This window comes from Micromys minutus, assembly GCF_963924665.1.
Source record: "Micromys minutus genome assembly, chromosome: X".
Lineage (NCBI taxonomy): Eukaryota > Metazoa > Chordata > Mammalia > Rodentia > Muridae > Micromys > Micromys minutus.
This window is the reverse complement of record NC_137970.1, coordinates 28826655-29115012: the sequence shown is the minus strand read 5'-3', so window position 1 is coordinate 29115012 and position 288358 is coordinate 28826655. Positions and strand designations below refer to the sequence as shown.

At 37.9% G+C, this 288358-nt stretch overlaps 1 protein-coding gene across 1 annotated transcript; it reads left to right on the top strand.

Annotated features, from left to right (window-relative positions):
• Positions 1-159337: 159337 nt before the first annotated feature.
• SCML2 (Scm polycomb group protein like 2) lies at positions 159338-272918 on the top strand (the record flags this gene model as incomplete). Its single annotated transcript, XM_080910052.1, has 26 exons — positions 159338-159376; positions 168474-168519; positions 180480-180550; positions 182880-183114; positions 185229-185317; positions 188557-188800; positions 193447-193530; positions 196560-196646; positions 202996-203079; positions 205645-205728; positions 214658-214741; positions 220906-220989; positions 223546-223629; positions 225960-226043; positions 232801-232884; positions 234148-234231; positions 235226-235309; positions 236498-236581; positions 244949-245032; positions 253486-253766; positions 256207-256321; positions 258483-258686; positions 259942-260124; positions 262418-262528; positions 271192-271343; positions 272790-272918. The coding sequence occupies 26 exons, from the start codon at positions 159338-159340 to the stop codon at positions 272916-272918; spliced, it is 2994 nt and encodes a 997-aa protein (XP_080766178.1).
• Between the last annotated feature and the right edge of the window lie 15440 nt (positions 272919-288358).

The window sequence follows — 288358 nt, the reverse complement described above, 5'->3', positions numbered from 1 at the left end:
GAGAGATAGCTCTGCGTTAAGAGCACTGACTGCTCTTCTGCAGGAGCAAGTTCCCACATGGCAGCTCACAACTGTCTTTAACTCCAAGGTCTGACACCTTCACACAGACATACATACAGGGAAAACACCAATGTACAAAAAATAAAAACATATTTTTTAAATGAAAATTAAAAGTATGCACAGAGGAAACAGAAGAAGTAAAAGGGAAACCAAGGATTCAACAAGGTTACTCAACCTCAGCACTGCTGGCATTAAAGGTAAGGAAATTCTGTTATGGGCAGAGAGTTAGTACATCCTAGGATGCTTGCCACAAGATGTCCTGAGAGCAAGAAACTGTTCCTTTCCATTGAGAACTCTCTGAGAACAAGATAGGGAGAAAGAGGGAATAGGCAATGGAAAAAGACTATTCAAATAGCTGTAGTGAAGCTGAGGCTCCCGCTAAGGGCCTAGTCTCAAAGAGCATTCAAGCACCAAGCAGTATGTCATCTGGGAAAGATGAGAAGAAAAGGTCTAAGGCTAGAAGTTGATTTGTTAGCAGATGGTTTGAGGAGCTGAAGAAAATCAGAACACTGAAGTCTCTCAGTGGAGAGAAGGCAGGGTTACTACTAACTCATGAATGGTAATGACTTCACAGCAAGAATAAAACTAAAGGGTAGGATTTGTAACAACCAATGGGAAATCAACCACTAGTGTTTGAATGTCCACTCCAGAATTCATGTCAATATGTAATTGGCATTATAGCAAGATTAATAGGTGGGGTCTTGCTGAGTATGTTAGCCTGTGCCTTTCTTCCCAACATTATAGAGACAGGGGCCAGTGGACCTCTGTAAGTTCAAGTCTAGCCTGGTTTACATATTAAGTTCTAAGACAACCAGACCTACCATAGATTCTTTTTTAAAAACTAATGTGAGGACTTTAAGAACTGATTAGGTTATGAGGACTCTCCTACAAGAATGAATTGATATCATTATTAAGCGAGTACTTACTGATAAAAGGATGAGTTTGACCCAATTTTCTGTCTCAATATTCTGTTTATTTGCCTTTCTGCCACAGGCTCACATCACATTAATGATCTCAACACACACTGGGACCATGTTTTTAGACTTTTCAGCCTAGCCAAGCTCCAGGCCAAGGAGAAATCTATCTTGGAGGTGAAAACACTGTGTCTGGGAGAGGGAGGGGTGATAAAAGGGTAAAAACTCTTGCCACAAAACCTGACAATCTGAGTTTAACACCCCAGAACACACATAAAGATAGATGGTGAAAACTTACCCCATAAAGCTCCACGTGTGTACAGGATGGCGTGTACTTGCACACACAAGTATTTGCACACATGTGTGTGTACACACACACACACACACACACACACACACACACATCCTATATAGCTAAAATAAAAATAAATAGAATTGGTTTTAAAAGTCAGGGTGAACAGGTAATAAGGAAGTGATATCCAACATTGTCCTCTTGCCTCTACACATACCCTTACTGCACTCAAATATACCAGAGCGTCGGGGAGGGAAGGAGGGAGGGAGGGAGGGAGGGAGAGAAACAGAGAGAGACAGACAGAAAGACAAAAAGACAGAGAACAATGAAATTCCAATATCTAAATAATAGTTCCAGAAAGTGAAAATGGGAAAGAAACAATATTTCTAAACACCACAAATACAACTGAGACTATCAGGAGTCCTCAGACTAATGGAATACATAAAATAAATACAAGATAGACAAATAAATCCATGGTTAAAGATAGTACAGAGAGTCAGTGTGTGTGTGTGTGTGTGTGTGTGTGTGTGTGTGTGTCTTTACTCTCAGCAGTCGGGAGATACAAACAGGCAGATCTATGTGAGTGCGAGGCTAGCCTGGTCTCATCTACACACTGAGCTCACAGGGCTCTATTACAGAGACACCCTGTCTCAAAACAAAACAAACACAGGTAGTGCAGAGAAACTGCCAACAAAAATGAAAAAAAAAGGTCTTCAAAGGAGGCCCAAGAGAAAAGATATTGATGCGCCTGCTAGAAACACTACACGTGAACTAACAACAGACTTCTCATTAACAAAACTTGTCAAAATACAAGAGACTGAGAGTATCAATGTGAGGAGGAAAGACCTGTCAACCTGAAGTTCTATGTGCCATTTAGCAATCATTCAAGAGAAACATTAAGTCAGGGCATTTTCAGACACATTAAGAACAGATTTACTACTAATGGACAGTTAGTGAAAGAACTACTTAAGAATACTATTTAGACAGACTCTGAAGTTCTCTGAAGGAGCTGCAGTGCATTAGGAGCTTGCAGATGACTTGACCTTGGTTGAGTAGAACACTGGGATTATGAAGTAATTGGATCTTTCAGGTCAAGAACAAAATTATTTTGGGTTACTAGTTGTCCCTTTTTAATAGCCTGTTCGTGATCTCAAACTTCTTGACTTTTATAGAAAGATCTTGGAATACATCACTAAGCTTACCATGCCTCATCCTCTCAACACTAACGTTGATATTGTAAGAAATACTTTCAAGGTTTACAATTTCCCCCCACTTACCTGGGGACCCCCACCTACATGTTATATAAGTAATCAATTCCTAAGCTCTTTTTCTATGGCTATAAAATCTCATGTAACCTTTCCAAGACAAAAGAGACCATTTAGAGTAACTTGAATTCATATTCTCAGGTCATGGTTCCTCATGTTTGGCTCCTTTCCTTAAAGCAGAGTTGGTATTTATATGTTGACAGAAAGAAACTGAGCCAATGAGGAAGAAAGGATGTGGATGAAGAATGGTGAGTAACAGAATTTGAAGAAAATATTCACTATTTTATAGGCTTAAGGTAGTTTAATTAAAGAAAGGTTAACATACAAGAAACATCACGGAAGAGGCCACCAGGGTTAAGAATAATCATCGTAACCTCTCAGTCTTATTTAGGAGAACAGGAACAATAACTAAATTTAGGTTTAACTATACACATACGTTAAAATCTATGAGTAACCAAATTTCTGACCCAACATAGAGCAAACAGTTGGTTTAAAAAGAGGCGGAGAGACAGGAGACAATCTGGTGCTTACCTGGAATAGACTGTGAGTCAACAGCAAAAAAGGGAGGGTCTGAAACAGGTGGTGAAGTGGCGAGAGCTTGGTGAAAGGGCAGTGTAAAACTTCTGAGGGACTGCAGAGTTTGGGGAGCCCAATCTTCTGCAGGATCTTGACCCTCTAGCCACCAACCCCTGCCCATACCCCATAGGTACTGAGGCAAAGGAAAGAACCTTGAGGGTACCCATTGTGATGCAGTCTTATGATGTAGGCTGTACCACAGCAGTACCAGAGGAGCAAGGCTCCTCCCCATCATTCCCATGTCCAACAGAGAAAGAAAGGCAGTTATTTCCTCTATCCACTTCTATCCTTAAGACCTGGGTTAACACTCCATGGAAGGGGGTAGGAGGAAGCTGTATCTTTCTTCTGAGAGTGGGTCGGTATTTCACAAAGAGGCCAATAGAACAGTCAGAGGGGCAAGACCCTGGGACTTCAACCTAAATTCAAGGTTTAATCAGAAAAACAGAGGCTGTATTTTAACAAGCTAAAGAACTTTTAGGAAAGGTAAAGAAAAAGTCAACAGAAAAAAAGAAAGAAAATAAGAGCCCATAAAAAAAGAAATTTGCCAAGATATAAATCAAAATTTTGAATGGAACAAATACTAACTCCCACATAATGCAGAGGACCACTAAGAGAATTTGAAGCCTAAGGTACTCTGAGAGAAACCTCAATATGGGGTGTATGTGTGGAAACAGCTCAACTATTAACTGGATTAACTCAAATCACAACATAAAAGGCCTAGCAGAAAGAAAAACATGTCCATGCAAAACAAAAGTTACGTACAAGATCCATCTCTAACACTTTACTAAGTCAGGCTTACAACAATTACAAGGAAGTTAAACCATAAGACAAAAGAAAACACAAAGAAACAAATGCTCATTCTCAATTGAGGAATATGGAATGGCTGGGAAACATCTAAGGAAGTGCTCAACATCCTTAGCCATCAGGGAAATGCAAATCAAAACAACCCTGAGATTCCACCTCACACCAGTCAGATTGGCCAAGATCCAAATCTCAGATGACAGCAGATGCTGGCAAGGTTGTGGAGAAAGAGGAACACTTCTACACTGTTGGTGGGGTTGTAAACTGATACAACCACTCTGGAAATCAGTCTGGCGATTCCTCAGAAAATTGGACATAGTACTACCTGAAGATCCAGTTATTCCACTTCTGGGCATATAACCCAGAGACACTTTAATATACAACAATGACATATGCACCACAATGTTCATAGCAGCTCTATTTATAATAGCCAGAAGCTGGAAAGAACCCAGATGTCCTTCAGTAGATGAATGGATACAAAAATTGTGGTACATTTACACAATGGAATACTACTCAGCCATCAGAAACAATGACTTAACCAAATTCTTAAGAAAATGGCTGCATCTAGAGAATATCATCCTGTGTGAGATAACCCAGTCACAAAAGAACAGACATAATATGCAGTCACTGATAGCGAGATACTAACCCCAGAGGCTCGGACTGCCCCAGAAACAACTCGCAGACTGTGTGAAGTTCAAGAAAAAAAGAAAACAAAACAAAAAAAAAAAAGTCATGCTCAATCCTTACACACCAAGAACACGTTGACTAATTCCGGGTTACACCCTGTTTTACATGTACTTTTTGCTCATAAGATCTTAATGCAGAGTATCAAACCTTAAAAAAAAATAAAATAAAATATATTCATTTTGTGTGTATCAAATTTTACATAGTTCTATTCCATAGTCTTTAATAATAAGCTATATTTTAGATTTTATTATTTTATACAGCATTCTATGCTTGTAATAAATGATGGTGTCTTAAAAAAAAAAGAAACAAATGCTCAAAACAAACAAAAACAAAAGAGTCAGACACAAAGAGATACTAGAATAGTTTAAATACTGTTAAGCAGTATTTTGGTGACTCTGACCCCAAAAAAGAACATCTTGAAAAATCAGATGGGTGATTCCAGCAAAGTGTAAACTGTAAAGATGAATCAAATCAAACTGCCACCAATGGAATGTTACCATTTAAGAGAGATGGCCACTTCAACAGGTTCCCAAGCAGATGCAATTCAGCAAGGAAAACAATTAGTGACCTTGCAAGTGGATGGATAACACTGTGTGTGTGTGTGTGTGTGTGTGTGTGTGTGTGTGTGTGTGTGTGTGTGTGTGTGTGTGTGGAGGGGGCTAACAGGAAAGAGCTGAAGGGCAGTATCAACAGTCCTGATATAATACAATTAGACTCATAGAAATAAAAGAGAATAGGACTAAAGAACCTAAAGAAATAATGGCTAAAACTATCCCCCAGTTGATAAGAAGACATCTAACCACAAATGCTAGATAATTCAAGAAAATGAAGATAAACCACAAAAAAGTAATCTTCTAATTTGTTACCATCATTGCTTGGTAACACTAAAGACTAAATTTCCAAAGCACTGCCATTGCCACTCCTTCAAAACCTGTCTCTGGAGAGATGACAGCTCAGTAATTATAAGAACACTTACTGCTTTGGCAAACCACCTGGGTTGGGTTCCCAGGACAGACATGACAGTTCACAATGGCCAACAATTCTAGTCCCAAGGGATCTGACATACTCTGCTGACCTCCACTGGCTCCTGCATGCACGCTATACACATAAACTCACATGAGCACACATGCATACACATAATTTTTTAAATCAGTATTTTTTAAAATAGCAAACCCCTCTATCAACATGACTGACAGTTATTAATTCAGTATGATCACCATCATACAATGCTCACTCTGTGTCTGAGTCTCTATTGTGCAACATACTTGTCAAACTTACGTCACAACCCTGTACCTCAGTAAGAGAGGCTGGGGGTACACATTTTCCAGTACAGTAGAAGCCATAAATTAATTCAAAGTTAGAAAGGATGTTTAAAACTATTAGACAATCCAAAAATTAGAAGCCATCCATCTAATTTATATCATGGCAAATTAATTCTTTGGTTAACTTATTGCATTCCTAGAAGGGTTTTGTGTGACAGTATTTATTTTGCCCCAGTGTAGTAACATGTTTAAAGCTAGTTGCCAACCTAAAAGACCTAAGTAGTAGCCTCGGGGTGTGTGAAGGCACATGATAAAATAAGCAACATGTTTCAAAATGACAATTTTGCTTGATAGCAGAAAAGGAAGAAGGGGAAGGTAAAGGATGATAAAGGCAGAGGAAGGAGGGAAGGAGAGGAGAGATGAAGTCAGAGAGAGAGTATTATAAGCAAGGACTCTGAAATTACATTAACTAGTAGAATAAATCATGAAAAAAAACTATTTCAGCTTTGGCCTTCTCATCTATTATATTATTTGTTAACTGTGTAAAGGGTTCTTTTTTAATGTATAAAATTATTTATTGTATTACATCAATACATTTTATTTAAGGGATTTGATTCCTTTGCTTTCTATCCAGGTCATCTGAGAATACTATATTTTTTTATATTCACTTTACATCCAGATCACTGTCCTGCCTCCTGGTATCCCCCTCCAACAGTACCTCCCCCCATGTTCAATCAGCCACTGTACTATTAACTCTGGCAGAAAGGTTTGTAGCTCCCCATAGGAAGCCATCAGCATCTATTCATGAACCAATGTGGGGCCAAGAATAGCGTATTTCTGCAGGCTGAACTGAAAGGGAAATTCACTAGATAGTTACCTAATATAGAGAAACACCCAACAAGAAGGTACTGGCATGAGACTCTCATTTTTGCGTGTGTGGCAGAAAAGGGACACCTTTCACAGGAGAAATGTCTACTAAGCAATTCCTATGTGCCACATGTTGAGCTTACACCATGCCATCACAGAGTTTACAGCTCAAAACAAATACCATGGACATGTCCATTTTCCTAAGACCCATCACTATTTAAACCACTAGTTTTGATAGTCATACACTCTTATGATCCATAATGAAAGAAAACCAAAATTCTGGGACAATGTGAGGCACACAATACGTGAATCCATATCTTTGTCTTTGTTATTTTTACAATTCTCCTAGGTTTAAATGCCTATTTATAGACCCATGTCTTGAATATGCTTTCCTAAGGCCCATTCTGTTTACCTGACATTTCTAGGCATCTCTTAAGATTCTTTTCACCCACTCTCAAACCACTCTTTGCCCTTTATTTTGCCTTAAGTCTGCCTTGGCCACTTGTACCTTGCATTTCCATTTGAATGTGCTATTACCCAGTACTTTAGTCCTGCATTTGGCCTCTTCTGCTGGCTTACAGAACATCACCATTGCTTATACTGATGTCAACATTCTCACAGTTGCCTGAAAAATAACAATGACACCCAACTACTCAAACTGTTACCCTAGCACAGCCAAAACCGTGTCAATTTCCTTTACCAACACTGCATGCATAGAGACAGATTTCAAAACATACCTCTAAATCAAGGGCAATAACTCTGGAGACCAGAGAAACCAGTAGGACAAAAACATTGGCTTCAGGCTCTTAATTTGGAAAAGAGGCAATTATTTTCAAGTACATACCCTGGCCTGGACAAAACTGAAAAAAAGATATTACATAAACCATTCTCCAACTCTTAACCACCAAGAAAGGGAGCAAGGGAAGGCCACCAATCAAGGGGGAGGGAGGGAGGGAGGAAGGGAGGGCAGGCAAACTGCACAGGTACAAGGCAGTTCAGTAAAGCCCAAGAACTGATACTGAAAGTAAGCTAAGTTAAAGGCTGCATGAAACGACAGGTTGCACAGGAAATCAAGGAAGAAGAAGGGGATGGTGCTGTGGTTATCCTTTCCACATGTAGAGGGGGCAAAAGTAATATTCAATACAGGTAGGAGCTAGCAATTTTAAACCAGTGAAGACTTGAACCTCATGCACTCAATAAGGCAAACAAAATTTTTCATGGTGTGTGGCATGGCAGCACAAACCTCTAATTCAAAATCACCCTTTACTAAAATCAAAGGTACTTGAGACTTGGTCTAAAAAATAGCTCCTAAACATGTTAGAATGCCTACTGTAGGAGAATGAAATAATCTGGATATTCAAAACAGGCGCCTCTGCAGAGCATGAACACACATAAATTAATCTGAACACAAAAAGTCTGACACATGAGCTGGATGGCTAAGTGGGTTAAGAGCATAATGCCTATGTTCAGATACCCAGCACTTGTGTGAAAAAGTCAGGTGTGTGTGGCCCTTCATGTCCCTAACTTCCTTGTTGCCTGGGACCTGGGATCAGACAAGAGGATTGGTTTAAGGGTACTACTGGCCAGCCACACAAGGTTAAGGTAGAGAGTGACAGAGACATGTCCAGACATTCTCCTCTGGTTTATATCATATAGTAACACGTGTGTACACACTGAGAAAGTAAAGAAGAATAAAGGTCTGACACAGAATACTTTACTATAAAAGACAAGGTCACAAAAAATATGAGATTTGAAATGGTACGCTTCCTGAAGTCTGATGCCCCTAAGCAACATTAGCAAAATTACCTAAAGACACTCTTTAAGTACACAAAAAAGACTAGAAATCAGGAAAGAATGTGCATACATGTCAAGAAACATTAAACCAGATCCAAAATGTATTTGGAGAGACAAATGAATAATTCAAACATAATGTTGATATTTAATAAAATGATTTATCAAGACATTAAATAACCTCAGGAGATAAATGGGTTGAGGGAGAACCAGCAGAGTTTTAAGTTTAAATAAGGAAGAGAAAAGTGAACCCATTAGAAAAATATTTTAATTCAGTTATAAATAGAAATGACATTCCTATATAAGGTTAACAGCACGGTGAAAGAAAAAGGAATCTTAGGAAAAGTAAAGGTAGTTTCTAGAAAAACAATGAAAAGAGTACCAGAGATGACAATCAACCCAGGAAGCAGCTGCAAACATTTTATGAGATGAGAGAATATTTTACCTTGCAGAGATTATGACCTTTTGGACAAACTATCAAGATTCTACTAGGCTGAAATTCTTGGCTTGAGTGCAGCCCTGCATTTCACTGCACACTCCTGCTTAAAGACTCCAACAGTTCCCCAGGAGACAGGAAAAACCCAGTGGGGCTACTGGGCTAACTACTGACCGCTGCCTTTTTTGTCTCTCCTCCTTTATAGACATTTTAGAATTCTTCCTTCTTAAAATTATTTGTAATTAGCACACAAGGGGGCTGAAGAGATGGCACAACAATTAAGGGCACTTGTTGATCTTGCAGAGGACCAGGATTTCATTACTAGTACCAACATGGTGGCTCAAAACCATCTGTAACTCCAGTTCCAGGGGATCTGACACCCTCTTCTGACATCTGCTGGCAGCAGGCAGACATTCAGTGGGTATATATACATACATACAAGCAAAAACAAGCATACATATAAAATAAATCCAACAGCATGCAAATAAAAATAGTATAAAAGGGCATTAGGTAGCACTATGGCATATTCCTAATTTTATTTTTAATTATACACAAACAGGTATGTGCACATGAGTGCCCAGGATTCCAGAAGAGCGGATGGGATTTCCCTGGAGCTAGATTTACAGGATGTTGTGAACCACCTCACATGGATGTTGGGAACTGGACTTGAGCAGTGCCCTCTTAACCACTGAACCATCTTTCCCGCCCCTCATTTTATGGCATTCTCAAAGCAATGTGTCTTTTTAAGTATATTATCTTCTCCCTTTATCTTCCCTCCTCCCCTCACCCTCTTTCTACATTTCAGCACCTCTTTTTATCTCCAGGTCTCCTTTCTAGTTTTATCCATTTCACTATTACACACACACACACACACACACACACACACACACACACACAAACATTCACAATTTAGGATTCAAAGGTCTTGTCTCTCACAAGCCTCTAACTCACATCTTGCCTCAGGGCATTTGCACCCACTCTTTTGGAAAACTTATTTCAAAATAAAACAACCCTTCTTATCCTTAAAGTTCACTGAAAAGTTACCTCAAGGTGGCCTTCCGATCAACCCTCAGGACAGATTAGCTATGTGATTTGTTCCCACGGGTGACTTCCTCCCTCCCCTGTCTCCATCTTAATAGTAAACTCTTAATTAGAGAGCAGGGCCACAGTAGTTACTCATTAAGTATTTGTTAAATGAAGTAAAAACAGATCTCAGGATGTAAGATAGGTTGTACTATAAAGAACTGATAGAGTGTGAAAATCCAATTTGCACAAAATTAACATTTCTTTATGTCAATCTTTTTTTTTTCTTTTTTTCCTCTCAATTTATTGTGGTTCTTTCATTTTTTAATTAATTTTAATTGGGTATTCTGCTATTTACATTTCAAATGTTATCCCCTTTCCCCCAATTCTCCTCCCCCTCCCTCTCCTCTTGCTTCCAAAAGGGTACTCCCTCTCCCAACCACCCTCTCCACCTCAGTATTTTGGCATTCTCCTACACTGGAAAAATGCACCTTCACTGCACTAAAGGTCTCTTCTATTGATGCCAGACACTGCTATCCTCTGCTACATAAGCAACTGGAGCCATGGGTCTCTCCAGTTCCTTCAGTCCTTTCTTTATCACCTTCATTAGGATCGCCATGTTCAGTCCGATGGTTAGCTGCAAGCATCCTCATCTGTATCTGTATGACTCTGGCAGAGCCTCTAATGAGGCATCCGTACCTGACTCCAGTCAGTAAGCACTTCTTGGCATCAGCAATAGTGTTTGGGTTTGGTGACGGCATATGGGATAGATCCCCCAGGTGAGGATCATCCTCTGAATGATCTTTTCTTCAATCCCTGCTACTATATTTGACTTTGTATTTTCTCCTGTGAATATTTTGTTCTCCCTTCTATGAAGGACTGAGGCTGCCACATTCTGGGCCCCCTTCTTTTTGAGCTTCATAAGATCTGTGAATAGTTTCTTGGGTATTCCAAGTGTTTGGGCTAGTATCTGTTTATCAGTGAGTGTATACCATGTGTGTTCTTTTGTGACTAGGTTACCACAATCAGAATGATATTCTCTAGATACATCCATTTTCCTAGGAATTTCATAAAGTCATCATTTCTAATAGCTGAGTAGTAGTTCATTGTGTAAATGTACCACAATTTCTGTATCCATTCCTTTATTGAAGGACATCTGGGTTCTTTCCAGTTTCTGGCTATAATAAATAAGGCTGCTATGAACACGGCAGAGCATGTGTCCCTATTGTATCTTGGAGCATCTTTGGGGTATATGCACGGAAGTGGAATAACTGGGTCTTCAGGTAGTACTATGTCCAATTTTCTGGGGAACCACCAGACTGATTTCCAGAGTGGTTGTACCAGCTTACAACCCCACCAACAGTGGAGGAGTGTTCCTCTTTTTCCACATCCTCACCAGCATCACCTGATGTCACCTGAGTTTTTTGATCTTGGCCATTCTGACTGGTGTGAGGTGGAATCTCAGGGTTGTTTTGATTTACATTTCCCTGATGACTAGGGATATTGAGTATTTCTTTAGATGCTTCTCAGCCATTTGCTATTCCTTCTTTGTTTAGCTCTGTACCCCATTTTTAATAGGATTGTTTGATTCTCTAGAGTCTAACTCTTGAGTTCTTTTTGTATACATTTGATATTAGCGCTCTATCAGATAAAAGATTGGTAAAGAACCTTTCCCAAACTGTTGGCTGCCGTTGTATGTCAATCAATTTCAATAAGCATGATTAAGAACAGCCTTTTCAGTTCCCATTCCCTTGAGAAGCCCATGCCTTTGCTCAGCCATATGTTAATTTTTCTATTAATCTTTCGATTAACCACATACATGTCTATTAACCACTTGCCTAAACACCTTCCACCCACCACCGCAACCACAATCATCATAACTACCACCACACTTAAATCTGTTTAAAAATACATTTGGGGACTGGAGAACAGCTCAGCAGTTAAGAGCACTAGATACTTCCAGAGGACCTGGGTATAAATCCCAGCACCCACATGACAGATTGTAACCTTCTGAAACTCGAGTTTCAGGGCACCTGCTATCCTTTTCTGGTCTCCACAAATATACATGCAGTGCATAGACATACCCGTAAATAAAACAACCATACACATAAAAAGAAATCCCTTTTAACAAACCCCAACTCTACTTCAAAAGAAGAATTTAAAAAATGTGTGTATGTATTGTGGAACTTGAAATCTGAATTTGTCAATTTTTTTATTTGACATATCTTCCTATATGTTTAATATGAAACTTAATCTCATTTTGCCAAGAACCTACTCTTTAGACGTAATAAAAAGTTCTGTAACTGCAACTTACTGAAAATAATTTAAGTCAATCTTTTTAAAAATGTGCCAATGAGATAATTCAGCAGGTAAAAGTGCTTTTGGCCAAGTCTGACAACCTAAGTTCGATCCCAGAAACCCACACAGTAGAAAGAACCAACCCCTGAAAACTTTCCTTTGACCTGTGCTCACTCCATGTACATAAATATATATAGGCACACACAATATTTATAAATATGAATGTACATAAATAAATAAGGGCTGAAAAGGCAGCTTAGTTTAAGAGAGAGTACACACTTATACAGAACATGGGTTCAATTCCCTGAACCTACATTCTAGCTCTGAGGAATTGAATTCCTCTGGCTTTCTTGGGCATCTATACTCATGTACTGACATACATACATACATACATACATACATACATACATATATACATACATACACACATACACTACTAAAAAGTAAAACATAAATTTTAAAAATTATCTTTTAAAAGATCCATGTTTTATTAGCTCCCAGAAACCTTTTTTTCTTGCTATCCAAAAACACTATCCAAAGTTAAGAATATCTGATACTCTTACAGAAGACCTAGGTTCCTTTTCCACCACCTACATAGAGCAACTCACAGCCACTTGCAACTCTAGTTCTAGGGGATCTGATGCCCTCTTCTGGATTCTGCAGCCACTGTACAAATAGGGTACACTCAAGAACCCACATACACACAAATAAAACAAACAAGTTATTTCCAGATGTTACTATTTGATATTAGGCCCCTCTCTTATAAATGATATAAAAATAACAAAAAGAAATATTCATAACTGTTCAAGTTTAGAACCTATTTTAAACAGTTATGACTAAATTGACAATAATCTATTAATATCAGACCAGCATTATTTGTCTAATCTGCTATTACAAATCCAGATTCAATCTACCATACAGAGTTAATGATTTACTTGCCTAGTACTTTTAAGGGTCACTTTCCCACAAGAATTGTTTGTCTAAAATTTAGGCACAGTTTCCAATCACTTCCAACCAACCCTTATTATGTGTACCCAAAAGGTAACATGCAAGCTATCCTATAAGCACTCTCTACCTACATCATCAACACACTAGTCAAAGACCAAGATAATACTGTAGAAGTTAACCATGCTATACAATTTTGCTTTGCTCTCCAGTCAACATAAATGATAACTAAGAATAAAAATGATACAAGTAGGAAAACCATGTCTAAATACCACCACCATCCAGTCTGAAGCAACACAGCAAATAGAAAATATTTGAGTATCTGAATGCAATGAAGGCTGTTCTATAACATGCACAGCAGAGATGATCTAAGACAATCAGAGCCCAAAAGAGAGATCAAATAGTAAAGAGCACATTGGCAGTGGCTCAGTATGAAAAAAAACAATTATTCTGCCCTTACTCTTATATCTGAAAGTGAGTTTTCCTTATACAATAGTTTATGCTTTTCCCCTCAATTCCTTTTCTATGTGTTTCTAATATATCTCTAAGAACAATATTATTTTATTTGCTAGCTTTACAAAAAGGTGGAACCAGGATTGGGAATGTGACTCATTTGGTAGAATACTTGCCTGGCTTGTTTAAGGCCCTGGATTTGATCCCCAACCGCATATAAATAGGATAGTGCACATCTGTAATCCCAACAGGGAGAAATGGACTTAAAAGCCAGCTTTGGCTACATAGAAGTTTATGATCAGCGTGGGCTACATACATAATGAATTAAATCAAATATCCAAACAATGAATTAAATCAAATAAAACCACAAATACAAGGTAACGTGTGCCATTTGTGTATGATTCTTCATATTCTACTAAGAATTATGCTTAGGTTAAAAACTTGAAACCAGTCTGAAAGGTGGCTCAGTAAGAAAGGTATTTGCCACTAAGCTTAAGGAGTTTAATCTTCAAGTCCCACATCATGGAAGGAGAGAACTGATACTCCCAGACCTTCACATGCATGTTCACATACTCATATACATACAGAAACAGAGACAAACACACACATACACACCTCAAATAAATAAATAAAAATGAAACACAAAAATTATGACATGTGTAAGAAATAATACTTTAAATACATCTTTTAAGATATTGCTGGTGTCTGGTGACTTCTTGGCCTAGTTGAAGCAGATAAACAGGGTTTCAAAAACTATGTTTCAAGGAGAATTTTTTTTAGAATGATTGGAATATTCTGAAAATTCATAGTAGTGGCTATACATCTCCATAAATTTATTAAAGAATGATTAATATACTTTTTTAAATAAAAGATACTTTTGCTGGGGGTGGCAGTGCACACCTTTAATCCCAGGACTAAAGGGGCAGAGGTAGGTGGACCTTTGTGAGTTAAAGGCCAGCCTGGTCTACACAGTGAGTTTCAGGCAAGCCAGGGCTACACATTGAGATTGTTATTCAAAACAAGTGTTAAAACTGTATTTTGGAAATCTGTACTTTGTACAGAAAACATATATTTTCAAGGCTCCATCTATCCCCACCAGCTCTCTGATCTGGCCAAAAAGATTTGTGGCCCTGAGGCTCTATAATATCCATTACTAAATGACAAAAACGATTTTTATCAACTAAAAAACAAAGATGGTTTGTTCTTTTGTTCTTCTCTTCTGTCCTGTTCTTTCAAGCTAATCTTTAACAGTTTGGCTGTCTTGCTTTAAAAATAATAGGGCTAGCCAACATGGCTCAGCCTGTAAAGATACTGGCTCCCAAGCCTTATCACCTGAGTTCAATCTCTGAGCCCCATACGGTGGAGGGAGAGATCAGACTCCTGCAGAGTTATACTCTGACCTCGACACAAGTACCATGGAATGTTGATGACCAGCCACACCTACACACAAAATAAACAAATGTAATAAAAATGTAAAGAGGAATCATTATTTTCTCCTCCTCCCTCTCCGCCTCCTCACCACTACTACCACCACCACAACCACCACAAAGTATTAAGAAGAAAACTACCTTTTAAAAAAAGATAGCATCTTAGAGCTGGCTTTAAACTCACATCAGAGCCAAGAATGAGCTTGATTATCTAATCTTCCTTTTTCCCAAGTGCTAAGATTACAGGCATGTGTCACCACACACAGTTTATGAAGGGCCAGAACTTGGGGCTTCCTGAATGCTAGAGATTACAGACCTATCTACTACCTCCTGTTTTTGTGGCACTAAGGATTCAACCCCAGGGCTTTGTGAAAGTTAGACAAGCACTCCACTGAAAGGCCTACAACTCAGCCCCAACTCAGCCCCACAATTCTTCTTTGAACAGAAAATATTTCATTAAAGTTCAATCTCTATGTATTAAGATACAAGAATGAGGAGGGCCCAGAGAAATGGCTCAGTGGTTGGGAGGGCTTGCTGCTCTGTTCTTCCAGAAGGCCAGAGTCCAATTCTCAGTACCATATCAGGCAGTTCAAAACGTTCTACAACTTCAGCTCCAAAGAATCTAGACACCTTCTTCTGGCCTCTTAGATATCCACATGCACATACACATAAACAAACAAACAAAGGAAAGAAAGAAACAAGAATAATGTACCTCTTTAAACTTTACCTCTCAATTTTGTTTTACTTAAGTCTTTATAATTACTGAAAAGATATCCATCTGCAAATTATAGTATCTGCCACTTCAAGAGTATTATCTAGCCAGGCCTGGAAGTTCAGGCCTGTAAATTGCAGCTATGGGTGGAATTCTTCATCAAGACAGGAAAAGACTGTTCAAGTCTTGTCTGGGGTTGAAAAGGTGAGTTCAAGCCTTCCTGGTAACCCAGTGAGGAGAGCCTTTACTGGGGAAGAAAAGTGAGACTCAGATAATACTATTAGGAATATAGCTAATAGTAGAAGACTTGCCTAGAATGTGCAATACACATAGCAACACACACTTACAAAGACAAAAGTGAATTCAAAAGATACCTTCATAATCTTTACTACTATAGTAAATCCAATCAGCCAGTATAAGGTTAATGAATATGCAGAAACATGAAACACCAAGTGTTTAACTAAAAACAATTATCTCATTTTGAACATACATGATTATATGTACAATTTTCATTTATGAAGAACTCAAACAAATGAAGCTGTACTTGCAAAACGTCTATACTTCTGGTTGTCATAACCAGCAGTCTTGATGGATCTAGTCCAGTCTACCATGTCACAAAAGTCCAGGAAGCCTTGCCAATAAGGTCCATCAACCTAGGAAGCAAATTTATACCTCCAGGACTCCCCAGGGATAATGTAGAGAGTGAATTCAAAACAGGCTTTAGGAACCACACTCTTTAAAAAGAAGCAGAAAGCTGGGCTTGGAAAAGCACAATTTCAAGTCAGACTGGTTTGTATGGCAATTTTGCCTCTTCTGTTGACTAGCTAGCTAATATGTGCAAATTACTTCTGAGCCCATCTGACATGTATATGAGAAATAAGGAATACATCTACCTTGGAAAAGGCTGTGAACACACATGCATGCACATGAATAAATAATTTGCCACAGGATCTGGCATTCAGTAATGGATGTAGCATTATGAAAATTACAGAGCAAGCTATACAAAAGAGAGGCTGTACCCAAAACGTGACTCTGATGAGAACTAACCCCAAAACAAATGTCTTTAAGTAAAAAGGCGTAATTCGAAGCACTGACAACAAATTTCCAAGAGCCTGGTCATTTTAACCCAATAAATAATTTTCTGTTAATTCCTAAATCTGAAATGTTTAAATGTTAAAATATTTCCATAGGTAGAAAGTCCTCCATCTAAGTTTTCATATCCACTGATGGAATTGCTTCCCAAATGTCTATCTCCATATGAAGAAGTGTATAAACTCAAATGAGAAATGAGACCCGATCTTTGAATAATTCACTAATGCATGCACTGCCCCATATAAAGAAAAATTTCTTAAAAAAAAAAAAGATCAAAATAGTAAATCTAGATCAAACATAGTAGCTCATTCTGCTACTTCCCAGCACCTGGGAAGCTGAGGCTGAAGGATTACCACAAGTTCCAGGCTACCTTGGGATACATTGTTAGTTCCAAGAAGGACTGAATTAAAAATGAGACCCTATTTCAAAATAAACAAATAAATAAATAAATAAATAAATAAATAAATAAATAAAATAAAAACCCAAATGCTAAAATTGTGAATTATTATAAAATGATAAAACAAAAAGGAAAGATTTTAAGATCGAAAGCAAAGTGGATCTTCATTTAGAGAGCTTCACTGCAGACTACCATTCCACTCGCCTCTGGTGCTAGGGAGCCAATTCAAGGCCACATACAAAGCCTCTTGAGTTACAGCTCCAGTTCTAAATGTCTTGATTTTGCATTATTTTCTTAAGTTGAAATATGTGGTCCACCTGACACAATTACCAGATGGTGGACAACCTTTGACATTTTATTGTCTCCTCTGTCAAGGATTTGATGTTGCCAAAAATAAAACTTTAAAATCTAAAATTATCTGATTCTGAGTGAACAGTCCTTTCTAATCAGAAAACAGCTAAATATTTCAAATCGTGCCAGTTTTGTACTAAAGGGTTATATAAAAGATCTCCCTCCTATTTCCTATCTGTGCAAGTGGATGGCTCTGTTCATTTTAAACAACTCATGTTATTATCTGACATCAACTTGTTATACTAGAGTATCATATTTGAACAACCAAACATTAAAATCCTGTTAAAATAAAAGAAATAAACACCAATGCGGTCAAAATGGAAGAAGAAAAAGGGTGAAAATGTTAACAGATAAGAAAATATCCCCCAGCTCACTTCTTTCCAAATTTCCTACAAGCTTATTTTTCAGCTATAGATCACCATTCTATTATAAAGTAAACTGAAATGTAAATCACCCTGAAAAGCTAACTTCCTGCAAGAAGAGCTGCTGTCATGTTCAACAATGCAGCTGTTGCCTGGGAATCTCTCATAGATTCTTAGCCACTGTGGAGAAACAGGTTGGGGGAAATGCATACTTAGAAGAATTTCTCCACCTCTGTATTGAAGGTTTGGAGTGTAAGAATACTACACCTTCAAAACAGAAAATGCCATGTAATGTCTGGTTCTTCTCAAATGTAGACTATCTGGAACAGAATACATTTAATTCACAATTTCATAATCAGTCAATCAGTCAATCTTCTATTACTCATTTATGAGATGGCCCTGCAATCAATTTCTCTCAATGGAAACCCCCCCCCCAAAAAAAAGAAAAAAGAAAAAAACCTCAGGGAGCACACACACTAGCTGCATCTCTCTGATTTAAGTAACTCCAAGAATATACAATGGTAGATTTAGTTAGAACCCTTGCATAAACAACAAAATCAAAATCCTGACTGGGGTGCTTAAGAAGTCCCTAAGTCATTAATATAAGACTAAGTAAGCACTGATAAAAGTAATGCTCCCAGGGGAAGAAATTTTATTTCTGAATATTTTTCTAATATACTAAGTTATTTTTATTATAAAAAATAGTCTTAGGAGCTATGCTAAACACTCAAAATGAGGACAATAACAAATGAACCACTGCGCTGACTAGGTTAAAAGGCAAGCCAATTCAAAAGATGGGATGCCCTTTCCAAAAGAGAAGCCCTCTTCCTGAGTACTCAGAAATGACGGATTATTAAACACTCTTGGACTGATTAACTTTAGTTAGTATGCCTCCTTTGGAGTTCTATTCTTTAATGCAGCCAAATGGTATTTTTCTCCCTAATTAGGTTCCCCTGTACTTGTGCAAAGCCCAGCCCAACACAATGTTGGCAGCTTTACTTTTACAGCTCCTCTCTTGCTCCTTCTCCCCTCACCTACCCCCCTTACCCCACCCCATCCCACCACCCCAAAAAAGATTTCCTTTCCAAATGTTCTCCTCTCTGCATTTGTCAACAGAAACACCCACTGGTAATACTGCTGCAGGCTTCCTCACTCCCATTCCACCGTCAACGCCAAAAATGCACCAACCTAAAATAGTACTTTTAATAAGGAAAAGGCTTGCTAGGTACTTAAATACCATCGGAAAGATGGAGACCCTTTACGTTTTTATTATTAATGAATCCTAGTTGGGTTGTTAAATGTAAGATCATGCTCCCCCTTTCAACACCAGATATACAGGGATAAGAAAACACACCCTTTTTTCATTTTATGAAAATATTTTAATACACTTAAAGAAATTAAAAACCAATTTACATCTAAATGTTATGCAGTCTGTAATTCCAAAGTGTCTCAGTAAAAATGTCTTTTTCTTTGTAACCCTACAGCAAGAAACAAACAATCTGGAAGTGTTCCAGCAGATGTTACCTAAAACCCTAATCCTATATTCTTTACATATTTATGCCTCCTTTTTTCAGTCAAATGCTCTCACAAATTAATTTGTGTAATCTTTTATACTGCCTACATAACCATTATGTTCAAACAAGCCTAAATCAGATGCGCGGAAAGAAATTATTCTGTGTCAATACTTTCTAAAATCAGCTTAAATTTCAGCCAATTAAAAATAATTGTGTTAACAGAATACTGATCTGCAACTATTTAAATACCACAGCATCCTTCTAGTCTATCTGTAGAGATACTAAGGTCAGGCTTTTCTTATCCAAGCATCTGTGCCATGCCTAACTCAAGTGAATTGAAAAAAACAAAACCCCCAAGAAAGATCTGTTTTTACACTGAAATATGCTCAGGTTATTTTTTACCCCAACGTGGGCACAAAAAAAAAAAAGAAAAGAAAAGAAAAGAAAAGAAAAGAAAAGAAAGAAAGAAAGAAAAAAAAAACGTGTCAGTGCTAGAAGGGACCTGTTCGTTCTGGCAGATGATTCCAAACCCCAGGATTCAATTTCTATGAAGGTCCAAAGGGTAGGAAGGTCTGGGAAGAGGTCAATTTCTGCCTCTCTGCCAGCACGCCAGCCGTGAACTTCACAGTAACGCCAGAAACTTGTCCTGTGGAAGGTGGCAGAAACCTGCGGGGCTGCAGGCAGGGCGCTCGCCCACCCTAGGGGCAGCCAAGGTCAGAAGGACCGGGGTTGCAAGTCGCAGCTGCCGGCGGGTCCCGGGCTCTCTGAGAACTTGGGCGGGGGGGTTCGGGGGCCCTCCTGGGAGCTAGCGGAAAAGGGCTTCCCTCGCCTCAAGCCCGGAGAGCTCTGGCCACGGGGGCGGCGGGGTGGGGACACCGCAGACCTGCAGCAAAGGGGAGCCCTACGGGGTCCGACCTCGACCTACTGCACGTCTAGCACAGTTCCCTCTGTCTCCTGGCACCAAAAATTCCAGCCCCAGCCCTTCCGGGAAGACCCTAGAGACTCGTGGTAGATCGCCAAGGGAGACTCCAGCTTGGGACGCCCTCAACGCGTCTTCCCGTTGTGCAGGGACCGGCGCTGCTACCCCTTCTGTCACCCTCCTAAGTGGACCAACTGCGTTCCCTCTTTAAAGGCAAGCAAGTGGACACACGGCCAACATGAGACGGCCTGCCGGGCGGACGCAACTACTCACCCTGTCGAGTCCCCCACCTCTATCAGGGAAGCCTCCACTCCCGTGGCCGCCGTCACCGCTTTACCTTCCCTAGCGGCAGCGAGGAGTAATCGAAACCTCCGGCCCCGCCCTCTCGCCGGAGCAAACGCGCAGCCTAATTTGATGATTGCACCGCCCCCGTCTGCCCATTTGACCCAATCAGCAAGCTCCTCTCATTCCGCTAGGTCCCGCCTTAGCCCTGCCTACTAATAGGCGCCAATAAAGAGAAAGTGCTCGTGCTTGAGTTCGGGCTCGCGCGCCCCGCCCACGCCGCTCGTTCTCGAGTCCCCAAAAAATCCTAGAACCAAGATTTTTTGTACTAACTCCCTATTACACGAACGCGCTTATGCGCGCTCGCGATGCTCCTCCTGGAGCACCAGGTTTGGTTGCCCTTCCAGGCCCTAGCAACCTGGCCTGCTAGGCTGGGAGGGGCGGGGCTCAAGATGCGAGCTTACGTGGGGAGGGGGAAGTGAGGGAGGAGTAGGATAAGGGGAGGGAGAGATCGTGACTGAGAGAGGGGTGGATGCGGGGTTGAGGGGGGTGAGGAGGCTCGGGAATCCACCTGTCACTGCGGTAGAAAAAAAGGGGGGAATCCTGCCTGCAGCACAGCTATCCTAGCCTCCCTCTCTGGGGATCAGTGCACGGAGTGGGTGGAGGGCGAGGAGCACATTTCAGGCGGGAGTCTGGGCACTGCTTGAAAATAAAGGACGAAGGATAGCTCTTCTCGGTCGTAGGTTTAAAAAAAAATGATATCGAAGTCCATTGCTGCTCCCTAACTGTTGCAGCAGTGCGTGCACGCGCGCGCAAACACATTCATATGCACGCTCATCTCACAGCCTGCAATTCCCTGGGGTGATTTAAGAGCAAAGAACTGTCAGCCTGAGGATTCCTTACACAGCAGCTGGACGCGTGCAAACCGCGGTGGCCGCGGCTGCAGCAGCAAACGCAACTCTACACCGGTCCAATGCTGCTCTGCATTACAGGATTCCCCAGCTGGTAAAGGGGGGGGGGGGCAATGAAGTCATCGCCCCACCAGTAGAAATATAAAGATCATAAGACCCACTGGGAATCAGGTTTCCAATGAGGATGACTAGTGAATAAGATATAGTTCCAGTGCACTTTTTTTTTAACTATGAAAAAAAATAACTTTTATGAAAGGCCTTGCAGACAAATCTATGAAAAACTGCATGATTTCCACCTTTTAAAAAGGCAGAGAGGAAGAAAAGGTTTTTCTGGGTTTTAGGAAGGGACAGAAAATAGGTAGTTTTTTAGATCAAAGATGCCACCAAGTCAAAAATGATTTTTTTTGTAATAGGAAATAGATATCTTGGATAAAATCTATTTCATCTACTCCTGTCTTCAATCTGGTAGCTATACAATAGGTTTGTCTACTTGATACCAAGCCAATAAGATTATTCTTTTTCATAACATGGTGAATATTTCATAAGTAATTGAAGGCACCCACTTTTTCAGGAAGCATATTAGAAAATTTACCAGGTAGGAGCAGGGAATTAACAGTGAGGGAAAATGGAGTCAGGCTTTGCAGAGGCTCCTGCCTCCTCCAGTTGCAAAATCACAGTGCTGTGACCTCATGCTTCGCCCACATGGAGCCAGGATTCCTGGGACAATCACTGCATTATCACCCTGGTAGTGCCTTTTTACTAGAAATTTCAGCAGCATTGCCCTGGTGTCAAAGGAAGGATGGTTTATCTGAACAGACTGAGACAAAGGTAAGGGGTAAAGAACAGCAACAGAATGACCATTGATGTAAGTTCAATGTCGTTTTAAGTAGCGATATTAGGTATTTGCCAATGAACCATACCATGGACAAACATAGCCTTTCACTGAAGGACGTTTGCTTTGATCTAGTTTTCAGCACTGGTTTATTGGAGCCATATCCAATGCAGTTAATTCCTCTTTTGAGAGAAGACTAGCCATTCAAAGAGTTTTAAAGAAATATCATGCTGTCATTTACCTGAGGCCCTTTCTTCTGTTAAAAAAAAAAAGAGCATATGCCTACTCTGCTAACAATTCTAGAGATATTTAGAGCTCACAGAGGAAACACAGGTTGCCTCCATAAATTTGAGTTTTACATAAGCAAATAATAACTTATAATACATGTGTTGTATCCAAATACATCCAGGACAGGGCTAGAAGACTAATTACATCTTTTAAGCACTGTCCAAAGAGGATTTTATGAAATGGCCTTCTGGGCACACTAAATAAATCTGTATTATTTGTAGAAAGGGATACGCATACTGAAAAATTAGTTGCTATTTATGTGAAATTCACATTGAGCTGGGCATCCTCTGCTTTTATTTACTACTTTGCACAACCTGATAGTGCGGTACACATGATCTCTAAGCCTCATATGTCTCAGCACGAGTCTCAGCACTTCCAGATGAAGAACCAGCTTCAGAGCCTTCTCAGCATCTATTTGCTCCCTCTCTCCTAATGGAAACCCCCACTGTTTTCAGATATCCAGGCCCTTCACATATCAAGAGGCTGAGTCTAAATTAGTCTCAGTCAATTGTATGGAGCTTGATTAGACTAAAAGAAAGAAGCTTAGCATCCCATGGTTTAAAAAAAAAAACCAAATATTTGCCCTCCTCACTACCTTCTGGATGAACAAGGAAGTTAAATACCCCAAATGTCACAGGCAGCCACTTTGTAACTGAGAAGAAAGCCAGCCTTAAGTCAACGACTACCTACTAACTAGTTTTTAAAAGACAGAAAAATAAAAATAAATAGTGGGCTCTTGACAACCATCTGAATCATAAATTCATGATACAACCTGAGCCCTTGGCAAGTCAGAAGAATCAACCAGATGAATGAATTGGTAGCACTTGTAGGCAGACAGGAGCATCGGTAATTGTTTTGCCCTGTTCAGAGCTCAAATCGAGGCAAATCTGACATGACTTCATTCAAAGTTTATGACACATGAAAACCAACACTAAAAAGAGAAAGAAAGAAACAATTGGAATGTGGTAGCTCAGCTTTGCCCTTGAAAGGCAGAAGCAGGAAGATGACAGCAATTTCAGGGTCACTCACTTCAGGCACTGAGTTTAGCCACAAATAGTGTTGAAGGAACACAAGTGTTTTCCTTAACACTCTGATGTTCTTTTTAAACTGTGGTCACAGCTCCAAGAAATAAAAAAAAAAGCCAGCAAGTGACTTTCCTCTGAGAAGCCCAAGTTCATGATTCAAGGTATGCCTTATTCTGTCTTTCTATTAAAGTCTGTGTTTAAATCCATCTTTCAAATGTCCTTCAGAGGCTGAGAAGTTGCCTCAGTAGGGAAAGTGCTTGCTGCTCAACCGTGAGGGTGTGAGGGTCTGAGTTCATTTCCAGGGACTACATGAAAAGCCAAGCCTGGTGACAAAGATTTGCTTGAGGGTTTGTAAACCAAAGATGGGGAAGCAGAGATACCTGTATCCCTGGGCTCATTGACTAGCCAGCCTGGCCTAATTAGCAAGTTCCAGGCTCAAAAAAATAAGTCCATATCTCCTGATTAACAATACCTCTGGCCTCTACATCTGTGAGCACATATATGTACCTACACTTTCATCTGTGCATAGGCAAGCATGCACACACACTCACACTCCAAAAAAAAAAGAATCTCCTTTTAATAAACTCAAACTCTGTTTCAAAAACAAAACAGGCGAGGATGCCTTTAATCACAGAAATTGAGTGGCAGAGGCAGGCAGATCTTTAGGCTTTTGAAGAGACCAAAAACCAAAGTAAAACAACAACAAAGATTGTTTTAAGATATAGCTTTTCTGGCAGGGCATTAGTGGCACGCACTTTAATCTTAGCATTCAGGAGGCAGAGACAGGTGGATCTCAGAGTTCAAAGCCAGCCTGATCTACACATACATATCTACAAATACATATAAACACTTTTAAAATCACAAATAAACAACAAAACTCCCCCTTCTTTTGTGTTACTGTCACCACCCCACCAGGCTTATGACCAAAGACAAATGAAGTGCTCCTGAAGATAGGATAGGCCTTTCCTTTGTACACCAATTCCTTAGATGCTATTTTCAGTTCCTCCACCAAACCTAATGTCTCTTACCATAGGGTTTGTAAGAAGCAGAGGGGAGAAAGACTCATTGGCCTTTATCTTAAGAACACACAAAAAAAGACCTGATAAAATGACTTGGCTGTTAAAGGCATTGGCTAGGAAGCCTGAATTCAATCCCCATGTTCACATGGTAGAAGAAAAGAACCAATTTCTTCTAGTTACCCTCTGGCCAACACTCACTCGCCTGCATGCGCGCACGTGTGTGCGCACACACACACACACACACACACACACACTATGTTTTATTAATGTAAAAGTTATCCATGAAAATACATTTGATTGGGCTATGCACTTGCTCTTACCTAATAAAATATGTCAAAAGTAATGATCACACATGATCCTAATGTAAAATCAGGTCATAAATGGTGTTCTATTTCACTGTCTTTGTTAAATTGCTCACCATTGGTAATATGTCAGTAGGACATTCATGAAGCCCATGGAGTTTTGTCAGAGGATCTGAGAGTAGCCATCTTGGAAACAAATGTGCCAGTCTGTTTATTCCTTCATGGTCTCCGAAACTTCAGGATGACACACATTTGTTGTTTGAAGCAACCCATTTTGTGCTAATTAGTAATGCTATAGCCCTAACTCGTGTATGTGGTGCCCATCTTAATTTTAGAGGCGAAGTTTTAGTAAGCTGCCCAGTATTACCCATGCAGTAAGCAGTTGAAACAAGCCCCAGGTGACTGACCCAAGATGTTGAACCTGCTAATCATTAGACTCTCAAAACAACTGTCCATGAAGGATTCCTGTCTGCCTTTTATAAGTTACCAAATAAAGTCAAATGATAACAGTGTACACAAAGGTGGGTCAGTGAGCTATGTCTTATCCTCCATCACCAGATAAGGTCTCCCTATGTAGCCAAGTCTGGCATAGAACTCTGCATTCTCCTGACTCAGCCTCTGGGCTACTGAGATCACAGGCATGTTCCACTATGTCTGAGCTTTCTGTTTCATTTCCGTTTCACTTACTTACTTAGCGCAAATGCAAGGTGTCTTAATGAGCATCTTACTAATATCAGTTCCTTACAGGATTTTGATGATATAAAATAATTCCAAATAATGCCTTTCCCCTGAATATATACAGGTAAAGTAAGATAGACTATACATAACATATTATTGTATCCCAAGATTTTAATTAAAAATAGTAAAGCAGTTTTAAACAGCATTTAATTTTTACAGAAATAAATGAGCTCACAGAATATAAATGCTAAAATTAATAAAATGGTTGTGCTTTTCATTTTCTAGATTTAATAACAGATCTGATTCAATGCAATTTTACAAGCTCTTTATATGGCATGTTAGAATTCTAGGACAGTTATGTAAAAGCACATAGAACGGGTAGGGCTGGCGATGTAGCTCAGTTGGTAGAGTATTTGCTTACTACAAACAAAGCCCTTAGTCCAATCTCCCAAACTGCACAAACTGAGCATGGTGACGTGCCTTTGTAATCTTAGCCCTCATGGAGAGGTGAGCAGGGGGAAGTATGATCTGAAGTTCAAACTCATTCTCAGCTACATAGCAAATGAAAAGCCATCCTGTACTATATAAAGCAAAATGGAGAACAACAGCATGAAAAAAAGTAGTCTGTATAGTGGTACACACCTGTACCAGTTCTGAGAGGCAGAAAGTAGCCTGTATAGTGGTGCACACCTGTACCAGTTTTGAGAGGCAGAAGCAGAGGCAGGGGGACTGTCTGTGAGTTCTGGGCCAGCCAGGGAAATCCTTTCTAACCAATAGCAGCAAGGGAAAAGGGGAGTATGGATTGAGCTTCATTCGTTTTGAGTTGTTTTGCTGATACCTAGCATGGAGCATAACAATCAATAAGCATTTGCTGAATTAATCCATTAATTAGCTCATCGGTATTCCCACACATTCACTCATTACAGGCTCTGTTGACATACACAGAAGGAAATCAGGGATCCAGACAATGGGCTGAGAAATAGATGTTAACAGATGGGAAATGTAAAATGAGGATGAACACAACTTGGGGTCATCCCATTTGTGATGGATTAAAACGAAAAGGTGCAATGGCTGGTTTGAGTTGTCATCTTGACACCTGCCAGGGGAAAAGGGAAATTCAATTGAATAATTTCCTGAGGACAAGTCTTTGGGAGCATTTTCTTGATTGTTAACTGATGTAGGAAGAACCAGTTAAATGCACAGTTCCATTCCTAGGCTGGTGAGTCTGGGCTGTCTAAGAGCTAAACAAGAGCCTGGAAGCAAGCCCAGAAGCAGCATTCTTCCTCAACCTCTGCCTCAGTTCCTGATTTCAGGTTCCTGCCCTGATTTCCCTCCATGATAAACTGTTACCTAGAAGTGTAAAACAAAATAAATTCTTTCCTTGTGTTCTTTTTATGTGCTTTGTTTATCAGAGCAACAGAAAGCAAACTCTAACAGAAGGTATGAGAGATGTGGAAGGCACCTGACCCTTCTGTGCAATAGCCTCAAGGGTGATGACTTATTTCCTTTGTCAATTTGAACGGGATAAGGAATGCCCAGATATTCAGTAAAACAAAATCCGTGGGACTGTCTGTAAGGATGTTTCCAGCCAAGATTAGCATTTGGAATCACCAGACTGAATAAAGAAGGCCCATCCTTCCCAGTGGGAGTGGAGAATGTCTCATCTGTTGAGGGTCCAGATAAAACACAATGAGAGAGGAAGGGTGAAACTTGCTGTCTGTGTGGTTGGAGCACTCGTGTTTTACCCTCAGATACTTACACACACACACACACACACACACACACACACACACACACGTTGGCCCTGACTGAATTACATTGCTACTATTCCTGCTTCCCCATTGTAGATGGCATATGTCAGAAATTCTCAGCTTCCAAATTTGGGTGAGCTGATTTTCCTAAGTTTCCTTTTTATCTACCTGTATTTATAACTTGTCTTTTATTTCTGTTTATCTCACGAACCCTGACCAGAGGCTTGATTTCACTGAGTCTAAAGAGAATTTTTTTTGGCATACTTTACAGCTAGGAAATCCAGTGCATGCTCTAAAATGCTTAAAGGAATGGAAAAAAAAAAAAAAACGCTTACTTTTATTCATTTGCCAGACCTTTTTGCTGTTTTGTCCATATCGGACTTAGAACTACCAAAAGAACTCCACAAGTCCAGATCTCATTGAAAAAAATGCGAACAATACTGAAAGATCAAGCCTAGATGAATCAACCCAAGGACATAGAATTTAAAAGGACAATCATAAACTTCATAAAAATATAAGGAGTTTAAAGAAGACAAAAAGAGCAAACTCAATGAAGTTAAGGAGAAAGAACATAAGGAGAATAAATGCCTGATTGATGACCAAGAAAAAACAAACATAAGGCTGATGGAAATGATGCAGGCATTCATGACCAAGGCAACTCTTATAAGGACAACATCCAATTGGAGCAGGCTTACAGGTTCAGAAGTTCAGTCATTATCATCAAGGCAGAAGCATGGCAGCATCCAGGCAAGCTTGGTACAAGAGGAGCTGAGAGTTCTACATCTTCATCTGAAGGTTGCTAGTAGAATACTGGCTCCCAGGCATCTGGTACAAGGGTATTAAAGGCCACAACCACAAGGTCACACCTCTTCCAACAAGGTCACACCTCCCAACCATACCACTAGGCCAAACATATATAAACCATCACATACACATATTGCCTTGCACAAAACCTAACTTGAAATGGCCTCAATACCTAAATGTGAAAATCTAAAATACTAAAACTTCTTGAAGAAAACATAGGCAGACATGATACAGGTGTAGAAAAGGACTTTCTGCCTAGGACTCCATTGGCCCAAAAATTAAGAACACCAATTGACACATGGGAGTTCATGAAACTAAAAAACTTTGAGGTACATTGGAAGAAACAATCAATGCAATGAAGAGGAAGCCCACAGAATGGGGGACGATCTTTTCTGGGTATACATCTAAGTGAGGATTCATATCTAGATGCGTGCAGCTAACCATTGGACTGAGCACAGGGACCACAATAAAAGAGCTAGAGAAAGGACTGAAGAAGCTAAGGGAGTTTGCAACCCCACGGGAAGAACAACATTAGCAACTAAACAAACCCTCCACGGCTCCCAGGGATTAAAACACAAACCAATGAGCACACATGGAGAGACCCATGGCTCCAGTTGTATATGTAGCAGAAAATATTTGTCTTTTTGTGTCTTCCAGATGCATCAGTACTTAGCTCAGATGAACTCATAGAGACCGTGGCAGAATGTACAGGGCCTGCCAGATGTGGTTCCAGAACTGAGAGGGGAGAGTGGACATGATCTTCCATCTCTAACCAAAAAGGTATCTCAAACTGACAGTCACTCAAAAAGGAAAAAAAATAACCATTTTTCTCCAATGTAGTCTCACTGGGTGCAAACCACACTTAAGAGTAAGCCCAAGGCTCAGTAGTAGATGGCCAATACAAAATGAACTTAGTAATATTTTTGGAGATATTTTTGTCTCTTAATGCTTTATCTGGATGTTTTTACTTTACTTGTCTTTTGCTTATATATGATGGCTTCTGGTTTTGTGTTTTTATGAATTGTCTGTGTGCACAAGTGTTTCTACATGTCTATGTATTCCTCTTGCTTTTTCTTTGTATTTCATTTCCCTAGTTTTGTTTGTTTTGTTCTCCCCTAGTTTATTTTGTTTTTAATTTGCCTGTTTATTTTCTAAAAACAGAGAGTAAGAAGGCATGGAACTGAAATGATACAGAAGATCTGAGAAGGGGTAGGGAGGGGGAACCATGATCAGAATATATAAGAAAAAATCTATTTCAATAATGAAAAAGCCCTTATAAAGCACATCAAGCATGACAACAAATAATAATCTTGATGGAATAGGCTTCTTCAGGAATTTCTCCATTAAGTTCTCAAATAGTTTATTTTAATATAAAAATATTGAGTTCACCTGAGACCTGATTTTATAAATTCTTAAATGTACTTTTTTGACACAAGTTGCAATAGAAGAATGTATTGTATTCTTTTCTGTACTGTAAAACTAAACTAAAAATCAGTGACTACAAGTTACTTTGAAATACACACATATACATTGGTTGATTGATTGGCAGGTAGAGGGTTAGACAAATGAACAGATAAATGATTCAGCAAATAAGATGACTCATGTAGAACCTGGGTGGGTGGTTCCTGGATACTCAGGGAATAAAACTCTCAATTTCCAGAATTTAGAAATATTTTTTTAATAAATTACCATGATAATCATGAATAGAAATCACTTACTATTCTCCATATGTTTTCAATACTTTGCTCTGAGTATCTGTATCCTACTTGATCTCATCATTGCATACATCATCACCTAGAATATAGAACTTTCCCATAACTAACTCTAGGCATATGTATATACTTACAGACTTTTCCTCAAGTATTCTATTTATATCTAGGCTTAGCTATATGCTATTCTCTTTTCCACACCAGAGCTGAACTAGACTTATATAGATTAAGAAACCTAGTTGGTACAGGGCATGGAGGTACATATCTTCAATCCCAGCACTTGGGAGGTAGAGGTGAAACCAAGTGTCACATGGCTGTATAGCAAATTTGAGGCGAACCAGTATATATATGATCTTGCTTCATAAATAAATAAATAAATAAATAAATAAATAAATAAATCTAGCAAGGTTTCCCCACTTTTTCATGCACTGTAAGAACATTTTGCCAAACAAAAATTATTTCAAAAAACATTAGCTGCAGAGCTGGTATCCCAGTAATCAAAGTTACCTACAACACACAGGCCCTATATTCAATTCCTAGTTCTGTAATAAACAAATTCATCAATAGATAGATACCTCACAAATATTTTAATCAATAAGTTTTGAGGCAATGTAGAAAAGTTATCAACAAGACAACTATATTTATGAAAATGTCACAATAAAATGAGTTTCCTTATCTGCTAAGAAAAAACTAATTAAATAACCAATGCAAAGAAAACACACAAAAATGAAGGAAAACATCTTTATGAGGCTAAGGAATGTTGGTAGAATGCTTATTTGGCATAAATGAGTACCTTGGTTTGATCTCCAGTGTTATATAACCCCAATATGGTGGCACACACTGGTGATCCCAACACATGGGTGATAGAGGCAGGAGGACCAGAAGTTGTTTGAGGTCAGCCAAGGATATGTGAAATCTTGTCTAAACACAAAACAAAAACAAAGAAAAATCCAAACCAAACCAAATAAAAAATACTAAACTCTTTATAGGACCAGTTAGGACATGAGGGAATTATTATAAGGCCTATGTCAGACTATATTTTCACCAAAATAGCCAGAAGAATGTATTTCATCACACAAGTCCTTTGTACAATGACTTCCAAACTGCTTCCATCTACTGATAAGTACCTATATCCCTTCCTCTTCCATGACATTATGTGCCTGATGTGAAAATAACATTGACTTCCAAATCTAAGTTATAACAGACAGCCTAACTTTCACTTGCTTCTCTTGGGTTGCCTAATACTTTATGAAGTTACCTTTTTATGGGGAGGTTTAAGCTACCACATACATAGAGAGGAGCCAACTTAATACTACTCCTCCCGACTTGCCAGCCAGGTGAGAGAGCCACTTCTGGAAGAGTATTCTCTAGTCCTAGTCATGCCACTCTAGCTGGTACTGCCTGGAATAGAATTAGCTATACATATAAGCCTTGCTCAAATGGCAGGTTCCTAATTAAACAATTGGAAGCCACTACTTTAGAGGGAGTTTTGATTCAGTGATAGATAACTGTTCCAAGGACTGGTGGGCTGGTTCTGGGAATAAAGCACTTGCCACACAAACATGAAGACCCCTACTCAGATCTCCAGAACCCATGTAAATCTGGACACAGGAGCAAACATCTGTAATCCATACCCCACCTCATCCCACCCCCTGCTGCCTGCTGATGGAGCTTCTATAGTAAGATGGGAGGTGAGAATCCCTGGGCCAGTTAATCTGGCATATGAAGCAGTGAACAACAAAGACACCCTGTCTCAAACAGGATGGAAGACAAAGGCAAAAACCTAGGTCTGTTCTCACCTCTCCACAGGCATATGCTGCCCTTACCCAATTGAACTTGCATACCCACATACACGGATTATTTTTTAAAAGGTAACTGTTAACAATATTTAGAGAAAAACCTTTCATTTGCACATGCCAGTTTCCAAAAACAAAAGAATAACCATGTTTATTGTCCAAGTAAGAAACAACGAATTTAAAACCAATTGACATCAACAATACAACCATTTAACTAAAACCATTTTTTAGTCTCTTACATATTAAATGCTTCATCTCCCACAAGAATTTATAGAAAATAGCTAGGTTGGCTTGAGTTCATCCATGTAACAAAGACTAATAAGCACTATTTACATAGAAAACATTGAATTTATCACAGTGGAGATAAATAAAAGGAGCAGACAATCATCTTAAGCTATATTTTCCTGATTATTTCTCTTCTAAACTGCTCATATGCATAGACATAATCAAAAAGTAATCACAAAACACCAAGGGGTGGTGAAACCCTGTTACTTTATAATTTGTAAATGGGAAAATCATCTCAGGAAACATTATGTAGACTAACCAAATGAAAACAGAAGTCTGCTGCCTTAGGAATTAATGACACAGGTATAAAACATATAACTTCTTGACTTTGTAGATATACGTTAGACATGATGGCTCATGCCTTTAATCCTAGCAGACACAGAAGAATTACCGGAAATTTGGATGCCAGTCTGGTTCACACAGAAAAGTCCAAGCCAGTCAGTGTTTCATAGTCTAAACCTGTCACCAAAAAACCCAAATAATACAAAACAGTATGGAGTATGTGGATAATAGATTTCAGAGCTTCATATTTATTCATCAGTGACCAAGTAAAAGAATACCCAACTAGACATAAAGGTTAAATTATTGCAATATCTTAGATGCCTTTAGAAGTCTTACTAATGGATTCAGTGATACCAGGGAAAGTCTAGGCAGGCGATACTGTTGATTTGAGGGTCTCAGTCTCCCTTTCCATTCTCTTCCTTGGACCTCATATCATTCTTGATTTGGTATTTTCCCTTTCAAAAGCTGTTCTGAGAAAAATACTTAAAAGATTCTTTGAAGTCAACTGATAGTGTTTATGTAATATGTGTATTTTTTCTGACAGTTGACACTTTAACAGCAAAGTGTCCAATTAATTGGTAAAACTAGCAAAATCCCAAAATAAAGTCCAACATTTGGTGAGAGTAATAACATTGTTCATGTTAGTAAAAAAGCAACTCAAATCTCTATGAATGGACAGTTAAACACAATGTGGTACAGCCCTTCAATGAAATACCACTGGGCAACAAAAACAAATATGTTATTTGGTTTGTTTGATTGTTTGTTTTATAATTCAGAGAATTGAACCTGGGTCTCAATTCTCTTCCATTAACATCACCCCCAATCCCTACCCCAGGAAAAAAATCCTGATGCATTCTACAGTGTGGATCAACCTTGACATTATACTAAACAAAGGAAGTTAAACAAACAAGGCTACATACAATATGATTTCATTTGTACAAAATAGCCAGAATAAGCAAATCTATACAGGCAAAGAGAGTAAACTGATAGTTGCTTAGGGTTGACTAGACCAGCGATCAGTGATGGATTTAGGGTTCTTTTTGAAACCTTGCTGAGTAAGAATCAGGGATACTAGGGATATTAATTTAAAGAAGCCCTCACTAACTAGTCATAATCTTACTATATATAAGCAAATGATTTAGATACAGAACTCTGAACTCACCAAGATAGGATAGATGGTGGAATACTCTTTCTAAGTTGCCAAATACAAACAGACTGGACATTTTAAGATGTAACTCTCACCTAATAAATTTCATATTTGTTTCGTAGTTGTTCCTACTTATGTTGTCTATTATTAGAAGAGAAAGAGCCCTTTTATTTAGAAAAAAAGGAATTGTTGAGGTTTGATCTGTTGCTAATGCTAAATTCTGTACCTGAAGTTCTAGTTGCCTACGAGGGAATTCTCATGGTTACCAGCTTTCGTTGTACAAACCTTGTTTCTTGATTTAAAATTATTGGTTAAATAAAATTGACTACAGCCAACTACTGGAGGAATTAGAGGTAGGCAGGGTTTGAGTTACCTTGTTGGGGGTTGCAGAGGGAGAGGAAGGATGAGAGGAGAGAGGAGGAAGTCCATGAGAGGTAATGGACCATGAGCACATGGCCAGGAGGAACAGCAAGTATTTGGGGGTACACCTCTGGGGAAGTAGCCAGTCCATCAGTTAAGAAAGTAGATTAGGGGCAATTTTCCCCAGTAAGTGTCAAAGTCAAATAAAATAACAATACTCCGAGTCTTCCTCATCTGTAAGATAGACAGGGATATATTTAAATTGGTTTAACTACACCCACCTTTTGTTTTTCTACACAATCAGTTATATTTGTCATCCATTTTTAAGTGTCACGCTAGATTTTTTTGATGCACAACTTTGAGCCAGGTTTGGGGAAAGGCTCATTTCTCCACCAGCATGGAATTCTTTCAAGAGGTGGCTTAGCTGTAGAGAGCAGCTGGGACCAACCTACATCCTTGATCATTGAGATAAGGGGTGATAAAGGCCAACTCAAGCAGAAAAGCTAACTTCCTGGAGGCTGTAGTTGGACCTGCATGGCAGCCTCCCACTCCTGCACTACTTACTCATCATTGGTCCACAGGGGTTGACCCTAAGGGCCCTTCTAATAATAAACATCCGGTGCTTATCTTAGGGTCTGCATTCTTGGAAACTCGGAAATGCAACCTGTAACAAGCTCCGTGAATCTCATTCTCTGCCTCCCTCCCTCCCTTCCTCCTCTCTTTTCTTTCTTCAGCCCAGGGTGGTCTCCATGTAGCCAAAGATAGATGATCTTGAACTTCTGATCCTCCTGTCTCCACTTCCTGGTGCCAGACTTACAGGAAGGGGTCATTATGTTCAGGCTATGTGGCTGAGGGTTGATCTGTGAGCCTTGTTCATGTTAAGCAAGCACTCTACCAACTGAGTAACATCGCTTATGCCTGGTTTTCTCCCTTTTAAACTGTACTCCACAGTTCTACCTGTTAGCAGCTCTTGTTCTCCTTCCCTGGCCATTCTATTAGGCCAGGTGTGTCCCTTTCGATTTCCATACTTTACTACAAAGGTGGGGTTTGGGTCATATTGTGTTATCCTTAAATTTATATGGTGAGGCCCTTATCCTCAATGTAATGTGGAGACTGGGCCTTTAAAAATAGCTAAGGAGCTGGAGAGATGGCACATTTGTTTAAGAGAACTTTTTTTTAAACTCACTTTATATTCTGCTCACTGCCCCCCCACACACACAATTCCGCCATCCTCCCCCTTTGCTCTCACAGGGGACCTGGGCTAAATTTCAGGAATCTGCATGATATTTACCGCCATCTATAACTCCAATTCCAGGGGATCTGATATTCTTTTCTGACCTCTGTGGGAACCAGGCACATGTGTTGCACATACATACCTGCAGGCAAGATATTCATACACATAAAATAAAATAAATATATTTTTTACTAAGAAAGTAACTATGATTCAATGAGTCTCTCATGGCAGATCTCTCATCAGATGTGACTGGCATCCTTGTCAATAGACAGAGAGCCCTATGGATGTGCTAGCAAATAAAAGGCCATGGAAGAACCTAGTAAGAGGTTGGCCATTTGCAAACCATGTGGAGAGGTTTTAAGAGGCAAGACACTTGCAAACACCTTGATCTTGCATTTTGAACTTTGAGAAAATGCCCTTTTGCTGGTGAAAATGCCCTTTTGCTACCCAGTTCTTGGGACTTTCTTTCCATGACATCAGCAGACCAAGCATGCAAGGGACTTAGGGCAACAAGCCAGTTGACTCTTCTAAAAACTATGTCTTCACATAAATAAGATTTCATTTATAACATATAGCAATTTAAGGTGGATGCTAGGGGTGGTGACCTCTGATGAGATTACATGTGATGTACTAGTCTTCTCTGTCCCCACCCTCCTTTTGCCATAACTAAATCCATCTGAAGCCAGTTTCATTTGCTTTGAGCCTTTTCCTGTTCTATTCTGTGACCTCATTTCTCATTACTTCCCCGCTCTGAAGCCTGCTCAGTCCTAAAAACAAACAAACCTACTGCCTGCCCTCTTTGGTCAGAGCCAGCTGGCCTGAAATGCTCTATTTCCAGGTCCTTCTTGCTTCCTCCCCCGCATCAAAGGAAGGCTTGCAGAGGGAAAGCATTTCCCTGTAAAATTCAGCAAACCCAATCCCTCTATGTGCCGACAGTACTCAGCCCAAACAAGGGTAGGAAACACTCTCTATATTACCCCTGTAGGCTACCGTAACAAAGTATCTACCACCTTCAGGGTACTTTTTAAGTCAATAAAAAAGAAGCATGTGTGTTAAAGTGCATGCTAGGGTGTGCATGTGGCATTTGGAGGACAAGTTGTAGGTGTCAGATGCCTCCTTCCATTATGTGGGTCCACAGGGATTGAATACAAATCCTTAGTGTTGATGGCAGGCATCTTTACCACCTCAACAGCCCCTGAGAATGTTTTCTCTTTTGTATTGCTAAAAATTGAACCTGAGGGTTCATGCACACCAGGCAAGTACTATACTACAGAAATAAAACCCTAACACTATCTTTCAGTTCTGGAGGCCAGAGTCTGGCATTAAGGTTAAGGGCAGCATTGATTCCTTCCAAAGTCACTAGGGAGAATCTGGTGTATGCCTCTCTCCTAGCTTTTAGTGGTTTACTGGCAATCCAGCATTTTTATGGCATATGAGCACTTTACCTCTGCCATCATCTTGGCAAGATGTTCTCTCTGAGTTCCTGTGCCCAAATCTCCCCCCCCATTTTTTATAAAGGCAGCAGTAATGTGGGATCCCTCTACTCCTTGATGATCTCATTCTCACTAGCTGCGTCAGCAATGACACCATTTCTTCACTCAGTCTCATTTCAATGGCTGGGGACTAAGGGTTCAGTCTTTGAATTTTAGGCAACATATTTCAACCCATAACTCCCACCTCATGCAAAAAATATACTCAAAGGTTCCCAGAGCACTTTCAATCCATCTGCTTCTCACTGTTTCTTCACAGATGAAGATGAGAAAGGCAGGGGAGGGGAAAGCAGAAAAACAGTGGGCCATAGCATTTATTTTGCTGTTGTTGTTGTTTTGGAGTTTTCTATTTTGTTTTAGCCTCACATAGCCAAGTCTAGCCTCCACCTCTGAATGTAATGTAAGCCAGGTTTCAAATCTGTGCTGATCTTGTCTCATGCTCCCATACACTAAGATTCCAAGAATAAACCATCACGCTCAGCAACCATTTTTATTCTTACTATGTATTTGCTTGCTTGCTTGTCTTGTACAGTCTTCTGTAGCCTCGGCTGGTCTCATACTTGCTATGGAGCTGAGGCTGGCTTTGAGTTTCTGATCCTCTTGCCTCTACTTCTCAAGTGCTGGGAACAGAGTTACAAACTGTCATGAATCCCCATGTAGGTGATGGGAATTAAACCTGAATCCTCAAGAAGAGCAGCCAATGCTTTCAACTGTTGAGCCATCTCTTTAGTCGCTGGCATTCACAATTTAAGTTCTTCCTGCCTGCTTCAGTTCCCATCAACCCTACAAAGTCCATCTCCAGTTTTTGAGCAGAATTCTGTCCTTTCTATTGTTCCTCAATCAAAAAAACACAGGTTTTCACTGTTCTGAAAAATCCTTTCATTGCCTCCTCCCCTTAGCATGCTATTTCTCTACTCTTCACTATTCCACCCCTTAAATACGTAGCCAGTGTACACTTCCTTTTCTGCTAAAAACATCATGGTACAGGTGAAATTAAAACATGAAGGCAGTACAACACACTAGTAACATGTAGCACCCAAGTGTTCTGATTCAACTGAGTAACTATGAGTTACAGCTGTCACTGTTCTAGGCCCCGCTAGCCAAATTGAATCAAATGTGGCAGGTTCATTCATCAACTTCAAGTCACGCACAGTAAATGACACAACCTTTGTTGAAAGTCAGCGACATCAGAATGTCCTTTGGCAGAATTATTGGAGGACCAATGGAAGGTCAAGAAGTGTGCCGTGAGGTAGCAGAGCAGGATGTGTATAATTGAGTCACTTCTAGACAGATGAGGAAAGAAGGCAACAGGCAAAATGAGAGCTTCATGGGACAAAACAAAAACTTGCAAACACACCAAGCCCGGAGCATCTGTAAGAATGGCTGAAGCTGAAAAAACGCTAGAGACTCTTTAGTGCCTGGGCAAGTACGATGGTTCAAAAACTGTGCTTGTTCAAAATGTGGCAACCTGAGTTTGTTCTCCAGGTAAACTTGTAGCAGAAGAGAATTGATTTCCACTGGTTGACTCTGATCTCTGCACGTGAGCCTCGGCACTCATGTGAACCACACCCACCCCCTTCTGAGCACCATGTACACATATGTGAACAGAACTTCAAATGTAGTTTAAAAATAAACAAAGGGGTCCTTCAATACAATGATACTACTCTGATCAAGGGGTATCAGGTAGGCAAACAATTGTCTGTGGCCCATAGAAAGCTGGAGCTCCTGGGTGAGCCAGAATAAGCTCTTTTCATGTAGTTAGTACCCCCATCTCTCCCTCCCTCCCTTCCTCCCTCCCTCCCTCTCTCTTCCCTCCCTCCCCTGCATTCCTTTCCTTCTTCTCTACCCCATCTCTTCCCGTCTGTCTCCCCTTCCCTCTACTCCCACTCTGTTTTTGTTTTGTTCTTGAGACAGACTCTCGCATAGCTCAGGTGACCTTAAATTCACTATGCTGCAAAGGATGGCCTTCAACTTTTGATTATGCAGTGCGGAGGATTGAGCCCAGGGGCCTAAACGTGCTAAGGAAACACTGTCACCTGAGACACATCCACAGGCCTCTTTAGGTTTTGTTATTGTGGTTTTTTTTTTTGTCTGTTTGTTTTGTTTTAAGAAAAAACTTTACTGTTTAGCTCTGGATGATCTAGAACACACCAAGTGAATAAGGCCAGACCTGAATTTAAAGAGACTGATAGTCTCATAAGCTGGAATTAAAGGTCTTTGCACCAAGCCGGGGTTTGTTTGTTTGTTTGTTTTTTCTTCTACAGTCTAGGATGACCCTGAACTCAGTATCTAATCCAGTTTATCCTTGAACTCATTTCATTTTAATTTTAAATGCAAGGGTATTTTCCCTACCCATGTCTTGACTGTATCTTGTGTCAATGGAGACTTTTGTCCCCTGGAACTGGAGTTACAGATATTCGAGAGACATCATGTTAATACTCAGGTCCTCCAAAAGAGCAGTGTCTTAATTGGGGTTTTATTGCTTTGAAGAGACACCACGACCATAGCAACTCTCAAGAAGAAAACATTTAATTGGGGCTGACTTACAGTTCAGAGGTTTAGCCCATTATTATCATGGCTGGAAAAATGGTGGCATGTAAGCAGACATAGTGCTGGAAAGGAAGATGAGGGTTCTACATCTGGACTCCCAGGCAGCAGGTCTTCTGTGATTGTGAGCCATTAAACCTGGTTGAGCTTCTGAGACTTCAAAGCCTACCCTTCTAAGTGACAGTTTCCCCAATGTGGTCACACCTACTCCAACAAGGCCACACCTCCTTGTACTTCCATTCCCCATGAGCCTATGGGGGCCATTTTCTTTTAAACCACCATAAGCAGCAAGGGATCGTAACCACTGATCTCTGGTTCCCCACCTTGCTCTCCTGATCCTCCTGCCTTCATCTCCTAAGTGCTGGGATTACAGGAGTGAGTCACTAAGCCATCCAACATCTACTGCTTCCTCTTTTCTTTGGTTCCTTTTAGCTTCTAGCTCTTTATTCTCTAAAAATATGGGCATGGTATACCTTTTTTCTCCTCTTGTTTATTCATCTAAAAGAGCACCCAGCACTCAAGTCTGAAGCCAAATCAGCATCACCGATTTACCTCCAAGCCCACGGTCTCAAAGCTCCAGCTGATTAGACTAATCAGTTAAGCTAATTTATTTATTAGTCTTTTGGCTCAAAACTTATCCTAATAAATTCTCTCTCTCTCTCTCTCTCTCTCTCTCTCTCTCTCTCTCTCTCTCTCTCTCTCTCTCTCTCTTTCTCCCTCTCTCTCTCCCTCTCCCTCTCCCTCTCCCTCTTCCTCCCTCCCTCCCTACCCTTCTTTTTCCCATCCTTTTATCTTTGGAGTGGAGTCTTTTTCCATTGGCCAAGCTGGCTTCCAATTTCCTATGTAGATAGATGATTGTCTTGAACTTCATCTGCCTCCCAACTGGTCAGACTATAGCTGTGTACTACAACCATGTCCAGTTCATGTGATTTACTCAATACTGGAAACTGAACCCAGGGCTTTATTCATTCTCAGCAAGCAGTGTGCCAACTGTGATACTCACAAGCACTTCTAACCTTAGAGCTACTTGCCAATTTCAAGGCTATTGTCCTTAAGAACATCACAGTTCTCTAAAGCTTTGGATCCCTCAATTTCTTTTAGTCCTTTGGATGTAACAATTGTTGAGCTCTGCTATCGATTTTCTTGTTCCTTTTCATTTCTTCTCTTACTTGTAGTTCTGGAGCCATGGTCTTCTTTAGACTGTTACCTCCATGTGTCTTCCAACAAAGACTTTGGTCTCTGAATGTTTCTTCTATCTCTAGTTCTCTCTCTTCTTTAGTCTTTCAAGTGTGAAGTTGCCAAGTGAATCTGCCTACATCACAGATTGGATCGTGCCACTGCCTAGCTATGAAAAGCTTTATGACTGCCCACATTCTACAAAGAAATCTGCAGGCTCTTCATGGGACTCTGAGGGACCTTCCAGAGATAATTTTTGCAAAGTAGACCAAGGCATGTTGGGGAAGGGAGTTTCAGTTTTCATGGATTCCTTTTCTCCATCATTAGCCATTTCTGTGGACCCTCAAATACTCTGCTAACCATTTAGGGTCCTGCACTGTGGGTTTCATTGTGTTTCACATTTGCTTATGTATATAATGCTGGATGTCTTCCATAGCTTCTATGCAAGTTCTAGCCAGTTTCCAAGGTCTTCTTGCCAACTCTTCTTTGAGTCTTTCTCAGCTCTCTATCCCAGGGTTCTTGCCCTCTTCTGAATCTGAATGTCATTATAGATTGCTTAACTATCTATCTATCTATCTATCTATCTATCTATCTATCTATCTCTATCCATCCATCCATCCATCCATCCATCCATCCATCCATCCATCCATTACCAGGTGTAGAACACAGGACTTCACACATGCTAGGCAAGTAGTCTAGTACTGAGCAGCCCCTTTAACTTTTTATTTTAAGTCAGGGATTTAGTAACTTGCTCAGGCTGGTGTTCTACTCACTCTGTAATCCAGGCTGCCTTTGAAACTGTGATTTTTCTTTCTGGCCTGAGCTTTCTGAGAAGGTGAGATTATAGGCCTGTAACATTAGGCCCAGTTTAACATTTTATGTAAGTATGTATGTATGCATATGTGTGTGTGTGTGTGTGTGTGTGTGTGTGTGTGTGTGTGTGTGTGTGTGTATGTATGTGTGTGTGTATATGTATGTGTAGTGTGTGTGTGTGTGTGTGTGTGTGTGTGTGTGTGTGTGTATGTGTTCGGGGGGGGGGAGTGGCACAAGAGCACATAGAGGCCAGATTTTAGCCCCTGTGTGTCATTCCTCAAGAGCTAGCCATCCTCATCTTTTTTGAGAAAGGGTCGGTCAGTAACTGAGACTTGGGATTCTTTGATTAGATTAGGTTGATCTATGAGCCTCCAAGCACTGGCTCAAATGTTTGCCGACACAATCAACATTTTTATGTGTGTTCTGAGGATTGAACTCAGATCCTTCTGCTTGTGAGGCAACCACTCTAATGACTGAACTAGCTCCCCAGGCCCTAATGTGGGGGTTGTCGAAAATTTGTGAGTGATTAAAAGGTTTCTAAATGGGCAATGACTAAAACTTAACTCAAAGTCAAAAGCATAGTGAATCTGAGGTGACCCTGGCAGTCCTTGCAGAAATTACATGGTGTTCCTGAAGACTTGGTTCTAAAAGAACTGCACGCACACTTTGCACACTGCTCATGCCATTCTGACACACAGCATCAATAAACCTGCCTAAAATAGCTTGACTCAGACTCCAAGTTGTTGAATGTTATACACTTACTACTGTATATACAAACGTTTCTACCTTATAAAAACATAAGTTGCAGAAAAGAAAGATGCTCAGTATTTTTTTCCTATTGCCATTCTTCAACATGAAAGTATCAAATTAGTCTATATTTGTAATATATTGTTAGAATGTCTGAGTTTAAAAATGCGATTTAGGGCTGGAGATATGGCTCAGTAGTTAAGAGCACTGACTGCTCTTCCAGGGGTCCTGAGTTCAATTCCCAGCAACCACATGGTGGCTCACAACCATCTGTAATGGGATCTGATGCCCTCTTCTGGTGTGTCTGAAGATAGCTACAGTGTACTTATATACATTAAATGAATAAATAAATCTGAAAAAATACCATTTAAACATTCAACATACATGTACAGATTTGCTGATGTTCCCTAGATTATGCCTTAAGGTATTATGAGATATAAAATACCTTATTAAAATGGCAATACTACAGGGACACTGATCAGATCTGATGCCCTCTTCTGGTGTGTCTGAAGACAGCTACAGTGTACTCATATATAATAAATAAATAAATCTTTTAAAATGCGGTTTAATTTGATGACTTGAATTTAATAAAAAAATGAAATCATGGGCTGGCAATGTAACTCAGCAGGTAAAAGAACCTCTGCACAGCCATACACAGGTCCCAAAAATAATAAATGAAAATGCAACAAAAGTCTTTGTTGTTGTTATTGATTTTTGTTGTTGGTGGTGGTGGTAGTGGGGTAGTGGTAGTGGGGTTTCTCTCTATAGCCCAGGCTGTCCTGGAACTCTCTCTGTAGACCTCAAACTCACAGAGATCTACCTACCTCTTCTTCCTGGATTAAAGGTATGTACCACCATCAACCAGCTTCAAAAGCCTTTAAAACTCATTAAGTGAATCTTATCTTGATAGTAGGATAAAATTTCCAACAATACCTGAAAGTATCTTAAGCACATTTCTGTAACCTCGTACTATGTATTTATATGAAGTAGCATTCTCCACATTAACAATTATAAAATCAAAATATCGGCCAACTCCAAAAAGTATAGAAGATTCTCTATGTCCTACAGCATCAGAAATTCAGTAATGATTTAATTTTTATATAAAAATAACTATACACATTCCTCTGATTAGTATACAAATTTCCCTTTGTTTTTGATCAATGATCAAAGTTGTGTGCAACCATATGCTGGTTCAAAACACATTTATTTTTGATATATAATCAGTGTTAGATTTACATTTCTGTTTTGTATAATTATACACCAGAAGTAGCATGAATATTTCATGGATGAAAAGTACCTAGAATAAGAAAAGTTTAAGAAGTCTGGTGTAGTGTCATCACTAGATTTTATCCTAGTATGTCAATCTGTCAGTTTTCCCTACATTTCTGTATATCCAGTATATCTGTATATCAGATATATATGTATGTATGCACACATATATACTTCAGGAATATAATTATACAAAACAGAAATGTAAATCTAACATTAATTATAGATCATAAATAAATGTATTTGAAGCAAATATTTGGTTTTACACAATTTTAATCATTTATCAAAGACAAAGAAAATGCATATACTAATCAGATGAATGTACATATTTATTTTTATATAAAAATATATGTTTTGACATTGATATTTTGTATACATATTGATAGAATGTGTATAAGTTACATATACAATAGTTAACATTGTTAAATCATGTAAAGTACTTTAAACATATAGAAAAGCCACTAAAGGTCAAGAGAGAGAAATGTGTGAATTTTCTGAGTTTGATCCCTAGAACCCTTACAGTAGAGATAACATTGTCCTATAATACACACATGTACTTATGCATACCCACACATTAAAAACAACATACATTTGGATCCTCTTAAACTTGAGTTACAGATGGTTGTGAGCCACCATGTGGGTTCTGGCAATAAAACCTAGGTGGTCTAGAAGAGTCTAGTGCTCTTGAATTCTGCATTATCTCTCTAGATCCTAGTTTCATGTTCATAAGATATGCCTCACTCTAGTTTTCAGCAGTGACCTCTCTTGGGATGGTCGATCAAGACTGAGGCTTGGCCGTAGGATGACAATGTACAAACCAATTCTCCAAGACTCTTATCAGCCGTTCTAGTGGCATGTCCAGAGGAGCCTGAGGAATTTGTTCCCATCTCAAGCTCAGCACATCAATGCATCATCTTCAATCAATCCTAACTGTAGCAAATGCCTCTAAGCCTGCCAATGGGAAATTATCTTTGAACCCACGTGATTACCTGTCCAGAGTTTTCTTCTGGGACCCAATGCCTAGAGACTTTGCTTAGGGTTCCATCCTAAATTTATTATCATCCCACACAGAGTATCACGCTCAGTCTTCTGGCTAGTTTTGCCTATTTGGGGACAGTTTCTTGGCTGTCAGGGCATCCCAAAGCAAGGTTACAGATGAATGCCTGGAAAGGCACTAATGATGGTGAAATAGGCTGCTTTGTGGGATCTTTAGTTTTAAATGGTAGTCCAAAAGGCCTTTCTTGTACTTAACAGAGGTAAATGCACCTTCCTCTCCTTCCGGAGAATTATTTGTCTTCTTCATTGATCCATGTCCCCATGAGCTTTTATCATTTTTCATCATCCAGAAGAATGCATTGGAGATGAAGATTTTTTAAACGTATGTGTTGAGCTATTTCCCCAGTTTCTTCCAACACTGCCCAAACACAGCAGAAATGTTTTTAGCTGTTTTATAGTGCCATCTGCTGACAAAGCAGCAGGTACCTTCAAGTATTTCACAGTGTAGTTTACAAGGACATTTGTTTCTTCCTTAAAGGGAAAAGAAGCATTGTGTTTCCTTGGTTAAGGTCAGAGTTGTTTTGCATTTGTCTTGTTTTGCTGTTACACAGAAGAATTCTGCTTCTACATGGCCACCAACCTTTCAAAAGGTGTAAAGCAAGCTGAGGAAGATTGCAAAAAGCTCGTAAATCCCAATACTGGGAAGGCAGAGTCAGGAGGATCAGGAGTTCAAGACCAGCCTAGGACAAACAAACAAACAAGCAAACAAATGCAAAACCAATCCCCACCAAATAAAGCCCAAAGGAACTAGAGAAATAGCTTTTTTTTGAGAAATAGCTTTGAGTTTTATTCCTTGAACCCACACTGGATGGCCTACAACTGCTTATAACTCCAGTTCCATGGGATTTGATGCCTCCAAGGGTACCACACTCATGTGTTCTTTCTTTCTGTCTCTCTTTTTCCCCCTCTCTCTTTAACATACACATACAAAATTTTTTTAAAACAACTTTATTTTACAAAACAAAGATAAATGTACAGATTTTAAACATTTCTTGCTTAAAATTATACATTTTTTGTCAGTACTTTTTTCAGATTTTAACATAATTTTTACAAAAAACTATATGAATATATTTTTTAGTCAGTACTTGATTTTTTTCAAGGTTTGATTGTATGCCTTGAAAACTTAAAAGTTACAATGAGCTAAAGTACATGTAAAACAAAATGTAACATGGAAATAGTTAAAGTTTTCTTGTTTTGTAAATATTTTTTTGTTTTGTTTTGTTTTCTTTATTTCTTGGACTTCATACAGTCTGTGAGTTGTTTCTGGGGGAGTGCAAGCCTCTGGGGTTAGCATCCTACTATCAGTGACTGCATATTATATCTGTTCTTTTGTGACTGGATTATCTCACTCAGGATGATATTCTCTAGATGCAGCCATTTTCTTAAGAATTTGGTTAAGTCATTGTTTCTGGTGGCTGAGTAGTATTCCATTGTGTATATGTACCACAATTTTTGTATCCATTCATCTTCTGAAGGACATATGGGTTCCTTCCAGCTTCTGGCTATTATAAATAGAGCCGCTATGAACATTGTGGTGCATATATATTTGTTGTGTATTAAAGTGTCTCTGGGATATATGCCCAGAAGTGGAACAGCTGGGTCTTCAGGTAGTACTATATCCAATTTTCTGAGGTATCGCCAGACAGATTTCCAGAGTGGTTGTATTAGCTTGCAACCCCACCAACAGTGGAGAAGTGTTCCTCTTTCTCCGCAGCCTCGCCAGCATCTGCTGTCATCTGAGTTTTGGATCTTGGCCAATCTGACTGGTGTGAGGTAGAATCTCAGGGTTGTTTTGATTTGCATTTCCCTGATGGCTAAGGATGTGGAGCACTTCCTCAGATGTTTCTCGGCCATTCGGTGTTCCTCAACTGAAAACATTTTGTTTAGCTCTGTACCCCATTTTTTAATAGGGTTATTTGATTCTAAGGTGTCTAGCTTTTTGAGTTCCTTGTATACCTTGGATATTAGGCCTCTATCTGATGTGGTGTTGGTAAAGATCTTTTCCCATTCTGTTGGTTGCCGTTTTGTTTTCTTGACGATGTCCTTAGCCTTACAGAAATTTTGCAATCTCATTAAGTCCCATTTGTTAATCTTTGACCTTAGAGCTTGAGCCATTGGTGTTTTGTTCAGAAAATTTTCTCCTGTGCCTATGTGTTCTAAGGTTTTCCCTACTTTCTCATCTAATAGTTTCAGTGTATCTGGTTTAATGTGGAGATCTTTGATCCAGTTACACTTGAGCTTTGTACAAGGAGATAAGAAAGGGTCTATTTTCATTCTTTTGCATGCTGAGTGCCAGTTGGACCAGCACCATTTGTTGAATAGGCTGTCCTTTTTCCATTGAATGTTTACTGCTCCTTTGTCAAAAATCAGGTGACCATATACATGAGGGCTCATTTCTGGATCTTCTATTCTATTCCATTGATCCACATGCCTATTTCTGTACCAGTACCATGCAGTTTTCAGCACTATTGCCTTGTAATATAGCTTGAGGTCAGGGATAGTGATTCCCGCAGATTTTTTTTTTTTGTTGTTGAGGATGGATTTCGCTATTCTAGGTCTTTTGTTATTCCATATGAAATTGCACATTGATCTTTCCAATTCCATGAAGAACTGGGTTGGAATTTTGATTGGGATTGCATTGAATCTGTAGATTGCATTGAATCTGTAGATTGTTTTAGATAGGATGGCCATTTTTAAGATGTTGATTTTTCCAATCCATGAGCATGGGAGATCTTTCCATTTTCTGAGATCCTCCTCAATTTCTTTCTTTAGAGGTTTGAAGTTCTTGTCATACAGGTCCTTCACTTGCTTAGTTAGAGTCACACCAAGGTATTTCATAGTTTTTGTGATGATTGTGAAGGGTACCTTTTCCCTAATTTCTTTCTCCACATGTTTGTCCTTTGAGTATAGGAAAGCTACTGATTTGTTTGAGTTAATTTTGTATCCAGCCACTTTGCTGAACTTGTTTATCAGCTGTAGGAGTTCTCTGGTGGAATTTTTGGGGTCACTCAAGTACACTATCATGTCATCGGCAAAGAGTGATGTTTTTATCTCTTCCTTTCCGATTTGTATCCACTTGATCTCCTTTTGCTGTCTAATTGCTCCAGCCAGGACTTCCAGTACTATGTTGAATAGGTAGGGGGAGAGTGGGCAGCCTTGTCGAGTCCCTGATTTTAGTGGGATTGCTTCAAGTTTCTCGCCATTAAGTTTGATGTTGGCTGTTGGTTTGCTGTATATTGCTTTTATTATGTTTAAGTATGGGCCTTGGATTCCTTTTCTTTCCAGGACTTTTAACATGAAGGGGTGTTGGATTTTGTCGAATGCTTTCTCAGCATCTAGTGAGATGACCATGTGATTTTGGTCTTTGAGTTTGTTTATATGGTGGATTACGTTGATGGATTTCCTTATGTTAAACCATCCCTGCATCCCAGGGATGAAGCCTACTTGGTCATGATGAATGATCGTTTTGATGTGTTCTTGGATTCAGTTTGCAAGGATTTTGTTGAGTATTTTTGCATCAATGTTCATAAGTGAGATGGGTCTGAAGTTCTCTTTCCTTGTAGGGTCTTTGTGTGGTTTAGTTACGAGGGTTATTGGAGCCTCAAAAAATGAGTTGGGTAATATTCCATCTGATTCTATCTTTTGGAATAGTTTGGAGAGTATTGGTGTTATATCCCCAATAAATGTCTGATAAAATTCTGCACTGAACCCGTCTGGACCTGGGCTTTTTTTGGTTGGGAGGCTTTTGATGACTTCTTCTATTTCTTTAGGTGTTATAGGGTTATTTAGATGGTTTTCTTGGTCCTGGTTTAACTTTGGGACCTTGTATCTGTCTAGGAATTCATCCATTTCCTCCAGATTTTTCAATTTTGTGGAGTATAAGTTTTTGTAGTAGAATCTGATGATTTCTTGAATTTCCTCAGTTTCAGTTGTTATGTCCCCACTTTCCTTTCTGATTTTGTTAATTTGGATACTCTCTCTTTGCCCTCTAGTTAGTCTGGCTTATCAATCTTGTTGATTTTCTTAAAGAACCAACTCTTTGTTTTGTTGATTTTTTCAATGGTTCTTTTTGTTTCTATTTGGTCTATTTCTGCCCTAATTTTGATTATTTCTTGCCGTCTACTCTTTTTGGGTATATCTGCTTCCTATTGTTCTAGGACTTTTAGCTGTGCTGTCAGGTTGCTGATGTGAGCTCTCTCCAGTTTCTTTTTGGAAGCACTTAGGGCTATGAGTTTTCCTCTCAATACTGCTTTCATTGCATCCCATAGGTTTGAGTATGTTGTGTTTTCATTTTTGTTGAATTCTAGAAAATTCTTAATTTATTTCTTTATTTCTTCTTTGACCCTGCTATCCTTTAGCAGAGTGTTGTTTAGTTTCCATGTGTATGTGGGCATTTTGTTGTCTTTGTTGTTGTTAAAGACCAGCCGTAGACCATGGTGATCTGAGAGGATGTATGGGAGTATTTCAATCTTTTTATATTGATGGAGGCTCATTCTGTGTCCAGTTATGTGGTCAATTTTCGAGAAGGTGCCATGGGGTGGTGATAAGAAGGTGTATTCTTTTACTTTAGGATAGTATGTTCTGTATATATCTATTAATTCTAGTTGGTTCAAAGTCTGCTAGTTTTGCAGTGTCCTTGTTCAGTTTCTGTTTCCCTGATCTCTCCATTGGTGAGAGTGGGGTATTAAAGTCTCCCACTATTATTGTGTGGGGTGAAATGTATTTTTTGAGCTTTAGTAGGGTTTCTTTTATAAATGTGGGTGCTTTTTTATTTGGAGCATATATGTTAAGGATTGAGAGTTCCTCCTGACAGATTTCCCCGGTAATGAGTAAAAAGTGTCCTTCTTTATCTTTTTTGATAACTTTTGGTTGGAAATTTACTTTATTCGATATTAGAATAGCCACTCCAGCTTGCTTCTTGGAGCTGTTTGCTTGGAAGTTTTTTTCCCACCCTTTTACTCCGAGATAGTGTCTGTCTCTGTCTCTGAGATTAGTTCCCTGTATGCAGCAAAAGGCTGGATTTTGTTATGTATCCAGTCTAATAGTCTATGTCTCTTTATTGGGGAGTTGAGACTATTTATGTTAATAGATATCAAAGAATAGTTGTTTCTGTTTCCTGCCATTATTGCTTTTTTGGGTTGAGTGTGTCTGTGTTTTTTTCTTCTTTTAGTTTTCTTATTTAGGAGTTTTCTTGTTTTTACTAGGCTGTATTTTCCCTAATTTTATTGGGTTTTCCACCTATAATTCGTTGTAGTGCTGGGTTTGTGGTCAGATATTGTGTGAATTTTGATTTGTCTTGAAATATCTTTGTCTCTCCATCGATGGTGATTGATAGTTTTGCTGGGTATAGCAGCTTGGGCTGGCACTTGTGCTCTCTTAAGGAGTGCATGATGTCTGTCCAGGCTCTTCTAGCTTTCATAGTCTCTGTTGAGAAATCAGGTGTGAGTCTGATTGGTCTGCCTTTATATGTTACCTGACCTTTTTCCCTTACTGCTTTTAGTATTCTTTCTTTACTTTGGGCAGTTGATGTTTTTACTATTATGTGTCAGGAGGTATTTCTTTTCTGGTCCAACCTATTTGGAGTTCTGAAGGCTTCTTTTATGCTCGTGGTCATCTCATTCTTGAGGGTAGGGAAGTTTTCTTCTATGATTTTGTTGAAGATATTTACTGTTCCTCTTAGTTGATACTCTTCTCCCTCTTCTATTCCTATTATCCTTAGGTTCGGTCTTCTCATTGTGTCTTGGATTTCCTGGACATTTTGGATTAGGAGCTTTTTGTTTTTTGCATCTTCTCTGGCTGTTTTGTCTATGTTTGCAATGTTGTCTTCTGCCCCCGAGATTCTCTCTTCGATCTCTTGTAATCTGTTGGAAATGCTTGCTTCTGTGACTCCTGATTTCTTTTTTTGGTGTTCTCACTCTTGGGTTATCTCTTTTAGCGTTTTCTTTATTGTGTCAATTTCTGTTTTAATTTCCCTCTTCCATTCCTTTATTTCTTTGGTTCTGTTTTCCTCTAGTTCTTTGAGTTCTTTGAGTGTTTTTCTTGTTTCTTCTTTAAAAGCTTCTGAATCTTTTTGCTTTTCCTCCCTTTCTTGTTTAAGTATCTCTATCAGCATCTTGAGGTATGATTTCAGGTCTGTGTCTTCTTTTTCTGGAGTGTTTGGAATTCCGATGTTTGCTGTTACGGGAGAGCTGGGTTCTGGTGTTGCTAGATTGTCTTGGTTTCCTTGGGATATACTCTTTCTCTTTCCTCTTGCCATTTTGTTGTCAGTGATATGTTCTTGCCTTTCTCTTGTATCTGGTCTGTGTCCCGGGTTCTCCACTGGTCCAGGGGTCAGATGGGCCGAGTCCTGTTTTATGCCTCAGAGTCGTCGGGTGTGAGCAGAAGTTCCAACGTTCTGTTTCTGGTTGCTGGATCAGGCAGGGCAGGGCAGGGCAAGGCAGGGGGTGCACTTTCTGTGTGTACTCCGCAGAGATCTCTCTGCTCCCCGGCAGCCCAGGTCTCCCACCCACCAGTTGCTCAGCCTCTACGAGCCTCCGTTCCGGGTGGCAGATGGGCCAGGCTCTGCTCTGCGTCCTGAAGTCGCCTCCGGGTGGAAAGAGAAGTTCTAATTTTCTGTTCCCAATTGCTGGATCGGGCAAGGCAGGGCAGGGCAAGTTAGCGTGTGCACTTTCCGTGTACACTCCGCAGAGATCTCTCTGCTCCCCTGCAGCCTAGGTCTCCCACTCACCAGTTGCTCAGCCTCTATGAGCTCCCGTTCCCGGTGGCAGATGGGCCAGGCTCTGCTCTGCGTCCTGAAGTCGCCTCCGGGTGGAAACAGAAGTTCTAATTTTCTGTTCCCAATTGCTGGATCGGGCAAGGCAGGGCAGGGCAAGGTAGGGTGTGCACTTTCCGTGTGCACTCTGCAGAGATCTCTCTGCTCCCCGGCAGCCCAGGTCTCCCACCTGCCAGTTGCTCAGCCTCTACCACACATACAAAATTTAAAAACTATATTTTATGAGTGGGTGACAGAAGACTGGCATGGGTGAAAGAAGACAGACCAGACCAAATTGGCTACCATCCCCACCAAGATTTAGTGCTTTGAGACTGCCTACCCCACAACTACTCCATCTCCCAGCTACTGGAGTGTGTGGAGAAGCCAGTCTTGCAGAATTAGGGGTCATTACTCAATAGGGCCTGCCCTAGGCCCATTGGCTCTAGCCCCCAGCATGGAAATTCTGTTGCTGAAGCCCTTGCTGCTTGCCCCCTCCCCCAACTGGGAGACTGAGAACATGGGCAATGGTACTACCTACAGGCTACCCAGAAAGCCTTGGAGTGGTCGAGATCAGGTGTAGCATCCTGGAGCTAGCATAGAGGCTTTTCTCAGATGCCCTGCTTAGCCTCAGGATCACTCTGCTGACTCTGGGCAACAGGAGAATATCCAACATGAGTCTTGGCAATGGGCCAGTATTGGTGGTATGTCAGAAACCAAAGACATGAGCCAGACCAATGATTCACAGCAATCGATGTTTGTCTGTAAAGCTGGTTGGGAAAAGAGTGTACTGTGTGCCTCACTGAAGTTTCCAGTGACACTAAGACAAGCAAGTGTGAGATGGAGAGTTGAGAGAGGTGGGAGAGATGGAGAGATGGGAGAGATGGGAGAGATGGAGAGGTGGGAGAGATGGAGAGGTGGGAGAGATGGAGAGGTGGGATAGTTGGAGAGGTGGGAGAGATGGAGAGCAGAGTAATATGCAGTAGAAAGAGGGAGGATTAGAGACTTTTAACAATGGTCATGGGTGTGAGAGAAGTCTGTGGTGGACCAGAGAGCTTGTTGCTACGTAGGGCAGAGAGGGGGATGTAGAGCAGCCTGAGGCTAGTACAGACCTCCACACCTCAACATGTTGCCCAATTACACGATCTGCCTGATTTTGAGCAACAGCAGGATGTGTAAGATGAAGAGCCAATCTTCTTATTTTCTGGGTTGGACTTCCTCGAAAGACCACCCCCACAGGCCATGCTGGTGCCCACGGTCCATGATACTGCTCCAGGCCAATTTGAAGACCAAGGTTCATGTGGATGTAAGTGGTCTGGACTGCCATTAGAAACCAGGTTAACACCCCTAGTCTATGCTACAGCAGGGCTCCAAGTTAGTATCCATGGTTTGGATTTCTGCCTGAGGCCATGTTGATGTCCCTGCTCCATGCTGTCAGTGAGAGCCATGTTTGGGTCCATAGTCCTATTGCAAAGAGGTATCTTCCCGACATCCATGGTCTGTTCTGTGAGAGAAGGCTGTGTTGATGTCCAGAGTTTGTATTGTCAACAGAGACCATGCTGAGGTCTGTAGCACGTGCTGATCCTAGAGGCCATGTGGATATCATGGTCCATACTGTCACCAGAAATGATGTGGAAGTCCATGATCCACGCTCCCACTGACTATAACGGTAAGGAGGCTACTTTTGTAGTGATACTGATGATAGCAGACTCACAGTTGAAAATGTACATGGAAGGTTTCTATGACAACCCTTCCCCACCCTCCTTAAAAATAAAACAGCCTAGACAGAAAGGGATTGAAGAGAACTCTTAAAAATTGTGACAAGGATGCTCTTCACAATGGATGGCTTCTGGGCATGGGGGTGCAAGTAGGGAAGGGCTCAGTTTTCTTTAAGGGGCTGACCACTGAGCGATTGAACAATCTCCAGTGAGTACATGGCTAACACAAATTGGGCTTGTGCTTTTTGTTTCAACCTTTCTTCATCCCCACTCACCCCCCTTTTCTGTGGGGAAGTGGGGAGGCCACAAGGGTAGGGCGACCTTGGAGAGCTAGAAAGTGAATGTTATTGTAAAATTTCCAAATAATCAACACAAATATTATGTTGGCAAAGGAGAGAAGATTCCTGTGGGTCTGAGGTCATCTGGCACACATAGTCAGTTCTAGGACAGCCTGGACTACATAGACCTTATCTTTTAAAAAATCATATTAAGGACAAAATGTAGTAACATAAAAATGTGACAAAGACTTTTAATTATGCTTTATATAACAAAGTTCATACCTCTGAGAAACCATATAAAGATAATATATATGTATATATATATTCTTTTAAAAAGGATTTATCTATTTTTATTTATATGAGTACACTGCAGCTGTCTTCAGACACACACTAGTAGAGGGCATCAGATCCCATTACATATGGTTGAACGCCTCCTTGTGGTTGCTGGGATTTGCACTCAGGACCTTTGAAGGAGTAGTCAGTGCCCTTAACCTCTGGGCCATCTCTTCAGTCCTATATACTTATTAAAAATAAAGAAATAAAGAAGACAAATAGAAGCTTGATGACCCAAGTCTTGAACTCATGGGGTGGAAAGAGAAACCAAAATTCATAAATTGTTCTCTGACCTCTGTACACACCATGTAGCATGGACGTGCCCCTACACATGATGTGCATATACACACTAAAATAAATACACATGTAAAAGAGTAATAATAAAAGCTTTAGATTACCTAAGATGGTATTGTCTATTGGGTGGACTCTATCTCATGGGAGTTTAGGCCTGAGCTAGCATATATGCAATAAGGTTTTATGTGATGTTGGTTTCCCTGGTACAAGGAGGACATTTAAATATTGTCCATAGGGGAGACTCCCACATACCTGGGCAGGGAACATTTTGGGGAGAAGAAAGGAAATCCTGTCTTCAACCTATGCCAAAACCCTATTTTGTTCTAGTTGGCCTACACTGCCATCTAGTGTCTAAAATAGGCAAATGTGTCTGCACAAAAACCTGATTCAGTTTGTGGTACCCACTTGCAATCCCAAATTCAGTGGGGTGGAGGTAGAAGGATCAGAAGCTCAAGGTCATTCTTCAGTACATAGTGATCTGAAGTCAACCTGGTTTATATAAGACCTGTTCTAAACAAACAAAGCCCAAGAACAGAACTGAGTCCCTGGTGGCACAGTGCATGTTTATAATCCTGGCTCTGAGAAGGTAGAGAAATCAGGAACTCAGGGACTTGTTGGTAATCTGTTCTAGATGATCTCCAAATTCACTGGGAGACCTTGTTTCAAAATATAAAATGGCAAGAGATTAGAGGAGACACTGATGTGGTCCCCTTGTTGACACACACAAACACAACATGTAGCAACATACACCTGTACACATATATAAGCATGTACACATACATACATGGGGGAGGGTATAAATTTCTTGAGACCAGGAATTTGGTGGCCTATAATCCCAGCCATTAGGGACTCAGAACCTAGATATTAAGTTCAAAGTTCAAGGCCAGCCTGGTCTTCATGAGACCATGCCGTTTCCAAACCAAAGAAACAAGCAAGACTCCTAAAGAATAAATTTCTGCTTTAGGCTCACAAAATTTGTGATAATAGTTACAATAGTTTTTTTTAATTGAAGGTTATTATTATTTAGAAATTTCACCTACTACTGCTGCCCAGTTTGTGACACACAACACCAAAGAAGATGTGGAGAGAGAATTGAGCAATCAGAGCTTTTCATTCCTCCTGACTTTTCCCACCCTAAATACAGAAATATCTTATATAGCAAAACGGCAAGTATTCACTTTCTTCCTTTGCAAGCTTAAATGGCAAGAGATCTTTCCAGGAACTTTAATGTAAAGGTTTTTCTTAAAGTATTAACTTATTCAGAGGCTGGGAAGATGTCTCAGTCAGTGATTGCCATGCAAATGCAAGTTTGCATCTCCAGGGCAAGTGGACTAGTTTGAGGAGTTGAATTGGTGAGCTCTAGGTTCAAGAGAGACCCTGTTTCAAAAAAGGGTAGAGAATGATCAAGGAAAATGCCTAATGTTAACCTCTGGCCTCTACGTGCAGACTTACACAGAGGAAGACACATATCTGTGCATATCCAGGCCCATACACATAAAAATTTGTATACAGGCATACAGATATCACACACTCAAACACGTTACTATTATTATTGTGATTATTTCTTGTTTTGTATTTGAGACAGGTTTTCACACTATAGCATAGGCTGGCCTGAAAATTAATATGTAGCCTCCAACTTGTGTTGATCATCTTGTCTCTGAAGACTGTGATTACAAGAGTATGTTACTGTATTTTGGGTTGTTATTATTATTGTTTTTGTTGTTACATGTGGAAATCCGAATTGGGACAAGCATTTTCTGAAGAAGATAGCCATGTTTCCCTCCTACCAACGACACAATCATCTATGGCACCTATCCCCCGCCTCCCCAAAGTAAAACAATTCTCAACTACATTACTACACTAATCTTGGGTCTGACATTCCTTCTCAGAACGTTTCTTTGCCAACTTACCTTTTAATTTTAGATAGAGAAGATTGCTAGGAAAATTGTCACTGGAATAAACACTCATCTAAAGTCATATATTTAAGCCTCGGTTTCAAGATTCCATTTCACACATGTAATTAAAGTGGATGATAGCCACTTGAATTCTCACAGGGTAGAGTCTCTACAGGCCAATTTCTTTTGTGGGTCCCATTTAAATTCTTCATTAATTACACATTCTATTTAATTATGACTCCTACTTTATGATTATTCTCCTACCCTGTATTCCTGAATTTAAAATCAGACCTGAGAGCGATTTCTCTCTGTGTTCATACTACTTATGTGTTCTGAAACTAGGCTGCTACACTATGCTGGATTTGAAGTTCTATGTATGCCTTAAATTTTTGACGCTATTGCCTCTGTAAATATGCAACATCATGCCATGTTTGTGAAGTATCTAGGGCCTCATACATGCTAGGCAAGCAAGCACTGTAGCAACTGTGCTATGTCTCCAGTCTCTATGTTTTTCCTACATACGATAGAGGGACATCTAATATATACAAAGTACTCAAAAAGTTAAGCTCCCGAAAACCAACTAACCATATTAAAAATGGGGTACAGACTAAACAAAGAATTCTCAACTCAGGGATCTTAAATGGCTGAGAAGCACCTAAAGAAATGCTCACCATCCCTAGTCATCAGGGAAATGCAAATCAAAACAACCCTGAGATTCCACCTCATACCAGTCAGAATGGCCAAGATCCAAAACTCAGGTGACAGCAGATGCTGGTGAGAATGTGGAGAAAGAGGAACACTTCTCCACTGTTGGTGGGGTTGTAAACTGACACAACCGCTCTGGAAATCAGTCTGGCGATTTCTCAGAAAATTGGACATAGTATTATCTGAGGACCCAGCTATATCACTCCTGTGCATATACTCAAAAGATGCTCCAACATGTAAAAAGGACACATGCTCTGCTATGTTCACAGCAACTTTATTTATATTAGCCAGAAGCTGTAAGGAACCCGATGTCTCTCAACAGAAGAGTTGATATAGAAATTGTGGTGCATTTACACAATGGAGTACTACTCAGTTATTAAAAACAATGACTCAATGAAAGTTTTAGGCAAATAGATGGAACTAGGAAATATTATTCTAGTGTGGTAACCCAGTCACAGAAGAACAAACATGGTATGTACTCACTGGTATGTGGATTTTAGGCAAAGAGTTTAGAACACCCACAATACAACTCATGGGCCACATGAAGCTCAAGAAGAAGGAAGACCAAAATGTGGATGCTTCAGTTCTTAGAAGAAGAACAAAATGCTCATGAGAGAAAATACAGGGACAAAGAGTGTTGCAGAGACTGAAGGAAAGGCCATCCAGAGACTGCCCCACCTGGAGATCCATCCCATATGCAGCCACCAAACCTGGTCATTTTTGTTGATGCTATGAAGTGCTTGATGATAGGAGCCTGATATGGATGCCTCCTGAAAGGTTCTGCCAGAGCCATACTGATACAGATGAGAATGCTTGCAGCTAACCACCAGAGTGACACCCAATGAAGGACTTAGAGAAAAGACTGAAGGAGCTGAAGGGGTTTGCAACCCCATAGGAATAACAATATCAATCAACCAGAAACCCCAGAGCTTTCAGGGCTTAAACCACCAACCAAAGAGTACACATGGAGGGACCCGTGGCTCCAGCCCCATATGTAGCAGAGAATGTCATTGTCTGGCACAATGGGACGAGAGGTCATTGGTCCTGTGAAGGCTTGTTCCTCAGTATAGGGGAATGCCAGGGTGTTGAGGTGGCAGTAGGTGACTCATCCCCATAGAAGCAGGGGGAGGAAGGGAGAGGGGGGAACCGGGGAACCATTTAAAATGTAAATACATAAAATGTGCAATAAAATGCAAACAAATAAGAAAAAAGAAAATTGGGTTTGTAGTTTGAATTTCATCTTGTCTGGAAAACTCTTTTGAAAATCTGTATTATACTTACTTTATAGTCTCTCTGTGTCTGTCTGTCTGTCTTTGTCTCAGTCTTGGTCTTCCCCCACCCTCCCAATCTCTCTGTGTGCATGAGTGTGTGAGCGTGCATGTGTGTATTTGAGTGCCATAACATATTTGTGGAGGTCAGAGAATGCCTTAGGAGAGTTCTTTCCTTCTACTGTGTGGATCCTGGAATACAACTCAGATCACCAGGCTTAGCAGCAAGTGCTTTCATTTCACTGCTGAATCATTTTACTGGCCCTTGTCTGGGGTACTCTTCCCTGCAAATGTCAGCACCAGTAATGGGAGTCTGTAGCTCCTATGACTCATCTCTCAGCAGGCCATCCTCTGTGAGTTTGAGGTACTCCTAAGTGTTGTGCAGATAACATTCCAGATGACACAGGTACAAAGACCACAGCTCCTGCAGCTACACAACACTTCATTTTCTCATGATGCTGCTGAAAATAGTCACGGATTTTCCCTTTTCTGTCATGCCTTCCTGCTAAAAACTTTATAATGGACTGAATGTCAAAATCTCTAAAGCTTATAAGCACTGATTTCATAGTAGTTGAACACCTTTGAGTTTGTCAAGACCATGTGGTACAATGACACAGAAGGTCGTTACAAGAGGCATAAATCTAGCAGAAGCTAGATCAGACAAAAATTTAAAGGAACATGGCCGTATATCCAATATATATTCACTGTATGTGATAGGTGGATAGGTGAAGGCCATATATGTTCAAACCGACCGGGGTGTAAGATTTTTAAAAATATCAAATAATGTATCTTGCTTTCCAATGTGATTTGGATTTATTTCTTTATTTAGCAAGGTTTTATGTATTTCAGGCTGGCCTTGAACTTATGAAGCTGAGGTTATCCTTGAGCTCCTGATCCTCTTATCTTCATCTTCCCGGTGCTGCGGTTAAAGGTGTGAGCCAGCATGCTCTGTGCAGTGCTGGGGACCAAACCCAGAGCTTTGGGAATGCTAGGCATGCACTGAGCTACAAGCCCAGCACTCGTTTGTAAATCCTTTTCATCTTTAAAAATTATTATTTTTATTCATGTGTATATGTCTGAGTGTGTTTATACTATGTATGACTAAAGAGGTCAGAAGAGGGTTTCAGAATCCCTGGAGCTGGAGTTACAAGCAATTGAGAGCCAAACATAGTGGGTGTTCGACACTGAACTTGGGTCTTTAGGAAAAGCAGAAAGCAGTCTTAACCACAGAGCCATTTTTTTTCTGTTCTGGTTTCTGAATCTTGAGTGACTTAATTTCCTGGATGTTGAAGCTTTAGCATGACTTATAATTTTGCAGCCAGATAAGCATCAGGCCAAATGTCATTTATTTTCCGCGGCTGATTCAGATTTCTTTGTTGGTATATAGTTTGCTCTAAACTGAAAATAAAATTAACTTTAAAAGGAGCACTTCTCACAGTCCTTCGAATTGGAGTTATCAGTGGTTGTGAATCACCTAATGTTGGTTCTGAGAACTAAACTTGGGTTCTCTGAAGGTGCAGCAAGTGCTTTTCACTGCTGAGCCATCTGTTTAACCCAGTGGCTCTCAACCCTCTGGGGGGTCAAAAGGCCCTTTCACAGGGGTTGCCTAAGACCTTCAGAAAACACTAATATTTGCATTATGATTCATAACAGTGGCAAAATACAGTTACAAAATAGCAACAAAAATAATTTTATAGTTGTGGTATGAGGAACTGTATTAAAGGGTCTCAGCATTAGGAAGGCTGAGAAGCATTATTCAGAGACTTGATGTATATAGTAGGGGTGGCAGAGGTCTTTGAAGCTCAAAACCCTTCCACAGTACCAGGATTGCTTTAGAGATGAGGCAGCGGCTTGTTATATAATCCATTATGCACTAGAAAATTCAAGGCAATAGAAGGAGGTAGGTTGTAAGATACAGTAGAAAATATTTTGCTCAAATGATTACTATAGGCCACACCTAGTAATTACAATTAAACCTCAATAATGGCTACATGAATAACACTGAGTTTGTTATTGAGCTGAAGTGTACCTTTGCATTCTGTATTTAATAAGGTCTGTTTCACAAATTACTAGTGCAGACAAGATTATTGAGTGGAGGAGTTGTTTCCAATCCTTTCAGAGGTAACCATTTACATATCACAAGGAAACACTTGAGAAGATAAATATGAGCACACATACTAATAAAATCTTATCTGTTTGCTAAAATGGGTTCCACACACTTTTTTCAGCTCGGTTCCAGATGCTATATGTACTCTTAAAAGCTTGAATGTTGGCACTGAATAAAAGTGTTCTGGGGCTGGAGCGATGGCTTAGCAGTTAAGAGTGTGGGTTGCTCTTCCAGAGGACCAAATCTCAGCAGCCACATGGTAAATTATAACCATGTTGCTCCAATCACAGGGCATATGATGTCTTTCTTTGGCCAGGCATGCACACGGTACATAGACACAAGTTAAGCAAAAACACCCATACACTTAAAAGAAAATCAAATAAGTGTAAAAATTCCTCTTATTATATTAGCAAATATTATCACCTATTGAGTTTGGCTATTTCTAATAATAATAGAATAATCGGAGAAATCTAATCTATCCCTTTTGTTGTTCATTTTATGTTTTGCTTTTGAGAGATTTGGTTTTGCTATATAGCTCTGGATGCCTTGATATCCACTGAGTAGCCTAGGCTAGACTTGAACTTGTACCGATCCTCTGACTCAGTCTCCTGAGTATTTGGGTTATTAGTGTACTTACCATGGCTGACTTTTTATTATGAAGGAGTAATTTCTGGTTTAAAAGCTTAGTGAGTACTGGGAAGATGACTTAATTGGTAAAGTTCTTGTCACAAAAGTTACTTTACTACTGCTGTACAGACAATAAAAAAGCCAAGATAACTTCATTTTGTCTTAAACCCCTCCATTTGCCCCCTGCCCAACTTGTCCTGACCTCATACATCCTTCCTGGGTAAACCTTAAGAGCTAGCCAGGGCCAATCAGTTCCTTTCTGACACAGGCACAGACACAGCCAATCCCCATAAAGGACAAGTTGCCTATATCTCCCCCTTTAATAATAATAATAATAATAATAATAATAATAATAATAATAATAATAATAAAAATAATAATAATAATACAAACAATTCTTAAAAAGGCCTGAACACAGCTTGCTTGTGGTCATGGCTCCAGTCCCCAAGTCTGGTCACATGCCTAATCAGTTAGCTTTATAAAGCTTCAGTAAATAAACTATTCCTGCTGGACTTGTACTACATGATCCTCATCACTTGCTTAACCCCAGACCCAACAATACCACGATCAAGGGGGTGCATGAAAGAAAAAACTTAATTGGACTTTACAATTCCAGAATATTAAAATTTGTGAATTATGTCAGGGAGCATGGCAGCATCCAAACAGGTACAGTGCTGGGTCAGTAGCTGAGTGTGGGAACCGGGATCCAGGAGCTGGTGATGGAGGTGGAGTCATAAACCCTTGAAACAAGATTGCAGAGACCAGCATCTAGGTGCAGATCTACTGTATTGTACAGGAGCAAGCATTTTTATACAGACTTTGAACCAATGTAGAATTAACATGAGCTCTGGTATAGTCAACCATCTCTCTGTCACTATGGGGTAGTACCCGGGTGCCAGCACCCTAGGGGACTTCTGTAAAGACAAGGGAAGCAGCCACCACCCTGTTCAGGGCCCATTCTGAGGTTCCACTAGTTTACTAGAATCCTCTTTTTTGTGTTGTGTGGTATGCCAGCAGGCATGGGCACTCACACTGTTAGGATGGTATGGAAGCCTTTCTCACTGTCCTCTAGGCCCCACCTAGGGGCTGCAGTGTCGACACCTGAGAGCTTACACCTTCCTACAAAAACCTCAAGACATACACACATGCATGCATACATACATACACACACAGAGAGACAGAGACACAGAGAGACAGGCAGACAGAGACAGAGAGAAAGAGACAGAAACTGGAAATCACTTGATTTTTTAAAATCTCAAAGCCTATCCCCAGTGACACACCTGCTCTAAGAGGCCACAACTCCTGATTTTTCCAAAACAGTTCCACCAAATAGGGTTCGGGCACTCCAATATACAAGCTTATGAAACTAGCCTACAGGAGAACCAGGGTTGAATTCCCAGAACTCATGTTTAAAGAAAAATAAAAAGAAAAAAAGCTGGGCATGGTGGTTTCTCAGCACTTTCACGATGGAGCCAAGAGATTTCCTAAAACTTGTTGATCGTCATCGGGCTTCTGCTTAATAAGAGACCCTGTCTCAAAAAAAAAAAAAAAAAAAAAAAAAAAAAAAAAAAAAAAGTGAACAATAGAGGAAGAAACTTGATGCTGACTTCTGGCTTTCATATATATGCATGCCCACCTGCACACAAACATGCACACACAAATATGTACACTCATAATCAACACCCCCACGAAAGTTTGAATTGAGTTTAGTAAAACAAATTAAAAAGTCACACTTTCCTCCAAATCTCTCAATTCTTTCATCTTCAAGCTGTTGACTAAATATGTTCTTTGGAACATGTCCTTTAACACTTTGTGATCCATCCTGTCTGTCAGATGTTCTCCATGTCCTTTATTTCACTGTGTGAATACTTAGGTCACCTCCACCTATTTCAGTATGTGCACTTGCTTCCAAGCATTGAGCTGGGTTTGGGGAGAAAGGTTAGTCTGAGACTTGCAAATGGAATTCCAGGCATGCACCAACTGCTCATGCTGTCCTGGGGATTGGATCCAGGGCCTCAGTTGTGCTAGGTGGGCACACTGCCAACTGAGATCCATCCTCAACCCCTTGTCTTTTAAACTGGGAATATTTTAAAGTAAAACATTAGGCATCATGACATTTAACAGGTGATGTTTTTAGCACAATTTCTAATGAACAAGTGATTTCTCAAGTAAATACAATTCCATTATCACATCTAATAAAATGATCAATAGTTCATTGTCATCATCTACTACCCATGCAATGTTCAAATTCTATGAAAGTATTAAAATGACTTTAAAAAATTTGGCTTATTTGAATGGACTCTAACAGGGTCTATACATTGTACTTTTAATTGAGACAGGATTTTACTATGAAGCCCTGGCTGGCCTGGAATTCCCTCTGTAGACAAGTCTGGCCTCAAACTCACAGAGATTCATTTTTCTCTGCCTCCTGACTGCTATGATGAAAGGCATGTGCCATCAGACCTGGCTTTACATTGTAAATATCAGGTCTCTTAAATCTCAATCTCCTTCATACTTCCCCACCCCAACCCCCAAATTATCATGATGTCCATGCTGGCCTGAAACTCTCTGTTGCTGAAGATGAGCTTGAATTCCCTATTCTTCCACTTTTACTTTCAGAATACTGGAACCCAGGCAAGGTCCATCTTGCTTGAGTCCAATAAATCTCTAGTGTTTCTTCTCCTCTCTCTTTCTTACAAAGTATAAGTTAGAAACTGCCTTGCTTGGTACAATGGTTTGGTGGGGGGATATAGTGTTTCATAGATAACTGTGTACTTCGAATGCTTCACATCAGTAGGCATATAATGTTTGCTATCTCTTTCTTGATTGGACAGCTGGGTTTCCATGGACAATCCAATCCATTTTTTGTAAGGATGTTTATCCTTTATAAATAGTGACCAATCAGGTGAATGATACTTTAACACCCGGATACAGTCATAGCAACCATTCTTCTAATTATTTTCTGCATCCCTTGATGATGGTGGTTGTGGAGGTAGTGTGGCTGCTGCTGCTGCTAATAGTGATGAACTCTTAATTTAGACCAAGCTGACCTTTAGCTCACAGAGATCTACCCGTCTCTACCTCTCAAATGCTGGGTGCACATTACTTTGGCCAGTTCTCTTGATGGGTATTGTGAACAGTTATTTCATTGGGGTTTTATAGTTCCAGTATTTCTGTTGTCCTTATTAGTCAAAATTTTTATGTAGAGAACTTTTGTCCATCAACTAAGACTATTTTTTCATAAAGTGAACTCATTTTTTTCTGTAAAAGTTCTATTTTTCATGCTAGTGAAAGAAATATTTGCACATTCATTAGACATCCTATCAGTTTCCAAATTCATGTCCAGAAACATTCCTTGATATAGTTTAAAATATTTTTTCCCTAAGTTTTTTATTAGGGTAGGGTGACTTCTGTCCTCTTCTTAGTTTTATTTTCATTTTCCTTTCTTTTATTAAAAATGTTTACTTATTGTGTTTGCATATGTATATGTGAGTGCATGTTGGTACACATGTGGAAGTTAGAGGACAACTTGTAGGAGTCAGTATTTTTCTGCCACATGGATTCTGGATATCAAATTAATGTCACCAAGCTTGGTGGCAAGCACCTTTACCCTCTGGGACACTTTGATGTCCCCATCCCATTTTAAATGCTTTCTGTGTAAATTTTCTTGACTCCCCCTTCTGAGTATTTATTTGGAGGTTACAGGCACAAGATACCACATCTGGCCCTTCCTCAATTTTCTTCCCTGAAAATTCCAGTTCTTCTATCAAAAATCAATCCTAATGCTCCTCTGAGAGGCTTACCTTTATTCTTCCAGGCAAAAGATACTTAATTTTTATTCAGAACTTTGAGTTGTTAAGAGCGTTTGTGGCTCTTTCCAGAGGAAAAGGAACTTACATGAGAATGGCTTATTTTGTCTCACAGTTCAAGGTCAGGAAGTTATAGCAGCAAGGGCTTACAAAAGATGTTCAGATTATATGCATCTTCAAGAAGAGGGTATGGATGAATAAATGTACTCAGCTCACCTTCTTCAGGTTTTTTTTTTCATATCGGTAAAGTTTCTTTTTTTTATAATATTTTATTGATTTGGGAACGTCACATCATGAACCCTGAAAACATTTTCTTCCCCTACTCCTGTGACCTCCCTCAGAAAAGAAGAGGAAAAAGAAGAGGAAGAGGAGGAGTAAGAGAAAGAAAAAAAGTGTGCAATTGCATTGTACGGTTAAACTACTTAAAGAAAACTGAGACCCACCTCTCCTTGCCCCACCCCCTGCCAGAAATCATCAATTGCAGAGAACTATACTTCAGCACACTGCTCATAATTTGAAAGAGTTTTCTTCAGTGGTTTTCTGTCTAGGATGTTCTTTTCTTTTCTTTTAGCAGGGGAGGGCAAGACGACAGATCATAGACTTAAACATGGTTTCTGAAGACAGCCCAGACCATGAACATCCACATGGTCTCTAGCATCAGCACATGCTGTGGCTCTCAGCATGGTCTATAGTGGCAGTACAGACCACAGACAACACAGTTCTCTGACACAATAGAAACATAGACCCAGATGTGGCCCTTGGAGCCAGCATGACCCAGACATCAGCATGGTTTCAGGCATCAGTACAGACCATAGATATTTGTATGGCCTTCAGTAGTAATATGGGCCACTGGACATTAACGCATAACCTAACTGCAGTAATACCAAGGACCCAGACTTGATCATCAGTGGCACGACATCACTATGGCCTCACCTGCTAGCATAGGCCTCTCATATCAATATAGCCCCTAGAGACAGCAAAAGCTCACAGACATCAACATGGCTTCAGGCTGCAGTGCAGAATATCCGCATCATCCTGGCCCTCAGTGTTATCATGGGCCACAGACATCACCATGGTCCCTGGATGCAGTTGAGCTACGGGCCAAGACATGACCTTTGATGGCAGTATAGCTCACTGTCTTCAACATGGTTTTGGACTGCAGCACAGACCATGGCCTTAACTGGTAACATGGGCCATGAATATGAACATAGATCTCCACTGCAATCAGACCTAGCCATGGCCCTTGTCAGCAGCACACACTCAGACATCAGCATAGCCTCAGGTGTCAGGCCAGACCAAAGACATCTGTATGGCCTTCTTCAGTGGTACTTTGGGCCAGGGACATCAGTTCTTCTCCTGGCTGTTGAACAACCACAGACAACCATATTAACCTTGGTCTTCAAGATAGATTGGGGCAACAGATGATGGATACCAAAGTGGCTCAGACTATAGAGGTCTTTCATGGAGGTCCAATCTAGAAAATGAACCATGCTTTATCTTGGAAATCCTATCATTGTTCAGAACTAGGACGATCATGGGGCTAGGCAGCATGTTTGGGGGCTAAGTAGGAACATAAGCTACTCAACAACATGTTTCTCCCCTCTCTCTCTCTGTGTGCGTACATGTATACATAAACATATATATGCAAGCATTTATTTTTACTACTGGATAATAACCCAGTGCTTTCTGTATAGTAGTAAATACTCTCTGTTAGTTACATCCACAGACCAACCTAGTATGTGTTTTAAATAGAGCTTTCTAAGGAGAAAATAGAGAATAAAGGCATCATTTGATAAAACCTTGACTGAAAAATTTACATATATATATATGTGTGTGTGTATACATACATACATACATACATACATACATATATATATATATATATATACATATATATATATATGCCAGATCTTACCTGACCTTTCACTTTCTTCAATTATCTTCCATATCTCTTACTGTGCTGGGTAGGTCAACTTGACACAAGCCCAAGTCATTTTGGAGGAAGGAATCTCAACTACAATAAATAAATAAATATATAAAGGAATGAATGAATGAATGAATGAGTAAATAAATAAATAAATAAATACATAAATAAAATGCCTCCTTAAGACTGGTCTGTGGGGAAGTTTCTTGGTTGTGATCTACATGGGAAAGGCCAGCCCATTTTGGGTGGTGCTACCATTGGGCAGATGTCCCTGGAGTATATAAGAAAGCAAAAGTGCAAACCCAGCATTGGGACTTCTGTTCCCACCCGGCGGCTTTGGGGTGCAGAACAGGGCTCAGACCACCCTCCACCTGGACCAGTAGAGCCCCAGAGATAAAGGCCTGGTGAGAAGGTGATCCAATTAGACAGCAAAAGGAAATCAACGGGATACAAATCGGAAAGGAAGAAGTAAAAACATCACTTTTTGCAGATGACATGATAGTGTACTTAAGTGACCCCACAAATTCCACCAGAGAACTCCTACAGCAAGTTCAGCAAAGTGGCTGGATATAAAATTAACTCAAACAAATCAGTAGCCTTCCTATATTCAAAGGACAAACATGTGGAGAAAGAAATTAGGGAAAAGATACCCTTCACAATAGTCACAAAAACTATGAAATACCTTGGTGTGACTCTAACCAAGTAAGTGAAGGACCTGAATGACAAGAACTTCAAACCTCTAAAGAAGGAAATCGAGGAAGAGCTCAGAAAATGGAAAGATCTCCCATGTTCATGGATTGGAAGGATCAACATTTTAAAAATGGCCATCCTACCAAAAGCAATCAACTGATTCAATGCAATCCCCATCAAAATTCCAACCCAGTTCTTCATTGAGTTGGAAAGATCAATGCGCAATTTCATCTGGAATAACAAAAGACCTAGAAGAGCGAAATCCATCCTCAACACAAGAAAACATCTGCGGGAATCAATATCCCTGCCTGACCTCAAGCTATACTACAAGGCAATTGTGCTGAAAACTGCATGGTAGTGGTACAGAAATAGGCACGTGGATCAATGGAATAGAATAGAAGATCCAGAAATGAGCCCTCAAGTATATGGTCACCTGATTTTTGACAAAGGAGCTGTAAACATTCAATGGAAAAAGGACAGCCTATTCAACAAATGGTGTTGGTCCAACTGGCACTAAGCATGCAAAAGAATGAAAATAGACCCTTTCTTATCTCCTTGTACAAAGCTCAAGTGTAACTGGATCAAAGATCTCCACATTAAACCAGATACACTGAAACTATTAGATGAGAAAGTAGGGAAAACCTTAGAACACATAGGCGCAAGAGAAAATTTTCTGAATAAAATGCCAATGGCTCAAGCTCTAAGGTCAAAGATTAACAAATGGGACTTAATGAGATTGCAAAGTTTCTGTAAGGCTAAGGACATTGTCAAGAAAACAAAATGGCAGCCAACAGAATGGGAAAAGATCTTTACCAACTCCATATCAGATAGAGGCCTAATATCCAAGGTATACAAAGAACTCAAAAAGCTAGACACCAGAGAATCAAACAACCCCATTAAAAAATGGGGTACAGAGCTAAACAAAATGTTCTCAATTGAGGAATATGGAATGACTGTGAAATATCTAAGGAAGTGCTCGACATCTTTAGCCATCAGGGAAATGCAAATCAAAACAACCCTGAGATTCTACCTCACACCAGTCAGATTGGCCAAGATCCAAAATTCAGATGACAGCAGATGCTGGTGAGGTGTGGAGAAAGAGGAACACTTCTCCACTGTTTGTGGGGTTGTAAACTGATACAACCACTCTGGAAATCAGTCTGGCGATTCCTCAGAAAATTTGACATAGTACTACCTGAAGATCCAGCTGTTCCACTTCTGGGCATATATCCCAGAGACACTTTAATACATAACAAAGATATATGTACCACAATGTTCATAGCAGCTCTATTTATAATAGCCAGAAGCTGGAAAGAACCCAGATGTCCTTCAGTAGATGAATGGATAAAAAAATTGTGGTACATTTACACAATGGAGTACTACTCAGCCATCAGAAACAATGACTTAACCAAATTCTTAAGAAAATGGTTGCATCTAGACAATATCATCCTGAGTGAGATAACCCAGTCACAAAAGAACAGACACAATATGCAGTCACTGATAGCGGGATGCTAACCCCAGAGGCTTGGACTGCCCCAGAAACAACTCACAAACTGTGAAGTTCAAGGAAAAAAAAAACATTAGGCTCAATCCTTACACACTAAGAAAACGTTGACTAATTCTGGGTTACATCCTGTTTTGCATGTACTTTTTGCTCATTGTAACTAGTATAATCTTAATGCAGAGTATCAAACCTTACAAAAATGCTTAAAAATTTGTACACCTATCTTTGTTTTTTTTAAAAAATAAAGTTCTTCAATAAAAAAAGAAAGCCAAAGTGCAAGCCCAGAAAAGCACACCAGTAATCTGTGCTCCTCCATGGCCCCTGCCTCAGTTCCTGCCTTTCCTTGATGATGGATTGTAATATTGGAGCTGAAATAAACTTTTTCTTCCTGAAATTTGCTTTTGGTCATTGTGTTTATCACAGCAATGGAATCCTAAGATACCTTACTGTCTCTTTATAGTCATCGATGGAAAAATTCTTTTATGTGTCTTCCAGCTCAGTGGTCAGGTATTTCTTTTCTTCCCCTGCTTGCAAAACTGGGATGGCCTTTGCAAATCACAGAGACCCGGAGTACTGCTTCCTTTTGACTATTTCCGTTTTGTTGGAACACTGTCAGTTCTCTGGAAGCCTACTATTTTCTTAGCTTTTCTGAGCTGTGTTATAATCAGGACATTCAGCTCAGCAGATTTGGCTGCGTTACCTTTTTACTGTAGAGGTAAGTTGAATATTTTTAATGTTACTATCATGTCCTAAGGAGTCTGAAGTGTTGTAGGTATTTTGGTCATCTTGAATTTTCTAGGATCCATTTCACTTTTACCTTAGGCTTGGAAGTGGGTGAGTATCACATTTTCCAAAAGTTATTTCTTGTATCTTTGAGACCATTAACTCCATTTAAGGCACTGCCTATCTGATGTGCTTAGTGAATAATTGTGATTTTGTTGTTTTTTCTTATTCGTTGCTTTTAGGAAGATGGGGGCATTTCTTCTGTAACTCAGGCTGGCTCCCAAAACTCAATGCAACCCAGTAAAGCTTTGAACTTGAACTGTTGGCCCAGCCTCTCCCATATGGGAATTATAAGCAAGGACTGCCAGTGAAGAATTTAATAATTTTCTCTTTCCCTTTTCTTTTTGAATACAAAGACTAGTTATATCACTCAGGGTGGATTGAATTTTTTCCCTACGTAGCTTTGAACTGGCAATCCTTCTGCCTCTTCATTTGCCCACAGAGTGCTTGGATTTTAGGACTATATCATCCTAGTCGGCTTCAAAACCCCTTTTGAAAATTCTAAACTTTCTTTTCTTTCTTTCCTTCCTTCCTTCTTTCTTTCTTTTTTCCTTTCCCTCCTTTTTCTGTTTCTTTCTAAATAAAAGGTTTATTTTTATTTTTGTGCATTCATGTGTCTCTGTGTGGGTATGTATGCATAAGTTCAGGTGCTGAGCTGTGTAGGGATGAGGGGAGGCCAGCAGAGGAATTCTTATCCCCTACAGTTGGAGTTATATAGGTCATAGTGAACCATTTGATATGGGTATATAGAAGAGATTGTAATTGCCTGGAAGATCAACATGCCATCTTAATGGCAGTGATCTCTTTGCAGCTCCCCTATTTAATTATTTATTTATGTATGCACACTTGCATAAGTAGAGGACATATGACAAATTGCTGGAGTTGGTTCTTTCCTTCTACTATGTAGACTCGCAGGTCCAACTCAGGTTGTCAGGCTTGGCACCAAGCACCTTTACTGGCTGAGCCATCTTAGCAGCCTTTAGTTTGTCTTTTAATTAATAGACACAGTAACAGATTTTCTTAAGGAATTTTTGTAGCTGGTATTTGCTACTTTGTGGGTTCTTCTTTTCCCACCCTTTATCACCCAGAGAGAAAGAAGGATAGATGGGGAGAGAGATCTCTGAATCTACTTTCTTTCCTTTTGTTTCTTATTTGAGCACAATTAACAAACTGCAACCAACCCCACTGAATGACAAACAACAACCCAGTCTACCTAGCATTTATATACCCACTGAAAAATTCCCAGAATTCCAAATGCCATACAATCACAGAAACTATCTGCAACTGGCAAAATAGCACCTCTGCTAGAACATGGGGTAAATAAATCATAGTCAGCTCCTGTCGAGAGTCTGAAGCAGCCACATATTCCCATAACTGGGATTAAAATGAAAGCACATTCTTATAATATTTCTCTGTGGTTTTTAAAAAAGAAACCAAAATTCCAGAATTCTGAATAAGTATTTTATACATACTTTGTTTTGGTTGGTGTCTTCAGACCCATGTCTTCTACCTCCTTGTCTCAATGTAAATGCATATTAAGACTTTTGTCAGCCCTTGCTATTGTGAGACTTACATGTTTGCTGGCTAATGCACTTAAGTAGCATGTTAGTTTGAATTCCAATGATCATTAATGATGTTGAAGTTTTTTCTTTGAGAGCTTGTTTAGACATTCTACCAAGGGAGTGTAGCTCACCAAAGAATGTTCTTCCTTTACTGGGGAAGAAGGATCCTCCTCTGTTGGTAATGTCCTCTTTGAGCACATATCATCATGAGGGACACAGATAAATTACTGAGCAGGTGACACTGGTCTAGCCATCAGGATCAGTAGAACCAATCTTGCTGATCAATGGAGTAACACATTTCTTGGAGAGATTACCCTCTCTTCCATTTTTAAAAGGCGGCCTCTTGTTTTGTATCCTAAACAAACCTGGAATTCTGCTTCTGTCTGCCTCAGCTCTCTGAAGTGCTGAGATTCAAGTGTGTACTACTGTGGTCACTGGTGACTTTCTTTCTTTTCTTTTTAAAGACGTTTATCCCTATTTTATCCAGGATGCTTTGGAATTTGTCCGAAGTCTTAGCTGAACTCAGGAATACTCCTTCCTCCTTCTGCCTGTGTGCTAGAATTATAGGCATATGCTCATGGTGAATATTTTTCCTTCCTTTTTTTGTTTTGCAGGGGTTTTTATTATATTTGTAGACTAGCTTGAAGACTGTGAATCTCATGGGGTTCTAATTTTATAATCCTGCTTTAGCCTATAGAGTAGTTGCATATTTCAGTGTGCTATGTTAAATATCTTTTTCTTTTCTTTAAAGTGTGTTTGGATATTCTACCAAGGGAGTGCAGCAGATGGTTCCCAACCGTCTTCCCACTATTCAGGATACATAAAACCCGTATCCCTAGTATTTATACATAAAACCTGTATCCCTAGTATGTATACATGAAACTTGTATCCCTAGTCCCTTTTTGCTCTTTATTTCTAAGCATGGTCTCACTGGGTTACCCAGATTGGCCTCCAATTTGTTCTATGGCCAAGGCAGTTCTTAAACTCATGAGCATCATTGTACCTCTATCTCCCAAGTAGCTGAGTTCATAGGGATTCACCATCAGGTCTGGCCAAAACTCAGCTCTTAATTTTAGGTGTTTTTATCTTCTATAGTAGTACATAGCAAGTTGTTTGTAATTTGCACAGATTTATCACTTTTTGATTTGTGTTGCTGTAACTTTTTTGGTATGCAGTATGCTGTTTATACACATACTAAGTGTATTAATTTTCTATTCTGTTCATGTTTTTATGAATGTTCAGATTTTCATGTGACTAATGTAATGCTATTTATTATGTACCCAGCCCTAGAAATACGTTACAATTTTTCAGGGGTACATTTATAGCAGAAATATGGCACTAGAGGCTCTGTGAGTGTTAGTATAGAACAGAGGGAAAGCATTTTCTAAAGTGACTCAGTTTCCACCAAGAGCAATATGTAAAGAATTCTGTTCAACAGTGAGAATCATCATTCTTTCAAAATTCTTCCAAGTAATAAGCTTAAGTATAATGTGATTGTGATATTGATTTGAATTCCTGCCATTCAGGCTCCACTGGATCCTAAGAGAGGAAGCATAGCAGGAAGGCTGGGAGTGGGAGAGACCTCAGGCAATGAGCACAATAACAATAGACTCTTGGGAGACATCCAGTGAGACAAAGGGTGAAACAAAGGCTACTTTAAACCTTTAGGGTATGGGTAGGGGCTTTTGGGATGGGTGATCATCATTGGCCAGGGCCAGGGTTCTGGGGATGCCTGGGTAAGGAGGAATTCCAGTTTCTGCCAGACATGACCTTATAAGGGGAGAGGAATTTAACCTGTCTACTGGGCTATATGATTTCCTAGGGGTGTGGGGTGGAGGTTGAGGCACAGGGCTATATGCACAGTACACACAGATCAAGGACATGGGGGTCCCTCTGCCAATCTCAGAATGAGATTTTTAAGGTTTGGATAAGCCTTGACCCTACTAGCTCTAGCTTCCCATAGTTCCACGGCTTCCTAGCCCCACACTACTACCTTTTTGTTTTATAAAGGGGAGGTATCATCATAGCTGTCAGCCTCTAGGTTGGGAATGGTTTGGTATTGAACTAAAACCTGGTTGGTAGTGACTTTGGCTATGTTGCTTACTTGCTGTTTTAGAAAGTTGATGAAACAGGGGACCAGGAGGAGGAAGGTTGCAATACTCAGAATAGGGCCAAGGAAAGGAAGAAACCAGGCTATTAGAAGGTTTGAGTACCATGGTGCAGAGGTACGGGGCACAGTGAGCTTGGAGATCTCACCAAAGATCCTTAAACCCCTGGATGTTTTGTAAGGCAAACCTGTGAGGGAGATTATCTAATGCTGGAGGAACTTGAGGCTGTCTGAGGTGAAGGCCATGGCCTGGTCAAGCTTGCCCTGAAAGTTGTCTGCCAGGTGTTGTGTCTGTGCAAGGGCAGCAGTATAGCTCTCTGTTGCTCCTGCTGGGAGGGCCAGACTGAGTCTCTTTCTCTGGTTCTCTACTACTAGCTGCCAGGTGATTTCTTCAGACTCATGTAGGTAGAGCTGTGGAGTAATCATTACAGGAGTGTGAAAACCTTGGAGGGAGGAGTTAGCACAGGGACTGATGTTATTGCACTAGAGAAGCGTGTGTGTGTGTGTGTGTGTGTGTGTGTGTGTGTGTGTGTGTTTGTGTGTGTAACAGTGACAGTGACATCATGTTACAGGCACATGATGCAGGATGGAACCTGGAAGAGGGTTGAGGTAAAGGGGAAAAGATTAAAAGGAGGAATATTTTATAACTTTCATGTGAGTATAGACCCACAGGGTTCATGAAACAAGATGTTAATGGAAAGAGCTGCCTCAAGCACAGAAAAAGCACTGGGAGTAGTTGTTAGGGGAAGGATATCAGTTTTATACTGGATGTATCATAATCAGGAAAGGGCCATTGCTAATTGTATGTTAGGGGATAGGTGATTGTTTTTATTTTTTATGTTGGGCTTTTAGTGTTTGAGATTATATATATATATGTGTGATTTCTTGACTCTGGGAATTGTAAGGAATCCCTGTGTGATGAGCAATCTCCCATTGTGAATAGATCTTGAATTGGGTGCTAGTAAAGCTGGGACATTGAAGTGGAAACTCAAGGGTTCTTTGTAAAGTCAGTTATGTTGGATGGTGTTTTGCTAAAGCAGACACATGAAGGAGTGTTTCTCCAAAGCAGACACAGGTGAAAGGTTGGTTTGCAAACACATGAAAGGATATGTGACGAAGGATTCTTTGATAATGACACATGTGCATTGGTCTGCCTTACATTGCATAGTTGAGCTCCATCTGTTGGGATTCCATAGATAGAAATGCACCAAAATACTTTTGGTGGTGTGCTGTGGCTTCTTGCCACTTCTGTGGACTCAGATTGATTGACAGACTGATGTCAGCTGATATAGACTCACATGGAGTTTTGCAAAGAAAGACTCCTCACATGCTGAGGCAAGACCTGTGGAGGATACATGATGTTTGGAGGGAGTATAAATGGGACTCAACAAACTGTGAGAGGGACTTGATGGTAGAGCTACCTCTGCAATGCTTCTTGGTCTTGGAATCTTCACTGATCTTCAATTTTCTGAGAGAGGCATGGCAAAGAACTTTTTCTCGTGTCCCCGCTGGTCCAAATCCATCCTGCGTCAAGCTTTCTCCTTGATAGAGGCCATTGTTCAACTCAGATAGACTCATTGGATAGCCAGGGATAGATAGGGAGTGTTATATTTAGCAGCTGTTGTATATAACAGTTATATTTAACCCCCTTAGAATTGAGGATAAAATATAACAAGGGAGTGTTTATAAGAGTATAATTTTTACTACGGTATAATAATTTACCATACTGTCATTTTCTTTCAGTTGACTAGTGAAAGTCATCTTCCAGAACCTACAGAATATCTCTTCCTAGAAGACTGGTGGCATTGTTGACCACAAGAGGGCATATCATGCCTGTAGATCTGTCAGGGTCCTCTCATTTATAGACTTATTTGGTGGTAAAGGCATAGAGGCAATCTCCTCTGCCTAGCTCAGGCCTGGGAATCAGTTTCTAGTCTTGTGGGAGCTCTTCTTGTCTTAAAATTGTTTTCTCTGATCCAGAATCAATCAGTCATTTGCATTTCATTGCCACCTTTTTCATGGTTGTCTTCGGAGATGCTGGAAACCTATAAAACTTCTAATGGTGCAGTTTTCCCATTTACTGTCTGGGTTGCAGGCTGCCCTGTTTTAAGTTTTAAGGTTCTAGTGGGTTGTCATTCTTGTCATAATGAGAGCAACAAGCTCTCCTCCATTGTAAGCCCCTATAGCATTGGGGACAGACTGTTTTGAGGGTGTTGGCATGTCTGGTGCAGGCGATCCCCCTGATGGCACTCACCTTTCTAGTGTCCCTTTTTGTCGCATTTAAAGCAAGCCTCTTTTGCTTTTTATTGTTTCTGCAAAGGCCTGGGCAATGGAAGCAGTGAGATGTGATGCTGTTCCATTATCCTGAGGGACCACAACCTATCAATCATAGTTTTTTTTTTTTTTTTTTTTGTTTTTGTTTTTATCTTTGAGGCTTTGGCAATTGAGCATGTACTTAGAAGTCATACCCTCCCAAATGATGTTTTTTTAAGAAGGAGCTCTCTGGCTGCAGGGTCAGGAAGTATTTTTTCTAAGCTTGTTTTAGTTCTAGAATAAAGTCAGAGTCTCTTTTGGTTTTTGGCAGAGGAAAAGTAGGGAGGAGGCAGGGTCTAGTGAGCTGGAAGGCAAGATGATTCTGTCCCAGGCTTAAAATGAGCGGAGGCACACACGGTCGTAATATCCTGCTGGCTGGGCTGGTTGCTGAACTCCTATGGAAAAAGCTTCTTGGTCACAAGGGTCGTCATAGCCCCATGTAAAATCATTTCAGCCCTCATTCTGGCTGATAGGGTGTTATGGCTGACACCTAAGTGGGCTATTGGGGTTTGGGCAAAGGGCCAGGGGCCTTCTACTAATGCCAAGGTGTACCTTTAGCTAGAAGGTATCAGTTGCCCCTATACAATACCCAGTACTTCACACTGTTCTAAACCAAAAGTACAAGAAAGAAGGAAAAAATAGACTGCCAGCCCTCATCACAGGGAGGCCAGATTGGGTGAGGTTGATCAAGGTCCCCTGGCTGGGATCACTCACTATCCTTCTGTCATGGCTCTCTGTGCCTCGGCTGCCAATCAGACTCTGCCTCCCCAAAGACCCCAGGCAGACAGCTCATTTAATATAATAAAACAAAGGCTACTTAATCCTTTGAGGGTAGGTAGGGGTTTTCAGAGTCAATGTATACCACTGTCCATGACCAAGACACTGGTCATGCCTTTGCACAAGGAGGGATTCCAGGTACTGGTGGACATGTTCTTATAACTGGGCAATATGACCTCCTTCGGGGTGGGGGGCAACATTTGGGGCACAGGTTTACATGAGCCAGAAAATGCAGGTATAGGGCAGAAGGTTGCAAGTCTCAAGATGAGATTTCCAGAGTTTGGACACACCTCAAACCCACTCTTGTTCTGGACTGTCTCCCCATAGCTCCATATCTCCCTGATCCTACATTTTCCCACAATCATTAATGATGTTGACAAAACTATCCATGCTTTTTTTTTCTCTTTTTTTCATTTTACTTTTATTGGATATATTTTATTTACATTTCAAATGTTATCCCCCTTTCCAGGTTCCCCTCCATAAACACCCTATCCCATCCCCCTCCTTCTATAAGGATGCCCACTCACTCTCCCACCCTCTCCTGCCTCATTGCCCTGAAATTCCCCTATACTGGGGCATCGACAAGGCCATCCTGTGTTACAAGTGCAGCTGGAGCCATGGGTCTGTCTATTTCTATAATTTGGATAGTGGTTTAATCCCTGGAAGCTCTGGTTGGTTGGTATTATTCTTATGGGGTTGCAAACCCCTTCAGCCCCTTCATTCCTTTCTCTAACTCCTCCATTGGAGACACTGTTCTCAGTTCAAGGGTTGGCTGTGACCACCACCTTTATATTTGTCAGGCTCTGGCAGAGCCTCTCAGGAGACAGCTGTATTAGGTTCCTGTCAGCATGTACTTCTTGGCATCTGCAATATTGTCTGGGTTTGGTGGCTGGATCACCAGGTGGATGACCTTTGCTTCACTCTCTGCTTCAAACTTTGTCTCCGTATTTTCTCCTGTGGATGTTTTATTCCCTCAACTGGAAAGGACTGTAGCATCTGCACTTTGGTCTTCCTTCTTGAGCTTCATGTGGTCTGTGAATTGTGTATTGGGAAATCTGAGCTTTTGGGCTAATATCTACTTATTAGTGAGTGCATATCATGTTTTATTTTGTGTGTGTGATTGAGTTATCACACTCAGGATGATATTTTATAGCTCCATCCATTTGCCTACAAATTTCATGAAGTCATTGACTAGTACTGCATTGTGTACATGCCCCACATTTTCTGTATCAATTTCTCTGTTGAAGGAAATCTGGTTTTATGGTCCTTGATCCTCTTAGACTTGAGCTTTGTACAGGTTGATAAGAATGCATCAACTTGCATTCCTCTGCATGCTGACTGCCAGATGGACCATCACCATCTGTTGAAAATGCTATGTTTTTTCTCCCGTGAATGGTTTTAACTCCTTTGTCAAAGACAAAGTGACCATAGGTATGTGGGTTAATTTCTGAGCTTCAATTATATTCCATTGATCTACCTGCCTGTCTCTGTACCAATACCATAGAGCCTTTATCACTATTGTTCTGTAATACAGCTTGAGGTTGGGGATCATGATTCCTCTAGCAGTTCTTTTACTGTTGAGAATAGTTTTCACTATCCTGGGCTTTTTAAAGTTCCAAATGAATTTGCAAATTGCGCTTTCTAAAATCTATGAAGAATTGGGTTGGAATTTTGATGGGGATTGCATTGAATCTGTAGATTGCTTTTGACAATGTGGCCATTTTTACTATATTAATCCTGCCAACCCATGAGCATGGGAAATCTTTCCATCTTCTGAGATCTTCTTGAATTTCCTTCTTCAGAGACTTGAAGTAAAAGGTGTCATTTTCTTAATCTCTTTCTTAGTCTGTTTATCCTTTGAATAGAGGAAGGCTACTGTATTGTTAGAGTTAATTTTATATGCAGCAACTTTGCTGAAGTTCTTTATCAGCTATAAGAGTTCTCTGGTGGAATTTTTGGGGCCACAAAAGTATATTATCATATCATATTCAAATAGTAATATTTGACTTCTTCCTTTGAAATTTGTATCCATTAGACCTCCTTTTGCTGTCTGTTCTAGCTAGGACTTCAAGTACTGTATTGAATAGTAGGAAGAGAGTGGGCAGCCTTATCTAGTCCCTGATTTAGTGGGATTGCTTCAAGTTTCTCTCCATTTAGTTTGATGTTGGCTACTGGATTGCTGTATATTACTTTTACTATGCTTAAGCATGGACCTTGAATTCCTGAAATTTCCAAGACTTTTTACCATTAAGGGGTGTTGAATTTTGTCAAATGCTTTTTCAGCATATAATGAGGTGATAATAAGGTTTTTTTGAGTTTGTATATATAGTGGATTATGTTGATAGATTTCCATATATTGAACTATCCCTGCATTCCTGCCTACTTGGTCATGGTGGATGACTGTTTTGATGTGTTCTTGAATTCCATTTGCAAGAATTTTATTGAGTATTCTTGCTTTGACATTCATAAGGGAAATTGGTCTGAAATTTTTTGTTGTTGGGTCTTTGTGTGGTTTAGGTATAACTGTAATTGTGGCTTCATAGAAGGATTGGGCAGTGTTCCCTTTGTTTCTATTTTGTGGAATAGTTTGGAGAATATTAGTATTAGGTCTTCTATGATGGTATGATAGAATTCTGCACTGAATCCATCTGGTCCTGGACTTTGTTTGGTTCAGAGAATTTTGGTGACTTCTATTGATTTAGGGGTTATAGAACTCTTTAGATAGTTTATCTGATCCTGATTTAACCTTGATGCCTGGACTGTCAGGGAAATTGTCCATTTCATTCAGATTTTCCAGTTTTGTTGAGTATAGGCTTTTTAAATAGGATGTGTTTTTTTTTTTAATTTCTTCAGTTTCTGTTGATATGTCTTCTTTTTCATTTCTGATTTTGTAAATCTGAATCCTGTCTCTTAGCCCTCTAGCTAGTCTGGCTAAGGGTTTACCAATCTTGTTGATTTTCTCAAAGAACAAGCTCCTGGTTTCGTTGATTCTTTGTATAGTTCTTTTTGTTTCTACATGGTTGATTTCTGCTCTGAGTTTAATTATTTCTTGCTGTCTACTCCTCTTTGGTGTATCTGCTTCTTTTTGTTTTAGAGCTTTCAGCTGTGCTGTCAAGTTGCTGGTGTATGCTCTCTCCACTTTCTTTTTGGCGTCACTCAGAGCTATGAGTTTTCCTCTTAGTACTGCTTTTATTGTGTTCCATAAGTTCGGGTATGTTTCTATGTTGTGGAATAGTTTGGAGAGTATTAGTAAGGTCTTCTATGAAGGTCTGATAGAATTCTGCACTAAACCCATTTGGTCCAGGAATGTTTTTGGTTGGGAGACTTTTGGAGACTTCTAGCATTTCTGTTCTCTTAGGGTCTCTATGACATCTTCCCAGGATCTTCACGTTTTCATAGTCTCTGTCAAGAAGTCTGGTGTAATTCTGATTAGGTCTGCCCTTGTATGTTACTTGTCATTTTTCCCTTACTGCTTTTATTATTCTTTCTTTGTTTTGTGTATTTGGTGTTTTGGCTATTATGTGACAGGAGAAATTTCCTTTCTCATCCAATCTATTTGGAGTTCTATAGGCTTCTTTTTATGTTTATGGGCATATCTTTCTTTAGATAAGGTAAATTTTCTTCTATAAATTTGTTGAGGACATTTACTGGCCCTTTAAGTTGGGAATCATTGTTCTCTTCTATACCTATTATCCTCACGTTTAACCTTCTCATTGTGTCCTGGATTTCCTGGATGTTTTGGGTTAGGAGATTTTTTGCATTTTACATTTTCTTTGACTGTTGTGTCAATGTTTTCTATGGTATTTTCTGCCCCCAAGATTCTCTTTTCTATCTCTTGTATTTAGTTGGAGATCATGATCTATTACTACTGATATCTTTCCTAGGATTTCTATCCCCAGTGTTGTCTCCCTTTCTGAGTTTTTCATTATTTCTATTTCCAGTTTTGATCCTAGATTGTTTTGTTCAATTCCTTCATCTGCTTGTTCTTGTTTCCTTGATTTTTGTGTTTTTTGACATTCCTCTTTAAGGGCTTCTACCTGTTTATCTGTGTTAGCCTGTATTTCATTAGGAGAGTTATTTATGACATTCTTATATTTCTCCAACATCATCATGAGTTGTGATTTCTGTGGGTTCTGATGATGCTAAGTGGCCTTGGTTTCTGTTGCTTAGGTTCTTGGATTTGTCTCTATCCATCTGCTTATCTCTGGTGTTAGCTGGTCTTGATTCTGACAGTGGCCTGACACTCCTTTTAGCCTGTGTGTCAGCACTGCTGGGGGACCAGCTCTCTCCCAGCAGCATCTAGGTGCACAGAATTGTGGCACAGGGTCAGCACAGGGCACAGACAGAAACTGGAAGGATTTTGTCCCAAATTGCTCCTTGGTTCCTGTGTCCTGCAGGCTCCAAAGTAGGTTCCTCTTGGACCAGGAATTTGAGCAGAGGTGGTGTGCTCTAAGATATGTCAGCACTCCAGTGAGACTGGATGTCTTCCAGTGGGGTCTGGGTATTGAGAGCCGTAGCACAGGGTCAGCTCCTGGTGCAGGAAAAAAATTAAAAGAATAAAGGTTCATGTTTTAAGAATGTGTTTGAAGGCTCTTGTAGGTATATATGCTTGGTTACAAGTCAACTGTGCTTAAAGTTTTATGAGTACCAAGGAGTATATAAAGGGAAAACCCACAAAACCCAGCCCACTATTCGATGGGTGGTGCGGTAGGTTTCCATTTCTCCGTAAGGTGCTACTTGCAGCTGTAGTCCATTGCAGATGTGTCTGTTTTAGACCTATAAAGCTGATGTAGCTCTCCAGGCTCAATGCTGATGTGGTAAATAAGGTCTGAACAGCCTGTGCAGGTTTGGGGGAGGGTCACAAGGTGAGATGGAGAGTAAAGTATCACAGGCTCCTGTGACTCCTCAAAGGGTCCTCATCTGCCGCACACCAGCGAGACAGCAAAACGGAACCCAAGGTCAGGGCAGTGGCTACTTCCCCCATTCTTACCAAAGGCCTCACAGGTGTGGATACTCTCCTCACTCCTTCTGAGTAACCTCATCAGACGTGGCTTTTATTGGGGCATGGGGATGTTGTAGTGAGATATGATTGGCCAAGGATTTTAGAGGCTTGGTATTGGCTCAAACATTGTATATAAGCTTACAGGCAGGGCAATAAACAGATCTGCACCCTGGGGCTGGTCTCTGGAGTCTGATTCCCAGGATTCATCACATGACTCCATAGCCTCTCAATCCTAATCCTCAGCCCTGTTCTCAGATGAAACCATACCTAACTTCTTATATTTGTGCTTCAGATTTAAACTGAGGTACTTGTGCTTTTCCAGAAGGAGTCCTTTTTGCTGACAATTTCTCTAGTCCTCCTTACTTTCAAGACAGGTCATCATGTAGCCTAGACTGGCCTCAAATTCACTATTTAGCCAAGAATGACCTTGCATTTCTGATCTTCTTAATACCGCCTCTGGGTGTTAAATCAGTTTCTCCCTCCAGCCTCATCTTACTGCTTCATCCTAAATTGTGCTGGGATTCCAGGTATGTCTCATGCAAGGGGCTTTAAAATAATTTTGTTTCCTATTTGCTTTTCTGTCAATATTACTGCCAATATTAAGGATTGTACATAGGTAAAAGCTGTACCTTTGTTGTATGCTCTTAAAATTATTTAGTGTGTGTGTGTGTGTGTGTGTGTGTGTGTGTGTGTGTGTGTGTGTGCCCCAGTGAAGGTTGTCAGAATAAAACTTGAGGGAGTCAGTTCTTCCCTTTTACCCTGCAGTTCCCAGGGATTAAACTCAGGTTTTCAGGCTTGGAGGCAAACACCTTTACCCACTGAGCTGTCTCCCTGGACCCAGTTAGTTTATTTATTATTATTTTTTAATGTGTGTGTTTGGGTGCACTGTGAGTATAGCAGAATATCATTAGGAGTCACTTTTTAATTAAAAGTTTTAAATTTATTCTTTTCTCATATATTACTGTTGCAACCCAACCACAATTTCTTCCCTTTCCTCTCCTCCTAGTCACTCTCCACTAACTCTTTCCCTCAGACCAACTCCTCTTGAATCCTTTTTCACACTCTTCCCAAGCTCTGACTAATGTTTGGCTGTGGCTTTCTGCTTCTTCTCTCATCAGCTATAGTTGGAACCTTATCTGATGATATTTGGGTTAGACAACAATCTATGTGTATAGCAGAATATCTTTAAGAATCATTTCATTGATTTTTTCCCCAGTCTGTAGGAATCATTTCATTGATTTTTTACCCCAGTCATGTTTGGTGCTATGTCTCTGGGCTATCCAGTCCCTGTGTTCTGACCCTCCAGGCAGTGTTAGGGGTGGTTCCTTCTCCTGGCATGTATCTCAAGCTGAACTAGTCAATGGTTGGACACATCCACAATTTCTGTGCCTCCTTTAGCTCAGCACACCTTGCAACCAGGACAAATTGTAGGTTATGTGGCTGAGTTAGTATGCCAATCCCTCCAGCTTTTCGTGGTTTCAGTACATGGCTAGTTTGTGTTCCTTATCCCACATTACTCAAACTCTTAGCTAGGGTCACTAGTTTAGATTACTTGGAAATTCCATTGTCCTGGGTTTCTAGCTCATCCCCAAGATGACCTTTCCAATTCCAGTTGTCTCTTCCAGTATACTATCACCCCATCCTTTTCCAAACCTGATCCCTCCTGGACCTGTCCTCACATGCCCTAGCCCACCCACAAAATCCATGCGAATTTCCCTTCCCAGAAAGATTCTTGTTTATCCCCTTGAGGTCTCTGTTACTTACCATCTCTGGGTATGTGGAATGTGGCATGGTTATCCTTTACTTTACAGCTAATATCCACTTATAAGTGAGTACATTCCATGTTTCTCTTTCTGGGTCTGGGTTACCTCACTCAGTATGATGTTTTTCTAGTGATTGTAAAAGGTTGTACTCCCACCATCAATGGAGACTGTTCCCCATGTTCCTCATCCTCACCAGAACGAGCTGTTACTTGTATTTTGAAACTTAGCTATTCTGACAGGTGTAAGATAGAATAGGAGAGACATTTTGATTTGCATTTCCAAGATGGATAAGGATGTTGAACATTAATTGCATACTGGCCATTTGATATTCTTCTGTAGAGAATTCTGTTTAGATCTGTACCTCATTTTTAATGAGATTATTTGCTTGTTGGTGTGTAGTCTCTTGATTTATTTATATATTTTGAGTATTAGCATGCTGGCAGATGTGGTGATGGTGAAGAACTTTTCCGGTTCTATGGGCTACTGTTTTGTTTTGTCTTGTCTTATTGACTGTGTCTCTTGCCTTATAGAATCTTGCCAGTGTCATGATGTCCTATTTAGTAATTGCTGATCTTAGTGTCTGAGCTGTTGGTATTCTGTTCAGAAAGTTGTCACCTGTGACACTGTATCCAAGTCTATCTCCTACTTTCTCTTCCATCTAGTTTATTGTATCTGATTTTATGTTAAGATTTGATCTACTTGCACTGGAATTTTATGAAGGTTGATACATATGGATCTATTTACATTCTTCTACATGCAGATATCCAGTTAGACCAGCACCATTTGTAGAAGATGCTTTCTTTTTTACACTCTATAATTTTGGTTTCATTGTAAAAATTAATTGTCCATAGGTGTGTTGATTTATTTCTGGGTCTTCAATTTAATTCCATGAACCCACATATCTTTTTTTTTTAGGCTAACACTATGTGGATTTTATTAATATTGCGTTGTAGTACTACTTGAAATCGGGTATGATGATTTTGTGTTCGTTATTTATAACCCCACACACAAGTCTTGTGTTTTTACTTTGTTTGCATGATTACATCATGTTTAGCACTTCTCCATCCCTTGTCTCTCCCTTGGAGCCTGCCTCTGGATCCTTCTTACCTGGATAGAGTCCTACTATTTGTTTCCTATTTTCTCAGTTTCTCTGTTAAATCCTGTTTACCACTCGTTCTCTTTATTTCTAAACTAAGCATTTCTTTTTATTTGTCCACGGGTTTGTTTTGCCCTTTGGTAAATTTCTTTTTATTTAACTGTGTACTGTTCTTACCAGAAAACAAACACATAAGGGACTATAGAAAATTTCTTTTATATCAGTCTTTGTTAAACTTTAGTATATTTGACCAAACTTTATGCAATAAAATGAATAAAAAATACTTATTAAATATTTCCTATCTGAAGGACTGGACAGTATTGTTACTTACCGTCCAAAATTACCAATATTGGTTTGCTTCGCCAAAGTAAAAAACACACTGTCTACATAGGAAACAGGCACCCTACCAAGCCCTGCCTATAGGGAGCAGTAGAGGAAATTGCTCTAATGCCTCTGTGACCCAGAAGTCTGGTCAGCGTTGGTGCTGAAGTGTCCAACACCGCGGGTTTCGCTATACTTGGTAACCTGGAGCTGGGCTTCTGCAACTCTGCAGCCAGCTTCCGTTCCTCCTGCCACAGGCTCCTTTTAAGCCCCGCCTGTAGGGGGCGGTAGAGGAAGCTGCTCACTTCCGGTTCCCAGAAGTCCCTGTTGTCTGATTGGCAGCTTGGGCCGTTGGGCCAGAGGCTGTGGCGCCGAGGCGCTGAGGCCTTGACGGGGCTTTCTCGCCTGCCTCGTGGCCTTTCTCCGAGTTGAGGGCCTTCTCCTCGGATGCCCGGTGCTGGTTTCTGCCCTGTGGGTCCCTCTGCTCACCATGACAGTGAGTACGCTTGTTTCTTGGGGTTCGGCCCAGCTACTCCTTATCTCCTCAGGCGTTTAGTCCTTTCACCTCAGTGTGGCCCTTTGAGGGCTTCTGGAACTTTCTAGTTCCTTGCCTTCTCCCTTAACCCCAGGGTCTCAGGTGGTTGGGTGCTTCCCTACGTCCAGGTTTTTGATACATTTGGGATGTTTAAAACCATTTCTTCCCATTCGGAGTAGTTTTGAATGTCGTTGTCCATTGAGAAATCTTGAGCGCGAGTTACTTCCTCTGTTTTCCCTTTCCACGTTTCTTTCCCGCTTCCTGTCTGTCCAACAGCCTTCTCACACCTTTTAGGTCTTCCCTCCACTCTGCCTCCTTCCAAGCTCTGCCCCTCCTGCCCAGGCCTCATGTCAGTTTTTTTCCCTGAGGCTCCTCGTGAAGTTTGTTTCCTCCCTGCCCCATCCTTGCTATCTCACCATCCCCTTTCAACTCCTGCCCCCCAACCCCATTCTCACCGTATTGCATAACCCTCACTATCCCCATTCTGTTCTGTCTTTCCAACCCTGTTTCCTTCTATTCCTATAACTTCATGTTTTCTTCTGTGGTCATTTCCAGGCTTTGTAATACTCTTCCCCCAGTGTTCCTTTCCTTCTTAGCTGCTTCCCTTTTCAAACCTTGAATTACTCCAAACTTGTCCCCATTTAAAAAATCTCTGTTTTTAAATCTTTATTTTTGGAGTACAAGTAGTAAAGCATGAGTATATATATATGAGTATATCCCAAATGTAATTGATGAACCTGGGTGGACCATTCATTAATAATTCTGTCAGTTTCCACGGTCAATTATTTGTAAAGGGTGGTTTTGATCTGTATTATTTTGTCAGCAATTACTTGTGGTAGACTTAATGAATTCCCCATTACCGATGACTCCTAGCAACTGATTGTGGTATGAGAGTCCATCTTCAATAATGTCCAGAGGTGTTTATATTTGTTTGTTTTTTGTTTTTGTTTTAATTTTGGAGAGTGTGTGTGTGTGTGTGTGTCTGTGTGTATGTGTGTGTGTGTGGGTGAGTGCGTGCGTGCCTGCTTGTGGGTGTGTGCAAGCACTCCGGGCACCCTTGCAAGTGTGTTTTTGTCCTGTGGGCTGGGTGCCTGCATGTTTGACTGCATGCATGTTTGTTATGTGTGTAATTCAGATACACAGAGATTTATATAGGGCAGAGGAGAGAGAAAGAGAGACAAAGAGTCACAAAGACAGAGAGGGAGAGACAGAGGTATAGAATTTATGTCTTGTTTGCTCAGTGTTTGTGTATTCCTGGCATAGAGATTTCCAATGAGAGCTTTTTTGAGTTGGTTTTTTTCAATACACCCTGTTGATATTAGTATTGAAAATGTTTGTCATGTTTGGTACCAAACACCTCATCATTTTGTCCTCTTGATTTTTCTATGTGTCTTTAGTTTTTTTTTTTAATGAGGCCATAGATTATGTGTGATTTTTCAGAGTAGGTGTCCTATGTTTATATTGTTATTTTTAATCAGGTCTTTGAAAACCACCCGGCTCATGCTTCAGGTTTTCCTGTAGCTAAAACGGGTTGTGACATTGTCTTAACTGTTTCCTTGGCTGACAGAAACATGATGGTCTCTATGCCATCAACGCAGCCTCTGGAATCCTATGATTACAGAATGTACCACCATGCCCACTCTGCACAGTTTATTTTTCTTCAGGAAACATAGCTTTGACATTAGCACCTGTGCTGAGCTATCCGTAGCTGTTGATACAAATGTTGTCCACTATGTAGTGCAGGGATTGCAGGGGTATGTATGCCTTCCTATGTAGTGCTAGGATTTCAGAGGTTGGCCTCATCACCCGGAATTATACACATTTCCCTTAGAAGTGTGTTTCTCATGCTGTTAGCCATCTTCTTGTCTCAAAAGCCTGTGAGGAGTATCACTCACTATGTTTTATTCAGTTGTTTGTAATTTTCCCAATTATTTTTTCTATTCCATAAATAGTTTAGTTATAGATATTTAATTAGTTACCACAAATATGATATTTGCTGCATGTGTGTAAATATTTTCTGAGCACAGGAACTAAGGACTCCCCGACTCCCTAGTTGTATTGTGTTTTGGACCCTTTCCTATAGGAACCTCATCTCTGCCTTTTAGGGAACAACACCAAGAACGTCAAAATATTTATATTAGAACCAGCATATGGGGGTGTTTGCATTGTGGTCATCTGCAAACAATGGAATTGTCCACTCTGATGCATAGTAAGAATGCTTTGGATGCTGCAAGAGAAGTTAGACTAAGGAAGATAGTCCAATGAAACTGAGAATTATTCCACTCAAAGCAGCTGACCAGCTGCATGTAGAAACTTCCAGCAGAGGCTGTACTAGTCAGGGTATGCTGGTTTGGAGACAAACTGTAGTCTTCTTGCATGTGTCATAGGAATTCCGTGGCTTTTTCAGTTTCTCTGGGATAAGCTGGAGGGGTGTGTGAGTCAGTTGTGCTGGATATTAGAAGCTAGGAATTGTACAGCTTAGTGGATTCATGATGTGGTCCATGCACATGCTGTGTGTGGAGAGCTTCTTGTCTCCGCACTGTTTTTCATGACTCTGTCACAGTACGTTTAAGTGCTTCTCTCTCCTAATCATTAGCTCGTACCGTCTGCATGTTCTACATTTGACAGAGAGTTGGCTCATTACTTTTCTGTAGCTCTTTCTCCCTCAGCATCTATTGCCACGCTAGTTATGTTGTAAAGAATTACACAAATGTTACCTGCTACCAATTGTGACTTCTTTTGCTGAACACAGCTTTACTTTTTCTCTCATTTTCAACTCAGGTTGCTATGTTGGATACTTGTCCGTGTGGTTCTTTGTGCACCAGACTATCAATCAGTTAGTTACTCATAGGCAGTTGGTGTTAGGTAGGCTCTTTGCATGTCCTGCTCTCAACCCTTGCAGGTGTCTGCTGGTCAAGTCTTATGATCTGTTTGTTTTGTAGCTGAATGTGCAGGTGGAATAGCAATGTTGCTTTTGAGAACAAAAGCAGAGATGCTTCTTATTATACTAAAGATCTCATCCTATTTCCAGAAGAGGCTAGGGCTTGGTAAGATACAGGGATGACTATATTTTTGGGTAACTCTGGAAAACATGTTAGGAGATCAAGGGAATATTTGAGCTGGCTGAATTTAGGAAGAGGAGTGCCTGTAGAGTGTGGGAGCCTTCATAGATCCTCACGGGCCTTAAGGTATAGATAGATTCCTTCATGTGTTTGTGATAGCAGGTCTCAGTAGGTTTCCCAGGTATGCCTTTAATTCCGTGGCTTAAGCATTCTTCCTTCATCATCCTTCCACATTTCTGGGACAACAAGTAAATATGGGGTGCTTTGAAAGCCCCTGTTTTAAAGTTTCCTCTTATATTATATAGAATGAAGTAATGAGAACTTCAGTTATTTTCTAAACCCCAGGACTCATTTAGAGTCATTTTGTTTTAGAAAAAAATGTGGAAAATTCTATTTCAGAGATGTTTTTGAGGGTACTGTCGTTTACAGCAAACATTATATACCATCCCCTTTATCTTTAGCATCGTGGGTAATTAAAATTGTGTGTTTGTTTATATTTCTGTGTGCATTTATATATGGAAGAATGTATTCTGTTTCTGTTTGTATAACCATCTGTGTCTCGGTATCTATCTGTTTAATATATATATGTAACTATCTGTGTTTCTGTCACTGTTCCTATCCATGTATCTATCAATCCTTATATCTACAGTCACAGATCTACTCATGAATCAATAAATGCTCAACCTTGTACACACGGATATATCCAAATACCCATCCTCCCACCATCCATCTTTCCATTCATCCATGCATCAGTACATCCATCTGTATACCTGCATGCAAACAAACATACATATATGCAACCAGAGATTCATGTACTTTTTTCCATGGTACCGGGGAGGAAGGCAATACCCACGTGTTTTCTTACTTAATTTTGTCCCTAAGGTCTTCTTGCTCTTCCCCTGAGTTGAGGGATAACGGGACCCACAACCTTGACGAATATTTCAGTTTTATTTTCTTATTTTGTAGCCTGTTATTGATCTTGACCTATCTTGGGTTTTCTTTAAGGCATAGATATGTAGAGGATGATCTTAGATGCTCCTCTAAAGCCAGGTACACATAGGTGTCCTTGCTTGATAGACTTTTGCCTGACTTCATTTCATTGTGGGAAAGCTTTGGCCGAACCTGTCCTTTTTGATTTTTCAAGAAAATTGTATATAGGATGCGGAATTTTCTAATAAATTTTGTAGCATCAGCTGTCAGCTCATAAAAGCAACCACGATACCAAACTTTGCTGTCTTCTCCAACTTCTCCCCTTGTTATCTCTATTTCAGGAACCTGCCACTAGTGAAGGACCTTCTGGTCTCGGACAACCCCGAGTGTTTGAGCAGAATCCTCTGAGTACAGGAAGAATGGTAATTATGGCCCTAATATGTGGGATCACGAGAGAAGGCATGCAAGACAGACAGACGCAGTGTTGCTTAACCGGGTCAACTTGGTTTTCTATTGATGGGCCTGTGTCGTAAGAATTAGATACACACTTGTTCAGGTTGAAATTATGACAGTGATCTAGTTGTGCTCCTTTATGTTCCACCAAGCCAAAAAACAAAAACAAAAAAAAAAAAAACAAAAAAAAAAAAAACAAATAAGCAAGCAAGCAAACAACAACAAGAAACAAGCCACTAAGGGACTGATGGTAAAGAAGCAGCTTCAGTTCTTGGATTACTGTGCTGCTGATGAGTCAGAGGACAAGAAAAACGATTCTTTCCCCATTTACCATTTTAGTTTTATTTTGATCATATGGTCCTCAAATCACTTAAAATGTCTCCTACCTATTTGGCATGGGCCTGCTTTTGGCAAAAGAAATGAGATATCTTTTCATAATCAGGGATCAGGGAATGCTCCAGACAGGACTAGCTATTCTTTAATAACTTGTCTAATCCAGGGTACACCCAGGACTGTACCTGAGAAAAATCTCAATTCTTTTCCTTCTTTTTCCTTTTTAACTTTGAGCTCCCATTCATCTGCCTTCTAGGCAGGCTGTATAATCGTTCTGTCCCTGGACAGTTGTAGAAGACGTGCTATGTTCTCCTGAACCTCTCAAGAAGCTACTAGAGTCCATTCCAGTGTCTCCAGCCCCAGATCATGCCCCCTTTTCCTTTTGTTTGTGGTATCTTTTAAGAAAAGGGAGATTTCCCATTGGATATTTGCATTCATACACATTCAGGGAATGTTATCATATACAGATTTGGTCTCCTGTCTGAAATTTGTACACATTGACAGCATTTGAATCCCTAGAATGCATGACTTCTTGGCTAATAAAATTTCTTTTGTGAGGAATTTGATAGTTGTACAGGATAGTTATACTGACTCTTACCTGCTTTCCAGGTATAGGCCTCTGAGTGGAAAAGGCATATAGGTAACCATTCCTCAGAGCAGCATTCAGGAGTGTCTGCTGCCCCCTTCCCTAAATAGCAGAGGCTGAAAATGCCTTCTAAAGCCAGTACTGATTTTCCCAAAAGCAACATGTAGAAGATACTGTTGAACTGTTACTCTTGCCATCTCTTAGCAGTACCCACTATTAAGATTTGCTAAGCTGTGAGCACTTTGCAAGTAGGTGTTAGTGGCCTTCTACTCTGATTCCATGACAATTATACATATGTATAGCCTAGGTTTTGGTTCTTTTTACTGCTAAACACGCTTTCTCCTTCTCCTCAGACCATGGAAACCTTTCATATACAGATACCCTTAGACAATAATGCATTTTCTCTGATTTTCTAAGTGTTCCCCCTATGTTTATTTATGGTTGCTTGCATGAGTGCTGGTGGGGGATTATCCACTGGTCCATGGGAACCTTCTCTCTAACCACACCCACGGAAGAAGAGGGAAGCCTCCCTGAGGAGCCGCCAACTTGCCACAGACCTAAGGGAAGGATAGTGCCTCCTGAAGAACACCTGTCCTGTCCTTGGTGGTATATTGAGGGTTACAGTCTAGTTTGGAGTTCTTGCTTAGGTCACTGAGCTGCTGTGATTTGATAGATGGCATTGTCATTCTGTGTTCTTACAACACAGATTCCCTGCATTTTTCTCCATGTACCTGTTTGGAGCCTACTTTCTAGCCTACTCCCAGATTCAAGATGTGCTCTGGTCTTTCTTTGGTAATTAAGGGGCTATATGGATGGGTTATAAAGGGTAGAACCAGCCAAATGTAACCCTTATCTACCCTCTTGACCTCTTAAGGGCCTGTGAATTATTGCCACCCACTGTGAAAAGCTGCTTTTCTGAAAGAGACTCAGACAGTGCCCATTCAAAAGGAGCAATCTGAAGTATTCAGCCTGGTAATAGATATAGGTAGGATGTTCCTTTGAGTTCCCAAAAGGGGCTGTAATGTAAAGTCTACCCTCTGGACTTGGAATGTGCCTTTTTGAAACTCAAAGCCAAACTCACCTCCCACAGACATACTTCTTCCAAACAGGCCAGACCCCTTATTCCTTTCAAAAAGTGCCACTCATTGGTAACTATTGAAATCCTTGAGCCTTTGCGGGGGGTCAATATGATTTCAACCTCCACATACTTTCGATGTCTTTTAAAACGAATTGTGTGTGTGTGTGTGTGTGTGTGTGGGTGTGTGTGTGGGAGTGTGTGTGTCCAGGTTGAACTGTGAGTGTGCTTTGTCACATGTACGAGGAATGTTCCCTATGTGCTTGTGTATGGCATTGTTAATAAAACATACTCATTATGGTATGCAGAATCATTTAAACCCACCATCTTTTTTTTTCTTACAACTTTGTTTAAAAAAAAAAAACAGAGATACACTTACAGATTATTAAAAGCATTTTAGTGTAAAAATATATTCATATATTTTTTCAGTACTTCATTTTTTAAATGTTTGATAGTATGCTTTGAAATCTTACTATTCAAAATAATCATAAAGTGTATGTAAAAAAAGAAACATGGAAATAGCCAAAGTTCTCTCGGCGTCTAAAGATTAAACATAATGATTTTTTTCTTACAACTTTATTTCTTAAATAGAGATACATGTAAAGATTTTGAAAAGCATTTTGGCAAAAAACTGTATGTATTTTTATGTATGTATTTTTGTCAGTACTTGATTTTTTAAAAGGTTTGATAGTATGCATTCAAATCTTACTAGTTACCGTAGCATAAAGTACATGTAAAACAAAACTTAACCTGGAAATAGTCAGAGTTATTTTGTGTGTGTATAGATTAAGCATAATGATTTTGAACTACCCAAAATTGCCACAAGGCTATTATCTTAGAAGCTGAATTATTAATGATTGAAGTTCTAGGTGTACCCAACTCTGAGAGGGTGCTATACACTTACTGTTTGTTCATTTGTTTATTGATTGATTGATTGATTGATTGATTTATATATTTTTAAAGGACTGAGGCTTCCACTTTTTGGCTTTTTTCCCCCCACGAGCTTCATATGGTCTGTGAGTTATTTCTTGGGTATTCAGAGCTTTCTGGGGCTACTATCTCATTATCGGTGTCTGCAGGTTAGGTCTGATCTTTTGTGACTGGGTTACCTCACTCAGTATGATATTGTCTAGATGCATCTAGGAATTTCATAAAGTCATCTTTTCTAAGAGCTGAGTAGTCCTCCATTGTGTAAATGTACCACAATTTCTGTATCCATTCACCTACTGAAGTACATCTGAGTTCTTTCCAGCTTCTGGCTATTATAAATAAGGCTGCTATGAACACGGCAGAGCATGTGTCCCTGTTGTATCTTGGAGCATCTTTGGGGTATATGCACGGAAGTGGAATAACTGGGTCTTCAGGTAGAACTATGTTCAATTGTCTGAGGAACTGCCAGACTGATTTCCAGAGTGGTTGTACCAGCTTACAACCCACCAGCAGTGGAGGAGTGTTCCTCTTTCTCTGCATCCTCACCAGCATCCGCTGTCATCTGAGTGTTTGATCTTAGCAGTTCTGACTGGTGTGAGGTGGAATCTCAGGGTTGTTTTGCTTTGCATTTCCCTGATGACTAGGGGTGTTGAGCATTTCCTTCTCAGCCATTCGATATTCCTCAATTGAGAATTCTTTGTTTAGCTCTCTATTTCATTTTTTAATAGGGTGGTTTGATTCTTTTCAGTCTAACTTCTTGAGTTCTTTGTGTATATTGGATACTAGCTCTCTATCAGATGTGGGAATCGGTAAAGATCTTTTCCCAACCTGTTTGCTGATGTATTATTGTTTTCCTGACAGTGTCCTTAGCCTTACAGAAACTTTGCAATATCATTAAGTCCCATTTCTCGATCCTTGATCTTAGAGCACAAGCCATTGGTTTTCTGTTTAGGAAATTTCCTCCTGTGCCTATGAGTTCTAAGCTCTTCCCCACTTTCTCTTCTAATAGTTTCAGTGTACCTGGTTTAATGTGGAGATCTTTGATCCAATTGCACTGGAGCTTTGTACGAGGAGATAAGAAAGAGCCAATTTTCATTCCTCTGCATGCTGACTGCCCACTGAGCCAACACCATTTGTTGAAGGAGCTGTCCTTTTTCCATTGCATGTTTACAGCTTCATTGTCAAAAATCAAGTGACCGTATGGACCTTCTATTCTGTTACGTTGATCTACCTGCCCATTTCTCTACCAGTACCAACCGGTTTTTAACGCAGTTGCTTTGTAATATAGTTTGACATCAGGGATGGTGATTTCTGCAGAATATTTCTTGGTGTTGGGAATAGATTTTGATATTCTAGGTTTTTCGTTATTCCAGAAGAATTTGCAAATTGCCCTTTCCAACTCGATGAAGAATGGAGTTGGAATTTTGATGGTGATTGCATTGAATATGTAGATTGCTTTTGGTAAGATTGCCATTTCTTTTATACTGTTGATCCTTCCGGTCCATGTGCATGGGAAATCTTTCCATCTTTTGAGATCTTCTTCAGTTTTCTTCTTCAGAGATTTGAAGTTCTTGTCATAAAGGTACCTGACTTGCTTAGTTAGGATCACACCGAGGCATTCATGTTGTTTGCGACTACTGTGAAGGGTATCTTTCCCCTAATTTCTTTCTCAGCATGTTTGTCCCTTTAGTAGAGGAAGGCTACTGATTTGTTTGAGTTAATTTTATATCAAGCCACGTTGCTGAAGATTTAATCAGCTGTAAAAGTTCTCTGGAGGAATTTTTGGGGTCACTTAAGTATAATATCATGTCATCTGCAAATCGTGATATTTTTACTTCTTCCTTTTCCGATTTGTATTCCTTTGATTTCCTTTTGCTGTCTAATTGCTCCGACCAGGACAACCAGTACTATGTTGAATAGGCAGGGGGAGAGTGGGCAGCCTCTTCTAGTCTCTTATTTGTGTGGGACTGCTTCAAGTTTCTCACAGTTTAGTTTGATGTTAGCTGTTGGTTTGCTGCATATTGCTTTTATTATGTTTAGGTATGAGCCTTGGATTTCTGCTCTTTCCAAGACTTTTAACATGCAGGGGTGTTGAATTGTGTCAAATGATTTCCCAGCATCTAGAGAGATATTCCTGTGGTTGTTTTCTTTGAGTTTGTTTATATGGTGAATTACATTGGTGGATTTCCATATATCGAAGCATCCCTGCATCCCAGGGATGTAGCCTACTTGATCGTGGTGAATGATCGTTTTGATATGTTCTGGGATTCGGGTTGCAAGAATTTTATTGGGTATTTTTGCTTTGATCTTCATGAAGGGAGATTGGTCTGATGTTCTCTTTCCTCTTTGTGTCTTTGTGTGGTTTAGGAATGAGGGTTATTGTACCTTCAAAGAATGAGGTGGGTTGTGTTCCATCTAACTCTATTTTGGACAGTATTGGTATTAGGTCTTCAATAAATGTCTGATAGAATTCTGCCCTGAGTCCATCTGGAGATTTTGTGACTGACTATACTGTCAGATTTGGAAAAGGTGCCATGAGGTGCTAAGAGGAAGGTGTATTCTTTTGTTTTAGGATGAAATGTTCTGTAGATGTCTGTTAATTCCAGTTGGTTTATAACCTCTGCTAGTTTCACTGCGTCTCTGTTCAGTTTCTGCTTCCATGATCTGTCCATTGATGAGAGTGGGCTGTTGAAGTCTCCCACTATTACTGTGTGTGCTGAATGTATGTTTTGAGTTTTAGTAGGGTTTCTTTTATGAATATGGGTTCTCGTGAATTTGGAGCATATACGTTTAGGATTGAGAATTCACCCTGATAGGTTTTTCCTGTAATGAGTAAAAAGTGTCCTTCTTTATCTTTTTTGATAACTTTTAGTTGAGAGTCTACTTTATTTGATATTAGAATGGCTACTCCAGCTTGTTCCTTGGGTCCATATTTTTTTCCCTGTCTTTTTCTCTGAGGTAGTATCAGTCTTTGTCTTTGAGACGAGTTTCCTTGTATGCAGCAAAATGCTGGATTCTGTTTATGTATGCAGTCTGATGGTGTATGTCTCTTTATTGGGGAATCGAGTCCATTTATGTTAACAGATATTAAGGAGTAGTGATAGCTCTTTCCTGCTATTTTTGATGTTAAAGTTGGAATTATGACTGTGTGTCTTTTTTCTTTCGGTTTTCTTGCTTCGATGTTTTATTTTATTTTATTTTTATTATTATTATTTTTTTATTTTCGCTTTATGTCGGGTGTAGTTTCTCTCCTTGTGTTAGGTTTTTCATCTGTTATTCTTTGCCGGGCTGGATTTGTGGACAGATATTGTGTAAATTTGGTTTTGTCCTGGAATATCTTGGTTTCTCCATCTATGGTGTATGGCAGTTTTGCTGGATATGGAAACCTGGGCTGACATGTGTGTTCTCTGAGAGTCTGTATGATATCTGTCTAGGATCTTCCAGCTTACATATTCTCTGTTGAGAAGTCGGGTGTAATTCTGATTGGTCTACCTTTGTATGTTACATGTCCTTTTTCCCTCACTGCTTTTAGTATTCTTTCTTTGTTTAGAACACTTGGTGTTTTGACTGTTATGTGTCAGGATGAATTTCTCTTCTGGTCCAATGTATTTGGAGTTCTGTAGGCTTCTTTTATGCTCATGGTCATCTCATTCTTAAGGGGAGAGAAGTTTTCTGTTACAATTTTGTTGAAGATATTTACTGTGCCTTTCAGTTGATATTCTTGGCCCTCTTCTATTCCAATTATCCTTAGCTTTGACCTTCTCATTGTGTCCTGGATCTCCTGGACATTTGGGGTTAGGAGCTTTTTCGTTTTTGCATCTTCTCTGACTGTTTTGTCTATGTTTTCAATGTTGTCTTTAGCCCCCGAGATTGTCTCTTCCATCTCTTGTAGTCTTTTGGTGATGCTTGCATCTGTGACTCCTGATTTCTTGTTTTGGGTTTTCTATCTCCAGGGTTGTCTCTTTTTGTGTTTTCTTTATTGTTTCTATTTCCAATTTCAATTCCTTCCCCATTTTGGTTGTGCTCTCCTGTCATTCTTTGAGGTAGTTTTGAGTTTCTTCTTTAAGAGCTTCTATTTGCTTATGTGTGTTCTTCTGTAATTGTTAAAGGGAGTTATTTATGCTTTTCCCCACGATCTCCACCATCATTTTGAGGTATGATTTCAAATCAGAGTCTTTTTTTTTTTTTTTTTTTTTCCTGGACTGTTTGTCAATCCAATGCTTGCTGTGGTGGGAGAGTTGGGTTCTTATGTCGCAATGTTGTCTTGTTTTCCATTGCTTAAGTTCTTTCGTTTTCCTCTTGCCACCTTGTGATTTGTGATTATAAGTGTTCTTGTTGTCCGTGATTGGCACCTGTTTCTCCCGTGGATCTGAGGGCCACAGGCTCAAGAAGAAAATTGCTTCTGAGTGTTCAGCTCTTTGTTGGTCGAGCAGTGAGTTCTGGTGGCAGATACTCAGTTGTCTTTGTCGGCTCAGGTGTGGGAGCTCTTATGAGTCTGTTCTGGGAGCTCGGCCCTTTGCCCGCTGGTCCTGAGTACTTGTGCTGGGGACCTGGATCTTTGTCTAGGGCAAAGGACACTTTTCCAGTGAGCACAGCACTCTGTTCACTGAGAACTCTCAGTGTGCCCTCCCTGGGCCTATATGTCAGGCTTATCTCTGGTCCAGGTGTAAAAGGACCTGTGGAGCTGATCTTCCAGCACTGCCTTTCACAGGCAGACCACGATTCTCTCTGACACAGTCCCGGGCACCACTGCCATGTATTCTCTGTGCTCTGGGTACTCACAGTGCAACCTCACTAGGCCTGAGCCCCACTTTATCTGCTGGGCCTGGTGGAAGTGCGCCTGGGGGGGTGGTCTGGTCTGTAAGCACAGCCTTTTCGGGCAGCACTGTTACTTATTCTTATATCTGTTAGTTGTCTCTCTATGACCAGCATGGTCTGCAACTAGTGATGGTCCTAGTTCATCTTCAGGAGGACTAGGATTGAATCTGGATTAGCCATGAGGGCCAGATGTGTAAATCAAAAGTATTTCCATTTCTCTCTTTGACATTCCTTTCACAGTTGTTTACTCCATTCCTGTCTTCTGAAACTTGTTCCTTACACAAACCCTTCTTTCCTGTGTGTGTGTCTTCTCCACCAGACTCTTTTTACTTCAACTTTTACCCTTTCTCAACACTTACCCACACTTTTCCACATTCCCGCACTCTCCTATTGCTCGAAGCCTATTGCCCTTTCACGTTCTAGGCTGATACCATGCCTTACTATGCCTTTAAAAAGTTCCTACCCACTTCCTCTCCACGACCCATTCGTAAATAAATAAAGGATATGTTTTTTTTTCTTCCCCTTGCCTCTCACAAATTATCTTTTTGTTCCAGCATCATCTTTTCCCAGGTCTTTGCCCTCGTTAAATATTTTCCTGATTTCCACTTTGCAAATAGAGTGATTTAATAGAACACACACAAGAGAAGGGATACGGAATTTTTTTTCCTCTTCCATCTGTGATCGGTGTTAAACGGTTGTTCTGTGCTTTTCAACTAACCCCTATTTATCAATCGTGTAAATTGCTCTAATGCCTCTGTGACCCAGAAGTCTGGTCAGCGTTGGTGCTGAAGTGTCCAACACCGCGGGTTTCGCTATACTTGGTAACCTGGAGCTGGGCTTCTGCAACTCTGCAGCCAGCTTCCGTTCCTCCTGCCACAGGCTCCTTTTAAGCCCCGCCTGTAGGGGGCGGTAGAGGAAGCTGCTCACTTCCGGTTCCCAGAAGTCCCTGTTGTCTGATTGGCAGCTTGGGCCGTTGGGCCAGAGGCTGTGGCGCCGAGGCGCTGAGGCCTTGACGGGGCTTTCTCGCCTGCCTCGTGGCCTTTCTCCGAGTTGAGGGCCTTCTCCTCGGATGCCCGGTGCTGGTTTCTGCCCTGTGGGTCCCTCTGCTCACCATGACAGTGAGTACGCTTGTTTCTTGGGGTTCGGCCCAGCTACTCCTTATCTCCTCAGGCGTTTAGTCCTTTCACCTCAGTGTGGCCCTTTGAGGGCTTCTGGAACTTTCTAGTTCCTTGCCTTCTCCCTTAACCCCAGGGTCTCAGGTGGTTGGGTGCTTCCCTACGTCCAGGTTTTTGATACATTTGGGATGTTTAAAACCATTTCTTCCCATTCGGAGTAGTTTTGAATGTCGTTGTCCATTGAGAAATCTTGAGCGCGAGTTACTTCCTCTGTTTTCCCTTTCCACGTTTCTTTCCCGCTTCCTGTCTGTCCAACAGCCTTCTCACACCTTTTAGGTCTTCCCTCCACTCTGCCTCCTTCCAAGCTCTGCCCCTCCTGCCCAGGCCTCATGTCAGTTTTTTTCCCTGAGGCTCCTCGTGAAGTTTGTTTCCTCCCTGCCCCATCCTTGCTATCTCACCATCCCCTTTCAACTCCTGCCCCCCAACCCCATTCTCACCGTATTGCATAACCCTCACTATCCCCATTCTGTTCTGTCTTTCCAACCCTGTTTCCTTCTATTCCTATAACTTCATGTTTTCTTCTGTGGTCATTTCCAGGCTTTGTAATACTCTTCCCCCAGTGTTCCTTTCCTTCTTAGCTGCTTCCCTTTTCAAACCTTGAATTACTCCAAACTTGTCCCCATTTAAAAAATCTCTGTTTTTAAATCTTTATTTTTGGAGTACAAGTAGTAAAGCATGAGTATATATATATGAGTATATCCCAAATGTAATTGATGAACCTGGGTGGACCATGCATTAATAATTCTGTCAGTTTCCACGGTCAATTATTTGTAAAGGGTGGTTTTGATCTGTATTATTTTGTCAGCAATTACTTGTGGTAGACTTAATGAATTCCCCATTACCGATGACTCCTAGCAACTGATTGTGGTATGAGAGTCCATCTTCAATAATGTCCAGAGGTGTTTATATTTGTTTGTTTTTTTTTTTTTTTGTTTTAATTTTGGAGTGTGTGTGTGTGTCTGTGTTTAGTGTGTGTGTGTGGGTGAGTGCGTGCGTGCCTGCTTGTGGGTGTGTGCAAGCACTCCGGGCACCCTCGCAAGTGTGTTTTTGTCCTGTGGCCTGGGTGCCTGCATGTTTGACTGCATGCATGTTTGTTATGTGTGTAATTCAGATACACAGAGATTTATATAGGGCAGAGGAGAGAGAAAGAGAGACAAAGAGTCACAAAGACAGAGAGGGAGAGACAGAGGTATAGAATTTATGTCTTGTTTGCTCAGTGTTTGTGTATTCCTGGCATAGAGATTTCCAATGAGAGCCTTTTTGAGTTGGTTTTTTTCAATACACCCTGTTGATATTAGTATTGAAAATGTTTGTCATGTTTGGTACCAAACACCTCATCATTTTGTCCTCTTGATTTTTCTATGTGTCTTTAGTTTTTTTTTTTTTTAATGAGGCCATAGATTATGTGTGATTTTTCAGAGTAGGTGTCCTATGTTTATATTGTTATTTTTAATCAGGTCTTTGAAAACCACCCGGCTCATGCTTCAGGTTTTCCTGTAGCTAAAACGGGTTGTGACATTGTCTTAACTGTTTCCTTGGCTGACAGAAACATGATGGTCTCTATGCCATCAACGCAGCCTCTGGAATCCTATGATTACAGAATGTACCACCATGCCCACTCTGCACAGTTTATTTTTCTTCAGGAAACATAGCTTTGACATTAGCACCTGTGCTGAGCTATCCGTAGCTGTTGATACAAATGTTGTCCACTATGTAGTGCAGGGATTGCAGGGGTATGTATGCCTTCCTATGTAGTGCTAGGATTTCAGAGGTTGGCCTCATCACCCGGAATTATACACATTTCCCTTAGAAGTGTGTTTCTCATGCTGTTAGCCATCTTCTTGTCTCAAAAGCCTGTGAGGAGTATCACTCACTATGTTTTATTCAGTTGTTTGTAATTTTCCCAATTATTTTTTCTATTCCATAAATAGTTTAGTTATAGATATTTAATTAGTTACCACAAATATGATATTTGCTGCATGTGTGTAAATATTTTCTGAGCACAGGAACTAAGGACTCCACGACTCCCTAGTTGTATTCTGTTTTGGACCCTTTCCTATAGGAACCTCATCTCTGCCTTTTAGGGAACAACACCAAGAACGTCAAAATATTTATATTAGAACCAGCATATGGGGGTGTTTGCATTGTGGTCATCTGCAAACAATGGAATTGTCCACTCTGATGCATAGTAAGAATGCTTTGGATGCTGCAAGAGAAGTTAGACTAAGGAAGATAGTCCAATGAAACTGAGAATTATTCCACTCAAAGCAGCTGACCAGCTGCATGTAGAAACTTCCAGCAGAGGCTGTACTAGTCAGGGTATGCTGGTTTGGAGACAAACTGTAGTCTTCTTGCATGTGTCATAGGAATTCCGTGGCTTTTTCAGTTTCTCTGGGATTAGCTGGAGGGGTGTGTGAGTCAGTTGTGCTGGATATTAGAAGCTAGGAATTGTACAGCTTAGTGGATTCATGATGTGGTCCATGCACATGCTGTGTGTGGAGAGCTTCTTGTCTCCGCACTGTTTTTCATGACTCTGTCACAGTACGTTTAAGTGCTTCTCTCTCCTAATCATTAGCTCGTACCGTCTGCATGTTCTACATTTGACAGAGAGTTGGCTCATTACTTTTCTGTAGCTCTTTCTCCCTCAGCATCTATTGCCACGCTAGTTATGTTGTAAAGAATTACACAAATGTTACCTGCTACCAATTGTGACTTCTTTTGCTGAACACAGCTTTACTTTTTCTCTCATTTTCAACTCAGGTTGCTATGTTGGATACTTGTCCGTGTGGTTCTTTGTGCACCAGGCTATTAATCAGTTAGTTCCTCATAGGCAGTTGGTGTTAGGTAGGCTCTTTGCATGTCCTGCTCTCAACCCTTGCAGGTGTCTGCTGGTCAAGTCTTATGATCTGTTTGTTTTGTAGCTGAATGTGCAGGTGGAATAGCAATGTTGCTTTTGAGAACAAAAGCAGAGATCCTTCTTATTATACTAAAGATCTCATCCTATTTCCAGAAGAGGATAGGGCTTGGTAAGATACAGGGATGACTATATTTTTGGGCAACTCTGGAAAACCTGTTAGGAGATCAAGGGAATATTTGAAATGGCTGAATTTAGGAAGAGGAGTGCCTGTAGAGTGTGGGAGCCTTCATAGATCCTCACGGGCCTTAAGGTATAGATAGATTCCTTCATGTGTTTGTGATAGCAGGTCTCAGTAGGTTTCCCAGGTATGCCTTTAATTCCGTGGCTTAAGCATTCTTCCTTCATCATCCTTCCACATTTCTGGGACAACAAGTAAATATGGGGTGCTTTGAAAGCCCCTGTTTTAAAGTTTCCTCTCATATTATATAGAATGAAGTAATGAGAACTTCAGTTATTTTCTAAACCCCAGGACTCATTTAGAGTCATTTTGTTTTAGAAAAAAATGTGGAAAATTCTATTTCAGAGATGTTTTTGAGGGTACTGTCGTTTACAGCAAACATTATATACCATCCCCTTTATCTTTAGCATCGTGGGTAATTAAAATTGTGTGTTTGTTTATATTTCTGTGTGCATTTATATATGGAAGAATGTATTCTGTTTCTGTTTGTATAACCATCTGTGTCTCGGTATCTATCTGTTTAATATATATATGTAACTATCTGTGTTTCTGTCACTGTTCCTATCCATGTATCTATCAATCCTTATATCTACAGTCACAGATCTACTCATGAATCAATAAATGCTCAACCTTGTACACACGGATATATCCAAATACCCATCCTCCCACCATCCATCTTTCCATTCATCCATGCATCAGTACATCCATCTGTATACCTGCATGCAAACAAACATACATATATGCAACCAGAGATTCATGTACTTTTTTCCATGGTACCGGGGAGGAAGGCAATACCCACGTGTTTTCTTACTTAATTTTGTCCCTAAGGTCTTCTTGCTCTTCCCCTGAGTTGAGGGATAACGGGACCCACAACCTTGACGAATATTTCAGTTTTATTTTCTTATTTTGTAGCCTGTTATTGATCTTGACCTATCTTGGGTTTTCTTTAAGGCATAGATATGTAGAGGATGATCTTAGATGCTCCTCTAAAGCCAGGTACACATAGGTGTCCTTGCTTGATAGACTTTTGCCTGACTTCATTTCATTGTGGGAAAGCTTTGGCCGAACCTGTCCTTTTTGATTTTTCAAGAAAATTGTATATAGGATGCGGAATTTTCTAATAAATTTTGTAGCATCAGCTGTCAGCTCATAAAAGCAACCACGATACCAAACTTTGCTGTCTTCTCCAACTTCTCCCCTTGTTATCTCTATTTCAGGAACCTGCCACTAGTGAAGGACCTTCTGGTCTCGGACAACCCCGAGTGTTTGAGCAGAATCCTCTGAGTACAGGAAGAATGGTAATTATGGCCCTAATATGTGGGATCACGAGAGAAGGCATGCAAGACAGACAGACGCAGTGTTGCTTAACCGGGTCAACTTGGTTTTCTATTGATGGGCCTGTGTCGTAAGAATTAGATACACACTTGTTCAGGTTGAAATTATGACAGTGATCTAGTTGTGCTCCTTTATGTTCCACCAAGCCAAAAAACAAAAACAAAAAAAAAAAAAAAAAAAAAAAAAAACCAAATAAGCAAGCAAGCAAACAACAACAAGAAACAAGCCACTAAGGGACTGATGGTAAAGAAGCAGCTTCAGTTCTTGGATTACTGTGCTGCTGATGAGTCAGAGGACAAGAAAAACGATTCTTTCCCCATTTACCATTTTAGTTTTATTTTGATCATATGGTCCTCAAATCACTTAAAATGTCTCCTACCTATTTGGCATGGGCCTGCTTTTGGCAAAAGAAATGAGATATCTTTTCATAATCAGGGATCAGGGAATGCTCCAGACAGGACTAGCTATTCTTTAATAACTTGTCTAATCCAGGGTACACCCAGGACTGTACCTGAGAAAAATCTCAATTCTTTTCCTTCTTTTTCCTTTTTAACTTTGAGCTCCCATTCATCTGCCTTCTAGGCAGGCTGTATAATCGTTCTGTCCCTGGACAGTTGTAGAAGATGTGCTATGTTCTCCTGAACCTCTCAAGAAGCTACTAGAGTCCATTCCAGTGTCTCCAGCCCCAGATCATGCCCCCTTTTCCTTTTGTTTGTGGTATCTTTTAAGAAAAGGGAGATTTCCCTTTGGATATTTGCATTCATACACATTCAGGGAATGTTATCATATACAGATTTGGTCTCCTGTCTGAAATTTGTACACATTGACAGCATTTGAATCCCTAGAATGCATGACTTCTTGGCTAATAAAATTTCTTTTGTGAGGAATTTGATAGTTGTACAGGATAGTTATACTGACTCTTACCTGCTTTCCAGGTATAGGCCTCTGAGTGGAAAAGGCATATAGGTAACCATTCCTCAGAGCAGCATTCAGGAGTGTCTGCTGCCCCCTTCCCTAAATAGCAGAGGCTGAAAATGCCTTCTAAAGCCAGTACTGATTTTCCCAAAAGCAACATGTAGAAGATACTGTTGAACTGTTACTCTTGCCATCTCTTAGCAGTACCCACTATTAAGATTTGCTAAGCTGTGAGCACTTTGCAAGTAGGTGTTAGTGGCCTTCTACTCTGATTCCATGACAATTATACATATGTATAGCCTAGGTTTTGGTTCTTTTTACTGCTAAACACGCTTTCTCCTTCTCCTCAGACCATGGAAACCTTTCATATACAGATACCCTTAGACAATAATGCATTTTCTCTGATTTTCTAAGTGTTCCCCCTATGTTTATTTATGGTTGCTTGCATGAGTGCTGGTGGGGGATTATCCACTGGTCCATGGGAACCTTCTCTCTAACCACACCCACGGAAGAAGAGGGAAGCCTCCCTGAGGAGCCGCCAACTTGCCACAGACCTAAGGGAAGGATAGTGCCTCCTGAAGAACACCTGTCCTGTCCTTGGTGGTATATTGAGGGTTACAGTCTAGTTTGGAGTTCTTGCTTAGGTCACTGAGCTGCTGTGATTTGATAGATGGCATTGTCATTCTGTGTTCTTACAACACAGATTCCCTGCATTTTTCTCCATGTACCTGTTTGGAGCCTACTTTCTAGCCTACTCCCAGATTCAAGATGTGCTCTGGTCTTTCTTTGGTAATTAAGGGGCTATATGGATGGGTTATAAAGGGTAGAACCAGCCAAATGTAACCCTTATCTACCCTCTTGACCTCTTAAGGGCCTGTGAATTATTGCCACCCACTGTGAAAAGCTGCTTTTCTGAAAGAGACTCAGACAGTGCCCATTCAAAAGGAGCAATCTGAAGTATTCAGCCTGGTAATAGATATAGGTAGGATGTTCCTTTGAGTTCCCAAAAGGGGCTGTAATGTAAAGTCTACCCTCTGGACTTGGAATGTGCCTTTTTGAAACTCAAAGCCAAACTCACCTCCCACAGACATACTTCTTCCAAACAGGCCAGACCCCTTATTCCTTTCAAAAAGTGCCACTCATTGGTAACTATTGAAATCCTTGAGCCTTTGCGGGGGGTCAATATGATTTCAACCTCCACATACTTTCGATGTCTTTTAAAACGAATTGTGTGTGTGTGTGTGTGTGTGGGTGTGTGGGTGTGGGTGTGTGTGTGTCCAGGTTGAACTGTGAGTGTGCTTTGTCACATGTACGAGGAATGTTCCCTATGTGCTTGTGTATGGCATTGTTAATAAAACATACTCATTATGGTATGCAGAATCATTTAAACCCACCATCTTTTTTTTTCTTACAACTTTGTTTAAAAAAAAAAAACAGAGATACACTTACAGATTATTAAAAGCATTTTAGTGTAAAAATATATTCATAAATTTTTTCAGTACTTCATTTTTTAAATGTTTGATAGTATGCTTTGAAATCTTACTATTCAAAATAATCATAAAGTGTATGTAAAAAAAGAAACATGGAAATAGCCAAAGTTCTCTCGGCGTCTAAAGATTAAACATAATGATTTTTTTCTTACAACTTTATTTCTTAAATAGAGATACATGTAAAGATTTTGAAAAGCATTTTGGCAAAAAACTGTATGTATTTTTATGTATGTATTTTTGTCAGTGCTTGATTTTTTAAAAGGTTTGATAGTATGCATTCAAATCTTACTAGTTACCGTAGCATAAAGTACATGTAAAACAAAACTTAACCTGGAAATAGAGTTATTTTGTGTGTGTATAGATTAAGCATAATGATTTTGAACTACCCAAAATTGCCACAAGGCTATTATCTTAGAAGCTGAATTATTAATGATTGAAGTTCTAGGTGTACCCAACTCTGAGAGGGTGCTATACACTTACTGTTTGTTCATTTGTTTATTGATTGATTGATTGATTGATTGATTGATTGATTTATATATTTTTAAAGGACTGAGGCTTCCACTTTTTGGCTTTTTTCCCCCGACGAGCTTCATATGGTCTGTGAGTTATTTCTTGGGTATTCAGAGCTTTCTGGGGCTACTATCTCATTATCGGTGTCTGCAGGTTAGGTCTGATCTTTTGTGACTGGGTTACCTCACTCAGTATGATATTGTCTAGATGCATCTAGGAATTTCATAAAGTCATCTTTTCTAAGAGCTGAGTAGTCCTCCATTGTGTAAATGTACCACAATTTCTGTATCCATTCACCTACTGAAGTACATCTGAGTTCATTCCAGCTTCTGGCTATTATAAATAAGGCTGCTATGAACACGGCAGAGCATGTGTCCCTGTTGTATCTTGGAGCATCTTTGGGGTATATGCACGGAAGTGGAATAACTGGGTCTTCAGGTAGAACTATGTTTAATTGTCTGAGGAACTGCCAGACTGATTTCCAGAGTGGTTGTACCAGCTTACAACCCACCAGCAGTGGAGGAGTGTTCCTCTTTCTCTGCATCCTCACCAGCATCCGCTGTCATCTGAGTGTTTGATCTTAGCAGTTCTGACTGGTGTGAGGTGGAATCTCAGGGTTGTTTTGCTTTGCATTTCCCTGATGACTAGGGGTGTTGAGCATTTCCTTCTCAGCCATTCGATATTCCTCAATTGAGAATTCTTTGTTTAGCTCTCTATTTCATTTTTTAATAGGGTGGTTTGATTCTTTTCAGTCTAACTTCTTGAGTTCTTTGTGCATATTGGATACTAGATCTCTATCAGATGTGGGAATCGGTAAAGATCTTTTCCCAACCTGTTTGCTGATGTATTGTTTTCCTGACAGTGTCCTTAGCCTTACAGAAACTTTGCAATATCATTAAGTCCCATTTCTCGATCCTTGATCTTAGAGCACAAGCCATTGGTTTTCTGTTTAGGAAATTTCCTCCTGTGCCTATGAGTTCTAAGCTCTTCCACACTTTCTCTTCTAATAGTTTCAGTGTACCTGGTTTAATGTGGAGATCTTTGATCCACTTGCACTGGAGCTTTGTACGAGGAGATAAGAAAGGGCCAATTTTCATTCCTCTGCATGCTGACTGCCCATTGACTGCCCAACATCATTTGTTGAAGGAGCTGTCCTTTTTCCATTGCATGTTTACAGCTTCATTGTCAAAAATCAAGTGACCGTATGGACCTTCTATTCTGTTACGTTGATCTACCTGCCCATTTCTCTACCAGTACCAAGCGGTTTTTAACGCAGTTGCTTTGTAATATAGTTTGACATCAGGGATGGTGATTTCTGCAGAATATTTCTTGGTGTTGGGAATAGATTTTGATATTCTAGGTTTTTCGTTATTCCAGAAGAATTTGCAAATTGCCCTTTCCAACTCGATGAAGAATGGAGTTGGAATTTTGATGGTGATTGCATTGAATCTGTAGATTGCTTTTGGTAAGATTGCCATTTCTTTTATACTGTTGATCCTTCTGGTCCATGTGCATGGGAAATCTTTCCATCTTTTGAGATCTTCTTCAGTTTTCTTCTTCAGAGATTTGAAGTTCTTGTCATAAAGGTACCTGACTTGCTTAGTTAGGATCACACCGAGGCATTCATGTTGTTTGCGACTACTGTGAAGGGTATCTTTCCCCTAATTTCTTTCTCAGCATGTTTGTCCCTTTAGTAGAGGAAGGCTACTGATTTGTTTGAGTTAATTTTATATCAAGCCACGTTGCTGAAGATTTAATCAGCTGTAAAAGTTCTCTGGAGGAATTTTTGGGGTCACTTAAGTATAATATCATGTCATCTGCAAATCGTGATATTTTTACTTCTTCCTTTTCCGATTTGTATTCCTTTGATTTCCTTTTGCTGTCTAATTGCTCCGACCAGGACAACCAGTACTATGTTGAATAGGCAGGGGGAGAGTGGGCAGCCTCTTCTAGTCTCTTATTTGTGTGGGACTGCTTCAAGTTTCTCACAGTTTAGTTTGATGTTAGCTGTTGGTTTGCTGCATATTGCTTTTATTATGTTTAGGTATGAGCCTTGGATTTCTGCTCTTTCCAAGACTTTTAACATGCAGGGGTGTTGAATTGTGTCAAATGATTTCCCAGCATCTAGAGAGATATTCCTGTGGTTGTTTTCTTTGAGTTTGTTTATATGGTGAATTACATTGGTGGATTTCCATATATCGAAGCATCCCTGCATCCCAGGGATGTAGCCTACTTGATCGTGGTGAATGATCGTTTTGATATGTTCTGGGATTCGGGTTGCAAGAATTTTATTGGGTATTTTTGCTTTGATCTTCATGAAGGGAGATTGGTCTGATGTTCTCTTTCCTCTTTGTGTCTTTGTGTGGTTTAGGAATGAGGGTTATTGTACCTTCAAAGAATGAGGTGGGTTGTGTTCCATCTAACTCTATTTTGGACAGTATTGGTATTAGGTCTTCAATAAATGTCTGATAGAATTCTGCCCTGAGTCCATCTGGAGATTTTGTGACTGACTATACTGTCAGATTTGGAAAAGGTGCCATGAGGTGCTAAGAGGAAGGTGTATTCTTTTGTTTTAGGATGAAATGTTCTGTAGATGTCTGTTAATTCCAGTTGGTTTATAACCTCTGCTAGTTTCACTGCGTCTCTGTTCAGTTTCTGCTTCCATGATCTGTCCATTGATGAGAGTGGGCTGTTGAAGTCTCCCACTATTACTGTGTGTGCTGAATGTATGTTTTGAGTTTTAGTAGGGTTTCTTTTATGAATATGGGTTCTCGTGAATTTGGAGCATATACGTTTAGGATTGAGAATTCACCCTGATAGGTTTTTCCTGTAATGAGTAAAAAGTGTCCTTCTTTATCTTTTTTGATAACTTTTAGTTGAGAGTCTACTTTATTTGATATTAGAATGGCTACTCCAGCTTGTTCCTTGGGTCCATATTTTTTTCCCTGTCTTTTTCTCTGAGGTAGTATCAGTCTTTGTCTTTGAGACGAGTTTCCTTGTATGCAGCAAAATGCTGGATTCTGTTTATGTATGCAGTCTGATGGTGTATGTCTCTTTATTGGGGAATCGAGTCCATTTATGTTAACAGATATTAAGGAGTAGTGATAGCTCTTTCCTGCTATTTTTGATGTTAAAGTTGGAATTATGACTGTGTGTCTTTTTTCTTTCGGTTTTCTTGCTTCGATGTTTTATTTTATTTTATTTTTATTATTATTATTTTTTTATTTTCGCTTTATGTCGGGTGTAGTTTCTCTCCTTGTGTTAGGTTTTTCATCTGTTATTCTTTGCCGGGCTGGATTTGTGGACAGATATTGTGTAAATTTGGTTTTGTCCTGGAATATCTTGGTTTCTCCATCTATGGTGTATGGCAGTTTTGCTGGATATGGAAACCTGGGCTGACATGTGTGTTCTCTGAGAGTCTGTATGATATCTGTCTAGGATCTTCCAGCTTACATATTCTCTGTTGAGAAGTCGGGTGTAATTCTGATTGGTCTACCTTTGTATGTTACATGTCCTTTTTCCCTCACTGCTTTTAGTATTCTTTCTTTGTTTAGAACACTTGGTGTTTTGACTGTTATGTGTCAGGATGAATTTCTCTTCTGGTCCAATGTATTTGGAGTTCTGTAGGCTTCTTTTATGCTCATGGTCATCTCATTCTTAAGGGGAGAGAAGTTTTCTGTTACAATTTTGTTGAAGATATTTACTGTGCCTTTCAGTTGATATTCTTGGCCCTCTTCTATTCCAATTATCCTTAGCTTTGACCTTCTCATTGTGTCCTGGATCTCCTGGACATTTGGGGTTAGGAGCTTTTTCGTTTTTGCATCTTCTCTGACTGTTTTGTCTATGTTTTCAATGTTGTCTTTAGCCCCCGAGATTGTCTCTTCCATCTCTTGTAGTCTTTTGGTGATGCTTGCATCTGTGACTCCTGATTTCTTGTTTTGGGTTTTCTATCTCCAGGGTTGTCTCTTTTTGTGTTTTCTTTATTGTTTCTATTTCCAATTTCAATTCCTTCCCCATTTTGGTTGTGCTCTCCTGTCATTCTTTGAGGTAGTTTTGAGTTTCTTCTTTAAGAGCTTCTATTTGCTTATGTGTGTTCTTCTGTAATTGTTAAAGGGAGTTATTTATGCTTTTCCCCACGATCTCCACCATCATTTTGAGGTATGATTTCAAATCAGAGTCTTTTTTTTTTTTTTTTCCTGGACTGTTTGTCAATCCAATGCTTGCTGTGGTGGGAGAGTTGGGTTCTTATGTCGCAATGTTGTCTTGTTTTCCATTGCTTAAGTTCTTTCGTTTTCCTCTTGCCACCTTGTGATTTGTGATTATAAGTGTTCTTGTTGTCCGTGATTGGCACCTGTTTCTCCCGTGGATCTGAGGGCCACAGGCTCAAGAAGAAAATTGCTTCTGAGTGTTCAGCTCTTTGTTGGTCGAGCAGTGAGTTCTGGTGGCAGATACTCAGTTGTCTTTGTCGGCTCAGGTGTGGGAGCTCTTATGAGTCTGTTCTGGGAGCTCGGCCCTTTGCCCACTGGTCCTGAGTACTTGTGGTGGGGACCTGGATCTTTGTCTAGGGCAAAGGACACTTTTCCAGTGAGCACAGCACTCTGTTCACTGAGAACTCTCAGTGTGCCCTCCCTGGGCCTATATGTCAGGCTTATCTCTGGTCCAGGTGTAAAAGGACCTGTGGAGCTGATCTTCCAGCACTGCCTTTCACAGGCAGACCACGATTCTCTCTGACACAGTCCCGGGCACCACTGCCATGTATTCTCTGTGCTCTGGGTACTCACAGTGCAACCTCACTAGGCCTGAGCCCCACTTTATCTGCTGGGCCTGGTGGAAGTGCGCCTGGGGGGGTGGTCTGGTCTGTAAGCACAGCCTTTTCGGGCAGCACTGTTACTTATTCTTATATCTGTTAGTTGTCTCTCTATGACCAGCATGGTCTGCAACTAGTGATGGTCCTAGTTCATCTTCAGGAGGACTAGGATTGAATCTGGATTAGCCATGAGGGCCAGATGTGTAAATCAAAAGTATTTCCATTTCTCTCTTTGACATTCCTTTCACAGTTGTTTACTCCATTCCTGTCTTCTGAAACTTGTTCCTTACACAAACCCTTCTTTCCTGTGTGTGTGTCTTCTCCACCAGACTCTTTTTACTTCAACTTTTACCCTTTCTCAACACTTACCCACACTTTTCCACATTCCCGCACTCTCCTATTGCTCGAAGCCTATTGCCCTTTCACGTTCTAGGCTGATACCATGCCTTACTATGCCTTTAAAAAGTTCCTACCCACTTCCTCTCCACGACCCATTCGTAAATAAATAAAGGATATGTTTTTTTTTCTTCCCCTTGCCTCTCACAAATTATCTTTTTGTTCCAGCATCATCTTTTCCCAGGTCTTTGCCCTCGTTAAATATTTTCCTGATTTCCACTTTGCAAATAGAGTGATTTAATAGAACACACACAAGAGAAGGGATACGGAATTTTTTTTCCTCTTCCATCTGTGATCGGTGTTAAACGGTTGTTCTGTGCTTTTCAACTAACCCCTATTTATCAATCGTGTAAATTGCTCTAATGCCTCTGTGACCCAGAAGTCTGGTCAGCGTTGGTGCTGAAGTGTCCAACACCGCGGGTTTCGCTATACTTGGTAACCTGGAGCTGGGCTTCTGCAACTCTGCAGCCAGCTTCCGTTCCTCCTGCCACAGGCTCCTTTTAAGCCCCGCCTGTAGGGGGCGGTAGAGGAAGCTGCTCACTTCCGGTTCCCAGAAGTCCCTGTTGTCTGATTGGCAGCTTGGGCCGTTGGGCCAGAGGCTGTGGCGCCGAGGCGCTGAGGCCTTGACGGGGCTTTCTCGCCTGCCTCGTGGCCTTTCTCCGAGTTGAGGGCCTTCTCCTCGGATGCCCGGTGCTGGTTTCTGCCCTGTGGGTCCCTCTGCTCACCATGACAGTGAGTACGCTTGTTTCTTGGGGTTCGGCCCAGCTACTCCTTATCTCCTCAGGCGTTTAGTCCTTTCACCTCAGTGTGGCCCTTTGAGGGCTTCTGGAACTTTCTAGTTCCTTGCCTTCTCCCTTAACCCCAGGGTCTCAGGTGGTTGGGTGCTTCCCTACGTCCAGGTTTTTGATACATTTGGGATGTTTAAAACCATTTCTTCCCATTCGGAGTAGTTTTGAATGTCGTTGTCCATTGAGAAATCTTGAGCGCGAGTTACTTCCTCTGTTTTCCCTTTCCACGTTTCTTTCCCGCTTCCTGTCTGTCCAACAGCCTTCTCACACCTTTTAGGTCTTCCCTCCACTCTGCCTCCTTCCAAGCTCTGCCCCTCCTGCCCAGGCCTCATGTCAGTTTTTTTCCCTGAGGCTCCTCGTGAAGTTTGTTTCCTCCCTGCCCCATCCTTGCTATCTCACCATCCCCTTTCAACTCCTGCCCCCCAACCCCATTCTCACCGTATTGCATAACCCTCACTATCCCCATTCTGTTCTGTCTTTCCAACCCTGTTTCCTTCTATTCCTATAACTTCATGTTTTCTTCTGTGGTCATTTCCAGGCTTTGTAATACTCTTCCCCCAGTGTTCCTTTCCTTCTTAGCTGCTTCCCTTTTCAAACCTTGAATTACTCCAAACTTGTCCCCATTTAAAAAATCTCTGTTTTTAAATCTTTATTTTTGGAGTACAAGTAGTAAAGCATGAGTATATATATATGAGTATATCCCAAATGTAATTGATGAACCTGGGTGGACCATGCATTAATAATTCTGTCAGTTTCCACGGTCAATTATTTGTAAAGGGTGGTTTTGATCTGTATTATTTTGTCAGCAATTACTTGTGGTAGACTTAATGAATTCCCCATTACCGATGACTCCTAGCAACTGATTGTGGTATGAGAGTCCATCTTCAATAATGTCCAGAGGTGTTTATATTTGTTTGTTTTTTTTTTTTGTTTGTTTTAATTTTGGAGTGTGTGTGTGTGTCTGTGTTTAGTGTGTGTGTGTGGGTGAGTGCGTGCGTGCCTGCTTGTGGGTGTGTGCAAGCACTCCGGGCACCCTCGCAAGTGTGTTTTTGTCCTGTGGCCTGGGTGCCTGCATGTTTGACTGCATGCATGTTTGTTATGTGTGTAATTCAGATACACAGAGATTTATATAGGGCAGAGGAGAGAGAAAGAGAGACAAAGAGTCACAAAGACAGAGAGGGAGAGACAGAGGTATAGAATTTATGTCTTGTTTGCTCAGTGTTTGTGTATTCCTGGCATAGAGATTTCCAATGAGAGCCTTTTTGAGTTGGTTTTTTTCAATACACCCTGTTGATATTAGTATTGAAAATGTTTGTCATGTTTGGTACCAAACACCTCATCATTTTGTCCTCTTGATTTTTCTATGTGTCTTTAGTTTTTTTTTTTTTTAATGAGGCCATAGATTATGTGTGATTTTTCAGAGTAGGTGTCCTATGTTTATATTGTTATTTTTAATCAGGTCTTTGAAAACCACCCGGCTCATGCTTCAGGTTTTCCTGTAGCTAAAACGGGTTGTGACATTGTCTTAACTGTTTCCTTGGCTGACAGAAACATGATGGTCTCTATGCCATCAACGCAGCCTCTGGAATCCTATGATTACAGAATGTACCACCATGCCCACTCTGCACAGTTTATTTTTCTTCAGGAAACATAGCTTTGACATTAGCACCTGTGCTGAGCTATCCGTAGCTGTTGATACAAATGTTGTCCACTATGTAGTGCAGGGATTGCAGGGGTATGTATGCCTTCCTATGTAGTGCTAGGATTTCAGAGGTTGGCCTCATCACCCGGAATTATACACATTTCCCTTAGAAGTGTGTTTCTCATGCTGTTAGCCATCTTCTTGTCTCAAAAGCCTGTGAGGAGTATCACTCACTATGTTTTATTCAGTTGTTTGTAATTTTCCCAATTATTTTTTCTATTCCATAAATAGTTTAGTTATAGATATTTAATTAGTTACCACAAATATGATATTTGCTGCATGTGTGTAAATATTTTCTGAGCACAGGAACTAAGGACTCCACGACTCCCTAGTTGTATTCTGTTTTGGACCCTTTCCTATAGGAACCTCATCTCTGCCTTTTAGGGAACAACACCAAGAACGTCAAAATATTTATATTAGAACCAGCATATGGGGGTGTTTGCATTGTGGTCATCTGCAAACAATGGAATTGTCCACTCTGATGCATAGTAAGAATGCTTTGGATGCTGCAAGAGAAGTTAGACTAAGGAAGATAGTCCAATGAAACTGAGAATTATTCCACTCAAAGCAGCTGACCAGCTGCATGTAGAAACTTCCAGCAGAGGCTGTACTAGTCAGGGTATGCTGGTTTGGAGACAAACTGTAGTCTTCTTGCATGTGTCATAGGAATTCCGTGGCTTTTTCAGTTTCTCTGGGATTAGCTGGAGGGGTGTGTGAGTCAGTTGTGCTGGATATTAGAAGCTAGGAATTGTACAGCTTAGTGGATTCATGATGTGGTCCATGCACATGCTGTGTGTGGAGAGCTTCTTGTCTCCGCACTGTTTTTCATGACTCTGTCACAGTACGTTTAAGTGCTTCTCTCTCCTAATCATTAGCTCGTACCGTCTGCATGTTCTACATTTGACAGAGAGTTGGCTCATTACTTTTCTGTAGCTCTTTCTCCCTCAGCATCTATTGCCACGCTAGTTATGTTGTAAAGAATTACACAAATGTTACCTGCTACCAATTGTGACTTCTTTTGCTGAACACAGCTTTACTTTTTCTCTCATTTTCAACTCAGGTTGCTATGTTGGATACTTGTCCGTGTGGTTCTTTGTGCACCAGGCTATTAATCAGTTAGTTCCTCATAGGCAGTTGGTGTTAGGTAGGCTCTTTGCATGTCCTGCTCTCAACCCTTGCAGGTGTCTGCTGGTCAAGTCTTATGATCTGTTTGTTTTGTAGCTGAATGTGCAGGTGGAATAGCAATGTTGCTTTTGAGAACAAAAGCAGAGATCCTTCTTATTATACTAAAGATCTCATCCTATTTCCAGAAGAGGATAGGGCTTGGTAAGATACAGGGATGACTATATTTTTGGGCAACTCTGGAAAACCTGTTAGGAGATCAAGGGAATATTTGAAATGGCTGAATTTAGGAAGAGGAGTGCCTGTAGAGTGTGGGAGCCTTCATAGATCCTCACGGGCCTTAAGGTATAGATAGATTCCTTCATGTGTTTGTGATAGCAGGTCTCAGTAGGTTTCCCAGGTATGCCTTTAATTCCGTGGCTTAAGCATTCTTCCTTCATCATCCTTCCACATTTCTGGGACAACAAGTAAATATGGGGTGCTTTGAAAGCCCCTGTTTTAAAGTTTCCTCTCATATTATATAGAATGAAGTAATGAGAACTTCAGTTATTTTCTAAACCCCAGGACTCATTTAGAGTCATTTTGTTTTAGAAAAAAATGTGGAAAATTCTATTTCAGAGATGTTTTTGAGGGTACTGTCGTTTACAGCAAACATTATATACCATCCCCTTTATCTTTAGCATCGTGGGTAATTAAAATTGTGTGTTTGTTTATATTTCTGTGTGCATTTATATATGGAAGAATGTATTCTGTTTCTGTTTGTATAACCATCTGTGTCTCGGTATCTATCTGTTTAATATATATATGTAACTATCTGTGTTTCTGTCACTGTTCCTATCCATGTATCTATCAATCCTTATATCTACAGTCACAGATCTACTCATGAATCAATAAATGCTCAACCTTGTACACACGGATATATCCAAATACCCATCCTCCCACCATCCATCTTTCCATTCATCCATGCATCAGTACATCCATCTGTATACCTGCATGCAAACAAACATACATATATGCAACCAGAGATTCATGTACTTTTTTCCATGGTACCGGGGAGGAAGGCAATACCCACGTGTTTTCTTACTTAATTTTGTCCCTAAGGTCTTCTTGCTCTTCCCCTGAGTTGAGGGATAACGGGACCCACAACCTTGACGAATATTTCAGTTTTATTTTCTTATTTTGTAGCCTGTTATTGATCTTGACCTATCTTGGGTTTTCTTTAAGGCATAGATATGTAGAGGATGATCTTAGATGCTCCTCTAAAGCCAGGTACACATAGGTGTCCTTGCTTGATAGACTTTTGCCTGACTTCATTTCATTGTGGGAAAGCTTTGGCCGAACCTGTCCTTTTTGATTTTTCAAGAAAATTGTATATAGGATGCGGAATTTTCTAATAAATTTTGTAGCATCAGCTGTCAGCTCATAAAAGCAACCACGATACCAAACTTTGCTGTCTTCTCCAACTTCTCCCCTTGTTATCTCTATTTCAGGAACCTGCCACTAGTGAAGGACCTTCTGGTCTCGGACAACCCCGAGTGTTTGAGCAGAATCCTCTGAGTACAGGAAGAATGGTAATTATGGCCCTAATATGTGGGATCACGAGAGAAGGCATGCAAGACAGACAGACGCAGTGTTGCTTAACCGGGTCAACTTGGTTTTCTATTGATGGGCCTGTGTCGTAAGAATTAGATACACACTTGTTCAGGTTGAAATTATGACAGTGATCTAGTTGTGCTCCTTTATGTTCCACCAAGCCAAAAAACAAAAACAAAAAAAAAAAAAAAAAAAAAAAAAAAAAAACAAATAAGCAAGCAAGCAAACAACAACAAGAAACAAGCCACTAAGGGACTGATGGTAAAGAAGCAGCTTCAGTTCTTGGATTACTGTGCTGCTGATGAGTCAGAGGACAAGAAAAACGATTCTTTCCCCATTTACCATTTTAGTTTTATTTTGATCATATGGTCCTCAAATCACTTAAAATGTCTCCTACCTATTTGGCATGGGCCTGCTTTTGGCAAAAGAAATGAGATATCTTTTCATAATCAGGGATCAGGGAATGCTCCAGACAGGACTAGCTATTCTTTAATAACTTGTCTAATCCAGGGTACACCCAGGACTGTACCTGAGAAAAATCTCAATTCTTTTCCTTCTTTTTCCTTTTTAACTTTGAGCTCCCATTCATCTGCCTTCTAGGCAGGCTGTATAATCGTTCTGTCCCTGGACAGTTGTAGAAGATGTGCTATGTTCTCCTGAACCTCTCAAGAAGCTACTAGAGTCCATTCCAGTGTCTCCAGCCCCAGATCATGCCCCCTTTTCCTTTTGTTTGTGGTATCTTTTAAGAAAAGGGAGATTTCCCTTTGGATATTTGCATTCATACACATTCAGGGAATGTTATCATATACAGATTTGGTCTCCTGTCTGAAATTTGTACACATTGACAGCATTTGAATCCCTAGAATGCATGACTTCTTGGCTAATAAAATTTCTTTTGTGAGGAATTTGATAGTTGTACAGGATAGTTATACTGACTCTTACCTGCTTTCCAGGTATAGGCCTCTGAGTGGAAAAGGCATATAGGTAACCATTCCTCAGAGCAGCATTCAGGAGTGTCTGCTGCCCCCTTCCCTAAATAGCAGAGGCTGAAAATGCCTTCTAAAGCCAGTACTGATTTTCCCAAAGAGCAACATGTAGAAGATACTGTTGAACTGTTACTCTTGCCATCTCTTAGCAGTACCCACTATTAAGATTTGCTAAGCTGTGAGCACTTTGCAAGTAGGTGTTAGTGGCCTTCTACTCTGATTCCATGACAATTATACATATGTATAGCCTAGGTTTTGGTTCTTTTTACTGCTAAACACGCTTTCTCCTTCTCCTCAGACCATGGAAACCTTTCATATACAGATACCCTTAGACAATAATGCATTTTCTCTGATTTTCTAAGTGTTCCCCCTATGTTTATTTATGGTTGCTTGCATGAGTGCTGGTGGGGGATTATCCACTGGTCCATGGGAACCTTCTCTCTAACCACACCCACGGAAGAAGAGGGAAGCCTCCCTGAGGAGCCGCCAACTTGCCACAGACCTAAGGGAAGGATAGTGCCTCCTGAAGAACACCTGTCCTGTCCTTGGTGGTATATTGAGGGTTACAGTCTAGTTTGGAGTTCTTGCTTAGGTCACTGAGCTGCTGTGATTTGATAGATGGCATTGTCATTCTGTGTTCTTACAACACAGATTCCCTGCATTTTTCTCCATGTACCTGTTTGGAGCCTACTTTCTAGCCTACTCCCAGATTCAAGATGTGCTCTGGTCTTTCTTTGGTAATTAAGGGGCTATATGGATGGGTTATAAAGGGTAGAACCAGCCAAATGTAACCCTTATCTACCCTCTTGACCTCTTAAGGGCCTGTGAATTATTGCCACCCACTGTGAAAAGCTGCTTTTCTGAAAGAGACTCAGACAGTGCCCATTCAAAAGGAGCAATCTGAAGTATTCAGCCTGGTAATAGATATAGGTAGGATGTTCCTTTGAGTTCCCAAAAGGGGCTGTAATGTAAAGTCTACCCTCTGGACTTGGAATGTGCCTTTTTGAAACTCAAAGCCAAACTCACCTCCCACAGACATACTTCTTCCAAACAGGCCAGACCCCTTATTCCTTTCAAAAAGTGCCACTCATTGGTAACTATTGAAATCCTTGAGCCTTTGCGGGGGGTCAATATGATTTCAACCTCCACATACTTTCGATGTCTTTTAAAACGAATTGTGTGTGTGTGTGTGTGTGTGGGTGTGTGGGTGTGGGTGTGTGTGTGTCCAGGTTGAACTGTGAGTGTGCTTTGTCACATGTACGAGGAATGTTCCCTATGTGCTTGTGTATGGCATTGTTAATAAAACATACTCATTATGGTATGCAGAATCATTTAAACCCACCATCTTTTTTTTTCTTACAACTTTGTTTAAAAAAAAAAAACAGAGATACACTTACAGATTATTAAAAGCATTTTAGTGTAAAAATATATTCATAAATTTTTTCAGTACTTCATTTTTTAAATGTTTGATAGTATGCTTTGAAATCTTACTATTCAAAATAATCATAAAGTGTATGTAAAAAAAGAAACATGGAAATAGCCAAAGTTCTCTCGGCGTCTAAAGATTAAACATAATGATTTTTTTCTTACAACTTTATTTCTTAAATAGAGATACATGTAAAGATTTTGAAAAGCATTTTGGCAAAAAACTGTATGTATTTTTATGTATGTATTTTTGTCAGTGCTTGATTTTTTAAAAGGTTTGATAGTATGCATTCAAATCTTACTAGTTACCGTAGCATAAAGTACATGTAAAACAAAACTTAACCTGGAAATAGAGTTATTTTGTGTGTGTATAGATTAAGCATAATGATTTTGAACTACCCAAAATTGCCACAAGGCTATTATCTTAGAAGCTGAATTATTAATGATTGAAGTTCTAGGTGTACCCAACTCTGAGAGGGTGCTATACACTTACTGTTTGTTCATTTGTTTATTGATTGATTGATTGATTGATTGATTGATTGATTTATATATTTTTAAAGGACTGAGGCTTCCACTTTTTGGCTTTTTTCCCCCGACGAGCTTCATATGGTCTGTGAGTTATTTCTTGGGTATTCAGAGCTTTCTGGGGCTACTATCTCATTATCGGTGTCTGCAGGTTAGGTCTGATCTTTTGTGACTGGGTTACCTCACTCAGTATGATATTGTCTAGATGCATCTAGGAATTTCATAAAGTCATCTTTTCTAAGAGCTGAGTAGTCCTCCATTGTGTAAATGTACCACAATTTCTGTATCCATTCACCTACTGAAGTACATCTGAGTTCATTCCAGCTTCTGGCTATTATAAATAAGGCTGCTATGAACACGGCAGAGCATGTGTCCCTGTTGTATCTTGGAGCATCTTTGGGGTATATGCACGGAAGTGGAATAACTGGGTCTTCAGGTAGAACTATGTTTAATTGTCTGAGGAACTGCCAGACTGATTTCCAGAGTGGTTGTACCAGCTTACAACCCACCAGCAGTGGAGGAGTGTTCCTCTTTCTCTGCATCCTCACCAGCATCCGCTGTCATCTGAGTGTTTGATCTTAGCAGTTCTGACTGGTGTGAGGTGGAATCTCAGGGTTGTTTTGCTTTGCATTTCCCTGATGACTAGGGGTGTTGAGCATTTCCTTCTCAGCCATTCGATATTCCTCAATTGAGAATTCTTTGTTTAGCTCTCTATTTCATTTTTTAATAGGGTGGTTTGATTCTTTTCAGTCTAACTTCTTGAGTTCTTTGTGCATATTGGATACTAGATCTCTATCAGATGTGGGAATCGGTAAAGATCTTTTCCCAACCTGTTTGCTGATGTATTGTTTTCCTGACAGTGTCCTTAGCCTTACAGAAACTTTGCAATATCATTAAGTCCCATTTCTCGATCCTTGATCTTAGAGCACAAGCCATTGGTTTTCTGTTTAGGAAATTTCCTCCTGTGCCTATGAGTTCTAAGCTCTTCCACACTTTCTCTTCTAATAGTTTCAGTGTACCTGGTTTAATGTGGAGATCTTTGATCCACTTGCACTGGAGCTTTGTACGAGGAGATAAGAAAGGGCCAATTTTCATTCCTCTGCATGCTGACTGCCCATTGACTGCCCAACATCATTTGTTGAAGGAGCTGTCCTTTTTCCATTGCATGTTTACAGCTTCATTGTCAAAAATCAAGTGACCGTATGGACCTTCTATTCTGTTACGTTGATCTACCTGCCCATTTCTCTACCAGTACCAAGCGGTTTTTAACGCAGTTGCTTTGTAATATAGTTTGACATCAGGGATGGTGATTTCTGCAGAATATTTCTTGGTGTTGGGAATAGATTTTGATATTCTAGGTTTTTCGTTATTCCAGAAGAATTTGCAAATTGCCCTTTCCAACTCGATGAAGAATGGAGTTGGAATTTTGATGGTGATTGCATTGAATCTGTAGATTGCTTTTGGTAAGATTGCCATTTCTTTTATACTGTTGATCCTTCTGGTCCATGTGCATGGGAAATCTTTCCATCTTTTGAGATCTTCTTCAGTTTTCTTCTTCAGAGATTTGAAGTTCTTGTCATAAAGGTACCTGACTTGCTTAGTTAGGATCACACCGAGGCATTCATGTTGTTTGCGACTACTGTGAAGGGTATCTTTCCCCTAATTTCTTTCTCAGCATGTTTGTCCCTTTAGTAGAGGAAGGCTACTGATTTGTTTGAGTTAATTTTATATCAAGCCACGTTGCTGAAGATTTAATCAGCTGTAAAAGTTCTCTGGAGGAATTTTTGGGGTCACTTAAGTATAATATCATGTCATCTGCAAATCGTGATATTTTTACTTCTTCCTTTTCCGATTTGTATTCCTTTGATTTCCTTTTGCTGTCTAATTGCTCCGACCAGGACAACCAGTACTATGTTGAATAGGCAGGGGGAGAGTGGGCAGCCTCTTCTAGTCTCTTATTTGTGTGGGACTGCTTCAAGTTTCTCACAGTTTAGTTTGATGTTAGCTGTTGGTTTGCTGCATATTGCTTTTATTATGTTTAGGTATGAGCCTTGGATTTCTGCTCTTTCCAAGACTTTTAACATGCAGGGGTGTTGAATTGTGTCAAATGATTTCCCAGCATCTAGAGAGATATTCCTGTGGTTGTTTTCTTTGAGTTTGTTTATATGGTGAATTACATTGGTGGATTTCCATATATCGAAGCATCCCTGCATCCCAGGGATGTAGCCTACTTGATCGTGGTGAATGATCGTTTTGATATGTTCTGGGATTCGGGTTGCAAGAATTTTATTGGGTATTTTTGCTTTGATCTTCATGAAGGGAGATTGGTCTGATGTTCTCTTTCCTCTTTGTGTCTTTGTGTGGTTTAGGAATGAGGGTTATTGTACCTTCAAAGAATGAGGTGGGTTGTGTTCCATCTAACTCTATTTTGGACAGTATTGGTATTAGGTCTTCAATAAATGTCTGATAGAATTCTGCCCTGAGTCCATCTGGAGATTTTGTGACTGACTATACTGTCAGATTTGGAAAAGGTGCCATGAGGTGCTAAGAGGAAGGTGTATTCTTTTGTTTTAGGATGAAATGTTCTGTAGATGTCTGTTAATTCCAGTTGGTTTATAACCTCTGCTAGTTTCACTGCGTCTCTGTTCAGTTTCTGCTTCCATGATCTGTCCATTGATGAGAGTGGGCTGTTGAAGTCTCCCACTATTACTGTGTGTGCTGAATGTATGTTTTGAGTTTTAGTAGGGTTTCTTTTATGAATATGGGTTCTCGTGAATTTGGAGCATATACGTTTAGGATTGAGAATTCACCCTGATAGGTTTTTCCTGTAATGAGTAAAAAGTGTCCTTCTTTATCTTTTTTGATAACTTTTAGTTGAGAGTCTACTTTATTTGATATTAGAATGGCTACTCCAGCTTGTTCCTTGGGTCCATATTTTTTTCCCTGTCTTTTTCTCTGAGGTAGTATCAGTCTTTGTCTTTGAGACGAGTTTCCTTGTATGCAGCAAAATGCTGGATTCTGTTTATGTATGCAGTCTGATGGTGTATGTCTCTTTATTGGGGAATCGAGTCCATTTATGTTAACAGATATTAAGGAGTAGTGATAGCTCTTTCCTGCTATTTTTGATGTTAAAGTTGGAATTATGACTGTGTGTCTTTTTTCTTTCGGTTTTCTTGCTTCGATGTTTTATTTTATTTTATTTTTATTATTATTATTTTTTTATTTTCGCTTTATGTCGGGTGTAGTTTCTCTCCTTGTGTTAGGTTTTTCATCTGTTATTCTTTGCCGGGCTGGATTTGTGGACAGATATTGTGTAAATTTGGTTTTGTCCTGGAATATCTTGGTTTCTCCATCTATGGTGTATGGCAGTTTTGCTGGATATGGAAACCTGGGCTGACATGTGTGTTCTCTGAGAGTCTGTATGATATCTGTCTAGGATCTTCCAGCTTACATATTCTCTGTTGAGAAGTCGGGTGTAATTCTGATTGGTCTACCTTTGTATGTTACATGTCCTTTTTCCCTCACTGCTTTTAGTATTCTTTCTTTGTTTAGAACACTTGGTGTTTTGACTGTTATGTGTCAGGATGAATTTCTCTTCTGGTCCAATGTATTTGGAGTTCTGTAGGCTTCTTTTATGCTCATGGTCATCTCATTCTTAAGGGGAGAGAAGTTTTCTGTTACAATTTTGTTGAAGATATTTACTGTGCCTTTCAGTTGATATTCTTGGCCCTCTTCTATTCCAATTATCCTTAGCTTTGACCTTCTCATTGTGTCCTGGATCTCCTGGACATTTGGGGTTAGGAGCTTTTTCGTTTTTGCATCTTCTCTGACTGTTTTGTCTATGTTTTCAATGTTGTCTTTAGCCCCCGAGATTGTCTCTTCCATCTCTTGTAGTCTTTTGGTGATGCTTGCATCTGTGACTCCTGATTTCTTGTTTTGGGTTTTCTATCTCCAGGGTTGTCTCTTTTTGTGTTTTCTTTATTGTTTCTATTTCCAATTTCAATTCCTTCCCCATTTTGGTTGTGCTCTCCTGTCATTCTTTGAGGTAGTTTTGAGTTTCTTCTTTAAGAGCTTCTATTTGCTTATGTGTGTTCTTCTGTAATTGTTAAAGGGAGTTATTTATGCTTTTCCCCACGATCTCCACCATCATTTTGAGGTATGATTTCAAATCAGAGTCTTTTTTTTTTTTTTTTCCTGGACTGTTTGTCAATCCAATGCTTGCTGTGGTGGGAGAGTTGGGTTCTTATGTCGCAATGTTGTCTTGTTTTCCATTGCTTAAGTTCTTTCGTTTTCCTCTTGCCACCTTGTGATTTGTGATTATAAGTGTTCTTGTTGTCCGTGATTGGCACCTGTTTCTCCCGTGGATCTGAGGGCCACAGGCTCAAGAAGAAAATTGCTTCTGAGTGTTCAGCTCTTTGTTGGTCGAGCAGTGAGTTCTGGTGGCAGATACTCAGTTGTCTTTGTCGGCTCAGGTGTGGGAGCTCTTATGAGTCTGTTCTGGGAGCTCGGCCCTTTGCCCACTGGTCCTGAGTACTTGTGGTGGGGACCTGGATCTTTGTCTAGGGCAAAGGACACTTTTCCAGTGAGCACAGCACTCTGTTCACTGAGAACTCTCAGTGTGCCCTCCCTGGGCCTATATGTCAGGCTTATCTCTGGTCCAGGTGTAAAAGGACCTGTGGAGCTGATCTTCCAGCACTGCCTTTCACAGGCAGACCACGATTCTCTCTGACACAGTCCCGGGCACCACTGCCATGTATTCTCTGTGCTCTGGGTACTCACAGTGCAACCTCACTAGGCCTGAGCCCCACTTTATCTGCTGGGCCTGGTGGAAGTGCGCCTGGGGGGGTGGTCTGGTCTGTAAGCACAGCCTTTTCGGGCAGCACTGTTACTTATTCTTATATCTGTTAGTTGTCTCTCTATGACCAGCATGGTCTGCAACTAGTGATGGTCCTAGTTCATCTTCAGGAGGACTAGGATTGAATCTGGATTAGCCATGAGGGCCAGATGTGTAAATCAAAAGTATTTCCATTTCTCTCTTTGACATTCCTTTCACAGTTGTTTACTCCATTCCTGTCTTCTGAAACTTGTTCCTTACACAAACCCTTCTTTCCTGTGTGTGTGTCTTCTCCACCAGACTCTTTTTACTTCAACTTTTACCCTTTCTCAACACTTACCCACACTTTTCCACATTCCCGCACTCTCCTATTGCTCGAAGCCTATTGCCCTTTCACGTTCTAGGCTGATACCATGCCTTACTATGCCTTTAAAAAGTTCCTACCCACTTCCTCTCCACGACCCATTCGTAAATAAATAAAGGATATGTTTTTTTTTCTTCCCCTTGCCTCTCACAAATTATCTTTTTGTTCCAGCATCATCTTTTCCCAGGTCTTTGCCCTCGTTAAATATTTTCCTGATTTCCACTTTGCAAATAGAGTGATTTAATAGAACACACACAAGAGAAGGGATACGGAATTTTTTTTCCTCTTCCATCTGTGATCGGTGTTAAACGGTTGTTCTGTGCTTTTCAACTAACCCCTATTTATCAATCGTGTAAATTGCTCTAATGCCTCTGTGACCCAGAAGTCTGGTCAGCGTTGGTGCTGAAGTGTCCAACACCGCGGGTTTCGCTATACTTGGTAACCTGGAGCTGGGCTTCTGCAACTCTGCAGCCAGCTTCCGTTCCTCCTGCCACAGGCTCCTTTTAAGCCCCGCCTGTAGGGGGCGGTAGAGGAAGCTGCTCACTTCCGGTTCCCAGAAGTCCCTGTTGTCTGATTGGCAGCTTGGGCCGTTGGGCCAGAGGCTGTGGCGCCGAGGCGCTGAGGCCTTGACGGGGCTTTCTCGCCTGCCTCGTGGCCTTTCTCCGAGTTGAGGGCCTTCTCCTCGGATGCCCGGTGCTGGTTTCTGCCCTGTGGGTCCCTCTGCTCACCATGACAGTGAGTACGCTTGTTTCTTGGGGTTCGGCCCAGCTACTCCTTATCTCCTCAGGCGTTTAGTCCTTTCACCTCAGTGTGGCCCTTTGAGGGCTTCTGGAACTTTCTAGTTCCTTGCCTTCTCCCTTAACCCCAGGGTCTCAGGTGGTTGGGTGCTTCCCTACGTCCAGGTTTTTGATACATTTGGGATGTTTAAAACCATTTCTTCCCATTCGGAGTAGTTTTGAATGTCGTTGTCCATTGAGAAATCTTGAGCGCGAGTTACTTCCTCTGTTTTCCCTTTCCACGTTTCTTTCCCGCTTCCTGTCTGTCCAACAGCCTTCTCACACCTTTTAGGTCTTCCCTCCACTCTGCCTCCTTCCAAGCTCTGCCCCTCCTGCCCAGGCCTCATGTCAGTTTTTTTCCCTGAGGCTCCTCGTGAAGTTTGTTTCCTCCCTGCCCCATCCTTGCTATCTCACCATCCCCTTTCAACTCCTGCCCCCCAACCCCATTCTCACCGTATTGCATAACCCTCACTATCCCCATTCTGTTCTGTCTTTCCAACCCTGTTTCCTTCTATTCCTATAACTTCATGTTTTCTTCTGTGGTCATTTCCAGGCTTTGTAATACTCTTCCCCCAGTGTTCCTTTCCTTCTTAGCTGCTTCCCTTTTCAAACCTTGAATTACTCCAAACTTGTCCCCATTTAAAAAATCTCTGTTTTTAAATCTTTATTTTTGGAGTACAAGTAGTAAAGCATGAGTATATATATATGAGTATATCCCAAATGTAATTGATGAACCTGGGTGGACCATGCATTAATAATTCTGTCAGTTTCCACGGTCAATTATTTGTAAAGGGTGGTTTTGATCTGTATTATTTTGTCAGCAATTACTTGTGGTAGACTTAATGAATTCCCCATTACCGATGACTCCTAGCAACTGATTGTGGTATGAGAGTCCATCTTCAATAATGTCCAGAGGTGTTTATATTTGTTTGTTTTTTTTTTTTGTTTGTTTTAATTTTGGAGTGTGTGTGTGTGTCTGTGTTTAGTGTGTGTGTGTGGGTGAGTGCGTGCGTGCCTGCTTGTGGGTGTGTGCAAGCACTCCGGGCACCCTCGCAAGTGTGTTTTTGTCCTGTGGCCTGGGTGCCTGCATGTTTGACTGCATGCATGTTTGTTATGTGTGTAATTCAGATACACAGAGATTTATATAGGGCAGAGGAGAGAGAAAGAGAGACAAAGAGTCACAAAGACAGAGAGGGAGAGACAGAGGTATAGAATTTATGTCTTGTTTGCTCAGTGTTTGTGTATTCCTGGCATAGAGATTTCCAATGAGAGCCTTTTTGAGTTGGTTTTTTTCAATACACCCTGTTGATATTAGTATTGAAAATGTTTGTCATGTTTGGTACCAAACACCTCATCATTTTGTCCTCTTGATTTTTCTATGTGTCTTTAGTTTTTTTTTTTTTTAATGAGGCCATAGATTATGTGTGATTTTTCAGAGTAGGTGTCCTATGTTTATATTGTTATTTTTAATCAGGTCTTTGAAAACCACCCGGCTCATGCTTCAGGTTTTCCTGTAGCTAAAACGGGTTGTGACATTGTCTTAACTGTTTCCTTGGCTGACAGAAACATGATGGTCTCTATGCCATCAACGCAGCCTCTGGAATCCTATGATTACAGAATGTACCACCATGCCCACTCTGCACAGTTTATTTTTCTTCAGGAAACATAGCTTTGACATTAGCACCTGTGCTGAGCTATCCGTAGCTGTTGATACAAATGTTGTCCACTATGTAGTGCAGGGATTGCAGGGGTATGTATGCCTTCCTATGTAGTGCTAGGATTTCAGAGGTTGGCCTCATCACCCGGAATTATACACATTTCCCTTAGAAGTGTGTTTCTCATGCTGTTAGCCATCTTCTTGTCTCAAAAGCCTGTGAGGAGTATCACTCACTATGTTTTATTCAGTTGTTTGTAATTTTCCCAATTATTTTTTCTATTCCATAAATAGTTTAGTTATAGATATTTAATTAGTTACCACAAATATGATATTTGCTGCATGTGTGTAAATATTTTCTGAGCACAGGAACTAAGGACTCCACGACTCCCTAGTTGTATTCTGTTTTGGACCCTTTCCTATAGGAACCTCATCTCTGCCTTTTAGGGAACAACACCAAGAACGTCAAAATATTTATATTAGAACCAGCATATGGGGGTGTTTGCATTGTGGTCATCTGCAAACAATGGAATTGTCCACTCTGATGCATAGTAAGAATGCTTTGGATGCTGCAAGAGAAGTTAGACTAAGGAAGATAGTCCAATGAAACTGAGAATTATTCCACTCAAAGCAGCTGACCAGCTGCATGTAGAAACTTCCAGCAGAGGCTGTACTAGTCAGGGTATGCTGGTTTGGAGACAAACTGTAGTCTTCTTGCATGTGTCATAGGAATTCCGTGGCTTTTTCAGTTTCTCTGGGATTAGCTGGAGGGGTGTGTGAGTCAGTTGTGCTGGATATTAGAAGCTAGGAATTGTACAGCTTAGTGGATTCATGATGTGGTCCATGCACATGCTGTGTGTGGAGAGCTTCTTGTCTCCGCACTGTTTTTCATGACTCTGTCACAGTACGTTTAAGTGCTTCTCTCTCCTAATCATTAGCTCGTACCGTCTGCATGTTCTACATTTGACAGAGAGTTGGCTCATTACTTTTCTGTAGCTCTTTCTCCCTCAGCATCTATTGCCACGCTAGTTATGTTGTAAAGAATTACACAAATGTTACCTGCTACCAATTGTGACTTCTTTTGCTGAACACAGCTTTACTTTTTCTCTCATTTTCAACTCAGGTTGCTATGTTGGATACTTGTCCGTGTGGTTCTTTGTGCACCAGGCTATTAATCAGTTAGTTCCTCATAGGCAGTTGGTGTTAGGTAGGCTCTTTGCATGTCCTGCTCTCAACCCTTGCAGGTGTCTGCTGGTCAAGTCTTATGATCTGTTTGTTTTGTAGCTGAATGTGCAGGTGGAATAGCAATGTTGCTTTTGAGAACAAAAGCAGAGATCCTTCTTATTATACTAAAGATCTCATCCTATTTCCAGAAGAGGATAGGGCTTGGTAAGATACAGGGATGACTATATTTTTGGGCAACTCTGGAAAACCTGTTAGGAGATCAAGGGAATATTTGAAATGGCTGAATTTAGGAAGAGGAGTGCCTGTAGAGTGTGGGAGCCTTCATAGATCCTCACGGGCCTTAAGGTATAGATAGATTCCTTCATGTGTTTGTGATAGCAGGTCTCAGTAGGTTTCCCAGGTATGCCTTTAATTCCGTGGCTTAAGCATTCTTCCTTCATCATCCTTCCACATTTCTGGGACAACAAGTAAATATGGGGTGCTTTGAAAGCCCCTGTTTTAAAGTTTCCTCTCATATTATATAGAATGAAGTAATGAGAACTTCAGTTATTTTCTAAACCCCAGGACTCATTTAGAGTCATTTTGTTTTAGAAAAAAATGTGGAAAATTCTATTTCAGAGATGTTTTTGAGGGTACTGTCGTTTACAGCAAACATTATATACCATCCCCTTTATCTTTAGCATCGTGGGTAATTAAAATTGTGTGTTTGTTTATATTTCTGTGTGCATTTATATATGGAAGAATGTATTCTGTTTCTGTTTGTATAACCATCTGTGTCTCGGTATCTATCTGTTTAATATATATATGTAACTATCTGTGTTTCTGTCACTGTTCCTATCCATGTATCTATCAATCCTTATATCTACAGTCACAGATCTACTCATGAATCAATAAATGCTCAACCTTGTACACACGGATATATCCAAATACCCATCCTCCCACCATCCATCTTTCCATTCATCCATGCATCAGTACATCCATCTGTATACCTGCATGCAAACAAACATACATATATGCAACCAGAGATTCATGTACTTTTTTCCATGGTACCGGGGAGGAAGGCAATACCCACGTGTTTTCTTACTTAATTTTGTCCCTAAGGTCTTCTTGCTCTTCCCCTGAGTTGAGGGATAACGGGACCCACAACCTTGACGAATATTTCAGTTTTATTTTCTTATTTTGTAGCCTGTTATTGATCTTGACCTATCTTGGGTTTTCTTTAAGGCATAGATATGTAGAGGATGATCTTAGATGCTCCTCTAAAGCCAGGTACACATAGGTGTCCTTGCTTGATAGACTTTTGCCTGACTTCATTTCATTGTGGGAAAGCTTTGGCCGAACCTGTCCTTTTTGATTTTTCAAGAAAATTGTATATAGGATGCGGAATTTTCTAATAAATTTTGTAGCATCAGCTGTCAGCTCATAAAAGCAACCACGATACCAAACTTTGCTGTCTTCTCCAACTTCTCCCCTTGTTATCTCTATTTCAGGAACCTGCCACTAGTGAAGGACCTTCTGGTCTCGGACAACCCCGAGTGTTTGAGCAGAATCCTCTGAGTACAGGAAGAATGGTAATTATGGCCCTAATATGTGGGATCACGAGAGAAGGCATGCAAGACAGACAGACGCAGTGTTGCTTAACCGGGTCAACTTGGTTTTCTATTGATGGGCCTGTGTCGTAAGAATTAGATACACACTTGTTCAGGTTGAAATTATGACAGTGATCTAGTTGTGCTCCTTTATGTTCCACCAAGCCAAAAAACAAAAACAAAAAAAAAAAAAAAAACAAAAAAAAAAAAAACAAATAAGCAAGCAAGCAAACAACAACAAGAAACAAGCCACTAAGGGACTGATGGTAAAGAAGCAGCTTCAGTTCTTGGATTACTGTGCTGCTGATGAGTCAGAGGACAAGAAAAACGATTCTTTCCCCATTTACCATTTTAGTTTTATTTTGATCATATGGTCCTCAAATCACTTAAAATGTCTCCTACCTATTTGGCATGGGCCTGCTTTTGGCAAAAGAAATGAGATATCTTTTCATAATCAGGGATCAGGGAATGCTCCAGACAGGACTAGCTATTCTTTAATAACTTGTCTAATCCAGGGTACACCCAGGACTGTACCTGAGAAAAATCTCAATTCTTTTCCTTCTTTTTCCTTTTTAACTTTGAGCTCCCATTCATCTGCCTTCTAGGCAGGCTGTATAATCGTTCTGTCCCTGGACAGTTGTAGAAGACGTGCTATGTTCTCCTGAACCTCTCAAGAAGCTACTAGAGTCCATTCCAGTGTCTCCAGCCCCAGATCATGCCCCCTTTTCCTTTTGTTTGTGGTATCTTTTAAGAAAAGGGAGATTTCCCTTTGGATATTTGCATTCATACACATTCAGGGAATGTTATCATATACAGATTTGGTCTCCTGTCTGAAATTTGTACACATTGACAGCATTTGAATCCCTAGAATGCATGACTTCTTGGCTAATAAAATTTCTTTTGTGAGGAATTTGATAGTTGTACAGGATAGTTATACTGACTCTTACCTGCTTTCCAGGTATAGGCCTCTGAGTGGAAAAGGCATATAGGTAACCATTCCTCAGAGCAGCATTCAGGAGTGTCTGCTGCCCCCTTCCCTAAATAGCAGAGGCTGAAAATGCCTTCTAAAGCCAGTACTGATTTTCCCAAAGAGCAACATGTAGAAGATACTGTTGAACTGTTACTCTTGCCATCTCTTAGCAGTACCCACTATTAAGATTTGCTAAGCTGTGAGCACTTTGCAAGTAGGTGTTAGTGGCCTTCTACTCTGATTCCATGACAATTATACATATGTATAGCCTAGGTTTTGGTTCTTTTTACTGCTAAACACGCTTTCTCCTTCTCCTCAGACCATGGAAACCTTTCATATACAGATACCCTTAGACAATAATGCATTTTCTCTGATTTTCTAAGTGTTCCCCCTATGTTTATTTATGGTTGCTTGCATGAGTGCTGGTGGGGGATTATCCACTGGTCCATGGGAACCTTCTCTCTAACCACACCCACGGAAGAAGAGGGAAGCCTCCCTGAGGAGCCGCCAACTTGCCACAGACCTAAGGGAAGGATAGTGCCTCCTGAAGAACACCTGTCCTGTCCTTGGTGGTATATTGAGGGTTACAGTCTAGTTTGGAGTTCTTGCTTAGGTCACTGAGCTGCTGTGATTTGATAGATGGCATTGTCATTCTGTGTTCTTACAACACAGATTCCCTGCATTTTTCTCCATGTACCTGTTTGGAGCCTACTTTCTAGCCTACTCCCAGATTCAAGATGTGCTCTGGTCTTTCTTTGGTAATTAAGGGGCTATATGGATGGGTTATAAAGGGTAGAACCAGCCAAATGTAACCCTTATCTACCCTCTTGACCTCTTAAGGGCCTGTGAATTATTGCCACCCACTGTGAAAAGCTGCTTTTCTGAAAGAGACTCAGACAGTGCCCATTCAAAAGGAGCAATCTGAAGTATTCAGCCTGGTAATAGATATAGGTAGGATGTTCCTTTGAGTTCCCAAAAGGGGCTGTAATGTAAAGTCTACCCTCTGGACTTGGAATGTGCCTTTTTAAAACTCAAAGCCAAACTCACCTCCCACAGACATACTTCTTCCAAACAGGCCAGACCCCTTATTCCTTTCAAAAAGTGCCACTCATTGGTAACTATTGAAATCCTTGAGCCTTTGCGGGGGGTCAATATGATTTCAACCTCCACATACTTTCGATGTCTTTTAAAACGAATTGTGTGTGTGTGTGTGTGTGTGTGTGGGTGTGTGTGTGGGTGTGTGTGTGTCCAGGTTGAACTGTGAGTGTGCTTTGTCACATGTACGAGGAATGTTCCCTATGTGCTTGTGTATGGCATTGTTAATAAAACATACTCATTATGGTATGCAGAATCATTTAAACCCACCATCTTTTTTTTTCTTACAACTTTGTTTAAAAAAAAAAAACAGAGATACACTTACAGATTATTAAAAGCATTTTAGTGTAAAAATATATTCATATATTTTTTCAGTACTTCATTTTTTAAATGTTTGATAGTATGCTTTGAAATCTTACTATTCAAAATAATCATAAAGTGTATGTAAAAAAAGAAACATGGAAATAGCCAAAGTTCTCTCGGCGTCTAAAGATTAAACATAATGATTTTTTTCTTACAACTTTATTTCTTAAATAGAGATACATGTAAAGATTTTGAAAAGCATTTTGGCAAAAAACTGTATGTATTTTTATGTATGTATTTTTGTCAGTACTTGATTTTTTAAAAGGTTTGATAGTATGCATTCAAATCTTACTAGTTACCGTAGCATAAAGTACATGTAAAACAAAACTTAACCTGGAAATAGTCAGAGTTATTTTGTGTGTGTATAGATTAAGCATAATGATTTTGAACTACCCAAAATTGCCACAAGGCTATTATCTTAGAAGCTGAATTATTAATGATTGAAGTTCTAGGTGTACCCAACTCTGAGAGGGTGCTATACACTTACTGTTTGTTCATTTGTTTATTGATTGATTGATTGATTGATTGATTGATTGATTTATATATTTTTAAAGGACTGAGGCTTCCACTTTTTGGCTTTTTTCCCCCCACGAGCTTCATATGGTCTGTGAGTTATTTCTTGGGTATTCAGAGCTTTCTGGGGCTACTATCTCATTATCGGTGTCTGCAGGTTAGGTCTGATCTTTTGTGACTGGGTTACCTCACTCAGTATGATATTGTCTAGATGCATCTAGGAATTTCATAAAGTCATCTTTTCTAAGAGCTGAGTAGTCCTCCATTGTGTAAATGTACCACAATTTCTGTATCCATTCACCTACTGAAGTACATCTGAGTTCTTTCCAGCTTCTGGCTATTATAAATAAGGCTGCTATGAACACGGCAGAGCATGTGTCCCTGTTGTATCTTGGAGCATCTTTGGGGTATATGCACGGAAGTGGAATAACTGGGTCTTCAGGTAGAACTATGTTCAATTGTCTGAGGAACTGCCAGACTGATTTCCAGAGTGGTTGTACCAGCTTACAACCCACCAGCAGTGGAGGAGTGTTCCTCTTTCTCTGCATCCTCACCAGCATCCGCTGTCATCTGAGTGTTTGATCTTAGCAGTTCTGACTGGTGTGAGGTGGAATCTCAGGGTTGTTTTGCTTTGCATTTCCCTGATGACTAGGGGTGTTGAGCATTTCCTTCTCAGCCATTCGATATTCCTCAATTGAGAATTCTTTGTTTAGCTCTCTATTTCATTTTTTAATAGGGTGGTTTGATTCTTTTCAGTCTAACTTCTTGAGTTCTTTGTGTATATTGGATACTAGCTCTCTATCAGATGTGGGAATCGATAAAGATCTTTTCCCAACCTGTTTGCTGATGTATTATTGTTTTCCTGACAGTGTCCTTAGCCTTACAGAAACTTTGCAATATCATCAAGTCCCATTTCTCGATCCTTGATCTTAGAGCACAAGCCATTGGTTTTCTGTTTAGGAAATTTCCTCCTGTGCCTATGAGTTCTAAGCTCTTCCCCACTTTCTCTTCTAATAGTTTCAGTGTACCTGGTTTAATGTGGAGATCTTTGATCCAATTGCACTGGAGCTTTGTACGAGGAGATAAGAAAGAGCCAATTTTCATTCCTCTGCATGCTGACTGCCCACTGAGCCAACACCATTTGTTGAAGGAGCTGTCCTTTTTCCATTGCATGTTTACAGCTTCATTGTCAAAAATCAAGTGACCGTATGGACCTTCTATTCTGTTACGTTGATCTACCTGCCCATTTCTCTACCAGTACCAAGCGGTTTTTAACGCAGTTGCTTTGTAATATAGTTTGACATCAGGGATGGTGATTTCTGCAGAATATTTCTTGGTGTTGGGAATAGATTTTGATATTCTAGGTTTTTCGTTATTCCAGAAGAATTTGCAAATTGCCCTTTCCAACTCGATGAAGAATGGAGTTGGAATTTTGATGGTGATTGCATTGAATCTGTAGATTGCTTTTGGTAAGATTGCCATTTCTTTTATACTGTTGATCCTTCCGGTCCATGTGCATTGGAAATCTTTCCATCTTTTGAGATCTTCTTCAGTTTTCTTCTTCAGAGATTTGAAGTTCTTGTCATAAAGGTACCTGACTTGCTTAGTTAGGATCACACCGAGGCATTCATGTTGTTTGCGACTACTGTGAAGGGTATCTTTCCCCTAATTTCTTTCTCAGCATGTTTGTCCCTTTAGTAGAGGAAGGCTACTGATTTGTTTGAGTTAATTTTATATCAAGCCACGTTGCTGAAGATTTAATCAGCTGTAAAAGTTCTCTGGAGGAATTTTTGGGGTCACTTAAGTATAATATCATGTCATCTGCAAATCGTGATATTTTTACTTCTTCCTTTTCCGATTTGTATTCCTTTGATTTCCTTTTGCTGTCTAATTGCTCCGACCAGGACAACCAGTACTATGTTGAATAGGCAGGGGGAGAGTGGGCAGCCTCTTCTAGTCTCTTATTTGTGTGGGACTGCTTCAAGTTTCTCACAGTTTAGTTTGATGTTAGCTGTTGGTTTGCTGCATATTGCTTTTATTATGTTTAGGTATGAGCCTTGGATTTCTGCTCTTTCCAAGACTTTTAACATGCAGGGGTGTTGAATTGTGTCAAATGATTTCCCAGCATCTAGAGAGATATTCCTGTGGTTGTTTTCTTTGAGTTTGTTTATATGGTGAATTACATTGGTGGATTTCCATATATCGAAGCATCCCTGCATCCCAGGGATGTAGCCTACTTGATCGTGGTGAATGATCGTTTTGATATGTTCTGGGATTCGGGTTGCAAGAATTTTATTGGGTATTTTTGCTTTGATCTTCATGAAGGGAGATTGGTCTGATGTTCTCTTTCCTCTTTGTGTCTTTGTGTGGTTTAGGAATGAGGGTTATTGTACCTTCAAAGAATGAGGTGGGTTGTGTTCCATCTAACTCTATTTTGGACAGTATTGGTATTAGGTCTTCAATAAATGTCTGATAGAATTCTGCCCTGAGTCCATCTGGAGATTTTGTGACTGACTATACTGTCAGATTTGGAAAAGGTGCCATGAGGTGCTAAGAGGAAGGTGTATTCTTTTGTTTTAGGATGAAATGTTCTGTAGATGTCTGTTAATTCCAGTTGGTTTATAACCTCTGCTAGTTTCACTGCGTCTCTGTTCAGTTTCTGCTTCCATGATCTGTCCATTGATGAGAGTGGGCTGTTGAAGTCTCCCACTATTACTGTGTGTGCTGAATGTATGTTTTGAGTTTTAGTAGGGTTTCTTTTATGAATATGGGTTCTCGTGAATTTGGAGCATATACGTTTAGGATTGAGAATTCACCCTGATAGGTTTTTCCTGTAATGAGTAAAAAGTGTCCTTCTTTATCTTTTTTGATAACTTTTAGTTGAGAGTCTACTTTATTTGATATTAGAATGGCTACTCCAGCTTGTTCCTTGGGTCCATATTTTTTTCCCTGTCTTTTTCTCTGAGGTAGTATCAGTCTTTGTCTTTGAGACGAGTTTCCTTGTATGCAGCAAAATGCTGGATTCTGTTTATGTATGCAGTCTGATGGTGTATGTCTCTTTATTGGGGAATCGAGTCCATTTATGTTAACAGATATTAAGGAGTAGTGATAGCTCTTTCCTGCTATTTTTGATGTTAAAGTTGGAATTATGACTGTGTGTCTTTTTTCTTTCGGTTTTCTTGCTTCGATGTTTTATTTTATTTTATTTTTATTATTATTATTTTTTTATTTTCGCTTTATGTCGGGTGTAGTTTCTCTCCTTGTGTTAGGTTTTTCATCTGTTATTCTTTGCCGGGCTGGATTTGTGGACAGATATTGTGTAAATTTGGTTTTGTCCTGGAATATCTTGGTTTCTCCATCTATGGTGTATGGCAGTTTTGCTGGATATGGAAACCTGGGCTGACATGTGTGTTCTCTGAGAGTCTGTATGATATCTGTCTAGGATCTTCCAGCTTACATATTCTCTGTTGAGAAGTCGGGTGTAATTCTGATTGGTCTACCTTTGTATGTTACATGTCCTTTTTCCCTCACTGCTTTTAGTATTCTTTCTTTGTTTAGAACACTTGGTGTTTTGACTGTTATGTGTCAGGATGAATTTCTCTTCTGGTCCAATGTATTTGGAGTTCTGTAGGCTTCTTTTATGCTCATGGTCATCTCATTCTTAAGGGGAGAGAAGTTTTCTGTTACAATTTTGTTGAAGATATTTACTGTGCCTTTCAGTTGATATTCTTGGCCCTCTTCTATTCCAATTATCCTTAGCTTTGACCTTCTCATTGTGTCCTGGATCTCCTGGACATTTGGGGTTAGGAGCTTTTTCGTTTTTGCATCTTCTCTGACTGTTTTGTCTATGTTTTCAATGTTGTCTTTAGCCCCCGAGATTGTCTCTTCCATCTCTTGTAGTCTTTTGGTGATGCTTGCATCTGTGACTCCTGATTTCTTGTTTTGGGTTTTCTATCTCCAGGGTTGTCTCTTTTTGTGTTTTCTTTATTGTTTCTATTTCCAATTTCAATTCCTTCCCCATTTTGGTTGTGCTCTCCTGTCATTCTTTGAGGTAGTTTTGAGTTTCTTCTTTAAGAGCTTCTATTTGCTTATGTGTGTTCTTCTGTAATTGTTAAAGGGAGTTATTTATGCTTTTCCCCACGATCTCCACCATCATTTTGAGGTATGATTTCAAATCAGAGTCTTTTTTTTTTTTTTTTTTCCTGGACTGTTTGTCAATCCAATGCTTGCTGTGGTGGGAGAGTTGGGTTCTTATGTCGCAATGTTGTCTTGTTTTCCATTGCTTAAGTTCTTTCGTTTTCCTCTTGCCACCTTGTGATTTGTGATTATAAGTGTTCTTGTTGTCCGTGATTGGCACCTGTTTCTCCCGTGGATCTGAGGGCCACAGGCTCAAGAAGAAAATTGCTTCTGAGTGTTCAGCTCTTTGTTGGTCGAGCAGTGAGTTCTGGTGGCAGATACTCAGTTGTCTTTGTCGGCTCAGGTGTGGGAGCTCTTATGAGTCTGTTCTGGGAGCTCGGCCCTTTGCCCGCTGGTCCTGAGTACTTGTGGTGGGGACCTGGATCTTTGTCTAGGGCAAAGGACACTTTTCCAGTGAGCACAGCACTCTGTTCACTGAGAACTCTCAGTGTGCCCTCCCTGGGCCTATATGTCAGGCTTATCTCTGGTCCAGGTGTAAAAGGACCTGTGGAGCTGATCTTCCAGCACTGCCTTTCACAGGCAGACCACGATTCTCTCTGACACAGTCCCGGGCACCACTGCCATGTATTCTCTGTGCTCTGGGTACTCACAGTGCAACCTCACTAGGCCTGAGCCCCACTTTATCTGCTGGGCCTGGTGGAAGTGCGCCTGGGGGGGTGGTCTGGTCTGTAAGCACAGCCTTTTCGGGCAGCACTGTTACTTATTCTTATATCTGTTAGTTGTCTCTCTATGACCAGCATGGTCTGCAACTAGTGATGGTCCTAGTTCATCTTCAGGAGGACTAGGATTGAATCTGGATTAGCCATGAGGGCCAGATGTGTAAATCAAAAGTATTTCCATTTCTCTCTTTGACATTCCTTTCACAGTTGTTTACTCCATTCCTGTCTTCTGAAACTTGTTCCTTACACAAACCCTTCTTTCCTGTGTGTGTGTCTTCTCCACCAGACTCTTTTTACTTCAACTTTTACCCTTTCTCAACACTTACCCACACTTTTCCACATTCCCGCACTCTCCTATTGCTCGAAGCCTATTGCCCTTTCACGTTCTAGGCTGATACCATGCCTTACTATGCCTTTAAAAAGTTCCTACCCACTTCCTCTCCACGACCCATTCGTAAATAAATAAAGGATATGTTTTTTTTTCTTCCCCTTGCCTCTCACAAATTATCTTTTTGTTCCAGCATCATCTTTTCCCAGGTCTTTGCCCTCGTTAAATATTTTCCTGATTTCCACTTTGCAAATAGAGTGATTTAATAGAACACACACAAGAGAAGGGATACGGAATTTTTTTTCCTCTTCCATCTGTGATCGGTGTTAAACGGTTGTTCTGTGCTTTTCAACTAACCCCTATTTATCAATCGTGTAAATTGCTCTAATGCCTCTGTGACCCAGAAGTCTGGTCAGCGTTGGTGCTGAAGTGTCCAACACCGCGGGTTTCGCTATACTTGGTAACCTGGAGCTGGGCTTCTGCAACTCTGCAGCCAGCTTCCGTTCCTCCTGCCACAGGCTCCTTTTAAGCCCCGCCTGTAGGGGGCGGTAGAGGAAGCTGCTCACTTCCGGTTCCCAGAAGTCCCTGTTGTCTGATTGGCAGCTTGGGCCGTTGGGCCAGAGGCTGTGGCGCCGAGGCGCTGAGGCCTTGACGGGGCTTTCTCGCCTGCCTCGTGGCCTTTCTCCGAGTTGAGGGCCTTCTCCTCGGATGCCCGGTGCTGGTTTCTGCCCTGTGGGTCCCTCTGCTCACCATGACAGTGAGTACGCTTGTTTCTTGGGGTTCGGCCCAGCTACTCCTTATCTCCTCAGGCGTTTAGTCCTTTCACCTCAGTGTGGCCCTTTGAGGGCTTCTGGAACTTTCTAGTTCCTTGCCTTCTCCCTTAACCCCAGGGTCTCAGGTGGTTGGGTGCTTCCCTACGTCCAGGTTTTTGATACATTTGGGATGTTTAAAACCATTTCTTCCCATTCGGAGTAGTTTTGAATGTCGTTGTCCATTGAGAAATCTTGAGCGCGAGTTACTTCCTCTGTTTTCCCTTTCCACGTTTCTTTCCCGCTTCCTGTCTGTCCAACAGCCTTCTCACACCTTTTAGGTCTTCCCTCCACTCTGCCTCCTTCCAAGCTCTGCCCCTCCTGCCCAGGCCTCATGTCAGTTTTTTTCCCTGAGGCTCCTCGTGAAGTTTGTTTCCTCCCTGCCCCATCCTTGCTATCTCACCATCCCCTTTCAACTCCTGCCCCCCAACCCCATTCTCACCGTATTGCATAACCCTCACTATCCCCATTCTGTTCTGTCTTTCCAACCCTGTTTCCTTCTATTCCTATAACTTCATGTTTTCTTCTGTGGTCATTTCCAGGCTTTGTAATACTCTTCCCCCAGTGTTCCTTTCCTTCTTAGCTGCTTCCCTTTTCAAACCTTGAATTACTCCAAACTTGTCCCCATTTAAAAAATCTCTGTTTTTAAATCTTTATTTTTGGAGTACAAGTAGTAAAGCATGAGTATATATATATGAGTATATCCCAAATGTAATTGATGAACCTGGGTGGACCATGCATTAATAATTCTGTCAGTTTCCACGGTCAATTATTTGTAAAGGGTGGTTTTGATCTGTATTATTTTGTCAGCAATTACTTGTGGTAGACTTAATGAATTCCCCATTACCGATGACTCCTAGCAACTGATTGTGGTATGAGAGTCCATCTTCAATAATGTCCAGAGGTGTTTATATTTGTTTGTTTTTTTTTTTTTTTGTTTTAATTTTGGAGTGTGTGTGTGTGTCTGTGTTTAGTGTGTGTGTGTGGGTGAGTGCGTGCGTGCCTGCTTGTGGGTGTGTGCAAGCACTCCGGGCACCCTCGCAAGTGTGTTTTTGTCCTGTGGCCTGGGTGCCTGCATGTTTGACTGCATGCATGTTTGTTATGTGTGTAATTCAGATACACAGAGATTTATATAGGGCAGAGGAGAGAGAAAGAGAGACAAAGAGTCACAAAGACAGAGAGGGAGAGACAGAGGTATAGAATTTATGTCTTGTTTGCTCAGTGTTTGTGTATTCCTGGCATAGAGATTTCCAATGAGAGCCTTTTTGAGTTGGTTTTTTTCAATACACCCTGTTGATATTAGTATTGAAAATGTTTGTCATGTTTGGTACCAAACACCTCATCATTTTGTCCTCTTGATTTTTCTATGTGTCTTTAGTTTTTTTTTTTTTAATGAGGCCATAGATTATGTGTGATTTTTCAGAGTAGGTGTCCTATGTTTATATTGTTATTTTTAATCAGGTCTTTGAAAACCACCCGGCTCATGCTTCAGGTTTTCCTGTAGCTAAAACGGGTTGTGACATTGTCTTAACTGTTTCCTTGGCTGACAGAAACATGATGGTCTCTATGCCATCAACGCAGCCTCTGGAATCCTATGATTACAGAATGTACCACCATGCCCACTCTGCACAGTTTATTTTTCTTCAGGAAACATAGCTTTGACATTAGCACCTGTGCTGAGCTATCCGTAGCTGTTGATACAAATGTTGTCCACTATGTAGTGCAGGGATTGCAGGGGTATGTATGCCTTCCTATGTAGTGCTAGGATTTCAGAGGTTGGCCTCATCACCCGGAATTATACACATTTCCCTTAGAAGTGTGTTTCTCATGCTGTTAGCCATCTTCTTGTCTCAAAAGCCTGTGAGGAGTATCACTCACTATGTTTTATTCAGTTGTTTGTAATTTTCCCAATTATTTTTTCTATTCCATAAATAGTTTAGTTATAGATATTTAATTAGTTACCACAAATATGATATTTGCTGCATGTGTGTAAATATTTTCTGAGCACAGGAACTAAGGACTCCACGACTCCCTAGTTGTATTCTGTTTTGGACCCTTTCCTATAGGAACCTCATCTCTGCCTTTTAGGGAACAACACCAAGAACGTCAAAATATTTATATTAGAACCAGCATATGGGGGTGTTTGCATTGTGGTCATCTGCAAACAATGGAATTGTCCACTCTGATGCATAGTAAGAATGCTTTGGATGCTGCAAGAGAAGTTAGACTAAGGAAGATAGTCCAATGAAACTGAGAATTATTCCACTCAAAGCAGCTGACCAGCTGCATGTAGAAACTTCCAGCAGAGGCTGTACTAGTCAGGGTATGCTGGTTTGGAGACAAACTGTAGTCTTCTTGCATGTGTCATAGGAATTCCGTGGCTTTTTCAGTTTCTCTGGGATTAGCTGGAGGGGTGTGTGAGTCAGTTGTGCTGGATATTAGAAGCTAGGAATTGTACAGCTTAGTGGATTCATGATGTGGTCCATGCACATGCTGTGTGTGGAGAGCTTCTTGTCTCCGCACTGTTTTTCATGACTCTGTCACAGTACGTTTAAGTGCTTCTCTCTCCTAATCATTAGCTCGTACCGTCTGCATGTTCTACATTTGACAGAGAGTTGGCTCATTACTTTTCTGTAGCTCTTTCTCCCTCAGCATCTATTGCCACGCTAGTTATGTTGTAAAGAATTACACAAATGTTACCTGCTACCAATTGTGACTTCTTTTGCTGAACACAGCTTTACTTTTTCTCTCATTTTCAACTCAGGTTGCTATGTTGGATACTTGTCCGTGTGGTTCTTTGTGCACCAGGCTATTAATCAGTTAGTTCCTCATAGGCAGTTGGTGTTAGGTAGGCTCTTTGCATGTCCTGCTCTCAACCCTTGCAGGTGTCTGCTGGTCAAGTCTTATGATCTGTTTGTTTTGTAGCTGAATGTGCAGGTGGAATAGCAATGTTGCTTTTGAGAACAAAAGCAGAGATCCTTCTTATTATACTAAAGATCTCATCCTATTTCCAGAAGAGGATAGGGCTTGGTAAGATACAGGGATGACTATATTTTTGGGCAACTCTGGAAAACCTGTTAGGAGATCAAGGGAATATTTGAAATGGCTGAATTTAGGAAGAGGAGTGCCTGTAGAGTGTGGGAGCCTTCATAGATCCTCACGGGCCTTAAGGTATAGATAGATTCCTTCATGTGTTTGTGATAGCAGGTCTCAGTAGGTTTCCCAGGTATGCCTTTAATTCCGTGGCTTAAGCATTCTTCCTTCATCATCCTTCCACATTTCTGGGACAACAAGTAAATATGGGGTGCTTTGAAAGCCCCTGTTTTAAAGTTTCCTCTCATATTATATAGAATGAAGTAATGAGAACTTCAGTTATTTTCTAAACCCCAGGACTCATTTAGAGTCATTTTGTTTTAGAAAAAAATGTGGAAAATTCTATTTCAGAGATGTTTTTGAGGGTACTGTCGTTTACAGCAAACATTATATACCATCCCCTTTATCTTTAGCATCGTGGGTAATTAAAATTGTGTGTTTGTTTATATTTCTGTGTGCATTTATATATGGAAGAATGTATTCTGTTTCTGTTTGTATAACCATCTGTGTCTCGGTATCTATCTGTTTAATATATATATGTAACTATCTGTGTTTCTGTCACTGTTCCTATCCATGTATCTATCAATCCTTATATCTACAGTCACAGATCTACTCATGAATCAATAAATGCTCAACCTTGTACACACGGATATATCCAAATACCCATCCTCCCACCATCCATCTTTCCATTCATCCATGCATCAGTACATCCATCTGTATACCTGCATGCAAACAAACATACATATATGCAACCAGAGATTCATGTACTTTTTTCCATGGTACCGGGGAGGAAGGCAATACCCACGTGTTTTCTTACTTAATTTTGTCCCTAAGGTCTTCTTGCTCTTCCCCTGAGTTGAGGGATAACGGGACCCACAACCTTGACGAATATTTCAGTTTTATTTTCTTATTTTGTAGCCTGTTATTGATCTTGACCTATCTTGGGTTTTCTTTAAGGCATAGATATGTAGAGGATGATCTTAGATGCTCCTCTAAAGCCAGGTACACATAGGTGTCCTTGCTTGATAGACTTTTGCCTGACTTCATTTCATTGTGGGAAAGCTTTGGCCGAACCTGTCCTTTTTGATTTTTCAAGAAAATTGTATATAGGATGCGGAATTTTCTAATAAATTTTGTAGCATCAGCTGTCAGCTCATAAAAGCAACCACGATACCAAACTTTGCTGTCTTCTCCAACTTCTCCCCTTGTTATCTCTATTTCAGGAACCTGCCACTAGTGAAGGACCTTCTGGTCTCGGACAACCCCGAGTGTTTGAGCAGAATCCTCTGAGTACAGGAAGAATGGTAATTATGGCCCTAATATGTGGGATCACGAGAGAAGGCATGCAAGACAGACAGACGCAGTGTTGCTTAACCGGGTCAACTTGGTTTTCTATTGATGGGCCTGTGTCGTAAGAATTAGATACACACTTGTTCAGGTTGAAATTATGACAGTGATCTAGTTGTGCTCCTTTATGTTCCACCAAGCCAAAAAACAAAAACAAAAAAAAAAAAAAAAAAAAAAAAAAAACCAAATAAGCAAGCAAGCAAACAACAACAAGAAACAAGCCACTAAGGGACTGATGGTAAAGAAGCAGCTTCAGTTCTTGGATTACTGTGCTGCTGATGAGTCAGAGGACAAGAAAAACGATTCTTTCCCCATTTACCATTTTAGTTTTATTTTGATCATATGGTCCTCAAATCACTTAAAATGTCTCCTACCTATTTGGCATGGGCCTGCTTTTGGCAAAAGAAATGAGATATCTTTTCATAATCAGGGATCAGGGAATGCTCCAGACAGGACTAGCTATTCTTTAATAACTTGTCTAATCCAGGGTACACCCAGGACTGTACCTGAGAAAAATCTCAATTCTTTTCCTTCTTTTTCCTTTTTAACTTTGAGCTCCCATTCATCTGCCTTCTAGGCAGGCTGTATAATCGTTCTGTCCCTGGACAGTTGTAGAAGACGTGCTATGTTCTCCTGAACCTCTCAAGAAGCTACTAGAGTCCATTCCAGTGTCTCCAGCCCCAGATCATGCCCCCTTTTCCTTTTGTTTGTGGTATCTTTTAAGAAAAGGGAGATTTCCCATTGGATATTTGCATTCATACACATTCAGGGAATGTTATCATATACAGATTTGGTCTCCTGTCTGAAATTTGTACACATTGACAGCATTTGAATCCCTAGAATGCATGACTTCTTGGCTAATAAAATTTCTTTTGTGAGGAATTTGATAGTTGTACAGGATAGTTATACTGACTCTTACCTGCTTTCCAGGTATAGGCCTCTGAGTGGAAAAGGCATATAGGTAACCATTCCTCAGAGCAGCATTCAGGAGTGTCTGCTGCCCCCTTCCCTAAATAGCAGAGGCTGAAAATGCCTTCTAAAGCCAGTACTGATTTTCCCAAAGAGCAACATGTAGAAGATACTGTTGAACTGTTACTCTTGCCATCTCTTAGCAGTACCCACTATTAAGATTTGCTAAGCTGTGAGCACTTTGCAAGTAGGTGTTAGTGGCCTTCTACTCTGATTCCATGACAATTATACATATGTATAGCCTAGGTTTTGGTTCTTTTTACTGCTAAACACGCTTTCTCCTTCTCCTCAGACCATGGAAACCTTTCATATACAGATACCCTTAGACAATAATGCATTTTCTCTGATTTTCTAAGTGTTCCCCCTATGTTTATTTATGGTTGCTTGCATGAGTGCTGGTGGGGGATTATCCACTGGTCCATGGGAACCTTCTCTCTAACCACACCCACGGAAGAAGAGGGAAGCCTCCCTGAGGAGCCGCCAACTTGCCACAGACCTAAGGGAAGGATAGTGCCTCCTGAAGAACACCTGTCCTGTCCTTGGTGGTATATTGAGGGTTACAGTCTAGTTTGGAGTTCTTGCTTAGGTCACTGAGCTGCTGTGATTTGATAGATGGCATTGTCATTCTGTGTTCTTACAACACAGATTCCCTGCATTTTTCTCCATGTACCTGTTTGGAGCCTACTTTCTAGCCTACTCCCAGATTCAAGATGTGCTCTGGTCTTTCTTTGGTAATTAAGGGGCTATATGGATGGGTTATAAAGGGTAGAACCAGCCAAATGTAACCCTTATCTACCCTCTTGACCTCTTAAGGGCCTGTGAATTATTGCCACCCACTGTGAAAAGCTGCTTTTCTGAAAGAGACTCAGACAGTGCCCATTCAAAAGGAGCAATCTGAAGTATTCAGCCTGGTAATAGATATAGGTAGGATGTTCCTTTGAGTTCCCAAAAGGGGCTGTAATGTAAAGTCTACCCTCTGGACTTGGAATGTGCCTTTTTGAAACTCAAAGCCAAACTCACCTCCCACAGACATACTTCTTCCAAACAGGCCAGACCCCTTATTCCTTTCAAAAAGTGCCACTCATTGGTAACTATTGAAATCCTTGAGCCTTTGCGGGGGGTCAATATGATTTCAACCTCCACATACTTTCGATGTCTTTTAAAACGAATTGTGTGTGTGTGTGTGTGTGTGGGTGTGTGGGTGTGGGTGTGTGTGTGCCCAGGTTGAACTGTGAGTGTGCTTTGTCACATGTACGAGGAATGTTCCCTATGTGCTTGTGTATGGCATTGTTAATAAAACATACTCATTATGGTATGCAGAATCATTTAAACCCACCATCTTTTTTTTTCTTACAACTTTGTTTAAAAAAAAAAAACAGAGATACACTTACAGATTATTAAAAGCATTTTAGTGTAAAAATATATTCATAAATTATTTCAGTACTTCATTTTTTAAATGTTTGATAGTATGCTTTGAAATCTTACTATTCAAAATAATCATAAAGTGTATGTAAAAAAAGAAACATGGAAATAGCCAAAGTTCTCTCGGCGTCTAAAGATTAAACATAATGATTTTTTTCTTACAACTTTATTTCTTAAATAGAGATACATGTAAAGATTTTGAAAAGCATTTTGGCAAAAAACTATGTATTTTTATGTATGTATTTTTGTCAGTGCTTGATTTTTTAAAAGGTTTGATAGTATGCATTCAAATCTTACTAGTTACCGTAGCATAAAGTACATGTAAAACAAAACTTAACCTGGAAATAGAGTTATTTTGTGTGTGTATAGATTAAGCATAATGATTTTGAACTACCCAAAATTGCCACAAGGCTATTATCTTAGAAGCTGAATTATTAATGATTGAAGTTCTAGGTGTACCCAACTCTGAGAGGGTGCTATACACTTACTGTTTGTTCATTTGTTTATTGATTGATTGATTGATTGATTGATTGATTGATTTATATATTTTTAAAGGACTGAGGCTTCCACTTTTTGGCTTTTTTCCCCCGACGAGCTTCATATGGTCTGTGAGTTATTTCTTGGGTATTCAGAGCTTTCTGGGGCTACTATCTCATTATCGGTGTCTGCAGGTTAGGTCTGATCTTTTGTGACTGGGTTACCTCACTCAGTATGATATTGTCTAGATGCATCTAGGAATTTCATAAAGTCATCTTTTCTAAGAGCTGAGTAGTCCTCCATTGTGTAAATGTACCACAATTTCTGTATCCATTCACCTACTGAAGTACATCTGAGTTCATTCCAGCTTCTGGCTATTATAAATAAGGCTGCTATGAACACGGCAGAGCATGTGTCCCTGTTGTATCTTGGAGCATCTTTGGGGTATATGCACGGAAGTGGAATAACTGGGTCTTCAGGTAGAACTATGTTTAATTGTCTGAGGAACTGCCAGACTGATTTCCAGAGTGGTTGTACCAGCTTACAACCCACCAGCAGTGGAGGAGTGTTCCTCTTTCTCTGCATCCTCACCAGCATCCGCTGTCATCTGAGTGTTTGATCTTAGCAGTTCTGACTGGTGTGAGGTGGAATCTCAGGGTTGTTTTGCTTTGCATTTCCCTGATGACTAGGGGTGTTGAGCATTTCCTTCTCAGCCATTCGATATTCCTCAATTGAGAATTCTTTGTTTAGCTCTCTATTTCATTTTTTAATAGGGTGGTTTGATTCTTTTCAGTCTAACTTCTTGAGTTCTTTGTGCATATTGGATACTAGATCTCTATCAGATGTGGGAATCGGTAAAGATCTTTTCCCAACCTGTTTGCTGATGTATTGTTTTCCTGACAGTGTCCTTAGCCTTACAGAAACTTTGCAATATCATTAAGTCCCATTTCTCGATCCTTGATCTTAGAGCACAAGCCATTGGTTTTCTGTTTAGGAAATTTCCTCCTGTGCCTATGAGTTCTAAGCTCTTCCACACTTTCTCTTCTAATAGTTTCAGTGTACCTGGTTTAATGTGGAGATCTTTGATCCACTTGCACTGGAGCTTTGTACGAGGAGATAAGAAAGGGCCAATTTTCATTCCTCTGCATGCTGACTGCCCATTGACTGCCCAACATCATTTGTTGAAGGAGCTGTCCTTTTTCCATTGCATGTTTACAGCTTCATTGTCAAAAATCAAGTGACCGTATGGACCTTCTATTCTGTTACGTTGATCTACCTGCCCATTTCTCTACCAGTACCAAGCGGTTTTTAACGCAGTTGCTTTGTAATATAGTTTGACATCAGGGATGGTGATTTCTGCAGAATATTTCTTGGTGTTGGGAATAGATTTTGATATTCTAGGTTTTTCGTTATTCCAGAAGAATTTGCAAATTGCCCTTTCCAACTCGATGAAGAATGGAGTTGGAATTTTGATGGTGATTGCATTGAATCTGTAGATTGCTTTTGGTAAGATTGCCATTTCTTTTATACTGTTGATCCTTCCGGTCCATGTGCATGGGAAATCTTTCCATCTTTTGAGATCTTCTTCAGTTTTCTTCTTCAGAGATTTGAAGTTCTTGTCATAAAGGTACCTGACTTGCTTAGTTAGGATCACACCGAGGCATTCATGTTGTTTGCGACTACTGTGAAGGGTATCTTTCCCCTAATTTCTTTCTCAGCATGTTTGTCCCTTTAGTAGAGGAAGGCTACTGATTTGTTTGAGTTAATTTTATATCAAGCCACGTTGCTGAAGATTTAATCAGCTGTAAAAGTTCTCTGGAGGAATTTTTGGGGTCACTTAAGTATAATATCATGTCATCTGCAAATCGTGATATTTTTACTTCTTCCTTTTCCGATTTGTATTCCTTTGATTTCCTTTTGCTGTCTAATTGCTCCGACCAGGACAACCAGTACTATGTTGAATAGGCAGGGGGAGAGTGGGCAGCCTCTTCTAGTCTCTTATTTGTGTGGGACTGCTTCAAGTTTCTCACAGTTTAGTTTGATGTTAGCTGTTGGTTTGCTGCATATTGCTTTTATTATGTTTAGGTATGAGCCTTGGATTTCTGCTCTTTCCAAGACTTTTAACATGCAGGGGTGTTGAATTGTGTCAAATGATTTCCCAGCATCTAGAGAGATATTCCTGTGGTTGTTTTCTTTGAGTTTGTTTATATGGTGAATTACATTGGTGGATTTCCATATATCGAAGCATCCCTGCATCCCAGGGATGTAGCCTACTTGATCGTGGTGAATGATCGTTTTGATATGTTCTGGGATTCGGGTTGCAAGAATTTTATTGGGTATTTTTGCTTTGATCTTCATGAAGGGAGATTGGTCTGATGTTCTCTTTCCTCTTTGTGTCTTTGTGTGGTTTAGGAATGAGGGTTATTGTACCTTCAAAGAATGAGGTGGGTTGTGTTCCATCTAACTCTATTTTGGACAGTATTGGTATTAGGTCTTCAATAAATGTCTGATAGAATTCTGCCCTGAGTCCATCTGGAGATTTTGTGACTGACTATACTGTCAGATTTGGAAAAGGTGCCATGAGGTGCTAAGAGGAAGGTGTATTCTTTTGTTTTAGGATGAAATGTTCTGTAGATGTCTGTTAATTCCAGTTGGTTTATAACCTCTGCTAGTTTCACTGCGTCTCTGTTCAGTTTCTGCTTCCATGATCTGTCCATTGATGAGAGTGGGCTGTTGAAGTCTCCCACTATTACTGTGTGTGCTGAATGTATGTTTTGAGTTTTAGTAGGGTTTCTTTTATGAATATGGGTTCTCGTGAATTTGGAGCATATACGTTTAGGATTGAGAATTCACCCTGATAGGTTTTTCCTGTAATGAGTAAAAAGTGTCCTTCTTTATCTTTTTTGATAACTTTTAGTTGAGAGTCTACTTTATTTGATATTAGAATGGCTACTCCAGCTTGTTCCTTGGGTCCATATTTTTTTCCCTGTCTTTTTCTCTGAGGTAGTATCAGTCTTTGTCTTTGAGACGAGTTTCCTTGTATGCAGCAAAATGCTGGATTCTGTTTATGTATGCAGTCTGATGGTGTATGTCTCTTTATTGGGGAATCGAGTCCATTTATGTTAACAGATATTAAGGAGTAGTGATAGCTCTTTCCTGCTATTTTTGATGTTAAAGTTGGAATTATGACTGTGTGTCTTTTTTCTTTCGGTTTTCTTGCTTCGATGTTTTATTTTATTTTATTTTTATTATTATTATTTTTTTATTTTCGCTTTATGTCGGGTGTAGTTTCTCTCCTTGTGTTAGGTTTTTCATCTGTTATTCTTTGCCGGGCTGGATTTGTGGACAGATATTGTGTAAATTTGGTTTTGTCCTGGAATATCTTGGTTTCTCCATCTATGGTGTATGGCAGTTTTGCTGGATATGGAAACCTGGGCTGACATGTGTGTTCTCTGAGAGTCTGTATGATATCTGTCTAGGATCTTCCAGCTTACATATTCTCTGTTGAGAAGTCGGGTGTAATTCTGATTGGTCTACCTTTGTATGTTACATGTCCTTTTTCCCTCACTGCTTTTAGTATTCTTTCTTTGTTTAGAACACTTGGTGTTTTGACTGTTATGTGTCAGGATGAATTTCTCTTCTGGTCCAATGTATTTGGAGTTCTGTAGGCTTCTTTTATGCTCATGGTCATCTCATTCTTAAGGGGAGAGAAGTTTTCTGTTACAATTTTGTTGAAGATATTTACTGTGCCTTTCAGTTGATATTCTTGGCCCTCTTCTATTCCAATTATCCTTAGCTTTGACCTTCTCATTGTGTCCTGGATCTCCTGGACATTTGGGGTTAGGAGCTTTTTCGTTTTTGCATCTTCTCTGACTGTTTTGTCTATGTTTTCAATGTTGTCTTTAGCCCCCGAGATTGTCTCTTCCATCTCTTGTAGTCTTTTGGTGATGCTTGCATCTGTGACTCCTGATTTCTTGTTTTGGGTTTTCTATCTCCAGGGTTGTCTCTTTTTGTGTTTTCTTTATTGTTTCTATTTCCAATTTCAATTCCTTCCCCATTTTGGTTGTGCTCTCCTGTCATTCTTTGAGGTAGTTTTGAGTTTCTTCTTTAAGAGCTTCTATTTGCTTATGTGTGTTCTTCTGTAATTGTTAAAGGGAGTTATTTATGCTTTTCCCCACGATCTCCACCATCATTTTGAGGTATGATTTCAAATCAGAGTCTTTTTTTTTTTTTTTTTTTTTCCTGGACTGTTTGTCAATCCAATGCTTGCTGTGGTGGGAGAGTTGGGTTCTTATGTCGCAATGTTGTCTTGTTTTCCATTGCTTAAGTTCTTTCGTTTTCCTCTTGCCACCTTGTGATTTGTGATTATAAGTGTTCTTGTTGTCCGTGATTGGCACCTGTTTCTCCCGTGGATCTGAGGGCCACAGGCTCAAGAAGAAAATTGCTTCTGAGTGTTCAGCTCTTTGTTGGTCGAGCAGTGAGTTCTGGTGGCAGATACTCAGTTGTCTTTGTCGGCTCAGGTGTGGGAGCTCTTATGAGTCTGTTCTGGGAGCTCGGCCCTTTGCCCACTGGTCCTGAGTACTTGTGGTGGGGACCTGGATCTTTGTCTAGGGCAAAGGACACTTTTCCAGTGAGCACAGCACTCTGTTCACTGAGAACTCTCAGTGTGCCCTCCCTGGGCCTATATGTCAGGCTTATCTCTGGTCCAGGTGTAAAAGGACCTGTGGAGCTGATCTTCCAGCACTGCCTTTCACAGGCAGACCACGATTCTCTCTGACACAGTCCCGGGCACCACTGCCATGTATTCTCTGTGCTCTGGGTACTCACAGTGCAACCTCACTAGGCCTGAGCCCCACTTTATCTGCTGGGCCTGGTGGAAGTGCGCCTGGGGGGGTGGTCTGGTCTGTAAGCACAGCCTTTTCGGGCAGCACTGTTACTTATTCTTATATCTGTTAGTTGTCTCTCTATGACCAGCATGGTCTGCAACTAGTGATGGTCCTAGTTCATCTTCAGGAGGACTAGGATTGAATCTGGATTAGCCATGAGGGCCAGATGTGTAAATCAAAAGTATTTCCATTTCTCTCTTTGACATTCCTTTCACAGTTGTTTACTCCATTCCTGTCTTCTGAAACTTGTTCCTTACACAAACCCTTCTTTCCTGTGTGTGTGTCTTCTCCACCAGACTCTTTTTACTTCAACTTTTACCCTTTCTCAACACTTACCCACACTTTTCCACATTCCCGCACTCTCCTATTGCTCGAAGCCTATTGCCCTTTCACGTTCTAGGCTGATACCATGCCTTACTATGCCTTTAAAAAGTTCCTACCCACTTCCTCTCCACGACCCATTCGTAAATAAATAAAGGATATGTTTTTTTTTCTTCCCCTTGCCTCTCACAAATTATCTTTTTGTTCCAGCATCATCTTTTCCCAGGTCTTTGCTCTCGTTAAATATTTTCCTGATTTCCACTTTGCAAATAGAGTGATTTAATAGAACACACACAAGAGAAGGGATACGGAATTTTTTTTCCTCTTCCATCTGTGATCGGTGTTAAACGGTTGTTCTGTGCTTTTCAACTAACCCCTATTTATCAATCGTGTAAATTGCTCTAATGCCTCTGTGACCCAGAAGTCTGGTCAGCGTTGGTGCTGAAGTGTCCAACACCGCGGGTTTCGCTATACTTGGTAACCTGGAGCTGGGCTTCTGCAACTCTGCAGCCAGCTTCCGTTCCTCCTGCCACAGGCTCCTTTTAAGCCCCGCCTGTAGGGGGCGGTAGAGGAAGCTGCTCACTTCCGGTTCCCAGAAGTCCCTGTTGTCTGATTGGCAGCTTAGGCCGTTGGGCCAGAGGCTGTGGCGCCGAGGCGCTGAGGCCTTGACGGGGCTTTCTCGCCTGCCTCGTGGCCTTTCTCCGAGTTGAGGGCCTTCTCCTCGGATGCCCGGTGCTGGTTTCTGCCCTGTGGGTCCCTCTGCTCACCATGACAGTGAGTACGCTTGTTTCTTGGGGTTCGGCCCAGCTACTCCTTATCTCCTCAGGCGTTTAGTCCTTTCACCTCAGTGTGGCCCTTTGAGGGCTTCTGGAACTTTCTAGTTCCTTGCCTTCTCCCTTAACCCCAGGGTCTCAGGTGGTTGGGTGCTTCCCTACGTCCAGGTTTTTGATACATTTGGGATGTTTAAAACCATTTCTTCCCATTCGGAGTAGTTTTGAATGTCGTTGTCCATTGAGAAATCTTGAGCGCGAGTTACTTCCTCTGTTTTCCCTTTCCACGTTTCTTTCCCGCTTCCTGTCTGTCCAACAGCCTTCTCACACCTTTTAGGTCTTCCCTCCACTCTGCCTCCTTCCAAGCTCTGCCCCTCCTGCCCAGGCCTCATGTCAGTTTTTTTCCCTGAGGCTCCTGGTGAGGTATATTTTGTTTTTCTTTTCCCACCCCTTTTTTCTTTCTATCACTCTTGTTTTGTGCTGCTGTCCACAATCACTCTAACCTTCTCCTCCTCTTTAATCCTTTTCTGTTCTGTCTTTGTAACCTCCATTCCTGTACCTTTCGATTTTATCTTGTGTCTTTCCTTGGCTTTGTTATACTGTTCCCTTTCTCTTATCTTTTTTAACTTTTTTCCTTTCATAATTGTGAATTTCTCCATATTTGTTTTTATGTTTATGTCTCCATCGTTTTATGTTTTAGTATTTTGTTGGACTATAATAATGTAACTAGTCCATTTTGCTAGGTTGCAAATTCATGTAAGTAGGTATTGATTTTTTTCTCTCAATTTTGACAATTTTATAGATATAGATATAGATATGTACCTATGTATTTATGGTTCAATTTTTTTGTCATTTTAACAGCTTCCCTCACTTTTTGTCCACATGTACTAACCAGTGCAACTCCACATATCTACATTCCTATTTTGAACTTGCAATTTGTGGTTTCGATGCCTCTATGATCTTTCTATATCATAAATAGTTGTGGCTGAATAGTTATTTTTTATTGATTTTTACCTTAATTATTTGTTCAAGTTTGTGTGGAATATTTCCATGCGTTGTAGCTTTTAGTGTCATCTTGATGCGTTTTATTTTATCTGTATTTCTATAATTCATTAATTTTATATGTTCATATAATTCCCTATTTTTGGTATATCATGTAGATTAACAAACTGTTGTGTCAATGCCTATTTATGTTTTTAGCATTTTTTTCTATTTTGGACAATGGTAAATAAGTTTATGTTCTGGTCACTAGAAGAAAGTTGGAGGTGTTTTCTAGAGTCTAGTAAGGAATATAATTATTGAGAATGTTTGACTTTTATACTTTATAAAATATCGTAATACTATTTTGAATGATTGTACCTCTTTTAGCTAAGAGCATGTTGTAAGAATCAGTTATGTATATTCTGGAAGCACTTGGTATCATTGTAGGTTTAAATAGTGAGAAATAAAGCATTTTAATAATATATTACTCTAGAATTCAGTTGAATTTCCTGGATAGTTAATTGATCTTAATATCCCTTTTTCTCTATTTTCTCTCTTCGAGTGCTTTCTTTAAGAATTTAGTAGTTAGCACTGCTATTACTTTACCTTCAATCAAATAATTGCTCATTTTGTATTGGGGTAGAAAGTCCTTTATGGGAAGAGATTTCTGTTTAAAAGAGTTATTAGCAGCTTCCTGAGGTAGTCCTATGTGGCACTTGGAGGGAAAGGAATATTTTGTCTACCTAGCAGGGTTATTTGAAGATACTTTGAATATCAGTGGGTAGATGATCAATTTTTCCCCCTGTTTAACAGAGTTTCTTTTATGTGTGTAGTCTAGGCTAGCTTCTAATTCTTTGTCATTGTGCCTTGATTTCTTCAGTGGTAGGGTTATATGTGTTGTCTATGTACCAATTTAAAATGGTGTTGACTTTTACTACTCTGTTGTTTTCATAACAGTATTGGTCTAGAAGTTGTTATCTCAGGTTTTCTTGTACTTTATTTCTTCTGTCTCTGTCTTCATAGTGCTGTGATTGCAATTTTTTTTCACATACATTCTCCACTCTCTTTGCTATATATTTGATGCATATAAGCTAACAAGAGGTATGATTTGGACAAGTGCTTCTCAAACATTCACACCCCCCCCCATCTTTTAGCAACTGTTAATAATAAAGATTCTCATTCATTAAGTTTAATCTAGATTTAAAGATTCTATCTTTGAAAGAAGCAGCTTCTTTCTAGTAAATCATGATGGTCTAATCTTCAAATAGAAATGATTGGGAAAATTTTTGTCCAGTATGAAAGGCAATGCCTTTCTTTCTCCAATGTAGTGAGTACTAACTGTATTTAAGTATACAGAATTTGAAATGAGACTAGTATGATCAACTGAATAGTTTTTTAATGATTATATTTATTTCACATAATTTTATGGAAATCAATAGGATAATGAGTCAAGTTTTTTGCACAGATATTTTCAAATTATTTTAATACTTTTATGGACAATAATAACATTACTTTGATTTTATTAAGTTTTATTCTTTTACTGAATTAGTCATTCTTAGGAATAATTACTAACAAAATCTGGGTTTCTACATTTTGAATATTTTTTATCCATAGTACTTGAGAGAAAAGGTTGTTTGTATTTAGAAGTTTTACAATAAACACATATAGATATTTAGGGATTCAGGTCTTAATCTATGCATGAAATTCATTGGTATATATTATGTCATATTTTATACAATAATTTTAATAATGTACATGAACCAGGTTTTTATTATGTTCTTTTTTTCTTGAAGCAACATGTGGGCACTGGGCTTGGATACTGTAACATTTTAGATGGTTGATTTTAAGTTAGAGATGCTCAGCTTACACTATGCAAAAGTAGTAGAAACATGAAAATTTAAAATAATTTTAAAGTTTTAATTAACTGCTTTATATTGCAGAACTATTTGGCATTAAGTGTTCTTTATGCTTTAATAGGAAACATAATTTTTAGTCCAAATTTATACTCTTAATTTTTGAAAAAAAATAATGCTAGTTATATAAAAAAAACCTTTTTAATCAGTAAGTTCTCATCACTGACATAATGTAGTTGTCTTAATCTTAAATCACCCTCTATTGAAGTTCAGTAGTCCTACCAATACTGGAGTTTCATTTATTTGTCATTAGTCTTGACTTACTAGAATGGTCTCTGACTTCATAGACTTTCAAGAGAAGAGAATTTTTTTTTTTTTTTACTTTAGCTTTATTTTATTTTCTTATGTTCTATATTTCTCCTGGTCGAAGAAGTTTTATCTCATGTTTTCTCTCTTTCTTGGATGTTTCTGAAAGTTTCACTGCATCTTTCTTCAGTTTCTGCTTCCATGATCTGTCCATTGATGAGAGTGAGTTGTTGAAGTCTCCCATTATTATTGTGTGTGGTGCAATGTATGTTTTGAGCTTTAGTTGGGTTTTTTTTATGAATATGGGTTATCTTGTATTTGGAGCATATATGTTAAGGATTGAGAATTTCCCTGTAATGAGTTAAAAGTGGTCTTCCTTATCTTTTTTTGATAACATTGATATTAGAATGGCTACTCCAACTTGTTTCTTCGGGTCCTTTGCTTCGAAGGTTTTTTTCCCAGCCTTTTACTCTGAGATAATGTCTGTCTTTGTCTCTGTGATGAGTTTTCTTTATGCAGAAAAAAGCTGGATTCTGGTTATATATCCAGCCTGATAGTTTATGTCTCTTTATTGGGGAATTGAGTCCATTTATGCTAACCTATAGTGGTTGCTGTTTCCTGCTATTTTTGCTTTTTGAGGTAGAATTCTCTCTGTGTGTCTTTTTTCTTTTGGTTTTCTTGCTTAGTTATTTTCTTACTTTTTCTAGGATGCATTTTCCCTCCTTGTGTCGGTTTTCCATCTATTATTCTTTGCAGGGCTTGATTTGTGGTCAGATATTGTGTAAATTTAGTTTTGTCCTGGAATATCTTGGTCTCTCTGTCTATGGTTATTGAGAGTTTTGCTGGGTATAGTAACCTAGGCTGACATTTGTGTTCTCTTAGTGTCTGTTTGATGTCTGTCCAGGATCTACTAGCTTTCATAGTCTGTTGAGATTGAGTGTAATTCATATTGGTCTGCTTTTATATGTTATATGACCCTTAGTGCTTTTTTTAGTATTCTTTCTTTGTTTTGAACACTTGGCGTTTTGAGTATTATGTATCAGAAAGAATTTCTTCAATCTATTTTGAGTTCTGTAGGCTTCTTTTATGCTCATGGTCATCTCATTCTTAAGGGTAGGGAAGTTTCTTCTACAATTTTGTTGAAGATATTTACTGTGCCTTTCAGTTAATATTCTTTGTTCTCTTCTATTCCCATTATTCTTAGCTTTGGTCTTGTCATTCTGTCCTGGATCTCCTGGACATTTTGGGTTAGGAGCTTTTTCGTTTTTGCATCTTCTCTGACTTGTGTCTATTTTTTCAATGTTGTCCTTGAACCCTGAGATTTTCTCTTTCATCTCTTGTAGTCTGTCGGAGATGCTTGCATCTGTGACTCCTGATATCTTTTTAAGGCTTTCCATCTCCAGGGTTGTCTCTTTCTGTGTTTTCTTTATTGTTTCTATTTCCATTTTTAATTCTTTCACCTCTTTGGTTGTGTTTTCCTGTAATTCTTTGAGTGATTTTCATGTTTTCTGTTTAAAATTTTCTCTTTTTTTATGGTTGTACTCCTGTACTTGATTAAGGGAATTATTCACGTTCTTCTTTAAGATCTCCATCATCATCTTGAGGTATGATTTCAGGTCTGTTTCTTCTTTTTCTGGAGTGCTTGTCAAACCACTGCTTGCTGTGGTGGGAGAGCTGGGTTCCGATGTTGCCAGGTTGTCTTAGTTTCCATTGCTTAAGTTCTTTCCTTTTCTTATTGCCATCTTGTTGTCTGTGGTTATATGTGGTCTTGTTGTTAGTGACTGGCACCTGTCTCTCCCATGGATCTGAATGCCCGTGGGCTCAAAAGAAAATTGATTCTGAGTTTTCAGCTTTTTGTGGTCGATCAGTGAGTTCTGGTGGCAGGTACTCAGTTGTCTTTGTGAACTCTGGTAGGGGAGCTCTTGTGAGGCTTCTCTGGGAGCTTGGCCCTTTGCCCACTTGTCCTGAATACTATTGGTGGGGATCTGGCTTTTCTTCTATGCCAAAATGGACCCTTTTCCAGTGAGTACAGCATTTTCTCCTGACTGAGAACTTGCGGTGTGCCCTTTCTGTGCCTCTGTGTCAGGTTCACCTCTGGTCCAGTTGTAAAAGCACTGGTGGAGCTGATATTCCAGAACTGCCTTCCCCATGCAGATCAAGATTATCTCTGACAGTCCTTGGCGGTGCCTCCAAGCACTCTCTGTGCTCTGAGTACTCACTGCACTACCTTACTAGGTCTGTACCCCAGGTTGCCTGCTGGTCTAGGTGGAAGAGCTCCTTGGTATCATGTCTGCTAGCAAAGCCTTTTGGGGGTTTTGGGGTATAATCCCCTACTGTGGGCTGGAAAGGAACTTTTGCCACAAGCACTGCCTCCAAGGACTGTCTTTGTTCTGGGTGCTCATGCTGCAGCCTCCCCAGGCCTGTGTCCCAGGTTATCTGCTGGTCCAACTGGCAGAGCATCTGGGCATCTCCAACCCAAGTAAACTTAATGTTAAATATCCACATGTTGCTAGTGCTATTATGATCGTAGCCACAATTAGAGCTTGCTTCAGGATACACTGTTGGGGTGAATATACTATAGAATCATTTCAGGTTCCTAAGTAGCAGTAGTTTTTCAGTTCTTCAAAATCAGCATCCTCAAGTTGTAAAGACTCTTGTGTTTTCCCTGGAAGCCTCAATAGTATATTGTCTTTATAGTAGTATGAGTTCTTGGAAAGAAAATTTTATGTCTGTTTATAAGTGTGAGTATGCTACTTTGCTCTTCTGAAACTCAGAGGGCAACTCTTAGGAATCCATTCTTTCCTGCTGCCTTGAGAGTTTGAGCTCTAGAGCATCAGACCTGTACACAGGCATCTCCACATTTACTCAACCCTGCTTTCTAGGACATTTTTATTTCAACTTTTACAGTTTGTATTCTAAAATTTGTTTTTCACTTACAAAGTTTCCAAAGCCACCAATGTTTAAAGAGAAAAAGAATAATCCATTTACTTTAATACTTATTGAAACAATCAAATAATTTTTAATGTTCAGTTCAGAAATAGTAATGTATACTTGAGACTAAACACTTTATTTGGCAAGGATTTAAACCACTTAAGGCTGTTCACACTAAAAATAAAAATGTAGTCATTTCCTTAGAGACTGCCACAAAATGGCTCATCCTAAAGTTCCAAAATAGTTTATGAAACTGTAGTACTTGCTGTTATTTTGGAAACGATGGTAGCAAATAGTACATATAGGAACCTGACTTTCTGACATTAAACCTTTAATATGTTGTACATTGTAAGTTTGCAGATTTAAACTTGGTATATTTTTTATTCAGTTTATTAGGTCAAACTTCATAATAAAAAGGCTTCATATTGAACATCCCTTAAAGTTACAAATCTACATTTTTTTTCTCAATTACAGGATGGAAAAAGACAGAACAATGTGATCAAGGCTGAAAATATGAAAATGTAAAATTTGTTGATCATGATGTATATTATTTTTGTTAAAAATTAAAATTATAGCAAAGGGTTAATATGAAAAGGTCTAGTAAGCAGCTTGTTGCCTTGCTAATCGAACAAAAAGTATTTAAATGTTTATCTGTAATTATCAAGTGATTTTCAAGTTATAAAGCAAATTGCCAATAGTAAGTTCATCATGTTTAGATCTTTCTTAAACTGGGTACATTATAGAAATAAAATATATCTGATTTTGCATATCTAGAGATTCTTAGAGTATGCAGTCTATGGCCCAAGCCAGCAGCTAATTTTCACCAAGAGAATTCTGTATTATCATCTTCATAGAGAGGCTTTCCTAGTTACTAGGGAGAGAGGAAGACTTTATGATATCACATCATTTTGGAGTTCCCTAGGTTTCAGGCCTGTTCAGTTTCAAAAGAGTGGATATACCAGATTACATTCTACTGCATTTACTGTTTTAGGCACTACAGGCTTCTTATGGAGACCACAAAAACTTTCTCTTTTGCTCCTAAATCTATCTTCTAGCAATGCCTAATACAAGTGCTAGTGTTCTTTAAAGAGGTGACATTTGTTTCTTACTATAAAAGTTGCATATGAAAATTATTTTGTATTGTAGAAAATTGGCTATATGCTTTTAGTTTTAGGCTTTAACTTCAGAATTATAATTTGGAAGGTTCATTATGTATTAAGGTAACAGATGTAAAACCTAGATTCAGTTTTTGATAGAGGTGTAGAGTAAAAATAAGACCTGCTTTTACTTTTGGCGATCATGGCATATTGTGTATTTTTTTAAGCAAAACTGTGAAATTGGCTTATAGTAATCTCTAAACTAGTAGGAAATGTTTTCTGTGGCTTTTTGTTTGATGTATTTTGTGCAATTTGATGGGTTATTTTAAGGCATTTTTTTTTCTTCCTCTCTTCAGAGTGATCTCCACTAAGCTGTAGGGTTTTCTCAGGTGAGGAAGCATATGCGGGGGAAACCCAAATTGTACTATGTATAACTGTATAACTCTTCTGGGAACCCTCAAATGTGAGCAAATGGTATCTGCTAGTCTACTGTCTTTAAGGTTAAGCATAAATTAAGAACAAAAAAAAATCCAGAAAGTGGGTCTGGGAGGGCATTGGTGCCTAAAACCCATGGTGAAGTGGATAAAAACTTGGGTTTGGGGAGGGAACATCAACCTAGAAAGATTTGAGGAGCTGGATCCTTAGAAGGAAGTAGCAGCTCAAGTTTCATAGTAGTTGCTGAGTTTTCCTTGCTCCTAGGACTTGGCCAAAGTAGGAGTTAGCCAGGGGTCTAAAAGTCTAATGGCACTCAGTACCTAGGATGGAACTTGATGCCAGACCCCAGGGTTTTTGGGGCTCCTGCTAGGATTTTTGATTCTGACTGATAAAGGAAAACTGCCAGAGGCTTTTCACCATCACCACTTTTCCCTGATGGCCACTGCTCAAACTGGCCATGCAGGTTGCTAGGTTCAGGGCTCAAGCTCCACCCCCAGCAGCAGTCTTGGGGCGTGTTTGCAATGACCACGGGGCACACAGCTTGCTGTAGGAGGGCGGGGTGGCTAAGTCGGCTGTGGGGCATGCGCGGCTCTAAGCGCGGCTTCTCAAAAATGGCGGCTGCAATGTGAAGTCTGGTGCCTGCTCCTGGAGCTAGCATGACCGAAGTGTTTTTGCTGGGGCGGAGGAGACCCGAGGTGCGTGGTGGCCCTGGTCCCCCTTGGAAAGTGGAGACTGAACCCTGATGTTGGAGTCCTGATGGCTGTCTGCAGGGCAGGCGGCGGCAGGGAGCCTTAGGGGCACGTCCTGCTCTGGGAACGCCCCCTTACTGCAGTGCCAGCGTCCCGCCTCAGTTTGTCCCAACACCCCTGCCTCAAACCCCTGGACTCCTTACCCCAGATGCCACTGCTGCTGTGTTTAAATTCTCTATGGGCCATCTCTGCTGCTAGTGATCGCTGCTGACCTTCACATTTATCTGGATCCCCCTTCACTGGCCCATCTTGATAGAGGCATTTGGGCCCCCTGGCCCAGCTCCCTCAGCGGGGAGGGGGCCCCTCTCCAGGAGCACCGACTGCGCCCTCTGCAATTCTCCCCAGGGTAGGTGGGGCCAGGCTGCAGCCTGGGGGCTTTGAGGGTGGTTAGTAGAGCTAGGAGTCAGGGATGACTTTAAAAGTTTGGGCTGAGACAAGGATTTGGGAGGTAACGGGTTTGGGGAGGGAACATCAACCTAGAAAGATGTGTCTGTGGCCTAGAGGGAGCCCCTTGTGGGTCTGGTGCCAGGTGTGTGCCTTGGGGATTCTCATGGTGTTAGTCCAGCAGAGCGGATGACTCTTGGATAAAGCTGGACAGGAAGGCTAGGACCAACTTATTCCTGGAGCTTTTATAAAGGCGAGAAGATGTATTCAAGGAGATTATGGTCAGCAGTCAAACAAAACTTAAGTCTATTCCCGCTCCCTTCACTTAGAAACACCTCTGTAAAGGTTCTCCTTTATTGATTCTTTACCTGAATAATGTTTGTACTCCAAGAGTCAGAAAAAGATATTAGAATTAGATCAACTATTTGGTGGGGGGTGGGGGGGCAGAGGGGGTGCTTTGAGTTATATATGTAGCTTCAAAGGTCGACTAATAATCACCCATCTCCCCCATCCCCTCCTGTCCTGCCTTGTATGTATGTGGGAAGCTAACATTTACTTACAGGTTTCCATCTGAGGGTACAGATGTTTTAAAGAAGGTTGTTAAACACTTGCCATTCATCACAAAGTATGGTTACAATTTAAAATCTGATCCTGTTTTTGAAGAATGAGAATATTAAGCCGTATGACTTGCCATTAGTGTGACTTTAGGATGCCTTTTAAAATAGATTGGTTACTAAGGGGAAACTAAGGCAGGGCAAATATGATGCATGATTTTCCAAAGTATTGGAGATGCTTGTTTCTTTAGAGAGCATCAGTTGTTGCAGTTTTAGTTCTTCTATGGACAGTATTATTATTTTCATTTGAAGATAGAATATTGTAATATGTACTTGAGCACAAGCATTTGTTTTCTAGTAGTAGTAATTCACTGGCATAGCCTTGATTCTTTCTACTTGTTTGGAAATGTTCTTCATTCCAAATGTAATGACAATTTTATCCTTTTCTTGCCCTTCTTTTTTTTTTTTTCATTAAATAACCTCTTTGTAATGATGGGCATTCTTTTAATTTGTTTGTGATTTTCTGTTTTAATGGAAGGAATTTAAAACAAGCTTTTGAAAGTAAATCTAAGACTTTGAGAAGACAGCAAGTTTGTCATCTTTAAAATAGTTTGAAATTTATAAAAGAACTTAGTCAAACCATTTAAAACAGTTTTGAAATATTTGAATGCCATCTACGTCCTCCAACCATGTAAGGTCCTTATGAGCCTGTTCATTCCACAGACCCTGTTTTGCTTTAGAAATGTAATTTAGGGAAGGAGTGTGGATAATATAACTGGTATTTCACTATGTATAAGAGGATGTTTTAAAACTGATACAAAGACATTGCTCCTTAAGCATCTTTTCTTACTTGTCATGATTTGGTCAGATATTTTGTCAGCTCTGCAGATTTATGGCTCCGTTAAGGTCTTCATTAAGACCTTCACCAGTGCTTGTTTATTTTATGGAATTAACCCAGTTCAAGTTCTATTTATTCAAAGCCCATTATCCATCTTAGTTTCTGGTGTTTAAGGCAACCAACTCACCACTACCTTACTTACTTATCTTTGTAAATTTTAAGATTGCTAAGAACTTCATAATTGATAGAGAACAAATGTTTCTTTGACCAATGGACACACTCAAGCACTTTTGCCACTGTTCTTTACAATTCCACTTGTAACCAAAAATTATTTCTGACTTCTGTCATCTTTGTGCATTTTGCTATGATTATATGAAGTTATATGTTTTATGAGATTATTTTCTGATTAGGTATGTGGAAGACATATTTTGCCAATGTTAGTTGAAATTAGTATACACATTAGAAATTTGGTATTTTTAAATGCTAAGCAATTTCATGTTTATTACCAGGTAGCTTAGGTTATAACTAGACTTACAAAGTACTTTTCCTATTTCAAAATATATCTTAAAACTCTCTAAAGACAAAATAGTAAGGATTATGATGGTCAACTACAGGCTAGAAGTGACTCATTTTCTTTTGAGTTTGTTCCTTTTTAACTGCCTGCCTGTTCCTCCCAGATGCTTCCTATCACCCCCTTTCCTGCCCCTGTTCTCTTCTGTTAGTGTCTGTTTCCGCATCAGTGAAATGGTCTGGGTAATCCTGGACTGTCTCACTAAGAAATAATTGATGATGGTAAAGTGCCTTGCAAAAGGCTGAGTAAATACTAGGTCTTTTGAATGAAAATGTTCCATTAGAAGTTAGCATCAGATACAAATTTTTAGTTTGAATGCTTGGGATGGGATATTTTACTTGAGACTTTTATTGCCTGTCTTTCAGTTAAGAGGAATTCTGGGGTGGATGCAAGAGGATGCTCTGTTTTAATTTTACTAGTCAGCTAAGAAACTTAAAATCATTATTAATATCATAGAGTTAAAACAGGAGATCTTCAGATTTGAAGTGATTATAGAAACAGAAAACCTAAAAATTAGAGACTAAATGATGGTGATTGTAAATGTTTACCTGATTTGGAAAGTTTTGATATTCTTTTTAACACTTTATCTTCAGGGAAATAGGATATATGTTTGATTTATCTTAAGTCCAATGTGGTATAATTTATTCATTTAATTTTATAAATATTAACATAAAATAGCTTAAGTAGCGACACTCAGTAGCTTTGGCTTTGGTTACTTGAGGCATAGAAATGCCTTTACCTCTGTGCCATTTACAGAAATTTAACACAAATATATAGTTTTTTTTATATATAAAAGCAGGGTAACTTGAACAAATTTGAAACACAATATAAAATTTAAAATGAAATATATTGTTTGGTTTTCATGAGTAAGACTTTTTGGTTATTTTATCTTCATTATCTTGTATAAGTAATAGTAATGGTGTTTATGTTGTAATTGCTATTACAACATAATATCCCTAATACTTTCTCCTATTTTTGTTTTGAGGCATGTGTTAGAAAGTTTTTAATAAGAAATGAGGATAAATTTTCACATATGTGAGAAATTAAAAGAATTTTTACCACACATTACTGCTGAATGTGTTGATTCATTCTAGACTAGATGAATTCTTTATTTTAAAGAATTAAATAATAGAGTAAAATTATTTAATTTTTGTGTAAGTAAGGAATTGAGAAACATTTAAAGATAAAGATCCCTCAACTCCCCTACTTGTAATTTGTGTTTATTGCTGTGGTTCTGCCCCTTTCTAAATTTAGAGGACCAAATTGTTCTAAGACCAGAAAGAGAGTGCTCACCTTTCGTAGTAATGTACCATTGTAAACTTACAAAGAGAGAGATACTCTACAATTCTATGATATACTTGAGGATACTTTTTCTTATGTATGTATTGGTTCTTGCCTTCAGAATACATATCAGTTTCATCAACTTTTGTTTCTCAAAAGGATTAACTAGTACAAAATTCCAGATATAAACAGCTCTATTTGATAGGTACCTTGTAGCCTTAAGAAGTTATTTAAGTATGAATGTTGCCCAAGTCCATAATTTTAATATTTGGTCACTTTTGTTATCTAAAATCAGTTTTGGTTAGCTTTTATTTTGATTTATGTATATTTAAATTCAAATACTAATACATGTATATTTAAGTTCTCTTATGTTTGAGCACAGAAATATACTTCTTGCTATGAAGCGCTTGTGTTATTTTATCTTTGAAAAAATTGAAGTGTATTATTTGGGATATTTTACATTATACGGTAAAATTTCTTGAAAGTAATGTCTAATTTTTAGCTAACTTGTTAGAGTTTCATATTTCTGCTCAGATAAAACAATCTTTGTGGTAGCAATTAAAATAAAATAGCCAATAGTAATGAGTGCATTTGTGTATTACTTAGTTTTAAATTACTAAGAGTGTAATAAGATTTTTTCATTAAAATTAGGTTTTATAATCATCCTTTTCCCCAAAAGTTATAGATATAAAATGTTTAATTTACAGATACCTGCTACACATTTGAAATATAATCAGGGATGGTTAGCTTTCTAGACACTTTAGATGTTAATCTATGTTTGCATGCCTTTCTACAATCTGTTGTTCAGTAGAGACTGTTGTCATTTCCATTATTTCGTGTAGGACTATAAACTATAGTTAGAATCTGTAAATCTAGGCTGTACTGATAATAGAAGTAGTCTGTAACTTGATCTACTTCTTTTGTCAAAATATAGCACCATAAGCTGCTTGTAGTAAATTGACACGCCCTGCCATTACATTAACTCTCACTCTTTGTAAATGTCAGTTGACAGCAGGTCTTTGAGCATTTAGCATGTGGCCATGTTTTAAAACCTTAGGAATTTACAATTATAAATTGGTATTTTGGCAACCCTTTACTTGTCTTTTATATATTTTCTGATATGAAATTCCACCACCTATGTTTAGAACTTTCCCATACATAATTTTAAAATGGCAAGTACTTCCTTAATTTCTCTTATGTTACACACACACACACACACACACACACACACACACACACACACACACACACTTGTTTTCTTTTCTTTTTTTTTTTTTTACTCCACGGTTTCATGTAGCTCAGGCTGGTGTTGAGGATAGGGAGTTCAGGGGCCTCCTGTCTTCACTTGTAAAAGCTGTTGGATTTGTTTTGACATAGAGAGTAATTTCTAATTTGTTGTGGTAGATCTTACTAAAACATTAGTAGAAATCTCTAGAAAATTTTATGTTTTTTTGGGAGATACACATCGATGCAAATCCTTACTATCATATTCTAAGTTTTGCTGAATCACCAATAGAATTTTTATTTTATTATATTCATAGTATTTTTCTTTTGAGGCACAGTCAGTTTTCCTGCTTGCCATTGTCTGGATTTAGCTTCTCATGTGTTGGGATTACAGGAATGTGTTACCATGTTTGTCTATTCTCAAATACTGTTGGGAGAAGTGCACCTGAGTTTTTTCTGATTACTTTTATGTTTCACAATGAGACTTCCAATTATTTTAGTAACCTGGGTAAAAAAAATCAATAGTTGTAAATTCATAATATGGTGAATCATGTCCAATTCAGCAACTAACATACCGTTACGTTCTTTTTCTTATGGACAGCTATGAACACTGTAAAAACTTAGTTATGAGAGGTTTTTTTTGTCAGAAGTATGTTGCTACAATATAGTTTAATTAAATTAAAAATTAATTTCAAGTCAAATAAAAAATTTTAAGTATGTATTTTGTGCTTTTTAACTTAGATATTTTTCCTTTCATACTGTATGGAGAGAAGAGATTTTTTTTTGTTTTTAGCTGAAAACGTTGGTTTATGAATTTATAGTATTGTGAATAGAATTTCATTGGAGTGTGGAACTTTGAAAGTGTATATGAAATACAGACTTTCAAATACATGTTGTATGTGGGTTTATGTGTATGCTTTTTAATTGGAAGTATAAACAGATGGATAACAGCATGTATTACTTAACAGTAGGATTATAGGTGATTTCCTCTCTTTCATATTTATTATTCCATATAATAATTTTGAGAATATGTCAGATGATGGATTATTTCCCAAAATAAATAAAAGGAAGCTTCTAGGAATGCACAAGTGTTTTTTTTTTCTCAGTGTGGCTTCAAAAAGGAAAAAGTGTTCATTAACAATTACCTCAGAAATTCAGCATAAGATGAGATTGGTTTGGGTTTTGATAGATCACGTAATACAATAATTGCTAGAGAAGTTTTCTGATAATTACTTAGAAAGTGGCTCCTCCTTTGGCAATGTCTGATCATTAGAAACCTACATAACCCATCTTACTTTGTTTCCGTCTTTTAAGTTCTCACTTGTTCAAGACTCTAGAATAGGATGCTATACCTATATGGCTATATTTCATTTTCATGGGTATATGGTATGGTGTAAAGAATGTTAGCCATAATTTAACACAGGGAAAACGCTGAACCATCTCTATAGCCTTGCATCTTTATTATCTCCTGAATTCATGTATCTTGTAGTTCTAGCTGGTATCAAATAGTCTATCCTAATTGATTACTCCGACTTCTAGAGGTGATGTCAAAGAGAGATAAGACTATTGTATGAGTTATATGTGTATGGGTAGCTCTTAAAGCCATGATCTCTGAGAGAATCTAGAGGGAATTGAGAATCAAGAGGAAACCCGTGAGCAGCAATGCCTTTCATAAAGCTACTGGCAGAGGCAGGAGCTTTTTTTGTCTTTAATCAAAATTCCATTTTGTTCTTTTCCTGCTCTTTGAAACTGTCTTTGAATCTATCAGCTATGTGAATGACCCATAACCAGCCCCCAACATAGTATGCATACACACACAAATATAACATTTTACTGTCATTTTAGCAAAAAAAGAAAGAAAGAAACTTAGAATTGGATCACTTGACCTTTTCTGGTTTTGTATCCTCTTTATAGGCAGTATTCTGTTAGATCTGCAGTTGAGTTCCACGCATTCAAGCCTCAGTTTTGTGTGTATAGTTTTGGTCTCTTTCCCCTTTGAAAAATTGGGTTAGGTTGCCCACAAAGCCACTTTGCTCCCTATGATGCTTCTCTTTCCCTGGGCTTATAAGTAATCCTTGCCCTGCTTCTACTGTGTTACTCTGTGGTCAGAGCCTGCTTCACTTCTTACATAAAGTCTGGTGGGTTTTAGGAACATTTATCTTTTTTGTAGGAGTGCTCTAAACACCCCAGAGAAATAAATTACATTCTTATATAATAAATTCAAAAAGCCTTTTATATTCTAATTTAATTTTTCTTTCTATCTGACAATAGAATATTTACCCCCTTAAATGCCTATAATTTTGTTTTGTTTAATAATGTTATTTCCTTTTGTAGAATTTTCAGCTTTTAAAAACATAATTTATGTTTTGTTTTGTATGTCTATTTTCTGATTACCATATTTTGTGCATGTGCTCTTTTCTGCCTGCCTGTCTTTTCCATTACAATGTTACGTGTTTTTGCTCTTGTATTTCAAAAGATGTCATCACAAGCCCCCTGGTGCTTTAGTTACAGGCAGTATGAGCTCCCTAAAATGCTTGCTGAGAACTGAACATCAGTCTACTGAGCTATAGCAATAGCCTCAGACTCCCAGACATTATGTAGTAGATTGTATATCTCCCCTACCCCCTCCATCCTTCTCTTCCTTAGTCATAAGTTCTTGCTAGGTAGCAAATCTGGCTTCAAATTCCTTGTTTGAGCCTCCTAAGTGCTGATTATAGACATGTTCTACACTACTAACACTGGAGTATGTATCTTCTATCAACATAGTACCAAGCACATCCTAGGAATTATATCAGTATTTGTTTAAGTAAATCAGTTACTTTTAGAAAAGAGGATGTAATTATTGGTGGTAACAAAACACTGGTAGTATTCAAGAAGCAGAAGAGGAGGAAAGAATATTCCCTGTAGTCAAAACAATATGAACAGTCATGGGAAGAAGAGTCTTTGGGGTTAGGGTATGGGGGGGGTGTGAGTGAGTAAATACATATCTAGTGATTTTGAAATAATGGGGAATCTTAGTGTTACCCCATAGAAAGCTCTGGATTGTTTTTAATTGCATAGCCAGTTGCAACAAGAGTGTGATTTAGGAAGAAAATAGCCCAGACTGTATCTGATACAGTATGTGTTACTATGGTAGAAAAGTATACCAATGCAAAACAAGTCAGACATTTGGGTATGCAAATGGGGCTGAATGAAAGTGTAAACCAGTGAGTGTCAAGGGGAAGGAAAATTATCTGTGAAGTCACCTAAGTAAGTTTTGGCTACCGATTGAATATATGAGTGAAAGGACAATAAATATAAAGCTAAGTATTGCAAGAAGTAATTGGTATTGATGAGTGAAAACTATCTGAAGAAGCAAAGTTAGAGGAGGTGATGATTTAAATGCCAGTAAGTCTCCAGTTAGAGATAATAGAATTCTTTCTGGGTCAGTTCATGCATATATTCCTTTATTTACTAGATTACATTTAATCTGCACACCATTGTATCTTAACTCTAGGAATATAGAGTTGACATGTTGTATTGAGGTTTTCTATACAGCTGACCTTTTTATAATGTTTATTCCTGTGTAAATTTTGGTCTGGATTAAAACTTAATACGAGGGTCTAATATCTTCGTTTTAGAGTATGGAACATGCTAAGGACATGAAGGAAAAATAATAGTGATGCCAGCTTCCTAATGAACAGTTTTCCCTAAAATTAATTTCCTTGAATTTTTGAGACAAAATATCACTATGTAATCCATGATCACTTAAAATTCAAGATCTTCCTGTTATAGATTCCTTGGTATTAGGATTATAGGTCTGTACTACAGTAATTATTTGGCTCCTAACAAGTAATTTTTGTTAGAAGACTTGATTCATGGATTTTTTTCGTTGCATTCATGATTTTTCTACTTATCAGTATTATTATGATGGCTCTAGTATAGACCTCAATTTGCATACTAGTGGCTTCCTACCTACCATCTACTCTGATTTAGTTTTTCATTTTATATTTCCCCCAAAGGAAAACCCTATATTTACCCAAGTTCCATTAGCAATCTCTACTCTTAATGTTTTTTCTACTTCTTGCTACATTATTTTTTTTTTCGGTGGAAGATACTGAAGTGATATGACTCTGAAACTCATTTTTATTACTATTATCTTTTAGAAATGTATGGTGCTGGAACTAAGGCATTATGTGTTTTTCTTTGTAGGAAAATAGGGAAGAAGCAAATGCCATGGGGCAAACAGCAAATGAAGGTAAGGTTTGCTTATCTAAATGTTGTTTTTTTTAGGTATTTGTTTGTAACAAGTATGTTACAATATATTGAACTTTGGAAATAAAACATTTAAAATGTTTAAAGAAATAATATTAAGCAACTACCTGCTTAATTATATACTCTTTTCTTTATTGAATAGTGTCATGCTTTGTTTCTACTGTTTTTCTCCTAGAATGGTTTCTCATTAAATATTGGAAAGAAGAAATTAATTCAAAGAATCTCCTAGACTGGTTGTTTCAGTTAGTTGTTATTTTCCTAACACGAACAATAGGCTATAATATGGGAAATAGTATCCTAACATGGAAACTAGAAACTAAATTTAGGTTGTCAATAAGAGCAGTAAGAGCTCTTAAACTGAGCTTTTTCTCCCACCTCCAAAAATGTTTTTTTTTATTTATACTAGAGATATATTCTTAGAATTTTCAGCCTTAATTTCATAAATAAGAATATAAGTCATGGTGGTAACTGAGTAGGACATTCAATAGTCTTTGACAAAGCCAGGGTCAGAATCAAAGTTTCCTGCACCAGTGATGTAAGTTTAGCATTAAGAGTAACTTTATTAGCATGTGAAAAGCACTTTTTTCAGATCACTTCAACAAAAAATAAAATTAAAAATAGTTTAAAATAGAAAATAGAAATTGAGTAAATACAATTTTTTTTCTTTAAAATTTTTTTTAAAGTAATCATTCATTTACATCTCAAATGATAGCCTCCTTCCTGGGTGCCCTTCCACAAACCCCCATCCCATATTCACCCTCTTCTCCCTCCTCATTCTTAACTGTAATATGAATAAGTATTTCTTTCATCTTATCTTTCTCTAGGTAGAAATATGCTTCTCATTGACTCATTAATAGGTCATACTGGTTTATTCTTTGTTGTTCTTTATTTTTCATAATTCATTCTTCACACATTTGCTTCCTTGTACTTTCTTTAAGTCTTGTATATTTTACTACTCTGCTTCTGATTACATGTTTGATTCTGAATGTTGCCCTTTAATTTTGCTTAATTTGTTTATTGGCTGTATTTTCTTGGTGTAGTATTTATAAAGAGGTTCTTCATTGCCCTAGAATAAGACCCATGTCATTACAATTTTACTGTTTGCCTTAGAAGTTCTTAATATATAACTATTTCATCAATGTGTGTGCTTTCTGCAAAAAATTAAACAGAAATAAGGCTGTATATTTCTCTCAAATTTTTATATTCCATGAAGAATGTCTTAATCAACCTGAATGACATATCAGTCATTACTATATGGGAACTTTGAGTTCTGAGATTTAAGCATTCGCACTTAAGATAATGAAAGCAGTTTGAAAAACAGTGATACTGTTGATTATTTGATGATACTAAGGATTTATGTTAATTTTCAGCATTATGTTTAAGTTTTACAGTTTTCTTTTTTTAGATTTCTTTTTTAAACTATATTTTAAAAAACAAATATAAAAGAAAAAAATTTAAACATTTTTGCATAAATGTATAAATATAAAATTGTGTCAGTGCTTGGCTTTTTTTAAACTTTTTTTAAAGGTTTGATACTCTGCATTAAGGTCTTACTAGTTACAATGAGCAAAAAGTACATGTAAAACAGGATGTAACCCGGAATTAGTCAACGTTTTCTTGGTGTGTAAGGATTGAGCATGAAGTTTTTTTGTTTTGTTTTGTTTTGTTTTCTATTTTTCTTGAACCTTACACAGTCTGTTAGTTGTTTCTGGGGCAGTTCAAGCCTCTGGGGTTAGCATCCCACTATCAGTGACTGCATATTAAGTCTGTTCTTTTGTGACTGGGTTATCTCACTCAGGATGATATTCTCTAGATGCAACCATTTTCTTAAAAATTTAGTTAAGTCATTGTTTCTGGTGGCTGAGTAGTACTCCATTGTGTAAATGTACCCCAATTTTTGTATCCATTCATCTACTGAAGGGCATCTGGGTTCTTTCCAGCTTCTGGCTATTATAAACAGAGCTGCTAGGAACATTGTGGTGCATGTATCTTTGCTGTGTATTAAAGTGTCTCTGGGGTATATGCCCAGAAGTGGAATAGCTGGGTCTTCAGGTAGTACTATGTTCATTTTTCTGAGGAACCGCGAGACTGATTTCCAGAGTGGTTGTACCAGTTTATAGCCCCACCAGCAGTGGAGGAGTGTTCCTCTTTCTCCACAACCTCGCCAGCATCTATTGTCATCTGAGCTTTGGATCTTAGCCATCCTGACTGGTGTGAGGTGGAATCTCAGGGTTGTTTTGATTTGCATTTCTCTGTTGGCTAAGGATGTCAAACACTTCCTTAGATGTTTCTCAGCCATTCCATATTCCTCAATTGAGAATGTTTTGTTTAGCTCTGTACCCCATTTTTAATAGGGTTTTTGATTCTCTGATGTCTATCTTTTTGAGTTCTTTGTATACCTTGGATATTAGGCCTCTATCTGATATGGGGTTGGTATAGATCTTTTCCCATTCTGTTGGCTGCCGTTTTGTTTTCTTGACAATGTCCTTGCCCTTATAAAACTTTGCAATCTTATTAAGTCCCATTCATTAATCTTTGACCTTAGAGCTTGAGCCATTGGCGTTTTGTTCAGAAAATTTTCTCCTGTGCCTATGTGTTCTAAGGTTTTCCCCAATTTCTCATCTAATAGTTTCAGTGTATCTGGTTTAATGTGGAGATCTTTGATCCACTTACACTTGAGCTTTATACAAGGAGATAAGAAAGGGTCTATTTTCATTCTTTTGCATACTGAGTGCCAGTTGGACCAGCACCATTTGTTGAAGAGGTTGTCCTTTTTCCATTGAATGTTTACAGCTCCTTTGTCAAAAATCAGGTGACCATATACTTGAGGGCTCATTTCTGGATCTTCTATTCCATTGATCCATGTGCCTATTTCTGTACCAGTACCATGCAGTTTTCAGCACAATTGCCTTGTAATGTAGCTTGAGGTTAGGGATAGTGATTCCCGCAGATGTTTTCTTGTTGTTGAGGATAGATTTTGTTATTCTAGGTTTTTTGTTATTCCAGATGACATTGCACATTAATCTTTCCAACTCAATGAAGAATTGGGTTGGAATTTTGATGGGGATTGCATTGAATCTGTAGATTGCTTTTGGTAGGATGGCCAATTTTAAAATGTTGATTCTTCCAATCCGTGAGCATGGGAGATCTTTCCTTTTTCTGAGATCTTCCTTGATTTCCTTCTTTAAAGGTTTGAAATTCTTGTCATACAGGTCCTTCACTTGCTTAATTAGAGTCACACCAAGGTATTTCATAGTTTTTGTGACTATTGTGAAGGGTATCTTTTCCCTAATTTCTTTCTTCACGATTGTCCTTTGAATATAGGAAGGTTACTGATTTGTTTGAGTTAATTTTATATCCAGCCACTTTGCTGAACTTGTTTTTCAGCTGAAGGAGTTCTCTGTTGGAATTTGTGGGGTCACTTAAGTACACTATCATGTCATCTGCAAAGAGTGATGTTTTTACTTCTTCCTTTCTGATTTGGATCTCTTTGATTTTCTTTTGCTGTCTAATTACTCTAGCCAGGACTTCTAGTACAATGTTGAATAGGTAGGGGGAGAGTGGGCAGCCTTGTCGAGTCCCTGATTTTAGTGGGATTGCTTAAGTTTGATGTTGGCTGTTGGTTTGCTGTTTATTGCTTTTATTATGTTTAGGTATGGACCTTGGATTCCTGTTCTTTCCAGGACTTTTAACATGAAGGGGTATTAAATTTTGTCAAATGCTTTCTCAGCATCCAGTGAGATGACCATGTGATTTTGGTCATTGAGTTTGTTTATATGGTGGATTACATTGATGGATTTCCTTATATTAAACCATCCCTGCATCCCAGGGATGAAGTCTACTTGGTCATAGTGAATGATCATTTTGATGTGTTCTTGGATTTGGATTGCAAGGATTTTGTTCAGTATTTTTGCATCAATGTTCATAAGTGAGATTGGACTGAAGTTCTCTTTCCTCTTAGGGTCTTTGTGTGGTTTAGGAACGAGGGTTATTATAGCCTCAAAAAATGAGTTACGTATTATTCCATCTGATTCTATCTTGTGGAATAGTTTGGAGAGTATTGGTGTTATGTCCGCAATAAATGTGTGATACAATTCTGCACTGAAACCATCTGGACCTGGGCTTTCTTTGGTTGGGAGGCTTTTGATGACTTCTTCTATTTCTTTAGGTGTTATGGGATTATTTAGATGGTTTACCTGGTCCTGGTTTAACTTTAGGGTCTTGTATCTGTCTAGGAATTCATCCAGTTCCTCCAGATTTTCCAACTTTGTGGAGTATTTGCTTTTGTAGTAGGATCTGATGATTTCTTGAATTTTGTCAGTTTCTGTTGTTATGTCTCCACTTTTCTTTCTAATTTTGTTATTTTGTATACTTTCTCTTTGCCCTCTAATTAGTCTTGCTAGGGGTTTATCAATCTTATTGATTTTCCCAAAGAACCAGCCCTTGGTTTTGTTGATTCTTTCAATGGTTCTTTTTGTTTCTATCTGGTCTATTTCTGCCCTAATTTTGATTATTTCTTGACTTCTTCTCCTCTTGGGTGTATCTGCTTCCCTTTGTTCTAGAGATTTTAGCTGTCCTGTCCAGTTTCTGATGTATGCTGTCTCCAATTTCTTTTTGGAAGCACTCAGGGCTATGAGTTTTCCTCTCAATACTGCTTTCATTGCATCCCATAGGTTTGGGTATGTTGAGTTTTCATTTTCGTTGAATTCTAGAATATCCTTAATTTCTTTCTTTATTTCTTCCTTGACCCTGCTATCCTTTAACAGAGCATTGTTTAGTTTCCATGTGTATGTGGGCTTTTTGTTGTCTTTGTTGTTGTTAAAGACCAGCCTTAGACCATGGTGATCTGAGAGGATGCATGGGAGTATTTCAATCTTCTTATATCGATTGAGGCTCGTTCTGTGTCCAATTATGTGGTCAGTTTTCCAGAAGGTGCCATGAGGTGCTGGGAGGGTGTATTCTTTTACTTTAGGATGATATGTTCTGTAGATATCTATTAATTCCAGTTGGTTCATCGTCTCTGCTAGTTTTACAGTGTCCTTGTTCAGTTTCTGTTCCCATGATCTGTCCATTGGAGAGAGTTGGATATTAAAGTATCCCACTATTATTGTGTGGGGTGAAATGTATTTTTTGAGCTTTAGTAGGGTTTCTTTTATGAATGTTGGTGCTTTTGTATTTGAGCATATATGTTAAGGATTGAGAGTTCCTCCTGACAGATTTCCCCTATAATGAGTAAAAAGTGTCTTTTCTTATCTTTCTTGATAAATTTTGGTTGGAAATTTACTTTATTCTATATTAGAATAGCCACTCCAGCTTGCTTCTTGGGGCTGTTTGCTTGAAAGTTTTTTTTTTCCCAAACTTTTACTCTGAGATACTGTCTGTCTTTGTCTCTGAGATGAGTTTCCTGTATGCAGCAAAATGCTGGATTTTGTTTATGTATCCAATTTGATAGCCTATGTCTCTTTATTGGGTAGTTGAGTCCATTTATGTTAATAGATATCAAGGAATAGTGGTTTCTTTTTCCTGATATTATTGCTTTTGTAGGTTGAGTTGTATCTGTGTCTCTTTCTTCTTTTGGTTTTCTTGCTTAGGGGTTTTCTTGTTTTTACTAGGATGTAGTTCCCCTCATTTTATTGGGTTTTCCACCTATAATTCGTTGTAGTTCTGGGTTTGTGTTCAGATATTGTGTAAATTTAGATTTGTCTTGAAATATCTTCATCTCTCCATCTATGGTGATTGATAGTTTCACTGGGTATAGCAGCTTGGGCTGGCACTTGTGCTCTCTTAGGGTCTGCATGATGTCTGTCCAGGCTCTTCTAGCTATCATAGTCTCTGTTGAGAAATCGGGTGTGATTCTGATTGGTTTGCCTTTATATGTTCTGACCTTTTTTCCTTACTGCTTTTAGTATTCTTTCTTTGCTTTGGGCACTTGGTGTTTTGACTATTATGTGTTGGGAGGAATTTCTTTTCTGGTCCATCCTATTTGGAGCTCTGAAGGCTTCTTTTATGCTCATGGTCATCTCATTCTTAAGGGTAGGGAAGTTTTCTTCTACAATTTTGTTGAAGATATTTACTGTGCCTCTTAGTTGATATTCTTCTCCCTCTTCTATTCCTATGATCCTTAGGTTTGGTCTTCTCATTGTGTCCTGGATCTCCTGGACATTTTGGGTTAGGAGCTTTTTCGTTTTTGCATCTTCTCTGACTGTTTTGTCTATGTTTACAATGTTGTCTTCTGCCCCCGAGATTCTCTCTTCCATCTCTTGTAGTCTATTGGAAATGCTTGATTCTGTGACTCCTGATTTCTTTTTTAGGTGTTCTACCTCTAGGGTTATCTCTCTTAGTGTTTTCTTTATTGTGTCAATTTCCATTTTAAATTCCTTCTTCCATTCCTTCATCTCTTTGGTTCTGTTTTCCTCTAGTTCTTTGAGTGTTTTTCTTGTTTCCTCTTTAAAAGCTTCTGATTCTTTTTGGTTTTCCTCCTGTTCTTATTTAAGAATCTCTATCATCATCTTGAGGTAAGATTTTAGGTCTGTGTCTTCTTTTTCTGGCTTGTTTGGCATTCTGCTGTTTGCTGTGATGGGAGAGCTGGGTACTGTTGTTGCTAGGTTGTCTTGGTTTCCTTGGGATATGCTCTTTTGCTTTCCTCTTGCCATCTTGTTGTCAGTGATATGTTCTTGCCTTTCCCTTGTACCTGGTCTGTGTCCCTGGATCTCAACTGGTCCAGGTGGCAGATGGTCTGAGCCCTGTTCAGCGCCCCAAAGCCGCCGGGTAGGAACAGTTCTGGGTTCTTGGTTCCTGGGTCAGGCAGGGCAGGGCCGCACTTTCCGTGTGCACTCGGCAGAGATCTCTCTGTCCCCTTGCTGTTCGGATCTCCTTCTCATCAGGCCTTAACCTTTGGAACTGCTCTTCCTGGTGGCAGATGGGCTGAGCCCTGTTCTGCACCCCAAAGCTGCCGGGTGGGAACAGAGGTCCCAACACTGGGTTCTTGGTCCCTGGATCAGGCAGGGCAGGGGCGCGCTTTCCATGCGCACTCAGCAGAGATCTCTCTTCCCCTTGGCTGCTCAGATCTCCTTATCACCAGATCTTAACCTTTGGGAACTGCTGGTCCAGGTACAGTTTTCTTTTATATATATATATATATATATATATATATATATATATATATATATATATATATATATATATTTATATATATAATTATTAGTCTGAGTGAGATGATATATTTTCAAGTTTGTGACAGCTGAAGGGTTTTTGAGTACTTGAATTTTTTAGGTTAGCATAAAGGAAAACCTGAATAGTTTGTTGAAGTATGATTCTAGATTGTGTGGAATGTTCTGAACACATGAAAACATCATTTTATTTCTAGGAAACTATTTAAAGTAGTTTAAAGATTCACAAGTAGTTTATTTAGATGTATTGGCACATTTATTTAACAAATTCTTGAGAGCATTCCATATCATAGGCTCTGGAATATGTTGTCAGTGTTATAAGTATATAGAACTGAGTAAGACAGAATTAAGTACATGCTTTTATGAAGTTTTAATTTTAATAGTGAAAAATAAAGTAAATAAAATCAACAAGTAAAATGTATACTACACTTCAAATTGTAGGACATATAAAATGAAGATAATCATAAAATTAAAATAGGTTCTCATTAAATTAGATAATTTTTGAAATGCTTTCAAAAATTTCATTATTTCAGTCTTATTTTTTTTCTTGTGGGTAGAATCAATGGATGTCAAGAAAGGGTCTGCAATGCCGTGGGAAGAACAAAATTATTAACTAACTAAACCCACCACAGCTCTCAGGGACTAAATCAAAGAGTTCTCATGGAGAGAAGCATGGCCCCAGTTGCATATGCAGCAGAGGATAGCATTGTCTGGCATCAATGGGAGAAGAGGCCTTTGGTCCAGCAAAGGCTCCTTCTCCCAGTGTAGGGGAATGCCAAGGTGCTGAGGTGGGAGAGGGAAAACCTTCATGGAGAAAATGGGAGGGGAGGGGATTATTATTAACAAAAATAGGGATATATCCTATAAGAAAGGAAAAAAAAGTATGATGCTCAAGAAGGAAATAGTCAAGTACATATTTGTAAAGCAGTAGATTTTTAAGTAATTAAACACATCATTTTTGTTTCTCAGTGTTATAATGAACTCATATTTCTTTTGCTGTATTATGTATGTACTAGCTTCTATTACCATAAAAACGTTAGTTGTAGAAAAGGTAAAAAAATTACTGCAACATTTTAACTTTAAATTCATTTAAAGTTGAATCGATAAGGATTGAATAAAATCAAAACTATATTTAAGCACGAATTTGTTTAATATTTAATGATTGAAATTTTCCATTACTTAAAATAATCTGGCTTTTGAGTTAAAAATGAGATAACTTAATAAACTAGGCAATGAAGGACCTAGACTCTAGAATTTTCTTTTAATAATCAATGAATGACTGTTAGGCAGGATTTTCACCTTTTTATCTTGTTTTAACTCATAAATCTGTAGTAATTAGGATAATGCTTGACACATATTAATGGCCCAGGAAGGAATCTAGTACGAAATAGTATAAATATAATTTCTGCTTTCTAAGAGCTTAAGTGGGCAGATAAGTAGTAAATAATTGAAGTTGTGATACATGATGTGAAATAGTGTGTGCTGATAATTAAAATGAGAGACTTCATTTAAGATACTTCCTGCTCACTGTCTTCACATAGCATATGAACCTAAACCTGGGACTTGTAAAAGACATAATTATGATTTACTCTAAAGAAAATCAAGAAGGTTGATAGAGATTCTATTCCATGTGCTACAATTTATTAAACCCAGTGTATAAATTTGAATGGAGTACAGGCTAATATGAAGAAGGACAACAAGGATGTGGGTATACAGCAATCAGATTACATAGTTATGTATGTGTACCTATGTTTTGAAGAGATATATCAATTTCCAGACATTATCTCTAAGAGAATGACCTTACTAGTCTTCTTTTCAACTGAGAACATGATGCAAATCAGAAAAAAATTTCAAACTGAATTTTGGTTGCTGGTTAGGAATTCCACCTGTGGTCTTGTGTTAGGTGTGTTAAATCTAATCTAGTAATTCTTGGATTCATGTGTGTTTCCATTATGCTGATGATGGTAATTATCACATGAGCAGTTGTGAATAGTTTTTAAGGCCAATAAAAATTTCTATGTGATGTATACTATAGATTGTCATTAGGTAACAATGTGATAGAAAATAATTCTGTTAATAGTTTATAATGAGACCAAGAAAATATTTTGACAATTTAATTGTGTTTCTGTGAATTTCAGTTTTTACTTTTGACAAAGTTAAATATTTATAATTTTAGTGACAGTTGTAACATTAATCATATCTGGTACCATATATATTAATTTTCACATATTGCAAATGAGATAACTGGGGCTAAGAAGATAAAATGAGAGGCTCAGCATTATATAAGGGGTAGAGCCATACTGAAAAGTGGTATATCAGATTCTGAAGCATATGTTTTCAACACCATGGTAGTATTCCACTTTATGTAGAAACAGAATCAAACTGGAATATTGGATCTTTGGCTAAATTTTTTATTTAAAATCTCTATAATCTGATGTATGACATATGTAGTACACATGCATAGCTAGTTACATGTAGAAAAATATTATAGTATACAGGTATGATGGCTAATAGTGACTTTGAGAAGCTAGTTGTGCACATTTTTCCCCAACTTCATGCTTTATGGATTTGGTGTGGTATCCTGCAGTCAGTCATGGTGTCATTATTTATATTACAGAAATTCACAAATACTGTCAGGTTTTTTATTTGTATTTTATAGAAAATTGATTGGTAAACAATTTTTGTAGATATCTGTGCTATCCTTTGGATGATGTGGTAATCTTCCAGTTGGAGGGGCAGTATATTTTAAGATTCTAGCTCAATAGATGCTTGAAACTGGATATTAATGAATGTTTTCCATATACATGTGTGGTGATGTTTTATTTGTAAATAACACATAATACAAGATTGTCCATTGTTAGCATACACATCAGGAACTTCAACATACTGTGTTTAATTTTTGAGAGTTTTTAACCTTTCCATTTAAAGTGTAGCACTTTATGGTTTCTCTCTCACATATCTGAATTACCAGTACCACTATACTTGCACTTTGTAGCTATTGTTAAGTTGAAAGTAAGAGAAAATATGTGAACACTGACTGGTTGATAACTTACTTAGCAGGCAGTCTCATGAGAAAGTTGTTACTTAAGCGATTAACAGGCAAAACAATGACTTTATGAAATTCCTAAGAAAATGGATGCATCTAGAGAATATCATCCTGAGTGAGGTAACCCAGTCACAAAAGAACAGACATAATATGTAGTCACTGATAATTGAATACTAACCCCAGAAAGCTCTGAACACCCCAGAAACAACTCATAGGCCATATGAAGCTCAAGAAAAACAAAGGCCAAAAAAAAAAAAAAAATTAAAGCCTCACTCCTTCTTAGGAAAAAAAAATAAATGTATAGCACCCTCTCAGAGCGTGGTACACCTGTACCTTAAATCACTAATAATCTAAGAGCTAAGATAATAGCCTTGTGGCAATTTTTGATATTCAAAGATACTCTCCAAGAAAACTGTTTCCATGTTAAGTTCTGTCCTACATGTACTATATGCTTATGATAACAAGTGGGATTTCAATGCATGCTATCAAACCTCTAAAATAATTAAGCACTGACAAAAATATTCATGTAGTGTTATGCTAAAATGCCTTTAAAAATCTGTATATGTATCTCTCTTTTTTAAAAATAAAGCTGTAAGAAAAAAAATAGGTTGGTTGAATTCATGGCACATGTCTCTTGAGTGGGATGAAATGTGAATGTGAGATTTCATCTCACTAGTTAGAACAACTGTATACTTTAAAACTTGTAAATCATCTCTGGATTTTCCTTTTTAATATTTTGGACTACAATTGCATGTAAATAATTGAAATAATACATATTGGAGCCAGAGGATAAAGACGTACTACTGAATATCAGAACTGGTAATACACATTCGCCTATGGAAGAGAAGTAAACAAAATTATACTATTTTTTCTATACTTAACAAGAGTATAGAAAAACTTCTGGGTTGTTGAAAATGAAATAATATATAAACATAATTTCAGTATTTCTAATCAGTTTGTCAGTGTCTTGATAGTATATCTAGGACAGTGAATTGAACAAATGTGTTCAAACCAGGTAGAGTGCACTGCTTTTTGATAGCTTTGTAGTATGCTATGAAGACTACCTGGAAGAAGAGCTAAGAGTGCTACAATAATCTCTTTCACTGACTTTACTGGTCAGTTGCTTGCTGCTGTGTCTTAACATCGTGTTATTGACACTTGGATGGAGATTTAATAGTACACTAAGAATTACTCTGGTTCTAAGAATTTTTTTAAAACACCTATTACATCTCCATAAAAAAACAAAGCACCGTCACATTGCTAAAATGTAAATAAAGTTGTTGAGAAAATATACATTTGACACATTTGCAGATTTTCTAGTCTATAAAAATATCCTAGGATTCTAGTGTCCACATTTCTATTTTGCAGTGTAGCATATTGAACACTGGGCCTCTACTACTACTGCACACTCCAGGCTCCTTTCTTCAAATCACGCTCCTTTACTTCACAACTCATCCAGAGTATATGAATTATCATTTTTATCAGGCCTATTATTATCAGGAAGTTGCTTTTATTCTGGTTCATGCTTGAATATAAATTGAGGAGGTAAAACCTGGTTTGTAGGACATGCATTCTTCTTTTTTAATTACAACACTTCTCCCTTCCCTTTACTCCCTTCAAAGCCTCTCACACTCCTACTTGTGTGGTATGGACTAAAACTTACTTTATTCAGGATAAAAACTTAACTGTATACTCTAATCTCACCCTATTTTGTACTTTTTTTTCCAGATCATTTTGACTGGGACAAGTATTTGGAAGAGACAGGATCTGTAAGTGCTCCTTCAGACTATTTCAGACAGGTATGCCAAAATTCTCTTGATATTTTATGCAGTAACATACACCATTATCTTGTAGAAGGGTGTCTGTTTGTGTGGTTACATGGCTCTAATAGTATGAGGAGGAAGCGGGATTCTGCTTGTGCCTCTGATTGTCAGATGATCTCTTTGCATTAATTTTTAAATTGCCCATGTAGCTGAAACTAATAGAACAGATAGTGAGGAAGAGCTTTGAACACATAGGCACAGGAGAAAATTGCCTGAACAGAACACTAATGGCATATTAGATGAGATCAAAAATCGACAAATGGGACCTCATGAAATTGCAAAGCTTCTGTAAGGAAAAGGACACTATCAAAAGGACAAACCGACAACCAGCAGACTGGGAAAGATCTTTACCAATCCTATATCTGATAGAAGTCTAGTATCCAATATATACAAAGAACTCAAGTTAAACTCTAGAGAATCAAATAACCCTATTAAAAATGAGGTACAGAGCTAAACAAAGAATTCTCAACTGGGGAATATTGAATGACTGAGAAGCACCTAAAGAAATGCTCAACATTCCTAGTCATCATGGAAATGCAAATCAAAATGACTGAGATTCCATATCACACCAGTCAGAATGGCTAAGATCAATAAGTTAGGTGACAGCAGATGCTGGCAAGGATGTGGAGAAAGAGGAACACTCCTCTGTTGTTGGTGGGATTGCATTCTCTAGAAATCAGTCTGGAGGTTCCTCAGAAAATCGGACATAGTACTACCTAAGGACCCAGCAAAACAACTACTGGGCATATACACAAAAGAAGCTCCAACATCTAACAAGGACACATGTTCCACCGTGTTCATAGAAGCCTTATTTATAATAGCCAGAAGCTGGAAAGAACCCAGATGTCCATCAACAGAGGAATGGATACAGAAATTATGGTACATTTGCACAATGGAGTTCATAAAATTCCTAGGCAAATGGATGGAACTTGAAGCTATCATCCTGAGTGAGGTAACCCAGTCACAAAAGAACACACATGGTACGTACTCATAAGTGGACACTAACTCAAAAAGCTTGAATATCCAAGAGACATCTCACACAACTTATGAAATTCAAAAAAAAAAAAAAAAAAAAAAAAAAGAATGCCTGAATGTAGATGCCTCAGTCTTTCTTAGAAGGGAGAACAAAACACTCATGGGAGGAAATAAAGGGACTAATAGTGGAGCAGGGATTGGAAAAAAGATCATCCAGAGACTGCCTCACCAGGGGATCCACTACATATGCAGCCACTAAACCCAAACTATTGCTGATGCCAAGTAGTGCTTATTGGAACTACAAGCAGGAACATGATATGGATACCTCCTCAGAGGTTCTGCCAAAAGCATACTCATACAGAGGAGGATGCTTGCAGCTAACGATCTAACTTAAAATAGGACCCTAATGAAGGAGCTAGAGAAAGGACTGAAGGAGCTGACAGGTTATACAACCCCATGGGAAAAACAAAATGATCAACTAACCAAACCTACCACAGCTTCCAGGGACTAAAACACCAACCAATGAGTTCACATGGAGAGACCTATGGCCCCAGGTGCATATACAGCAGAGGATAACATTCTCTGGCATCAATGGGAGGAGAGGCCTTTGGTCCAGTGAAGGCTTCTTTCCCCAGTATAAGGGAATGACAATGTGCTGAGGTGGGAGAGGGAGGTTGGGAGAGGGAGCACCCTCATAGAAGTAATGGGAAGAGTAGGGGGGATGGGATTTGGGGAAGGGGATAACATCTGAAATGTAAATGCAGAGAATATCCAATTAACAAATTGCCCATTTAGAGGGAAAGACAGAAATAGCAAGTAATTATATGAAATACAACCTTGTATTGACAAGTCTCACGGAACAGATGCTATTTAAGATTATTGTTAGAGTGAGAAGGAAAAAAAAAGGCAGAATTACATGGGCATCAAGAGATGTCACAGAATATCTGGATTGCAAGGTAGATAGAGACACCTATGAGATCATGGTCAAAAGTTTGTCGGGACATTTGTGATGTGCTGGGGCTTTGATAGGACTTCTAGTTTGCTTATTTCAAAAGGAATAGCTTCATGAGATTCTTGTGTTTTAAAAATCTTTCAGGATGCATTTTATAAGTTATAATGGGGTTTCTGGATGTGCCTATATGTGAGGCTAGTGATAGGCAATATTTGTATGCTGCATTTTAGTCAAAGGGGAGATTTTGCCTTGAGCCTTTAACCCTGACCTCATTCAACCTCTGTACTGGTTCCTAAAAATGTTTCCTATTCTGCTATCACAATTTGCCATATATTTTTCTTATAGTTGATGCATTTTAACACAATTTTTTATATATAGGCTAAGACTCCACCAACTAATGAATTTCAAGTTGGTATGAAATTGGAAGCTCGTGACCCTCGCAATATTGATTCAGTGTGTGTTGCTTCGGTCATTGGGATTACTGGGGCTAGATTACGTCTACGACTGGATGGTGGTGACAATAAGAATGATTTTTGGAGACTTGTGGATTCATCAGATATACAGCCCGTTGGGACATGTGAACAACACGGAGATTTACTTCAGCCTCCACTGGGTAAGGGTGTGCAGTTTTTAAGATAACATAGTCTTACTATTAGAGATGGGTTTAAGTGTCCTTTTAAAAATCACTGAGGCTTTCTTGTAAGTAGATGGTCAGTGGTATGTTTTTTCTTTCTTGTTTTTTAACAATATATCTGTAATGTAATTCAGGATGGCTTGAATTGGTGATCCTCCTGCTTCAGCTTCCCAAGTTTTGAGATTATAGATTTGTGCCAGTACACAATTTTTAAAAATATTTTGCATTTTTATTTTTAATGTTTATTGATTATACAACACACACGTGGTTATATGTGTGTACATGTGCACATATCATAGAAAAAGTGAAGATAATAGTACAGCTTAGGGAAATCAGTTATCTTGCTTGCACCATGTGGGTTCTAGATAGGATAGCTAGAAGTATAAACTCAGATGATCAGGTTTGACGATGAGTCACAAACACACCATCCTTTTTATTTTTTTCTCATTTTTTAAATTTGATACTCTCTGTATTTACATTTGAAATGTTATCTTCTTCCCCCACCCTGCTCCCATCCCCTCTTTCCCTCCACTTGTCTTCACAAAGGTGCACTCCCTCCTAATCAACCTCTCCATTCCCTTGGCATTCCCCTACATTGGAAAAATGTGCCCTCCCTGGGCCAAAAGCATCTTCTCACATTGATGCCAGACACTGGTATCTTCAGCTACATAAGCTAACTGGAGCCTTAGGTCTCTTCATGTGTGTTCAATGGTTGGTGTTTTAGTCCATGGGAGCTCTGGAGGGTGTGGTTGGTTGATAATGTTGTTCTTCCCATGAGATTGCAACCCCTTCCAGCTCCTTCATTAGGGTCCCCGTTTTCAGTCCGATGGTTAGCTGCAAACATGCTCAGCTGTATCTGTATGACTCTGGCAGAGCCCCTGAGGGAGGCATTCTATCATTTGTTTTCAAGTTGTGTTTTGGGGGAGTTTCAACCAAAGATTATTTAAGAATGACTTTTTCTCTCTTTCAACATTTTGTATATGCTACCCTGTTGATAGCTCTGTTGCCAGTGATTCACATACTTTCCTACCTTAGTGAATGCATTCATTAAGACTATATATATGGTGCTGGAGAGATGGCTCAGAGGTTTAGAGCACTGTCTGTTCTTCTGCAGGTCCCGAGTTCAATTCCCAGCAACTACATGGTGGCTCACAACCATCTATAATGAAATCTGGTGCCCCTTCTGGCCTGCAGGCATACATTCAGGCAGAATGCTGTATATATAATAAAGAAATCTTTAAAAAAAGAGTGTATATAACCCTTTTCCAATTCTAACTTTGGGGCAGGCAGGTTTTGATTGAAAGTGATTGCCTCAGATAATAGCATGCCTAATGCCTATAAACTGGTAAAATTTCTAAACAAGCCTAATTTATTTTCTTTTATAAATTTCAAGATTATGTTTAGTATATGTAAAAATTGCTAAAGGAAGCTAAGTTTTTTTCCCTAATATGAGAAATATTAGAAATACATAAATCTAAAAGAATTTTACAGTGAGTATACACAGACTCACTACCTCTTTACTATACTTGTTTTATTTTTATCTGTTCACCTATCTTATGTATCTCAGAGAAGTCATTGATATTAATATAGTTTCTTCAAATACTTAACATATGCATAGTGTTAACTAGAATGTGTTCATAGTTTTCTTCTTTAAAAACTTAGATTTTATATATGTACGTTTGTAAAAATCAACAGATATGGTCTTTCTGAAAGGACTGAGTTCAGGGACTCCAAGAAAAAAAGGAACTAGAGGAAGTTTTTAGCAACCTCTTCCCATGCTTGCATGCTTGGTAGACATATAATGAAAGCTCTCCTGATTTGTGGTGTGGATTACCTGTATCATTATGGCCTGGCCCAAACATAAACATGTTTGTTGCCAAACCCCCAATGGTTTTTCTAAAATAAAAGTTTCTGGTTCCACTTTGACATTGGTGCCAGACATTAGAATTTTAGCTATAACTATAAGAAGATTTATCTCTTTTACTCAAGCCCTTATAAAGTCATTCTCTGAAGAGGTTTTGTGAATGTTATCCATTTATTCTCCATTCTCATAGTTTCATAGTTTTTTTAATGATATACAATTTATAAAACAGGATACAGAATGAATGCTTCATCATGGCCCATGTTCTTACTACGTGTACTAACTGGATCTGAACTGGCACCTGCAGTGTTCTTTAAGAAGGTAAGAAAAGCATTACAAAACATTTCTGTCCTCCAGAACATGATTTTATTGTTTTAATTGGAATTCTTAACCACTTTTGTCTTTTCTGTTACAGGAATAACTTTTTAAAATTACAGGCAAACATTGAATTCATTCTCTAAGGTCATTATAACTAAGAGGAGTGGCTTGCATAATTAAAAGAAGTTTTCCACAGTTTGGAGCCTGGAAGAACAAGAATCAGGGTGCCTTGAAAACTGGTCTCTATTGAGGCTCACCTTAATTTGTAGTTGACTAGCTTCTTGTGTTCTTACATGGCTTCCACTATATGTGCGCACATTGGTATCTTACTCTTATTAAACCACACCAGTCAAACTGGATTAAGCCTCCGTTTCCAAATGCATTCATATAGATAGTATTTCAACTGAAATTTGGGGCTAAAGAGACACCATGTAGTTTATAATAGCAACTACAGTTGCTGAGAGTTCATTAGTCTAACGGCCCTATCACATTCAGAAAGTATTGTTTTGTCCTGGTTCTCTCTGATCATTTGCTCATAGAAACTCCCTACATCTCCCAAAATGTTTCCTGAGCCTTGTGGTAGTAGGAGTATATGGTATGGTTATCACATTTGTGGCTTAGCTCTCTAAGAACATTTATTCTCTTCATATTAAGCAGTTGATTAATAGTTTCCTTTGTAGTACAGAGGCCTTTTGATTTCATGAAGTCACAATTTTTAATTGTTGTCAATTCCTGGGTGACTGGAGCCCTAATCAGAAAGTCCTTACCTCAGCTTATATACTAAAATGCATCCCTACTCTTACAGAAGTTTGAGAGTTTCAGCTCTAACATTGAGATTATTTTTTTATTCATTTGACATTGATTTGTGTGCAAGATGAGAGAGAAGGATCAAATTTCATTCTTTTACATGTAAATACCAGCTTTCTCAATACAATTTGTTTAAATAGTTATCTTTCCCCTTGTGTAGGTTTTTGGCATCATCGTCAGAAATAAATCAGGTAGCTGTAGGTACATGTAATTATAACCTGTGTCTTCAATGCTCTTTCCATGATCACTGTGCCCTTGTTTCAGTATCATGCTGGTTTTACTACTGTGACTCTATTGTATAACTTGAAATGAGGACTAGAGACACATTCATCAGTGGGTTGTTGTTGTTTAGTTGTTAAGGACTTGTTTGGCTTCCGTATCAACTTTAGGATTGTTTTTTTCAATTTCTATTAAAAAATCATGTTAGAATATTGGTGGAGATTGTATAGGATTTGTAGATTGTTTTTGATAGGATGATTATTTTTGTAATATCAATTTTACCATTCTATGTGCATAGGGGTTCTCCCCTACTGGTATTATCTTCAGCTTCTTTTTCAGTGTTTTAAAATTTTCATTGTTGATAGCTAAATATTTAAACATCAGTTCTAGAGATTAGAATTTGGACATAAAGGTGTGGCCAGGACTTCCTCTGATGGCTTTCTCCTTAACTTTTAGGTATTGTGTCCTTGTGCTTTCATGCAGTCTATATATATGTGGTATTTATGTCTTGTCCTACTTTCCTGTGCTTAAGGACAGTTATGTTATATTAGAAATATGGTACAGTTCTCATTTTAACTAGTTACCTACTTAAGACCCCCCCATTATACCCCAGGGATGGCATTGCCCACAATGGACTGAGCTATCACCCATCAATCCCTTAATAAAATGAATTCCCCATATCAACCACTAATTAAGAAAATGACCCACAGGGCAATCTTATAGAGGCATTTCTCAATTGAGGTTTTCTCTTCTAAGAAGACTCTAGCTTGTGTCAAGTTGACATAAAACTAGTGAGCACAAGGACCTTAGTTTGTGTGTGTGTGTCGGTTTTTGTTTTGTTTTTATTTTGTTTTGTTTTTGATTTTGCTACATTTATGCCTAAAATTTTAGACTGTCCTAAATGGGATATTTTTTCTAATTTCTTTTTCAGCATGCTTATTATTATTATGCTTTAAAATACTTATTTTTCTATGTTGATGGTGAATCCCACTATTTTCCTGATAGTGTCTATCAGATACAAGAATTTTATGAAAGAGTGCTTAAAGACCTTTTATTGATATATTATTTGAAAATAAGGTTTATTTGACTAGCTCCCTTTCTGTTTATATCCCCCTGTTTTCCCTCCCTACACTACTCATCAGTCACTGCAGTTGAGTAAGGAGAGTAGAAGCATATTTGTTTCTCTCATTCTTTATTTTAGAGGGAATGTGCTTATTGCTTTCTTCAGTAACTATTATGTTGAGTGTGGCTTATTATGTTTGCGTTTCTTCTATTTGTAGTTTGTTTAAAAACTTATTCATGAAGGTATGTTAAATATTATTAAAGACCCTTTCTATTTCTTTTGACTTGATAATGTGAATTTTGCTTCTGATTTTGTTTGTTCCTGTTACATTTATAAATTGATATATGTTGGCCATTCTTGTAATGCTGATTCAAACCCATCTGAATCATAGTATGCCATATATTTAATGTGCTTTTAAATCTGGTTTGGGGTATTTTGTTGAGATATATGTATTCATTGAGGAATTTTTTTGTTCACTTTTATGTGGCTTTTATATCAGGGTAATACTGGTTTTGTAGAATGAGCTTGGTCATGCTTGATCCCTTTCTATTTTATGAAATATGAGAAGCATTAGTATTAGGTCTTCAAATACTAGTGTATTTCACAGTGAATTTATCAAGCCTTGGGTTTTTCTTAAAGTATGAGTGATGCCTTTACTACTTTTGTCTCATTGCAAATTATAGGTGTGTTGCTGTCTTAAGATGCCTTCTTGGTCCAATTTCAGTAGACGGTACACATAAACATCTGGAAACTTACCTTTTTATACATTGTTTCAATTGGGATATAAGTTTTCAAAATATTCTCTAATGGATCCTCTGTACCTTTTATCTTTTGGTTAACTTGGCTGATGGTTGTCATTCTTGGTTGTCTTTTACAAACAAATCCTGCAGTCACTCACAATAAAGGCATTGGATTAAGTTTGAATTAAAGGTGTGTGCCATGATCCCTAGCCTAAAAGTGCCAAATAAATAAATAAATAAATAAATAAATAAATCTTTGCCAGGCCATTAATCTGAGCACTGTGGACGCAGAAGCAAGTGAATCTCTGATTTTGAGGGCAGCCAGGTGTCCAGAGTGAGTTACAGGATGGCTAGGGCTACAAAGAGAAGTCCGTTGTGGAAAAAAAAGTCTCATTAATTATTTGTATTTTTAGGAACCACCGCGACCACCCCAAAATAATTTTATGGTTGGGATGAAGATTGAAGCTGTCGATAGAAAAAATCCATTTATGATCTGTCCTGCCACAATTGGAGCTGTCAAAGGAGATCAAATTCATATTACTTTTGATGGATGGAGTGGAGCATTTGATTATTGGTGCAACTATGACTCCCGAGACATCTTTCCAGTTGGATGGTGTCGCCTCACAGGAGATGTATTGCAGCCACCAGGAAAAATTGGTAAACTAATACCTAATTACATGTTCTGTTATTTTAGATCTGATTTTGATAATACTGTGATTAATAGTGGTGGTGTTCTAACTTGATGTTAAATTGGAACAGCAGGTAGAATATTCTAGGTAGTAGACAAAAAGGAAGATTCAAATTAGGATAATTAGAATTTTTGAGATCTTCCCTGGAATTTTTTTTTAAAAAATTATCGTTAATCTTTTTACAGTCTATTTATTATCCCCTCCCTGTCTACCCTCCAAAACTTCATCATCCCATTCCTCTTCACCCTTGTCTTCAAGAGGATATTCCCATACCCCCATCCCACTCTACCTTGCCAAGGCTCTCCAATCCTTGGGGCCTCAAGACTCTTAGAGTCTTGTGCTTGCCTCTTGCCATCTTGTTATAGGTGATGCTAGGTGATCTTGTTGTCTCTTACTGAAATTTGTCTCTCTTTTGGGTCTGGGCCTGTGGTCTCCAGAGGAAGATTGTTTCTGGGTATTCCTCTCTCAGGGTAGGTTATGAATTCCGATGGCAGAGCCCAATCCAGATATAACTGGGCTGGTTCTGACCTTGGGCTGGAAGTGTGCACTCCCAGGAAGTACCTCGAAGTACCTCTGCCTACACTGCCAGAGTTCTGGGTGGCCTCTCCCAGGGTAGAACTTGGGCAGAAGTTGAATCACCCTTCCACTTAGGATAGAAAGCGCTCCTGCAGCTCTTCTAAGCACCCAGGGACCTGTCGGCAGGTGGACCTCAGGTCCTGAAGAAACTTGGCTGGGTCTTGCGGTGGGCCAGAGCCTTGAGACTCTTGAGGGTTAAGTGCATCTTCTCTCACTGAGGCCAGACCCAGCAGTCCTCTGATGTATAGGTGATAGAATAGACATATCACAAGATATAAACTTTAAAGTTAGTCTGTAAACTAATGTTTTTTTGCTTAAGATACGGTGATATTGGAATTGTGAAAGGGAATATTATTACCCTTCAGTACCATTTTTATTATAAACTTAGCTACATCCCCAGCTCTGTGGTAGTGGTTCTGGTTCAGGTGTTATTATTTGGTTGTTTGATTTTATTTTGTTTGTTTGTAGTGATAGTTCACTCAGAGCCTCTTTCATTATAATACCTTAAGGCTTTTTTTTTTTTTTTTTTGTAACAAGAATATACATGTAGTTCACTTTGTGCATTAGTAACTTTCAGTTTGAAAGTTTGCAAGAGGTTATCCTGTACATTCTACTTGGTGGATATTTTTTCATCCTATATTGTGACTGTAGATGATTCTAAACGTAGAATGACTAAATTTTAAAAAAAAATAGTATAATTCGGTGAAAGCATAAGCAGGAAGGAGTTTAATAATTTCTTTTTTTATTTTTTTATTTTTATTTTTTAACAACTTTATTTTACAAAACAAAGATAAATGTACAGATTTTAAGCATTGTTTGCATAAAATTATACAATACATTTTTGTCAGTACTTTTTTTCAGATTTTAAAATAATTTTTACATAAAACTGTATGAATATATTTTTTAGTCATTACTTGATTTTTTAAAGGTTTGATAGTATGCATTGAAAACTTAATAGTTACAATGAGCATAAAGTACATGTAAAACAAAATGTAACATGGAAATAGTCAAAGTTTTCTTGTTGTATAGAGATTTTTTGTTTTGTTTTGTTTTCTTTTCTTTTTGTCTTCTGAAATTAGTTAACTATAAGGTCCTTAAATTGTATGACATTTAAGTCAATAAGACTTCTGTTGAAAAAAGACTACATTAAAAATCAATTGGCTGGGAAACATATTTTTACTGGGGTATGTGGTTTTGAGGTCTTCAATAAATAAAGGAAATTAGTAAAAGAGAAGAGATATTAATACCCAAAGCAAATGGTAACAAAAAGTTATACTCTTTAGAAAATTGTGAACTGAAAATGTAATAAAAATAAATTAGAAAGATTTTTTTCAAAGATTGAACAGCAGAGAGAAAAATAATTTTACCTGTTTTAGAGGATAATAAAACTAAGTATGACTTCCTGAAAAGACCATTTGCAAGCATAAAAAATTCTCAACTTCAGAAAAATTATTGTATCAAATATAGAAGTGTGTGAATATATGTGCATAAAAGTACTTATAACATCCAGTCTAGTAAGATGAATGTGAAAATTACTTCAGTAACTAACAAGATAGAAATCTGGCTAAGTCAGTAAGTACATCCATGATTGAATGAATGCATGTAGAATTAAACTGCAATTTGTAGGGAAATATTATTACAGGAACATATGTGTTGTTCAGGTCATAATGGGATTGCACTTTGATAAAGTAAAGAAAAAAAGATATATTTAGTCTACTGAACATCACAGCTTAAATTTAAGGCTAGTTTATCTTAAAGCATTCTTAGAACATATATATTAGCTTATAGTTAAATAAAATCACAACTTTAACCAAAATCCTAATTTCAAAATTTTAACTCTAATTTTAAAAATCCTTTAATATCACATTTTAAAATAAAACCTTATTAAAATCTGTATTCAGTGTAAAATTCGGAAAGTGTATGTATATAAGAGACACAGACAGACATTTTACAAACATACGGCATCCACAAAAAGGAACTATACTTTCAACTGGGAAAGCAGCTGTTTTCTCCCTATTCTCCACTGCCCATGCCTAAATATATTCTATCATAAATTACTAGATTAAGAAATTAGCAGCTCTATTTATAATAGCCAGAAGCTGGAAAGAACCCAGATGTCCTTCAGAAGATGAATGGATACAAAAATTGTGGTACATTTACACAATGGAATACTACTCAGCCACCAGAAACAATGACTTGACCAAATTCCTAAGAAAATGGCTGCATCTAGAGAAGATCATCCTGAGTTAGATAACCCAGTCACAAAAGAACAGACATAATATGCAGTCACTGATAGTGGGATGCTAACCCCAGAGGCTTGCACTCTCCCAGAAACAACTCACAGACTGTATGAAGTCCAAGAAATAAAGAAAACAAAAAACTATATGTTTTTCAATATATCAATAATTGCTTTTCCATAGCATTTAAAACTTTGCAAAATAGTAATTAAAAACCATATATCTACTGTTTTTACAGAAGTACAGTGAGATATGAATGATATTTGATTTGGAGAATAGTAATAATTCTTCCATTTTTTTTGCAAAACCAAATACTTCTATGATAAGAAATAATGAAGTTTTAATTTGGCTTAGCAAGGGTAGAGAATTTTGTGCCTTTTTATTATTTATGCACATTTACATTTTTGTTTCTTACTAGACCCTGTTTTATTTCAAAGCCCCTTTTAAAGTCATAATCAAATTTTATTACAATACAACCAATTAATAAGATATAGGGTATCTTATCAATAAAGAGTGTTGGATATGTATGTCATTGTGTCCTTAGCAAATTGGAGGAGATGGTCATATAAGTGAAAACAGGGCTTATTAGAGATTATATTTTAATAGTTTATGTAATCCTACTGTTTTTGTTTTCAGCTGATATTTTAATTAATATTTGGAATATTATTTTTCTGTGGTCATAGAGACCAGCTGGACCCATCTTATAGAACATGTATTGCATTTTCTTTTCATGTTTATAGAGTTGTATTGATTTTTTATTTACTTATATATTCTTATCCCTTTATTACTATAATTAGTAGAAAATTGGCAGAAAGTAATGTTCCAAATATTTAGTTCATTTTCTCCCTTGAAGGTATATAAAGGATGAATTGTTTCCCTTGAAGGTTGAAGCCTATAAAATTGAAAACTCAGTTATTTTTATCCAAAGTAATTACTTTGAGGACCAACAAGATAAATCTTTATATCAATAAAATCCAGGGAAAATTAAATCACTAAACATTGGCTTACTGAGAACAAACTGATGCTTGTTTTTACCACTACTTTATATTTTAGTCCTTTGAGGTTTACCTGTAAGCCTTCTTAAATGTGAACTAAAAAGTACTTACCCTCATTACTTGATTCTGTGTTTTCAAATCCTTTGGAGGTTGGTGCTTTATATTGCAATATTACCATTTTTTATCTCTAATTTTACTGATTCAGGTGTTCTTTACTTTGGTTAGTGCAACTAAAGGTTTATCAGTCTTTATATTTCAAAGAAGTAGATACTTGTTTTTTTTGTTTGTATTTTCTGCTTCTGTAATTTTAGTGCTAGTGATTTTCCCCTTTGAACTTTTTTAGTTTGGCTTGTTTTTATTTTCCTAAGACCTTCAGAAATATCATAAGATTATTTGATATCTAACTTTTAATATAGCCACCCTTATATAAAATTCTACCTTTATATCAAAAGTGTGTATGATCTCAACATTTTTTTTTACTTAGACCTGGTAATGTATACCATATAAAAGGCAGTTTTTCTAATAAAGAAATTGTTAAAGCATGTTTACTGAAATATCTATTTTAAAACTTTCATTATAGACACAATTAACCTGGATAGTTATCCTAACATAAAATATTAGTGGTGAACTGTCTAATTAACTTGAAAATTATGTATGACATGAGAATGACTGTGTCTATTTTATGAAAGCACTATAGAAGAGTATAAACTATTATAAGAATCTTAATATTGGGCATTAATATAGGAATGCACTTCTAGCTTTTAAGTGCCCATAATTTTTATTGTTCATTTTGTTTCTCAAAAAAGCTGAAAGAAGACCAAGGCGCAGACGAACGACTAGACTATGGAGATTTAGAAACACTTTTTTGGAAAATGAAGAAGCAGCCCCAGGTGATTGTCTTGCAATATGATTTATGTACAATGAATAATAGTGTAGTGCTTTCAAAAGGAAAATGTTTCTGTTTTCAGAAAACAAATACAAAAGGTAGAACAATGTTAAATTGCTAGAGATTTTCACTGTGATGAGTAAATGATGCTTGATTTTAAATGAAAGCCTACGTTTTTGAAAATTAGATTATTTCCTTATTATATGAAATTCTGATGTACCTAATTTAAGTAGCTCCCTTGTTTAAAATATTTGTTTTTTAATGCTTTTCTTTGATAAATCTGATACACTTTATTTTGATCATATATTTTCTCTGCCCCCAATTGACAAATAAGAGTAGATGGTGAGCAATATTTATACTAACTTGAGACACATTTTTAGAATAAGAATTTCATGCCTGGATTTGGCCTTTGTTTTTCTACCCTTCTCTTTCTTCCTTCAACACCTTAATCTCAATCTCTCTGTCTTTTGCTGCCCCCCCCCGTGTGTGTACATAACTTTACATCTTTCATATGCCTATAGCATTTATAAAGTGCTTTTGGACATTTGTTACAGACTTTCATCATTACACAAATATGTGCTTTGTAGTTAACTGGTGATTTGTACTGAAGGAGACGATTTGTGGTACTCAAAAAGTCCCCCATCTGGTCTGCCAGTCTCCTCGCCAAGCTGTTCCCTCCTTTTTCTCTTTTTCCGGGAACAGTGATCCACTTGTTTCAGGTTTAATTTATTCAGTTTTTCTTTGCCTGAATCTTTTTTGCAGAACCTGTGCTTGATAAATTTTGTATCATAGAGAATCTTATTTTATCCTTGAAGTGACTGACTGAATTTATTTAATGGCTTATTTATAGCCACTATGAGGTTATAAATAATCCATACAAGTAGACTTTTGAGTTCTTTGTCTATTTTTTTCTTTTTACTATTTCAGCATCTTGGATATGGTTATGTAGGAATTAAGATTATAAAAATTATTTTTTTACAATTAATCTGTACATGTGTGTCTGCATGTGTGTTTTTGCACATTCATGCATTTGCAGAGAGAGAAGAAGGCATTGGGTTATCAGCAGATGCAGTTTCAAGCAGTTGCGAGTCACATGATATTGGTGTTAGAAGCTGAACTCATGTTCTAAGGGAACGGTGCTGAAAGTACATTGAAATGTTGAACCATTTTCTCAGGCCCAAAGATAATTTTAAGATAGTGTAATATAGTTAGTATAAAATGGAAGATTGGACCATTTACTGAATGGAGCAGAGATAGATTGAGGTGGGAACTTAAACAGAAGAAAACATTGTAATGTGAATATATTTAGAATTCAGTAGAATTCAGTTGAAACAAGGATTCTTTCATAGAGGTTAGAGTGGATAATACAGAAGGCCATATCCAGCCCATGTTACTGATGAGATTGGTTTTTATATTGGTTGGTTAATTTTGCCTTTCTTTATTTTTAAAGCTCAAAAAGAATATATATACATAGAGATCATATGTATTCTTCATAATGTTTGCTCTCTTACTCCTTTTTAAACATTTTTGCTAATCTGGATTCCCTTGTTTTTGACTAGAGAAGTAGATGAGAATGTGACTTAGATGCAGAAACTGAGAGACTTCTCAAGGGTGATATAGGAAGGAATACTTCATTTGGAAGTAAACACTTTTAAAAGTTGTATAAGGTATAGAACAAAGCCAGAAGAAACTAAATGGATTGAAAGAAAATAGAAGTATTGATAAGCTTCTTAGTGAGTGTATAAAACATGATCAGATAGTCTGAAACTAAAGATAACAAGTGAGGGAGTTGAAGTGTGGATAAAGGGACACTGTTGTCTTGGAGAGAGATGAGATCCTGATGTTTCCAGGAATATTCATTTTGAGGACCTTAAGTTCTAATCTTTAGTTTATATTTATGTTATGTTCTTGATGTTAATCAAGTTCTAAAAATGTTGACAGGGAGACAATGTAAAAAAATAATGTGAGTAATATTACTAGAGTTCTAAAAGTAGACATATTGAACCAGGAGTATTAGGTATCTGTTAAAAATAAAAAGCCTGGTTTATATGGGTGAATCAGTTGTTTAAAAAGGGGAAGTTATATTGACAGTTAAACTATTTTATATTTGAGAAAATTTTCTTTTTGAACCTGAAGTGTGAGACAATTGTTAAGAGTGAAATATTCTGGTGAGTAAAGTTGAATTAATGTTGAATGAAGGATAAAGTTACGGTAGCAATTAAGTTTTGTTAAATTGAAAAAAAATCTTCTGGGATGGAGAGATGGCTCAAAGATTAAGAGTACTGCCTGCTCTTCCAGAGGTTCTGAGTTCAATTCCTAGTAATAATATAGTGACTCCCACAACCATCTGCAATGAGATCTGGTGCCCTCTCTGGCCTGCAGGCATACATGCAGGCAGAACACTATATACATAACACATGAGTAAGTAAATAAATAAATAAAATATTTTATTTGCCTTTGTAACTGAATATTGACTAGTCCTTTCCTGTGAAGAGAAGGAGTTACATAAAAAGATTCCAGAAAGATGGGGCAGTTGTTTTTATGTGTCCTGTTTATTCACTTAATATGTATGGTAATTTGATCTAGAAGAAGTAATTCTGTAAACTGTTTTATGTTGCAAAACAAACCCTCAAAAATGAGTAACTGAGGTTTGAACACATACATTTGTATGCATATATTCCTTATCTCACCCTGCAAAGAAATTTATTTAGAAATAGTTCTATTTGCTAAGTAAAATTAGTTTTTCCCCAAATACTGAAATTGTGAAAGTATTGATTGTACATTTTTTCTCCTATTGAGCTATTAATACTAGACACAAATGACCTGGCAGGTATTCTTTGAAGATAATACTAAAGTTGTCAGAATTGGGATAGTAGGGAACTAGTAGCTATATATCACTTGAGCATGATGTTGACACTATAGGGGATCCTGTGTTTTATTATAAGAACCTCTATTATTTGGCATATATAAAAGAATATAGTGTTCTTGATTTAAATGTACATCATTTTTATTTTTGTATTTTATACTTCCAAGAAGCTACAGCAAAACCTATGGGCAGTTCATTCACCAACACTCAGGGCGATGAAGACAGAACTTTGAAAGATGAACAAGCAGTCCCAGGTAATTGTTTTATTTATCATATTGATTTACAAGGTAATTCCTGCACAGTGAATAATGGTGTAGTGTTTCTGAAGGAAAGACTTCTATTTTATGAAAGTCTATAGAAAGTATCCCAATGATAAATTGATGTGAATTTTTAGTGCTCTAGTCAAATGACTCTGGTTGTTTTAAAGCATCTTTTTAGAGGATACTATTTTCTGATCATATGAAATTTTTCTGCAAATCTTAAGTTTATGTGGCAATACTGATTTAAGTTATTTTTGTTTAATGTATTACTTATTAATGGTTGGTATACTCAGTGTTACTACATTGAATAAAATTGACTTTCCCAACAGCTATTTATTCTTAGTATGTGTGATATAGTCTTAGTATGGATGCCCATTTCTCTGCTCTGTCCTGGGATTTTTGTCAGTTTGAGTTTTTACAAGGCATGTGCAATTGTTTTATTGTGTTTTTTAAAATGTTGTGTGATGGAAGTCCTTTTCCAGCTCTAGTACAAATAACTCTTTCTCCCTCTTCTTCAATATAGATTCTTTAGCCTTGAGGGGAGGGATTTGAAACAGACATCAGTCTCTTGTTCTGTTCAAGTTGCCTACTTTTTTTTAAATTGAAGAACTTTATTTTAAAACAACAAAGATAAATTACAAATTTTAAGCATTTTTGCATAAAAGTATACGAATACATTTTTGTCATTGCTTGGCTTTTTTTTTTTTTAAGGTTTGATAGTGTGCATTAAGATCTTACTAGTTACAATGAGCATAAAGTACATGTAAAACAGGATGTAACCTGGAATTAGTCAACGTTTTCTTGGTGTGTAAGGAGTAAACATAATGGTTTTTTCTCTTTTCATTTTTTTTCTTGAACTTCACACAGTCTGTGAGTTGTTTCTGGGGTGTTCAGAGCTTTCTGGAGTTAGTATCCAATTATCAGTGACTGCATATTCTGTCTGTTCTTTTGTGACTGGGTTACCTCACTCAGGATGATATTCTCTAGATGCATCGATTTTCTTAAGAATTTCATAAGGTCATTGTTCCTGATAGCCAAGTAGTTCTCCATTGTGTAAATGTACCACAATTTCTGTATCCATTTACCTCATGAAGGACATTTGGGTTCTTTCCAGCTTCTGGCTATTATAAATAGAGCTGCTATGAACATTGTGGTGCATGTGTCTTTGTTGGATGTTTGAGCGTCTCTGGGGTAAATGCCCAGAAGTGGAATAACTGGGTCTTCATGTAGTACTTTGTCCAATTTTCTGAGGAATCGCCAGACTGATTTCCAGAGTGGTTGTATCAGTTTACAACCCCACCAACAGTGGAGAAGTGTTCCTCTTTCTCCACATCCTTGCCAGCATCGGTTGTCATCTGAGTTTTGGATCTTGGCCAATCTGACTGGTGTGTGGTGGAATCTCAGGATTGTTTTGATTTGCATTTCCCTGATAGCTAATGATGTCAAGCAAGTCCTTAGATGCTTCTCAGCCATTCGATATTCCTCAATTAAGAACTTTTTGATTAGCTCTCCACCCCATTTTTAATAGGGTTGTTTGATTATCTGGTGTCTAGCTTCTTGACTTCTTTGTATACCTTGGATATTAGGCCTCTATCTGATATGGGGTTGGTAAAGATCTTTTCCCACTATGTTGGCTGCCATTTTGTTTTCTTGACAGTGTCCTTAGCCTTACAGAAACTTTGCAATCTCATTAAGTCCCATTTGTCAATCTTTGACCTTAGAGCTTGAGCCATTGGTGTTCTGTTCATGAAATTTTCTCCTGTGCCTATGTGGTCTAAGGTTTTCCCTACTTTCTCATCTAATAGTTTCAGTGTACCTGGTTTAATGTGGAGATCTTTGATCCACTTGCACTTGAGCTTTGTACAAGGAGATAAGAAAGGGTCTATTTTCATTCTTCTGCATGCTGTGTGCCAGTTGGCCCAACACCATTTGTTGAATAGGCTGTCCTTTTTTCATTGAATGTTTAGTTCCTTTGTCAAAAATCAGGTGACCATATATGTGAGGGCTCATTTCTGGATCTTCTATTCCATTGCTCTACATGCCTATTTTTGTACCTGTACCATGTAGTTTTAGCACAGTTGCCTTGTAATATAGCTTAAGGTCAGGGATAGTGATTCGCGCAGATGTTTTCTTGTTGTTGAGGATGAATTTCACTATTCAAGTTCTTTTGTTATTCCAGATAAAATTACACATTGCTCTTTCCATTTGCTTGGAAGGTTTGTTCCCAACCTTTTACTCTGAGATAGTGTGTCTTTGTCTCTGAGATGAGTTTCCTGTGTGCAGCAAAAGGCTGGATTTTGTTTATGTATCCAGTCTGTTAGCCTATATCTTTTTATTGGGGAATTGAGTCCATTTATGTTAACAGATATCAAGGAATAGTGGTTGCGGTTTCCTGTTCTTTTTGCTTTTGGAGGTTGAATTATACATGTATGTCTTTCTTTTGGTTTTCTTGCTTAGGAGTTTTCTTGTTTTCATTAGGATGTAGTTCCCCTCGTTGTATTGGGTTTCCCACCTATAATTCGTTGTAGTGCTGGGTTTGTGGTCAGATATTGTGTAAATTTCGTTTTGTCTTGGAATATCTTAGTCTGTCCAGCTATGGTGATTGAGAGTTTTGCTGGGTATAGCAGCTTGGGCTGGCAACTGTGTTCTTTTAGGGTCTGTATGTTGTTTTTCCAGGCTCTTCTAGCTTTCATAGTCTCTGTTGAGAAGTCGGGTGCGATTCTGATTGTTCTGCCTTTATGTGTTACATGGCCTTTTCCCCTTACTGCTTTTAGAATTTTTTCTTTGCTTTGGGCACTTGGCATTTTGACTATTATGTGTCAGGATGAATTTATTTTCTGTTCCAACCTATTTTGGTTTGTGTAGGCTTGTTTGATGCTCATGGTCATCTCATTCTTAAGGGTAGGGAAGTTTTCTTCTACAATTTTGGTGAAGATATTTACTGTGCCTCTTAGTTGATATTATTCGCCCTCTTCTATTCCTATTATCCTTAGGTTCAGTCTTCTCATTTTGTCCTGGATTCCTGGACATTTTGGGTTAGGAGCTTTTTGGTTTTTGTATCTTCTCTGTTTTGTCTATGTTTTCAATGTTGTCTTTGGCCCCGGAGAGTCTCTTCCATCTCTTGTAGTCTTTTGGAAATGCTTGCATCTGTGACTCCTGATTTCTTTTTTAGGTGTTCTACCTCTAGGGTTGTCTTTTAGTGTTTTCTTTGTTGTGTTCATTTCCATTTTAAATTCCTTCTTCCATTTTTTCATATCTTTGTTTCTGTTTTCCTCTAGTTCTTTGAACGTTTTTCTTGTTTCCTCTTTAAAAGCTTCTGATTCCTTTTGCTTTTCCTCCCATTCTTGCTTAAGGATCTTGAGGTATGATTTCAGGTCTGACTCTTCTTTTTCTGGAGTGTTTGGCATTCTGCTGTTTGCTGTGATGGGAGAGCTGGGTACTGGTGTTAGGTTGTCTTGGTTTCCCTGGGGTATGTTCTTTTGCTTTCCTTGTGCCATCTTGTCTGTGTTTATACTTGGTCCTGTTGTCAGTGATTGGTTCTTGCCTCTGTCTTGTACCTGGCCTGTGTCCCTGTATCTCTTCTGTTCCTGGTGGCAAATGGTCTAAGCGCCTGTTCTTCACTCAAAGTCCTCCATCTGGGAACATCCCAATGCTGGGTTACTGGTTTCATGAACCAAGCAGGAGTTGGGCACACTTTCCGTGTGCTCGGCAGAGATCTCTCTGCACCCAGCTAGTTGGAAGGCCCTCTCACTAGGCCTGTGTCCCTGGATCTCCGCTGTTCCTGGTAACTGATGGTCTGAGCACCCGTTCTCATGTTTTGTACTTTTAAGTCACTGTCTTAACTACCAGCCACTGTAAAGGAGATGCTCTAATGATGCTTGAGTGATGCACTGATGAATGATTATAGCAATCTGTCATAGGAATTATTTTGTTTTTATGTTCATTGGGTAGAATCATACTAGTATAACTTCCCTTCAGGCTTTGGACGCATCTAATTATAGATTTTTGCCTGTTTAACAGTGTCAAGTTTGGGTCCATCTAATGAAGTGAGCTTTAAATATGGTCAAAGAGTGCTTTGTTAATCCATAACATTTGTGCTACTTTTGCACCAGTATATTTTGCAGGAAGGTTGATTTTATACATCACAAGGTTAGTGTATGAGTCAGATTGATGAATCCTTTACACCTCTGATAGTATGTAGCACCTTTTGACACTATGAAACATAGACAGTAAGGATAAAACTTCCAGTTGAGCACCATTTAAGTTTTAGCATGTTCTATGACATAAGTCTGTAGTATAGTCCCCAGATTAAAACTACCTTGAGATTTTACTGTCAAGTTTTAGTAAGGAACCAATAGCATTTCCAGTAGCCTGTTAGGGGAAGGGGTCTATGGTGCACCATTTACCAGCACTTTAGAAAGTGATAGCCCATTTCTAAATCTGGATTTTATTGGGTAACAAACGGTATCTTAGAGGAGGCAGGTGCCGCTCTATTACATGGCCACTCTGCTTTAACTGTTTTCATATACCTATTTCCTCTATTGCACTAGGTTTCCATATGACCTTTCTTAAGGCTTTCTTTGTTAGATACCTCTCCCCACAATTCCATCTCTATTCTTTTTTTTTCCATACAGAATAGAGTTTATTCAGGTCATGGAGGGAGCTAAGAGGGTAGTAGAGGCAGAGGGGGGGGAGAGGGAGAGGGAGAGGGAAAGGTCATTGAGTTTGTTGCAGGTTCTTTTCCTTATTTATAAATTAATTACAAAACTTGTAATTCAATCCTCCAACAACCAAAAGATATGAAGTGTGATACCCAAAGCACTTGTTTGTCCTGCTGTACTTAAAGTTTTTATTCAGATATTTATCTCTTCATCAATTCTGCCCAGAGCCAGTGGTCTAATGGGTTTTCAACTTTAATTTATTTGGTTTTCTTTGCCTAGCTCTTTTCATTTAGGATCACTCTTGGTTTTATTTTCTATGATTTTCTATGTAAGTTACTGACTCTCATATCCTATCTCTGAATGTACTGTGTGAATTTCTTCTTCTGTTCATTGAATCAAATTGGAGATCATTAATCTGGAATTTTGAATTCTTTTACCATGTAACTATTTGGGGATTTGTTTATTGAGGTAGAAACTTTAAAAGTTTTACTTTTGATTTATCCGAATGTGAGCGCGCGCGCACGCGCACGTGTGTGTGTGTGTGTGTGTGTGTGTGTGTGTGTGTGTGTGTTGCACATAGATACATGTATCCTCAGGGGACAAATAGGGGGCTTGAATATTTCTGGAACTGGAGTTATATGTAGTTAGTTGGGATTCACTTAGTGTTAGAAGTGAACTCTTGTCTTCTGGAAGGTAAGCAACAAGTACTCTTACCTCTTAGCATCTTAACCACTTCCTCAGCCCTAAGCATAGTTTTAAGAGGGTATAATTGGAATAACTCAAGTCATTCCCACAGCCTTTAAGCTACTTTGATATAAAGAGTGGTTTTGAATGTGTTGCTGAGTGGAGGAGATATAGATAGAGGTGGGGACTTAAGCAGAATAAAACTTTGTACAAAACTACTTAAAAAGCAATCACTACCAGCACTCTTCTGTTGGTATTTTCATGTATGTTACCTAGAGTGAGCCACGTCTATCCCACATAGCTGTATGATAAAGTTGGGTTTTATGTTCCTTGTTTAGTTTTTTTTAAAGCAATCAAAGCAGAATGTATGAAAGAGACCTATGTAACCATCAGAATGCTTACTGTCTAGCTCTCTGCAAAACTACATTACTAATCTTTATTTTGTTGCTTCTGACTAGAGAAAGTTGATTCACAAATGACTTAGAGATAAGAGGTGACTCATGCTCAGGAGTGTTGAAGTATAGGATATCATTTAGAGGCACTGATTGAGGTTGACAGTTGAGTGCAAGTATTTTCAGGAATAGAGAAAGAAACCTAATGGATTAGATAAAAACAGGAAGTTATGGCTACCCTTTGTAATGAGTGTTTAAAATATGATCAGTTGGTCTGAAACTAAAGATAAGTAAGGGAGTTGAATGTGGACAAAAAGACACTTTTGTCTGGGAGATAGAAGAGTTCCAGAAATTGCCAAGAATAACCATTTTAGGGTGTTAGCTGGAATTTTTAATGATGATGTTAATAATATGAATAACATTCTGAAAGTTCTTTAAATTGGGAGTTTTGAATGTGGAGTGTAAGGTAGTATTTTAAAAATGAAGAGTCTGGTGTATAGAGTTGAAGTTAGTTGTAAATAAATTGTAGAGATTTGGCAGAAGTTATATGATCTTGTGTTTGTCCTAGTAAGTAAGGATATGTATTACTTTTTATATCCAACCAAGGTTGGAAAAAACCCATGGGCAGAGGATTCACCAAACCTGGGAGAGATGAAGTCAGACCTGGAAAACATGACCAAGGAGCACCAGGTGATTGCTTTGTTTTTCTATTTTGATTTCAGGTTAATTCCTCTATGTTGAATAATAGTGTAGTGTTTCAGAAGGAGAGACTCTTTTCTGTTTTATAGAAAATAGTCCAATGATAAGCTGCTAGAAAATTTTACTGTGCTACTCCAGCATTGCTGTTTCTTCTAATAAAAGCCTCCTTTTGTGGAGAATTAGATCATAGCCTTAAGTCTAAAAGATGAGACAGTTTTTTGATTATGTGAAATTGAACCATATGTAAAACTTGGATTTTATAGCTCTTCTGGTTAAAAATTATTTTTGTGTTTAATGCTTTAATTTATTCTTTGAAAACTTTATACATTCTTTGATCATATTCTTTCCACTCCCTAAATCCTCTCAAATGGTTTTCTATTGACCTATCCAGTAAATGTTATGTTGTTTCTCTCAAAAAATTAAAAGTATGTAAAATAATGAGAATCTGGTTTTTGTTAGCTATCCATTGAACGAGAAGCCTGCTTTTGGAGTGTGGTTGATATACCCAGTGTTACTTCATTAAAGAAAACTGATTTTCCTTTTCGAGAGGCTATAAGCTGTGTATCAGTTTGTGAGGACTGGAACTTTGTATCCAATTTCCCTCAACCATGCTAATAATTTGTCATATTTGAGCTTATACTACTCTTGTGCAGTCAGTTGAAGTCTTTCTGAGTTTGTAAGTTTGTCTACACTGTTGTTTCTGGGAAAATGTTGTCTGATGGAAGTCCTTTTCTACCTCTGACTAGAAACTTCATGCCTCCTCTTCCATATAGATCTCTAAGCCTTGAGGGGAGTAGAATAATACAAATGTCCTAGTTAGGGTCCACAATCCAAAATCATTCTCTAAAGGTTGTCTAGTTGTCGGTAATAGATGTTATTGAATTGACCTTGTTTCCCTTCATATAATTTTTATATATGTGTATTAATATGTATGTTTCAGGAAATTCAACAGCTGTACCACCTCTTCAGCCTCAAGGGATGTTTTAAGATTGTGTAATAGAATATTTACAATCATTATAAAGACAGAATTTAGACTTCATATAGAGTGTTGGATCTTTTGTTGAATTGGGACAGAGAAAAATAGAGGAAAGGAACTTAAGCACAAGAAAACATTGCACTGTGGAAATACATTTAAAGATCAAAGAATGATCCTCCATATAAGCTTGCTTGGAGTTTACATAAAACCATATATATCACACATAGTATATGTGATGAGATAGTTTTTATGCTCTTGGATTAGTTTTATGTTTAAAGCAATCAGACAAAGTAGTATATGTGAAAGAGACCATATGTAACCACCAGAATATTTACTGTCTAGCTCTTTATATAACTTGATTGCTATTTTCTTATTTCTTATTAGAGGAAGTCAATATGTATATGACCTACTCAGGAGCCAACTCTGCTCAGGGAAGATAAAGTGATACTTTATTGAGTACAAGTTTTATCACAAGTAGAGAAAACTAGAAGAAGTTTAATGAACTGAATGAAAATAGAGGTGGGAGAGGGAGGTTGGGGGAGAGAGCATCTTCATGGAGGCAATGGGAGGGGGAGGGGAGATGGGTGTGTGGGAAATTGATAACATCTGAAATGTAAAAACAGAACATCCAATAAAAAAGAAAATAGAGGGAACTATGGATAGATAAACTTTGCAATGAGAGTATTATAAAACATGATCTGTTGGTCTAAAACTAGAGATAGATTGTAAGGGAGTTGAATGTAGACAAAGACAGTTTTTTTAGAGGTAGAAGAGATCCACAAATTGCCAAGAATAATGATTTCAGGACTTTAGCTGGAATCTTTAGTGATAAGGCCAATGTGATGGGGCATCAGTGGTGTTTCTTGGTCAACATCCTGAAACTGATGGCAGGAAGATAATACAAGAAAAAGTAAAATGATTCCTTTTTAAACTGGAAGTTTTAAACCTAGAGTGAAAAGTAGTTGCTAGAAATGAAATAAGAGCCTGGTTCATATGGGTAAATTAGTTGTAAATGAGGGATAAAGTTATGGTGCCAGTTAAATGATCTTAAATTTGCCCTGGCATGTGAGAATGGACTATGCCTCTTGGCAGTAGTAGAAGTGGAATAAAAAGGCTGTAGAAAGATGGAATTTTGCTATCAAAATCCTGTTTATTCAAACTATGGTCTTTGAGTAATGAAGAAACAAAACAGTAAACTGTTTCAACTTCCAGAAGTTAATATTTGAGCTTGGAGTGTGTATGTGTGTGAGTGATCTCTCTACCTGCATATCATTTTTAGCTATAATTAGTATTTTTTAGATAAAATTCATTTTCCTAATAACCTAATTTTGAAACCATCAATACTTATATTTCTTTTTTTAATTATTAACATGTAAAAACATAACCAAGTGATTACCTTCACTCAAAATATTACAATTTTCTAAACTGAGCTACCAAGCAACTTGAAACTGTGTCATGTATAAGGAGATTATATATTTTATGATAATAAGCTTTATAGTATTTGACATAAGACAGGAACATGATGAGTTCTAGCTGTACATTTACATAATTTTTACTTTTCATTTCATACCTCAACAAAGCTGGGAAAAAACCCAAGGGCAGAGGATTCACCAAACCTTGGGAAGAGGAAGCCACACTAGGGAGGGATGTCCAAGTAACCCCAGGTGATTTTTTTAATATTTATTTGTAAGACAATTCTTATACATTGAATAATGGTGTTGTGTTTCAGAAGGAAAGACTATTCTGTTTAAAGAAAGCAGATGCAGAAGGTAGCCCAATGATAAATGATTTTTTTCACTGCTAGTTCAAAATTGCTGGTAATTTTGATAAAAATCTTTTGCAGGAGTGGAATTAGAATATTTCCTGACTTTATGAAATTCTAATATGTGTAAAGCTTCACTTATGGGGCATCCTTGTTTTAAATTATTTTATTTTTGTTTATTTAATGCTTTCATTTTTTTTGAAAAATTTCTGCAATTTATTTTGATCATATTTTTTCTTTTGCTAACTTCTTTCAAATTGTGTCCCATATCACTATCACTCTGACTTTATTTATGTTCTTTCTCTCTTAAAAATGAGAAATAGAAAAATTGGAGTCTGATTTGTGTTACTTTGAGCATGTGGCCTGTCTTAGTGTGTTGTTTATATAGTCAATGTTATTCCATTCAAGAAAACTGATTTTCATTTCTCTAGCAGCTATGAATTCTTGGCTAGAGCTAGAATTTGTGACCACTTCCCCTCCTCTATAATGAGATTTGGTGAGGCTTCAGCTTATGCAAGACATGTAGTCTGTTGTGGTCTTTCTGAGTTTTTATATTCATCTACTCTGAGAAAAAAATGTTATGTGGGAGAAGTCCTTTTCAGCCCCTGCCTGTAATCTTTCTGCCTGCTTTCTCTCAATAGTTACCTGGGCTTTGAAGGGAAGGGTGTGATATAGCCTTCCATTTTAAGGTTAGGTACTCCAATGTCTCTCAGTCTCTGAAGGTTATCGAATTGCAGGTCTTTTTGCTAATTACCATTTACTTATAGAAACTTCTCTGATAATGTTTCATTTGAAAACACTTTTGAGGTCATTAATCATCTTTAAACCTAGTGTCATAGGGTTTCTAATGTTGTGATCAAAACACCATGACCAAAGCAACTTGGAAAGGAAGGGGTTTATTTGGCTTATGCCTTTTCTTTTTTTTTTTTCCTCTTACAACTTTATTTTTTTTAATGATGGATAAATGTACAGATTTTTAAAGGAATTTTGGCATAACACTATATGAATACATTTTTGTCAGTACTTAATTCTATTAGAGGTTTGGTAGCATGCATTTAAATCCCACTAGTTACCATAAGCATAAAGTACATGTAGGACAGAATGTAACATGGAAACAGAGTTTTCTCGGTCTGTATAGATTAAGCACAATGATCTTTGAATACCAAAATTTGCCACAAGGCTATATTCTTAGCTCTTGGATTATTAATGATTTAAGGCTTACTCTTACACATTACTCTTCATTTTTGAAGGAAGTCAGTGCAGGAACTCAAACAAGGCAGGAGTCAAAGCAGAGGACATTGTGAGGGCAAGGAGTTCCTGCTTCCTGAATTGCTTGACATGGTTTTGTCAGCCCTCTTTCTTTTAAAACCCAAGACCAACAGCCCAGGAGTGGTCCTGCTGACAATCACAAATTAAGAAAACACCCTACAGGCTTGCCTAGTAACCTTTGGAGATATTTTCTCAGTTGAGGCTGCCCTCTCTCCAGTGAATATAGCTTATTTCAAGTTGGCATAAAACTAGCCAGCACAACTAGACTTTTAGATTGTTTCTACGGATATTTTGCTTTGCATGTGGAGAAGTAAGGATCATAAAATTATGTTCAATTTTTATTGGTTTAATGTTTCTACATGTATGTTTTTGTACTAAACATACAGGTGTCCTCAATGCAGAATGGCACCTTAGATCCTCAGGAGCCACTAGATAAGTGTTAGGAATAAACTCTAGTCCTCTCTAGTCTTCTGAGAGGGCAACATCAAGCACTACTTAATGCTGAACTATCCCTGTCAGCCCCCAGGAATGTTTGAAGATGATGTAATATAATGGTTAAGACCATTTTCAGAGAAAGCCTTTAATCTTCTAATAAACTAGAGTTTTGGATCTTTTGCTGAATGGAGCTGAAAGATAGAGATAGGAACTTACCCAAGAGAAAACAATATAGCAAAAGAATATATTTAAAAATCAAATGTAACATTGATTCCTCCTTAGAGATCAGGGTGGATGTTACAGAGAATCATAACCAGCCCATGTAGTTACATGATGAGGTTGGTTTATATGTTGTTTTTTGTATTGTTCTGTTTTGGTTTTTAAAGCAAAGAAAAATATGTAACACAAAGACCATATGTTGCCTTCAGAATATTTACTGTTTAGGTCTTTAAAGAGCTAGATTGCTGTTATTTATTCTGTTGCTTCTTATTTAAAAACAAAGTTGTTGAAAATGTGGCTTGAATGTGGTAGCTCATTCCCTAATCAGGGGTAATGACAGAAGTGATACTTCATTTACATCCGTTGGTAGAGATGGGACAGTTGAGTGCAAGGAAAGTTGCATTAGGAGTGCAGAGCAAAGCCAGAAGAAACCTAATGATTTGGATGAAAATAGAGGGAACTATGGATAAACCTAGCAGTGAGATTGTAAAACAAGATAAATTGTTCTAAAACTAAAGATAGCAAGTAAGGGAGTTGAAGGTAGAAAAAGGAACACTTGGGTTGGAGTTAGAAGAGTTCCAGAAATTTTCAAGAATAACCATTTCAGGGCCTTAGCTAAAATCTTTGGAGATGATATTAAAGTGATGAGGCATCAGTGGTCTGGTCCTGGTAAAAATCCTGAAAATGATGACTGGTCTATTGTGTAAGAAAACCTAACCTAATACAAATGATAGTACTCGTGACATTTTTCTAAATAAAGGGAAGTCTTAAACATGGAGTATAAAGTAGTTGTTAAAAATGAAATGAGAAGCTGGTTTTAAATAGGTGATTAGTTATGAGGGAGAAAGTTATACTGCAGTAAAATGATGTTACATTTACCCCAATAGCCCAGGATGGACTTTTTCCTTGATAAAAAGTAAAAGTTGGATGTCCAAAAGCTGCAACCATTTTTGATATTTGTTATTATGAGTTAAATATCTGCATATGTTTTAATATGAAAAAAGCAAGGCAGTAGACTGACTGCTCTTATATTTGTAAAGTAAAACACCCGAAATACATACAGTGAATGTTTGTCTCCCTCAAAAGCTAGTTTATTTAGATTTTCCTATGTAAATATTATTATTTATAGAAAGTGTTATGGTGTTGATACTGAAATATATCATTGGTTTCTCTATTTGCTGTGAAGATAGTCAAAATTAACATTGCAATCAGTCTTAATTGAAAATAATAAAATTGCCTAAATTTAGCTTCTAACTGCACATGTTAGGAAGCCATATATCAGCTGAGACTTGTTATGACAACAGTATATTAGAGTGTATACATTATAATTAGAGCCTTTATTATTTGCTGAACGTAACGTCTTCTAGCTTTAAATGCACATTTTTATTTTTTTTATTTTCATAAAACAACAAAGTTGAGAAAAAACCTAAGGGCAAAAGAGTTACCAAACCTTGGGATGACCAGGCCACACCTTTTGAAGATGAAGCAGCAGCCCCAGGTGATTGTGTTATTTTGTTTTTCTATATCTACAAAGTGATTCCATTTTATTGGATAATGCTATGCTTGATTGTCAGAAGGAAGACTTTTTCATTTTAAGAAAACAAATATAAAATGTATTATAATGTCATTTTAAGAAAACAAATATAAAATGTATTATAATGATAACTTGCAATTTTCACATGCAAATTCAAATTAGCTGGTTATTCTAGTAAATTCATACTTTTTGAGAATTAGATGGTTTCCTGATTGTGAAGCTCTTTTAGGCTTACAAATAGGGTTTTATTTAGATAATTTAATCTCCACCATTCTTTCTATTCTTTCCTCTCTTTTCTCCAAACCCTACTGTATATCCCTCCTGCTCTTAAAATTCAAAAGTTTTCTTTATATGGAATAATGCTGTAATGATCTAGAAGAGACAGCTAGTTTTCAATTGATAAAAATCAAATACAATAAGTAGGACAGTGTTAAATGAATAAAAATTTTCTCTATAGTACATAAATTACTCAATGATTTTAACAAGTGCATCAATTTGGAGAATTAGTTTGCCTGCTGATTTAAAAGAGAAAATTACCTTTTATTTTGAGATCATATTTCAATCTTTCTTCTTACCATTTCCTACACTGAAACTCCCATCTCGGCAATTTTATGGCCTCTTTTGTCCCTAAGAGTCTTAAATGCAAGAATATCTACATATATACATAGTTCTAAATATAACATTCTGTCTGTATAATAAAACCTACGTGCATTATTTCATGGTGGGCTTCTTTAGAACAGACAACAAACAACATGTTCTTCATTGGCTTTTTCCACCACTAGCTTTCCCAGTTTTCCTCAGCTTTATATAGTTGCTTAGTAGGATTGAAGCTTCGTAGATTATTCTCTGTCAAGTTTGTATACATATTGATTCATTTTTGTTCAGACATGTGGACAGTAATGTTTGTGGGATTTTATTTGTTGCTTTTGATATTACTTGGAGACTCAGTCTTAGAGCAGACTTCCTGAGTCATTCTTTTCAAACTTTGTCAAACCTGGAGCAGTGTTTTCTGAGCCTTACCTTTTAGGCAGTAACTTTCTGTAGATATAACCCGTCTAATTAGGCTGCACCATACTTTATTATGATTAGTTGCAGTTTCCAGCAATGGTCTCTGTTGCAAATAAAAGTTTCCTGGGTGATCACTAAAGACTACAGTTATCTTTGGGTATAAGGAGGGTGTTTATACATTGTTTATAGGAATTTTGCTGATATCAATATTAAGTTTCTTCTTCAGTAACCATGACTTTATGAGCACAGCGATTATAGCTGTGTTTCCAGCAGCAGTCATACTGTCCCTCCAAGTAAAGTGTAAATAACAGGCATTGTGACCTGTCATGTAAACATGGTGATAGTCTATATTATGACACGGCTCTATTAGAGTATGTGCACAGGAGTTAGTAATCTTTATTATTGTGAAGACATAGTGGATTAACCCACATGTTCTAGCTTTACATGTAAATAATTTCTGTTTTTCATTTCATACCTCGATAAAGCTAAGAAAAAACGCAAGGGGAAAACAGTCACCACACCTTGGACTGAAGATCCCAGACTTTTTTCAGATCAAGGAGCTGCCCCAGGTGATTGCTTTGTTCTATTTTTAATAAATCAATATTACTTACAGTATATTTTCTGCATATTGAATAAGATTAAGATGTGGTCAGGTGGAAAGTTTTTTTCTAAGAAAACAAATACAAAAGAAACACAAGGGAAAATTGGTAGAAATTTTCCCTGTGCAATGTCAATTTTTTTCTTACAATTAGTCCATACTTCTGGAGAATTAGATATTTTTCTGATTATGATTAATTTTCAATTTTTCTTCTTGTCCTTTCTTCCTTTCAAACTCTCATTGATCCTTTATTTTCTCCTCCAAATGAATGGTTCTTTTTTCAGTTCATGCTTGCATTTAAGATTATCTATGTACCAGTCTATACATTCTTACCTATAACCTGTTCAGCCTATGTAAGTGTTTCTGTGCCTGTGTGTCTGTGTCTGAGAGAAGGGGGTGGAGAGAGAGGTTGATTGTGTATAAGTGTGTATTTTTGTCTTGGTTTGTAGATGTTACAATGAATCACTGTGCTTTTCACTGATTATTCCCACCTCTTTCTTTCCCAGATCTCCTAAGATTTATACAGTATTTGTGTAGAGCAAAGTCTCACTTTATTCTTTGCTCTGTCCATTTTGTATATGTGTTGCTGTCATCTTTTCAGTTCATATTTGGGTATTGACATTGGTGGTATTTTATGTGTTGCTCTGGATATTACTAGGAGACACAGTATTAGAACAAATTTCCTGACTCTCTAGCTCTTTGGAATCTTTGTGACATCACTTAGGCAAGTTCACTGATCCTTGGCTTAGATGCAGTAAAGTTCTATAGATATATCCATCCTGATTGGATACAGCACTCTCTGATTGGTTGTTTTTGTTTTCCTGCAGATATCTCTGTCTATTGCAAAGAAAAGTTTTCTGGGTGATCAGGAAAGACTACAGCTATCTTTGGGCATAAGGACAGTGTTTATACATTGTTTTTTAGGAATTTTCCTGATAGAGTAAATTAACAATTTTACATTATTCAGTAACCATGACTTTATAAGCACAGAGATTCTAGCTGTGTTTCCAGCAGCAGGCACGCAGTCCCTCCAAGTGAAGTGTAAATGGATGGCATTGTGACATGTCATGTGAACATGGTGATAGTTTATATTATGACAAGGCTCTAATGCAGCACGTTCAAAGGAGTTAATAAATTTTATTATTGTGAAGACATAGTTGATTAAACCACATGTTCTAGCTTTACATGTAAATTATTTCTGTTTTTCATTTCATACCTCAATAAAGCTGAGAAAAAACACAAGGGCAAAACAGTCACCAACCCTTGGACTGAAGATCCCTATCTTTTTGCAGATGAAGAAGCAGCCCCAGGTGATTGCTTTGTTCTTTTTGTTTATTAATCAATATTACTCACAATATATTTTCTGTATATTGAATAAGAGTGTAGTGTACTATTTTTCTAAGAAAAGAAATACGTGAAGAAACACAATAGTAAATTGGTTGAAATTTTCACTGTGCTATGTCAAATTTTCTCTTAAAATAAGTTCATCCTATTAAATTATTTACTGATTATGATTCAATCTGTAATTTTCTTCCTATCTTTTCTTACAAAATCTCTCTTTGATCCTATCCTTGTCTGCAAATTCATGACCCTTTTCTCACAGTTTCTGCTTGAATTTAAGAATATCTATGTATACATACATTCTTACCTATTACTTGTTTAGCCTATTTAAGCGTGGTTGTGTTTGTGTGTGTGTTTCTGTCTTGATTTGTAGACCTTACCATGAATCACTGTGCATTTCCATGGTTGTTCCTATATCTTCCTTTCCCACATCTTCTCAGTTTTATATAGTCCTTTGTGTAGGGTAGAGGACTCACATGATTTTTTCTCTGTCTACTTTGTATATGTGTTGCTGTGATTTATTTTTTCAATTCATATTTGGGTATTGACATTGGTGGTATTTTATGTGTTGCTCTGGATATTACTAGAAAACATAGACTTAGAGCAAACTCCCTGACTCTCTTGCTCTTTACACTCTTTTTCAACTTTTGAGCAGTGTTTCCTAAGCCTTAACCCTTTAGGCAGTAATGTTCTGCAGATATATCCATTCTAACAAGTCTACAACATGCTGTGTTATGAAGGGTTGTTTTCTGCAGTTTACTCTGTCTCTTGCTAAAAAAAAGGTTTTCTTGGTGAACAGTAAAGACTAAAGTTATCTTTGGGTATAAGGACAGTGTTTATACATTGTTTTTAGGGATTTTGTTGATATAGCAAATTAGCAATTTTAGATTCTTCTTCAGTAACCGTGACTTTACAAGCACAGAGATACTAGTTGTGTTTCCAGCAGCAGGCATGCTGTCCCTCCAAGTGATGTATATATGATGGGCATTGTGACATGTCATGTGAACATAGTGATAGTTTATATTATGACAAGGCTCTATTAGAGCACGTTCAAAGGAGTCTGTAATCTTTATTATTGTGAAGACATAGTGTATTAAACCACATGTTCTAGCTTTACATGTAAATTATTTCTGTTTTTCATTTCATACCTCAATAAAGCTGAGAAAAAACACAAGGGCAAAACAGTCACCAACCCTTGGACTGAAGATCCCTATCTTTTTGCAGATGAAGAAGCAGCCCCAGGTGATTGCTTTGTTTTTTTGTTTATTAATCAATATTATTCACAATATATTTTCTGTATATTGAATAAGAGTGTAGTGTACTATTTTTCTAAGAAAAGAAATACGTGAAGAAACACAATAGTAAATTGGTTGAAATTTTCACTGTGCTATGTCAAATTTTCTCTTAAAATAAGTTCATCCTATTAAATTATTTACTGATTATGATTCAATCCGTAATTTTCTTCAAATCTTTCTTACAAAATCTCTCTTTGATCCTATCCTTGTCTGCAAATTCATGACCCTTTTCTCACTGTTTCTGCTTGAATTTAAGAATATCTATGTATACATACATTCTTACCTATTACTTGTTTAGCCTATTTAAGCGTGGTTGTGTTTGTGTATGTGTTTCTGTCTTGATTTGTAGACCTTACCATGAATCACTGTGCTTTTCCATGGTTGTTCCTATATCTCCCTTTCCCACATCTTCTCAGTTTTTTATAGTCCTTTGTGTAGGGTAGAGGACTCACATGATTTTTTTCTCTGTCTACTTTGTATATGTGTTGCTGTGATTTATTTTTTCAATTCATATTTGGGTATTGACATTGGTGGTATTTTATGTGTTGCTCTGGATATTACTAGAAAACATAGACTTAGAGAAAACTCCCTGACACTCTTGCTCTTTACACTCTTTTTCACCTTTTGAGCAGTGTTTTCTAAGCCTTAACCCTTTAGGCAGTAATGTTCTGCAGATATATCCATTCTAACAAGTCTACAACATGCTGTGTTATGAAGGGTTGTTTTCTGCAGTTGTCTCTGTCTCTTGCTAAAAAAAAGGTTTTCTTGGTGAACAGTAAAGACTAAAGTTATCTTTGGGTATAAGGACAGTGTTTATACATTGTTGTTAAAGATTTTGCTGATATAGTAAATTAGCAATTTTAAATTGTTCAGTAACCATGATTTTACAAGCACAGAGATACTAGTTGTGTTTCCAGCAGCAGGCATGCTGTCCCTCCAAGTGATGTATATATGATGGGCATTGTGACATGTCATGTGAACATAGTGATTGTCTATATTATGATAAGGCTCTATTAGAGCATGTTCAAAGGAGTCTGTAATCTTTATTATTGTGAAGACATAGTGCATTAAACCACATTTTCTAGCTTTATATGTAAATAATTTCTGTTTTTCATTTCATACCTCGATAAAGTTGTGAAAAAACACAAGGGCAAAACAGTCACCAACCCTTGGACTGAAGATCCCAGACTATTTGCAGATCAAGGAGCAGCCCCAGGTGATTGCTTCGTTCGATTTTTAATAAATCAATATTACTCACAGTATATTCTGTATAATGAATAAGATTATGATGTGTTCAGGAGGAAAACTTTTTTCTAAGAAAAGAAATACAAAAAAAACACAATGTCAATTTTTTCTTACATTTAGTTCATCTTTCTGAAGAATTAGATTTTTTGCAATATTTCTCTTACCTTTCTTTCAAACTCTCATTGATCCTTCATTTTCTCCTCCAAATTCATGATTCTTTTTTCAGTTCATTGTTGCATTTAAGAATATCTATGTACATATCCATAATAATTCTTACCTATAACCTATTCAGCCTATTTAAGTGTTTGTTTGTCTGTGTCTGAGATAGAGGGTTGTAGAGAGGAACATTTTGTGTGTGTGTGTGTGTGTGTGTGTGTGTGTTTCTCTTTTGGTTTGTAGATGTTACAGTGAATCACTGTGCTTTTTCTCTGATTATTCCCACCTCTTTCTTTCCCAGATCTTTTCAGGTTTATACAGTATTTGTGTAGAGCAAGGTGTCACTAGATTCTTTTCTCTGTCCTGTTTGTATACGTGTTGATGTCATTTTTTTCCATTCATATTTGGGTATTGGCATTGGTGGTATTTTATGTGTTGCTCTGGATATTACTGGAACACACAGTATTAGAGCAAATTTCCTGACTCTCTAGCTCATTGGAATATTTCTGCCATCTCTTAAGCAAGTTCCTGATCCTTAGCTTAGATGCAGTAACTTTCTATAGATATATCCATTCTGAGTGGATACAGCACTCTCTGCTTTGATTTTTTTTTTTTTTTGGTTTGGTGTCTTGCAGATTTCTCTGTTTGTTGCAAAGAAAAGTTTTCTGGGTAATCCGTAAAGGCTACAGTTATTTTTAGTGATTTTGCTCATACAGTATATTAGGAAATTTAGATTCTTCTTCAGTAACCATGACTTAACAAGCACAGAGATACTAGCTGTGTTTCCAGCAGCAGACATGCTTTCCCTCCAAGTGAAGTGTAAATGGTGGGCATTGTAACATATCTTGGGAACCTGGTGATAGTCTATATTATGACAAGGCTCTATTATAGCATTTGCATAGGAGTTAGTAACATTATTTTGAAGCCATAGTGGATTAAAGAACATGTTCTATCTTTACTTGTAAATAATTTCTATTTTTATTTTCATATCTTGATAAAGCTGAGAAAAAACACAAGGGCAAAACAGTTACCAACCCTTGGATGGAAGATCCCAGACTTTTTGCAGATCAAGCAATAGTTCCAGGTGAATGTTTTTGCTTTTGAATTTTTTATATATATTATTCACAATATATTTGTTGCTTGTTAAATAATATTGCAATGTTTTCAGGAGTGAAAATCAGTTTTCTAAGAAAACAAAATCAATCAGTACTGGTAGATTAGTAGGAATTTTCACTGTGCTAGGTCAAAAGTTTCTCTTGGTATATTAATTTCATTCTTTTTGAGAATTAGATTTCATCCTGGTTATGGTTAAATTTCAGCTTTGTTTTATATCATTTTTTTTCTTTTAAAAACCTCATAGTTCTACTCTCTCTCTCTCTCTTTGCCAAAATCATGTCTCTTTTCTCACAGTTTGTGCTTGTTTTTAAGAATATCTATGTACATGTATATTATCAGCTATGAACTTATCAGTCTTTATATGAGTCTACGCATGCTTGTATGTAATTATTGTTGGAGTTTTGGCACTTGACTAGAAAGTGCTGTGCTTTTCCATTGTTATTTCAACCTCTGCCTTTTTCAGCTTTCCTCAGTTTTATATAGCCTTTCTGCAGGGTGTATGTCTTCGCATCATTTTTTTTCAGCTCACATTGGCAGTGGCTTTGGTTGGATTATATGTTTTAGTGTTGATAATACTAGGAGACACAGTCATAGAGTAAACTCCCTTTCCTTCTGGCTTTTTCCAATTTTTTGGCCACCTTTTTAGTAATCTTCAATAAGCTATTCTGTAATTACGGGGGTGTTCTATAGATTTATCCATTCTGATTGTACTCCAGTACTCTATGATTTGAATGTTCGTAAATTCCTGTAATCTTCTCTATTGCAAACAAAATTTTTTCTTGATGAAGTGTAAAGACTACAGTTGTCTTTGGGTATAAGGATAGTGTTAGTAGATTTTTTAGGGTACATGAGTCTAGTGAATTTATAAATGATTCTTCAGTAACCATCATCTTACAAATACAGAGTTATTACCTGTGTTACCAGTACCAGGCCTGCTCTCCTTTTTGTTGTATCTAGTTAAAGTGTTTTTTAATGTCAAGGTATACATACCACTTTTGCATGTTTAGAGGTACCATACCGTGATGGGCAGTATTATTCATTATGTGAGCATGATGGTAGCTTGTATTATGGCGTGGCTCTAATAGAGCATTTTCTTAGTTTTAAAAGCTTTATTATTTGGAATGCATAGTATATTAAACATAATGTGCTCTATTTTACATGTTAATACCTTTGTTTTTCATTTCTTACTTCAATAAAGCTGAGAAAAAACACAAGGGTAAAACAGTCACCACTCCTTGGACTGACCAACCCAGACTTTTTGCAGATCAAGGAGCAGCTTTAGGTGATTACTTTGCTTTTTTATTGAAATCTATGTTGTTTCCAATATTTTTGCTGTATATTGAATAATGGTGTAAGGCATTTAGACGGCAAGACTGTTTTTCACTTTTAAGACAAATACAATAAAGCACAGGAAACAGAAGCTATTTAGAAAGAAAGCCTTATTGGGTTATTTGGGAAGCTTAAAAATCTCTTTTAAGAAAACAACTGGCAGATATAAACACAAATTTTAAACTGTACTTTTTAATACCAATGAATAATTTTAAGGCATTTATATGAATTGGAATCTATTTTATATTTGGAAGATTTGTATTATCAGAGAAGCAACAGCCTAAAATGTGATTTTAGGTATAGAGAAATTATCTAAAAACTAAGGAATCTTATCAATGATGATTAAACAAAATCACGGAGAAAAGACTAAAGAAGTAAAGGTAAATATGGACCCAAGTGATGACAAATTTTTCAGAGAGGGAAATATTGACTCGTTAAATTTTCAAAACTAAGAGTGACAATAGATAGGAAATGGTTAATTCAGCCATGTATACTAAGAATTTTTACTTGACAGTAATTGGTTTGAAAGGCAGATGGTATGCTAGAATAGCTTTGTTTGGTCATCCCTGGGATGTAATTGTGTTTGAATATTACAGGGGAATGTTTTAGGAATGGCTTGACATTTTTTTTCAGGTTATATGTGATAATGTTCCCTCAAACACAAATTTTTATTTATAAATTACCTATTTTCAAATTTTCTTGGTTTTATGATTTTTATGATCTGAATTGTGAATCATAATTCCTGTAAAGGAACTTTATACACAGATACTGGCTTTTTGGTAAGAACTTCAGTGCTGGGAAGAGACCTGAATGTCAGTGATACAAAGTATAATTACCATATGTTTGGGCTAATTCTAAGGTGCTGAATTAGTCATTCCATTCCCATTTCTTTCTGAACTAATCATCTTGGGACTAGTTCACATAGATAGGAACCTTGTGGACTCTGATAATCTAGCAGACCCCTGGCTTCTATCAACTTGAAGCTAACTATGTCAGTAAATAGTAGCTTTGGCTATACAAAAGTGCCCCACCACCATTTCACTGTCAATCAAATTTGCTCCAGAATAAATTAAGACTCAGTCCCTTAAAAAAAGAAAACAGGCAGTAAATTAAATTGTTTTCTACCACATAAAATTCTGTGTTTGAGATTAAAATTTTATTTCAATATTTCTTCCTACTGAACCTTGCATTTGTCCCTACTTTGGTAGATCAAATTCTTAGCCAATTTTCTCTCTCAGTATTAGTGCTTCCATCCCATTCTCAGTCAATCTCCCCCCCCCCGTGTGTTTGTGTATGAGGGAGGTTAAACATAACATGTTCATGATTTATAATGGAACTGTATGTATGTTTTCATCACTAAGGTTTTCATCCACATAGCAAATTGGTGTGCTCTTTACCAAGGATTCCCTCCTCTGTCTTTCCCAGTTCTCCTTATACTTTACAGTACTTTGTGCAGGCTGGACACCTCATATGCATATCTCTGTCTAGTGTGTATATACATTATTGTCATTTTTAAACACACATTCAGCCAGTGATGTTGGTTGGATTTTAAAAGTTGCTCTGGATATTATGAGGAGAAATGGTTTTAGAACAAAGTTCCTAACCATCTGGCTCTTTGCAATCTTTCTGCCATCTCTTAAGCAAGTTCCCTGATCTTTAGCTTAGGTACAGTGTGTGTGTGTATAGATAGGTAGAGAGAGAGAGAGAGAGAGAGGGAGGGAGGGAGGGAGGGAGAGAGAGAGATCCAATCTGGATGCAGCACTCTCTGGTTTGATTGGTTTTGTTTTCCTGCAGATGTCTCTGTTTGTTGCAAAGAAGTTTTCTGGGTGATCAGTAAAGGCTACAGTTATCTTTGGGTATAAGGACAGTGTTTATACATTGTTTTTAAAGATTTTGCTGATATAGTAAATTAGCAATTTTAAATTCTTCAGTAACCATGATTTTACAAGCACAGAGATACTAGTTGTGTTTCCAGCAGCAGGCATGCTGTCCCTCCAGGTGAAGTGTAAATGATGGGCATTGAAACTTGTCATATGAACATGGTGATAGTTTATATTATGACAAGGCTCTATTAGAGCATGTGCACAGAAGTTAATACTCATTATTGTTGTGAAGGCATAGTAGATTAAACCTCATTTTCTAGCTTCAAATGTAAATAATTTCTGATTTTTCATTTTATACCTCAATAAAGCTGAGAAAAAACACAAGGGCCAAACAGTCACCAACCCTTGGACTGAAAATCCCAGACTTTTTGCAGATCAAGAAGCAGCCCCAGGTGATTGCATTGTTCTATTTTTAATAAATTAATATTACTCAAAGTATATTTTCTGTATAATGAATAAGATTATGGTGTGTTCAGGTGGAAAGTTTTTTTTTTTTCTAAGAATACAAATACAAAAAGAAACACAACGGAAAAATGGTAGAAATTTTCACTGGGCAATGTCAGATTTTTTTTCTTACAGTTAGTTCATCCTACTGGAGAATTTGATTTCATTCTGATTATTATTTATTTTCAATTTTTCTTCCTGTCCTTTCTTTCAAACTCTCGTTGATCCTTCAAATTTTCCTCCAAAATCATGGTTCTTTTTTCAGTTCATCTCTCATTTAAGAACATTTATGTATACATCCATACATTCTTACCGATAACCTGGTCAGCCTATTTAATTGTTTGTGTGTCTGTGTCTGAGATAGAGGGTTGGAGAGCGAGAGATTGATTGTGTATCTGTGTGTTTCTGTCTTGGTTTGTAGATGTTACAATGAATCGCTGTGCTCTTCCCTGATTATTTCCACCTCTTTCCCAGATCTCCTCAGATTTATAAAGTCCTTTGTGTAGAGCAAGGTCTCATTTGATTCTTTTCTCTGTCCAATTTGTATATATGTTGATGTCATTTTTTCAGTTCATATTTGGGTATTGGCATTGGTGGTATTTTATGTGTTGCTCTGGATATTACTAGGACACACTAATAGAGCAAACTCCCTGAAACTCCAGCTCTTTGCAATCTTTTTTGCCATCACTCAAGGAAGTTCCCAGATCCTTAGCTTAGATGCAGTAACATTCTATATATATATATATATATATCCATACTGATTTGATGCAGCACTCTCTGCTTTGATTGGTTTTGTTTTCATGCATATGTCTCTGTCTGTTGCAAGAAAAGTTTTCTAGGAGATCAGGAAAGACTACAGTTATCATTGGGTATAAGGAGAATATTTATACATTGTTTTTAGGATTTTTGCTGATATAGTAAATTGTGAATTTTAGATTTTACTTCAGTAACCATGACTTTATTATCACAGAGATACTAACTGTGCTCCAAGCAGCAGGAATTTTGTCCCTCCATGTGATGTATGAATGATGAAAATTGTGATATGATGGGGACATGGTGATCTTCTATATCATGACAAGGCTCTCTATTAGAGCAGGTTCAAAGGAGTTAGTAATCTTTATTACTGGGAAGGTATAGTGGATTAAACCATGTGTTCTCGCTTTACATGTAAATAATTACTGTTTTTGGATTCCCTATCTCAATAAAGTTGAGAAAAAACGCAAGGACAAAACAGTCACCAACCCTTGGACCAAAGATCCCAGACTTTTTTCAGATCAAGGAGCAACCCCAGGTGATTGCATTGTTCTATTTGTAACAAATCAATATTAAGTAAAGTTTTTTTTCTGTATAATGAATAAGATTATGATGTGTTCAGGTTCAAAGTATTTTTTCTAAGAATACAAATACAAAAAGAAACACAATGGAAAATTGGTAGAAATTTTCACTGTGCAATGTCAGATTTTTTTCTTACAATTAGTTCATCCTACTGGAGAATTTTATTTCATCCTAAATATTATTTATTTTCAAGTTTTCTCCCTGTCCTTTCTTTTTTTTCAAACTCTCATTGAAACTTCAATTTTTCCTCCAAATTCATGGTTCTTTTATCAGTTCATGGTTGCATTTAAGAACATTTATGTACATATCCATACATTCTTACCTGTAACCTGTTCAACCTGTTTAAGTGTTTCTGTGCCTGTGTGTCTGTGTCTGAGACAAAGAGGTGGAGAGAAAGATTGTATATGTGTGTGGTTCTGTCTTGGGTTGTCCATGTTACAATGAGTCACTGTGCTCTTCCCTGATTATTCCCACCTTTCTTTCCCAGATCTCCTCAGATTTATACAGTCATTTTTATAGAGAAATGTCTCAATTGATTCTTTTCTCTCTACAGTTTGTATATGTGTTGCTGTCATTTTTTCAGTTCATATTTGGTATTGGCATTGGTGGTATTTTGTGTGTGGCTCTGGATATTACTAGGACAGACAGTATTAGAGCAAATTCCCTGACTCTCTAGCTCTTTGCAATCTTTCTTTGCAGCACTCTCTGCTTTGATTGGTTTTGTTTTCTTCCAGATGTCTTTGTCTGTTGCAAAGGAAAGTTTTCTGTGTGATCAGGAAAGACTACAGTTATCTTTGTATAAGGACAGTGTTTATACATAGTTTTTATGATTTTTCCTGATATAGTACATTAGCAAGTTTAGATTCTACTTCAGTAACCATGACTTTACAAGCACAGAGATTCTAGCTGTGATTCCAGCAGCAGGCATGCTGTCCCTCTAAGTGATGTATGAATGATGGACATTGTGACATGTAATGTAAACATGGTGATCACATCTATATTATGACACGGCTTATTAGAGTTTGTGCATAGGAGTTAGTAATCTTTATTATTGTGAAGACATAGTGGATTAAACCTCATGTTGAAGCTTTACATGTAAATTATTTCTGTTTTTCATTTCATACCTCAATAAAGCTGAGAAAAAACACAAGGACATAACACTCAGAAACCCTTGGACCGAAGATCCCAGACTTTTTGCATATCAAGGAGCAGCCGCAGGTGATTGCATTTTTCTATTTATAATAAATCAATATTACTCCCAGTATATTTTCTGTATATTGAATAAAATTAAGATGTGTTTAGGTGGAAAGGTTTTTCTTTTTTTAAGAATACAAATACAAAAAGAAACACAATGGCAAATTGGTATAAATTTTCACTGTGCTTTCTCAGTTTTTTGTTATAATTAATTCATCCTTCTGGAGAATTAGATTCCATTCTGATTATTATTTATTTTCAGTTTTCCTCCCAGTCTTTTCTTTCAAACTCCCTTTGATCCTTCATTTTCTCTTCCAAATTCATGGTTCTTTTTCAGTTCATGCTTGCTTATGAGAATGTCTCTGTACATATCCATACATTCTTACCTATAACCGGTTCAGCCTATGTGTTTCTGTGCCTATGTGTCTGTGTCTGAGGAAGGGGTGGAGAGAGAGATTAATTGTGTGTGTGTGGGTATGTGTGAGTGTGTGTGTGTGTCTGTGTGTCTGTGTCTGTATCTGTGTGTCTTGGTTTGTAGATGTTACAATGAATTGCTGTGCTTTTCCCTGATTATTTCCACCTTATTTTTTCCCAGATCTTCTCAGATTTATACAGTATTTGGGTAGAGCGAGGTCTCACTTGATTCTTTTCTCTGTCCATTTTGTATATGTCTTGCTGTCATTTTTTCAGTTCATATTTGGTATTGGCATTGGTGGTATTTTATGTATTGCTCTGGATATTACTAGGACACACAATATTAGAGCAAATTCCCTGACTCTGTAGCTCTTAGAATTTTCTGCGATCTCTTAAGCAAGTTCCCTGATCCTTAGCTTAGATGCAGTAACACTCTATAGATATATTAATTCTGATTGGATACAGCACTCTCTTCTTTGGTTTTGGTTTTCTGCAGATGCCTCTGTCTGTTGCCAAGAAAAGTGTTCTTTGTGATCACTAAAGACTAGTTATTTTTCGGTATAAGAAGGCTTTTTATATGTTGTTTTTAGGGATTTTGCTAACATATTGAATTAGGAATGTTAGATTCTGCTTCATAAGCATGACTTTACAAGCACAGAGATACTGGTTTTATTTCCAGCATCAGGCATGCTGTTTCTCCATGTGAAGTATAAATGATGGGCATTGTGACATGTCATGTCCTTGGAACGAACATGTTGATACTTTATGTTAATACAAGGCTCTATTAGAGCATGTGCACAGGATTTAATAGTCTTTATTATTGTGATGCCATAGTAGATTAAACCACATGTTCTAACGTTACATGTTAATAATTTCTGTTTTTTCCTTTCATACCTCGATAAAGCAGGGAAAAAACACAAGGGCAAAACAGTCACAAACCCTTGGACTGAAGATCCCAGACTTTTTGCAGATCAAGGAGCAGCCCCAGGTATTACATTGTTCTATTTGTAATAAATCACTATTACTCACAGTATATTTTCTGCATATTGAATAAGATTAAGATGTGTTCAGGGAGAAAGTTTTTTTTCCCCTAAGGAATCAAATACAAAAAGAAACACAATGGTAAATTGGTATTAATTTTCACTGTGCAATCTCAATTTTTTGTTACAATTAATTCATCCTTCTGGAGTATTAGATTCCATTCTGATTATTTTTTATTTTCAATTTTCCTCCCTCTTTTCTTTCAAACTCTCATCAATCCTCCTATTTCTCCTCCAAATTCAGGGTTCTTTTTCAGTTCATGGTTGCATATGGGAATATCTATGTACACATCCATACATTCTTACCTATAACCTGTTTCGCCTATTTAAGTGTTTCTGTGCCTGTGTGTCTGTATCTGAGACAAAGGGGTGGAGAGAGAGATTGATTGTGTATATGTGAGTTTCCTTCTTGTTTTCTAGATGTTACAATGAATCACTGTGTTCTTCCCTGATTATTCCCACCTTTCTTTCCCAGATCTCCTCAGATTTATACAGTATTTGGGTAGAGCGAGGTTTCACTTTATTCTTTTCTCTGTCCAGTTTGTATATGTGTTGCTGTTATTTTTCAGTTCATATTTGGTATTGGCATTTGTGTTATTTTGAGTTGCTCTGAATATTACTGGAACACACAGTATTAGAGCAAATTTCCTGACTCTCTAGCTCTTTGGAATTTTCTGCCATCTCTTAAGTAAGTTCTCTGATCCTTAGCTTAGATGCAGTAAAGTTCTATAGATATATCCATCCTGATTGGATACAGCACTCTCTGCTTTGATTGGTTTTGTTTTCCTGCAGATGTCTCTGTCTGTTGCAAAGAAAAGTGTTATGGGTGATCACTACAGACTAGTTATCTTTGGGTATAAGGAGGTTGTTTATACCTTGTTTTTAGGGATTTTTGCTAACATAGCAAATTAGGAATGTTAGATTCTACTTCAGTAACCATGACTTTACAAGCACAGAGATACTGGTTTTATTTCCAGTAGCAGGCATGCTGTTTCTCCATGTGAAGTATAAATGATGGGCATTGTGACATGTCTTGTGAACATGTTGATAGTTTATGTTAATACAAGGCTCTATTAGAGCATGTGCACAGGATTTAATAGTCTTTATTATTGTGACGTCATAGTAGATTAAACCACATGTACTAGCTTTACATGTTAATAATTTTGTTTTTCCTTTCATACCTTGATAAAGCTGGGAAAAAACACAAGGGCAAAGCAGTCACCACTTTTTGGACCGAAGGTCCTAGCCTTTTTGCAGATCAAGGAGCAGCCCCAGGTATTAAATTGTTCTATTTTTAATAAATAAATATTACTCACAGTATATTTTCTGCATGTTGAATAAGATTAAGATGTGTTCATGTGGAAAGTTTTTTTTTTTTTCTCTAAGGAAACAAATACAAAAAGAAACACAATGGATAATTGGTAGAAATTTTCACTATGCAGTGTCAATATTGAGAGAGAAATTGATTGTGCATATGTGTGTGTTTCTGACTTGGTTTGTAGATGTTACAATGAATCGCTATACTTTTCCCTGTTTATTCCCACCTCTTTCTTTCCCAGATCTCCTAAGGTTTATATAGTATTTGTGTAGAGCAAGGTCTCACTTTATTCTTTTCTCTGTCCATTTTGTATATATGTTGTTGTCATTTTTCAGTTCATATTTGGGTATTGGCATTGGTGATATTTTATGTCTTGCTCTGGATATTACTAGGACACACAGTTTTAGAGCAAATTCCCTGAAACTCCAGCTCTTTGGAATCTTTGTGCCATTACTTAAGCAAGTTCCCTGATCCTTAGCTTAGATGCAGTAAAGTTCTATAGATATATCCATCCTGATTGGATACAGCACTCTCTGCTTTGATTGGTTTTGTTTTCCTGCAGATGTCTCTGTCTGTTGCAAAGAAAAGTTTTCTGGGTAAACACTAAAGACTACTTATCTTTGGGTATAAGGACAGTGTTTATACATTGTTTTTTAGGGATTTTGCTGATATAGTAAATTAGCAATTTTAGATTCTTCTTCAGTAACCATGACTTTATAAGCACAGAGATTGTAGCTGTGTTTCCAGCAGCAGGCATGCTGTCCCTCCAAGTGAAGTGTAAATGATGGACATTGTGACCTTTATGTGAACATGGTGATTGTCTATATTATGACAAGGCTCTATTAGAGCATGTTTAAAGGAGTTACTAAACTTTTTGTTGTTAAGGTATAGTGGATTAACCCCCATGCTCTAGCTTTACATGTAAATAATTTCTATTTTTTATTTCATACCTCGATAAAGCTGAGAAAAAACACAAGGGTAAAACAGTCACCAACCCTTGGACCGAAGATCCCAGACTTTTTGCAGATCAAGAAGCAGCCTCAGGTGATTGCATTGTTCTATTTTTAATAAATCAATATTACTCACAGCATATATTATGTATATTGAATAAGATTATTATGTGTTCATGAGGAAAGTATTTTTTTTTCTAACTAATACATAAAGAAACACAATGTTAATTTGTAGAAATTTTCTCTGTGCAATGTCAATTTTTTTCTTACAGTTAGTTCATCCTCCTGGAGAATTAAATTTCATTCTGATTATTATTTATTTTCAATTTTTTGTCCTTTCTTCTTTTCAAACTTTCATTGATCCTTTATTTTCTCTGTTTTTAAAATTATTTTTTTTGTTTTACTTAATTATTTTAGAGGTTCGATAGCATACATTGAAATCTCACTAGTTAACATAGGCATATAGTATATGTGGGACAGAAGGTGACATGGAAACAGTTTTCTTGGTGAATATAGATTTATCATAATGATCTTTAAATAACAAAAATTGCCACAAGTCTATATTCTTAGCTCTTGGGTTATTGATGTTTTAAAATCCATGTGTACCACACTCTGAGAGGGTGCTATACATTATTTTTTCCTAATAAGTACTGATTCTTTCATTTTTGCCCTTTGTTTTTCTTGTGCTTCACATAGCCTGTGAGTTTTTTTCTGGAGTGTTCAGAGATTTCTTGGGTTAGTATCTAATTATCAGTGACTTCATATTATGTCTGTTCTTTTGTGACTGGGTTATCTCACTCAGGATGATATTCTCTAGATGCATCAATTTCTTAACAATTTCATAAAGTCGTTGTTTCTAATTGCTGAGTAGTACTCCATTCTGCAAATATACCACAATTTTTGTATTCATTCATCTACTGAAGGACATCTGAGTTCGTTCCTTCTTCTGGCTATTATAAATAGGTCTGCTTTGAACATTGTGGGGCATGTCCCCTTATTGTATGTTGGAGCATCTCTGGGGTATCCCCAGAAGTTTAATAACTGGGTCTTCGGGTAGGACCATGTCTAATTTTCTGAGGAACTGCCAGACTGATTTCCAGAGTGGTTATAACAGTTTACAACCCCACCAACAGTGGAGGAGTGTTCCTTTTTCTCAGCATCCTCTCCAGCATCTGCTATCATCTGAGATTTCTATGTTAGCCATTCTGACAGGTGTTAGGTGGAATCTGAGGGTTGTTTTGATTCGCATTTCCCTGATGTCTGGCACTTCCTTTTATGCTTCTCAGCCATTCGATATTCCTCAATTAGCTCTGTGCCCCATTTTTTAATAGGATCATTTGATTATCTGGTGTCTAACTTTTTGAGTTCTTTGTATATATTGGATACTAGACCTCTATCAGATGTGGGATTGGTAAAGATCTTTTTTTCCAATCTGTTGGCTGATTTTTTTTTCCACAGCCTCCTTATCCTTACAGAAACTTTGCCATCTCATTAAGTCCCATTTATCAATTCTTGATATTAGAGCATAAGCCATTAGTGTTCTGTTCATGAGAATTTCCCCTTGTGCCTATGTGTTCTAAGGTTTTCCCCACTTTCTCTTCTAATTGTTTCAGTGTACCTGGTTTTATGTGTAGATCTTTGATCCACTTGCACTTGAACTTTGTACAAGGAGATAAGGAATGGTCTATTTTCATTCTTCTGCATGCTGAGTGCCAGTTGAACCAACACCATTTTGTGAAGAGGCTGTCCTTTTGTCCTTTTTCAATTTGAATGTTTACAGCTCCTTTGTCAAAAATCAAGTGACCATATGTGTTAGGATTCATTTCTGGATCTTCTATTCTGTTTTACTGATCAATGTTCCTAACTCTGTACCAGTACCATGTGGTTTTTAACACAATTGCCTTGTAATATAGCTTGAGGTCAGGAATTGTGATTCCCAGGGATGTTTTCTTGTTTTTGAGGATGGATTTCGATATTCTAGGTTATTTGTTATTCCAGATGAACTTGCACATTGTTCTTACCAGCCATATGAAGAAGTGGGTTGGAATTTTGATGGGGATTGCATTGAATCTGTCGATTGCTTTTGGTAAGATGGCCATTTTACAATGTTGATCCTTTAAATCCATGAGCATAGGAGATCTTTCCATCTTTTGAGATCATCCTCAATTTCATTCTTCAGAGATTTGAAGTTCTTATCATACATGTCCTTCTTTTGCTTAGTTAGAGTCACACCAAGATATTTCATATTGTTTGTGACGATTGTGAAGGGTATCTTTTACCTAATTTCTTCACATGTTTTCCTTTGAGTAGCATAAGGCTGCTGATTTGTTTGAGTTAATGTTATATCCAGCAACTTTGCTGAAATTGTTTTTCATCTATACTCTGTTGCTATATTTGGTTTAACTTAGTATACTATTACGTCCTCTACAAATACTGATATTTTCACTTCTTCCTTTCCTATATGTATTCCTTTGATTTCCTTTTGCTGTTTAATAGCTCCAGCCGGGACTCCCAGTACTATGTTGAATAGGTAGGAGGAGAGTGGGTAGCCTCTTTTAGTTTCTTATTTGAGTGGGATTGCTTCAAGTTTCTCGCAGATTAGTTTGATGTTGGCTATTTCTTTGCTGTATATTGCTTTTTATTATGTTTAGGGATGGGCCTTGGATTCCTGTTCTTTCTAAGAATTTTAATATGCAGGGGTATTGAATTTTGTCAAATGATTTCCCAGCATCTAGTAAGATATTCCTGTGGTTGTTTTCTTTGAGTTTGTTTATATGGTGGATTACCTTGATGGATTTCTGTATATTAAACAATCCATGCATCCCAGAGATGAAACTTACTTGATCATGGTGAATGATTGTTTTGATGTATTCTTGTATTCGGTTTGCAAGGATTATGTTGAGTATTTTTGCATCAATGTTAATACGGAAGATTGGTCTGAAGTTCTCTTTCTTTGTATGGTCTTTGTGTGGTTTAGGAATGAAAGTTATTGTGGATTCAAAGAATGAGTTGGGTAGTGTTCCATCTGGCTCTATTTTGTGGAATAGTTTGGATATTATTGGTATTAGGTCATCAATAAATGTCTGATAGAATTCTGGAATAATTCCATCTGGTTCTGGGCTTTTTTTGGTGAGGTTTTTAATTGCTGCTTCTATTTCTTTTCGTGTTATGGGATTATTTAGATGGTTTACCTGGTCCTTGTTTAACTTTAGTATCTGGTATCTGTATAGGAATTCATCCATTTCCTCCAGGTTTTCCAATTTGTTGAGTATAGGCTTTTGTAGTAGAATCTGATTATTTCTTGAATTTCCTCAGTTTCAGTTATTATGTCTCCACTTTCATTTTTGATTTTGTTAATTTAGATACTCTCCCTTTGCCATCTATTTAGTCTGGCTAAGGGTTTATCAATCTTGTTAAGTTTCTCAAAGAACCAGCTCTTAGTTTTGTTGATTCCTTGAATAGTTCTTTTTGTTTCTATTTGGTTAATTTCTGCTCTGAGTTTGATTATTTCCTGCTCTCTACTCCTCTTGAGTGTTTCTTCTTTTATTTTGTTCTAGAGCTTTGGACTGTGCTGTTACATTGCTAGTGTATATTCTCTCCAGTTTCTTTCTCAAGTCAATCAGAGCTATGAGTTTTCTTCTTAGTACTGCTTTCATTGTATCCCATAGGTTTGGGCATGTTGTGCAGTCTTTTTCATTAAATTCTTGAAAATCATTAATTTCTTTATTTCTTCTTTGACAATGCTATTGTTTATAGAGCACTGTTCAGCTTCCATGTGTACATGGGCTTTTTGTTGTCTTTGTTGCTATTAAAGAATATCCTTAGTCCATGGTGATCAGATAGGATGCATGGGAATATTTCAATCTTCTTATATCTATTGAGACTTATTTTGTGACCAAGTATATGGTCGGTTTTGGAAAAAGTGCCATGAGGTGCTGAGAAGGTGTGTTCTTTTGGTTTTAGGATAAAATATTCTGTAGTTGTCAATTGATTCCAATTGATATGTAACCTTTGATTGTTTCACTGCATCCTTGTTCATTTTCTGCTTTTATGATCTGTCCATTGATGAGAGTGGGGTGTTGAAGTCTCCTCCAATTATTGTGTGTGATGCAGTGTATTTTTTGAGCTTTTGTGGGTTTTTTTTTAATGAATATGGGTGCTCTTGTATTTTGAGCATATATGTTAAGGATTAAGAGTTCCTCCTGATAAATTTTCCCTGTAATGAGCAAAAAGTATCCTTCTTTATCTTTTTTGATAACTTTGGTTGAAAGTCTACTTTATTCGATATTAGAGTGGCGTTTCCAGCTTGTTTCTTGGGACCTTTGCTTGGAAGGTTTTTTCTCAGCCTTTTACTCTGAGATAGTGTCTGTCTTTGTCTCTGAGATGAATTTCCTTTATGCAGCAAAATGCTGGTTTCTGTTTATGTATCCAGTCTGATAGCATATGTCAATTTATTGGGGAATTGAGTCGATTTATGTTAACAGATATTAAGGAATACTGGTTGCTGTTTCCTCCTATTTTTGCTTTTAGATATAGGATTATGTCTGAGTGTCTTTCTTCTTTGGTTTTTTTGCTTAGTTATTTTCTTGTTTTTTCTAGAATGTAGTTTTCTTCCTTGTGTTGGGTTTTCCATCTATTATTCTTTGTAGGGCTGGATTTGTTTTCAGATATTGTGTAAGTTTAGTTTTGTCCTGGAATATCTTGGTCTCTCCATCTATTGCGATTGAGAGTTTTGCTGAGTATAGCAGCCTGGGCTGACATTTGTGCTCTCTTAGGGTCTGTATGATGTCTGTTCAGGATCTTCTAGCTTTTGTAGTCTCTGTTGAGAAGTTGGGTGTAATTCTGATTGGTCTGCCTTTATATGTTACATGACCTTTTCCCCTTACTGCTTTTAGTATTTTTCTTTGATTAGAATTGAACCCTTGTCATTTTTACTATTATGTGTCGGGTAGAATTTCTTTTCCAGTCTACTCTATTTGGAATTCTGTAGGCTCCTTTTATACACGTGGTCATCTCATTCTTAAGAGTAAGGCAGTTTTCTTCTATGATTCTGTTGAAGATATTTACTGTTCATGTTAGTTGATATTCTTCTCCCTCTTATAATCCTATTAGCCTTAGGTTTGGTCTTGTCATTCTTTCCTGGATCTCCTGGACATTTGGGGGTAGAAGATTTTTGGGATTTTCATCTTCTCTAAATGTTTTATGTTTTCAATGTTGTCTTTGGCCCCTGAGATTTTCTTTTCCATCTCTTGTAGTCTCATGGAGATGCTTGTATCTGTGACTCCTCGTTTATTTATTTTTTTTTTTTTAGGTTTTTTATCTCCAGGGTTGTCTCTTTTTGTGTTTTCTTTATTGTTTCTATTTCCATTTTCAAATCCTTCATCTCTATGGTTCTGTTTTCCTCTAGTTCTTTTGATTTCTTTGGGTGTTTTTCATGTTTCTTATTTAAAAGCTTCTATTTTTTATGGTTTTTCTCCCCTACTTATTTAAGGGAGTTATTCATGCTCTTCTTAAAGATCTCCATCATTGTCTTGAGATATGATTTCAGGTCTAAGTCTTCCTTTTCTGGAGTGTTTGGCGTTCCACTGCTGCTGTGATGGGAGAGCTGGGTTTTGATGTTACCAGGTTGTCTTGGTTTCTATTGTTTACATTCTTTCGTTTTCCTCTTGCCATCTTTTTTTCTGTGATTATACCTTGTCTTGTTGTCAGTGATTGGTACCTGTCTCACCCGTGGACCTGAAGGCCTGGCCCATGTTTTCAGAAGAAAACGGCTTCTGAGTGTTTGCCTTTTGGTGTACAAGCAGGGAGTTCTGGTAGCAGTAACTCAGCTCTGTCTTTGTGGGCTCAGATGTGGTTGTCTTTGTGAGACTGTTCTGGTAGATCAGCCCTGTGCCCCCAGGTCCTGAGTACTACTGGCAGAGACCTGAGTCTTTCTCTAGGCCACAATGGACCCTTTTACTGATAGCACAGTACTTTCTGTTCTCTGATTATACCCAATGTGCTCTCTCTGGGCCTATATGTCAGACTCCTTTCTGGACCAAGTGTAAGTGGGTCTGTAGAATTGAACTTCAAATACTGTCTTTCCAGGGCAAACCCCAGCTCCCACTGACAAGGTCCTGTGCCATACAGTGGGCCTGTATGTTTAGGTTTTGAGCCAGGGTTTTTTCGGGTTGAGAAGGAGTCCATATATCCCTAGTTCCAGCTCCACTGAGCACGTTTTCCCCGTGCTCAGCCTAGCCCTCTCTGCGCTTTGGTTTCTAACAGCTCAGTCTCACCAGGCCTATGTCCCTGGATCTCTGCTGTTCCAGATACCAAAGGGCCTGAGCATTTGGTCCCCGCACAAGGGCTGTTTGGGCAGAACCAGAGTCTATATGCCAGAGTTCCAGCTCCACTGAAGTGGAAGACTGCCTTTTCCACTTGAATACAACAATCTCTGCTTTGATTGGTTTTGGTTTCCTGAAGATGTCTCTGTTGCTAAGAAATTTTTTTCTGGGTGACCAGTAAAGATTTATCTTTCTGTATAAGGACTATTTATAACTTGTTTTTAGGAATTTGCTGATATAACAAATTAGGAATTTTAGATTCTTCTTCAGTAACCATGACTTTATGAGCACATAAATTCTACCTATGTTTCCAGCAAGAGGTATTCTGTCCCTCCAAGTGAAGTATAAATGATGGGCATTGTGACATGTCATGTGAACATGGTGATAGTCTATATTATGACAACCTCTAATAGAGCTTGTGCACAGGAGTTAGTAATCTTTATTATTGGGAAGACATAGTGGATTAAACCACATGTTCTAGCTTTACATGTAAATAATTTTGTTTTTTCATTCTATAACTCCATAAAGCTGAGAAAAAACGCAAGGATAAAGCAGTCACCAACCCTTGGACTGAAGATCCCAGACTTTTTGCAGATCAAGAATCATTCCCAGGTGATTGCATTGTTCTATCATTAATAAAATCAATATTACTCACAGTATATTTTCTGCATATTAAATAAGATTAAGATGTGTTCAGGTAGAAAGATTTTTTTTCTAAGAAAACAAATACAAAAAGAAACACAATGGTAAATTGGTAGAAATTTTCAGTGTGCAATATCAATTTTTTTTTCTTATAAGTAGTTAGTTCATCATTTTAGAGAATTAGATTTCATCCTTATTATGATTTATTTTGAATTTTTGTTCTTGTCCTTTCTTCCTTTTAAACTCTCATTGATCCTTTATTTTCTTTTAAAAATTCATGGTTCTTTTTCAGTTCATGCTTGAATTTAAGAATATCCATGTACACTTCCATTCATTCTTAACCTATAACCTGTTCAGCCTATTTAAGTGTTTGTGTGATTGTGTGTCTGTGTCTGAGAGAGGGGGTTGGAGAGAGATTGATTGTTTATGTGTGTGTTTCTTACTTGGTTTATAGATGTTACAATGAATCGCTGTGCTTTTCCCTGATTGTTTCCACCTCTTTCATTCTTTCCCAGATCTCCTCAGATTTATACAGTCCTTAATGTAGAGCGATGTCTCCTTTCATCCTTTTCTCTGTCCAGTTTGTATATATGTTGCAGTCATTTTTTCATTTCATATTTGGGTATTGGCATTGATCGTATTTTATGTGTTGCTCTGAATATTTTTAGGACACACAGTATTAGAGCAAATTATCTGACTCTCTAGCTCTTTGCGATCTTTTTGCCATCACTTAAGCAAGTTCTTTGATCCTTATATTAGGTCCAGTAACATATAGATTTATCAATCCTGATTAGATACAGCATTCTCTGCTTTGATTGATTTTGTTTTCCTCCAGTTGTCTCTGTCTGTTGCAAAGAAAAGTTTTCTGGGTGAACACTAAAGACTAGTTATCTTTGGGTATAAGGAGGGTGTTTGTACATTGTTTTTAGGGATTTTCCTGATACAGTAAATTAGCAATTTTAGATTCTTCTTCAGTAACCATTAGTTACAAGCACAGAGATACTAGTTGTATTTCCAGCAGCAGGCATACTGTCCCTCCAAGTGAAGTGTAAAAGAAGGACATTGTGACATGTCATGTGAACATGGTGAGAGTCTATATTATGAAACGGCTCTATTAGAGCATGTGCATAGGAGTTACTAATCTTTATTATTGTGAAGACATAATGGATTAAACCACATGTTCTAGCCTTACATGTAAATAATTTCTGTTTTTCATTTCGTACCTCAATAAAGCTAAGAAAAAACGCAAGGGGAAAGCAGTCACCACTCCTTGGACTGAAGATCCCAGACTTTTTTCAGAACAAGGAGCCGCCCCAGGTGATTGCTTTGTTCTATTTTTATTAAATCAATATTACTCACAGTATATTTTCTGCATATTGAATATGATTAAGATGTGTTCAGGTGGAAAGTTTTTTTTTTTCTCTAGGAAAACAAATACAAAAAGAAACACTCTGTGCCTGTGTGTCTGTGTCTGAAAGAAGGGGGTGGAGAGAGAGATTGATTGTGTACAATTGTTTTTCTCTTGGTTTGTAGATGTTACAATGAATCACTGTGCTTTTCACTGATTAATTTACCTCTTTCTTTCTCAGATCTCCTAAGGTTTATACAGTATTTGTGTAGAGCAAGGTCTCACTTTATTCTTTGCTCTGTCCATTTTGTATATGTATTGCTGTCATTTTTTCAGTTCATATATGGTTATTGACATTGGTGGTATTTTATGTGTTGCTCTGGATATTACTAGGAGAGACAGTATTAGAGCAAATTCCCTGACGCTCTGGCTCTTTGGAATCTTTGTGCCATCACTTAAGCAAGTTCCCTGATCCTTAGCTTAGATGCAGTAAAGTTCTATAGATATATCCATCCTGATTGGATACAGCACTCTCTGCTTTGATTGGTTTTGTTTTCCTGCAGATGTTTCTGTCTGTTGCAAAGAAAAGTTTTCCGGGTGATCAGGAAAGACTACAGCTATCTTTAGGTATAAGGACAATGTTTATACATTGTTTATAGGGATTTTGCTGATATAGCAAATTAGCAATTTTAGATTCTTCTTCAGTAACCATGACTTTATAAGCACAGAGATTCTAGCTGTGTTTCCAGCAGCAGGTATGCAGTCTCTCCAAGTGAAGTGTAAATGGATGGCATTGTGACATGTCATGTGAACATGGTGATAGTTTATATTATGACAAGGCTCTATTAGAGCACGTTCAAAGGAGTCTGTAATCTTTATTATTGTGAAGACATAGTGTATAAACCACATGTTCTAGCTTTACATGTAAATTATTTCTGTTTTTCATTTCATACCTCAATAAAGCTGAGAAAAAACACAAGGGCAAAACAGTCACTAACCCTTGGACTGAAGATCCCTATCTTTTTGCAGATGAAGAAGCAGCCCCAGGTGATTGCTTTGTTCTTTTTGTTTATTAATCAATATTATTCACAATATATTTTCTGTATATTGAATAAGAGTGTAGTGTACTATTTTTCTAAGAAAAGAATTACGTGAAAAACACAATAGTAAATTGGTTGAAATTTTCACTGTGCTATGTCAAATTTTCTCTTAAAATAAGTTCATCCTATTAAATTATTTACTGATTATGATTCAATCCATAATTTTCTTCAAATCTTTCTTACAAAATCTCTCTTTGATCCTATCCATGTCTGCAAATTCATGACCCTTTTCTCACTGTTTCTGCTTGAATTTAAGAATATCTATGTATACATACATTCTTACCTATTACTTGTTTAGCCTATTTAAGCGTGGTTGTGTTTGTGTGTGTGTTTCTGTCTTGATTTGTAGACCTTACCATGAATCACTGTGCTTTTCCATGGTTGTTCCTATATCTCCCTTTCCCACATCTTCTCAGTTTTATATAGTCCTTTGTGTAGGGTAGAGGACTCACATGATTTTTTTCTCTGTCTACTTTGTATATGTGTTGCTGTGATTTATTTTTTCAATTCATATTTGGGTATTGACATTGGTGGTATTTTGTGTGTTGCTCTGGATATTACTAGAAAACATAGACTTAGAGCAAACTCCCTGACTCTCTTGCTCTTTACACTCTTTTTCACCTTTTGAGCAGTGTTTCCTAAGCCTTAACCCTTTAGGCAGTAATGTTCTGCAGATATATCCATTCTAACAAGTCTACAACATGCTGTGTTATGAAGGGTTGTTTTCTGCAGTTGTTTCTGTCTCTTGCTAAAAAAAAAAAAAAGTTTTCTTGGTTAACATTAAAGACTAAAGTTATCTTTGGGTATAAGGACAGTGTTTATACATTGTTTTTAGGGATTTTGCTGATATAGCAAATTAGCAATTTTAGATTCTTCTTCAGTAACCATGAGTTACAAGCACAGAGATACTATATTTCCAGCAGCAAGCATGCTGTCCCTCCAAGTGAAGTATAAAAGATGGACATTGTGACATGTCATGTGAACATGGTGAGAGTCTATATTATGAAACGGCTCTATTAGAGCATGTGCATAGGAGTTACTAATCTTTATTATTGTGAAGACATAATGGATTAAACCACATGTTCTAGCCTTACATGTAAATAATTTCTGTTTTTCATTTCGTACCTCAATAAAGCTAAGAAAAAACGCAAGGGGAAAGCAGTCACCACTCCTTGGACTGAAGATCCCAGACTTTTTTCAGATCAAGGAGCAGCCCCAGGTGATTGCTTTGTTCTATTTTTATTAAATCAATATTACTCACAGTATATTTTCTGCATATTGAATATGATTAAGATGTGTTCAGGTGGAAAGTTTTTTTTTTTCTCTAGGAAAACAAATACAAAAAGAAACACTCTGTGCCTGTGTGTCTGTGTCTGAAAGAAGGGGGTGGAGAGAGAGATTGATTGTGTACAATTGTTTTTCTCTTGGTTTGTAGATGTTACAATGAATCACTGTGCTTTTCACTGATTAATTTACCTCTTTCTTTCTCAGATCTCCTAAGGTTTATACAGTATTTGTGTAGAGCAAGGTCTCACTTTATTCTTTGCTCTGTCCATTTTGTATATGTATTGCTGTCATTTTTTCAGTTCATATATGGTTATTGACATTGGTGGTATTTTATGTGTTGCTCTGGATATTACTAGGAGAGACAGTATTAGAGCAAATTCCCTGACGCTCTGGCTCTTTGGAATCTTTGTGCCATCACTTAAGCAAGTTCCCTGATCCTTAGCTTAGATGCAGTAAAGTTCTATAGATATATCCATCCTGATTGGATACAGCACTCTCTGCTTTGATTGGTTTTGTTTTCCTGCAGATGTTTCTGTCTGTTGCAAAGAAAAGTTTTCCGGGTGATCAGGAAAGACTACAGCTATCTTTAGGTATAAGGACAATGTTTATACATTGTTTATAGGGATTTTGCTGATATAGCAAATTAGCAATTGTAGATTCTTCTTCAGTAACCATGACTTTATAAGCACAGAGATTCTAGCTGTGTTTCCAGCAGCAGGTATGCAGTCTCTCCAAGTGAAGTGTAAATGGATGGCATTGTGACATGTCATGTGAACATGGTGATAGTTTATATTATGACAAGGCTCTATTAGAGCACGTTCAAAGGAGTTAGTAATTTTTATTATTGTGAAGATATAGTTGAATAAACCACATGTTCTAGCTTTACATGTAAATTATTTCTGTTTTTCATTTCATACCTCAATAAAGCTGAGAAAAAACACAAGGGCAAAACAGTCACCAACCCTTGGACTGAAGATCCCTATCTTTTTGCAGATGAAGAAGCAGCCCCAGGTGATTGCTTTGTTTTTTTGTTTATTAATCAATATTATTCACAATACATTTTCTGTATATTGAATAAGAGTGTAGTGTACTATTTTTCTAAGAAAAGAAATACGTGAAGAAACACAATAGTAAATTGGTTGAAATTTTCACTGTGCTATGTCAAATTTTCTCTTAAAATAAGTTCATCCTATTAAATTATTTACTGATTATGATTCAATCCATAATTTTCTTCAAATCTTTCTTACAAAATCTCTTTGATCCTATCTTTGTCTGCAAATTCATGACCCTTTTCTCACTGTTTTTGCTTGAATTTAAGAATATCTATGTATACATACATTCTTACCTATTACTTGTTTAGCCTATTTAAGCGTGGTTGTGTTTGTGTGTGTGTTTCTGTCTTGATTTGTAGACCTTACCATGAATCACTGTGCTTTTCCATGGTTGTTCCTATATCTCCCTTTCCCACATCTTCTCAGTTTTATATAGTCCTTTGTGTAGGGTAGAGAACTCACATGATTTTTTCTCTGTCTACTTTGTATATGTGTTGCTGTGATTTATTTTTTCAATTCATATTTGGGTATTGACATTGGTGGTATTTTATGTGTTGCTCTGGATATTACTAGAAAACATAGACTTAGAGCAAACTCCCTGACTCTCTTGCTCTTTACACTCTTTTTCACCTTTTGAGCAGTGTTTCCTAAGCCTTAACCCTTTAGGCAGTAATGTTCTGCAGATATATCCATTCTAACAAGTCTACAACATGCTGTGTTATGAAGGGTTGTTTTCTGCAGTTGTTTCTGTCTCTTGCTAAAAAAAAAAAAAAAGTTTTCTTGGTTAACATTAAAGACTAAAGTTATCTTTTGGTATAAGGACAGTGTTTATACATTGTTTTTAGGGATTTTGCTGATATAGCAAATTAGCAATTTTAGATTCTTCTTCAGTAACCATGAGTTACAAGCACAGAGATACTAGTTGTATTTCCAGCAGCAGGCATGCTGTCCCTCCAAGTGAAGTGTAAAAGATGGACATTGTGACATGTCATGTGAACATGGTGAGAGTCTATATTATGAAACGGCTCTATTAGAGCATGTGCATAGGAGTTACTAATCTTTATTATTGTGAAGACATAGTGTATTTAACCACATGATCTAGCTTTACATGTATGTAAATAATTTCTGTTTTTCATTTCATACCTCAATAAAGCTGAGAAAAAACACAAGGGCAAAACAGTTACCAACCCATGGACTGAAGATCCCTATCTTTTTTCAGATGAAGAAGCAGCCCCAGGTGATTGCTTTGTTCTTTTTGTTTATTAATCAATATTATTCACAATATATTTTCTGTATATTGAATAAGAGTGTAGTGTACTATTTTTCTAAGAAAAGAAATATGTGAAGAAACACAATAGTAAATTGGTTGAAATTTTCACTGTGCTATGTCAAATTTTCTCTTAAAATAAGTTCATCCTATTAAATTATTTACTGATTATGATTCAATCCATAATTTTCTTCAAATCTTTCTTACAAAATCTCTCTTTGATCCTATCCTTGTCTGCAAATTCATGACCCTTTTCTCACTGTTTTTGCTTGAATTTAAGAATATCTATGTATACATACATTCTTACCTATTACTTGTTTAGCCTATTTAAGCGTGGTTGTGTTTGTGTGTGTGTTTCTGTCTTGATTTGTAGACCTTACCATGAATCACTGTGCTTTTCCATGGTTGTTCCTATATCTCCCTTTCCCACATCTTCTCAGTTTTATATAGTCCTTTGTGTAGGGTAGAGGACTCACATGATTTTTTCTCTGTCTACTTTGTATATGTGTTGCTGTGATTTATTTTTTCAATTCATATTTGGGTATTGACATTGGTGGTATTTTATGTGTTGCTCTGGATATTACTAGAAAACATAGACTTAGAGCAAACTCCCTGACTCTCTTGCTCTTTACACTCTTTTTCATCTTTTGAGCAGTGTTTCCTAAGCCTTAACCCTTTAGGCAGTAATGTTCTGCAGATATATCCATTCTAACAAGTCTACAACATGCTGTGTTATGAAGGGTTGTTTTCTGCAGTTGTTTCTGTCTCTTGCTAAAAAAAAAAAAGTTTTTTTGGTTAACATTAAAGACTAAAGTTATCTTTGGGTATAAGGACAGTGTTTATACATTGTTTTTAGGGATTTTGCTTATATAGCAAATTAGCAATTTTAGATTCTTCTTCAGTAACCATGACTTTACAAGCACAGAGATACTAGTTGTGTTTCCAGCAGCAGGCATGCTGTCCCTCCAAGTGATGTATATATGATGGGGATTGTGACATGTCATGTGAATGTAGTGATTGTCTATATTATGATAAGGCTCTGTTAGAGCATGTTCAAAGGAGTTTGTAATCTTTATTATTGTGAAGACATAGTGTATTAAACCACATGTTCTAGCTTTACATGTATGTAAATAATTTCTGTTTTTCATTTCATACCTCAATAAAGCTGAAAAAAAACACAAGGGCAAAATAATCCCCTACCCTCTTAGTGAATATCCCAGAGTTTTTGCAGATCAAGGATCAGCTCCAGGTGATTGCTCTATTCTTTTTTTTTGTTGTTTGTTTGTTTATGAATTTATATTTTTCATAATTTTTGTTAGTTTCATAAATCATATAATGTTTTTAGGAATTAGAAACCTTAAAAATCTCTAGAAGTACTACAATGATAAATTAGTATAAATTTTTACTTTTCTAAATTAAATTTTTATAAGTTCTTTCTTTTGTAGAATTCAATTCCATTTTGATTATGATTTAATTTCAACTTTCATTTCTTTTTCTCCTTTCAAAAAACTTTTATTTATCCTCTAATTCTTCTGTCTTCTAAAATCATTACTGCTTCATTATTTATTAATGACTGTATACATATATATTTTCAAGTATTACTTTTTTAATTTATGTAAGAACGTGTATATGCCTATCTATATACATAGAACCTAGAATATGTATGTGTGTTTGTGTGTGTGTGTGTGTGTGTGTGTGTGTGTGTGAATGTTTATGTTCTAGGTTTACATGTGGATAACTTTTAGTTTTTTTTTTTTTCTTATACCTTATTAAAGCTGAGATATACCACAAGGGCAAAACCTTCACCACATCTTGGACAGGACAATCCATACTTTTTGCAGATCAAGGAGCTGCCCCAGGTGATTGCTCTGTTCTTCTGTGTATTAGTCTATGTTTTTTGTAATATATTTGCTATTTGTTGGATAGTAGTGCTATGTTTTCCATTAGAAAAATCTCTATTTTATAACAAACAGTTGTAAAAAGTAGCATAATGGTAAATTGCTAAAAATTTGACAGTGCTAATTCAAATTTTTTGTTTTACTTTACTAAGTTCATCCTATTGGAGAATTAGATTTTTCCCTATTATGATTTAATTTCATCCTTTTTTTCTTTCAAAGTCTCCCTTTGATCTCCTTCCCTTCTCAAAATTCATGTCCGCTTTTCTCACACTTAGTGCTTGCCTTTAAGAATATTTATGTACACATGTAATCTTATCTATAACATACTCAGCCTATTTAAGGGTATATGAATGTACCCATGTGAACATATTTGTTTTATTTTTCTGGGTTTGTGATACCTTACCCTGAGTTGGTGTGCTTGTCTTCTGGTAGTCCCACAACTTCCTTTCTCAGATCCCCTCAGTTTTATATATTTCTTTGTGTAAGATTGAAGCCTCACATGCTTTTCTCTGTCTAGTGTGTGTGTGTGTGTGTGTGTGTGTGTGTGTGTGTGTGTGTGTTTGTGTTTATGTGTGTGTACATATTGCTCTCAGTTTTGTTCTACTCTCATTTGGTACTGGTGTTGTTGGGATTTTTATGTGTTGCTCTTGATAGTACTAGCAGACAGAGTCTTGCAGCAGACTTCCTGATCCTCTGGCTCTTTACAATATTTCTGCCATCTCTTGAGCAAGTTCCCTGATCCTTTGCTTAGCTGCTGTAATGTTCTATAGATATATCCATCCTGATTGGTATACAGCACTCTCTGCTTTGATTGGTTGTGGTTTTCTGTAGTTGTTTCTGTCTGTTTCCAAGAAAAGTTTTCTGGGTGATCAGGAAAGACTACAGTTATCTTTGGGTGTAAGGAGGGTGTTTATACATTGTTTTTAGGGATTTTCCTGATATAGTACATTAGCAAGTTTAGATTCTTCTTCAGTAACCATGACTTACAAGCACAGAGATACTAGTTGTGTTTCCAGCAGCAGGCATGCTGTCCCTCCAAGTGATGTATGAATGATGGGCATTGTGACATGTAATGTGAACATGGTGATCGTCTATATTATGACACGGCTCTATTAGAGTATGTGCAAAAGTGTTACTAATCTTTATTATTGTGAAAGTATAGTGGATTAAGCCACATGCTCTAACTTTACATGTAAATAATTTCTCATTTTCATTTCATGCCTCGATACAGTTGAGAAAAAACGCAAGGACAAAGCAGTCACCACTACATGGACAGAAGGTCCCAGTCTTTTTGTAGATCAAGGAGCAGCCCCAGGTGATTGCTCTGTTTTCTTTTGAATTTATTATGATATTCGTTATTTATTCACTGCGTGTTAAATTCTAGTGTGATGTTTTCTGTTAATTCTCTTTTTCTAAGAAATCAAAAGGAAGTAGCATCTCAATGGTAAATTATTGGATTTTTGAGTATCCTAAATCAAATTCCTTTCAAAATTTCTCATTTTCCCCTCTCTCTTTGACAAATTTATGGCTCTTATCTCATAGTTAGTGCCTGTATTTGAGAATATCTTCATACAAATATATTCTTAATTGTAACCTGATCAGTCCATAGGAATATACAAGTGTTTTTACGGTTGGATTTGTGGTACCTGGAAGAATCGAGTTGTGTTCTTCCTTGAGGATTCCCATCTCTCCCTTTCCCAGTTTTTCTCAGTTTTATATAGTCGTTTGTGTAGGTTTGATTCTGCATGTGTTTTTCTCTGTCTAATTGGGCTGTGTGTGTGTGTGTGTGTGTGTGTGTGTGTGTGTGTGTGTGTGTGTGTTAAGCAGTGTTTCTGAGGCAATGTAGTTTTACACTATTGACAGGAGTGTTCTTTTGATGTATTCATTCTGGCTGTATACCTGCACTCTCTTTTTCAAGGTTTTCTTTTATTATAATCATCCCTGTTTTTGACAATCAGATGTTTTCCTATTGAACAATGAAGACTATAGTTAACTTTGGCTATAAATACAATATTTATAGAAGGATGTTAGGGATTATGATAGTGTAGTAAATTAGTGTTGTAGATTTGCCTCCCAAACTTATAACATCCCTACACAGTGTTTTAACTGGGTTTCCATAACCAGATATGTTGACTTTCTTTTTTATTGGGTCTTAAATCAAATAAAGAGTCTTTGGTTATTGTTAAGGATTATGTGTCACTACTTCATCTTAATAGTTACCAATTCCATGGTAGTCATTTGGACATCTCATCAGAGCAAGATTGGAACTCTTCTATGACTATGCTATATTAAAATCTTTATTATTTGTCATATATATCAAGATATAATGTGTTCTAACTTTAAATGTACATACTTTTTTTCCATTTCATAACTCAACAAAGCTGAGAAAAAACCCAAGGGCAAAAGAATCACCAAGCCTTGGAAAGATCAAGCCATACCATTTCATTTTGGAGCAGCAGGTCCAGGTGATTTCCTTTTTTTGTTTTTCCATATTAATTTACAAGATGCTTTTTATAGATTGCAAAATGGTCTTATATTTTTAGATCAAAATACTTATTTTTTTTACTAGGAAAACAAATACAAAATGTAGCAAAATAATTCATAGAATTTTTCACTGTGCTATGTCACATTTGACTTTTAGGAATTTATCCTTTTTATTTCATGTTGTTAAAAGAGAAAACTTTATTTTTTGAGATTATATTTTAATTTCAACCAATCTCCTAACCTTTTCTTTCTTGAACCCTTCTATATACCTTTCCATCTCTCTTCCAAAGTGTTTGGGCTCTTTTATCACTAATTGCCACCTCTTGCTCTAAAGAATATATATATGTGTGTGTGTGTGTGTGTATATATATATATATAGTCTTAAATATAAAGTGTTCAGTCTATATGAAAGTACCTGTATGTATGTTTACATTGGGGTAGTTTTGTCACACCAAACAGTGAATTGTTGACCTCTTAACTGCATCCTATTTCCCTTTCCCAGCTTTCTTCAGTTTTATATAGTCTTTTGTGTGGATTTGAGGCTTTATAAGCATTTCTATGTCCAGTTTGAATATGTATTGGTATCATTCTTGTTTAGCTCATGTTTTGGCAATTATGTTGATGAGATTTCATATGTGTTTCTTCTGATATTACTAGGAGACACAGTTTTAGAGCAATCTCCTTCACTTTCTGGCTTTTTACAGGCTTTCTGCCTCTATTGGCCAGTGTTCTCTGAGCCTTAACATATGTGAAAGAGTGTTCTTTAGATAATCCATGCTGATTCGTTTCCACCACCCTCTGTTTTGATTGGTTGTAATTTATCCTAATGGTCCCTGTCTGTGCCACATTTTCTGGATGAAGGGTGAAGGCTATAGTTACCTGTATAAGGACAAATCTTTACAGATTTTTGTTGTGGCCTATCTTTCTTCAGTTAAATTAGTTGTTACAGATTGTCCTCCAATAACCATCACTTCTCTAAGACTAAATTTTAAACTGGCTTTCTAGTACCAGTCATGTTTTACCTCGTGTTGAGTGGATTCTATGTCCAAGAAAAGACATTTTTGATTATTGCTTAGGTGTGCATGCTACTACTGCATTCTTAGAGCTATCATGTCATCTTATACATTGTTTTTTGTTGGTTATTTTATTTATTTTCATTTTAAATGTTATCTGCCTCCACATCCCCCTATTCCCTTCTCCCTGCCTCTATGAGGTGCTCTTTCACCAGCCCACCCACTCATTGCTCAGTGTCCTAGTTTTCCCCTATCCTGAGTCATCATGCCTCCACAGAAGGGCTACCCTCCCAGTGATACAAGATAAGACAATACTCTGCAACATATCTATGCTGGAGCTATGCATACTCTTTTTGTACCCTTTGGTTGGTGGTTTTTTTTCCTGGAAGCTTTGGAGGCTCTGAATTGGATAGTTGATATTGTTGTTCTTCCTATGAGTTTGCAAACGCATATCATGTGCCATAATGTTAGTTTTTTCAAGAGTATGTTGCATTAAAACGTTATTATAGCATGTATAGTTGAAGATAATGTGTTCTAGCTTTAAATGTACATAATTTTTGTTTTTTATTTCATAACTCAACAAAGATGAGAAAAAACCTAAGGGCAAAAGAGTCTCCAAATCTCGGAAAGACCAAGCCCAATTCTTAGCAGATGAAGAAGCAATGCCAGGTGATTGCTTTGCTTTGTTTTCTTATCTTGATTTTCAAGATGATTCCTCACTATCGGATAATAGCATATTGTTTTCAGAAAGGACAGGGGTTTTGTTTAAAAATAAACAAATACAAAACATAACAGTGATAAATTGATAGAAATTTCTCTGTTCTAAATCAAATTTGTTGGCTATTCTAATAAATTCATCTCTTTAGATAATTTGTTTCTGATTATAAAAAGTTACTGTACATAAAATGTCATTTTGACTGACATTTTTGTTTAAATTTTTTTGTTTTTAATGATTTAATTTATTTTAAAAATTTATACATTATATTTTGATCTTACTGTGTTTCCCCACTTCTTCATTGTCTTTTTTATCCTTATTAGTATAGGATATCATGTTCTTTTTCTTTCTTAGCAAAAAGTGTTTTTTAAAAGGTGCTTAATTTGTGTTTACATACTACTGAACATTGTTGCTGCCATAGATTGTGGTTGATAGGCACCATGTCAGTCTATTGAAGAAACTTTTTTTTATTAAGAGTAGCTATGAATTTTAAGTATAGATTCTTAGGTAAGGGCTTGGGCATTGTATCTACTTTACCTCATCCATGCTGGGATTTTGTCTGGCTTGAGCTAATGTAGGTCCTGTGCATGGTTTCATTTTCTTGGTTAGTTTGCAAGTGTGCTTCTCTGTTGCTTCCTAAAATGACTCATTCATAAAATTCTTTTTCTACTTCTGGTTAAGTGTCTTTTTGTCTGATCTTCCACATAGATAACTATACTTTGAGGTCATGGGAGTGATACAGATATCTTATGTATGATGGAGCACTCCAATGTCTCTCACTCTATGCAGGTGGTCAAGTTGTAGGTCTCTTTGATTATTACCATTGCAAGAAGCTTCTTTGAGAAGCGCTGAGTAAATCACAATGATTATTGAACATTCGTAATCATTAGAAGTATGTCACTCATAACAAGTCATTTTATATACTCTGTTCACTTACAGAATGATGCTAGCAGGATTTTACCTAAAACATTTGAGCTATCTTGTCACAGGTTCTTTGCCTCATTACCAATATTAATTTGGGTTCCATAGGATGGAACCCAAATATGTTTCATTACCTCCCCCCAAATTATGCCACTATCGTGCCAGTGGGTATATCTTGCAGGCAGATGGTTATTGTCGCTTGCTAAGTTTATAACTTGTTGAAATTGTGGTCCCTTTTCTTCTCTGGTAGTGTGTATAACATCTTTTCATACTCTAGAATATAGCCAGTTGAAATGAAGCTTTCATGTGTATGTCATCTATTTTTCCATGCTCCTTGACATAGTATGTGGTGTGTTCAGCAAATCAAAAGTACTTTTGAGATTTTTACACTCAAGTTGTATAAGAAAATCAGTACTATTGGCAGTTGCCTATAGTATTAGATGTGGCGTCTATTAGACTCCTTTGGCCAACATTTCAAATAGTGGTAACCCATTTTTTAGGTACTAAGTTTGGTTTTGGTAGCTTGTGCTGTCAAGATTGTGTATTGTTCTTATTTCTGGAAGCTTTTATTACAGTTGGCTCTATTTGACTTTATCAAGAAGCTTTTCTTGTATTAATTTTTCTTCTTAATTACCCCCTCTATTTTCCCCTCTCCTCTCCCACCCCCTTTAATTGTGTTTGTCTATTTTCCCCTTTATAACATTTTGTTTTCCTTCCTTAGAAGATCCTATCCTCTATGCTGGTCCTCTGCCTCCTTAACCTTTGTGGTATTATACAAGTAATACATATCTAAAAAATAAAAGCTAACATATGTAGTGTATTTCACTCTGGGTCTGTATTACCTAAATGTGGATGATTTTTTTTCCATAAATTTAACAGTATATGTACAAATTTTACAATTTCATTTTTCTTAACAGTTGAATAATACTATATTGTGTTAATATATTACATTTTCATTATCCATTCATTGGTTGATAAAGATCCAAGCTTTTATAAATTTCTAATTATTATGACCAGAGCAGTAGTGAACATGGATCTGCAGGGATCTCAGTAGTAGGATGGAAAGTCTTTTCTGTATATATCCAAGAGTAGCATAGCTGGACCTTGAGCTATATTTTTATCTTTCTGAGGAACCACCACACTGATTTCCATAGTGGCCTTACAAGTTTGCACTTTTACCAGCACTGGATGAGTATTCTCTTTCCCCTATATCCTTGAGAGCATAAGCTATCATTTGTATTATTAATCTTGGACAGAGTAGTATAAGGTGAGTTTATATGTGCTTCCTGGTATGTATGATCATTTTCTATTTTAAAAATTTTTATTAGATATTCTCTTTATTTACATTTCAAATATTTTCCCCACTGCCTCCCCGCCAACTTGTTTCCATGAAGAAGCTCTCTCCCCCAACCACCCTTTCCAACTCAGTGCCTTGGTTGATGATGATGTTGTTTTTCCCATGAGAGTGAAAATCTTTCAGCTATTTCAGTCCTTTCTCTACCTTTTTAATTGGGGTCCCCATGTTCAATCTGATGTTCAACTGCAAACATCCTAATCTGTATCTGTATGATTCTGAGAGAGCCTCTGAGGAGGCATCCATGTCTGATTCCTGACAGTAAACCCTTCTTGGCATCAGCAATAGCGGTTGGGTTTGGTGGCTGCATATGGGGTGGATCCCCAGGTGAGGCAGCGTCTGAATGATTTTTCTTTAATTCCTGTTCCTCTATTTGACCTTGTATTTCCTCCCAGGTTTTGTTCTCCCTTTTTTTTTAATGGCTACTTCCATTTTTTTCTGACAACTTCATTAAAAAGGGATACGTACAAATTATTAAAATCATTTTAGCATAAAAGTATATGAATATATTTTGCCAGTACTTGATTTTTTAAAAGGTTTGATAGTATACATTGAAATCTTACTATTTACAATAATAATAAAGTATATGTAAAGTAAAACATAACATGGAAATAGTAAAACTTTTTTAGATTTTTTTAACACCTTTATTTTACAAAACAAAGATAAATGTACAGATTTCAAGCATTTTTAACTACCAAAACTTGCCACAAGGCTGTCTTCTTAGCTCTTGAGTTATTAATGAATTAAGGTCTAGATGTACCCCACTCTGAGAGGGTGCTATACACTTACTGCTTTTTTTTTATAAGAAGGACTAAGGCTTCCACTTTTTGGCTCTTTTTTTGGGGGGGAGCTTCATATAGTCTGTGAGTTGTTTCTTAGGAATTCAGAGCTTTCTGGGGCTAGTATCAAATTATAAATGACTGTATATTGTGTCTGTTCTTTTGTGACTGGGTTACCTCACTCAAGATGATATTCTCTAGACATCCATTTTCCTAGGAATTTCATAAACTCATTGTTTCTAATAGCTGAGTAGTATTCCATTGTGTAAATATAGCACAATTTCTGTATCCATTCATCTACTGAAGGACATCTGGGTTCTTTCCAGCTTCTGGCTATTATAAATAAGGCTGCTATGAACATAGTGGAGCATGTGTCCTTATTGTATGTTGGAGCATCTTTGGGGTATATGCCCAGAAGTGGAATAACTGGGTCTTAAGGTAGTACTATGTCCACTTTTCTGAGGAACCACACACTGATTTCCAGAGTGGTTATACCAGCTTACAACCCCACCAACAGTGAAGGAGTGTTCCTCTTTCTCCATATCCTTGCCAGCATCTGCAGTCATCTGAGTTTTTTATGTTAGCCATTCTGACTTGTGTGAGGTGGAATCCCAGTGTTGTTTTGATTTCCATTTCTATGACAACTAAGGATGTTGAACACTTCCATAGGTGCTTCTCAGTCATTCAATATTCCTCAATTGATATTCTTTGTTTAGCTCTGTACCCCATTTTTAATAAGATTATTTGATTCTCTGGAGTCTAACTTTTTGAGTTCTTTGTATATATTGGATACTAGACCTCTATCAGATGTGGGATTAGTAAAGATCTTTTTCCAATCTGTTGGCTGATTTTTTTTTCCATAGTCTCCTTATTCTTACAGAAACTTTGCCATCTCATTAAGTCCCATTTGTTAATCTTTGACCTTAGAGCATAAGCCATTAGTGTTCTGTTCATGAAAATTTCTCCTGTGCTTATGTGTTCTAAGGTTTTCCCCACTTTCTCTTCTAATTGTTTCAATGTACCTGGTTTTATGTGTAGAACTTTGATTCACTTGTACTTGAGCTTTGTACAAGGAGATAAGAAAGGGTCTATTCATTCTTCTGCATGCTGAGTGTCAGTTGAACCAACAACATTTGTTGAAGAGGCTGTCCTTTTTCCATTGAATGTTACAACTCCTTTGTCAAAAATCAAGTGACCATATGTGTGAGCATTCCTTTTGGTTCTGAATTCGGTTCCGTTGATTTAGCTGCCTATAATCTTCCAGTACCATGTGGTTTTTAACACAGTTGCTTTGTAATATACCTTGAGGTCAGGGATAGTGATTTCCGTAGATGTTCTCTTGTCCTTGAGGGCAGATTTCGATATTCTAAGTTTTTTGTTATTCCAGATGAATTTGCAAATTGCTCTTTCCCACTCCATGAAGAATCAAGTTGGAATTTTGAAGGGGATTGCATTGAATCTGTAGATTGCTTTTGGTAAGATGGTCATTTTACAATGTTGATCCTTCCAGTTTATGAGCATGGGAAATCTTTCCATCTTCAGAGATCTTCATTTTCCTTCTTCAGAGATTTGAAATTCTTGTCATACAGGTCCTTCACTTGCTTAGTTAGGGTCACACCAAGGCATTTCAAATTGTTTGTGACTATTGTGAAGGGTATCTTTTCCCTAATTTCGTTCCCATGTTTGTCCTTTGAGTAGAGGAAGGCTACTGATGTGTTATGAGTTAATTTTATAGCCAGCCACTTTGCTGAAGTTGTTTTTATTGTTGTAAAAGTTCGCTGATGTGTTTTTGGGGTCACTTAAGTATACTATCATGTCATCTGCAAACAGTGATATTTTTACTTCTTCCTTTCCAATTTGTGTCCCTTTGATTTCCTTTTGCTGTCTAATTGCTCTGGCCAGGATTTCCAGTACTATGTTGAATAGGTAGGGGGAGAATGTGCATCTTTGTCTAGTTACTGATTTTTGTGGGATTGCTTCAAGTTTCTCACCATTTAGTTTGATGTTGTGTATTGGTTTGCTGTATATAGCTTTTATTATGTTTAGGTATGGGCCTTGGATTCCTGCTCTTTCCAAGACTTACCATGAAGGGGTGTTGAAGTTTGTCCAATGCTTTCTCAGCATCTAGTGAGTTGACCCTGTGGTTTGTGTGTGTGTGTTTTTTTTTTTTTTTTTAGTTTGTTTATATGATAGATTACATTGATAGGTTTCTGTATGTTAAACCATCCCTGCATCCCAGGGATGAAGCCAACTAGATCATGGTGAACGATCGTTTTTATATGTTCTTGGATTCGGTTTGCAAGAATTTTACTGAGATTTTTGCATCAATGTTCATAAGTGAAATTGGTCTGAAGTTCTCTTTCCTTGTAGGGTCTTTGTGTGGCTTTGTTATGAGAGTTGATTTAAAGAATGAGTTGGTAAGTGTTCCATCTGACTCTATTTTGTGGAATAGTTTGGAGAGTACTGGTATTAGGTTATCAGTAAATGTCTGATAGAATTCTGCACTGAACCCATCTGGTCCTAGACTTTTTTTTTTTTGTTTGGGAGTCTTGCTGACTGCTTCTATTTCTTCAGGTGTTATGGGATTGTTGAGGTTGTTTATCTAGTCCTGGTTTGACTTTGGTATCTGGTATCCATCTAGAAATTTATCCATTTCCTCCAGATTTTCCAGTTTTGTTGAGTATTGGCTTTTGTAGTAGAATCTGCTGGTTTCTTCAATTTCCTCGGTTTCTATTGTTATGTCTCCCCATTGATTTCTGATTTTAATTTGGACACTCTCTCTTTGCCTTCTAGTTAGTCTGGCTAAGGGTTTTTTGATCTTGTTATTTTTCAAAAAGAACCAGTTCCTGGTTTTGTTGATTCCTTGTATGGTTCTTTTTGTTTCTATTTGGTTAATTTCTGCTCTGAATTTGATTATTTCCTGTTGTCTACTCCTCTTGGGTGTATCTGCTTCTTTTTGTTCTAGAGCTTTAAGCTGTGCTGTCAAGATGCTAGTGTATGCTCACTTCAGTTTCTTTCTAGAGGCACTCAGATGAAGAACATCTGGGTTCTTTCCAGCTTCTGGCTATTATAAATAAGGCTGCTATGAACATGGTGGAACATATGTCCTTGTTAGATATTGGAGCATATGAACATTTTCAAAGTGGTTCTCAGCCTCTTGCATTTCATCTTTTGAGAAATTCATTTTGTCCTATATCATTTACCTCTTTTTAAAATAAGGTAATTGTTTTCTTGGTGATTAGCTCTTTTAGTTATTTGTATATTCTAGATATGCTATTCCTCTGTAAGCTTTACAGTTGGTAAAGTGTTTCTTTGCATTGCATGTTCCTTTTTGTTCAAATCATTGTGTCCTTTGCTATATACAAGCTTCTTAGCTTCATGGGCTCCCATTTATTAATTTTTTATTTTAATTTATGACCTACTGTGTTCTACTCAAAAAGTACTTTCTTATGACATCGTGTTTAAGCGTATAGGCTGTGAGTCTCTGTATCTGTTTCAGTCATCTGCTGGGTAGAGTTTCTAAGGACAATTATGCTAGATTACTGTCTGCAAGCATAATAGCATCCTTAATAGTGTCATGTATTGCTGCTTACCCATGGGATGGGTCTCAAGTTGGCCAGTTCTCAGCCATTCTTTCAGTCTCTGTTTCATCTTCGTCCCCGACTTTCTTGTAGAGGGGAAATTTTTTGGTTCGAAAGTGTTTTGGGTGCGTTGGTGTCCTTATCCATTCCCTTGGGGACCTGCCTGGTTACAGGAGGTGAGCTTTTTAGGCTTCATATTATATCCCCTTTGTTATCTTTCAAAAAATTGACTTAGATGTGTAGGCTTATTTTTATGTCTTTCTTTAACTTTATAATATTGTTCATTGTGTCTACTTTTATGCCAGCATCATGCTGTTTGTATTAATATAGCTCTGTAGTATAGCTTAAAATCAGGAAGGGTAATCTTTTATCAGTTCATCTGTTGTGTGTGATTGTTTTAGCTATCTGGGATTTATGTGCATATTTCCATATGAAATTGAAGATTATATTAATCCTGTAAAGAATTATGTTAGAATTCTGATGGGGATTACATTGAATGTATAGGTTTTTTTTTGTAGGGTAGCCCTTTTCACAACATTTATCCAGCCTGATCCAGGAGCATGGGGAGCCTTTGTTTCTTAAATTATTTATTATGCAAGTCTTTTATTTGCTTCATTTGACTTATTCTAATATCTTTTTGAGGTAATTGTTAAATGGCATGCTGTTACTTATTTTTATAATTTGTTTACCTTTTTTCTTTGTCATTGGTATAAAATGGAGGCTAAATTTTGTGTATTCATATTATATCCTGCTATTTTGAATATATTTATCATCTATAGAAGTTCCTTGGTGTAGTCTTGGAAGTTTTTTACATATAAAATTATATCTTCTTCAAATGAGGATATTTTGATCAACCCCCCCCCCCCTTTTTTTTTAAGCTCCACAATCTACTACCATTGTGATCATGGTCTTTTCATGATCTAGCTAAGACTTAGACACTAAATTGAACAGGTATAGAAAGAGTGACCTATGTGGATTTTTAAATAATTTCCACATTTAGAAAGGATGTTGTTTATGAGCTTGTTATAAATAGCCTTAATTATGTTTAGAAATACCCTTGTATTTCTGATCTCTTCAAGATTTGTATCAGGAGTGAAGTTTCAAAGTCCTTTTCTGTAACTTTGTGTGGTTTCTATCCTTTAATCTGTTTATTACTTTACATATCCTGCATCTCTGCTATGAAACTGACTTGATGGTGGACAGTCTTTTTGATGTGTTCTTGAATTTAGTTTGTAATAATTTATTGAGATTTTATTCATGTATATTCATAATGGATATTGTTCTGTGCTTTTATTTTGGTTGAGTCTTTATTTAGTATCCAGAGTATAGGTGGCCTTATAAGAAGAATTTAGAAATTTGGTTTTTTGCAGAATACTTTGAGGACTGTTGTCATTAATTCTTCTTTGGACGTATAGTAGAATTCTATGCTGAATCCATCTGACCCTGGGATAATTTTAGTTGCTACAGATATTTTTTCCCTTTGTTACTGCTTCTATCTCATTATGGGTTATGAATCCATTTAGATATATTTGCTTTTTCTTTATTTATTTTGATTTTATATTTCAAGAAATTTGTTGATTTCTTTTAGACATTTTAGTTTAGTAAAATAGAGATTTTTAAAGTAGACATTTATGAGTCTCCTAGTCTCTAATTTTGCCAGTTTGGATCTTGTATAAAATAATTTTCATGAATAATCTTTTGGAAGTTTTAGAGGTAATCAGTTACCAGAAGTTGTTTTTACTGTATCATTTTCTTTTATTTTCTTTGCTAAGCTTTATTCTCAGCTCTTAGTGTGAGTAGTACAGAGAAAACACCACCTTCTTCCTCTGAACAACCAAAGTCTTCTACCTCTGGGAAACCAAAGTCTTCCACCTTCAAAGGGGCTCAATCTTCAAGAAAGTCTCCACGAAAAACATGCATTGTACAAGAAGTACCAAAGACCAGCAATAAAGCAGGACAAACTAAGCCTACTGGAGATACTTCAGCCACGAAGAAGGGCATTACTATTAAAATTGTCTTACCAAAGAAAAGAGGTGGACAGTCTGAAAAAAAGGTTAGTCATATTTCTTGCTAACTTGTACTGTAAGTCTCCATATTAGAGTATTATTAAAATTCAGTTTAGCAATTTACCATGACTATGCTGAGGTGATTTTTTTTGTTTTATTTTCTTAGAATATTAAATGTATAATGTTCTTTTTGTCTTAGTTAGGGTTTTCTATTTTGATGAAACAAAAGCAGTTTAACAGAGAACTTATACTTCCATACCACAGTACATGATGATAGCCAGTCAAGGAAGGAAATAAAAACAGGCATACAGAAGAACTGGAGTTGGGGGTTAAGCAGGAATAGTATGTAAAGTAAAATTGTCACTAGACAAGCTTAACTAATATTGACTTGTGATGCAAGAATAAAGAGTAAATGTCTTGGAGAGTAAAATAGAATCTAATGTGAAAACTGAGACAGAATTTAAAAACTGAGAAAGACTAAGTTGAAACATTTTTAACATGTAATAAGGAGAAAAAGGGAGGAATAGATTGGAGCAAGAAAAGACTTTTACAATACTTGTTAAATTTATATTGTAGATATAAATGCATAAAACATTTATATTACAAAAGCCTGAGTGTGAAGGATAAAAATCTATATAAGTTTCAATATTTTATGTAAAATGGAACAATATGAATTGTTATGTGTGAACTATGAATTGTGGAAAAACCTCTAGTCTAATGTAAAAGTTCAAAGTATATATAATGAGTTTTAATTATTTAATAACACTTCAAAAGATAGTATAAGTAGAATAACAACAAAAAGAATAAAAGAAACTATCAGAAAGCACATAATAAAATAGTTTATTTAGATACAAATATAATAATAGTTATATTGAACATTAATAGACTAAATTCTTCAATTAAAATGTATAGATTTTTTAAATGGAACCTTAAAAAGATTCAAATGTACAATGTCTACAAAATGTGCATACTAAATATAAAGACACTGGATGGTTTTAGCTCCTTTGTCAAAGAGCAAGTGACTGTAGGTGTGTGGGTTCATTTCTTGTTCTTCAATTCTATTCCATTATATTCTACCCACCTGTCTCTGTACCAATACCATAGAAGTTTTATCACTATTGCTATTGCTCTGTAATACAGCTTAAGGTGGTGGATTCTGATTTCCCCATAAGATTTTTTTTTTTATTGTTTAGAATAGTTTTTTGATATGTTGTGTTTTTTGTTATTCCAAATGAATTTGCAAATTCCTCTTTCCAGTTCTATTAAGAATTGAGTTGGAATTTTGATAGGTATTGCATTGAATCTGTAGATTTCATTTGGCAAGATGGCCATTTTTACTGTATTAATCCTGCTAATTCATGAGCATGGGAGATCTTTTCATCTTCTGAGATCTTCTTTGATTTCTTTTTAGAGAGACTTGAAGCTCTTGTCATAAATATCTTTCACTTGCTTGGTTAGAGTCACAGCAAGGAATTTTTATATTATTTGGGACTATTGTGAAGGATGTTGATTCCCTAATTTCTTTCTCAGCCTGTTTAACCTTTGAGTAGAGGAAGACTACTGATTTGTTTGATTAAATTTTATATATAGTCACTTTGCTGAAGTTGTTTATCAGCGGTAGGAGTTCTTTGGTAGAATTTTTGGGGTCACTTAAGTGTACTACCATATCATCTGCAAATAGTGATATTTTGACTTGTTCCTTTCCAATTAGTATCCTTTGACTTCCTTTTGTTGTCTAATTGCTTTGGCTAGAACTTCAATTACTATATTCAATAGATAGAGAATGAGCAGCCTTGTCTAGTCCCTGATTTTTGTGGTATTGCTTCAAGTTTCTCTCTGTTTAGTTTAATATTGGGTACTTGTTTGCTGTATATTGCTTTTACTGTGTTTAGTTATGAGCCTTGAAGTTATGCTTTCCAAGATTTAACAGGAAGGGGTGTTGAATTTTGCTTTCTCAGCATCTAATGAGATGATCTTTTTTTTTCTTTGAGTTTGCTTTTATAGTGCATTATGTTGATGGATTTCTGTATATTGAACCATCCCTGCATCCTTGGGATGCAGCTTACATTATCATGATGGATGACTATTTTCAGGTGTTCTTGGATTCAGTTTGCTTGAATTTTGAGTATTTTTACATTGATGTTCATAAAGGAGATTGGTCTGAAGTTCTCTTTTGTTGTTGGGCCTTTGTGTGATTTAGGTACAAGCACAATTGTACCTTCATAGAACAAATATTAGGTCTTCTTTGAAGGTCTGATATAATCTTCACTAAATCCATTTGGTCCTGGGGTTTTTGTTTCGTTTTGTTTTTGTTTTTTTTTTTTTTTTTTTTTTTTTTTTGGTGTTGTTGGGAGACTTTTAATGGCTGCTTCTAAAATTACCTTTTTAATGATAAAATATACTGATTTTGAAATGTGAAATACTTTTTAATGCATTTGAAAACATATACTTGTATATAACTGTATTCTTCATATGTTTTTTAAACAGGAAAAAAATATTCCAGTTGTTTCCTCTACATCTTCAGCTTCTTTAAGTTCACTGATGAGAAATTCTTCACCTAATAAGACTTCTGCAGGGCCATCTAAAATAGTGATGTCTACAGGTATGTTAGTAATTTCAAAACAGTGATAAAAATTACATATTTTATTTAGCATTGATTTCAGTGTTTTTAACATCGTGGAAATATATAAAGTATTGATATACTTTAGTACATTGATAGTTCAGCTTAATGTTAAGCAAAACCATGTCCCCAGAAAAACAATGTCTAACATTTTGTGGCATTATCAAATTCTTCTCTTTTTTCACAATATTTCATCATTTTGTATTATGTATTTTTTAGGGTGACTCGTGCCTTTTGTACATAAATTTTTCTGTCAAAGGACATGGTGATTTCAAATTTGTTTCTTATAGGTTTGATAGTGTACAGACCAAAGTGAATCCTTTTTATTATCTCCTATACATTTTTATTTTTTAACAACTTTATTTTAAAAAACAGTGATAAGTGTACACATTTTAAAAGCAGTTTTGTATAAAACTATATGAATATATTTTTGTCAGTTGTTGATTCTTTTAAAGGTTTGGAAGTATTAATTGAAAACTTACTAGTTCATGAGGATAAAGTATATATAAAACAAAAGTAACATGGAAATAGTCAAAGTTTTCTTGGTGTGTAAAGATTAAATATAATGGCTTTTAAATACCAAGGATTGCCACAAGGCATTCTTAGCTCTTGTGTTATTAATGATTTAAGGTCTAGGTGTACCACACTCTGAGAGGATGCTATACACTTATTTTTTTTCTAAGAAGGACTGAGGCTTTCACATTTTTGTCTTCCTTTTTTCATATGGTCTGGGAGTTGTTTCTGGGGTATTCGGAGCTTTCTGGGGCTAGTATCCAATTATCAGCGACTGCATATTATCTGTTCTTTTGTGATTGGGTTACGTCACTCAGGATGATATTCTCTAGTTCTATCCATCTTTTTGCCTACATGTATATCTCTGCACCATATGTGTGTGTGTCTAGTTCCCAGAAGAGGATGTCAGATCCCCTGGGACTACAGATAATAGACATTTTTAAGCTACCATATGATGCTAGGAAGCAAACTCTGGACCACTGGAAACAGCAGCCAGTGTTCTTCACCATTTGAATCATCTCTCTATCCCCCCATTCCTGTGTAAATAAGTATGTTCTATTACTTCTTTATATCCTTAATTACCAGCCTCATACTCTTGTATTTTTTCTTACTTACAATTTTTATCACTTAAAGGAAATTATTTTTTCAAAGTAATGTTTTTAAAGACTATTTGCACACCTCATTTTTATTAATTTCTGATTTTTAATGAATACAACTTGATCTATATAATCCAAGAATTTAAAGTCCGATTATTTTGAGTACTGACAGAAAGGAAAAGCCACATGACTTCATATGATAGGTTACAATCAAAATACAAGTACCCCCAAATTATTGCTTTATACTACCTCCAGGCTTTTGTGTATAATCTGTATATTAAGTTACACATGAATTTTAAGCTCAGACTTTTATCCCATCAGCAAGTTATCTCAGTATGTTTATACATGTAGTATACATTGATTTGCAGTTGATTTTTGTGATAAAAATATCTTCACTAATACCATGATTATAAATGAGAAAATTTTGTACAAAGAAAAAAGTTTTAACTTTCCTCAGTGAGGTTAGGCATGTATAGAAGGAGCATTTTAATTTTCATATTTAAAATTCATGTCATTTGAATTTACTATTACATATACCTTAAGTAACTTGAGTGTTTCAGAAAATGCAGTTGACATACACTATTGGTGATATACAAGATTGTCAACTATAACTGAGTATGGATGACCAGTTTTCAAAGGGAATGCATGTTTTTGCACAGTGAAGTTGGGTGGGTAGAACTCGAGGAGTTGGTGGAAACATCAAAATTTAAAGACATGAAACTACTCTTTCATTTTGTAACATGTCTTGTAATAATAATCTAAAATGATTTTATGATGCTCCCATGTATTCTCAATCATAAGTTTTATATAATCAGTTTGAATAGTATATTCATAAATGTCAGATAAACTTTTTTTACTATTTGCATGTTCATTAATTTTCATAAACATGTTAATATATCTGCATGCTTTTAGTAGCAGACATAGCATTAATATGAAGTGTATTTAAGTTTTCTTTAAAGTCATGAGTAGGACATGGCAATTATGTAAATAAATTTCACAGAATTTATCTAATTATTCATATATATTTTTTCAAGTATGTGTGCATATAAATAAAGATGGGGATTGTGGCCCCTACCTGGATCCACAGAAAGTTCAGCAGCTACCTGACCACTTCGGCCCAGGTCCTGTGAATGTGATTCTCCGGCAGACTGTGCAGGCCTGTGTGGATTGTGCCATTCAGACCAAGAATGTGTTTCTATTTCTTAAGCAAGATAATAGAGGAGGAGAAATGATATCAGGTATGCTAATCTAATTATTTTTCCATCTATGTATGTATTTATTTATTCACTCTAAATCTGGATCAGAGCCCCCTGCCCAGGCCCTACTTCATACTGCTCCTACCCCAATCCTTCTTGGCTTCACCTCTGAGAAGGGTGAGATTCCCTCAATAGTACCAACCTGCCGTGGCACCTTAAGTCACTGCAGGACTAAGTATATCCTGTTCCACTGTGCATAGCCAAGAAAGCCACATTAGGGGGACAGGATCCACAGGCAAGCAACAGAGTCAGAGTAAACTCCCAATTGTTGGGGAAACCTGATCAAGACCAAGCTGCACATCTGCTATATATAAGCAGGGATCCTAGGTATAGTCCTTGTATGCTTTATGGTTAGTGGTTCAGTTTATGGAAGTCCGCCAGAGTCTAGATTATTAGATTCTGTTGGTCTTCTTGTGGAGTCCTATCTTCAGTTTTTTAGAAGATTTCCTGAGCTCTTTCTAATGTTTGGCTATGAGTATCTGTATCTCTTGGGTGAAGACTCTCAGAGGACAGTTTTGCTAAGCTTCTGTACAGTATAACAAAGTATCATTAATAGTTTCAGGGATTGATTATTGCCCATGGGATGAATGTCAAGTTGGCCCAGTCATTTGTGGGTCATTCCCTCAGTCTGTGCTCCAGTCTTTGTCCCTGCACTTCTTATAGACAGGACAAATACTGTTGTCGCTCAAACAAAAACCAAAATAGACAATTCCTATCAGTATAATACTAAAAATTCAAATTAAATGTACACTTTTTCTCTATTAAGCTAGCTATTTAGGCATATTACCTTTTAAGAAGCTTTAAAGAATAGTGTGACTCAAAAAGAAACCTTGTGAAGGTAAAGTAAAATAAAGGTAAAGTAAAAAGGCACAGAAGTAGTGTGCTTTCCTTGCATACACAAGGCCCTGAGTTTAGTCTCAAGCACCATAAACATCTTTTTTTTTTTAATTAAGAGGAGAGGTGAATTGTAGATGGTGCCTATCATGATTTTATACTTTTGTATAAACTTTTGTACTTTGTACTCATGTTTAGAGTAGAAAGGTTACTGTAAACCAAGCCATTTTGTTACCTTGTTTATATATATATTTTTTAAATAGAAATTGATGTTAATTCCATTTTAAATTTCAAAACCAAAAAGTAAACTTAAAGCACATTTCTTGAACTGATTCTTCTGTTATTATATTTCCCATCTGTCTACAAGATGACTGATGACTGACATTATTTTCCCACTCCATAGCCTTCTTTGATGGGAAAGTTCATACTGTTCAGCTCCCTCCAGTGAATAGTGCATCATTTGCACTTCGCTTTCTTGAAAATTTCTGCCGTAGCCTACAATGTGACAATTTTTTGAGTAGCCAGCCTTTCAGACCTAAGGCTCATGTTCATACCTCTGCTACAGACATTGATCAAAGCCAACCAGGTAATAAAATAAGTTTTTAATGTATATTATACATTTAAGAATGTGTGTGTGTGCGTGCATACGCGTGTGCATTCACACATGTATGTAAGTATATGATAGATGGAAGTTGAAAGCAGTGCGCAGGTAAAGGTCAGAAATTAAGATTGTGGAGTCAGTTCTCTCCTTCTCTCTTTGCATGCGTCCCAGGAATTGAACTCAGATCATCAGGTTTGCATACCAAGTGTCTTTTCTGCTGACTTTTAATATACTTTTATTTTGCAATTTACACTTAGGAAAGAATGTGGGTATTTCAGAGTTTCTCTTTTCTACTCAAGCCACACTTAACTAATAAAAAAATGAATAGATAGAATTATACTTTCTTCACTTAAAGTGAGAAACTAATTTCTTACCGTATTCCTAATGAACTTGAGAATTAAAGCCAATTCATTCTGCTTTGTGTCTTTGTGGCTAAGTGATAGTTAGACATTTTCTGTTAGGTTGGGCCATGGCTTTAACATTACTAATCTAAAGAAATAAGCAAAGACTTTTGAGCCCTTAGATTATAAAGAATGGTTTTCTCAAAATTAGCTATGGTTACCTGTCTTCCATAAGATTCTCATACTGATGGCTGAATAAAAAGATAAGTGTGATATTGTCCCATAGAACCAAAGGTGATATTCTTCTTTCTAATCTCTACATTAAGAAAGCTGTCTGATGGCTGAATAAAAAGATAAGTATGATATTGTCCCATAGAACCAAAGGTGATATTCTTCTTTCTAATCTCTACATTAAGAAAGCTGTCTGATGGCTGAATAAAAAGATAAGTGTGATATTGTCCCATAGAACCAAAGGTGATATTCTTCTTTCTAATCTCTACATTAAGAAAGCTGTCTGATGGCTGAATAAAAAGATAAGTATGATATTGTCCCATAGAACCAAAGGTGATATTCTTCTTTCTAATCTCTACATTAAGAAAGCTGTCTGAGCTTTCTTGCCAATACTTTGGAAATAAAGTCTGTTGCTCTTTCATATGATTACCACCACATATTTAATCCAAGTCCAGTGGTTCAAATTTTCATTCCAGTTGGGTAGAAAATTTGGATATCATCTCCAGGTACTCATTTTCTAAGCCTCCTGATTATTTTCATTTTTTCCTCATAAATGTTATTGCCTCTGCATTAGCGATATCTCTCCTGTCTATTCCTTCCTCTCCCATTTCCTTTTCAGTACCGTCATTCTATGCAGAACTATATTGGCCCATTCTCTGGTTTATTAAATTGATTTACTACTTAGAGTCCATTTTATGGTTTCTCTCTGCTTTTATAATTGCCAAATGATCCTTTTGAAATAAAGTTATGATACAGGAAATTCTTGAATAAAATTACAGTAGTTATAAGATATTGGAATTTATCAAACCCGGGTTCCACTGCTGACTCTAACTGTATACTAAAAGAACATAAAGTCTGGAAGACCTAAATTTTAATCTAGTGCCTGCTGTTAATTAGCATTAATTATAATTGTGGCCAAAATTACTGATCCCTCTGATTTTCAATTTTCCTCTTTATAAGGTTCTGAGAAAATAGTGTACAGACATATATATTCACAGAGACTTGTAATCTCAAACACAGAAGAGGTAAAGGTAGTCTAAGACCTGCATGAGACACTGTACTGATTGAGTTTAATTGTAGCCTGGTCAACTCAGTGAGTGAGATTCTTTATCAAAAGAGAAATTATGTCATCCAGGAATATAAATCAGTGGTAGAATGCTTGCCTGGTGTGTGTGTGTGTGTGTGTGTGTGTGTGTGTGTGTGAGAGAGAGAGAGAGAGAGAGAGAGAGAGTCCATAGGCTAAATGTAGACAGGTACCTCTCTAAATTCTTCTAAATTATTGAAAATGCATACACAAAAACACATTGTAAGTATATATGCATTCATGCATGCATGCATGCATGTATGTATGTATTTGCTTGAAAGTGCCTACAGAGCCCAGAAAGGGGATATCAGCTCTCTTGGAGCTTACAGACATTTGTAAGCTGTCTGATGTGGGTGCTGGAATCTGTTCTGTTCTCCAATGATCTGATAAAGCAATAAGGGCTCTTAGTCTCTGAGCTATCCCTCTGGTCCAAGTCTTTAATATTATATATCAGTAGAAATACATAATAGGATACAGTGAACCTATTTTGATAGTCAAATAATTGGCAGGTTGGTGAAGTTATAGTACACAAATTACTTTAAAACAAATACTCCATACAGATAATATAAAAATAATTGACTATAGTAATTGTAACATGTACCTTTTTTAAAAAAAAAAACAGAAAATGAGGAATTAAAAGAAAAGAGAAGCTTCAAGCGATTGTGTCTGCATCCTCAACCTTCTGCTCCTGTCTCATCTAAGGTTCCCAGAAAGTCTGGGCGAGCCTCTAAAGGTAAATAGCATTTACACACACCAGAATTGAAGAACCCCCACTTACCACTTATGATATATGGTCTTATTGGTTTGATGGTGTTGAGGGTAGGAAGTTAAATTCACCCATATCTGATGATTAGTTTATTACTTTTGGCACTTGAGCACTGGATTCCTTTCAGAAATATACTACTGTCATTCTTTTCCTTTGGATTAAAAAAAAAGCAACTTAGAATGGGCCTATCCATTCTGCTTTGCATTGTTACAAACTAAGAAAAGTGTAAGCAAATGTGAGAAAATAACAATATGGTCATGGAGAATAGTTCTGAAGAATTATGCTCCTAAGAACAGATGTTTTCAGGAAGTTTACAACTTTGGTGATAAGAATCAAGTATTTTACAGTATTGTTCATTACTATATGGTGAAAAAGAGCTGAACATGTACTTTATGTTAGAAGCTTGTCATTCAGTATAGCATAAATTAAGTTTTTGGAAATTAGATATTTTTCTTAAGAATTTCATATATATATTTTAGTGTCTTTTGATTAAACCACACCCCACTCCATCTCCTTATACATTTATACTATTTTTTCCCAAATTCACGGGTTCACTCTCTATTATTGTTGCTGTTTAAACCCAGAGTCCATATATTTCTGCTAGTATGTGCATACATGTAGGAGTAGCTACTGAAGCATAAGCTCCCAAGGGCTGCATTCCTGAAGAAATTATGCTCTTCTTTTCCCAACAAATTCTAATTGCCAGCAGTTCCTTGGCTAGGGTTAGACTTCTTTTCATATCCTGGCTAGGATTTTGTTTGGTTTAATCTGTGCATCACAGCTATTGTCAGTTCATATATATAATTGCCAAATTATATCTAGAAAATACTGTTTTATTTACTGCCTCCAGATCATAACAATTTTTCTGCCCCCTCTTTTCAGATGACCCCTAGTCTCAAGAGTACAGTATAGTATAGATTCCCAATTAGGCTGAGCACTCTGTAATATATCATTTTCTATACCTTGATTATTTTTGGTAATTTCTGCAAGTTTTCTTCTACTGCAGAAAGAAGCTTTTCTAGGGAGAGTTGAGGGATATTTGCACTAATCATTGAATAGTCACTTTAATACTATGTCCACTTAGCAGAAAAATAGTAATAAGACCTGAGACCTAACTAGATTCAGGTTTTTGGCCCCATTAACATATCAAACACAAGTTCTATTTTCTGAAGGCTTAAATAAATCAGAAAGTGATTGGTTACATTCTACATTCATAATCCTATTGTAACAGTGGATGTATCTGACAGATCCTAATTACAGTAGCTTCCAGGGATCACATTTAGGTAAGATAAATGATTACTTTTCTTTCCTAGTAGTGTACCTAGCACCATCCAGCACTAGGAAAGCTAGCCAGTAGCTTACAGCTCAAAACAGCTTGATTTTTCTATGCTCTATGTGGTACCATGAGCAAGTAGGGTCTTCCTATCAATTCTGGTTAATAACCAAGAGCAATAGTAATATCTTCAGTTATAATATTTAATGGTCTGTGAAACCCCACTGAACAACCATATCAAAAGAGGTAACTCTTTCCTGGCACTGACTTTTTATTTAATATCCTATCATGTCTATAAGAGGCCCTATTTGAACTTTTTATGTATGTATATATTTCAGGAAGCTTGTACAGTTTGTACAGTTGGAGGCTTCCATCTGACTTCCAAATGTTCTTAGTGTTAGTTATCTCTCTGAAAACTCTCTTCTTTCCTGCCCTCTTTAACCCACTAAACCTTTCTTCCTCCATTATTTTCTGTTTCCCTTTCATGCCACTTGTATTCTTTATACCTTCTTTTAAAAGCACATGCATGGCTCCTTCCTGTTTTTCTGACTTCTATAAGTACTCTAACTTAAACACATATGTGAAAATTCAAAGCTAGAGTTCACATATAAACAAGAAAGTACAATATTATTCTTTCTACATCCAGGTTGCCTCACTCACGGTCAATTCTGGCTCCATCCATAGTGTGTGGGTGTCTGTCTGTGCGTACGTGTGAATTTCATGAATTCATTTTTCATAACAGCTGAATAATATCCCACTGTGCAAGAGTACCTCATTAACATTAACCACTCATCAGTTGATGCACATCTAGACTCTTTCCATTTCCTGACTCATGTGAATAGAGCAGCAATGGACATGGATGAACAAGTATCCCTGTAACAGGATATAGAGTTCTTTTAGTATAAACCCAGGAGTGTTTTAGCTGGGTCACATGATCAATCTATTTTCGAGGACAATCTGCACTAATTACCATATTGGTTTTACCAATTTACACTCCCAACAACATTGAATACGTGTTTTCCTTTTGCCATATCCACACCAGCATTTGTTGTCTAACTCCCTTTTTCAAATTGTAGCAGTTCAAACTTGGGAAATATGAAACCTCAATGTAGAATTAATTTGCATTTCACTTATTACAAAAGATATTGAAAAGTTATTAAATGTTTCTAAGCCATTTGTATTTTGTCATTGAGAAGCCTATTTAGTTACATGCCAAAATTCTTCATTGAGTTTATTTTGTTGATGCTTAGGTTGGAGTACTTTTTATATTCTAAAAAATAGCCCTCTGAGATTATAAGCAATTTTTCTCATTCTGCAGACTGTCTCATCACTCTCATGATGGGATCCTTTGCTGTACAGAAGCTATGATTTCAGGAGGTCTTATTTACCAATTGCTAATCTTAATATCTGCAACTACTAGAGTTCTGTTCACAAAATCTGGTTGCATTTACAATTAGAAGTACATTCCCTACCTTTTCCTCTAACAGATTTATGGTATTGAATTTTACATTGAGACCCTTGATCCATTTAGAGTATAGTTTTGTTCATTCTACATTTCTACATTCTTCTATAGTGGAATGAGCACCATTAATTGAAAGTGCTATCTTTTTTCCAATATATATTTTTGGCCCTTTTGTTAAAATGATGTGGCTATAACAGGGTAAAATAATATCCAGGCCCTTGGTTGTAGTCCATTAATTTATGTGTTGGTTTTATGACAGTACCATACTGTTTTATTGCTATACCTCTGTAATATTACTTGATATTAGGAATGGTGGTACCTCCAGCAGTCTTCTTTACTCTTTAGATTTGTTTTGATTATCCTGGGTCTTTCTATGTTTTAATATTAGCTTTAAGATTTTTTATTTTATGAATTTTTTATTGGAATTTTGATGTGGATTACAGATTGCATTGATTCTTCAGATTAATTTTGGTAGGATGGACATTTTTACTATATTGTTCCTACCAATCCATAAGCATGTAAAGTCTTTCCATCTTCTTTAATTTCCTTCTTTGTACCTTAAAATATTATTATATAACAAACAAGCCTTTCACTTCCTTTCTTAGATTTATTCCAAAATCAGTAAATCAATCTCAACCCCCCCTCCCTCTCTCCCTCCCGCCCTTCCTCTCCCTCCCTCACTCTCCTATGTAACTCTGGCTGCTTGGAACTCATTATATAGACCATTCTGCCCCCCAACTCTCAAATATATGTCTGTCTCTGTCTCCTAAGTACTAAGATAAATAATTCTGTAGAAAAAATAAGATTTTTTACTTTGAGATTTCAAAAGGGAGAACCATGCTCTGTGGCTGTCTCTGCCTTATGGTTGTGTTTCAAGATATGTTCTCAGCTACTGCTCAAATGCCATGCTTGCCTTTTGCCAAGCTTTCTGCCATAATGGTTATAAACTCTAACTCGATATAACTGTGAGCCAAAATAAATTTTCTCTTTGGTGTGTTGCCTTTATCACAGTTGTTTTGTCAGGGCAATAGAAAATTAACTAAGAAGTTGGTACCAGGGAGTAGCTTATTATTGCTATAACAAGCCTGGTCATGCTGTTTTTTGGAGGGATATGGAAGTCTTTAGTACTTTGGACTAAGAACACATTGAATCCTATAAATGGAGCTTAATGAATTATCCTAGTATCAGCTTAGAAGATAGTATCACCAACTCATGAGATTTCAGAGAGGAACAGTATTAGAAACTTTACTAGAGGCTGGTCTGGTGATGTTTTGTATAAGCTCAAGAGATTTCAGACTGAAATATTAGCAGGTTGGCTACAGGCTCTTCTGGTAATATTTTGAATGAGACTGTGGCTTGCTTATGCCCTTGTCTGAAAGTCTCTGTGAAGCTAAATTGAATAGTTTTACATTAATTTTACTTGCAGAAGAGATTTCAAGACAGTCAAATATTGACTCTGTTATGTTGTTAGTAGCAATCACTCTTATGCAGATCTATAATGGTCAAAAATAGGACAAAACAAAAACAAGTAGGGCTACAAGAAATAATAAATACACGTTTGGTTTGAGGAGAAAATGACCACCAGGAAATTGTATGTTGGAGTCTTGGTTTGTCCTGAAAGAGATAAGGAGAAATGGAATAAAGAGGGTGGTGACCACTGGACAAGATCCCATCCCAGTAATCCTGCAATTGTGAAAAGTCTTAATGTATTATCTGTTCCTAAATAACAAATAAATCAAAGCTTATATAAATAAAATCCAAGGAGGAGGCCAGGTTACTTCCCAAGCAGGCAGTAGAACTTGGCTGCCTTTCCCACATGGTCTCTCTTTAGATTCAAAGATACAAGAGTAAAGGGATTGTGGAATCTTCTTACACCACTAAAGGAAACTGCTGAGGCCAGGATTGTGACAGGGAAGTCTATCTGCATGGAGGCCAAGAGAGGCCATTGCATGAAGCTGTTGAAAGTGACACCTGGAATGTATTGGAGACCTCAGCATGTTGGAGATGAGAAAGCTGTAGGATACCTGCCAAGGAGAGATGCACATAGGTAGTGGAACAAGTTCAAGAGATAAATGCGTTCTAGTCAACAAAGCTGGAAGGGCAGAGCCATCTGACCCTTTTGACATCTTAACAGAACTAAAGGATTTGGAGTTTGCCCTGCTAGTGATAGTATTTCATTACTATGCCTCATTCTTCCATTTGGAATGGAATTTGTGTATTCTATGTCATTGCATGTTGAATGTATGTAATACCGTATTAATTTTACAGGGGCTTACAGTTAAAAGATTGTCTCTAATCTCAGAACAGACCTTGAACTTTTAAACAGCCTTAATATTGAAAGACTATGGGGATCTTTGAAGTTGAACTAAATAATACTTTGCATTATTATATGGCTACAAACCTATGGGGACCATGAGGTGGAATATGGTACAATGATAATGTCACCCATAGGCTCAGAGAGTTGAATATTTCTTCCCCAGTTGCTGGAAATGTTTGAGAAGGATTTGGAGGTGTAGCCTTGTTGGAGAAGATGTGTCACTGAGGGTGGACATTGAGGTTTTAAAAGCCAATGCCATTCCTGATTTTCGTGCATATCCTCTCTTGCCACCCCCTTTCTCTGCCTGTCTGCCTCTCTGCCTCATGTTTATGGATCAGATATAACCTCTAAGCTACTGCTTTAACACTATGCCCGCCTGCCTATTGCCATGAACCCTGCCTTGATGGTCACATACTCTAGCACTCTGGAACTGTAAACTCTCAGATTAAATGCTTTCCTTTGCCTTGCTCATATTTTATCATGGCAATAGAAAAATTTAACTAAGGCAGCCTTCTAATAGTATTTGAGCTGGCAAAGACATTCTCTTTTCTACCCTGTAGTATTGTCTCCTAAGGGACATGGCATATCTAAAATGAAAAGTTTTCCTGAAACTTCAGAGAAATCATCAGTGGGTGATGCTTTGGATTCTGCACATACTTCAGTTTCCACAGGTGTTTCTGAGATTGTGTCAAATATTTCAAGTGCATCTCTAGTTGTAAAAAAAAAAATTCACCTACCTTAAAGACTTACAAGCACATTAAATTCCAATGGAAGGAGAAAAATGAAGCTATATTCAAGAACAGTGTTTCTCAGCCAATGTGTTTGTTTTTCCTGAAAGATTTCCATGTCCAACTATACCCCCAAGTATTTCTTAAAATGCCAAAATTATAGAGGTCAGGTTGTCTTTCACAACATTGCCAGGAACAATTCTAATGTGGCTGTTCCTATCTTTGTAGCATCACAGAACTAACTCTGATGATCTAAATCATCAGCCATACTTGATAGAAACTTCTCAGACTTTAATAGTTCTCAAGCAGTTTTAAACAATTCCTGAGGTACTTTGAGGACTCTAAAACCTCTCATGACTCTTAAGGCCAAGAAAGACACATTACTTCTTATTTCTGATGTGCTGTCATACCTGTTGAGACCTTTCCCGGTACCAGCATGTGTGTAGCTCTTGGATCATGTCTCTGGCATCCTGTACATATAACCACACCATTTCCCTGTTTACCAAATCCTCTGTCATTCTCTTAGATGAACCAAGAAAAGGTGACATCTTATTTCTGTAAAAAGTTATCATAGATTTTCCTGTTGCTACAATTTGCCATTTTAGGGTTGTAAGTTCAGGAGACTAAAAAAATATGTTCTATCCATTTTCTCTAGACTTGGTTGAAAAGTGAAGGATGTAGAAAGCAGGTATTCTACTTGTTTTTTTTTTTTTTTTCATATCAAGTATGTTATCTATGAGCCAACCTCACTGTGCACATCAGTACATATCTAATGTTTTTTCTATCCCTCCCCACCTTCTGTAGTATTTGTTTCTGTTTCTTAAAGTGATACTGTTTACCAAGGATCTATGGATAGATATCTATTTCATAAATACTATTACCAAATGTTATTTCTAAGTATATTTACTAAGTATCAACTTGTAAAAATCATTTTTAGTGAAAGAATTTAAAAGATTATTCCTAGTGATAGTTATCTGACTTCTAGATATATGAATAATGCTATTGCCATTCCTAGGAATGGTAAGACATAGACATAGTAATTACATTGCTTATTAGTAGTTTGTGAGGATGGAAATCATTATGGGACACTCTATGCCAGGCACATCTTTTATTTGGCTAGATACTATTTTTGACTAACTTAAAAATAGGTATTGATAAAATTTTCAGTAAAAAAAAAATAATCCAGAAGTTACTTGTCTATGAACCCCAATAAAAAAGGTAGCTGGATGAATGCTTGAATCCAGACACTGTCTGCCTGCAACTCTAGAGAAGCCATAATTTATGATTCCATCAATGATAACTAGAGTTGTTATTATCTTCTTTCAAGTCTTACAAATTTTACTTTAAGCTGAATTTGTCACTAATGGTCACACAACTCATATTGTATCTCCCCTTCATTATATGAATAAGATGGATTCCCAACCTTTACTTTTTAACAATTCTAGTAACAGAAGAACTTAAATCACTTGATTTCAGATATACTTATTGATAGCACAATCTATAAAGCCATGAAAAACTTATGACTGGACTTTGACTTTTCTAATGAGTAGTTTTTTTTCATATATCATTTGAGTAATAACCATGTAGTGTTTATGATCACAGCTGATTGTTTTAAAAATATAGCCCCGACTTTGTTTCAGTAATAGAGTAGAAAGAAAAGATATTGATCTTCTTTTAATTTAAAGTTAGTTTTATGCTAGAACTTATACCTTTACATACATTTTATCTGTAAAGTAGTTAACATGTTTTGTAAGACATAACTATAACAAAATTTGAAGACAGGAACATCTTTAAAACTTGGATATATGATTAACCTTGTATTTTGTTTATGCCATTGATGAGTTAAAGTTAACTGTTCTAATTGCCCTAATTCTCAAATGGTATATAACTGTCTGTATACTTGTCCAGCCTATGGCATATGGACCACAATTGTCCTAGGATAGCTGAGAATGTGGCCCAGCAGAGTTGTATATGACTTCATGTGGCAGTGTGGCATGTTGGACACTGCTGGCTACATTATCGCCAGTTTTACCTGCATTGATGGAGTCAAGCAAAATTCAATTTGTTTTTTATGACAAGATAATGGATACCCTGGCTGGGTTTTGTCTTTTGTCCTTTTTATTAAATGTCTAAGCATATTTATTCCTGTGCAGTGAAATATAGAAGAGAGATCAAGTGAAAATACTAATGCTACTTTCTGACCTAACTGAGCAGGGACTAATTTTGATTTCTTTAATCACTGAGATGACAGTCTAAAGTGTAAAAGAGATCCCAAAAATGTCCATACTGAATAATTGAGGCAAATGGTCCAAATAACTAATGTCCCTCTCAAACATAGTGAGGTTACTGAAATACATTTGATTAAAATGGAAAACATTTAGGGAATTATAAACATATAAACTTGAGAGAGTTCCATCATATTTAACAAAATGAAGTCAACTTAGAAGATGTTAAAAGAGCAGTTTGTGAGAAATTTTTTGGTTCTATTTAAAGATGACAATAGCTCAGATTATCCTGATTTAATCTAAGCAGCACTGTTTCCTGTTCTTGCTTGGGACCTAAGAGCCTTTGGATTACTACACATGTTTTATGATTGTTGAAGCTCTAATGTACTTTCCCAAGTAAAAGTGTTGATGTTCTTTGTGGGAGATTCATTGGCACACTCTTATGCAGCATCAGATCATCTTCATTCAGGCACTCATGAGATTTTACATTTGGAATCTTGAGACCTTACTTAGGTACTTAACAGAAGGTTCCAGGAGTGAGACCATTACTTTCTACCTAACATCTCTTCTTTCAGGATTATGATCAGGTCAAGTATGATTTGTTTTTTTTCCCCTCCCATTGAAGCTTCAAGTAATATAGCTGTACCTGACCCCTGTGTCCTGAAACAAGGCTTCTGTAAGGAACCTTCAACCTGGTCTGTGGATGAAGTGATACAGTTTATGAAACATACAGATCCTCACATATCAGGCCCCCTCGCCGACCTCTTCAGGCAACATGTAACGTATCTTTTGATCCGGTTTTCCTGCTGCCCTAATGCCTCTAAATGACCTCTGTGCAGGCCTTTCAGTTTGATACTGAGTTGTATGGATAGTAGGGGAACCCTATCAACTGATCTTTTTCATTTGTGAGAAAGATTACTTTGCCCGACATTCAGGCCATAAATGGTAGATTGATTGCCTATTCTTTAAATGGGTATCTAAGTATCTAGTACACTAAACATCTACAGGTTTTCAAAAGTCGATATTACAGGATTACCACTCTCATGCAGACCACACCTTGTAATGACGAATACAAAAAATCCTCCCAAGACCTGCTACAAGTTCTGCTCTAGGACCATGAATGGGAGTGGTTGACCTACAGCATATACCAGGGTGGCCTTCTCGTGATACCCAGTGAAACCAGCAACTCCATTATGATTTGAATACCAAATAATGGGCTTCTATAAGATAAATTGTATAATACAACAATAAAGGATTTTAAAAGGATTCCTTGTCACTGTTAAATAATGTGTTCATAGTATTTTCTAACATAAAGTTACTGATTTAATGTCTCGTGTACACTAGTTTATGCGTGTATGTGTGCACATGTGTGTGCAGGTGCAAATACACATGTGTGTATGTCTATGGAGACCAGAAGACAAAAATCTCAAGTGTCATCTTCAGGAAGGCTATCCAGCCACCTTTGAGACAGGGTTTCTCACTGTGATCTGGGGTCTCATAAATTAGATTGCAGTGACTGGTCAACACAGACCAGAGATTTTTCATGCTTCAAACTCTTCAGTGCTGTGAATAAAGTAGATGCCACTATGACTGGCATTTTTACATGGATTCTGGAGATCCAACTCCAGGCTTCATGTTTTCAAGACAAGTGCTTTACTAACTGAGCAATACTTCCCAGCCCCAGCCTCTTTTCAATCAAGTAAATCAATATTTGTTTCAGCAGTTAAGTAGCTTCAGACAGCTTATGCCTTTCAATATGAAGATAAAAGTGTGCAGCACGTTTACAGTTTGCATGGATACTGACGTACTTGACTCCATTCTCAGAAAGTTAATGTATGGAATGTGTTTTTACAATTCTCAATATTTAATTATTTGTGTTTTATATGTGTGTGTGTGTGTACATATGTATATGCAAATATGTAGTAGTATTTTGTTCAGTATACAATAAGGCCAGATAATATGAAACTTTGGATATTTGTTTAAAATACTTGACTAAAGTTATTTAAATTTATAAATTACCAGATAATGCTCCATTATACAAGTCGGATTGTATTAGTTTATAGGGACATATTCTCTGTGTGTGTGTGTATATATGCCTATGTATATATTTATATCTATATGTATACACATATATACATATTGGGCAGTATTTTATCATTGTTATATATAAATAGCTCGATCAGCTATGGAAGGATTCTTACTATATTTTTCTTCTCTCTGTAGGAAATTGATGGGAAAGCTCTGCTACTACTGAAGAGTGAGCTGATGATGAAGTATATGGGGCTGAAGCTAGGACCAGCATTAAAACTATGTTACTACATTGAAAAACTTAAAGAAGTAAAATATAACTGAAAATATGCACATTTAGTTTAGAGACAGTTCTCAGGTATACTGAAAATATTTTACTTTAAAAGTAGTTTTCATCTCATCGGTTTTTATTTTATAAAGGTTTTTATAGAAATATTTTATTAGACTCATAGTACAATTACATAAATAGTGTACTCTTATTCTTTAAATACCATCTAATATGTTTGTATTAGCATACTTAAAACTGACTGTTCATTATTTATGTTTTTAATTATTTTTATTGTGTTTACAAGTGTACTTCATGTGGCAAAGAGAAGAAAAGCTTTTATTTGGGTTAATTTTTATATCTGGAACCAAACAGCTAAACCCTAGGGGGGAAAATATTAGCAACTATTAGCCTCTAAAAGCATGAGAATTTTTTTCTCAAAAGAGAATTGCAAGATGCCCTTAAGCTCTTGTCTGCTCAATTATTTTAGTCTGGTTTTACAGTATTTTGTTCCTGATCTACTACTAGAAAGGGAAGAGTCATATAAATTATTTTTCTTTCTGTCAGTACTCTTTTTTTTTTTTTTGCTCATACTACAGGGGAAAAAGCAATTTTATAAGCTTAAAGTGTTCTTACTAGTATTTGATATTTTTTAAACTGTAGGATAGATTAAAATAAATAATTTTATGCAGGAAATGTGTACTTTACCAGAGTGAATTGGATAGAATTGGACAAAATTTATACCTATTTTACAACTTTCTTTATCTTTGCTAAACTCAAACATCAGACACACAATTCTAACATCTTTATTTTCTATTTGTGTCCAGATTTTAAATTTTCTATTTTGTGTTTATTACTCATACAGATACTTTAGCATATTTATATACTATTGTATATATGTGAGAATACACAGTGACTTTTTAAATTGAATATGGCACTTTATACTGCCACAGAGGTAATAAAGATTTATAGAGATGTTTATTCCCTGAAAAAAATATATATCATTTTTCTATAACCAGTACCTCTCAGCTTGTTCAGGTGAAAAGAAACTGTCCATAAATTGGCTCCCACATAGTGAAGCTCTTTATCCTATGCAATATTTCTAATTAATTTTCATAGTTCTGAGCCGTCAATTCTGCCACATTTTGAAAGATACATTAATTCTGACATTGAGGGTTTTGTTTGCCAAATAAGAGCTTTCAAGAAGGATGCTACATGTTATTACTTTATATGATGTAATGCATATAAGTTATGAGAATCCGTTATACATGTATTCGAGTCAGTTATACATGTACTATCTATTCAAAATGTCAACAAAATGTTCAATAAGAAGAATGTAATGTCTCTTTATAATACCAAATATGCTTTCAACAACAATGCAGATGTTTAAGAGACTCTTTCACCTATGTAATTTCTGATACAACTACAATACTTAAACTTGACCTTCTTACAAATTGTTTGTATGAAGATGCTAATTCCAGTTGGTTGTACCTCAGGTGTTTATAATATTATTTTATAAGCTTAAGATTTTAAGAATATAATAAAGTTGTTAAATAACCACAGCAATTAGCAACTAAGACTTGGATTTTATTTTGCTTATTTTCTTCACAGTGTATTAATATGTGGGCTTGCTAGTGTTCCAAAGAAGAACTTTGAGACTACTTAGTGTATCTAAGAGTAAGACCTTTGGTACTATAGAAGAGATTTTAATTGCAGTTTACTGTATAAGTAAATTTGATTGAAATGGTTGGGACTCATTCTATAGGCTAAAGTCATTTTATGAAGTTCCCAGAGACTGATTTAATTTGGGACAATGTGGGATGTAAGGTAGAATGCATATGAATGCGCATGTGCGCACGCACACACACACACACACACACACACACACACACACACACACACAAATGCCCACCATCAGAATATATGGCAGTCTTTCATTCCTGTAATTCATTTGTATTTCAAATTTTCACATGAACAATAAACATTTAGGATACCTTACTCAAAAGTCCTCAGAGTCAAACCCAAAGTGATCTGCCTACAAATTATATCTCCAACCACTGTTTTTTTCCATCAGTTGTGGAACTAAATTGACCTTGAACTCGAAAATGCTTCTAGCCTCCCTGATGCCAGAATTGTATGGGTGTGCTTATTTTCTACTTAGATACTTAATAAGTAGTTGATTTTAATACTAAATGTTCTCTTTATTTAAAAAAAGCAAGGTGGGAATATAGAGAAATTGGAGGAATATATATTGCTAGGGGGAATTTAAAGTATCTATGGTGTACAACAATTACTGTATTATATATAAAGTCTCAAAACTTAAAAGCAGTATCAGTGTACAAGTGCTTATATTATTATTCCTAATAGTCAAAATTTTGGTAAAAAATGAATCTCTCATTAGATGAATGAATGAAGTATGAGATGAACTATATGCATGCACGTGTGTTATTTAGTCTTTAAAGGGAATGAAATTCTGATGCATACTGCCACATGAATTACATTAAACCAGGCACAAGGGCAAGTATTGTATGTATCACTTACATGAATCTCAGAGAGAAAATAGGAGTTATCATGGGGTTGTTGATGCCTTCTCAAAGGCTCTGCCAGAGCCATACTGATACAGAGGAGGATACTTGCAGTTAACCATCAGACTGAACACAAGGACCCCAATGAATGAGGTAGAGAAAGAACTGAAGGAACTGAAAGGGTCTGCAACCACATGGAATGATCAACTATCCAAACCCACCACAGCTCCCAGGGACTAAAACACCAACCAATGCATACACATGGAGAGACCCATGTTGTTGCATATGTAGTAGAGCATAGCATTGTCTGGCATCAATGGGAGAAGAGGTCCAGTGAAGGCTGATTTTTCCCAGTGTAGGGGAATGCCAAGGTGCTGAGGTGGGAGAGGGTGGTTGGGAGAGGGAGTACCATCATGGAGGCAATGGGAGCTGGAGGGGTGATAGGATTGGGGGAGGGGGATAACACCTGAAATGTAAATGCAGAGAATATCCAATAAAATATGAAAAATACAAGGTATTTGATAAAAAATGTTCAAAGAAAGAAAACAGAATGAGAATTTACTGTTTAACTGGCCCAGAGTTTCCATATGGACTAAATGAAAAATTATGTACTCTGGAGTAATAGCTGTGCAACATTGGAGATATACTTAATACTTGCTGCATCTTTCTAATAGGTGAAGTGATAAACTCATGTATGTCAAATTAGTATAAAAGAAAATGGGGTTTAAATAAGACATGGAAAGATATAAAACTGAAAACATTTATTTTTCTTTTAGCAAATACCCTCAGAAGTCCTGTAGAAACCATTCCAAAAAACTAAACACATTATGAGAATAAGAGTTTGGTTCAGTAATTTTGCCTCCTATTGGCTGTAAGTATTTCAGGCATGTAAGCTAGAATGAACAGGAAGGGAAGACCCTCATCACCACCTAAGCACACTGGGTCATCTCAGCACTGGTAAATCTTTCCATGTATAAGACCAGGCAGCTTCTCAGTTATCACTATTTTCTGTTCAGTTATCCAGTTAACTCATACTTGATTTTCAAAGTATATTTAATTTTTTCCGTATTTTGTACTCTATATATTCCTGAAAAACTTTATAATTCACAATTGTAATATACCCTCTTTTTTTTTGTCTTACTACTGTCCTCAGAATAATTAGTAAGTTCCTCCATGTACAGGACTCTTTCAGATTCATATTTGTAATATGCCCTATTTAACCTATCTTTAACTCAGAAGAATCCATTTTAGTCAGTCTCACCATACATGATCTTACAACCAGGTAAATTTTTGTTCATTGTGATGTTTTCACCTTGATATCTTACCCGTTTTCTCAACCATTAGCCATAGTTGTCCCAACTAACCTTGGACATTTTTTAACACTGGAATCACTTTTACTTGATGTGTTAGACTGTATTTAGGAAATGGGTATTCTGAGTATACTCCTGACACAACTCAGGATTTCCTGAGTACTCTAGGCTGTAATAAATTCAAAGGGTACTGTATCCCAAACACACTGTAGCTTTTCTCACATTCTAAATCAGCTTATCTTTAACAGTGGTTTGGAATATTAGGCTTGAAGTTGTGGTCCATCATTACCTTGGGCCTTGGGATCCTACCAGGTAGCTATTATACAAGTCACCTTTGTTCTCATTGCTGCGAATTTTGGTCATGTGCCCATTTCTTACTATAACAGTGCCTGACCAAGAAGATGAGGAAATAGGTTTAGTTAAATAGCAGTCTAAACTGCTATTGATCCTAATACCACAATACACATCACAAATATCTCCTTTAAACCTGTCAATTCCCATTTCACTTCTGATGTACCAGTAAACTGGCTTCCTCCCAGACTCTTCTTGACTTTACTTCATTTAACATTGTAAAAGGTTTATATTATAGTTCCCAATCAATATTGCATCCCATTGGGAACCCTTGTTTGCCTCTTGGATCACATGGGGCAATGAATGAATCTTGGTGTATTTTCTTGGATGGAACTTGAAGCTGCCATCCTGAGTGAGATGACCCAGTCACAAAAGAACACACATGGTATGCACTCACTGATAAGTGGATACTAGCCCAAAAAGCTCTGAATACCCAAGAAACAATTCACAGACCTTATGAAGCTCAAAAAGAAGGAAGTCCAGAATGTGGATGCCTCGGTCCTTCTTAGAATGGAGGACAAATTTTGAGAGAAAATACAGGGACAAATAGAGGAACAGGAATTGGAGAAAAGATCATCCAGAGACTGCCTCACCTGGGGATCCATCCCATATGCAGCCACCAAATCCAAGCACTATTGCTGATGCCAAGTAGTGCTTACTGGCAGGAGCCTGAGATTGATGCCTCTGAGGAGGCTCTGCCAGAGTCATACTGATAGGTTAAGGATGCTTGTAGATAACCATCCAACTAAACACAAGGTCCCCAATAAAGGAGTTAGAGAAAGTACTGAAGGAGCTGAAATGGTTTGCAACCCCATGGGAAGAATGTTATCAACCAACCAAACCTTCCACAGCTCCCAGGGACTAAAAGACCAACCAATAAGAACACCTGGAGGGACCCGTGGCTCTAGGTGCATATGCAGCAGAGGATAACATTGTCTGTCATCAATGGGAAGAAAGGCCTTTGGTCCAGTGAAGGCTTGTTTTCCCACTGTAGGTGAATGCCAAATCTCTGAGGTGGGAGAGGGTGGTTGGGAAAGTGAACACTCATGGAGGCAAGGAGAGTGGGAGGGGTGATGAGAGTGGGGGTAAAGGGGATACCATTTGAAATGTAAATACAGAGAATGTCTAATAAAAGGAAAAAGGAGTTTATATCAAACGGTTGCTACCTTAAGACTGGAGAGTAGTGTTGACAAGGAGAGTAGTGTTGAGCAAGGAGGCTAAGCCAAAGTCACTCTGTCATCTTCATAATACCTAAACAATCCAAGTAATTATATGTCATTAGGGTTTGGGGAGTTCTATAGCTCAAAGATAGGATAATATGTAATTGATGCACTTAATTACATATAATTAGTTGTACATTAACTGTTTTACTATTAGGATAAACTCTTCAAGGGCAGTCAGTGAGTTTCATTAGTTTGATTACTGATACCTCACACATAGCCCAATCAATCACACATTAAATAAGAAATAGTTGGAATCATAGGTTGGTGTTTTAGAACCAAATATAAAAATTTTCCACATATAAATAATTCTATAAGCAATTTCATCTTTAGATTATATTCTAAATTGTTTTGCTTAATGTTTTACATACATACTCTAAGGCCCCAAAACAGGAGGAAGGAGTGGATAAAAATTCTAATCATATACCTGGCTTAACAGAATGTCTTGCTGGCAGCTATTAAGGCACTCTTGCATTCTTAACTAAATACGTAAATGAAAATAAAAACCAAGGTGGGCAGGCAAGATTTTACTAACCTGAGAGATATTACTATTTGCTCAAAGCCAGATTGAGAAGATACCAGCACTATCAATTTGGATAAGCCTTCCACACCAAGAGGAACTGGGATATGGGTTAGTGAAGTTGATGCTGTGACAAGATGCAATGGAAGGGGTGAAAGTTTATTTCCACTGCATTTTGTGTCAATTTAGAAAACATTCCTTATGGCGAGAATGATATAATGACAATATTTCATGGACAGCTGTGGTGACATAACTTCCTTCTTTATAAGAAGATCAGGAAACATATATCAGGGTCAGGATATAAACTTCAAAACCTACCCCGAAGTGACCCACTTCTTCTAGCTGAGCCACATCTCCCCAGGTGCTACCATCCAAAACAGTGTTCACACATGTGAGCCTATAAGAGATAATTCACATTCAGACCACAACTTTAAGGTTGGATAAATTGATCCCATGAAGGTATTGATTAATGTCTGGCAATTTAGCATCAGATGGAAAACAGGTAGGCCCTCTGACCTCAGGAAACATATAGTGGGTTTGGCAAATCACTAAAGATACATAAGTAATCAGTAAATATACAAAATGTAGCAAAAAGTGGAATATCTTTTTAAAGGTGACCTTCACATGGTGTAGAGCACATTAGGCTTGTCTGGGTAAGTACTGATTTCATTAAGAACTGCAGGACAATAGGCAAATGCAAAGGAGATATGTATTGAAGGCAGTGGTCAGTGAACGTGAGAATTTCTGTCTTCCCTAGTAGGTGTGTGGATACCTTTTGAAATGGTCATAAATACATTCAGTGATCATTTTGCAAACATTTTCTACCTTCTACCCGATGGTAAACCTTGATTCATAGGTCACTGAGTGAAGAATTTACCAAATGTTAAATAATACTAAAAATATACAAGACTTTTATGAATAAGACCTCTAGGAAAAGTGTTTTCTCTTTGAATTAACATACAAATAATGGGTTCATTAGGTCTTATATAGTCTTCTTTGCTCATATTCCCCCCTTACTCTCTCTTGTTCTCCCTTTCGCCTCTCACTGGGCTCCTTCTTCTTCCCCAGTACTCTTTCCTTTATTTTAATATGTCACATTTTTTTTTGAATCTTGACTATTTCTCTGTGTGAAGGAAAATGTTTTGTCTTTCTCAATGGGCTTTATTTCCCTGAACATGATCCCCAGTTCTACACCCCTTTCTGCAAGTGATATAATTTCCTTCTCCTTTGTGGCTGAATAAGGTTGTGCTATGCACAGAATTGATACATTTTCTTGGTCTATTGGCCTTTCCTATCTAAGGTAATTTTTTTTCTTAGTATTAGGAGTGTCACCAAAATGTGGGTATAGTTACCTCTCTGATCTGCTGACTTAAGATTTTTTTTAGGTATATAACAAGTAGTGGTATAGCTAGACTAGATACTAGTACTATTTTTAGTAATGTTCAGAAAAAAACAATACTGATTCATAGTGGCTATATCAATTTATATTCCCACCAGCATTGTAGAAGTGCTCCCTTGAACTCTTAACTTTTTCAGATCCATTCTCTTCATGGTGGCCATTCCAACTGGAATAAGATGAACTCTCAACCATTTTTATTCTCATGTCTAAGAATATTGATTTTTTTTCTCTAAGGGTTAAAATGTCTCACTGTGTTCTCTTCCAAGAGGTACCTATCTCAACTAGGGACTTGTTTCTACAAATTGCCAGGCCACATCAACTTATGGAATAAGAAAGTGGAGTGGAGCCAAGGAATCTGCTTTGATAAGTGTGGAGCCTGGTGCCAGAAATCCCACACGGCTCTCTGGCTAGAGAAAAGGTGGCCTCTGCCACCTCTGCCCCTGGATTCAGTTGACATGTGCTGGGTCTGGGAGACCAGCTTTGCTCCACTGCTGGGCTCATCAGGGAGCACATTTCCACTACAGCCATGGGTGCCAGGTCAAGTGAGAGGTTTCAGTGTAGAATACAAGAAGCTTTGGGAGAGACAATTCTCTTCGCAATCAGTGGTGTTATCAGCTCCTTAGTACAAAGGATCACAGGCAGAGGAATGATTCTTACAGGCATCTTTCTACTTTCCACCTAAGCTTCGGTATATATACAGTTTTGAAATGGTTTGGATTCTGACAACCAGTACTTCCTATTGGCTTGGCCTGAGGGCTTGGAAGGACCTTGTCTACATATTTGGGGGCAGTCCTGCTTCTGCCTAGAGCTTACATGAATGTAGGTCATGTCTACCTGCAGGGGAGAGACTTGGGGCTGATCTGGCTGGGGTCTAAGTCACATCCTCCTGTGGAGGCAGGACTTGTAGTGTGGCCAATGCCCTGACAGGCCATGCACTGCTATGGCAACGTGAAGATTGCAGATTCTTGAGAGATTGGAAGCTTCATGTGGTCTCATCATTCCTGGGGCTTCTACTGTCTCAACCAAGAATCAGGGTTCCCAACACAGACTACCTGCCCCACTGATAAGCCCTCAAGTAATTCTCATGAACCATCAAATGTGAGAACCATTCCTTTGATTTAAAAGACATAAAAGATTTAAATTGCTGACCATCAAAAGCCTAAATCCTCCTGTTTGGGACAGTTCAAGTGCATTTTCAGGATATGATGCTAAGGGAAAGAAATATGTCATCAAATATGATACTTCTGATATGTACAAACTAAAGTAATCAAACTCACAAAAAAGTAGCAAGAGCAGTTGTCAGAGACCAGAGGAAGTATAAATTGGGTGTGTTATCCTGAGAGTATACTTTTGATTGTGAACCATAAAGTCCCAGAGACCTACAGCAAAGTATGGTATAGTGCGCATAGTAAACAAGACCCTGCTGTGAAATAAAACACTAAGAGGATACATGTTAACTTGTGTTAGTTACTGCAAGGGCTGTGATCAAATAGCTGACAAAAGAAGCTTTGTAAAACAAGAGCTTATTTATGCTCATGGTTTCATATATACACTCAACAATAATAGTTAAGCTGGGGCAGGTGTTCAAAGTGGAAGAGCCAGCATCTGGGTGAACCAGCCAGGACTGTGACCAGCCATGCCCCACCTTGCCACACCCCGATGGGGGCTGTGACAATATCTGTGGCACATTCTGTTGCTCAGAGCCATGCAGATGTCCTTTGTGGTTTGATGTTAAGTGATACATGATTGGAGAGTAGAGAAGTAGGCAGGGAAAGAGGCTGGAGGAGCAGAGGAGATTGAGGGAGAAAGATGGAATCTAATCTGTATTTTTCTCTCAGCAAATCTCTAGCTATGATGAGGTTATTATAATTATTTCTAAGGCATTCTATAGGTCTAATTTATCTCATATAAATGGCTAGTTTATATCTTTGTCTATTGTTTGTAAGATTATTGTGTAGAGGGTTTGTGGACTGAGAATTTAACATATAAACCTGTTTGATAAGTTAAGGGATGTGGAGTCATTTTTGTACTGGGAGATGAAAGAGAATGAAAACAACACACTCCAAAATATAACTGTTTAGTCAGACATGAAGCCACCAAAGAAACTCTTAAATATGACAGAGCTGTTAAAGAGTAATTCTCCAGGTTTGATGGTTTATGGCAGAAGTGTGGGAGGGTAAGGTTTCAGTACTATTTAAGGGGCAGACCACTAAGAATTTGGCCACACTCCAGTGAGTATATATACAATACAAAGTGGATGGTTTGTTTTTGTTTTTTGTTTCTTTTCTTTTCTTTTTACTTCTTTGGGTGGTGTTTAAAAGAGAGGGTAAACATGGAAGGACTGGTAAGGGATGGTGATCAGGGTGCATGATGTGAAACTCCCAACAAATCAATAAAAATGTTATGTGGAAAAATGAAAATGGTTAAGGCAAAACTGGAGGAGTTAAAACCTTAGAGTACAAAACTCACTAAAAGTGAGGTTTTTTTAGTGGGGGCAGTGGTGGTGTGCACCTTTGATTCCAGCACTCAGGAGTCAGAGGCAGGTGGATCTCTGATTTTTCAGCCCAGCTTGGTTTACAGAATGAGCTTCAGGATAGCCAGGCATTTACAGAGAAACCCTGTCTTAAAGCAACAACAATAATAACAACAGAAAAGTGCGGCTTTTCAGTGGAGACACAGGAGGGGAAAGCATGTGGAAATGCAGGGGAATGAGAGCTGGTGGGAACCAGAGAGTGGAATGGAGTCATTCATGGATTTGATGATCCAAGGCCCTATTGATGATAGTGAAATGGCCATTGAATATTGGGGATTATTTTTAAGTACTGTTGATTCCAGAATTTCAAATATGAATGCATGAATGTGTCCTTAAGTCAGTATAGAATATAAGCCTAGGTAATAAATTAAAAGAGTAGTAATTTGAACATTTGCTTGTCCAGCGGGGAAAAAAAAATTGTAACCTAAAAGGAGCAAAATAAGCCTTTGGCTAAAATATAGTTGAAACAAAATCAAACCCTTGCGGCAAATCACAGAGGCACTGAAGAAAGGACAAAAATATATACTGAAAAAAAGCTGAGATCAGGTGGAATGTACACACTGATGGAGGTGTACCAGCAACATGAGAACTCAGTACTCTTAGTATATACTATTGAGCAAGATTGTGGGGTTGTTATATAGAGCTGAAGGAGGAGGCAAATTAGGTAATCTCGGAGATCTCTGTAGAGGAGTAGTTTCAGTTTACAGTCATTTGTGAATAAAAAGGCTGTGTTTGAAGGTCTCTATATACACTGATCTTCAGTAAAAGTAAATCATTCATAACATCAGTATATGAAACAAAGGCTATGCTTTTTATCTCAGCCTAATCTAGAAAAGGCTTTGCTATTCTCTTGGACTTGAGACACTGGGGTACTTAACATAACTATTCTCATGTTAATGGTACACATTCACTGATTACTTCCTCAAATACCCACAAGCCCTCTAGTGTGATTTATGAGTTATTTTTTTATTTTTTAAGTATCTAAATTTCAGGGGCTACAGAGATGTCTCAGTAGGTAAAGTACTTGCTATGGAAGCATGAGAACCAAAGTTCAGAGTTCTAGTACCCACATAAATAGCCAGGTATGACTAAGTTTACATGTAATAAGAGGAAGAAGAGCCAGAAGGATACAGGGGCTTGCTAGTTGTTAAGTCTAGCCAAGTTGCTAAGCTCCAAGTTCAGTAAACCACCCTGTCTCACAAAAGAAGGCAATGAAAGAGGAAGATACCAAAGATGGATCTCTGACCTAAACACACACACATTCTCTCTCTCTCTCTCTCTCTCTCTCTCTCTCTCTCTCTCTCTCTCTCTCTCACACACACACACACACACACACACACACACACACACACACACTTTGGAGATAGTCCCTCTGTAGCTTTGAAAACTATGTTACATCTGACACATGTAGGTTAGGAGGATACCTATGGCCTGGGGCTGTGTTTCTCTTTTCCTTTTTTTTTTTTTTTGTTCTGTGCTTTTTTTTGTGTGTGTGTTTGTGTATGTCCATTAAGTCCATATTTATATTTTACAGAAGTAAGGGTTTATTTAGCTTATGGTTATAGAGGGATAGGAGTACATCTTTGCAGGGAAGAATGACAGCAAGTAGCAGACATGCCAGCTAGAGCAAAAGCTGAGGGCTCACATTTTAAACCACATGCATGGAACAAAGAGAGCAAATCCATGTTTTGTTTTGGGGTTTTGTTGATTTGGTCGTTTGGTTGGCTGGTTGATTTCTCTGTATAGCTCTGGCTGTCCTGGAACTCACTCTGGAAACCAGATTAGCCTCAAACTCAGAAATCTACCTGTTTCTGCCTCCTGCGTGCTGGGAGTAAAGGCTTCCTGGAAACCCTGTCCTTGTTGGGTCCCTCAATCCTCCTCCTCCATAAGACTCCCCATGCTCCATCTAATGTTTGGCCGTGTGTCTCTGCATCTCTTTCTATTGGCTGATTGATTGAATCTCTCAGAAAACCTTTATGCTAGGCTCCTGTCTGCAAGAATAATAGAGTATCATTAATAGTGTCTTGCCCATGGGATGTGTCTCAAAATTAGGCCAGTCATTGGCCATTCCCTCCATCTCTGCTCTGTCTCTATCCCTGCAGATCTCGAAGGCAGGACACATTTTTAGGTCAAAGGTTTTGTGGGTGGGTTCCCGAGTCCTGCCTGGCTACAGGATGTGGCTACTTCAATATCCATATCCCCCACTGCTAGCAGTCTCAGCCAGAGTGCTCCCATAGACCCTCTGAAGCCTCCCCCATCCCAGGTTTCTGGCATGTCCTAAAGATGCATGCCCCTCTTGCCCACCCAGGAAATGGTTTCCACAGGAAGACCAACAGATTTAACTCACCTGGACCCTTCGGGGCTCCCAGACATTGAACCATCAACCAAAGAGCAAGTAAGTCCATGTTTCTTAAAGGGTTATTCATAATTATAAATGGAATTGAGCAACTTAATGTGGTGTCACAGAGACTTATCAACAGTAACAGGTTTCTTAATGCCAACAATAAAAAGTCATTGGAAATCAAAAACAAAGAATCTGATGTGTTTCTGGTACCATTCCCCTGAGTTTCATCTGAGTTCTTCTTCTTTTTTTTTTTTTTTTTTTTTTTTTTTTTGTAGCCTTAGTTCAGAACATGTAATATGACTTTTGCACTGCACATTTCATTACAGAATGCAATGCCAAGAAATACTACCTGAAACATCTCAGCTCAGATTCAATTTATAGAGTATTATGTTTTACTTATATACACAATTTTCTGCTCATATAAACATGGTGGCTGAAGTAGTAAAATTAAGAGTATCATTTTTCTACTGTGGTAATAAGTTTTCTTGTTAACACAAACTAGAGTAGTCTTGAAAAAGAAAACTTTCATTGAAAAATTGCTTCCATTATATTGACCTATAAGCAAGCTTTTAGGACATTTGCTGGTTTAATGATTGATGTGAGAGGACCTAGCCCACTGTGAATGGTGTCATGTCTGGATCCTGGTTTATAACATAAGTGAAATGAGCAAGCCATGAAGAGCAAGACAGTAAGCAACATTCCTTCATGACCACTACTCCAGTTTCTGTCTCCATTCCTGCTTTGAGTCCTTGTCCTGACTTCCTTCACTGGTGAATTATGACATAATAGTTATAAGATGAAATAAATCATTCCCTTGCCTAGTTTGTTTTGGCTAGTGTTTTATTAAAGCAGCATATAAACAAGCTAAGACAGTATCATCCTCTAGTATGTAACAAATTAGTTTATAATTGGGTTGGGTTGTGTTAGAATTCTTGATTTTTAAAAAATTGTCTCTTAACCAGATCAAATGATACATATCTTTAAACTTAGCACTCACAGGGAGGAAACAGATGAACCACTGAACTTAAGGAAGTGGTGGCACTTGCCTTTACTACCAGCACATAGCTAGACCAAGGCCAACTACATAGCATGACTCTGTCTTAAAATAATACCATGTTCCTTATTATTTTGTACTATATTTATGGGAAGTGGTGATATCTACAGATAACTACAGAACATTTCACCCAAACATAAAATAATATCTTGGCTTTTCAGGCTTCTCAGGACCTCACAGAACCTTCCCAATAATTGACCATATACTCAGTCATGAAACAAGTCTCAACATATACAAGAAAATTGAAATAACTCCTTGCATCTTATCAAATCACCATGGATTAAAGCTGGATTTCAACAACAACAGAAAGCCTCCAAACACATAGAATCTGAATGACTTCCTAATGAATGACCACTGTGTCAAGGAAGAAATAAGAAACACTAATTTTTAGAATTTAATGAAAATGAAGGAAAACATGCCCATATTTATGGGACACAATGAAAGCAGTGCTAAAAGGAAAGTTCATAGCACAAAATAGTGCCTTCATTAGACTGAAATATATATTCACACACAGAAAAAATGGAGAGAAGTCTGATCTAGGTTACTTTTGGGGGACTTTCCCACCTTTGATGAATGCTTTCTTTAGGCCTACAGATGCCCAGAGCTTTAAAAAAAAAAAAAAAAAACACAACTTTGACATTTCTCCCATCACAATGTCTTTTTCCTCCACTACCTGAAACTAAGGGTCAGATTTAGGCATAACCCTGTATGTTGGCATGCCTATAATTTAAGAAGTAGAAGCTAAATAAACCATTTCCTGGGTGGGCAAGAGGGGCATGCATCTTTAGGACATGCCAGAAACCTGGGATGGGGGAGGCTTCAGAGGGTCTATGGGAGCACTCTGGCTGAGACTGCTAGCAGTGGGGGATATGGATATTGAAGTAGCCACATCCTGTAGCCAGGCAGGACTCGGGAACCCACCCACAAAACCTTTGACCTAAAAATGTGTCCTGCCTTCGAGATCTGCAGGGATAGAGACAGAGCAGAGATGGAGGGAATGGCCAATGACTGGCCTAATTTTGAGACACATCCCATGGGCAAGACACTATTAATGATACTCTATTATTCTTGCAGACAGGAGCCTAGCATAAAGGTTTTCTGAGAGATTCAATCAATCAGCCAATAGAAAGAGATGCAGAGACACACGGCCAAACATTAGATGGAGCATGGGGAGTCTTATGGAGGAGGAGGATTGAGGGACCCAACAAGGACAGGGTTTCCACAGGAAGACCAACAAATTTAACTCGCCTGGACCCTTCGGGGCTCCCAGACATTGAATCATCAACCAAAGAGAAAGCATGGGCTAGACTTGGGGCCCCTGCACATATGTAACAGAGAAGCTTGGTCGTCATGTAGGTTTCCCCCAAACTAGAGCTGGGACTGTCCCTCGGTCTGTTACTTGCCTATCTGGGCCACCTTGTCTGGCTTCTGTAGGAAAGTATGCAACTAACCTTGCAGGATGGAGGTGTTAACCTCCCCGGGGGGTCTCCTTCTCAGAGGAGGAGAGGGGGAGGGGAGGACCTTGTGAAGGGGGACTGGGAGTAGAGGGGGTCTGAAATTGAGATGTAAAGTGAATAAATAAATTTAAAGATAAGAAAATGCCCTAAATTAAAAATAAATAAATAAACCCTTTGCTCTCTAACATGCTTTTTGGTCATGGTGTTTCATCACAGCAATAGAAACCCCAAGACACCATCTCTGGTTGTTTTTAATTATTTAATGTGTTTATCTGTGTGTGTATTTCTGTCTTTCTATGTGATTCTGTTAGTTCTGCTTCCCTGTATTAATGTGGCTTTCTCTGGTGTGAGTATTTCCTTGGCTGAAGACCTTTGTGTGTAGCTTGCTGGGAAACTGAACCCATTGGCTTTGCCAAGTCACTTAGAAAAGTCAAAAACCAAAATAATAATAATAATAATAATTATTATTATTATTAATAAATATATTATTATTATTATTATTATTATTATTATTATTATTATTATTATTATTATTATTATTATTATTATAAACCTGTCTGTTTCACTCACTTGTTTCATCACTCAATTAATGCTCATCGTTCAGGTTGGTCCCTGGGTGGATAGAGGAATGGCTCACCTGTTCCTTCAGGTTCCCTGCCATCTAAACTGGATACATACAGGGAGGTGGAAGCAGCCCCAGGAAAGAGGACAAGAGCAAGTTCTGCTTTTCTTTCCGGCTTTGTTACTTTTTCAATCAGTGGTCAATTGAAAAACTCAAATCCCACC